Source organism: Eumetopias jubatus, unplaced genomic scaffold (assembly GCF_037043125.1).
Source record: "Eumetopias jubatus isolate StellerSeaLion01/CBP00866 unplaced genomic scaffold, mEumJub1_p1.0 scaffold_6, whole genome shotgun sequence".
NCBI classification, from domain to species: Eukaryota; Metazoa; Chordata; class Mammalia; order Carnivora; family Otariidae; genus Eumetopias; species Eumetopias jubatus.
Genome location: NW_028274812.1, coordinates 26571712 through 26860069, shown reverse-complemented (window position 1 = coordinate 26860069; position 288358 = coordinate 26571712). Strand labels below are relative to the sequence as shown.

The window sequence follows — 288358 nt, the reverse complement described above, 5'->3', positions numbered from 1 at the left end:
GTTCAACAAATTATGAACTCCCAATTGTAAAAACTACCAAACACACAGGGAAAATACATTCTTACTCTAAGAGAGATTAAGCAAAAATAAACAGACTTTGACTCTAAAGGATTCAGATATTTAAACGACCAGATAAAAAAATCAAGTTATAAGAAATAACAGGTTCCAGAAACAAAATCTAGGAATAAGAGACTATAAAAAATTACCAACCACTTTTAAGGGGGAAAACCCTAAATCATCTAGAAATGCAAAATATCATTGTTCAAATTTAAAACTTAAGGATGGATGTGTTTCACAGCTAATCAGACTCCAAGGAGATGAGAATTTACTAACTAGTTGATAAATGCAGAATCAAAGATATGGAACCTGGGAAGAGAAGTTAAAAAGATATGGAAAACAGAATGAAAAGATCTAAAATATATTTAGTAACAGTATCAAAAGGAATGAAAGAAAAACAATAGGATGATTATTCCAAAGTTTCCAAAAAGGAAATGGAATACATGAACTATAGCTATATAAAATGCAACTTGTAATAAGATTTAAATAAAATATCTTCACCTTTAATTGCATAATGATATTAAAGGCCAAAAACAAAGAGAAAACTTTAAAGGCAGCCAGACGGAAGAGATAGACCAGTTACAAGGGCCTAGCAAAGATAATTAGCTTCTTAACATCAGCTACTGAAGCCAGCCGTACAATATCTTCAAAATGCCAATAAAAATATCTATCCATCTGGAAATATTTGCTCAGAAAATCTATCATTCAATAATGAGAGTAAAATAAAGATACACATTTTTTTTTAAAGAGTGATTTTATTCCTTCATAGAAGGAAGACGGATAATCATTGCTGAAGGAAAGTCTGAGATGCAAGAAGGATAGTAAGCCAAGGAATTTGTAAATATATAGGTAAATCTAAACAAGAATATCTGACAACAGTATCTTATATTTGGACTTTAAAAAGAACAGAACTGAAATGAACTATCAAGCTACAAAAAGACATGGAGAAATCTTAAATGCACATTGCTAAGTGGAAGAAGCCAAGCTGAAAAGATACATACCTTATGACAACTATATGACATTCTAGAAAAGGCAAAACTATGGAGACAGTAAAAAGATAAGTGATTGCCAGGGGGTAGGGGTGGAGGAAGGGATGAATAGGCAGAGCACAGGGAACATTTGGGGCAGTGAAACCATTATTCTGTATGATACTGCAAAGGTAGATACATGTCATTGTACATTTGTCAAAGCCCATAGAATGTGCAATAGAGTGAAAACTAAACTAAGGACTTTAGTTAATAATAATGTATTAATATTGGTTCATCGATTGTAACAAATGTACCACACTAATACATGATGTTAAAAATAGGGGAAATTTGGGGTGGGGCAAAGGGCTTATGGGAATTCTGTACTTTTTACTCAATTTTTTTCTATAAACCTAAAACGACAGGAAAAACAAATTAAGTCTATTAATTTAAAAGAAAAAAAACAACTAAAATATCAAATCATTTGAGCTGGGGGGTAAAGCTAAGGTGATCTAAGCTCTTTGAATTCTTTGAAAAAAAAAAAGATCTCATTAACATATTCAGAACCCCACAACCAACAATTAGAGCAGCCACGGTTTCCAACCACACATGGAACATTTAAAGAAAAACTAACCACATTTTTTTAATTTTATTATTTATTTTAATAATTTTTTAACCACATATTTTTATTAAGTTGTAAAATTTTAAAGAACTGCTATCACATGAATATATTCTCTAAAAACAATGAAACTTATTTATAAATCAAAAATAAGTATAAATAGAAAATCCTCTGACCGGTAGAAATTAAATGCATGTGTAAGTCTTGGGTCAAATAAAAATCACAGACCTGTACCTCTGAAACAAATAATCCATTACATGTTAATTAAAAAAATTTAAAAAGTAGAAGTTTAAAAATACTCAGAACTAAATAATAAAAGTTCTATATAATAAAATTTGGAGGAGGCAGCTAAAGCAATAGTCCAAGGGTAACTTATAGCCCTAACTGCTCATAAAGAAAATAAGACTAAAAATGTCCAGAGTTAAGCATTCATCTCTAGAATTTAGGGCCATCAGAACAGCAAAATAAATTCAAAGAAAAAAGAAAAGAAAGACAGTGAAACTTAGTGAACTAGAAAACAAAGAATCCGGAAGCCCAATACAGTTTTTAGAAAAGATTAATACAACTGACAAACCTGCAGTCTTGTTCAAAAATGAAAAAAAAAATAGGAAGCACAAATGAAACTGGGGACGGAAAAGAAGGACATAACCGTAGATACGGGTGTGATTTAAAAAGAATTAACGTCAATGATGCCAATAACTTTGAAGACATAAAACTGATCAATTTATAGAAAAATAAAAGTTTTTAGATATGTGAAACCTTACCAAGCTTCTAGGAGTCAGAATTATACAAAAAAGTATACCCAGAGGTGTTGTTCCCTCCCACCCCGAACACCACATTCCCATTTCTCCATCCATAGAGATGCCTATTCTTTTACAGAGCTGCATGGTATGCCTTTGTGTGAATGCACCATAGTTCAGCCGTTCTCCTACATATGGGCATTGATGTCATTTCAAATCCTACTACTTCTCATGAAAGTCTGACAAGAAAATTCAGTGGTTATTCAAAAGCTGATTACCCAGATTTTGAATCATTTATATCCTTTGTTATTTCTTTCAACTTTTATTTTTCCTTCTCGGTTAAAACCTCAAAAGAGAGCAGGATCAGTAAGAGAAATGTAACGTGGGGCCATGGACAAGTTCTCCTGGGACGTTGTTGCCTTATTAGCAACAGAGAGAGTATAATAGTATAATGCTAACTGAAATAAGTCAGAGAAAGACAAATGCCATATGACTTTACTTATATGTGGAATTTAAGAAACAAAACAATGAACATATGGGAGTGGGGGGGAAGAGAGGGAAACAAACCATAAGAGACTCTTAAAGATCGAGAACATACTGAGGGTTGATGGAGGGCGATGGGTGGGGGGATGGGCTGACGGGTGATGGGTATTAAGGAGGGCACTTGCTATCATGAGCACTCGGTGTTGTATGTAAGTGATGAATCACTGAATTCTACTCCTGAAACCAAAATTGCACTGTGTGTTGACTAGAATTTAAATAAAAACTCCAAGGAAAAAAAAGAAAATACATCCTTAAATTGCTTAAGTCTGTCTATAAAATACTATTTGGAATAAACAGGACAATATTTTAGACCCATGTGTGTGGAAATGTGGCTAAAAGGCCCATTTTTTTCACATATGTAAGTTCCTGAAATGAGACAGTAAACAGAAATACTGCTAAGGGTTAATTAACCACAAAAAGTGAATGAAGTTATAAATAAAATTCTCGCACAATCCAAATGGTCCCGCCAACTGGTTGCCCCTGAAAAGAATTTCCATAATTCTATCTGTAATCACAAACCCACCAAAGATTTTATTCTGTTCACCTACGTGTGTGTTTGTAGGAGGGGTAGGGGATATTTAGGTTTTGTTCTTAGCATTTGGGCAAGCTCACACAAGTATGGACTGATGTCTATAGGGGAAAGAATACTGGGAACCTATACACTGTGACTTTAATTATATCATCATTTCAAAAATACAGAAATGCTTGCTGAAGGAAGAGATTTTGTCTCAATTATCAGGCTGCACATGAAAACAGCCCAGATGTATTTGGAATTCATTTCTCTTATTTCAAATTATGAAGTCAAATCTATCGAGCATTCTCATATGATAGTATTCCCAATCGGAGGGAGAAGACCTTGATACAAACGAGGACTTCAAAACACGTATTTAAATCAGAGTTGGTGGATGTTCTATAGGTTCTTCTGTATGTCCAACAGTAGCTACTCCTTATTCAGGAGCTGTCATATCCCAAACATACGCCACTTATGTTATTTGTTCCATTCTAAACTACTTGCCGAATTTTGGGTTCAGATTAAAATTTCCCCAAGAGCATTTTGGATATTTTAAGTGACTTTGCTTAAATGTGCGTTATTGGGAGCATCTTTTGGGGGATTCAGATGAGCTCCAGTGAATGGTGCAGCCCAGTGTATAGGCCCATGGATTCCCAAGGGCCAGCCCTGTTGAGTTTGAGCAGAGACCTCCACAGAGCAGGGAAAAAGTCCAGTACCTAGATGTAGTTCCAGCAGCTCCCAGGTCACCCCAAAGGGCGCCCTCTGACCAGTACCTGCAATCCAATAACCCTCTGGTGAGGTCATCTGACAGTATTCAATAGAGTAATGGAGACCACATGTAAAAGGAGACTCGGTAATTCATTCTTCCCAAAACATTTGAGTGCAACACTGCATGTCAGGCCTGGGCATCCAGAGAAGTGACAAGACAATTGTTTGTCCTCTATTAGGGAGGTCAAAGAAAGACTTTCAGACAACTTCAACACAGACTAAAACTTGTGAACTAATGAGAGCATGTGTATGGCATGGGAGCCAGCCATAGGAGGTGGTCGTTGACTGTGTCTGGGCTGATGGTGACAGAGGCAAACCAGGAAAGGTGTCAAAAAAGAAATGATGGTAGAGAAAGGAGTTTGAAGGCAACTGATTTTTCCTAAGAGGCCTTGTATTTATAACCATGCAACATTTGCCAGCTCTAGGTTTTGCATCAACCTGAAGGCAGCTACACGTGGGAGAAAAGGAACAGCCCTCATCATCTTAGACTTCCTTTGCCTCACACAGTGAGGCATGAGGACACCCAGACCTGGCTCCAGGAATTATAGAATCTAGGAAAAACTGGGAAAAATTGTCCCCAAGATTGTTTAATCCTTAATCTCCTAATCTGCAAAATTAGGAAGAATTCTTATAATTCAGAGTTGTAAAAAAAGATAGGTAATATAATAATATATGACAATTTAGGAATTAAATAATGGGGTTCCTTCACCCCAGCTAACCCATTCCCTGTCATATATATGAATAAAGAAAACATGCATAGACAAATTACATGAGGATTTTTAATCTAAATGTATCTACCTACCTAGTTCCAGTTTTAAGTTCAAGAATATCCAAGTATCCAATATCCAAGATATTCAAGTATCAAGAATATGATTTCCAAATATTTGTGATCATTATTCTATTTTAAATATACCTAGATTTTCCCTGATTCCAGGTATAGAAAAAGTAAAGGCCAAATGCTTGAAAATACCCAAGTTCATAACCAGAGGACACAGTAAGCTTATACATTTCATATCCTGCTTTTGATTTGGGGGAATAATTGAGACTTTTAAAAATATTCTTCCATTGTAGACAGGAATTTAAAAATAGTTGACTGAAGGAACTTTCTGGAGTGATAGAAATGTTTTATATCTTGTTTTATGTGGTGATTACAGGGGTAAATAAAACTGTCAAAATTCATCAAACAGAACACAGAAGATCTTTGCGCTAAGATTCACCAAAATTTGCATGTAAGAAGGCTAAGATTCTATTTTATGTTAATTACAGCTTCATAATATGTTTTTTTAATCTTCTGTTCAAAATGGAAATCTTCCATTTCTGTAAGTGTTCTTGTTTTTCCAAAGTAAACTTCAGTAATTTTTCCTTTTTTATTGTCATACTTGTTTGGTTTTTAAAAAAATCATTTCCGGCATATCTTCCTCATTCAGTCCATTATTGCTAGCGGATTTAGTCACATTGTTTAGGTCTCTTCCCTTCCAGATTATCAGGGACAAAGTCGAAGAAAACCCAAGGCCAGATCTGCTGACCCTTAGGTGAACCCTTGGTCTCCATGGAACTCTGGTTCAGGCAGAGTGATTCATCACAGCGCTGCCTGCCATCTACTGATTAGTTTTCAGTCCTCCTAATCAAATATAAGCTTATTTAATTCCTATAATAGCATCTTGAGAAAGTGCACTGACCAGTTTGCTAAAATTCAAATGTATTTACTAGTTTAGAATTAAATATGGGAAAAAAAAAACCCTACTGCTGTTCTATAGACATCTTTAATTCATTTCAATCTTCCCTGACTAGGAGTTCTCAGGGACTTTTCTCCATTATTGACCCAGAAGATGAAATATGTCACACAACTAAAGCAGACTGCCCTGGGTCCAACTGCTCCACAAACTAGCAAAACCAGAAAACCAACAAGTCTTGGTAATTCTTGAAAATAGAATATCTATATTTATAGAAAAATTACCAATGTTGATCAGCAAAAAGAACGATAGTTCCACAAAAAAAAAAAAACAACTTATAATTCCACCACTTAGGAAAAATACCACTGTTAACATTTTTTCTATATGCAGAGGCATGAAAATTTGTAATAAACATGCAATTTTCTAACAAGTTTGTCTTAATTGTGGTAAGCATGTTTACATTTTTCTGGGCTTTCCTTTCAGATGATAATCTGTCTTTATATGTGGATATTTTATTAGCTAAGTCTTTTGTGGAATTTTTAAAAATCTTGTTTGTTATTCTAGACATTCAAGGTAGTGCTAAAACATCTTTCAACAACATAATATCTTTGAGTATTCATCAGATTGTTTCTTTAGGATGAATTCTTAGAATTGTTGAGGGTTGACATATATTGATGATATCTTTTTTCCAATAATCTATTAACTTGTTTTTTTTATGTTATGTTAGTCACCATACAGTACTTCACTAGTTTTTGATGTAGTGTTCCACGATTCATTGTTTGCCTATAACACCCAGTGCTCATTGCAATAATCTGTTAACTTGTTCTGTTTTGAGTATATAACTCTTAACTCTACTGCCCTATCCAGCTACTCATCAATCTTTTGCTCCCCTTTCAAGCAAAAATAACTCAAGATTGTTGATATTCACTATCTCCAATTCTGCTCCCCCCCCTTACAACCACGCCAATCAAACTTTGCCCCAACCACTCCACCAAAACTACTCTTGTCCAAATACCCAGGAACACCCCTTCCCCAAACCCATTTTGTTAAATCCAATAGTAAATCTCAGCCATCATCTTACTTGATTACACAGTACCTACATTTTGAGATCATTCCCTCCTTCTAGAAACATTTCTTCCCTTGGATTCTAAGACACCACACATTCTTGCGTTCTCTTCCATCTCACTGCCACTCCCTGTCTCCCCATCCTATTGACTCTCATTCTCTTGGTGATCTCACTAAGTCTTGAAGTTTTAAATACCATCTCCTTGCCAGTGAGTTCCAACTGTTGACTGTGGTCTAGTCCTCACTCCTGAACTCCAAATTCTAATATCCAAACTCACACATATTGCAAACCTACCATGTCCAAACGCAACTCTCTTTATTCCTCTTGTGTAAAAACAAAACAAAACAATACAACACAACCTGCCCCATCTGGTCTTTCTCCCTCTCTATAAAGGAGAATGGTCATCCTTCCTATTGCTCAAGGCTAAAACAGAATCCTCCTTGATTTTTTTTTTTCCATTCTGTACCACTTTCAGTTCTTCCAGAAATCTTGTTGCCTCTATTCCTAAAATGTATCTAGATTTCACCATTTCCACTGCTACTACGCTGGTCCATTATTTCTCCCCTGAATTATTAAAAGAGGCCTTAGCTGGTCTCCGTGCTTTGCCCTAATCCCTATACCTATTTCAAACACAGATGAGCCTGAGTGATCCTTTTAAAATGGAAGTCTGATCTTATCACTCCTCTGCTCAAAACTCCACATGGCTCCTACATTTTACTTAGAGTAAAAGCTACAAGTCTTACAATGCTCTATAAACCCTCTACTCTGTGCTGCCCTATGACCTCCCACAAATCCTCTCTCTCTTAATATCCTACTTTTTTCCTGGCTTACTGCTTCAGCCACCCTGACCTTCTAGCCATTCTGAGAACTTACCAGGCATGTGACCTCAGGGCCTTTGCACTGGCTATTCCTGTGGTCTGCAATACTTTACCATCTGATAACTTCATGGCTGAATCCCTTGCATTCTTCAGCTTTTTGTGCAAATATCACTTTCCCTGAGGTCCTAGTTGACTTCCCCCTTTAAAAGTGCCCCTCCTTCAGCATTTACTCTGCTCCTTTGCTTTTCTCCATAGCATGTATCACCTTCTGATAAATATTTTATTTATGTGATTTGTTTCTCTTAGTCCCCAGAAATATAGCCAGAAGAGCAGGAATTTGTATCTGATTCATTCAATGCTGGAGGAGGGTCCAACATTACAGGTGCATATTTAATGCTTTTGATCCAGATTTCCAACTTGCTTCTTAAGAAATGAAGGTACTGAAGTTGATAGGGTGGAGGAAGAGTTGAGGACACAGTATTAGCAAAACCACGACATGTGGAAAAAAAAAAAGTAAAAGAGCGCACTGATGGCCAGGTGCTTTGGGTATCCCAGTGTGGGGGTACAAGCCTGGCTTAAAATAGGAACACATCAGTGGGACAAGGCAATATTTTAACTGAGAGCACAAAATCAACTTGCTCCACAGTAAGAACTAAAAGGACGAAGTGATAAAGGAGTTCCACGCTAGGATACTGATCCAGGCACTGGGAAACTTAGTGAAAACTTCTACCACAAATGAGAAGTTTGGCTAAGAGCCAAACTGTATCAAGGAGGGATGCAGTCTTTGAAAGGGTAATGAAAATGATGGCTCCTCCCCAGAAATTGGATCTATCTAAAAGTGTAGTGAGTTCACTACCCTAACCCCAAAACCTCTCCGTGGGCCCCCATGGGCCAGTGGTGGAGAATCCTAATTAAGAAAAAAAAAATCCTAGTTAGGAAATACTCTTTCAGCATCATGACAGTTGCTTCGATGGAAATGATGCTTAGATCAGGATGTGGGTAGTTGCAATATTGAATTGTAAGTTGTTGAATAAATATTTGAAACTGAAGTTTATTCCACTAAAGAGAATCCAACCACCATGTCTTAAATGTTCAACTCTCCACAAATATGTAGAATTAAACATCCCAAAGTTATCTCAGTGAATATTCAAATTGAAAGTTTCTTATTTTAAGCTTAGTATAAATAATTTTATAAAGTTCTCAAGATAATCAAAAGGAAGACTAAGTATTAGTAATTTGATTTTTTTTTTTTTTTTTTTTTTAGTTGAGACCAGCAAATATTTCTTGCAAACAATCCGAGCTATTGTCTGTCTGGCTTCTGCACAACTTTATCATTAGCATCTTTCATCTAAATAATTTACTAAAAGTTATAAAAGAGTCTTGCTTCTCTACCAAATACCCTTCTCTCTGTATCCTAGAACCCAGAAATAACTAAAGGAAATTCAGCTGGGGTAGTTTTTCTTGCTGAGCTGTTATCTCTGGAGAGGGATATGGGAAGGGAAGGGAGAGGGTCTTCTTATATCCCAATATAAACAGCTTTTACTCACTGAGACCATCCACTGCACTTGTAATAACGCAAATGCAGAGAACTCCTCGGTCTGAAATCTATTCCGTGTCTGACATCTGATGCCAATCCTTACAGTGATAAAGGCCACAAAACAAATGCAGAGGCACTGAATTTAAATATAGCCAGCCCCGAGAGGTCTCTCTGGTTGATTTCTTTTCCCGGTTGCCACTCATCAGAGAAGGAGTTTACCAACAGCCATCAGCCGAGCACATCCAAGCTGGATCCAGGTCAAGAGCAAGCAGTACTGTTGAAATCTGGGCAGCGAGGTGGAAGGGTGGTCAGTGCAACAGTCGGATGGAAACATGCAGGGCCTGATGGCCAGTAGCTGGAGGAAGTTTGGCCACGCCGGCAGGGGGACGTATGAGAGGTTAACGAGTGAACCAAGCCGACCTCTTCCAGAAACCCAGCTGCAGGTCTGTATCTATAACTTCAGGCTTTTCTTCCCCAAAGTGTTTCTTGTCAGCTTTAAAACCAATTATGCCTATATTTTTAGGATCTTAAAACTTAGTGGCAGCATTTTCCTTTATGGGTAGGACAGAAATATTCACTCACTGACTGGTGTGGTCTAAGGAAGTAACTGGGAAGTTGTATTCTTTTGACAAGGATGGATTCAAGTAAAACTTGCCACAAATAGTTCCAAGAACACCTGATAGATCAAATTTATCAAAGAACACCTGAAGGGAGGAGTCAACAAATCTTTAAGCCTTGGTTTTAGGACTTTGTTCTTTGCACAGTAAAGCAATGTCTACATACACAGTAATGAGAGGCTCCCTTTGGCTGTAGAATGACAGTGTTTCTAGGAGTTAGGAGAAGCCAAGGCTCTTACCTCCGGCAGGGTAGCAGAGGGTTAAGGAGGTTTTTGTCTCTAAGAAATGCAGCAGCTGCTTTGCTTTGTCTGGGCAATCACCAAAGAAGGCTCAATCTGAAGCGGCAGAAAGGAAAAATATTTGTAGAAACCCAAGAACTCAATTTTATGATCAGGAGGGAAATGAGGAATCCTGCCCCACAAAAAGAGGGAAACAAAACTATTTTCTTGTTGTCTGGAAAACCAACTGACAAGGCTAATATTTAAGTTCTCCCAAACTACCTTTTTACAGAGAGATATTTTTTATATATATTTATATATTATTTGTATTTAACACTTATAATTGCATATATATATAACTGTGATTTTTATACCCTTCAACAGTCACACTTTTAACTGAATATTTTAAAAAATATTCCCCAAACAAGAAAGCCCTTGAGTCAATATATGCATCAGAAATATTAAAAGTTAAGAAACAACTTTGAGGGAAGCGAACAAATAAGAACATTTGACTAGAAAAGCAGACATCTTTTCTGCACTTAAAAAAAAAATCCAAAACAATTTGAACCAATATACCAAGAATTAGTAAAAGAGAAAATTAAGGAGACCATCATAAATTTTTCCTGTCGCTCTGTGCTTCTCTTAACTGGAACACAAGAGGAGTTATCTCAAGAAATTGTCCGAATTTGCCATCTTAGATAAGTCTTTTAGTGCCACTTGATATTTGGATAAATTTGACTCAACCAATGGAAGTGCCGATTACAGGAGGAGACTGTGGCTCTTCTCCTTCTGAAATTTTGCAACTAATTGCAAAAAAAAAAAAAATGCAACTAATACTGATAAATACCATAAGTGGCATAGCCCTAAACAATAGGGTCTATTACACAAAATCTTTTAAGTAGAACATTAAGTATCTTTATATTCTATGCATCTTGAACTTACAGAGTATTTAAAATTTGATGCCCACAGCTGCTTAGAAACTATTATCATTCATATAATTGATGGAGAATGACAAAAACTAAGTCATGCATAATAGTCCATATTTATCAAGGTTGAAGAGTGTTTTTTTAAAAATATTTTATTTATTTATTTGACAGAGAGAGAGACAGCGAGAGAGGGAACACAAGCAGGGGGAGTGGGAGAGGGAGAAGCAGACTTCCCACTGAGCAGGGAGCCTGATGTGGGGCTCGATCCCAGGACCCTGGGACCATGACCTGAGCCAAAGGCAGACGCTTAACGACTAAGCCACCCAAATGCCCCCGAAGAGTGTTTCAGAAGCTTTAATGTTTTTAACGATTCAGAAAAAGCCTAAACAAAGTTAAATTGCTTTTGAGTCCAACTTGATTTTTTACTAATGGTAGTAAATTGTTTATGAGTTCATCTATTCTTATAGCTTTTGTAATCAAAGTCCTATTACATCACAACAGATTTTAAGTTAATAGTTTTGATAGATTATGTGTAAGAAAAAAGAACCCATAACTTAGAAATATAAAAATCACACACATAAAATATATTGTTACTAAAATATTTTTTCTGAAAAAATATATTAAAATATAAATATAGTAATGTTAGTTTCTTTTTTTTTTTATGCTCACTGCATTTTCTAGCCTTAGCAATAAATTTCTAGACTTCTTCTGGTTATCTGTAGTATTTTATTTTCTAGTAAATTTGACCATGTGAGTTCCTGAGGTAGAAATATATAAATATCTATTATTCACCAAGTGCTTTACACACATTGATTCATTAAATTATCATGCCAACCTTCCAAAAAAGATATTATTTCCATTTCATAGAGAAGGAAATCCAGGCCCATACGGGACAAATAAATGGTTCATGGTCATGCAAGTATTAGAAAGTCCTACTAGAATTCAAAGCCAGAGCTGTCAAACCCCAAAGATGATGCTCTGTTTCCAAAAACAAAACCAAAACACACTTTTAATTTTTATGCACTTTAAGCTAAAATATCAGAACTCATATCTTACCAAGGACAAAATATCTGGCAATAATTTATAAATATTAAATAAACTATCTAATTTTGAATCAACATAACACACACAATTGTAAATTCTTCAGGAAGTAAAAAAAAAAATGATACAAACAACACTAGATAAGCCAGACTCTTAAGAGGTCACGGTCAGCAAAACAGTTGTCCTTACCCCCAAAATCAAGGAGAGATCCCTGGGCTCTCACAGTTTTATTATTATATTTTATTTTAAATAAATAGATAAAGAGCTTAGTATTTTGCTTGTTTGTTGAAACACAATATAAGGCTTAATTTTTGTGGATACAAACACATTTGTTGCTGTATGCTTTATATAACAGAGAAGCTTTTTAATACCTCACTACTAGCAGCTTTATTTAAAGAAATGTCTCCGCAATTTGGGACAGTACTTTTGTACTGCTTCTCTACCTTGCTGTTGAAGCATCATTTCATGGCTATTATATTCTTTACTCCATCAAGAACCATCATTACCTTGTGAGCTAATATTGTAAAATCAAAACCTCCTAGGTTGCTTAAGAATTTATCAGCAATTTTTTTTAACTACTGACCTTTCAAGAATATTTAATTCCATGTTTACATTGAAGTCTAAGATGGGATGCCTTGCAGATGATGATATCTAACAAAGCACCAGATACGCTCACACTTTAGAGATTGTACTCTAACAACCAAAAAATTAGTGTTTATACCAGATAGAGTCCACAAATGACTTCTCCTCTGAAAGCACAGATATTGCAGAAATCTTCTCATATCTAGTTTAATAATATCCTAGACTAGGTAGGGTTTTTTTTCTTGGGGGGAGGGTATTATTTATATAAGATTCATTAAACTTTATTGTTCAATTCAGGCTTTTTTCCCTCTTGAACAGATCTAAACAGCATGTTGCAGGAATTTGGCTACCAATAGTCCCTACCCAGCCTCTTAGAGAAACTTTAGGCTGTAATAGGATACAATTCTTTTTCTATAAAGAGTTCAAAAGTTGGGGCGCCTGGGTGGCTCAGTTGGTTAAGTGGCTGCCTTTGGCTCAGGTCATGATCCCAGGGTCCTGGGATCAAGCCCCGCATAGGGCTCCCTCCTGCTCTCTGTCAAATAAATAAAGTCTTAAAAAAAAAAGTTCAAAAGTTTCCATATTGATTCTACAAATATTGCAAAAACAAATGGAAGGAATTTTAAAATCTCATTCATCATAAACGTCAGTGATCAACTCAGGTTTCAAATATTATTTATATGTGATATGAACACATAACAATGTCAGAATTCATTCCCAAATTAAATCATTTAAATTCCATATGATCCTTTTTGTGGCAATACCACATTATTGGTCTAATTCTAAATAAAATAAGGGCATAAACAGTAAGAGCTCCCGTTCAAAGAATGAGTGGTGGGCTGACCAACTAAAACCTACTCTCCTGGTTTTCCTTCCAGGGGATATTGTAGGATATTGTCAATATGTATTTTTGACATCTCAGTTCATACTTTATCACATCCATTTACTTTACTTCACATGGGCTCAAACCCATTGGCATAAAGAAATACTACAGTGATTTTCAGAGTGGGTAATGAGGATAAGGGTAACAGATGAAGAAAGAGAGGCGCTTTAGGGAACGCAGAAGTCTTCTTTCCCCATCTCCTAACCCAGCTTCGTTCCCGAATTCCAGGGCACCCAGCAGAGAAGTTCCACCAAAGACGATGTGGAGCCCTTCCTGTGCATCCTTCTTCCAGTGACCATCCTGCTCTTCCTGGCCTTCCTGCTGCTTTTCCTGTATGGCCGCTGCAAAGCCCCCAGGCCCCGGGGGCAGGTGTTGAGCCCCGACCCCCCAGCGCGCCCCGCTGCAGGGGAGGCCACGGACTTCCTGCCCGGCTTCCCGCAGAGCGGCGAGCAGGACTTCTACTCCCCGCTGCCCTGGGAGGCGGGCCTGCCCCCCTCCTACGAGGAGGCCACCAGGAATCGCCCTGGGGTGGAGGCTCTGGAGGCGGGCCGGACCCGTGAAAAGGGCTCCCCTGGCCAGGAGGGGCAAATAGAAACTGCTGGTGGGAACCATTTGAAGCACAGCTCGCCTCCCCTCCTGGAGCCCACCCGGCACCCGGCACACTCCTGGATGAATGGGCGCCAAGCTTGACAAATGTCAGTCTGGGTAACCGTTCTCAAGTTCCTTAGGGAAAATTTCTCCTAGGTTGTCCTGAGGAGGACTCGACTTGTCTAAAATATTCTCAGGGGTGTTACTCAGGGTAACACCCCTGAGAAAAAAATAGGAAAATTCTGTGTGAACTGAGAAACAATTAGAACGACTGGTAAGCATGGGGATGAGCTCCGAAGGAAAAGAAAAAGGCTGCTAAGCCAAAGGAAACGGCTTTTCCCACCAAATAAAGTGTTTCTTCCTACACGCGTTTTTCAGGGTTTTATGGCTTCACTTCGGTGTGAAAGCTTCAAGATGGCTGGAGAATTCTAGAAGGAAAACATCTCGAGAGCTGCAGTGGTCAGTTGTGTGGTAAACGATGGTAAAGTAGGTCTCAGTAGTAAGAATGAAGGTACAGACAGACATTTGCAGACATTTTAGCTTTAAAAAAACTAATAAAGCTCTCCAAAATTATCTCCTTCCTGGTGTAGCCCTTGCTTACTTGTGTTCTAATTTGTCTCCTAGAATGGGAAAAGGAAAGGGCTGGTAGGTGGGAATGTCTCCCACCAGAACATCCTGGCCTGTCCCCCAGTGCTGTGGCAGGACAGAGGTGCTGCTTTAACAGACCATCTTAGGGGACATGATAAGTGATTGTGTGGCCTTCACCAAGCAGCAGTAACAGGGTAGATACTAGTTTAACATGGGAAAGCAAAGGTCAAAATTTTGGATCACATAGTAAGGAGAGACATAGATTAGCTCTAACAGGGACCTCATGAATCATATGGTCCAAACTTTTGCTTTACAGGTTATCAAAACTAGAACGCAGAGAGGTTAAGTAACTTGTCTGAGGTTAAATACTTCATCAAGAGCTGGGATCAAAAGCCTCTCAGCTCTGGGCTAGAGCACCTTCCACTGCACCCAATGTTCGTCTAAGAAAATTGCAAATGTGGAATTTCAGGCCATGCTCCTGGCTGGGCATCAAAGCTCTCAGTAGGAGGAGCCCAGCTGAGTTTGGAAGGGATACAGATCTCCCTCCATGGTTTTCAAATGGGGAGGTAGAGATGGGCCATGTACCACTTAGGATGCAGATCAGAAATCCCTTGGCGGTAGTGGAGGAAGCAGGAGGGTGACGTGGATGATTCTAAAACTTGTATTTGATACTCTAATTTTCTCGGTAATCTAATTTTTTTGTTGTTTTCATAAGACAAAAACTAGGCGATGCTTTGATGGTTAAAAATGAACAAACTTTTTTTACTTTTACATAAGAGTTTTATACTAGATATGCAATGTGGTACAGTTTTAGGAAGATAACAAGGTAAGCCCAAATAGGGTACATTCATTTCTAAATATAATCTAATAGAAATAATAGTAGTACCTTTAAAGACTAAGGCAAAAATATAAGTTATTTGAGTGAAGATCAATAAAGTTTCTCTCAGGAAAATTATACTGAAAAATTCCCCGATGGTCTTTAAGGGAAGTAAACAAGACAAATGGAAATGAAAAGCTCAGCAGACAGCCTTCTTCAGATTTTTTTTTTTTAATCTTAAGAATCTACTTCTGGGTGAGACCATGTTGATTCTTTTCCAACTGCCATTCCTCCTCCTTTGCTAACAGAACGCTGATTTGATTTCGGATCCTGAGGCCACTTGTGTAAGACAGACCAGATCCCTCCCAACGCCAGGGGATGCATCATGACAGTTAATCATGGTGATCTCAGTTCCTCCACCAGAGACTGATTAGATCTTTGGGACCTAAAGGGAGATCTATGCAGGAGAGAGTTTTTCTAGAAAAGCTTGCCTCATTTAAAAAAAAAAAAAATTTATACACACACACACACATACATGGAAGGAAGTACTGTGCCTCTTTGCTGGATGTTAATAGGTCTCATGTGGCACCTGGGGCTGCTACAGCCATCTTGCAACCATGAGGCAAGACATCATCCATGACTGATATTAAGGACAGGAGAGTAGAAAGAAGGGTTGATGACATTGTGGCAAAGCTGAATTAGCCTTTTAACTGTCTATATTTTAATTAGAGAATGTGTTTCCTACTCTTTGAAGCCATTTAAGCCAGGCTTGTTACTGGTAGACAAAAGCATCCCAACTGCTACAACTTCTAAGGCTGTTAAGGAAATGCATTGCCATGTTTAAAAATGTCCTGATAAGACCTATTTAGAAGAATTAGTTTGGGACTCCTGGGTGGCTCAATAAGTTAAGCATCTGCCTTCGGCTCAGGTCATGATCCCAGGGTCCTAGGATCCAGCCTCGCTTTGGGCTCCCGGCTAAGCAAAGATTTTGCTTCTCCCTCTGCCCCTCCCCCTGCTTGTGCTCTCTCCCTCCCTCACACACAAATAAATAAAATCTTTTTAAAAATAAATAAAAGAACTAGTCAGTGAGAGGACACCTTTAAATTGCTATCAGTGATCTGAGGAAGAAAGATGTTCTCTTCTGGAACCAAACAGAAGCAGCAGATAAACTACTAACCAGGGGTTGCCAAACTACAGCCCACAAGCCAAATCCTGCTTGCAACTTGTTACTGCACGTCCTGAAGACAAGAATGGCTTTTACATTTTTTTTAAAGATTTTATTTATTTGACAGAGAGAGACACAGCAAGAGAGGGAACACCAGCAGGGGGAGAGGGAGAGGGAGAAGCAGACTTCCCGCCGAGCAGGGAACCTGATGCAGGGCTCGATCATTACCTGAGCGGAAGGCAGACGTTAACCATCTGAGCCACCCAGGCGCCCCTGGCTTTTACATTTTTTAAATAGTTGGAAAAATATCAAAAGGAGGATTTTGTGACACATGAAATTACATGAATTCAAATTTTGGTGTCTAGAAATAAAGTTATTGGAATACAAGTTACTGTGGACTTGCCTATGCCTGCTACATCAGACTGAAGTGGTTGCAACAGAGACTATAATGACCTTCAAAGCCTAAAATACTTACTGTCTGGTCCTTTAAAGAAAAGGTTTGCTGACCCTTGCTATATAGACCAGTGGATTTTACCCCAGGTTGCATGGTAGAATTACTTGAACTTACCAATACCAGGACCCACCTAGACCGATTAAATTGAAATAGAACAAGTGATTCTAATATAAAAGCAAGGCTGAAAGCAATTAATTAATGTGACTAGGCCACAAAATACAGCTGGTCTTCGATGTGGTTAAGTGTAAGGTTACAGGCTGAGAGGAAACTAGAAGCATAAATCAAGCTTTGAGGCACCATTTATTACCCAACATTTTCTGTACGCTCCTGAACCACCAGCCTAATATGCAGCTGTAGCCAAGTCAATTCACAAAGCAGGATTTGCAAGCAGAATATTAAGAACAACAGGGTAAAGTACATCCTTGCTTACCTGTTGACACAACCGGCAAACGCGGTGGCACTAGTTGTTAGCGCTCCCAGACAGAGTAGAGCTGAAGAAAATCCACAAATGAAAGAAATAGATTGTTAGCAACTCCGAAGTATTTGGGGAAGAAATAAGTATAGCCAGGAAAGGTTAAGAATGGGAGGCAGTATAATAGAAACAGTGACTAGAATGTGGACATTTTCACTAGATTCTACACTAGACCAGAAGATATCGCCAAGGCATCATTTTATAGAAAGGAAAGGAGCCCGGCGTCTGGTCAGGCATGTAAGGCACTTGAACCATCACTCCATCCCAGCAACAAGGTAAAGCTGAACTGGAAATCAACACTTCTTGGATCCATCAGAGAACTCAGGTCACAGGACAAACCACGGCCCCCAAAGTGAGAGAAACAGGCAGAATCAGAATCACAACTTAGGGGAGCAGAAATCCACGAGCAAAAGCCTCCTCACGAACCAGGGCCGGCATAGGGAGACCTGACCTGGAATTGACAGACTGCTTGAGGCTCAGGGGGGACCCATCTGAGAATTACAAACTCCAGAGGAGCCCCATACTTTGTGAGTTTTGCCTGTAGGAGCCTTACCAGGTTTTCACAGTAAAGAGCTGAGGAAAATCCCCTCATGCTTTCTAGTAGGGTGAGAAGGGAAAGGAACCATTCTGAAATAGCCAGAGCTCTCTGTTCTTAACAAGCCATGCCCTCAGACGAAACTGTTTACCAGGGCCTAATCAGCTGGGTTTTATCAAAGCCTAATTAACCTGGGGATTAATTAGCCCTACACAGCTCTAGCCTTACACTGGAGAAGGAAAATACCCAATTCCAGCCTGTCTAGCCATCTTGTTCTACTTAAGGGAGTGAAAAAAAAAAAAAGAGAGAAATACTAGTGAGGTTCACAGTGAAGCAGCCTCACTCAAAGCCCGAGACCTTAATCAGAGGACCCCAGACACTCCCCCTTCACCTAACTACCACATTATGAAAGACCCCTTTGCTGCAGTTCCTTTTATCCAGCACATCAAGTCCACCTTTCAACAAAAACTACAAGGCATACTAAAAGGCAAAAAACAACAAAAACAAAAACAAACCCCCCCCAAAACGCAGTTTGAAGAGACAGAGCAAGCAATGCGACCAGACTCAGATATGCCAGACCGGGAATGTAAGATCACTATCATTAATATGCAAAGGTCTCTAAGGGATAAGAGAGACAACATGCAGGAACAGACAGGTAATGTCAATGGAGAGATGGAAATTCTAAGAAAGGACCAAAAGGAAATGCTAGAGATCAAGAACACTGCAACAGAAAACAAGAATGCCTTTCATGGGCTTATTAGTAGACTGGACACAGTTGAGGAAATAATCCCTGAGCTTAAGGATATGTTAATAGAAACTTCTAAAACAGAAAGGCAAAGAGAAAAAAAAAATGCAGAGCAGAATCTCCAAGAACTGTGAGACAAATACAAAAGGTGTTACATGCACATAGTGGGAATCCAGAAAAAGAAGAAAAAAAGAAAGGCACAGAAGAAATATTTGAAGCAATAATGACTGCAAATGTCCACAAATTAATGTCAAACAATAGATGCAAGAAGCTCAGAGAACACCAAGCAGGAATAATGCCAAAAAAGAAACAAACAAACAAACAAAAAACAACAAAAATACTACACCTGAGTGTACTATATTCAAACTGCAGAAAATCAAAGATTAAAAAAAAAAATCTTGGGGCGCCTGAGTGACTCAGTTGGTTAAGTGTCCAACTCTTGATCTCAGCTCAGGTCTTGATCTCAGTGTCATGAGTTCAAGCCCCACATGTGGCTCCACACTGGGCATGGAGCCTAATTAAAAAGTAAATAAATTAAATAAATAAAAATAAATTTTTAAAAAATCTTGAAAGAGGCTAGTGGAAGAAAACACCTTACCTGCAGAGGAGCAAAGATAAGAATTACCCTAGCTTCTCTTCAGAAGCCATGCAAGCTAGTGGGGTGGAGTGAAATATTTCAAGAGAGAAAAAAAACCCACCAGCCTGAATTCTGTATTCTGCAAAATTATTCTTCAAACGTGAAGGATAAATACTTTCTCAGACAAAGAAAAACTGAGGAAATTTGTTGCCGATAGATCTACCTTGCAAGAAATATTAAAATAAATTCTTCAAAGAGCAGGAAAATGATCTAGGTTAGAAACTCAGATAACGAAAGGAAGCGGATTAGAGAAGGAATAAGTGAAAGTAAAGCAAACATTTTTTTCTTATTCTTAATTGATCTGACAAGTAAAAATTTGTTCAAAATAATAGCAATAATGTATTTGATGATTATAGCTTACATAAGTGAAATGAGTGACAGCAAAAACACAAGAAACAAGAGGAAGGAATTAAGAATATTTTGTTATTATAAGGTACCTGTGCCACTGGTGAAGCAGTAGAGTGTTATTTGAAAGTTGACTTAGATTAGTTGTAAATGTATATTGCAAACTCTAGGGTCACTAGGAGAAATAAAAAAAAAGTATAATCAATATGCTAAGAAATGAGAGAAAATGGAGTCCTCTAAAATGCTCAGTTAGAATGACAAAGGACAGGAGAAGAAGACCAAAAAAGAAGCAAAGAACAAGGGCAAAGAATAGAAAACAGTATTAAATATGGTAGATATTAATCCAGCCATATCAATAATACTTTAAACTTCAATGGTCTAAATACACCAATTGAAAGACAGATATTGGGGCACCTGCGTGGCTCAGTCGGTTAAGCATCTGCCTTCAGCTCAGGTCATGATCCCAGGGTCCTGGGATCGAGCCCCACATCAGGCTCCCTGCTCAGTGGGGAGTCTGCTTCTCCCTCTCCCTCTGCCTGCCGCTCCCTCTGCTTGTGTTCTCTCTGTCTGTCTTTCTCTTTCTCTCTCTCTCTCAAATAAATAAATAAATCTTTAACAAAAGAAAGAAAGAAAAATAAATTATCAGAGTGGATTAAAAACAAGACTCAACTATCTTGTCTACAAGAAACCCACTATAAATACGAAGACACATACACATGAAAAATAAAGGGATGGAGAAAGATATGCCATGTTAATACTAATCACAAAAAAGCTGCACTATATTGATTTCAGACAGAGCAGATTTTGGAGCAGGGAAAGTTAACAGGGATAAAGAGTAGCATTACATAATGATAAAGGGGTCAGTTCTCCAAAAAGACATCATCATTTTTTAATGCATATACATCTAACTACAGACTGTCAAAATACTTGAGGCAAAAACTGATAGAATTGCAAGGAAAACTGGTAGAATAGAAATCAAGGATGAATCCATGATTATAGCTGGAGATACCCCTCCATCAGAAACAGATCTAGCAGATGGAAAATCAGTAAAAACATACTTGAAATTATAGAAAATTGAAAAATACCACCGATCGATTGGCTATAATGGACTTCTGTAGATGACTTCATCCAACAACAGCTGAATACACATTCTTCTCAAGCTCACATGGAACATTCACCAAGATAGACCACATATATTCTTGGTCACAAAACACGGTGTAACAAATTTAAAAGAATAGAAATCATACAATATATGCTGTCAGACCACATTGGGATTAAACTAAAAAATCAGTAACAGAAAAATAGCTGGAAAATTCTAAAATACTTAGAGCCTAAACAGCCCACTTGTAAATAATACATGGGGCAGAGAAGAAAACTCAAGAGAAACTGAAAATATTTTGAACTAAATTTAAAGGAAAATAAAACTTATCAAAATTTGTAGATGCAGCAAAAGCAGTGCTTAGAGGGAAATCTATAGTATTTAATGCATATATTAGAAAAGAAGAAAGATCACAAATCAATAATTTAAGCTTCTACCTTACAAAACTAGAAAAGGAAAAGCAAATTAAATCCAAAGTAAGCAGAAGAAAATAAATAATAAAAATTAGAGAGGAAATCATTGAAAATGAAAATGAAAACAGGAAATCAGCTGAGAAAATCAAGGAAACCAAAGCTGGCTCTCTGAAAATAAATGAAATTGATAAGCTCATAGCCAAGCCAACTAAGAAAAAAAGAGAGGATACAAATTACTGATATCAGAAATAAAAGAGGAGACATTACTACAGATTCCATGGATGTTAAAAGGAAAAAAAAGGAATACTATAATTCTATGCCCATAAATTTGATAACCTAGAAGAAATGACCCAATTCCTTAGAAGATATAATCTGCCAAAACTCATGCAAGAAGAAATAGACCATTTGCAGAAGCTTCTATCTATTAAAGAAATTGAATCAATAAAAACCTTCCAAAACAGAAAGCACCAGGAGACTAGGAAGGTCACCTAAATCAATATTCTTCAAGGCATGATCCACAAAATGGTGCTGGCTCACAATCTATTTGTCACCAGTCTGAGATAAAATAACTAGAGAAATTGACAGTAAGTGTTTAGAAACATCATAGGAATTCAACATTTTTACAAAATCCATGTGCATCATCAGTAGACTCATCTCACTGAGCATGGTATAGACCAATTAAATTCTTGTTGAACTCGTGGGTTAAGAACCACATAGTGAGCTGTGCCTAGTCTTGTGCAGTAAAATCACATACTGGTTTATGATGAACTAGAAATTATTTCTTAAAGGGAGAAGGTTCTTCATCACAGACAGCTTGAGAAGCACTATCTAGAAGACAAGATGTCCCAGCCATTACTGCTAAACTCTTCCTCCATCTTGGAGCCAAGTTGATCTGCCACTGACCTCTCCCATGCTTGGCACTCATTCTGAACATGCAGATCCACACAACCACACAAACTCAGGTGTGGAACTGCCTTGGGAGACCATTCTGCAGGACCCAAGAAAAGGCTGAGAGCCGACTGATTCACAGGTGTATGTTAGATTGGAGCTGAGTGGCTCCTCTTCTCAGAACTGGGAGCACTGAAATACTGAACACCTCTGTTCTAAAAAGGTCATCAGGGAATCGAGTCCAATTCCTACCAACTCTTTCATTTTTCTTCATCAAGAAATAATGGAATAATGCATGGCAACAGCAAAAGCTCCATAGATAAGAGCTTAAGGGAACATCTTAACTGCCCTCGGTTTTTAGGAAATGGTCCTTAATCAAGTGATCTATTAAAAACATTTCCTCTTAGCTGCATCAAAGATTTAGTTTCTTTTTAAGAGCTTTCTGAGAGTGTTAGCTATCTAGCTATCTGGCTGCGGCATAGTCGGCTGTCTATTTTTACTTCAGAGCATGAACCTTTTAAAATCAGCATGAATACCCTTCTCCTTTTTTTTTTCTAAAGATTTTATTTATTTATTCATAAGAGACAGAGAGAGAGACAGGCAGAGGGAGAAGCAGGCTCCCCTCTGAGCAGGCAGCCCAATGCGGGACTCAATCCCAGGACTCTGGGATCATGACCTGAGCCGAAGGCAGACGCTTAATGACTGAGCCACCCAGGTGCGCCCCCCTCTCCTTTTTTTTTTTATAACCGGTCACCACAGTCTCAGAAATTATATCAGGCCTCATAGTGATTAGAACTGATATTTTAATTTTTCAAGACATTCTCAGCTTTAGACTTTAGCTGCCTATTTCTCGACCCCACATTCAATAAATGTCTCTTCATTTTCTGTGGCCCATTAGAAAGGTGGTTCACAGGTGCTCCTGAAAACACTCAGTCACTATCAATGCATCTGATAAATTCTGACTGGTATTCATTCAACATTTATCAAACAATTATGTGTCAGGCCCTGAGCAAAGTGCTTAGTGTAAGAGGAGCTTCAGTGGGTTGGCTTGCATCTCAATGATGGATGAGTATTATAATTCTCACCAAAACTAAAGAAGAAGACAAGCAAATTCAAAGGTTACACTTCCTGTTAGACTACTGAGTTGCTACCCATTTTACAGTTACCATATTTGAGATAGTGGCAACTCTAAAAAGACCAAATATGTCATTATGCTATGGGTGCAGGAATGGCCCCAGAGTAAACAATGACCTGACTGCACAATAGGTGAAGACTAGAAACACATGTTATGCATTACTAAAACCCACCAATATCTACTATAGCACTATACATAGAAGGTACTTTTTCAGTTATTATCCCCAAAAACATATCACCCCAAACTTAGTGGCATAAAAAAGTAACCATTTAATTCTGCTCCCAGATTCTGTGGGTACTGCAGGGACAGCTTGTGTCCGCCCTCTGACCTCTGGGGCCCAGCTTGGAAAAATCGACGATGTCTGGTGGTGACTCAATGGTGGGGAGTTGGCACTGTCTGAACACATGGTCACTCACATGGGTCGGGGTCAATGCCATTTATCAGCCGGACACAGGGCAAGCTGCTTGGGCTTCCCTTCAGCATGGTTGTTGGGTTTTAAGAGTAATTGTCCCAAAGAAAATCAGGTGGAAGTCCTTAATGATCTAGCCTCAGAAGTCACACATGGTGACTTCTCCTGGAGTCACAGACCTGCCCCATTTCAAGGAAAGGAAGCATAGACCTCTATCTCTTGATGGGGGGTGGGGATGTAGCAAAGTCACATAAGGACAGCATGTTGGATGGGAGATAATATGGCCACTATCTTTGGGAAAGAAAATCTGCCACAAGGATGGACTAATCAATGAACGACTAAATGATATCAGTAATGAACATTAGCAATTCTCTCAAATAGTTGAACTCTTCCTTGAGAGCACAGTGTGATCGCACTTTCCCATCCTCTTGAGGTTAATCAAGGCCTATGATTTGCTTTGGTCAATGAAATATGGATGGAAGTGACTTGTGTGACTTACTGCAGGAAGCATTTACAATTGATCCTCCTCATTCACAGATTCTGTATGTGCAAGTTCACCAACTTGTTGGTCTATATTTAGAACTCCAAACTTAATGCTCACAGCACCTTCTTGGTCACTGGTGGACATCTGCATGTGTAGAGTAGTGAGAAATTCTAGCCACTGTATGCACATATTCCTGGCTGGGGTCAAATAAGGCGGAGCTCTGCCTTCTAGTTTCAGCTCCCATACAGTAAACAAGTGTCCTTTTTGCAGTCTATTTGGTTCCATGGTTTTTTGCTTTTTTGTGCTTCTTGTTGATTTTGTTGCTTAAAATGGCCTCGGAGCAAAGCAGTGAAGTGCTGTCTCCTTGCCTGAGGGCAGGAAGGCTGGGATGTGCCTTTTGGAGGAGATATGTGTGTTTTATCAGCTTCATTGAAGTCCGAGTTACAGTGTTGTTGGTGATGAGTTCAATGTTCATGAACCAACAATATCTATTAAATAAGGTATCTTTATCCAATAACACCTATAAAACAAGGTTATGTAGTGATTGGTTGACAAAAATATTGTGACCCGAGGCTCACAGGAACCTAACTCTGTATTTCCTCTAGAAGCAATAAATAGTTCAGGATTCATTAATTCAATGTTCATGGCGACTTTATTTTTTTTTAAGATTTTATTTATTTATTTGTCAGAGAGAGAGCACAAGCAGGGGGAGGGGCAGAGGGAGAGGGAGAAGCAGGTTCCCCACTGAGCAGGGAGCCCGATGTGGGGCTCGATCCCAGGATTGGGATCATGACCGGTGCCCAAGGCAGACGCTTAGCTGACTGAGCCACCCAGGCGTCCCTCGCGGTGACTTTATAGAACAAAGCTACTGCAAAGAATGAGAACGGGCTGTGGTCACTGCTGCAGGGCTCTGCAGGCTCCCTCCCCTGCTGGGGTGAAATGGAGGCACCTGTTCTCAGAACCCAGCCCCATGGTGCCACCGCATGTGCTGTAAATCTTCAATAGAATATCTTCTGCATAATGTCACACAAACATTGATTAAATATGCATTATTAGAACAATTTTACCATAATTAACCAACAAGAAAACTAGCTAGATTATTTTGACATATGGGCATAAAACTTGAGCCTTCTGAATTTCATTAAATTCATGCTAAACCGGAATCCCTATTATTCTGAAATAACTCCTTTTCTTTCCCGCCTTTTGTTCTTGTACATGGCTAATTATCACCTTATAAATATAGATAACTCAGCTGAGTCACCTGCTGTTATCTTCATTAATTGTACATTCCACACCCTATTAAATGAACGTCTCCAAATTTAGCCTCAGCTTTTCTACAAAGAAAATGCTCCCCCCACCCCGAAAGAAGGCATTGATAACTCTAAAAGGTACTCTGCAGATGAAAAGAACAACAGGAATCTTAAACAACGGCATTATTTCCTTTATTCTTAAAACTTTCTGCGAAGTAAAATTATATTCCCAACTTTGCAAAGTCACCTAAGCAGTGGATCACATGTGATAGAAGTTAAAATGATCAGGCTGTTTTTAAAAAATCAGTCAAGGGCGCTTGGGTGGCTTAGTTGGTTAAGCGACTGCTTTTGGCTCAGGTCATGATCCTGGAGTCCCGGGATCCAGTCCCATGTCCGGCTCCCTGCTCATCAGGGAGCCTGCTTTTCCCTCTGACCCTCCACCCTTCTCATGCTCTCTTTCTCTCTCTCTCATTCTCTCTCTCAAATAAATAAATAAAATCTTTTAAAAAAAGATTTTAAAAATTTTTTAAAAAATAAAAAATTCAGTCAAAATTCATTATTTAGCCTTCACTAAAGAATTCAAACTTAGCTCCGCATAATAACAGATTTGATGTAAATACTAGTGAGTGTCATGTGTCCACAGGCCACTGCCCACTTGTTAGGGTAGGGAAGGGGAAAGGAAAAAAGAGAACATCAATTGCTTTAAAAGCAGTAGAATCACACAATGGGATAGTCTTCAGCAATAAAAAAGAATGAAGTGCTGATACATGCTACAACACGGATGACTCCCAAAGACATTGCCCTATGAGAAAGATGTCGGTCACAAAAGAACACATATTATATTCCACTTACATGAAATGTCCGGAATGGGCAGATCCACAGAGATAGAAAATAAATTAGTGAATCACCTCCTAGGCGCTGGGAGGTGTTGGAGATTGGGAGTGACGACTCAATTGTATGGAGGTTTCTTTTTGGAGTGATGGAATGTTCTGGAATTGGTGATGGTGGTTGTACACCACACTGAAAACACTAAAACCCACTGAATTGTACACTTTAAAGTGGTGAATTTTACGTTACATGAATCATATCTCAAAAAAACCTTTTTTTTTTTTTTACACCAGGCACACAACAATAAGATGGCTATAATCAAAAAGTCAGGTGATAACAAGCATTGGCGAGTGTGGAGGAACAGAGTGCTCACAGCCTGCTGATGGAACGCTAAAAAGGTACACTTTAGAAAACAGTCTGGCTATTCCTCAAAAAGTTAAACATCATGTTACCATTGGACCCAGCAAACCCCACTCCTGGGAATTCACTCAAGAGAAATGAAAACATGTCCATACAGAAACCTGGACACAAATGTTTGTGGCAGCATCATTCATAATAGCCCAAAGCTTGAAACAACTCAAATGTCCATCAACCGATGAAAAATATTTATCCAATGGAATATTCTCAGCCACAAAAAGGAATGAAGCACTGATACATGCTAAAACATGGATGAAACCTGAAACATTTTGCTAAGTGAAAGAAGCCAGCAATAAAGGACCACATGCTGTATCCTATATGGTCTGTATGCTCTCACCCCCTCAAAACTCACGTTTTTAAAACCAAATGCTCAATGTGGTGGTATTAGGAGGTGGGCCTTTGGGAGGTGATAGGTCAGGAGGGCAGACTCCCTCATGAATGGGATTAGTGCCCTTAGAGAAGGGTGGGTGGAGCTGCCTTGCCCCTTCCACCTCATGAGGACCCCACCAGCAGCCTGCCACTGGGAGAAGGGCCTGCTCCGAACTTGCTGGCATTCTGAGCTTGGACTTCCAGCCTCCGGAACCTTGAGAAATAAGATTCTGTTGCTTATAAGCCCCGAGAGTGTGATATTTTGTTACAGTAGCCTCACAGATTAAGGCACTGCATTGTTTCATTTATATGAAATGTCAGAATAAGCAAACCTATAGAGACAGAGGGCAGATTAGTAGTTGCCTAGGGCTGGGGGATGGGGAATTGGGGAGCGATGGCTAAAGATTATGGGGTTTGGGGTGGGGGGAGAGGTGATAACAATGCTCTAAAATTTATTGTAGTGATGGTCGCACAACTGTGAATATACTAAAACACTAAATGGTACACATTAAATGGGCGAATTTTATGGTGTGTGAATTATATATCTCAATAAATCTCTTAGGAAAAATAAGAAATAAATCTAACCAAATAGTTTCCAAGGCACTAGAATCCTGTCGCTCTACCCCCCATTTCTCTGCCCCCCTTTCACCTCCCTCCCCCCAGCCTGATAGTTCTAGTGCGACCAACTCAGGTTCTGGGATCCTTTCAGGCAAAGGTCAATAAACCAGGACAGTTGAAGATTCTCTCTAGGCATGACTGTAGCCCCATCTACCTCCTCCCGCGACGGACCTTGATGGATGCTGGGCACCTTGGACACCTTCTAGGGGTGAGTATAGCCTCACGTCCCTGGCTGGGCCCCGGATCCGACTCGCGCATGGAGCCCTGGGCCCACAGGGGTGTCAGAAGGTACAGCCAAGGTCCCAGTCGGCAGCCCGCCCACCTTCCCACCCAGCGAGCAGGCGCCCTCCCGCCTTCCACTGAGGGCACCCAGGGTGCGGACCGCGCTCACGCCACTCCCCGGGACTAGTCTAAACCGGCTCCCTGCGCGGGTGGAGCCGCGGAGAGGTTCCCAAACCGGTTACAGCAGAAACCCCGCAAGCCGGTTACTGAGTCCTCCACCCCCGACTCCCACAGTGGACACCTTTGTGCGCCGGTTAATTTGAAAACAAGGTCCGGGGACGGGAGGGACTCCCAAAGAACGCCCGGCCTAAGCGCACCCTGCAGTCCTGTCTCCGGCCCTCACCGCTGCAGGGGGGTAACTCTGCAAGGGGGGCGCGGCCCCGCGGGAGCTGCCCGAGCGGGAATCGGAAGGGGAGGGGGCGGGCTTGCGGTCGTAGCGCCCCCTCCCGGCCCAGGCGCGGACCGGCTCCTGCGGACTCGGTCCCCCGCACTGCGGGGAGGAGGGGCGCGCGTCGGCAGGGTGACTGGGGCTCCGGGCAGCGCCGGGGCGGGGACTCGCAACCGGGCAGGCGGGAGCGGCGCGCACTCGCAGCGGGGCGGCCCCGTCCTGATCCTCTCGCCAGCCTCTCGCCGCCCCCCTCTCGGAGCGTCGGCGCCGCCCATGGCCGAGGTGCTGGAGCCCGAGCCCGCGACAGCCGAGCGCGCGGCGGCCCAAGCCGTGGAGACGCCGGGCTGGACGGCGCCGGAGGACGCGGGCCCCCAGGTAGGCGCCTCCCGCGGGCGCGGACGGTGCAGGCCAGAGCGCGCCGGGTGACTTGCAGTGGAGCCGGAGGGTCCCGCAGATTTAAGTAAAAAGTTCAATTTTTTAAAGTTGCCTGGGTCCCCAGCTCCGTTCCTGCCCAGATGGGGAAATTCGGTCGGTTAGCCATAACCCTAGGTTATGGCTACATCTCCATCTCAACTGGCCACATCTCGGTTTCTTTTGAGGTTAAAAAAGAAAAAGGAATTGATCAGGTCCCAGAGCCCGCGGTGGGACCCTCCCGGCCCAGAGGACGTAACAGATGCTAGGTCTTACCGACCCCCCACCCCTGCGTGTGGGGCAGAGGCCCCCAGCGTCTCTAATCCAGGGATGGGAACCTCGGGGAAGGGGCCCTGCCAGGTCCTAAGGAACCAGAACCAGGGGTCCATCCAGGTGGACCCGAGATCAAGCCACCTGTACTGTTGCCTTTCACGTCCTGCCTTTTTAGAATTGCTTCCCTCAGTTTTCTCTGTTCCATTTTAGCCCGGAAGTTATGAGATCCGGCATTATGGACCAGCCAAGTGGGTCAGCACTTCCGTTGAGTCCATGGACTGGGATTCAGCCATCCAGACTGGTTTTACAAAGCTGAATGGTTACATTCAAGGCAAAAATGAGAAAGGTGAAGACGATTTACCTTATAATTATTTATATTGTGGTTGAGTCCCCGGGCTTATCTTGCGTTTTAGGTTATTAAAGAGATATACTTTAGAATAGAAAAATGAGATCATCGAAGACTTAAATGTTTGAAGACAAGGACTCTGCTCAGGACCCTTAGCAGAGTCTAGAGGAGGGTAGTGCTTTTCAACCTCTATTGTCTGTTTCTGCTGGATGAACTGGGCCTCTGTGTAACTAGTGTTAAGTCCTTTTCATGGCTAATGCTTCGAGGTAATTTGGTGACTGGTAGGTTAAGAGTGATCAGGAGGCAGGAAGGTACTAAGAACCCAAGATCAAGGGTCTCAAGACGTCTGGTTCGGGCTCTGACGCTATTTATGCTTTAGCAGGTCACTTAGCCTATGGGATCTCAGTTTCCGAATTGTAAAAAAAAAAAAATTAAAGAATAGGCTGGACTATACGGTCTCTAATTTTCCCTTCTATTCCTAAAACTAGAATTTATTAACCAAAAATATTAGTAGTACAGAAAGTGTTTAATGTGGCCAGTGGATAATTGAATCATTCTGCCCCCCTTATTTTTTAATATGAAAATTATCTCAAAGGTAAATTTTATGTCAGTAGCATAAAGTAAGTCAGGAAACTCAGATCAAAAAAGATAGTAGGTTAAATTTTTAGAAGTAGTCAAATACGCTAAATCTGCTTTCATGATCTTTTCACAGTATTTAAATATATTATTTTATGGTCCAGAGATGAAGATAAAGATGACAGCCCCGGTAACAAGCTATGTGGAGCCCGGTTCCGGTCCTTTCAGCGAGTCTATCATTACCATTTCCCTGTACATCCCCTCTGAACAGCAATCTGATCCGCCCAGGCCTTCAGAGTCAGATGTCTTCATTGAAGACAGAGCTGAAATGACTGTGTTTGTCCGGTAAGTGGTAGGTAATTTATAGCCCTGCTGACTGCTACTTTTCCTTGCCTGCTCTCAGTTGAGCTCCTCTGCAATTTCAGCAGGCTTTTCACCCTTCTGTAAAAAAAGAGGTCTAATGCATTTTGTGGTGTTTTCCTCCTGGCTCAGTTTTGTGTGTTCCTAAGGGTCTACTGCAAGATATAATCAATTCATGTAATGAAGAGTTTGTTGCATCCTTTCCACAACTAAGACACAGTGCACATTATTCTCAACCTGCCGTTGAGGTAAACCCGAACAAGAATCGTAACACACAGTGCAGCGTACTCCTCCTCCTCCCAGCTTCTAGGTTTTTTTTTTTTTTTTTAAGATTTTATTTATGTATTTGACAGAGGGAGACACCGGAGAGAGGGAACACAAGCAGGGAGCCCGATGCGGGGCTCTGGGATCCCAGACTCTGGGATCATGACCTGAGCCGAAGGCAGACGCTTAACAACTGAGCCACCCAGGCGCCCCCCAGCTTCAAGGTTCTGATAGCCCCGGACCCTTCCTGCGTTCCCCAGCCCGAGGGATGCTAGCTGCTTCATGCAGTCATTGCCTCTGTTCATTGAGTGGTTCCTTATACTGTTTCAGGCTTCCGGTACCGGTTTGACACATTCTTAAATTCTCTCTGATGAAATGTAAAACACGCACAGAACATGGTAACAGTCTCATACTGGTGTTGCTTTATTCCTTTCTCTCCTTCTTGTCACCACCCACCTGTTAAAGGAATCTGTCTGTCTGTCTCTCTTTCCACAGGCTCCTCAGACCACCACAGTCTGGGAGAGGCCATACCATCTCCTTGGGGCTGCCCTCGTCACCCTTGGCTGTGCCCTTGCCTTTGGCACGTGATGGCAGCTCTTGTCTGTGTGACCCCTGCAGCCTTCGTGTATTGACCCGTCTGTTCTCTTGATGCTGAGCCATCCTGTTCAGTCTCAGAAAGTCACTCTCTTGCCATTCTTCTCCTGTTCCTCACTCTCACCCAGGAAGCGCTGTTGATGCCCTGCATTGACCCCCAGGTCATAGCAGACTTGCTCTGGGTGATCTGTTTATAAAGCTTCAACTACATGTGTCCAGTGACTCTCAAAATTTAGTGTCTCCAGCCCCAATTACCCTACTTGCTGGACATTTCCATGAGAGGTAGGTGGGGATCAAACTCAACAGCTCTACAAATGAGCCTTCCCCCAGTTCTCAATGTATGTAAGCAGTGATCTTCTCTTGCCTGTCTCAGCAAAGGGCTTCATCAGCCAGACAGCATCCCTGGCAAGGACCTCCAAGGCCACCATCAGCGAACCCATCCCTGACAACTGGTTACCAGATCCAGTCCAGGCTCCTTGGAAATGATCCATGACTCTGTTCCCTCTCCCCTTCCCTGTGACTTCCTCAGGTCCTCATCCTCTAGGAACCACACCTCAGTCATCTCTGTGTGCCCCAGTGCTTGGCACAGTGCCTGACACTCGGTAGACGTTCGGATGTCTATTCTTCTCAGGTCTTGACTGCTGCACTTCAGTGGCCTCCCAACTGCTGGGAGTAACCTGCCCACCATTTTCTTCCTCTCGTGCTCCACACGGGTACCCATGGTCTTTCTTACCACCACAGCAGCAAGACAAAAACCCCACCCCGTGACTTCACTAAAAATCTCTGTGACTTTCCATTTGCTTCAGGGTGAAGTTCAGACTGTTCACAATGCCTTTTATAATGTGGCCCAACCGTGTCTCCCACTAGCTACGTTCCACTGACCTTCCCACCCTTCCCCGAGCAGCCCGTGTTCTTCCACATCTCTCTTTTTTTCTTAAGTTTTTATTTCAATTCCAGTTAGTCACCATACAGTGTCCTCTTAGTTTCAGGGGATTCAACACTTCCCTCCATCACCTGGAGCTCACCACGACAAGTGCCCTCCTTCCTCCCATCACCTGTTTCACCCATCCCCCACTGACCTCCCCTTTGGGAACCACCAGTTTGTTCTCTAGAGTTAAGAGTCTGTTTCTTGGTTTGCCTCTCTTTTTTTTCCCCTTTGCTCATTTATTTTGTTTCTTAAATTCCACATATGAGTGAAGTCACATGGTGTTCATCTTTCTCTGACTAACTTATTTTGTTTAGCATAATACTCTCTAGTTCCATCCATGTCGTTGCAGATGGCAAGATTTCATTCTTTTTATAGCTGAGTAATATTCCATTGTGTATATATGGTACATCTTCTTTATCCATTCACCCATCGATGGACACTTGGGCTGTTTCCATGTTTTAGCTGTTGTAGATAATGCGGCTGTAAACATCAGGGCACATGTGTCCCTTTGATTTAGTATTTTTGTATTCTTTGGGTAAATACCTAGTAGTGCAATTGCTGGATCATAGAGTGTTTTTGTTATTGTTGTTGTTTTGTTTTTAACTTTTTGAGGAACCTCCATACTGTTTTCAAGAGTGGCTGCACCAGTTTGCATTCCCACCAGCAGCACCCTTTCTCCACATCCTCGCCAACACCTGCTGTTTCTTGTGTTGATTTTAGCCATTCTTACAGGTGTGAGGTGGTATCCCATTGTAGTTTTGATTTGCATTTCCCTGATAAGTGATATTGAGCATCTTTTCATGTGTCTGTTGGCCATCTGTATATCTTCTTTGGAGAAATGTCTGTTCATGTCTTCTGCCCGTTTTTTAATTGGATTTGTTTTTTGGGTGTTGAGTTTTCTAAGTTCTTTATATATGTTGAATACTAACCCTTTATCAGATATGTCATTTGCAAATATCTTCTCCCATTCTGTAGGTTGACTTTTAGTTTTGTTGTTTCCTTCGCTCTGCAGCTTTTTATTTTGATGTGGTCCCAATAGTTTATTTTTGCTTTTGTTTCCCTTGCCTTAGGAGACATATCTAGAAAGAAGTTGCTGTGGGCAATGTGAAAGAAGTTACTGCCTGTGTCCTCTTTTAGGACCTCATGGTTGCAGGTATCACATTTAGGTCTTTAACCCATTTTGAATCTTTTTGTGTATGGTGTAAGAAAGTGGTCCAATTTTATTCTTTTGCAAGTTGCTCTCCAGTTTTCCCAACACCATTTGTTGAAGAGACAATCCAATATCCCATTGAATGTCCTTTCCTCCTTTGTCGAAGATTAACTGACCATATAATAGTGGGTTCATTTCTGGGTTTTCTATTCTGTTCTATTGATCTGTGTGTCTATCTTTGTGACAGTACCATACTGTTTTCATTATAGAACTTTGTAATATAACTTGAAATCTGAAATTGTGATGCCTCCAGCTTTGCTTTTCTTTTTCAAGGTGGCTGTGACTATTCGGGGTTTTTTGTGGTTCCATACAAACTTTAGGATTGTTTGATCAAGCTCTGTGAAAAATGCTCTTGGTATTTTGATAGGGATTGCATTAAATATGTAGATTACTTTGTGCAATGTAGACATTTTAACAATATTTGTTCTTCCAATCCATGAGCATGGAATGTCTTTCCATTTCTTTGTGTCCTCTTCAGTTTGTTTCATCAGTATTTTATTTATTTTTTTAAAAGACTTTATTTGAGAGAGAGAGAGAGAGTGGGTGAGAAAGCACGAGTGGGGGGAGAGGTAGAGAGAGAGGAAGAAGCTGACTCCCCAATGAGCAGGGAGCCCGACTTAGGGCTCAATCCCAGGACTCCAGGATCATGACCTGAGTCGAAGGCAGACACTTAACCAACCGAGCCACCCAAGCACCCCTTTCATCAGTATTTTATAGTTTTCAGAGTACAGGTCTTTTACATCTTTGGTTAGGTTTATATCTAGGTATCTTATGGTTTTTGGTGCAGCTGTAATGGGATTGATTCCTTAATTTCTCTCTCTGCTGCTTCATTATTGGTATATAGAAATGCAACAGATTTCTGTAAATTGATTTTATATCTTGCAACTTTACTGAATTCGTTTATCAGATCTAATAGTTTTTTTGTGGCGTCTTTCAGGTTTTCTATATATACTATCATGTCATCTGCAAATAGTGAAAGTTTTACTTCTTCCTTGCCAATTTGGATGTTTTTTCATTATTGGATTGCTGTGGCTAGGACCTTCCACATCTCTGTAGCTGTGACCTCAGGCGGGTTCCTCAGATTTTCTTGCCCGAAGCTCTTCATCTGTAAAATGTGTATAGTTATAGTACCATCTCATAGGGTTGCCATGAAGACTAAATGAGTTAATTTCTGTAAAATAGTTAAAATGTGCACCTGACCTTAACTACTAGTTCTAGCTCTTTCTTTCTCCTCTTCCTGGAGCATCCACTTTCGTGCTTCAGGACTTGGATCAAATGGTCCCTCCTCTGTGATGCCTTCCTCAGTTTCTCCAGTTAGCTAGCCACTCTGTTCTGTTATTCTAAATTATAGTGATAGAGGTACAAACTGTAACTTTCTCAAGAATACTGCAACATGGCATTCTGTTCATACCCTGCAACTCCTAGCAAGGCAGGTGTGTGGGAAAAGAATCATATGTTTGTGTACTGAATAAAGCTATGAGGGATCATTGTAGAACAATATGTATTCAGAGAACAAAAGATGATTTCTAACTAGGGGGTTCGAGATTTGATTTCGGGGCAGAAATAGGATCTGAAAACAAGTTTCCTTTAGGCAGAACAGACTATGAGTTGGCTCTTCATTAAGGAAATAATAGATTTAGAGGGCAAATATTTCTTAACACATGGTTCAGAATTATCATTATCAGTCAACATTCTGAAAATTAGAAGTTTTATCAATTTATCTTCAATGTTTTATTTCATGTACATGTGTGTACATAGATTCCTATACTATTCGATGAGGATTTAAAAGATACTGCATGCCATGAACAATTCTAGATGCCTCATGAACATCGTTGAATGAAATACACATAGTGTGTACCCTTGAGAGCTTACATCTTACCTGAAGAATGGTAGGACTAAGCTTTTCCATTGGCACATTGATAATACAACTTATGCTAAAGAAGGTATATTGGGAATATTTGTGATTTTCTGTGTTTCCTATTCTCAACCTTCAAAATCAAATTCATCATATTTACACGTCAGCAACTCAGCTAGGTCTGGGTGCTGTCATAATTTAACCTCAGGATAGTTTTGTATGTACTTGAAAATCTATACTTAAACTTTTATTCTCTTTTCCCACTTTTTATTTAAATCTTTTGACTGTCTTTTCTTCCTCATCCCCATAGCAACCTCCAGCCTTGCTCCTTCCCTCCAGTCTCTTTTCCATCTGTCTTTCCCGGATCCTAAGAAGTTACTTTTCTGCTCAGCATCCTTCAGAATAATCTCGAAAGGCCTGGAGATGACATAAAAGATTCTTCTTTCTGGCTCCGACTCACCTTTCAGAGCTCATTTTGTGCCTCACTATGAACATGCTTTGTATTTTTGAACTTCTGTTCCTTTTCTTCTCCTTCCCCTTTTCCTGCCCAGCAAAGCCATCCTCTATTCCAGACCCAACTCAGATGATATCCCTTACCCCTGATTCAGTCATATCCTTGGGGCTCCCAAGCATATGGATCCTGTCTCTGTTAAATCTCTTCTCAGGCTGTATATAAAGAGCTGCCAAAATGTTCCCCTCTTCCAGTAGACTATAAATTCATAGGGTCGAAGCTCTATCATATTCATCTATGATGCGGCACCTACCCTTTTCCCAAGGAGAGGAGGGGAGGGGAACTGTTCCATAGAAAATTGGAAGTCTGAAAGGGAGCCTTCTAAGGGGGTTTCTGTATGGTCCTCTGACCGGCAGCATCAGCATCATCGGGAGCTTGTTAGGAATGCAGATTCTCAGGCCCCACCTGCATCTGCATTTTAGCAAGATTCCCAGGTGATTAGTATGTGCTCGCGAAAAGTCTGAGAAGCAAGAGTTAGAGCACGAGATGGTGAACGTTCCAAGTCTGCCTGCCAGCAGCTGGGACATGTGCCTCCTCGTGGGTCCCCTCTGTGTGTGGCGAGGTGGCGCTGAGAATGGGAACCAGAGGAGAGGAGGTTGGCTGCTGGCGGGTGGGGGGCGGAAGCTGCACTTGATCCAGCCTTCATCGTGTCAGCTTCTGCTCCCCTTTTCGGACTGACATTTATATCAGCGTGAACATCATTCACGGTTATTTACTTTCTCCTTCGCAGGACTTTCGATGGATTCTGTAGTGCTCAAAAGAATCAAGAACAACTTTTGACATTAGCAAGCACTTTGAGGGAAGAAGGAAAAGTTTTCAATGAGAAGGTTTACTACACCGCAGGCTACAACAGTCCTTTCAAGTTGCTTGATAGAAATAATGAAGTGTGGTTGATTCAGAAAAATGAACCTTCCAAAGAAAATGAATGAGAAAAAAACCCAGGAAGTTCCATTGCTTACTGTAGACATCAACACTACCTACCTGTAAAATGCAGGTCTAGTTGCTCTACCTGAGAGAACTGTGATGAACTGAGCTTATTTCCAAGGTGCCTTTTAATGCTTGAAGCTTTATCTAGATACACAGGGAACAGGGGACAGTATTCTAGAAACATGTGAATCAATCAGTCACAGCTCTGGGGGAGTTTATTTCTGTGAGGTTCCTGGAAAGTGTCCTGTTACTTGACCCTTCTTCACATGTTGCCTTTTTTGACTTGGATTTGTGTCATTTGGATGTTATCCCCTCCAGATATTATCAATAAAAATGCCAAAGAGTTATCCTGTATGGCACGGCTAGGCTGTGAAGCCTTGCGAGGTGAAGTTCAGCTGAAAACAAAAATCAGATTCTTTTGCACCTGACCCTGTCACATTCCCTGTGGTCTCCTCTTCCCCAGCTGCCCAGCCACCCCCACCGCAACAGAAAATCCCACGGTACCCAAAAGGGTCGATAATATTGCATGGCAAAGAACAAATTTATGAAGTTAGGGACTTCTATTCCTAAACTCAATAAAGGCATATTCTTTCCTGAAGTCATGTATACAAATATGTAATTTTAAAATTCACATCCGCTTTTAAAGTATTTCATGTAGTGGGGCGCCTCAGTGGCTCAGTTGTTAAGCGTCTGCCTTTGGCTCAGGTCATAATCCCAGGTCCTGGGATCGAGCCCCGCATCGGGCTCCCTAATCCGCAGGAAGCCTGCTTCTCCCTCTCCCACTGCCCCTGCTTGTGCCCCCTCTCTCACTGTGTCTCTCTCTGTCAAATAAATAAATAAAATCTTTAAAAAAAAGTATTTCATGTAGTTCTGGAGGTCATATAAAAATGATTATAGTTATTAAAAGGATGAGTTGCCATAAAATCAAGGAGGTTGAAATGTGTGCCTAATTGGGTCCTGGAGATGTCAGATATCACTGGGGCCCAAGGATGCCAGAGCACCTGACTCTGGGGTCCCAAACAGACCAGGTTAGGCCACTCACCGCTGACAAAATCCAAAGGCAAGGAGATGAGAGGTGGTGAAACAAGAATTTATTTCAGTGAGGCCAACCCTGGGACGACCGGGGACTAGCGTCTGAAGACGATCTTACATGCTGAAAACACTTCCAAATTTATATAAGGACAATGTGGGACAGAGGTTGGTGGGTACACGCAGGTGGGCAGTAAAGGTCAGGTCAATCATTTCTTGCGGTCAATCACACGGTGTCTTTCTTGCTTGAACGGGTAGTTTCACTTCCCATCAGGGGCTACTTAGCCCACCTGGTCTTTTGCCTGAGTTAACAGATATGCTGGAAAGAATCAATTAGTACAAACTGAGGTCAAAACCGGGGCAGTTGAAGTCTTCTTCCACAGAGAGGAAGCCCATTGTGGGAAAGGCCGTAACTACTGTGGCCTCTCAGGGTATGGTTGTTGGAGGACTGAAGGAGAAAAGCAGGTTGGTTCTCAGTAACTTCCCAACAATGCATTGGGACACTAGTTCCGGTTCCCATCACTGTGTGTGGTTAAGCAGAGAACGTGTCATCACTTCTAGAGAAGATTATCCAATGGCAAGAGGATGGAACCAGATAACGCTAAGGTCCCTTCAACCCCAACATTATGTGATATCTCTTAAAATTAACCTCCCAAACTGGGATATCTATAGTGAGCATAATCCCAGGTCCCCCTGGACCCTTCTATAGGACAATAATTCCCATCTCTCCCTTGCCCGGATTGCTAACCTGGATAAAGACATACCTATAGTTAATGGCTTCCATAGCTAACTAACATTTCTAGATTACCTTCTAGGTGCACCATTCTAAGTGTTTCACCCAAATTACTACATTCAACCCTCAGAGCAACTCTCTGTGCCACATTCTATCAGCTCCATTTTGCAGATAAAGACGTTGAGGCACAGAGATGTTAGGTAACTTGCTCCAGATGAAACCGTAAGAGCAGAGGCTAATTGGAGCCCAGGCAGTCTGACTCCTGGGTCCATGTGTTAACCGCTAGGCCCCACTGGCAGACGGCAGAGTGCAGCTTCTTTGGGTCATGAGTGGCTGGGGTCATATGGAGACATTCATCCTGCATAGCCTACGTGCATAATCAATATGATTATGACCTCAGAACTACCTTCTAGTTTGTAATTTTTGATACAAAACAAGCTAGATTTCTGGCTTTGAAATTCTTATGGATATAAAATTTTAGAATCTCAGGCAATTATTTTCCAAAGGTATTTGCTCACCTTGATTATTTATTGATTCCTTTGCCTTTTTATGCTTGCCAAAATGAAATTAAATTTCTTCTTTAGCTCATATAAAAAACAACAACAACAGCCAGAGGACCCCTTCTAGCCCTCCTACTAGAATGTCTACAGCACTAGCCTCTACTGGTATGAGATAAATATTTTTAATATTTACCCAATAGTTCTATACAAATAGGCATCTCTTATGCAATAAACTTCATTTTAAACAAGAGAAGCATATTTCTGATGATCAACATCTAGTTGTAATCTGAAACATGTTCAAGAAGAAAATTGATTTTGTACCATTCAAGTCCAGGATATCTCATTTTCCCCTTATCTTCCATAAATCATAAACTAAAACATTTTTCAGCCCTAAATCAATCCAGAGAATATTTCTCATAGCAATGAATCGGTTATTTTGATTGCATGGCTGGCACTGACTACCAAATATCCCCTATGTCAACATTTCTGTGGAGACTGTTCTTCTCTTATCTACAGCAAATTTATGAGTACACTCTTCTAAGCCTAAGCCTCCCACCTTTGCTGTTGGTGTAACTCTTGCTCCATCAATTAGCACCTCTCCTCTCCTCTCTAGGCTGTCTTGCACCACACGTTCCAACCATGTTTCAACCACTGAGCCTGCCAACAGATTCTGCCTGATCCTCCTCACCCCCCCAAATTAAGTCCGAGGTCCCCCCTAGACTTTCATGGGGGGGGCAATAATTCCCATCTCTCCTTTGCCTGAATTATCCAATTTCTCTGGAAAGAATGATCCAATGTCTTCCTTGGAGTTCTAGGTTTTAAGGAGGGATCTCAGGGATCATGAGAGGGATTAAGGTGGGCAGTCCCCCACCACTGCTTTCCACAGAGCTATCCACATGTCGGTGTGTCTGTCCATTTCTCATAAGATTGTCTTTTCCAAAGTCTGAAAACAATCCATTTAAACTCAGTGCATTCATACCATCTTTTCTAGTTATCACTTAACCTTTCTCCCTAAACATTTCACTGGAAGGTCATTTACTTTCCTTCACTTTTGAAGAAGTCATGGTGGCATGTCTACCATGTTCCAGGCACAGCACTACACATGGGGGCTGGGACATGGTGGTGACAGAAACACTTGCTCATCAGTGAATTCGTAATTATCCAACCCCACAACACCTTTCGCTCTTCCATTCAGTCCTCCTTCCTGAGTGTCCTCGTGGGTTTATGTTCTAGAGAGGGAGAGAGTGTAAATGAAATGAGGGTCTGGGATGGTGGGTGGTGTGGCCAGGGGCAGCAGATGTCACCCAGCGGGGACAGCCCGGGCCTCTCTGAGGAAGAGATTTGAGACTGGGGTGGTGAGAAGGGGCCAGTCAGATGAAAGCCTGGCAGGTTGTGGACATCTTGGGCAGAGATGGCCGGTTCAAAGGAAGAGGCCACCTTCAGTATTCAGAACAAAAAGCTGCATGTAGTGATTGCTAAGCAAGAGACAAGAGGGAGCTGTGCTTGCAGTCTCTCTGGACAAAGAAAACTGCTGACCTGGTGCAGGGTTGTAGGAAGTGCAGAGGTCAAGGGTTAGCGGGCTTTCAGAATCCCCTAGGAATGGAGTTTTATTGTGGGGTGCGGTTCCCAGAGTGAGGCTACTGCTGAGCCTGATTTAGGAGGCTGGTTTAGAGGTGAGATTACTGACATGAAGTTGTCCTTGATCATTTCTGGTACTTATGTGTAACAGTGGCCAAAGACCAGTCATTTCTTTTCTGGGACCTGGGAAGGCAAGCACACAGAGGTGTGCTCCTCAGATCCACCTTCGAGAAAGGACCAGCTACCTGGCTTGAGGGCTGTGGTCAGCTGATGTCTCCAGCTGACACTGTCTTTTTGGGGTCGGCGGCAAATTCAAGATAAGGACACATTTTTCTCGGGCGTAGTGAGCCTGTGCCTGAGCAAGGCAGTGGGAGCTGACAGTCCGCTGTTTTCTGGCATCTTCCAGCCAAAAACTGAGCAAGGTGGTGGTGCAAGGACCTAGCTGTTTCTGCCCAACTCAGGCCCCTTCTGAGTAAACAGTCTTTGCTCTGGAGCTCCATGGTGGGCTGGCAGAGCCTTCACCAGATCTATCATGAAGCCTGACAGCTCCCCCAACCACAATCTCACTTTTCCTTTCTGCTTTCAGAGACTGTTAACTTTGTCATACATTTTTTGTGCTCCTAACTCCAACCCAGGGTCAAACCGGCATAACTGGGATCAGAGTGGCCCACGATCACGGGCGGTAAGGGCATCTTGACACTGGATCACTCACTGCCTGGCTGGTTATGAGGCTCACATCCCTGGTCGACGGGCAGTGCATAGACTGCTCCTGGCATAAGAGGGCTGTCTAGTTATTAAAACTTTAGATGGAATGACCTACTTCTGGAGAAGCGTACAATGGCTGGTAGATGATTCGGGTGTCTCAAATATGGGGTGGGGCTGGATAATGAATAGAAGGGCAATAGACTTGAATGGTTATTACTAACTTGAATTGATGTCCTCCAGGTGGATAAGGAAAAGCTGAGGTCAATTAACAGACAATTTAAAGTTAAGTGTGAGAGCCAGAGTCTCTTTGGGAACTTGCTAAGAAGCCCTCACCTCATGCCGAAGTTAAGCAGAAAAAGCTGAAGGTCAAGCACAGGATTTGATGGCAAAAGTAGTAACCACCAAAAATGCTCAACCAGGGGAGCCTGGGTGGCTCAGTTGGGATGTCTGCCTTGGGCTCAGGTCATAATCCCGGGGTCCTGGGATTGAGCCCCACTTTTTGGGGGGCTCCCTGCTCAGTGGGGGATCTGCTCTTTCCTCTCCCTCTGACCCTCCCCTGCTCATGCTCTCACTGGTGCTCTCTCTCTCAAATGAATAAATAAAAATCTTAAAGAAAAAAAAAAGTTCAACCAAACCAGGTTTGTTACACCAAGGCCAGGACCAAACCTGGATAATGAGAAGCGGACAGCTGGTGGATGCCCCCGACAATTTTGACTCCCTGAAAGGTTTCTGAACCTTCTGGGCCTGCAGAAGAGGCTCAGCCTTTCCCCATTAAGAACTAGAATCACCCATTCCCCCCTCTCACACCATAACAGGAGGAAATGCAATATTCAGAGAGATCTGTCCCCATAAGGCAACAGGTGCCCCTGGAAGCTGACGTCCCCTGTTTCCCAGGCCTGTACCCAAGGTGAAGTCTTTGCATCACCTGGCTTGGGCCATGCCAGGCCCAATGAAGGCAGAAGTGGATAACCTGCTTCAGGTGCTGCAGAACCTAGCCAAACGCCCACTGGCAGGGGCCAGGATTGTGCCCTGGGACCCTGGTTCCCCAGGTGCTCAGTCAGAAGACTGGACAAGGGGTGCTCAGTCAGAAGACTGGATAAGGGAAAGCTTACTGGCTTGGGGGTATCACTCAGGATACAGGATTTAATACCATGAGAAAAACTCCAGAGGACGGTGCAAACTCAGGGCTTTAGGGTGGGTGGCTCCTAGAAGCCTGGAAGAAGTGATAGAAAAATGTTAAAATGCCTGAGCTGCCGGGAGAGATAATAGGGGAAGGAATGCAAAGCTCACAGAAGAGCCCATGCTGGATCATTAGCTGCAGCAACAGGCCCCACCTGATTTTTGTCTTAATCTGCTAGGGCGACCTTAACAAACCACATAGACTGGGGCGCTTAAACAACAGAAACTTGTTTCGCACAGTGCTGACAGCTGGGAAGCCTCAGATCAAGGTGTTGGCCAAGTCAGGGGGGGAGGTTGGAGGAGGTCATGGGGAACAAACCACTGCCACTTGACCCCAGAGCTGGCCCCAGGCAGTTGGAGGCTCCGCACCCCCACTCCTGTCGGCAGAATGCGTGCTCCACTTGCCCTCCCCGCTCCTAGAAGCTTCTTCGAGGACACAGCCGTGGGATGGAAATGGGGCTGGAGCTCAGTTCAGGCTTCTAGGCACAGTCGTGCCCCCTTAGCTGCAGGGGTTACATTCTAAGACCCCCAGTGGGTGCCTGAAATCACAATAATACTGAATCCTATATGTACTGGTTTTTCCTATACGTACATACCTATGATAAAGTTTAAATTTATAAAAATTAGGCAGAGTAAGAAGTTAACAATACCAATAATAACATGAAATAATTATAACAATATACTCTACTAAAAGCTATGTGAATATGGTCTCTCTCAAAATCCCTTATTGGACTGTACTCACCCTTCTTATGAGGACGTGAGCTGGACGTGAGCTACTCTGACCTGGTGGACATACTTCGCAAGGGGGAGATGCAGTTCCCGGGCTCACAGCAGAAGCCGCAGAGAAGGGGGTCCGCAGTAAGCTTTTGAGATTCTGGGGGGCGGGTTCGGAAACCTACCCATCTTGCAGCACCGAAGACAAACCTACGTTCCCTTGTCTATCAAAACTGCCGCCTACCAATATGGAGCGGTTTACCTTTGGTCTCTCCCTGCCCTCTGCGTTCGGGGACCAATTTCAGATGACACCCGGGATGTTCCTGAGCAAGTTGTGAACCAACAGGAGGGTTCTTTTTCTCCTTGTGAGAACACTAAGCCCAACTTGAGGGCTCCTCCTTATGACCTTACCGAAACCAAGTTATTTTCCAAAGGCCCCATCTCCAAACAACAGCCGCATTGGCGGCGAGGACTTCGTCGTGTGAACTTGGGGGAGGGGACACAATTCGGCCCATAGCAATTATGTTCCATGGGAAGGCCCAGAGGACCCGCCGTTCGGCAAGTGGCACAATTACGTGCCCCCTGGAAAGGCACAGGTGCTAGGTATTTGAGCAAAACCAGGCTGCTCAGCAGCGGCTGTCCTCCGCAGTGGAGGCTGGCAGGACAGGTTGGGGAGGGATCTGGCTCACCAAGGCAGCAGTGTGGGTGATGAGCAGACTATGACGAGCCCAGGTGGCAGCACTCGTTGCAGAAACCAGGGAGCGTTAATGATCATATTGACCACTAAAGTCAAAAGGGCAGCCAAGGGGGCCTATCCTGTAAAGTCTTACAGAGGTGGTTAATAGAACATGGCATCTGGAAGGACACAATAGATGGGGTAGCCAACAAGGGTAATGCTCTTTATACATAATCAAAAGAGAGAAGGAATGGATAGGCAGGGGGCTGAGATCACCCCTACCACCGGCCCCCACCCCCTGCCCACAACACTGACCCCTTGCCCAGTTTCCAGAGTTGAGCCTCTTTTCAGACTCAAAACTCACTGACTGAAGAGGTGGTTGGGTTCCCAGGAAGAAGGTCCCCACAATATTTCAGTAAGTACGCACACTAATGAGTCCCCCAGTATTTTTCTAAATCGACCTGTGTCCATTTATCAGGTGGCTATACCCTGGAGACAGAGAAATACCCAGATACGCTGAGGTCCAAATTGACATTGGATGCCCAGAAACCTAGGGTGTCATCATAGTTCCTCTCCCCCATTAAAGTGGGAGCATTAGGGAGGTTAGAAAATAAATGGAGCTCTGGGGCACCTGGGTGGCTCAGTCGTTAAGCATCTGCCTTCAGCTCAGGTCAGGATCTCAGGGTCCTGGAATCGAGCCCAGCATCGGGCTCTGTGCTCCGCGGGAAGCCTGCTTCTTTCTCTCCCACTCTCCTTGCTTGTGTTCCCTCTCTCGCTGTGTCTCTCTCTGTCAAATAAATAAATAAAATCTTAAAAAAAAAAAAAAAAGCTTCAGGTAGGCTGCGGGGCCCTGGGAGAGATGCAACCATGAGACACCACGTGATGATGCGTCCGGAACTGCCCATCTTACCTAGGTTCTGTCCTAAAGTTGGTAGGACCAGTAGCAGTTCGTCATGAGATAGAAATGATACATCCAGGAGCAATCATGAACAGGACCGGAGTACATAAGCAAGCTGCATGGGCAGGTCGCCCAAACTCCCATGTCATCATGGTTGCACCCAGCCGCCCCCACCTTCCCTCCCTCTGGTTATTTGGAGGACGTGTATGATCAGCTGAAGGAAGAGGGAAAAGCTTAAACTTGGCATATGGATGACTTGGCTTACTCTTGAGGGTGCAAGATGAATAGGGAGAACAGCTGGATTACACTCTCACTCAGGGGTGATGTTGAAAGACAACTTCGGGGAAAAAATTTCTGCGATCTTTCTGCAGAAAAAAAAAGAAAAAAGAAAAATAGGGCAGGGTTTTTGATAATGGACCTGGTCATTTACTTGGCAAGGGAAAAGGTGAAATATACCTGGAGTCATGGCAATGGCAAATGGCCTGGCCAACGGGTCAGGAGTTTGGAGAGGGAAAAGAAAAAAGGATTACTGAGACAAGGAGGTCTGGGGATAGAGGTACGTGGATGCACCTATGGGAGCAGGGACAGGGCATGCAAAGCACTGCTTCAGATGTTAATGCCTCGTGTCCAGGGTCCAGCAAGCAAGAAGAGTCACCATCTTGTCAGGGCTAACTAACCTGGAGTGTAAAAGGAGGTACGCCTGCTATTACGTGATGTGTGGAACTCAGGACACCCACTTGGGGCACCCCTTATACTCCTTGCCCAGTGGGAACTGTGAATGGAACACAAGTGTAGCAACCCTAGTCCCAGAATGGTTTGATTCTCAGGACCTCAGAACCCTCGGGAATGACAGCTTGGTTCACACCATTAGGAAAGCCAGGGAGATGAGCCGAGGTTGGCAGTTGAAGGTAAAGGACATGGAGGGGAGGACAAGTATCAGATGTGGCCCCAGGCCAATGGCAGAAAGGGCTGTAGTTGGTCCCACCATGCTCCTTTTCTCCTCTGGAAGAGAAGGCCACCAAAGCCCTGGAGGAGTGGCTCTCCATGTTTGTGGGGGTGGGGGGAGAGGACCTACAAGGTGCAAGGCGAGGACCATGGCAAGCATGGAGATGTGCCACTTAGATCTCCTTTCAAGACTTGCCAGCCAGCTGTGAATAGTGTGGTTGGTTGACAGCCTCTAACTGTTGGCTTCATCAGGGGCCACCTTAGCTTTCAAGCTGAGGTCATACTATTCCCAAATCAGAAAGGGTTGGTGGCCAATGATCACACTAAGTAGTGGAAAATGAAGGCACACTTTTCTCAGAGCAGCCTCTTACCAAAGACCAAGCGAGGCAGTGGTAAAGGACCTAGCTGCTTCTGTCCAACACAGGGCCCTCTAGTGAGCCATCTTTCCCCAGAGTTCCCATAGGTTAGGCAGACGTGTAAGGTCAGTCCTGCAGTCTGACCGCTCTCCTGGCCTCATCTTCCTTCTTCCCTTTTCCTTTTAAAGGTGTTACATTCCAATAAAGCCTTAGGCATTCTTCATGGTCTTGGTGTCTACTTCCCGAGCTAGCATAGAAATACAGAAACTTTTCAGGGGTTAAAATAAAGACTCTGAGGTGGGAAGTAGCTTCTGCTAAGGGACAAAGAGGAGAGTAAGGCTAGACCCTTCGAGTGAGGGGAACGGTGGCAGATCTGAAAGGCCCCTGCAAGGTGTTAGAATTCTAGTCTGATGGTAATAATCAGTCTTCGAAGGGTTTCAAGCAATGGAGGGCTATGAATTGTCTTTAAGAGCTTATTTTGTATGGCAAATTAAGAGTGACTGAAGATGCACCATAAAGACAAGACCAGGTGGGAAGCTTTTCTAAGAGTCTGGGTAGGAGACAACAGCTTGGACCAGAGAGGCAGCAGGGGAACTAGTGAGAAGTGATTGGATTTGTGAACTATTTTGGCAGTATGGTTGACAGGACCTGCTGAGGGTTTCGATGTAGGTGAAAAGGAAACAGGCCACAAGAAGGAACCTAGATTTGGGGCCTGAACCATTGTGTGTAATGCTTTTAATTGATAAGGTAGAGATGTGTGTGTTTGTGGGGGGGGGCAGTATATATACATTTAATGCTATGGGATGAGATGTAGTCAATAAGGAAGAGTGTAGCTTTAGAAGGCTAAGAACCAAGGCAGGTCATACCATTCTCCTTATAAAATCTTCATTGTTTCCCAATACTACAGAACAAAACCCAAATTGCTTGGGAGGACATCCCAGGCCCTCTACATTCTTGCGGGAGACAATCTTTCCAGTTTCATGTCCTACTACGTTTTTCTAGAGACATTGTAACTACCTGGCTTCTTCTAAACGCTTGGCCTCTGCGTCTTTGCTCATGCTATTCCCTTCATTTGGAGTGTCCTTCTGCCAGCTTCCCCTGCTTGGTGAAACCTTCCTTATCCGTAAAGTCTTAGTTCAGGTTCAACATCAATCCCTACCCCCCACCTACCTAGTCAAAAGCAATGACACTTGGGGCACCTGGCTGGCTCACTCAGTAGAGCATGTGACTCTTGATCTGAGGGTTTTGAGTTTGAACTCCACACTGGGCGTAGAGAGGGCTTAAAAAAAAAAAAAAAAAGGCAAGGATACCTTCCTCTGAGAACCTTATCCCTCAACTGTGAGTGAGTGGTAAAATGACTTACCCAGTGTGCCTAGAGGTAGACAGCCCAAGGCTGGTGCAGTGGCTCTAGAGATAATCAATGGACCAGGCTCCTTTCTCCTCCACCTTCCACAACATGTGGCTTTCAACCCATTGGTGCTGAAAGGTTGGAACAGTACGGCTCCTCTTCTAGCCTCCCATTCATTCAGGGAGAAAGGGAGAAAGGGAGAAAGGAAGCCACGGGAGATGGGGCTGGCTCCTATATCAGCAACGTTCCTGGAGATTTCCAGACTACTGCTCATGTCTCATTGGCCAAAACTGTGCCCTCCTGACTACAGGGGAGGCTGTGAGGTACAGTGTTTTGGTTGGATGCATCGCCAGCTTGTATCAATGCCAGGTGTTCCAATGGTAAAGGAGAACACACAGCGGGTCAGGTCCCAACAGGGTTTGCTGTGGAGCCCAGAGTGCTCTTCCTTTTCGTCTATTCTGACACCTTTTACAGGATAGTTCGCAGAGTGTGTCTTTTTCACTAGATCCGAAGCCTCTCAGCCACATTTTTTAATCCTAGGACTCCCTCACTTTTACCTAGCACATTAGAAGTATTTAATAAAGGGCTTTTTTTCATTGCCGAACAAATGACTAGATTGCTCTAGTGCTTTTCTATGAGTAAAGGCTGGCCTGTGTAGAAGGTAGTTTAGAGCAGCTCATTGAAAGAAACTATACTACAGTAACTGAATAGCTTATTACAGAAAAATAGGTCTCAAGAATCAAACAGACCTCAAGAGTCAGGTCCACGTTTTGTTCGAAAGACCCTCTTTCCAAACCCATCCCCCGATAAGATCCTAACATCCACCCAAGTATATTATCCTGTTGTACTCATTTCATGATGGAATCTCAGCAACATAAACGGTTATTCATCTTCAGTTAATATGCTGAAAACACATTAAGGCAGAACCAATAAAGCCAATCCCATGCTTCACCTGTCCTACCAGGATGCCCATCACAGAACTGGGCATGGTGCTGGGGGGGGTGGAGGTGGGGGGAAGAAAACTGAGATGTGGAAATGCCTCCTTTCTTCCCCTTGTCATTGTGACTCCCCAAGCGAATATACTCACATCCCCACAGGAGAAGCAATGGTTTCAATCAACATTCTTCAGAAGTAGGAGGGCAGAAATCAGACCAAAGTTGAGGAGGCTTCCCACTGACAGACCACGTGGCCATTTGTCTCTCCCCCAACTCTCAGGACAAATAAGGGGGAAATAATTTAACCCTAGGGCTTCTGTCTATGATTATCTGGCACTTACAGTCTCAGGATGTAAGGAAGGGTGACACGTCTACGCTCACTGAATTTTTAAAGATAAAATGGTCTGTTAACAGCAGCGAGTCCTCACAGAGAAATAAAGCAGCAAAGCTAAAGACACTATAGGTTTCAGGGATGAGTTTAGATTCTTGTCTCCCTATGTCTCCACATGCACGCCTGTGAAAAGTTCTCGCATCCCTCCACATCCACATCACCTGCACTATCAGTCAATACATTATTCATTTTTTATTCAAGAGTCGATAGGACATTGTTCAGAGTTGTTTTTCCATATGTCCTTTTAGATGGCACCATCCACAGTGTCTGTAATGTTCTATCTCCTCTCTGTTGGGTCCCCACCTCCCACAGGCGCCTTCTGGTCTTCACTGCTGTTCTGTTTGTATCCAGCAAAGCACTCAACAGTTCGTGAAAGGAAACCTACCTTATTATTCAAAACTGCATGTACAAACAAAAAGAAATAACATTCAAATATTTACTTTACAATTGTTTTATTCAAAGCGAATTTTAAAACCTAATGTTTTTTTCTTTAAAAACGGGGATTTTTTTAAATAGTTTTATAATTAGTTTTGATGTTCTTTACTTTATACCTTTGACATAAATGATTTATATATTAAGTTAAAGTTTTCTGATTATTCACGTACATTCTAATCTTGCTTAGGGAGCTATGAGAAGATTTCATATTCAAAAGCCAACACCACTTTTCTAAAATTGAGAAGAAAAGATCCTTGTGCCCAATGTAGTAGACAATTGCTCCAAATGGTATAAAGTCCTTTAGCCTTCAGCCAAATGTTAGGTCTTGATTTCTGGTTGTGTGAAAAGAAGTGTTTTGTTTTCTTCAGAGAACAGAAAAAGTCTTACATCTTTAGGTTTGTTTTTGTTTCAAAGCCGTGACTAAAACGGGTATCTAAAGTTGTAAAGTATAACAAACCCTTTGAGAATCTGGCCTGTGCAGTACAACTTCTCAATTATATTTTTATACCAAAAAAGATGACCACTGGCAGCTGCACTGTACCCAGGCCAAGAATCTCAGTATTGTCCTCTTAGGTCCTTCGAATGAAGAAGACAAGACTTATTTTATTTAGCCAACAAATACAGGAGTCCAAGTACACATAAGTTGGGAGGGAGTGGGAGAAGGAGGTCACAATAATAAGACATAAAAATAAATACTTTACACACTTTTCTCCCATGCCTAAAAGTATTAAAATTCTAACTGGAGAAGATTAGAAGGTAATTAGCCAACTCAATTCCTTATAAAAAATATAAAAACTCACAAACCAAATGATGCAAAAAATCTTTTTAATCTAAAAACTCATTTCCCAGGGCTAATTAATAGCCAAGCCCTGCCAATTGGTATTAGTTTGACTAACAACAGCTATTCAGTATTTTCTTCCAAGTAAGGTAATATATAATTGATTCTGATAAACCTTTCTAAATGAGGACATGATACTGTAGGCAGTTCAAGGAAAAAAATAGCCATACCTTTTTCTTTGGTGTAACCAAAAGGATATCCAAAAGTTAGCAAATGTTGATGTTTCAAGTGATAAGAAATTGCCAAATGGAAGTTTAAACTCTGGTAAAAACAGTCGTACAAGGAAAATCTCCACCCACAGTTCTGTAGTGCAAGTTTTCAAATTTAATTCTGAAAAAGAATCTCATTGAATAAGCAGGAAATGGCTTCCAGCAGCGTATCGCGTGCCCCCTTAGCTCTCACCCTCTGCGCATGCGCACCGTCGTGCTCGCCTCCAAAGAGGCCTCCGCGGCTACTCAAGGAAGGACCCACGTGTCTCAAAGTCAGGCTCAAAGTCCTGTCTGTGGCTGCAGAGCAGCAGGCTCCGAGTTATAGCGCTGCGCCCCCCACCACGTTTCCCATTTTCACAAAAAAGAAAGCCCCCCCCCCCCCGGAAAAAAGTACCTGAACCCATTAGTCAGTTAGCCCTTTCCCATTTTGGGTTCATCACATGGCTCGCCTCGAAAGCACACCGGGGCCCACACCCACGTGTCCTCTGCAGTGGCACCCGCGCGTCGGCCCCTCTTGCTTAGAAGGAACGCTTCTCTCTCTCGTCTTCGGGAACTCACTAATTTCCAAAAATGTAATTACTTTTTAAAGCAATTATTACCGCCTAGTCCAGAAACCTCCATTCCTCTACCCAGCTTAACTGTGTTTCCTTCTCCTACTTCTGTACATGCTGTATGTGTGTGTATGTTTTTTTAAAATAAAAAGTGTTCAAAATACACACACACACACACACCCCTCCACATACACACCCAGCATTTAGCAAAAAAAAAGAAAAAAAAAAAAGGAAAAAAAAAATCTTCCCCAGGAAGCACTTTCAGAAGTTAAGCTTCTACTTGCTTTTAAGCCACAGGGCAAGTGCCAAGTGAGTCCTACGGGATGCTCGCCTTCCGCTGCCGGGGTGGCAGCGCCTGGGCCCACCACATGAACGCTGGGTGGGATCCACGAACCAGGCAGGGAAGGGCACCTGTCAGGCTTTCCTAGAGCCACGTGTTGCGCGCCTCCCTCACCGTTACCTGGGAGATTCACACTCATGTCCTTAGCTGTCTTCCCGCAGACGACACTGTTCTGCTGGACCTGTGCTCTGGGCGCTGACCGTCCCTCCTGCGGGGCCAGGACCCTGTGCCTGCAGCGAGGCGGCGGGCTCCCCGCCACAGAGCAGGCTGCCCTTGTCCATTTCACCCCCCACCAGTCCATCCGAGGAACATCCCCTCGCAGCGCCCAGGGCCCAGAGAGCCCTGTTGTCTACAGGCTCCATGGCCTCCCCCTCGCCTTCCGAGATGACAGTCATGGGGCTGCTCTGGATCCGGTTCCGCATGCTGTACCTACTGCTGGCTGCGGAAGGTGGAGTCCGACTGCGGCCGTACCTGGGGCCGGAAAAGGACAGACTCCGAGGCATCAAGCCTTCGTTCTTGGCCCACTCCTCCTGGGCCCTCCTGTTCTTGCTTGGGGAGCAGCTGGATGGGCTCTCGGGCGTGTCTGGAGAAGGCTCTGACCTTGACCTCTGGAATCTAGGGTCTGTGTTCTTTAGCATCTCAGCTGCAGACATGCGGGCACTGGTGTCTGACCGACTCCCCTTTTTTAGCAGCAGAGCTTTGAAGTTGTCACTGCTGGTGCTGCTCTTACGGACACTTCTCTGAATTGAGCCCACTTGCTTTGGGGATGCCAGGCTGGGGGCGGCACCGGTGGGTGTCACTGGAGGGGAGGGAGAATGGTTTCGGGAGTGATCATCATCTGAATCTTTACGGCCGAGGACTTTCCTCTTGGATCTGAGATTTAATAACATTAAGATAAATGTTAATTCCCAGTGGGCCACGGGATGTCAGTCATACTGCATGCTTACGTCACCATTTATTAAGAGTTACTTTAGGGCGCCTGGGTGGCTCCGATGGTTAAGCGTCTGCCTTCGGCTCGTCGTGATCCCAGGGTCCTGGGATCGAGTCCCATGTCGGGCTCCCTGCTTCTCCCTCTGCCTCTCTCTCTCTCTCTCTCTCTGTCTTTCATGAATAAATAAATAAAATCTTAAAAAAAAAAAAGAGTTACTTTAATAGTTCACTGTATTATCATGTGAGCCCCTGACCCATCTATGATAATGATTAACTTATGGCCATCTTTCTTTCATCTCAACCCTCACTGGATTATTTTGAAACACATCTCAGACATCCTATTAACCTATTTTGGTGAGGATCACTTCAAAAGTTTCGAATAATTGTCATATTTTATCTAACTCTCCTATACTGGACAGATCCTGAGAGCATTTCAGTGCTGACCATCCTTTTTTCTACTCTTTCTTTTCTTGCTTGGTCCTAGCCCTTGGCGAACAGGTAAGCCAAACCCCCAGAATATCCCCTATCCTGAGGTAAGCTCCCACCTCAGGTTCTAGAACGACCCTACAACTCTGCATTCTTAAGTCATTCTAGAGTTTGACATAAAACCAGTCTTCCTTGGCTCTTACTGGACCGTATGTCAACGTCTCGAAATCCAGTTTTCCAGAAAACAAGAGTGAGCCTTCCACACCACATCCTGTTGCCTGACTGACTTCAGAAAACCTCTAACCCATCAAGAAAATCTAAGGAATGTGGGTGGAATGTGAAAGAGAGGAGGGCCTTTAGGCAAAGTAAAATGTTTCCTGGAGGTGTTTCTTGTCCTCAAGTCTCTAAGAACCTCACTGTTCCATATGTTTTGTACTGAGAGTGACTCAGGGGTAATAAAGCAGATGAGCCAAGGGGCCCCTTGCTGGTCTCTTCATAAGAACAACTCAGTCTGCAAGGAATCCCTTGGCTAAGTGCAGGTTCTTTAAGGAAACTCGGTACATTTAATAAAATAAAGACATGGCTGTATCTCTTTGTTTGCTATAAAATTCTAGAATGTGCAGCAGGGAAAGAGAAAGAGGATGCTATTTTATATACAGATGAAGAACTGAATATGAGCGCTACCAACTTCTGGCTTGGGCAAGCTACTCACCTATGCTGCAACTTAGCTTTCGTACATAGGTTTGTGAGGACTAAATGCGATAAAGAACCCCTGGAGTCACACAGACCTGCGTTAAATCCCACACTAAAGCTTCCTTGCTCTGTGACCTTGGGCAAGTTAAAGTTTCTGATCCAGTTTCCTATCTGGAAAGGCAAATAATAGTAGAGAGTTCACACTTTATCAATAAAGATGAAAGCAAATAACAGCCATGAAGTGTCAGGCATGGAGGAGTGTCATTTAGGGAAATACAATTCTTCCTTCCTGCCACCAGGCCAGGCTTCAGGGCTGTTTTGACCTGGCCTGCACACCCAGGTACAGGGGAGGATGGGCCCTTTCCAGGCTTCTGGCCAAAAAGAAGCCCCCAAAGCAGAAGACAGGAAGTGGTGAGGACTGAAAACAAAGACTGAAGGGTGGCCAGAGCTGACGTGGCACCAGCCCATTTGAGACTGCAGAGCCTGGCCTGTGAGACTTTAGGTCGATGGCTCTGCTCAGTTGTCAACGAAGAGTGGCGCTCTGGAATACATTAACGACCAGCCGACAAAAACCCCAGAAGTAGTAACATCTCAGAATCTTAGGGCTGGAAATGACTTTAGCTCGTTTGGTCTGACCAGAGAAGGTGAGGCCAAAGACTGAAGCCACACAGCTTCATACAAGAACTAGGACGCGGTAGAGTGTCTTTCCACCTATAGTGCATGACCTCACAACCTGTAGAGGCTCCTTCTCAAAAGCACCTCCGTTCATCTGATTCTTGCAGGGACTGCTTTGTAGCCTCAGTTTTTGTTTGGTTTTTAAAAGGTGAGGGTGTGCTGAGACCCACACATCAAGCCATGGGTACACTTGATTCAAGTTACGGCCTTTAACTGTGGATTTCAAATTAAGAGAGGAGATGGGAAATTATAAAAGTTTTGTTGTTTCTCAAGAGCAGTTGCCCCCTGAAAATGAGGATTAAATCTAAACATATGAATTCTCTGCATATACATATGTATATGTGTGTGTACACACTGCACACATGTGTGTATTTCTAAAGAAGATGGCTATAAAAAGTGCTCAGTTAACACTGGCCTGAAAACTAATTACTTCAATAAATATAAAAATTTCACACCTCAACTGGTGTTCTACATTTTCCATCTGGCTTTAAATCTGAAGTGAATTAATTTGCATTATAAAATTTGAAAGCTGTGGTGCAGTTTAGATATTCTTTCTTTTAAATTATTAGCTTAGGTGCTGAAGAACATAAAATAAAGCCCAAAACTAATGATGTAATGTATGGTAATTAACATAACAATAAAAAAATTTAAAAAAAAAGAAGTAAACACACACACACACAAAATAAAGCCCTAAAAATCTCAGACTTCACATGGATTTTTCTTATGTCTGCTAATACATTAAAACAAAACTTAGCAGGTGTCCTTGCTCTCTTTGTGATCCATACTTGGCCTTTACTTTGATCATGTGTACAGAGAATAATAGAGACTGGCTGATTTCCACATCTGCAGTAGATAGAATTCACTAGTAGGAGAAACCACAGATTTCTCGGTGCCTTAAGGAGCTTCCCAAAGTAAAATATGGACGCGACCTTTGGCATATTTTTCAGAAAAGCACATAGTAACTTGGCCCCACGACAGCTGGGTTCCTCACCGAGACCAAGTATTTAGTACACAAAGCAACCAGCAATGCGCCTTCTCTGCGGACTGCTACTATAAATATATATGCCTCCATGTTTAGCAACCCAGTGCATTCCAGACTAAATGAAAGACACTGAGTCTTGGGAGAATTCCTAAGAGTTAAATTCCAATTGGTTTCATTTAATTCAGAAAATATTTATTGAGTGCTTGTTATGTGTCTAGCATGATTAGACTTAGAAACATCTGTGCAAACTACTTCTAGACATGCCACTAAAGTTGGTTTCAAAGGATGTAGCATTTTCATTTCACTGTTCTGAGAAATAATTTAATAAGAAACTACCTCTTTCTTTTTTTACTTGATTGTTTGATTTTTATTTAAATTCAAGTAGTGAAGGTATAGTACATCATTAGTTTTTGATATAATGTTCAATGATTCATTAGTTGAATATAAAAAAAAACCAGTACTCATCATATCACGTGCCCTCTTTAATTTTACTCAGCCATCAGAAAGGATGAATATCTACCATTTACCTCTTTATTTCTAATGAGATCAAAGATACCAGTCAGATGATTTTTTGGTTTTGTTTGTTTTTTTTTTTAAGATTTTTTAATTTATTTATTGAGAGAGAGAGAGAGAATGGTAGAGAGAGAGTATGAGAGAGAGGAGAGGAAGGTCAGAGGGAAAGGCACACTCCCTGCTGAGCAGGGAGCCCGATGCGGGACTCGATCTCGGGACTCCAGGATCATGACGTGAGCAGTCGTCGCTCAACCAACTGAGCCACCCAGGCGCCCCAGTCAGATGATGTTAAAGAGGCAGTCTTTAGGATATCTTGGGATATTATACCAATACTAGGGCCAAGAGGTAAAGAACAAAATTCTTGACAAACACCTAATTCCCCAGCTTGGTTCCACCCCTCTCCCCCAAGTTAGATATTTATATGCTGCATGGGGGATTTCAAATCAGGACAGCCCTATGCTTTTCATCTCACGCAACAGCCTTTTCAGTTAGATTCCAAGAATTGGGGAAACAGTCCTGATACAAGGTTGTTTACATAGAGAATCAAATGATTTTTTAGGATTCTCTGTTTCAGGAAAAAAAAAAAAGGTAACTCCATTCAGCGCAGTATACGGCCTTGGCAGCATAAGGACATTCATAAGAATTATTTGAAAGTACTGTGGTAAAGAAGTCAAGAAGGAAGCAAGGGTTTATATAGCATTGTGGTTGAAAGTCCTTGCACGTATACAATCTTTCTATTCTTAAAACGACACTGTTGTGAGTACAGGCTGTTGACAACCAGAAAAAAGGTAATATACATAGTTTTCGTGCTAATACATATTCACTCTCTAAGGTGACCATATGCAAAACAGTTCAGGCAGTTATTTTGAAAAATTTACATTTTTTTTTAAAACCCAACAATTTCTCACGCCAGTAGATGGCACTAACAGTATACACTAACAAACAAATTTAATTCCTTCCGCTCCTGCTTTGGGAAAAGATTGTATTCTTGTATTGAAACATTTAAGTAGCCAAAGACAACTGCACTAAAAAATCCTATTTCTGTAAAATAAAAATAAAAAAAATAAATAAAAACCCCTTTAGGAAAAAAGTCCTGTAGAGCTGGTCTGTGTATCTTATGTCCACAAAACACAGCATCGCTCATCCTGGACTGGACTATCGGTTGCTCGAATCCAATTCTTGTAAAATACTCCGTCATATGACTGACACATTGCATTTCTTGCCACCAAGCGCAGTGCCGAGCAGAAGGCACCACATGGAGTCTCTGTCCCCCCACATCATCATAAAAATCAGTGGAACAAAGTAAAACAGAAATTGGGAGTCAGAGGAAATAAAAATATAGAAACACACTAAAAATAAATAATCAAGCTAATGGGTGACAGAGAAAAAACTCAAGGAAGACAAACTGAGGAACCATTCAGAAGGGTAGACTCGTAGAGTTGATCAAAATTAAGAGGAAGGAGTTTTAGATACCTGTGAATAGCTGCAAAAAGGTCTTCTGTGGTCCGGGGTCTACTGGGGGTCATCACCTCATCACTCCCTTCATCCCTGAGGAAGTCACAGGCCTCCGAGGAAGGTCCAGCCGTGTCAGGCTCTGGAACCCCAGCTACAGAGAAGCAAACACACGCAGCTCACACAAGTGACTTGAATTTCAGTCTTCAGCCAGCCTTCCCGCTATGCTGTGCTTGCCATTCCCGCTAACGGAGGAGCCACAGGGCAAGGCAGGCAACAGGGTCTGTCATCTGATCTTTTATTTTGATCACGAGAGCCAAAGCTCATTCTTCTCTGCTGAAGTCTAGAACTCCTACTGAATGAATCTCTCTTAAATTTTGTTGTAACATTTCTCTGCAGCTCTCCAGAAGGGAGATCACTGCTCACTCCTATTTAATACCCTGTCTCCTGCAGACCACCCTACCCCTCTATTTTCTGACGTTCAGTACGCAATACCCTGAGATTTAGATTTTTTTTTTTTTTTTCATAAAATGCCAAGTTGGTAACCGAAGTGTGAGGCAGCACGGGCAGCCCGCATGCTGCTGGCTTTCCCGGGAGCACACACTAGCCCTCTCTTGTGCCTCGCTGCATATGGTCGGAGCGGAATGAGAGAAAAGCATACTCACGCCCTCCGTCCTGTAGCGACAGGCAGCTCTCCACGTTGCCCCCACCGTCTGCACCGTTCTCGGCACCTGGCTCCTCCTGCAAGGGGGCTGGCGCGGCATCGGGCTGCACCATGGGGACATTGGCTTTCACTCTACCCGGGGATGCAGATCCTGTGGCTCCTCCCTCAAGAACCAAGCTGCCAGAGCCCGTCTCCTCAGCGGCAGCCCCGGCTCTACAACTCTCTGTTGCCTCTCTCCTCGTGGGGCTGGGTGATGCTCTGCTCACGTTCTCCACTGTGAAGTCTCTCTGCGGAGGTGGCACCACGAGGAACAGTTTGGGCTTCTTGGAAATGGGGGGTGGCTTCCTGCTGGGTGAAGGGCCGGGGGGCTCCTGGCGTGGGTTGGCCCTGGGGCTGGGCCCAGTCTCTGCCTCCCCGGTGCTGCCCGGGCTGTGGCTCGGGAGGCCACGCTCGGCTGCACCGTTCTGGTGACCCTGACTCAAGCTCTTGGCAGGAGTTGGTGGCGAGCTTGTCACAGAGGCAGGCTGGCTTTCACTCTCCATTTCATTTATGCTATTTCGGGATTTCAAGAAAGCAGATGGCTTTAAATGATACTGGGGAACAACCGGAGTTACTTTTTCCTGAGATACTTGTTCATATAACAGTGCTTGCTCGGTTCCTGAGTTCTTTTTCACGGGCCTCAACTGTACCATCTGCAACGCTTCAGTGGTTATCAGGGGCATGGGGGGTCTGCTGCCTTCCTCCTTGCTAGAAGGCTGCCGAAAGGCTTCCCGGGAGCAATCTGGCTGGCCAGATTTTTTGAAAGAAGGCCTGGCATCTTTCATCCATTTGGGGTCAAGGGGTGGGGCAGGCGGGGGAGCTGAGGAGGGTCCAGAAGCGGGGGCGGGCGGCAGGGAAGCAGGTGCACCCAGAGTAAGGGGGCTAGGTGCCGTGGCGGGGGGAGGAAAGCATGTGCTGGTGGGGGGAGAGAAGGGGGTGAGAACTTCTGGCGGTGGAGGGGGGAAGAGGGGAGACCGAGGCAGAGAGCCGTCGGGGTACTCTACTAAAGGTGGGGGAGGAAGAAGGAAAGGAGACCTGTCGGCGGGACATGGTGAGGGAAGAGAGGGGAGAGGGGCAGCAGCAAGGGGAGAGGCCAGCACTGAATCCAGCTTCTTCACGGTCCCGCTTCCTTCCGTGGAAGTATTGGAAGACAGAGACGTGGACGAGGAGGAGATGGATACTGAAGATAGCAGAGAGGACTTCCTTTCTGGCACCTTGGGCTTGGTCTTCCCCTTCCCGTTCGCTGGTGACGCTGATTTTAAAAACACAGGCACAGGGGTGAGTGCTGTGGGTGTATTCGACTGGCTGGAATACCCACTGGACGGAGAAGTGACTCTGTGGGGCTTCTCCGGCGATGTGATCTTTGGTTTGACGGAGCCACCAGGCACCTGGGGCATCACAGTCCTGCCTCCCTCCTGGACGTGGTGGACTGGCCCGTTCCCTGTTGGTGCGCCGCTGACTGCCAAGCAGCTCCCACCTGCGGTCCCGGGGTCTTCCTGCATGCTGGTGTAGTCAATGTAGTAACCCCAAGGGTCCGTGTACTCGGACTTGACGCTGCTCGTGTCGCTCTGCGCTGGCGTGGCCCCGCAGAGGGCATAGACGTTGGGGGTGGTGGCCGAGGTCATGCTGCTGCCCGCGCTCACCGTGCTCTGGCTGCGGGAGCGAGGCAGCCAGGGCTCTTCGAAGTCACTGCAGGGGCTCTGGGAGGGCGAGCTGCCGCCCTTGCCCGGGAGGTTCAGCTGCAGCGAGTGCTGGAGCGAGGCAATCAGGCTCTCATTCAGAGCCTGCCCGTTCGACTGGACGCCCTTCTTGGGAATCCTGTGCAGGGAGTCCGTCCGAGAGGGTGGCAGAGGCGGCTTCTTCGCTTTCTTCAAAGAGATGTTTCGCGAAAGGGACTTGTCATGGTGGTGTGACCGGTCCCCTTGGTTTTTCTGAGCTCTCCCATCAAAAACATTGACCACACTGTGCCTGGGGTTCCCAAAGTCATCGCTACTGTACCGGTTTCCAGATCCGTGTTCCGGGTCGGGGTGCACAGACGTGTAGTAGCCATCGTGCTCCTCTGAATACAGGGACCTGGCATCATCTTTGGTGGAGGTTTGGTCCAAACTGCAGCTGCTCACGTTACTTCCGGGAGTGGAGTAGCCAGGGGCTGCCACATGTGCCTTCAGTGGGGATGCCTGCCCGTTACCAGGGGCACTGTATTCCCAGGGCTCCGAGCTGCCAGGCCCCGTGCCTCCAGAATAACTGGACTCACTCTTGCCATCCACATCCTGGGTGTGGGCTGGAGAGCTCAGGTTGTTTTTACAGTTATAGCTCATGGCTTGGGATCCATTCTCCCGATTTGCTGGAGTATTGAGAGAGACCGCTGAGTCACAGAGGGACAACAGCGTGGTTGCAGCAGGGGAATGGGGATGATCTAAGGCCTGTGAAAGAATGCTGGGGTGACCCTCCGTCCAGTTCCCACTGGGAGACTGACGATCCTCTTTACTAGCATGCCTGGAGAGGAGGTGGTCCCTGGATTTGATCTTTGTGTATGAAGAGGAGCTGGTAATTTTACTGTCCAGTGGTCCGGAACTCTGAGCAGTGTGAATAATAATCATCTCCGAAGAGGAAGAGAGTGTGGCATTTGGGATGATACTGGTGGAGTAGGTGGCGTGAGGAGAGACCACACACGCTGGGCTGATGACATTCTCAAAATGCCTCAGCTCCTGGGACTTGGGCCTCAAAGGCATTCCAGTCCTTGAGGCACCTCCTAAATTTTCATCTCCTTGTGGGTTGTGACCGCTCTGGTAGGGGTAAGCGCCATCCAGGTCTTCTGTGGGGCCCAGGGCACCCAGCCGTGGCTCGAGGGACTGAACACTCACCCTCGCCCCAGAACGTGGGAGACTGTGGAAACCAGCATCGCTGTTGAGGCGAGAAGGAAACACAATGCCCGCAGAATCGCTCAACACAGACATGTTCCCAGAGGAGCCGGAGAAGTGGCTCATCTGGGCAGCAATGCCTTGCCCCTTCTGTGCCCGGATTCTTCTCATGGAAGGTGGTACAACTTTCACTTCCTCAGTCTGACAGCTGGAGTCCCTGGTTTCTGAGCGCAGCCCAGCAGACCGACAGCTATCAAGCCTTCCTAGTGTGGAGCAGTGGTCTGGGGAGTATCCTGAGTGACCACCGACATCATCTTGGCCAGTGCCCGATGCTGGAGATAAAGCAGAAAGAGGCCTGTTATCTAAAAATATCTGAGTTCACTACCTGTCCCTTCACCCCTTCTTACCCTGCTGTACTTCAAAATATGTGTATTTTCTATTTGGTCTAGTTTTTTTTCTCCTGGAGGCACCTGAGTGAGTTTAAATACTTACTGACAGCTCCTAACGTAAAAACCTTCGGTATGAATTTCATGTACTTTTCTTGATTTGTACTTCAAATCCTCCTGTAAATTAAGGCTACATATGGAATTCTCAGTTACTCTCTTTTGAGATCAAGGCTGAGTGCTCGGTGGAAGATTTACTTTTCAAATAACCTCCTTTTGGTATAGGTTTCAAGGTGGCCCACCACCCACCAGGTGACTGTGCAGAGCATCTATCAAGCTGTGACCGTCTTTCCCAAAGACAGATGAATGGAGTGGTTCAACAGTAGGCTACAGAGACCATTTACAACGGATACTGCTATAGAATGGTGTTAATTACATTAATTTTTTTATATCAGAAGGAAATCCTAAGAAAAAATGATTTACAGGCCCATCTGTGTCTCAAACATTTCATTATTCATCTTACACCGTTGTCATCTGTCTGTCAGTGACATTCAAAATCCAATAGCAATCTGTTGTGTTCTGGTGGGGAAAAAGCAGCAGGAACTGATCCACTGAGCATTTCCTCCAATTAGGGTTATTCATTTCTTGGAGCTTTACAACCAAACTGAGAGTAGGTATATTTAAAGAAAAAGAAAAAAAGCATAAAGAGGGCCAAACAGAGAGGGAAATGGATGAGAAAAAAACCCTTAAGTGTAGATAACAGATTTCAAGCTACCTAGAAAGGAACAGAAGCTAAAAAAAAAAAAAAAAAAAAAAAAATCATGAAACCAACAACTTAACCAAAGCCTAAAGAGAGAGAGAGAGAATCAATTCATGCACAGTAACCATTAGGATACATTAAATCTTAAAAAATAACAGCATAACCAGTTTCTCTCTACATTGTTTCAAAAACTTAAAAAAATCTCAAGTATGGGCTTTGCTGAGCAATGCAAGCTGAGTGCTGCGGGCATCACTGTTCACCTGGGCAAGGATACTGGTAGTGATAGGATTCCTGGGAACTCCTCTCTATCCCACATGAATTAACCACATGCCCGTGACTGGATATAAAGCCTTTTGCTCATCTGAATAGCAAAGGATATTACAAATATGGCAGTGATGTTCCTATATGAACCACAAAGGAGATGTCATCCTATGAAGAATAAAGCATAAAGTGCTTGTTCCTTCACTTGTGATGATGGAGAATATTTTCATACTTGTATCTTTTAGCAGAGAGCATCTACTTCCTCCCCCTACCTTCTGCCAGGCACACTCACTGCAGACAGACAGACAGAAACAGACACACACACATACACATAAGGTTCTCCCTTAGAAAGGGAAGTGGGCCAATGGGCAGGAGCAGGAGAGAAATCCACTTTGGAAAACAAAAGATGATGTTATTGCCACTTGGGATTTCAGAAGGTGGGAAATTGACTTGTTTGGCTGTATCAGTTTGCACCAGTTTGGCTCCAAATATTCAAGATACCTTATTCCATTCAACAATGGATATTAATAGCTTTTTCTTTCAAAACTGCAGTCGTTTTTGCATGAGATCAGTGGTAGATTTTGAACTGTCTGTAAGGGCCATAAACAATGTACTGATTCTCTCAGGTAAGAATTCTGAACATGAAACCATATAGCCATTTCTTCACCATCTACAGCCCAGCACAACTTTATTAAAATAATGACGTTTTTCTGAAGACCTTTAAAAATACATGTAAAAAACAACTCCTATCATTGATCATAGGGACCACTGAAGTTCTACTCCCAAAACAGATCCTCTAATATTTTCATAGTACAAAAAGTATTACATATTACAGGACACAAATGAATGCTACCTTGACTAGAACTAAATAACAGAAACAGACTATAAAAAGAGATCTGCAAACAAATATAGACCTCTGAGGTGCTGCGAAAAATCTTGATGGGATGTATCTGATTTTACAGTATAATGTAAAGAAATAATTATATATATTTTTTACTTATTACACAATACTACAAGGATGTCGAATTTTAAAAAACATGTTTTTACATGTAAAAAATATGATGACAGATATCTACAGGTTAGTTAATTTAAGGTTTAATATGTGAATTCTTAAAAAGTTGTGTCTGGTCTCATGCTCTTCTTAATGTTCTTAGTACAAACTATCAATAATTATTCAGAATGGGATTCCTTTATTTTTTTAAAGATTTTATTTATTTATTTGAGAGAGAGAGGGGAAGAGCATGAGCCAGGGGGAGAGGGAGAACCAGACTCCTCACTGAGCAGGGAGCCCGCCACGGGGGCCTTGATCCAGGGACCCTGTGATAATGACCAGAGCCAAAGGCAGATGCTTCACCGACTGAGCCATCCAGGTGCCCCAAGAGGGGAATTCCTTTCAATGAAATTTTTTTCTGCTTGGGGAAGAGCTATTGTTCCAGGAGTACCCAAACTATTCAGTAGCCAAATATAATTATGTAACAACAAAATGATCCTGATCCTAGAAGATGAAAACTCGTGGTGGGTTGTTCAAATATGTTTCTATGTACATTTAAGATAATAAGAGTAAAGAAAAAAATCAGAAATTTTGTCTGGTTCATTTAAATGGAAGGCAACAAATTATAAGCCATAAACTGCTTGAAACAATAAATATCATACCTTGACTTAGCATTATAAAGTGGCTCACCTCTAGAGTCCACTATATGGATTTTGAAGTGAAAACCACATAGAATTAAGCACAATCAACTTTCTCAAGGTCTCGTGAATAGCAAGTATCTTTCCTAGTGAATGTCTTTTTTTCAGATAATCATTTCTCTTTTTATCTAATCTGTTTGACAAATTCCCTACGTTTCATATCTAGAAAAGACTAATTTTTTTTAAGGAAAAGACTGTCTGTTTTTGAGACTCATTAGTTAGGTAGTACAAAACTCTGAAACACCACATACCCTGTAAGTACAAAATATTGGGGAGAAAGGGGAAGATCAACCAGAAGTCATAAAATGAAAAAAAAGTATGATCCAAATTTTCTGCTAAATGTTACTGTATTTAAATGTTATTTTCCCTTACTCTATCAATCCTCCCAACTAGCCTATGTATAAAACTACATTGTTATTTGTCTTTTTCTTTCTTTTTTTTTTTAAGTAGCTCTAACTTAGATGCAACTGTCTCAGTTGACCACCAGCTAGGATCCAGGACATGTCACTGACTATGAAATGACATCAACCGTCTCCTGTTTGGCAATCACAATGCAATGATGTGGGAAAGCTATTTTCTTTCCTCCAGCATTACTGGTGTTTCTATATTACATGCAAAAGAGAAATGAACATGGGCCCCAGGGACTTAATCATTTATTTTAAAAATAAAATTATAGAAGACATGATTTACCTAGCTGATCAGATCATTCTAGCAAGGTCAAAGAGGCAACCAAGTTATTGGCTCCATACTGGTTGGTTTAGTAATAAAAGTGATAAAAGTTCTTATTTCTGAGGTTCTAGAAATCATATACATATATACATATATAGAGTGTGGGGGGGGGAGACACACAGAGAGAGAATTCATGCTGAATACTTGTGTGTATATATATCTTTACCTGGTCCAAACTATTCTTATACTCTTTGTACAAAGCCATCCAAAACTCACCTATTTTGATGTACAGCCACTGAAATGTAGACTACCTCAAAATATCAACCTTGTTATCTTACAAAGGATCTGTCTTTAAAGTCATTCCTTCAGGTTAAAGAATGTCCCCTACAAGATCAGTTAAAATATAAACATTACCTGAGTGCTGTAAGAAATTAGCCCATTAAGCATCTACTGAACAAAAGAGTATGTACTAGTTTCTCACATTAGTTAGCTGTCACCTAAAGGAAAAAAAAAAATAATAAAAGAGTCTGAAAGAATGAGATCCAGGAGGGCTGGCCCAGATCTGGAAGCAGATGCAGGGGCACGAACCAAAGACAGATTTCATAAATCCTGTGGATGCAGTCTTGTGTAAGTCTTGTATGTGATAAAACCCTGCGTTACGAAATAAGACAGGCACCTGTATGTCATCGGGGTCACTGGAACTACCTAGAGCAAAAGCAGAGCATTGCTATTCTTGTCCCACTGTGGCTTCACTCTGCAAGGCGGAGCATACATACTGTAGAACCGGAAGGCAGTAAAAGAGGGAATACCAGGGAAAGAAGAATGAGCCTTCCATCCCTAATACAAGGCATTTAAGCAGGGGTACTGGGGAAAAAACACATGGGAACAACATCTGTAGCACTCGGAAGCCGCAATGCCACCTCAAAGTGCTGTAACAGATAGATCACCATAGCAAGGGTAATCCCATTTTCACTCAAAGGCTCCTGGGCATGTTCAGAAATAATTATTCTGCATTTCTAGACTATAACCTTCAAGAGTAAATAAAAGTAAAAACATCAGGTGAAAGCAACTACAAGGAAATCCCTCCATAGGCTGGCTGAAGACAAAGAGGCAAATTTCATAACAGGTATTATTAAGTTCTCTGCAGTAATTGTAAAAGCAGCTATTATGTTAACATAGAGTAAACATACAGTACCTGGCACCAAGTGCTTCACCTGTATAAATTCATTAAGTCCTCAAACAACTCTATGAGATATGCTCTGTTAGCACCACCAACCACATTATCTGAATGAGGAAGTAGACTCAGAGAGGTAAAGTAACCAGCTTGAGGCCACCCAGAGAGTAAGTGGCAGAGCTAGGGTTCAAATCCACGCAGCCTGGCATCAGAGTGCCTGCCCCCGACTGATATGCTCAGCTGCCTCTGTAGACATTCCTGATGGGCCCATTAAAAACCAGAGAGAGGAACTGAATGTACAAAGAAAGGATTATCCAAAGCATTTATAAAGATAAGCAGAAATAATTCAGGTAAGTGAATTATGAAGTAAATAACCCTCTCCACCAGCACCCCCACCAAAAGTGGGGTGTCTTTTTTTTGCTGTTTTTATCACAGGCTGAAAAGTACTGACCAGAAACCTATTGACATTGTTTCATTGGAAGTTCCATTAAGACACTATCCAACACAAATGACTATTTCCTAGTGTCCTGGAATTTACTAATTATCCCACACTGCTGTCTCTTTGATGACAAAATGCCACCAACACTGTCAGTATGACTAGTGAAGTCCGTATTCATAATTTGAAGTCCTAGGATGAGTTTTCAGTTTTATGAACACTTTAGATCTAAATGAAAGGTGAATTTTATTGTGGAAATACCCAATATGCAAGGTTCACAGAGATGAGGACATTACCATACATTTCCAACATCCCACTTAACAGTTTTCATATAAGCTCTTCCTGTTACCAAAATTCAACAAATCGTCTGCACAGGATGTTAAGACTTGCACCCTGTGCCTCACTCAGGAGAGAAGCTGTTGCTCTGGGGACACCAAACGGCTATCAGAATGTATTGATCTCATAAGCACCAGGATGAGGTTAGCGTTGTAATGCTGAGCAGTAATGAGGGGCAACAGAATACAGTTCTGATGAGCCATACCTAGCTCCTTCTGTATGTTGTCAGGGATTCCTGTAATAGTCTTTCTCCTTTTGACTTTCTTCGGTCGTCTTACCAGAGTGTCTGTGTAAATTAGAGACCGCCGAAGGCTGGCCTGGCGATCGAAATTCTCCCCTAATATAGAGTAGTAGAACAAGCAAAGCAATGTTATTTTCAAGCAAGCCGACACCATGCACTTTCTTCCAGAAGCTTGTTGCAAAATGGTAAGAAGGTATTAATAATTATGTTAGCCAGTCATATGATGATGAATGAATGCTGAAGGACAAAAAAAAAAGAAAAAAAAAAAAGGAAGGAAAGCAGATTATCATCATAAGGCTACTTTTTTTTTTCATTTCCAGGTGTGTGTCCTTCCAAAGGAAATACCTTGATCTCATTTGCAAACATGCTGGGGTAACAAGTGCAAATCTGTTAATAACACACTTGAAGAATGATTCCGTGTTATTTAAAAAATGGGTCATTTTGGAAGTGTTTTACATAGGCCCTCTGGTCACCGAAATCACTCTTTACATTAGCGTACATGAGACGGCAATGGGCATATTGGGTTCATTTGGTTATCTCTAGAAAGCAATATTATGTCTTGTCCTCTGTGATGATACAAACAACTTAATCAAGGATTCTTGGATGAAGAGCTTTTTCTTTCAGTCAGGGAAGGTGACAATTTGGACATTGGTAATGACAATTTGGTAATTGCTATGGTGTGAGATACAACTATCATGACCAATAAAAAGCCTTATAATGATAAAGTACTTTTACCACAATGAGACCCAGTAGCACGCTGTTGTTAAAGCTGAATTGCTTTCTCTCCATTTCATAATCACCTTTTACAATTGATCTTAATTCAGACATTTCCAGTAATTTTGCAATCAAACCTAGAATGCCACATCCACAGGACTTTTTTTTAATCTCTACATTCTGAGCTTGTGTGATTAACACACCAATGGGAAACCATAAAATGACACAGTATCAGTTACTGATTGGTCTGCTTTACATTATTTGCCAATTTATTTAAAGAAAGTTTTAGAGCACTGTCTTTGTTAAATGGTTATTCTCCTCAAAAAGAGATTTTAAAAATATATATGTACACAAATTATATACTTCCATCCTTTTTATGTTGTAAAAAAAAAGTATAAAACATTCACTCTTTTCAGCAATATTGACATACATTCAAAGTGGGTATGTTGTAAAGAGTGTATCCTCTATTTAAATAGGAATGAATTGTAAATAGAAACTTATCTAATCTATACAGATTAAAAAATCTGAATGATCAAAACACATTTCACCTACGAAGCAACAAAAATAAATGCTGGCAACTTTGAAAATGCTTGCAACTTTGTTCCTAATGGAGAAAACCAGAAACGATTGAGAGAAGACAGTAAGACACCAGAAGGTGCCATCGCTGTGATAAACGCATCATCATGCGCAATAGCATATATGGTGCTTGTAAGGGGCAAGTCATGACTTCAATGGTCCATTAGTTCCTGTGGCAGAGGAAGACAATTTCCTTGTATCAAGGCATTAAGAACAGACAAAACATTGATAGTTACATCTACTCTCTAGTTTTGCTTCCTAAAAAAACAAAAGATAAACCACCCAAACTCCAAGGAAATTAAGAAACCAACCATGAGAATGGACATCTAAGACATACGCCGTTAAAGGCACCAAACTCTCCATCTTGCATCATGACCCAAAAGGTCTGTCCCTCCTGGTGGACTAAACATTTCTGGAGGGTAGGTACCATGACTCACATATCTTAGCACCACCTGCGTCGCTCAGTTTGACGCCTGACACAAAGTAGGCATTTAATAAATACCTGTTGAGAGGAAATGAATCACTCCCTTTCATTGAAAAACAGCCTTAGTCATGGTTACTACTTAGAAATAAACTTAGCTAATTCAGACATTAGTACAAAGCCAGTTTGTCAAAACTGTTGAAACATCTTTACCCACTGTATCTTCCAGGTAGAAGACTTGTTATCCCACATGGCAGAATATGAAACCTACACATATATACATTTCATTTGAAACATGAAGAATCCCTAGAACATGATGAACCCCTACAGGACTCTGACTAAAGGGATTAAATTATTTTCAGGCTGGCAGCTCATTGTGCTAATGTTCTACCTCTATGCCTGGCCAGCTTTACTCTGGATAGTGTATTTATCGACATTTCTTCTCCCTGCTGAACCTGACTGAAAAATCAAACTAGAGGGTCGATGTTCATCCAAATAAATGAACATATGACAATTCCCTATGGGAAGCTACATTTTAGTCTCAAAAGTTTTCTAGGGCTTCAGAAATATAACATTTAAAGAGCAGGAAGCTATATGACCTATGTTAATTGCTAAAAGTGAAAAATTTAAATATAATGCTTCTTTATATCAGAATATTAGAAAAATCATCTCTTTATGAAATATATGTGTATGCATGTGAACACATGGATCCAGAAGATAAATCAATAAATATGTAATTAGGTATTATATTTAATTATTACATTTTGGAAAATGTTAATCACTCAAAAATAATTTGCTTTTGACATAACTCATATTGCTCGCTTCTTTACTGTCATTCACCTTTCCTATGTGGTATCTGAAGGACTCCTTTTAAACTCTATGTAATTCATATCCACTTAAGTCATCAACAGGAGAGAATTACAGCTCGAAGAAATGGCATTGTCTACTGTCGTTACAATGCATTTCATTGCAAATAATTCTTTATTTCTGAAGCTATAGTTACTCTGTTTTAAATTTCCTAATCTCAGGATAATGTATTTATCCTAATTCCATTAAGGACTGTCGTATTTCATAGCACAATCTTCTTAACTTATAATACTACTTCTGAGATATTTAATCATATATAATGTAATTATGTTTCTGCTACATTTAATCAATCAAATAATGTAATGCATTTTCTTACAGAAAGTATGTGTCCACATATTCCATCAAGCAATAAACACACTTTATTCTGAAACACAGCTACTTACAAAAATGAGCTTAAAAAGATATGACCTAGGTGCCTGAGAATCACATTTGGAAAGATCAACAATGTTATTTGCAAAGAAAATGGAATAAAATACTATGCTATTCTTTTAGGCTTAAGTACAGTAAGTATGGGAAAATGTACATGGAATTTAAAATAATTCATGCACTTATTTACTAAATTTCTCTAGGATTCAAAAGAGATGTCATTTTTATTCTAAATGGAATTTTTAAACATCTGTAAAGTTTTTAAAAAATCTTCAATAACTCTCAATATGTACAAACCTTTCTAACAGCAGTCAAAAGTGGTAGCTTTAGAAGTATAGCAAGGGTGCTGTGGGTTTCCATCTTAATTTTTTATGAAAATTCATCCTTATTGGTCACCTGGTTCTGTTCAGGTTCTGGCCCTATAGGCCATGCTTTGTATGGACTTATTATCAATGATGATTATTAATAATCTGTTTTTCTTGGACACCCTGTCCAATGTTAACTCTTAACACATCTATTTTATACCTGGTACACCCCCCAAACCACTGACCTATCTTCTTTGTGAGCTCTGGAACTAATACAGCAAGAAAATTTTGACTTTTCATCTTTTAACAACTCCTCTAAGTTTGTGAAATATTGCCTTTGAGCTCTATGTATCTTGTTGTTCATCCCCTTAAATATCACAGATGATTAAAATCTGAGCATAATATTCTAAAAGGACTTGAATTTCATGTTTGGCAATATTCATAATCCAACAATATAACATAGTCTAAAAACTTTATATTCAGAAGGAACTGATTTTTATTTGAATTGTAGAATTCAAATTTATGGGGATCAAAATATAATTTTACCATCCTATTGACTTTAAAATGATATTTTTATAAATTTTTATTGTTAATTCACTTGATATTCTTATTTTAAGCCATTTTTCCCTTTTCTACTTGAGAAGACAAAAAGGTAGGAAAATCTATCATTTAGAAATATCACAAAACTGTTATTTCTTCACTTCCATACATACTACATAAAATAGCCCTTTAGAAGGGAAACATGTCATTGTTTTCGTACATACGACCACGTTTAGAAGATGTTCTCAAACAGAATATTTAAAATTAGAAATTTTAAGTAATTCAGTGGAAAAAAAACCCCACATACTTTTGATGAATTCCATGATATCAACCTTTGGTAACACAGTGCTCTAACAAGCAAAAAATATTTCATATCCACACTTATAAGTTTTAATATTCCTTTCACTAAACAAAGAGCAGGAAGCCAGAATACAGCTTTTTACCTTTGATGTATAAATGAGGAGCTAAAAGCATATAACAAACAAAAGCCAAAGTCATTATCCCAAGTATGTTTAGAAAGCTATCTGCAAAGCAAAGCATACCAGTTATGTTAATGGGAACCACATCAGCCTGGACTGTTTGGGCTTGCTGTCGCATCTTCTCTTCTGGTGTTGGCAAGGGAAGTGACTTGGTCCAATTTGTTTGAGTATTAAGGTCAGAGAAGTCACTTGAGGTTGGCGTTTTAGGTCTCCTGATAGAAATAAATCTTTCTTCTTCTGATGAAGAAATAGAACACTGAGGAAAAAAAGGAAGAAGATGTAAACAGCTGGAAGAAACATTTAAAAATACACTTCTTATTTAAAAAATTTTTTAAACTGATTTAAAGCAAACAAACAAAAAAAGGTAACATTTAAGAAAGAAGCAATGGTTTGCAAGGAAACTCATCTTGAGCATGACCGGTTATATATATGATTCACACAGTGGCCTTAGTCCCTAAACCACAAGGACTGCAAAAGGTTTTGCTGACCCACAACATCTTTTCAGTTCTTCCTGCTTTTCCTCTATTTATTGTGGTCAGAAAGCTTATGGATTTAGTTTACCACGAGAAGCCTAGAGAAACATCATGGCTGTGGCCATTGGTTTCCATTTTTATTAAAATTTTATTTGCTCACAGTAATTTCTAGCCTCAATCTTATCTTTTAGGCACCGACCTCAAGGAACACTTCTGAAATGATGAAGCTATTGTTGCTCAAATATGTGTGCTCTTCTGAAACCATTTATATGAAAAAAATCAGTGTGAAATTGTTAAATTCTAAGAAGCTGACTGAAGCTCTTTGACCCTTATCAGAACTGGCAGGGTCTGTTTTGATACAGATTAACATCCTAACTGGGGAGCCCTTCTTCAGTATCTTTCTTCCCATACCATCTTAAAAAGCATAAGCAAGAAGGTTGTTTTGGCAAGCGCTTTCTGATGGACTTCACTGTGGCTGCTGGGCAGCTGATTCTTGGCAAAGCAGCTCCAAGAACCCAAAAGAAATGCAATGTGCTCACAAACAACAATGATGACCAAATAAGGGTAACTGGCTTTTGTTGGGAAATGGCAGTTTATAACATACAATAAATGTCTAAGAACAGCTCTTCGAGTTGAAAGCATTTTGACTAACTTCCACCTATGGAAATAAGAAATTTAAAAGAGTTTTACTTAAGAATAAACAGTCAATGAACCTTTCCAAGGGAGTACCTGTGTCACCAGCACCCAAGTCAGTTCAACACTCCCCTCCCCAAACCACACAGGGTAACTGTGTGGCTGACTTCTAAAACCATAGCTTTGTTTGCCTGTATTTGACCAATGGGAATCATGGTGTACATTCTCTTTGGTAACTTACTTCTTTCATTCGATGTTATGTTTGTGAGGATTCATCTATCTCTAAAAAGCAGGCATTGATACCTTTCTGGATTTAATGCAAGTTTCTAAGAGGACACTGGTAAGAAATTTACAGAAATGCACCAGTTAGAAATTTCAATCACTTAGAAGAACACTGTCATCACTGTTTATTACTATTGGATTCATCTTACTGCAAAATACCTGCTTTTATTCTACAACTACCAGCCCTCCACAAATTTAAAAAAGACTAAAGAAGAACCAACAAAAATGGTTTGGCGTTGGGGACAGGGTCTAGACTAAGAATCCAAAGACCAGAGTCTATTCACTTTATACCTGCAAGTCAAGTGACCTCCAGGCTGCTCCTGAACCCTAAAGTTTCCTTTGCTGTAAAATGGGGATTATCCATTTACCTCCTGAACCTCCAAAAGAGCTACTCTTAAGACCTCTGAGATGATACTGATGAAAATGTCTATGACAAATATTATGGAAATGAAGGTAATGGGAATAAAATGTGACTTTAGGAAAGCAAAATCATGAATTGACAGGTACCCAATTTTTTCTTTTATTGCAAAAACACTACCAATAATAAAGGTGTTGTGGAAATAAATGATATAAAATAAATCATAATTAAACATCTCTATTTTTTACTTTATATTGATATATAAAACATGTAAAATGATATTCTAGTTTCTTTCCCACCAAAGGAAAATGAAATAATGTTTGTAATTAAACTGACAAATAAATACACTCAACTTATGATGAGCATATGTTACTGACTTCTGATTATGATACTAAATTACACCATATCCATTCATGTTTGATCCACCTCTGGGAAAATGGGTACAACTCCTACAGATCCTTGAAAGACAATCAAGGGAATTTTGGGGTCAGCAGCAGCAGCTAAGCCATAGTGATATAAATAATTTCCAGCCTTTCTGCACTTGTAACACTCTTTTTAAAATTTGACTTATATATTCTCTACCCCTAAGATGGAGACACACACACACACAAGTAAATAAAAACTAATTTTATATAAGAATTTCATGACATTGAAGATTGATCTCAACCTAGTAAACTCGGTTACTCCAATTTTCTGATGTACACAGAGAAATAATTTTTCAGATCATCTTGAAATATGGCACAAGCTTTGAAGGCCATGGGAAGCACATGCTAACGAAAGAGGTTTAACAGCAAGAAAAGTAAAGCTGCAGCTTGATGGAGAATAAATAGCAGGGTGACATCCTGCAGAGAGGGCTCCCTTTTCCATGTGACGTCTGCCAAGGGAGAAGGTGAATGAAGCACTGTTTCACAGTTTGTGTGCATCTCAATGGTGCTCATCAGCCCTAGTAACCTACTTTGCTTTTAGTTGGCTGATAGTGTCAGGATTGATAACTTATCACAATGAAACAGTACTGCATTTTAGTCTTTTTGCCAGAAAAATTAAAACCCGGACAGTAATGACTTCCAGAATGATCTGACTCCTATCCCTCCTAGTATTTATAAACACAGCAATGGGCACAGGATAAACCTCCTGCATCTCAACGGCACAACACATCATAAATACTCCAGTAAGACGGATATTGTAATGCTCCTGGGGATTATTATGTTAGCCTCTTAACTAGTCTCCATGCTTCTGTCTATGTTGACTACCCTCCCACTCCAACAGTCTATTTCTCAGAGGCCAGAGGGACTCTCTTAAAATTTAAGTCAGATCATGTTGCTCCTCTGCTCAATGCCCCCAACATCCTTACTATGACCTACAAGGCCCTATGTGATCTGCCAATGGCCCACTGCTATCTCTTACCTAAACTCCTACTATTCTATCCCTTGTTCTACTCCAGCCACACTACCCTTTCCATGCACTTTCTTGTACATATCATGCACACTCCTGCCACAGGACCTTTGCCATTGCTGCTCCCATTGGCTGACATGCTCTTCCCTTAGACACCCACACCTTATTTTTCTTCGGTGTGTACTCAAGAGTCCCTTTCTTGTTGAGATCTCACCTGTTCAGCATCCCTAAAATTTTAACTCCTCCCCAGTATTTTGTTTCTCCCCTCTCCGTTTTTTCTCTTTAGTAAATATCACTTATATACATATATTTTAGTTATTTATCTTGTTTATCTCTCCCATGAGAACATAAGTTCCATGAAGCTTTAAATCAGAATTGCATGGAGAACTCCTGCAAAATTTTGGCTAAAAAAGGGTCACCATTTAGTAACTGATTGCTATATGCCTCGCTCTGGGTTACAGACTTTAAAGAAATTGGTACCTCATTTTTATCTTTATAGCTTTAGCCTCATTTTATAAATAAGGAAATGGAGTAAAGTAAGTTTACTTTTGGGAAGTACACAGTGGACAGCCGGGATTAGAACCCAGACTTGACCTCAGAGTTTCTGCTGTTAAACAGTGTAAAGTAACAACTTGGCAATATTTGCAATCAGTTACTAGGTTGTCTGATCCAAAGATAAAAATCTCCATTTATATCTCTTATTCAAGAACAAACCTTTTGAAAATCTATAAAAGCCCGAAGTGTGGTGTAATGGAAGGAGCACTATAACCTGGAGTAAAACACCAAGTATCAGCACCCTGGCTCTGTCATTTACTAGCTGTAGGTTTTGAGCAACTCAAGCTCCCTGTGTTCAGAAGAGAATAACTCAAATAGCTTCACAATGCTTCATATTAACGGACTCCCTCAATATGGAGTGAACTGTTTTTTTGAACACTGAGTTTAAAGTTGCCTTGCTTTCAGAACTTAAGTGCAGTTTTTAGACCTGTCTATTGGTCAGTAATGTTCATCGGCACCCCATCCCTTAGTCCTGGAAGGAATGGAGAGACACAAATGAAACAAGAAACCACAATTACTTGCTCCAAAATACTTCATTTAGAAAAGGAAGTCACTGGCCACACCAGCAGTTGTTTTGTAGATTTTGGATGCTGTAGACCTGCATTTCAGAGACTAGGTCCTGTCTGGAAACCAGACAAGCTCCCACCAGATGGACAGTGGAGCCTGAAATATGGTCTCTTTGGCAGTTGGCCAAGTTATCAAAAAGTGGGCTTAACTGTAAATCATAGACTAGCCCAGGCTTTTTTTTTTTTTTTTTAATCTGCTATGCTCTTAGAAATTAGAAACTGGAATTATAACCAGAGCTAAATTTAGCACTCATTTAGCAATTATTACATAAAAATACAGAACAGATGAAACTATATAGAGCAATATTTAAGAGGATGTCAACATATATTCCACTCCCTTTTGCAGGACACTTACTCAGTCTTTGGTGTTTTTCTTCCCAGAATTACATCTCTCTTTACTTTTGGTTTTCAAGATTTTAGATGGTTTTTGAAGGTGTCAAAACTTCTGCAGTCTTTTTTGGCTATATGCTTCTACCTTCAGTGTATTCAGACACAAAAGATCCTGACTTAATTCTGTTCTCTCCTATTTCTCTTTCCCCCTCTGGACCCAGCAACAACCAAAAAAGCAGGGATGGTAGAAATGGATCCATACAAAAGCACAGTTCATGGTTCATCCAGCAACTCCATGATGGCCAGGTAGTGGTGACCATATCCACATTATTAAATAACTTTGTTCCTTTTCTTCCCATCAGTGTATTAGTCCATTTACCACAAAGTTAGCCCCTTTATCAATACTACATATTGAATTTAAAATACTGTGGATTTAAACTCTTGCTTTAAGTCATCTTTCCCTTAAAATAACAGAAAATACTTAAATTAGAACATAAATGTTTAAAATGACGCAGTATTTGTTTTTAATCTTTTAATTTTCATAAATGATATATACAAAGTATATAACATAACATTATGAATACTACCCAACCCATAACTTACATAAAATATTACCAATAACTGCATCTACCTCCATGCTCCTCCTTGCAACCCCCAAGATAACCACTCTCCCGAGTTGTGCAATATTCATTCCCTTACTTTTTGTTATGTGTGTACAACTATGTGTAAATTACATGTTTATATTTGCTTTGACTTTTATAAAAATGGTTTCATTCTCTCTGTTGTGTTCTTGTGTTTCTAAGACACACACTGTTTTTGTTGAGCCTGAAATTCATTCATTTTATGGGCATACATTCCAGTCCAATACCGTATTTATTTATTCACTCTTTTATTGATGGATATTTGGGTTGTAAAAGATGTTCTTTCTGTTATCTCAACAATTTAGAACTCCCAAAACAGAGAGGTGAGGAGGAGAAGGCTGTATGTAGCTAAGGCTCAATTCCCCCACATACTCATTGTTGGGAGGGAAAACAGGAGCTCTGGAGTCACATCTGGATTTGAATTCTGGCTCACTTTTAAGGATAGTGAAGGTGTTCACTGTCATGACTGTGGTGATGGGCTCATATGTGTAAACATATGTCAAAACTTATTAAATTGTATAATTTAAATATGTGTATTTATATTATGTAAATTATGTCAATAACACTGCTTTAAAACAGAGAGATTTCAGTTTCAGTATTTTAAAACTATGTGATCTGAAGCAAATGATATAATCTCCAAAATACAGTTTCTTCCTCTGTGACATGCACACAATCCCAGCTACCTCTCATGGCCGCATTAAGTACTAAATAGACTTACAGAGAGCATTAAGCCTAGTCTCTGGCTCCTAAACTTTTCTGCATGCTGGTGCTTGATTCCATACTGGGAGATGACAGAAATATCAACAAGACAGGAATGCTGTGTCCCCATTTAAAGGGGAAGGCAGATATGAATAGAGCCTTATTCCAGTGTAATGGGATGTTTACAACAAGAGAAACTGGGACAAGTTACTAGAGACACCCTCACTGGTTTGAATGCATTGAAGGCCTGAAAAAAATGACAATCCCCAATCTTCTCATTCTTGCTTGCAAGATACAGAGTAACAAGGTGTCCCAAATTGTAGAGCACTCTGTGTTCCCACTGTGCCCTGAAATTACTCACACAGAGAGACCCAATACAAATGAATGCATTGAGAGGCATCATAAGTGTTTTCTAGACCATATACCACCAAAGGCCAGGCACTATGTGTATATATTGAGACCAAGTAGCACTTAAATGGTTTTTAAAAAAGCCAAAAATCCAAAAATCATGAATGAATGAATACCAGACAAGTCAATGGTGGAATGAAAAATGACAATAGCAGGCATAATGAGAAGGAAGTTGGTTAATTTAGTAATCTTGCTCTTTTGTTTCACCAACATTGCGCCAAGGAAAATAAAATGGAGGATAAAGTGAGAGGCCCTGCATTCACCTCCTCCCTGATGCACTCTAGCCATGGGCTCTTAGGAAAGTAATTTCATTAATCCTGAGTCTCAGATTTCAGATCTTTAAAAATGATAGTAATGATTATGAAAATACCTCTTTCCTAGGAGTTCCCATGGAAAAGGAGATATAATGTGTGAACAAGTTTGGAAAATGTTCTAAAGTGTTCTACCATTATTGTAAAGTTAGTACTAGCATGACTGCTAGTAGCTCTACTTGGTGATAACCTAGGAAGACACAACCACCACAAGTTTTTTAGCAGTTGCTGAAACCTCTCAAATTCATTGCTTTAGGCAGGAAATTCTATGTGGGTGGAATAAGAGATATAGCATGACGGGGAGAGTGGCCAAATTTCACTATCCAGGGAGTCATTTTCTTTAAAGTCTGGTTTGAAAAACCAAGCAGTTTAATAATACTGTACTAATCATTACTTGAGCATATTCTGTGTGCCAGGCACCATACGAAGAATTTCATTAACATTAATTCACTTCAACCTCACTGCATCCCTCTCCAAGGTAGATAAGGTAAGCCGTGTATCGAAACCAGAACTCCTTTGAAAGTGAAAGGGGGTGCTCTGAATAATTACACAGGATAGCAGCTGTAAACCAGGGTTGTCCTGAGCAAACTAGAACACGGGGCTTATAACTCTTTATAATGTGGAAACTGAAGCTCATGGAGAGAAGCTTCAACAAGTAGAAAAGCTGCCCCAAACTGGTGTTCTCAAGCATCATGTGATGGAAGACTCCAATGTGTGCAGTTACAGAGCAAGCCTCCTGTCCTTCTGTCTTCTTCAAAGTCCTCCTTTGATTTAAATATCCCTCATCGATGAGGACTGAGAGAGAACCTGAGATGCCAGTTCCAAGAATAACAGGAGATGGGAAATTTGGGGTTCTATCAATACCATTAAAGCCAACCTTTTATTGCCGTAATCCCAGTCTAATTTATGTGTTTGGGGGTTAATTTTCCACAAGAGATTGAGTAACCCATGACTGACATCCATTGTGCTGAGACAATGGGGCCTCTATGAATGTTTCCCGGATTCAGTGACTTATCATCAAATATAACCTCCAACAACGGCAGTTGAAGAAATGCCCTATCAACTCAAAGGAAATGTTTTGGCATCTATAACTGAACTTCCTTCAAATACCTGAAAACCTGTTTGGTAGTACTGCTACGCACTGAAAACTGAAAGAAAAAAACCGTCAAGACTAGAAGTGTACTAAAGCAATCACTTACTCTCTGATTTCACAGTTGGGGCGGGGGAAGGTATTTTGTGAGATTTCTAAAACCCTTTGCAGACAGCACTTTTCATGCAGCAGGTTTATATATAACCTATATCGCTGGAAATATTTTAATTATTTTTCTTGTTACACTTTGAGAGATACGTGTAGATATCATTAGCAAAACACCACTCCTTATACCAGAAACAGGAGTCCTACTTAGTAACTGTTTTGCATTAGGATAATTATTATAGAATAATTCTCTAGAATAAACACCCAGAAGGAGATGTCCCCTAGGTTCTTTGTTCTAATTTAGGCTTTTAACCTTTACCTTATTAGCAACTCTCATTTTAGGAGAGTGCTTCTATCCTAGGCACCTAAGAGATGCTTCATAGCATTGAATGCAAATTAGATGCTTTTCACTCTATATGGTTCTTTCAATGTCAGAGCCTTTGTAGCCCAAGCACTTGTTAAATTTTACATAGTCCACTTTTCTCCTCACCATACTCCACCCCACACTGCTTACCAAGGAAATACAAAGTAAAGTGTTTCCCCAGAATTTTCCCTCACATTTGACCTCTACACACTCTGTACCTAAAATAATCCCAACCTTTAGAGTGACTTTTAAGAATTGCACTTAAGGGTCTTGGTCTTAACACGGAAATCATAAACTGCTGGCTCGGAGCCCCTTTTACAGTTACTGGACTCCCACCTGATTTCAAATGCCAACTTGGTCATATATGGAATCCCATAAAGATTTAAGTCTACTTTATAGTCAACATTCTGTCCCACTGGTCTGTATACTCAGGTTCCACACTGAGTAATTCCTGACTCTTTTTAATACCTGGTGAGGCCAATTCTCCTTCCTTAGTGCTCCTCGGTGTTACAGCTTTCCCAGCTTTTACCCTTAGATTCAGCCTCTCTGGTTCTCTCCCTCCTCTTTCCATCCCCCAAATTAACTCTAGACCAAACCAAAACTAAACTATTCAACTTCTTATTGGTATTGTGTTATTTTTATAAATTAACTTGGACAGAAAGACAGTTTTTTGATACTGAGTCCTCTAAGATCATAGTGTCTTTTAATTTATTCAAATCTTGTGTTCTCTTCCATAGTATTTAAATTTTTTTCACATAGATGTTACACTTATGAATTTATCCCTTCTTTGTCTGCTAGCAGAACTTAAGATTTTTTCTACTACATCTTGTAACTTGCTTTTGTAGATATGAAAATTATTTATTTTCATACATAAATTTCATACCTTACTCTGTCACTGAATTCTAATACTGATAGCAGTTTTAATTTTTTATCTTCCTGGAGTCACCAAGAATGATAATATCATCTCAGTCTTCCCTACTTTTGAGCCTCTTATTCTATAGCTTTTCTAATCGTTCTGGCTGGTTTTTCCCATACAGTGCAATAATAGTGATAGTGAATGTGCTGTCTTATGCCTTATCTAACAAGAATGGCTCATTAAAAATCATGTTGGATTTGCTGACAAAGGAGATACATTTTAAGTTATGAGTATCTACCTGTTCCTATATCATGTTTTTTTGTGTTTTTTTTTTTATCAAGAATGGCTATTGAATTGTATCAAATAACTTGTCAATATCTATGGCTTTGACCTGATTTTTCTCTTCAAATCTATTAATATGATTACTGTGTGATTAGATTAACTGAAACTGAATTCCCTTGCATTATTATTGGGATAAATTCAGGTTGATTTTTTAGTATTTGTCTTGTAATGAGCTGTTAGATTATGTTTCTTAACATCCTACTTATGACTTCTAATGATAATATTCATGAATGAGACTGGCCAGTTGATTTTCTGCTTTGTGTAATCTTTGTCAGGCTTGGCCTCAGGGTTAAGCTAATTCATTTAAAAAAAAAAATTCATACCATATCCTTTTTCTTTGCTCTGGGAAAGTTTCAAGCATTGGATTTTTCTTTTTTTTTTTTTTTTAAGATTTATCTATTTGAGAGAGCGAGAATGAAAGAGAGTACATGAGAGGGGAGAGGGTCAGAGGGAGAAGCAGGCTCCCCGCTGAGCAGGGACCTCGATGCGGGACTCGATCCCAGGACTCCGGGACCATGACCCGAGCCGAAGGCAGTCGCTCAACCAACTGAGCCACCCAGGCGCCCCTCAAGCATTGGATTTACTAAAGCTTTAGTAGAACCCTCTCTATGAAACCATCTGAGCTTTGTGATTTTTAAAATTTGGTCCATTTTTTTTTTATATGGGCTTCATTTTTCTACCCAGCTTTATCAAGATATAATCAACATATAACATTGTGTAAGTTTAAGGTGTATAATGTGATAATTTGCTTTATGTGTAGACTGCAAAATGACTGCCACAATAAGATCAGTAAACCCATCTATTACCTAACAGTTTACTTTTTTTGGGTCAATCTGGTATGAATTTTTTATAAAATTTCTCTATTTTTAAAAACAGAAATCAGTCTGTTAAAATACGCCCTTGCTAGAAGTTCTAGTGTTAGATTTGATACATTACATAAATTAGAAAATCAGTTTCAGTATTATCTACTTTCATCTAACAAAAGATGGTATATATAACTTTGTTATAAATACATAATCATAGAGTCCTCTGCTTAAAAAATGTTAGTGACTTCCTATGAACTATGCAGTAAAAGCTAACTCCTTCACTTAACATGCCCCCCCTGGCCCGTGATCCCACCTCAGTCTCCCTCCACTACTACCCGTTAACACTCTTGGTGGACTCAGTAACTCCGGAGCTGATCCATCTCTCCCCTGCCCTTGCCCGTCACAAGCTCACCTCCAACATGCCCCTACCACCCACTCTCAGAAACATGCCCTGGGCTTAATCATTACATAACATCAGATGTGAGGTCTTAGTAGTGGTTCAATAATTGATAATCCTGTATAATTTACTGAAGGTGTGAGAATAAAAGAATCAAGAATGTTCCCAACATTTCTGACTTAAACATCTAGTAGAATGGAGTTATGGCTTACTGAGGTGGGGAAAACTATGAGAGGAGCAGGTAGGGTTGGGAGAATCACATACTAGGATTTGGTTAAGTTTGAGATACCCATAAGACATTTAAGTGGAAATGGATAGTAAGCAGAGAAATGCACGAGTCTGGACTAGTGAATGAAATTCAGAAAACTTCAGTGCATGGAACTTAAGGCCATGGGACTCAATGAAATCACCCAAAGGAGTGAGCCTGTTTCAGAGGAGCAGAATTACACCAAGGTTTAGATACATGGGAAAAGAGCACCCAACAAATGACTGAGAAGCAATGGCTAGCGAGCAATGAGGAAAACCAGAAGTGTGTGGTCTCATGAAAGCCAAGTACAGAAGAAAAGAACAGTAAACTATGTTAAAGGCTGTTGAGAGTTTGAATCAGAGGAGGGCTGAGAACTAACTATTAGATCTGGCAACGTAGACATGATGATTAGACTTAACAAGAGTAACTTCAGTAGCATGCTGGGGATAAATGTTTATTTGGAGGGGGTTCAAAGGAGATTGTGAGAAAAGACAGTGTTGACAGCAAGTCTAGACAGTTCGTTGGAGAAGTTCTATTATAAAGAAGAACTGAAAAGTGTGGCAGAATTTGGAGGGGGATAAAAGGTCAAAGGAGAGTTTCTTCAAGATGAAAGAAAATACAGTATATTCAAATAATGATGGTTATGATGCAATAAAGAGAGAAAATTGATTAGGTAAAAGAGAGGGGTAAACTTCAAGTATGAAGTCCTTGAGAATCTGGCTTTAATCAGTCCATTGAAAAAATACTGAGTCCTCACTACATGCCAAGCCCAAACCTAGGCGCTTGGGATGCAACAGGGCAGAAAGAAGCAAGGACTATTGACCCATTGCAATGGCAGGAAAGGGTAGTAGGTGGAAGAACAGATGCAAGCAGTTCAATAGGTTTGGTTGTGAAAGGATGTAACTTTGGATTGCCCCCCCCCCCCCCCGCCACCACCCAGTGCAGGAAATATCAAAGACAGTAAATATCTGAGAGTAAAGCAGAAAACATGGTATTTGGAGATTTGAGAAGAAGGCGTGAAATATAATTTGGTAGAGTGGAAGAATGAATTGATGAGCTAATATGGTAGGACTGCTGCCACTTTAGGTTTGAGGTCAGACATTTATAGTACAATCAGCTAATATAACCTAGTATTTTTTTCTAGCCTTGTTTAGCTAGCCAGGCTTTAGTGCAGAGCAGGGATAGAGCTGCATTCAAGGGCGGGGGGGGCGGATTTCTCTAGGAAGCTGGCAGGAGGCGAGAGGGGCCAGCAGAGTTGAAAGTGTGTGCAAAGAAGTGAATATAACTGTGGGCCATGTAATCTAAGCTGGGGAAGGATGACTGATGACAGGAAGAGGGTAGGGTCAGTGGAACAGAATTTCTCATGGGGGTCCAATAATTTTTGAAATGGGATTCAAGAAAGGAAAGAAGGAAGGGAGAAAAGAAGGACGGAAGGAAAAAATGGGACTCCAGAGGGATCAAGCTGGAAAGGCAGTAAATGAAATTATCCTTGACTCTTTTCTTACAACTTCAGCAAACTCTGTAGGATCCACTTTTTTTTTTAATTTTTTTAAAGATTTTATTTATTTATTTGAGAGAGAGATTGAGATAGAGACAGAGAGCATGAGGGGGGGAGGGTCAGAGGGAGAAGCCGACTCCCCACTGAGCAGGGAGCCCGATGCGGGACTCGATCCCAGGACTCCAGGATCATGACCTGAGCCGAAGGCAGTCGCTTAACCAACTGAGCCACCCAGGCGCCCTGTAGGATCCACTTTTTAAAAAAAATTTTATTATGTTATGTTAGTCACCATACATTACATCATTAGTTTTTGATGTAGTGTTCCATGATTCATTGTTTGCATATTAACACCCAGTGCTCCATGCAATATGTGCCCTCCTTAATACGCATCACTGGGCTAACCCATCCCCCATCCCCTTTCCCTCTAAAATCCTCAGTTTGTTTCTCAGAGTCCATAGTCTCTCATGGTTCGCCTCCCACTCTGATTCCCCCCTTCATTTTTCCCTTCCTACTACCTTCTTTTTTTATTTTTTTTTTAAGATTTTTTTTTTTTTTGAGAGAGAGAGAAAATGAGAGATAGACAGCATGAGAGGGAAGAGGGTCAGAGGGAGAAGTAGATTCCCTGCTGAGCAGGGAGCCCGATGTGGGATTCGATCGCGGGACTCCAGGATCATGACCTGAGCCGAAGGCAGTCGCTTAACCAACTGAGCCACCCAGGCGCCCCCTATCTTCTTTTTTTTTTTTTTTAATATATATAATGTATTATTTGTTGCAGAGGTACAGATCTGTGATTCATCAGTCTTACACAATTCACAGCGCTCACCACAGCACATACCCTCCCCAATGTCTATCACCCAGCCACCCCAACCCCACTCCAGCAACCCTCAGTTTGTTTCCTGAGATTAAGAGCCTCTTATGGTTTGTCTCCCTCTCTGGTTTCATCTTATTTCATTTTTTTTCTCCCTTCCCCTATGGTCCTCTGTCTTGTTTCTCAAATTCCTCATATGATACTTGTCTTTCTCTGATTGACTTATTTCACTTAGCATAATACCCTGTAGTTCCATCTACGTTGTTGCAAATGGCAAGATTTTGGGGTTTTCTGATGGCTGCATAATATTCCAGTGTATGTGTCACACACCACATCTCCTTTATCCATTCATCTGTTGATGGACATCTAGGCTCTTTCCATAGTTTGGCTATTATGGATGTTGCTGCTATAAACAGTGGGGTGCAGGTGCCCTTCAGATCACTACATTTGTATCTTTGGGGTAAATACCCAGTAGTGCAATTGCTGGGTCATAGGGTAGCTCTATTTTCAACTTTTTGAGGAACCTCCATACTGTTTTCCAGAGTGGCTGCATCAGCTTGCATTCCCACCAACAGTGTAGGAGGGTTCCCCTTTCTCCGCATCCTCGCCAACATCTGTTGTTTCCTGACTTGTTAATTTCAGCCATTCTGACTGGTGTGAGGTGGTATCTCACTGAGGTTTTGATTTGGATTTCCCTGATGAGGAGTGATGTTGAGCACTTTTTCATGTGTCTGTTGGTCATCTGGATGTCTTCTTTGAAGAAATGTCTGTTCATGTCTTCTGCCCATTTCTCGATTGGATTAGTTGTTCTTTGGGTGGAGTTTGATAAGTTCTTTATAGATTTTGGACACTAGCCCTTTATCCAATATGTCATTTGCAAGTATCTTCTCCCATTCTGTTGGTTGTCTTTTGGTTTTGTTGACTGTTTCCTTTGCTGTGCAAAAGCTTTTTGTCTTGATGAAGTCCCAATAGTTCATTTTTGCCCTTGCTTCCCTTGCCTTTGGTGATGTTTCTAGGAAAAAGTTGCTGTGGCAGAGGTCGAAGAGGTTGCTGCCTGTGTTCTCCTCTAGGATTTTGATGGATTCCTGTCTCACATTTAAGTCTTTCATCCATTTTGGGTCTATTTTTGTGTTTGGTGTAAGGAAATGGTCCAGTTTCATTCTTCTGCATGTGGCTGTCCAATTTTCCCAACACCATTTGTTGAAGAGACTGTCTTTTCGCCATTGGACATTCTTTCCTGCTTTGTCACAGATGAGTTGACCATAGAGTGGAGGGTCCATTTCTGGGCTCTCTGTTCCATTGATCTATGTGTCTGTTTTTGTGCCAGTACCATACTGTCTTGATGATGACAGCTTTGTAATAGAGCTTGAAGTCCGGAATTGTGATGCCACCAGCTTTGCTTTCCTTTTTCAACATTCCTCTGGCTATTCTGGGTCTTTTCTGGCTCCATACAGATTTTAGGATTATTTGTTCCACTTTTCTGAGAAAAGTTGATGGTTATTTTGATAGGGATTGCATTAAATGTGTAGATTGCTCTAGGTAGCATAGACATTTTCACAATAGTTGTTCTTCCAATCCATGAGCATGGAACGTTTTTCCTTTTTTTTGTGTCTTCTCCATTTCTTTCATGAGTATTCTAGAGTTTTCTGAGTACAGACTCTTTGCCTCTTTGGTTAGATTTATTCCTAGGTATCTTATGGTTTTGGGTGCAATTGTAAATGGGATTGACTCCTTAATTTCTCTTTCTTCTGTCTTGTTGTTGGCATATAGGAATGCCACTGATTTCTGTGCATTGATTTCATATCCTGCCACTTTAGTGAATTCCTGTGTGAGTTCTAGCAGTTTCGGGGTGGAGTCCTTTGGGTTTTCCACATACAGTATCATATCATCTGCAAAGAGAGAGAGTTTGACTTCTTCTTTGCTGGTTCAGATGCCTTTTATTTCTTTTTGTTGTCTGATTGCTGTGGCTAGGACTTCTAGTACTATGTTGAATAGCAGTGGTGATAGTAGACATCCCTGCCATGTTCCTGACCTTAGGGGAAAAGCTCTCAGTTTTTCCCCACTGAGAATGATATTGGCTATGGGTTTTTCATAGATGGCTTTTATGATATTGAGGTATGTACCCTCTAACCCTACACTCTGAAGAGTTTTGATCAAGAAAGGATGCTGTACTTTGTCAAATGCTTTTTCTTCATCTATTGAGAGGATCACATGGTTCTTGTTCTTTCTTTTATTAAGGTATTGTATCACATTAATTATTTGCGGATGTTGAACCAACCTTGCAGCCCAGGAATAAATCCCACTTGGTCGCGGTGAATAATCCTTTTAATGTACTGTTGGGCTGAAGGATTCACTTTTAAAATAAAGCTAGAATTGCAGTACCTGGGTGGCTCATCTGGTTAGGCATCTGCCTTTGGCTCAAGTCATGATCTCAGGGTCCTGGGATCCAGTCCCGAGTCGGGCTTCCTGCTCAGTGGGGAGTGTGCTTCTCCCTCTCCCACTGCCTCTCCCCCTGCCTCTCCCCCGTTTGTGCTCTGTCTTTCTCTCTCTCTCTGTCAAATGAATAAATAAAATCTTTAAAAATAAATAAATAAAATAAAGCTAGACTCTCTACCACTGCCACCCTGGTCCCAGCCCACATCGTCTGTATCTTTGCCAGGATTACTGCAATGGCCTAGTGACTTGTCACTCTACTTCCATCGTCAACTCTCCACGGTCCTGTCTCCATCCAGTAGCCATGTTGCATTAAATAGTAAATCAGATCATGCTACTTTCCACCTCAGTTCCTCCAGGGCCTCCCCATCTCACCCAGGAACAACAAGTCCAAGGTCCTCACCATGCCCAATCCAGCCACTCCGGTGGTTCTGGCTATTTCCCCCACAGGATAACCATATTACCGTCTCCAGGCCTTTGAACTTACTCGCTCTTCTTCCCAGAATGCTCTTCCCAAAGACAGTCACATGCAGTGTTCCTACACTTCATTCTGAGGTCTGCTCTAATGACACCCTCAGAGAGCCCTTCTTGAACACTCAATCTAAAAATAGTAGCCCTGTCACTCTAAAACCCTCCTTACTAATGTTTCATTTTTCTTCATAACATGTATCACCACTTTGTGTTATATTTATTTGTTTACTCTTGTTTTCCCTCTGATAAAAGGGACTTTGTCTTTTTCACTTGATAGGTCTGCAGAACCTATGATGATGCTTGGTTTGTTGGAGATGCTGCGTAAATATCTGGAGTCAATGAATGAATGAGCAGACTTTCAAAAAGATCTGAGAGAGTAATCTTACTCCAATCCCCACTTTCTAGATACGGAAATGAGTGCCTGGAAGGCCCAAGTGATACATCCAAAGAAACCCAACAAGTGGCAGAGCTAAGACGTGAAATTCGTCTCCTCACTCCCAGGATGCCACCCGCTCTGAATTTCATCTCTTAGATTCTCCTTTTCTCACCACTGACACAGCCATTCTTTTGGTCTAGTCCTTGGTATGTCTTGCCCATTGCAACAGCCCTGTGACTCTCCTTCTTACATATCTTACCCTCTCCCCAGCCCTTCCCCACTTCCTGAATGCCCAAACGAGAAGAATTTCACTTTCACATGTTACTCTATGACAAACACTTATTGTAGCAGGTAATACGGAAAACCCTTTTTATTCTGGCTAGTTCTCCCTACCAGAGAGCTGTAATTTCCTTGAGGCACATACAGATACCTTATTAATCATCGCATTTTGCAATTTCTGGGTATATGGCATATATTCTTAAGAAACATTTATTGCACCGGCTACTCTACTTCATGGAATGTTCTCCAAGATTTGCTGCCTGGCTCACTCTTTTAATCCCAATCACCTCTTTGCTCAGGAAGGCCTGCCCTTTTAGTTTAAAATGTCAACCTCCCCCCTCTCTCATTCTGCTTTATTTTCCTCCAGAGTGCGTATCACTTTCTAATATAGCATCACTGCTTATTTACTCATGTCTCATTGTCAGATCAACCACTATCAAGGGCAAGGATTTCTTCTGTTTGCTTCACTGTTACGTCTTCAGCACCCAGAATAGTCCCTGGCACACAGGACCTGCATAATAAATACTTAACTTGAAAATGAATTTACAAGTCTGTGCTTAAAGTAGTTCTGTTTAGGAACACATTGAGGAGGGATAATGGAATACGTCCAAATGATTACCAATGATGGCCGCGCCGCATGGAGACATCAGTGCATCATCATGATACGGTGAGCAGTGAGGGGAGGGTCACAGAGATTCTTAATAAAGACTCCTGATTCAGGATATGTACTTAGTAATTGTTCTGGAAATAACTGTTGAAGAATGAGCCAGCTCCATAGCCCATCACGCACTAAGCACTGTGTGGGGTGCACACAAATGAATCCTTCTCCTTGACTGGAAGATACTTCAGCACTAGGTGGGGTGAAGGACCCATAGGAAGTGGTAGAAAAAGCATAATGACCTATAAAAGTTAATTTCCACACCAATTTCAGGGCTTTTGTCACTGAAAGCAGTACTAGGTCTTGTTGACTTATATGTAGTTAATTAAAAAAAAAAAAAAAGCATATGGTCTGGTGGAGAACACTGTAATTAATCCAATAGCTATGAATAAACAAAAAGATGGAGAATGTGCTCCAAGACCATCAAATGGGATGTGCAACAGTGAGAGGCAAGTCATTTTTTTGATGCTCCATGGAACCAAGAAATTACAGAAGTGAATGCAACACTGAATGATGTAGCCTAACTGAGAAAGAGATGCAAGGGCGGGAGGGACGGAAGGAAGTTAGTTCGTTAACATGACGGAATAGTTTGTTAGTTGATGTTTAATTAAAATATAATCATCCATGCACAAACAATGAATCATGGAACACTACATCAAAAAACTAATGATGTAATGTATGGTGATTAACATAAAAATAAAAAAATTAAAAAATATATAATCATCCATAGTTAATACATTATATAATTTGATATTCATTTTATTCTGAAAAAATTTCTTACATTGAGAAGACATTCAGGCCTGATAATTGAAAAAATTTTGAACATACTTCAACTTGGTTCTATATATTTAAGAAAAAAAAGTTCCCTTTAAATATCACTAACAGTATATTCTAAGGATTTCAAAAACACTTTTACCCAAGGATATATGGCAGTAAAGGAAGGTAAGATTTGAAAGCAGCTCTGTGCTTTTATGAGGGTCCAAATATAGGAAGGCCGAGAGTCCAGACATTGTGACTGAGCCTGTAACCCAGACGGGGTTTTCAGGGAGCCCCTGAAACAGTTCACCCTCCCAGCACACACACCAGCAAAGGCTCTTCCACTACTCCTCAGCCTCCATTTTACAGAAGCATTTGGCCCCAAGAAGAGATCTAAGGTTCCACAACCAACTCTGGTTTCTGCTCTAGTGAATCCCAGTGCTACCAAATCACACTACAGTACTTCGTATGTTTAATAGGATATGTCATACATCATGTCCCATCATATAAAGGATGACATTTATGTATATATTCTTTTCGACATTATTATTATCTGCTGACTCATTTTCAATGTGACAAGAGCCTTGTCTTCTCAGGGATAAGGATTTTTTATTTTCTCCACACATTTGGGAGAGGGCTACTTAGAGGGGCCCAGTGCAATGCGCAGAGGGATAGAAACTAGTCCACAAAGAAAAGACTTCCCTCAGATGGGAGCATCATGGTAAGTAAACAGCTATCTGAGAATTGAGAAACTACAATTCCACTTTCCAGAAGGCCTTTGGATGTTGTCTCAGTAATGTCAATTTGCCACCAAGGGACTCTATACTCCTGGATACTCAAACTTACACAATCACGCTGCAGCCAAACCACCTCTGTCTAATAACTGGGTCCCATTATAAACTCAATTTTCCTCCTCTTAGCATCAGTAAAAGGTTGGAAGTGTATCTGGATAAAGAAAGACAAATCTCATGGGTGGGGAATTTGGGTAGATGCCAGTCAAAAAGGGTACAAGCCTTCAGTTAGAAGTTGAATAAGGTCTGGGAATCTAATGTACAGCATTGTGACTTTGTTGTTTTGTTTTTTTCGTATGACCAATCTAATGTACAACATTGTGACTACAATTAACACTATTGTGTTGTGTGCTTAAAATCTGCTAAGATAGTAAAATTTAAGCATTTTTACCACATGCAAAAGAAAGGTAACTCATATATGTATGTCAGGGGTGCCTGGGTGGCTCAGTTGGTTAAGCATCTGCCTTTGGCTCAGGTCATGATCCAGGGTCCTGGGCTCCCTGCTCAGTGAGGAGTCTGCTTCTCCCTCTCCCTCTGCCCCTACCCCCTCCACTTGTGCTCTCTTGCTCACGCTCTCTCTCTCAAATAAATAAAATCTTTAAAAAAATCATATACATATGTCACATCATCACACTTTAAATATATACAATTTTATTTGTCAATTATAATTTCAATAAGCCTGAAAAAAATTTTAAAATAAGAACAGAACAAAATCCTCACTACATAATTCATTTTCTAATTTCTATTTTCCTTACTCATGTCAATGAGAAAAAAATAAAGGTTTATAAAATTAAAAACCAGATCAATTTTGAAGTAGCTGCTTTTCCTTATTACTGTAAGAGAACTTCTTTGTGTATTTTGAGTCCCAAGGAACTAATGTGTGAAAGTATTTTTAAAGAAACAAGAAAAAACATTCTCAAGAAAGAAACAAACAAACAAAAAAAAACACCTGGGGTCCCATCTTCATCAGAAGACTAAAACATTATGGTAGTAATCTCCCATTTTTGATTAACTATTAACACTTCCATCCTTTTCTCCGATGTTATTTATTTGAGGATGGACAACAAATTTTGAATAATGTTCTCTAAACAATAGCACATTTATATATTGACCTAACTCTGCTGACATTTCTTAGATTAATTAAAAATGGTTTCTAACCTAAAACATGTCCGTCAAACTCTAAGTCAATAGTACTAAATAAAATGAAAAAAAAATGTAAGTCAAAATCTCCCTACATTTTTATTCTTTCATGGGCATCTATTCCTGAGAAAATATATTTATCTTAAGTAGTTTGCATATATCCTAAGAGATGGCTGAGAGAAAGGACCACACATATGAAACAGCATCTCTACAGTGAATTGACCAGTGCTATAATATTAAAGTGCTGCCTCTGTTCAATTTTTCTGAAAAACACTGACCACTTGGTGAAACAGTGGCATTTGCCTATTGTACTTAGAGCCCTTTATTTATTCATTTATTTATTGGAATTTGACTGGGTTCTTGGTCATACGAAAAAAACAAAACAACAAAGGTAAGACTTTCATTTTTTCTATCCAAAAGAGAATATTCAAAATGCACTAACAGACTGACTGTGACCCTCTAATGAATTCCTTGAATCCTGACCTTACCTTTTTAAACAAATTTTAGACTAATTCTAGACTTGCAGAAAAGTTGCAAAGGTGACAGTGAGAATTCCTTGTGAACCCTTTACCTAGCTTCTTGTAATGTTGACGAGTTATGTAATCACGGCACCTTTGTCAAGAGTAAGAAATCAATTTGGGACATTATTAACTGACACCAGATTTTATTCTGATTTCACCAGTTTTTCAATTTATGTCCTTTTTCTGTTCTGGGACCCAATTCAGGAGCCCACGTTGAATTGGGAAGCCTTACCTTTTGATCTGTTTCTTCATCTTCATCTTGATAATCCTCGTAGAGTGGGCTGGCATTGGCTGCAAAGGTGGGCCCCTGGGAGTAGTACTGAGAACTTCGGTAGCCATCCCGCCTCAGTTTGTCGCATTCTACAGAGGACACAGGCCAGGGAGGGGAGAAAGGACATTAAAAACCTGGATTTGTTTACTCCTCTTTCTCTACCTCTTCTAGTAATATTTGCCTAGGTATTAAGATTTCAAAGAAATACTATTAATAATAAAAATGATGATAAAAACAACTAAGAGGGCCGCCTGGGTGGCTCAGTCAGTTTAAGCATCCAACTCTTGATTTTGGCTCAGGTCATGATCTTAGGGTGGTGAGACAGAGCCCCACGCTCCACGCTCAGCATGAAGTCAGCTTGAGATTCTTTCTCTTCCTCTCCCTCTGCTCCTCCCTCACTTGTGCGCTCTCTAACATACATACATACATACATACATACACAAAATTAAAAAAGAAAAAAAACAAAGAATTACTAAAACACTGATTACACATTATATACCCTCTTCATCTATTTTAACAGGATTTCCTTTAGACTTCACAACAGCCCTCTGAGTCAGGTTTAAGGTAATCAAATTATTTGCTCAGTAATGTTATGCAGATAAGCAATGGACTCAGAATTTATACCCAGGGTCTTAATGAGTATAATTTTTGATATACAGCAAATATATAACTCCTCATCAAAAAATACAAGCAATTCTCATGCTATGCTTCTTTCCTAGACTCATCAGCTGGAAGTGACATGAGAAATCATGGATAACAATGCCCTCATTTTATTTTTAGTTCTCAACTTAACTTTGATGCCAAACAGGCTATAATCATTGAGCGGAATTTAATATGAGGCCAGGTGGCAGTCTGAGATGTCTGCCAGTCTACAGAGAAATGCCTAGCACCAGAAGGTGGAAGGAAACTAAGGAAGGTGCTTGCTTCCCAGAGGGGCTGGGGCCACTGGCTGCTCAGAGACTAGTGACTCTCTTCGAGGAGGAACCATTGTGCTAATTACTCGAATCAGTGGGGGCAAGTGTAGCAAGAAAAGTCTTGATGGCTTTTTAAAGCCCCAGGAGATTTCCTATTACCCAGACAGCACCTTAGAGAAGCATTTGCCTTGCAAAAGGGTTCACTCACCACAGGGTACCTTTAAATATCCAGCTTGCTAAAGGAGTATGAAATGTGTTTGGTTTTGGAAGAGTTTACTTTTTGCCCAGCTTGAAAAAACCATGCACCTAATGGCACAGAACTAAAGTAGGGCATCTTCAGAGTGCCTTTGTAACACTAGGATCTATGAATCTCCCTCAGAGAGGAGATGAACTGTCGCTTAAGTGAAAGGATAAAAATTCTCCAACGGGGGGGGGGGGGGGGTGGGTGGGGTGGGGTGGGGAATCCTTACTCTCCTTTGCTACCTCACAGTGGGAGTGAGTAGAGAGTTTCCCATCCAGAACTGCAAACCAGATTTTTTTAAAACCACAGGAAATAGTCATGAGAATCTTTCAGAATGCCAAACTAACTTTAAAATTGCATTGCATAATCACAAGACAGCTAATTACTATTACTTCAGTTACTTAGGGGCTAACTAATTTGTGGGCTCGTCTGTCAACCACTATTAATATTGAGTAAAATGGAAAGATTTTTTTTTTAATTCTGAAATTTCCAGAACACAGCTTATTTTTTTAACACAGTTTATTTTTTAATGAGGATTTACTCATAATAATATAACCCTTTCCAGTGAGAAATATCTTCCCATTTCTCCAATATTTATGATTTCTCTAAAACTTTTAAATAAAACAATTATACTCTCCTACAGAGAGAATATTACACAAAGCATAATTAGTAGTTTTCTGTGAAAAGTTTTGGGATTCTGTAAGTATCTGATTTTATTTTAATTACCTTAATGCTAGAATGAAAAAAATACTCACTTTACATCTCATTAAATGTAATTTGGTGTTGCAAATTAACTTTTCTGTGGTCCTATAAACTGTAGTCTCCTAAGGACTCAGGGTGAATCCTGTATAACAAACCAATAAAAACCGTTACCACTTTAACAGGAACATACCTCAACATAATATAGGCCATATGTGAAAAACCCACAGTTAACATCACACTCAATGGTGAAAAACTGACAGTTTTTCCTCTAAGGTCAGGAACAAGAGAAGAATGTCCACTTTTATTCAACATGGTACTGGAAGTCCTTGCCACAGCAATCAGATAAGAAAAAGAAATAAAAAGCATCCAAAATGGTAAAGAAGAAGTGAAACTTTCCCTGTTTGCAGAAAACATGGTACTATATATAGAAAGCCCTAAATACTACACCAAAAAAACTACTAGAACTGATAAATGAATTAAGTCACAGGATACAAAATTGAGAAAATCTGTTACAACATTCTACACACTAATGAGGAAGTAGCAGAAAGAGAAATTAAGAAAACAATCCCATTTACAGTGCACCAAAAAAGAATAAAATACCTAGGAATAAACTTAATCAAGTTCATGAAAGACCCGTATTCTGAAAACAATAATACACTGATAAGAGAGTGAAGACGACACAAACAAATGGGAAGATATTCCATGCTCATGAATTGGGAGAACCAATATTGTTTAAAAAAAAAAAAAAAAGTCTATTACTACCCAAAGTAACCTACAGATTTAATTCATTCCCTTTCAAAATACCAACAGCATTTTTCACAGAACAAATAATCCTAAAATTTGCATGGAACTACAAAAGACCCCCAAAGAGCCAAACCAATCTTGAAAAAGAAGAACAAAACTGGAAGTATCACAATCCCAGATTTCAAGATATACGACAAAGCTATAGTAATCAAAACAGTATGGTACTGGCACAAAAGTAGACATATAGATCAATGGAACAGGATAAACAGTACAGAAATAAACCCATACTTTTATGGTCAGTTAATCCTTGACAAAGGAGGCAAGAATATACAATGGGAAAAAGACAGTCTCTTTAACAAATGGTGCTGGGAAAACTGGACAGCTAACGTGCGAAAGAATGAAATGGGACCACTTTCTTACACCACATGCAAAAATAAACTCAAAATGGATTAAAGACCTAACTGTGAGACCTGAAATCATAAAATTCCTAGAAGAAAACTGTGGCAGCAATTTCTTTGACATTGGCCGTAAAAACATTTTTCTAGCTATGTCTCCTCTGGCAAGGGAAAAAATGCAAAATTAAACTTTTGGGAGTACATCAAAATAAAAAGCTTTTGCACAGTGAAGGAAATCATCAACAAAACAAAAAGGCAACCTACTGAATGGGAGATGTTTGTAAATGATAACTCTGGTAAGTGGTTAATATCCAAAATATATAAAGAACTTATACAATTCAACAGAAACCCCCAAATATTATCCAATTAAAAATGGGCAGAGGACATATACAGACATTTTTCCAAAGAAGACATAGATGGACAGACACAGGGAAAGATGCTCAACATCACTCACCATCAAGGAAATGCAAATCAAAATTACAATGAGATATTACTTCACACCTGTCAGAATGGCTAAAATCAAAACTCAAGAAACAATGAGTGTTGGTGAGGACATGCAGAAAAAGGAACCTGCATGCACTGCTGGTGGGAATGCAAACTGCAAAATGCAAACTGGTGCAGCCACTGTAGAAAACAGCCCCTATATGTGGAATTTAAGAAACAAAACAAATGGGGGTGCCTGGGTGGCTTAGTCATTAAGTGTCTGCCTTCGGCTCGGGTCATGATCCTGGGGTCCTGGAATCGAGCCCCACATTGGCCCCCCTGCCCCTCTCCCACTCCCCCTGCTGTGTTCCTTCTCTCGCTGTCTCTCTCTCTGTCAAATAAATAAATAAAATCTTTAAAAAAAAAAAAAAGAAAAGAAATAATTGAACAAAGAATCAAAGAGAAAAACAAAAAAACAGACTTAAACATAGAGAACAAACTGGTAGTTGCCAGAGGGGAGTTGGGTTGGGATGGGTAAAACAGATGAAGGAATTAAGAGTACATCTATTGTGATGAGCACTGAAGTAATGTATAGAATTGCTGAATCATTATATTGTACACTTAAAACTAATATAACACTGTATTTTAATTATACTTGAAATAAAAAATAAAAAATGAAATGCAGTCAGCCACACATTCACACAGAAACAAAAACTGTAACCACTTGTAGCTACTTATAATTCACTGTTTTCAAATACTTGACAAACAAAACAAAATACAAAGTGAAGGCCCCTTTTATTTACTTTTTAATTTTTTTTTCAAATATTTTATTTTTAAGTAATCTCTATACCTAATGTAGGGATCGAACTCAACAATTCCTAGATCAAGAATTACACACACACACTCTACCCACTGAGCCAGCCAGGCCCCTCAAGCCAAGGCCCTTTTAAACTAAGTCAAATTGGTCTTTTTCCCTGATTAATGGACACTATAAGAAGAATAAGTTTAAAATGACAACATTTTATAATACTGAAAATCTTTTTACATCCTGGGAGCAGTTACCATGTGAGGTTGTGTTTTGAAAGGATTCCTTGCTAGAAAATAAGGAGGGGCTGCTGGGCTGGATCATCTCTAAAAGTGATATTAGTTCTGATGTTTTTGGCAATATTAAAAACAGCTAAAATGACTTGATACATGTTAAGTCTTAAAAGACCAAAAGGTTGCAAAATTATTATCCATAAAACTATGAAAAATCTGGCAATTATCAGTACTTCTACCATCACCTTTTGAGTCTAGTTTAAAAGACAATACCTCTTTTTTCCACAATGAAGCTTGATCACGGGAATGTTTAAATAGTCCATGAAATAAGATGCTGGGTCTAAGGTGAAAGTAGGCAGTATACATTTATGGCGGACGACCATTTTCTGAAATCTAGTACAGTCATCAAATTCCATTGTCTCTTATCTTATTCCAACTCTAGGGAAAATCTAGGAAAATCTCCTTTTGTCAAGTTCCAACAGCTCTCAGTTTCTAAAACCATGGCTTTGTTCATTAAACGGAGTTTGTCTGAAGAGTGAGATATAAGAAGGTGCAAGCCATCACGAATAAACAAAGACTTTTCCAACACTCCACTGAGAGTAACTGTAAGGCAAAGCATAATTTAAAGCCAGTTATGGCAGCAGCTACAGGCTAGAAACGAGATACTCAGTGTAACAGAAGATCGATCTTGAACACATACTCCTCCTGCAACAGAAATCTGGAGTAAAACCGAGCTATTGTTCTCACAGTCCTGCTTGGATAAAGGTATCACTGTTCGTTGTGTCCTCTGGTTTCCCAACCACAAATTCCCTCCTCTTCCCTTTCATGTCAAACTATTTTCTTTAGCACAAGAACAGTGGGCAAACATTCCTTGGTAGGCCAAAGTTTTAAATATAGAAGAAAAAAAACAATGTCATAGCGCTGGATGGTGATCTAACCATCTTCTGAATTTAAACTTGCCTTGGCCTCCAAAGCTTCAGGCATTTGGCTATTCATTAGGCTTTTCATGTTAATATGTTAGACATGTTAAGAGAGTCTACTCCAAGATGCTTTAAAGAGTTATTTTCAAAATAATTTTCTCTGCTGGAAATCCTTGATAAATTTCCACTTTCCATGTTTTGCTTTTAAATTTATTTAATCAGTCACAATGAGCTAGAATACGCGGCCGTTATAAACAGTTCCAAAACCTCAGTGACTTAAGAAACTAGAAGAATCTTTGCCGCACATTCTGCTGGTACAAGCAGAACTAGCAGGGGCTCTGCCCACCACAGTCCCTGGGGGACCAGAAAGTGGGAAGTACTTGTGCTAACTGCTCACGTGGCAGCACAATGGGAATGTAGTGCTTCTCATGCTGGCTCCCGAAACTTCTGCCAGAAATAACCCCTGGTTTCTTAAGTCCCATTTCTTTGGACAAAACAAGCCATATGACCATATCTAACTTCAGAGGGGACAAGAAAGGGCAACCCTACCTCACGAGCAAGGGGGAAAATGAGACTATTCAAAACTGCTCCAATGACTCTTCCAAACGGAGAGTCAACACTGAATTGAAGATTTTCCAGATCCTTAGTACGCTTATTTAATGTTTACTTCCAATCCTTCTTGAATGAGGTTGAGAGGCTTTTGATGTGGAATTTGCAAGGGCAATGAAAAGCTACTCTCTGTGTTGTTGGAACAGGGAGTTAACCATTGGGAGGGACTCCACATGGAGGAGCAGTTGAGTGTCTGGAATCAAGATGGACCCAGCCCCACTTTGTACCTGTGTGGTCTAGGGGACAACATTTTAACCTGCTGGGTATTCAGATTCCACCTCTGTTAAGGCTGGGACATTACTCCAACTGGGAAGCTGTCATGAGACAAATATTTCAACAAGTATTTCTGAGTGCTCTGTTCTCTGAAGAACTGCAGGACTCTGGGCTTCTGGGACTCATGTCTAAGGTCCTGAGTTACCCTCTGTGGTGGGAAAGGCAGGATGTGGTAACGGCTCTCAGCAGACAAAGCAGTCACTGTTGCACAGGACCTGTGATGAGGGGCTCTGGACGAATACAGCACTGTTCCGACTGGCACTTCACACACACACGGAGTCATTTCCTCCTCACAATAACCCGAAGAGATGTGGACTGTGCTGTTCCACATTTGGCATACGAAAACTCTGAGAAACAAAAAGAAACTTGCTCCAAGTGACAGAGCCAACATCGGAATCCAGGCGCTCTGGCCCCAGAACTGGCGATCTTTCCTGAGGTTAACAACTCACAGCCGACTACAGTGCTGTGGTGAGCAACTACCCCCCCCCCCCCACTCCTCTTGGGACCATATTTAAGAACACTAGCCTTTATCTAGCAAATCAATGCTTTTGGTTTGGGGGCTTAGTGCCCTTAAGTTCTTTCCTAGAAAGAAAAGAGGTTAAACTAGTTCTATTATAGTTTTTTTCTCTACATTTACATTTTCATAAAAAAAAATGAGTATGAAATGAAGTCAGTCAGTAAAAGTTTATCTTAAGGAATACTGATACTCAAGGTCTTTCGAAATTAAGATTAGGGAAAGTCTCTTTTCCTTACGGGCAAAGCAGGTCTATAGGTGAAAATACTGTATCTCTTACAGAAGTAATGAAAACATTAGCAGACTCAGCATTTTAAGATGGAAAAGAAAATCCTTTGATTCCCTTCTGGAATTTATTTTATAAATTCTTAAATTATATTAATAATATATATTAGCACAGCCTGTATATTACCATCATCACTTCCCAAATCCTTACAGGTGATAGCAGCATAGGTCCTACTGGCCTGTCACGACAGCCGCCATGTTTGTGGGGAGCTCACTTCACTGTGCTCCTTCAGGACAGCTTAATCCAAATGCTGCCCACCTTCGAGGCTTACCTCAAATCCTATCTTCCACAAAGCCTTCCCCAGTCACTCCAGCCTTCCATGCTAGCCTGAATTTTTCAATACTGTAAGCCATATTGCATATTCCTCAGAACCTCTGGCATGCCTCACACAGTACAGAGGTTCAACTGATGTTCTTCATGAAAGAATAGCAAAGAGAAGGAGTGGGAGGTAAGGTAGCATCTACTGGCAAAGAGGCAGAATCAGTTACAAAAAGTCCTTAGTTCCTAAGCCAATTCTTTCTCCTCGGTAACTCATGTATTATGACTCCAAGGCAAAGCATGCCCATCCCAGATTTATCCATTAATTCACAAATATTTATGAAGCATCTACCACTTGCCAAGTACTTTGATAGGCACAGAAGCTTCTACAGTGAACAAAAATTCCTGTCCTCATGGAGCTTATACACTAATGAAAGCACAGACAACAAACAGAAAAAAACAGTAAACTATGTAATATGTTAGAAGGTCCTAAGTGCTAAGAGAAAAACAAAGCAAAGAAAGGAACAGGGAATGGCATTTGGATCGGGCCTCACTGAGTAGTGACAGCAAAGAAAGTAGGTTCCCATCACGCTGAGAAAGGGCTAGAGAAAAGTTTGGGGTGAGAATAGTAGGAGATGCAGTTGGACAGGTAAAGGAGGGGCTGACTACTTAGGGCCTTGAGGGTTGGAAGGACTCTGGCTTTCATCATGAAGCTGAGGGATAGCCTGTGGAGACTTGGAGCAGAGAAGTGACATGATCTTACTTGCATTTATCACCTTCTTCCTGCCTACCCACTTCCCTAAGATGCTAGGACTCAGCTGAAAACTACTCAGACACATAAATTCCAAATAAACCACAATAGGAGTTTGATTGTTACCTACAGGAGGAGAAAGCCAATCATTCCGTGATGCCAGGACAAGTACATGGACACTTTTACCACTGACTGGTATAACTCGCCATAGTTTGATTTTTTTTTCATAATTATAATTCTGTCAGAGAAAACATATACACAGTGAAAAATTAAATGAATTACAAAGATTCTGAAATATACTCAAAGAGAACAAAGTTCTTATCTTCAATAAATGGCTAATAAGTCTGACTTGCCTAAAGGAGAAGGAAAAGGGAGAGCTGTGGAAGGAGCTGAGACACTGAATGCGTAATGGGGTTTTCTATTCACCCAAGAAATGATGTGGTATAAGGGGATGCTAAAAGGATAAAAGTGAGAAGGTAGCTGCCTTGTTAGACTATGTGGAAAAGAAGGGCAGGAATGATGAAGGAAGAATCTGAAACAATTGTTGTGAAGGAAGAATCTGAAACAAGTGCTGCTGTAGTAAAAGCCAGAAGGATCAATTAAGAAGGTAATTTTGTCATTTTCTGGTCCTATGGGTAGTGTTGGGTGTGTGCAGGTATGAATTGCTAGGAAAATTTTGAAACATTCAAATTAAAAGCACAATTTTGGCATTTCACAACAGCAGAGCATTCCAGATGTACCATATTTTAAAATCTGAATGTGGTTTCTTTTTAACAGTATTCAATCTTTCATAATCCTCCTACTGTAATTCAAGGTCATTGAAATTGGGAGGACTCCACTTCCAAAATTAATTATAAAAATAATGGTCGTAAGGTGCTGTTTCAGTGAGAATGTCCTATGATGAACCATAGTCTAAAAAAGTTCTTTTTTCAGATCACTGATTTTTAAAGTCATTACCACTGACACTAAATAAATGAATTATTTTCTAAACTGAAGGCCCTTGGCCATCATTACTTGATTTGTGTTTCAAGTATTTCTGTGGGAACTGAAGGAGAACAAATCCTATCTGTGTCTTATGGATTATGAAACCCAGGTCTAAAGTTTCTGGAAGATCCAGGTCTTCAAACTTCTATCCCAGTTACTTATCCACCAGATTATCAACAACAGGGTAAAAGGCCAGTTCTATTATACATCTATTCCCAGGAATAGAGCACTGAGAACACATAAGACTATAAACATGTATGCTAAGAAAATCAATTCTAGTCCAACAGCTGTTTGGGGTATTATATAGCTAATTTAATTTGAACTTTCAGGTAAGTACATAGGAAAACTTTCCTGCACTTAAACATTACGCTTTGTAACCATCAGAGAATTTATTTTCTTAAGATAATTAAACCAAAATGCATTTTAAAACAGAAGGGATTTACCTTCTAAGGTCATTAATTTATTGGGTTTGGCAACACTGGGAAAAAATCATTCTCATACTGTAGTTTGGATTCTGCCTTGCCAATCAGGCATATTGGGTGTTCCCAAAATACATTTGGATTTTCTTGCAAATTCTTCAAGACAGCTGCACTTCAATTTATTTAAACTGTTTTTAAGAATCAAAAATTGGAATAATTAAGAGATTATAGACGTTCAAATGTTTTTAAGTTCCTTGGTTATTTGTAGCCTACCAAGTGAGTTGAAAAGCTGTGTTAAATCTTAAAGACACCGTGAATTTAATATAGATCTTGGATATTGATATGGATATTTTCCTAGATAATCTGATAGCAATTTTAAGTGACAGATTTCAAATAAACATGCTTTTTGGTTTAATATTAGACTAATGACTGGTTCTTTCCTCCTCTCCCCTCTTTAGAGTAAAAGTGTTTATGTGGTTATACAGTAATACTTGTAATGGCATAAGAGCATATTATTTATATATGAAGTAGTAAACTCAAATTTATCTTCCAACAAATGCATAGTTGGGCCCATAAGATCACTTCTTCGCCAATCATCACTTCAATGATACTTAGAACCCAAAGCACCATAAAACATAAAAGGATAAAGAATAAATACATGGCTTTAATGACTAAGCCCAAGCCCTTCTAAAGTTCTGAAAGCAAACGTCTCCTCTCTTAATGGTGCGTGTACAACAAAATATTCCAGGTGCTAGAGAATAACTGGCTTAACTGGGTAAGAAAGGAAGAAGGCCAATCAGAAAGTATGCCAACTGTCACCCAAGTGTCAAGGAAAAGGGAGCTCCCCCGAAGGGAATGAGTTTCAATTTGCTTAAGTCACCTTCTGCTAACAGCCAGAGAGAAGAACAGCAGCAGTCCAGAGCTCAAACTCTGAGAGTGAACAGTTGTATGTTCAAATCCTAGCTTGCAATGAGCTAGTGGAGCTGAAGGACTCCGTTCCAACTTTCAAGGGGCTTACAGCTTAGCTGACTGATAAACAAGCTCACATGACAATTGATAGAGCCATAGTTTTCCCTATTAAGGCGCCTCAGCATCACCCGGAGGGCTTCTTGAACCCATTGCTCGGCCCGCTTGCAGAGTGCCTGATTCAGCAGGTCTGGGGTAGGGCCAGAGAACCTGCATTTCTAGTAAATTTCCAAGTGATGCTAATGCTGCCGGTCTGGGAGCCACAGTATGAGAAAAGAGGGAAATATAATTAGGATCGGTTGACATTTCCTACATAGTCCAAGTGAGAAATGCCAAAAGGCCCAAGGGAAAAAGAGGGTTGATCTGTCTTAGTCTGTCACAAATGATCCACACTCACTAACAGAATAACTTCGGGGGAGAACAGGAAACCAAGGGTGAGAAAGAATTTAGTTTATGGGTAGGGGTCAATGTAGAAGGGAGAAATGCTCTCTCTGGTACTACTTTTAGTTCCTGAAGAATAGTATTTTGTTGCAGAAAAAGCTTTAACTTTGCTACTGCAGAAATGCCTTGCCTGTCAAGCCTCCTTTAAGATGCTCAGGGAGTTCTTGCTTTTAACATCCCACTTAACATTCCCCTTGAGCTCCAACTGAGGAGGAAGCTTCCTGATCCAGGCCAGCACCAGCTCTCCCTGGATTACGTGGTCATCACCACCCAGTCTCCTGCTTCCACCCCGGCCCCCTTGCAGTGAGCTTTTAACACAGAACCCGACTGAGCCACTTAAAAAGAAAAAACGATGAATCAGACTATGTCACTCCTGAGTTCAAACCTCTCCAACGGCTTCCCAGGCCCTCAAAGTAAAAGCCAACGTCCTCCTAATGGTTTCTAAGCCCTGCATGATCTCACTCTGTGTGGGTGGCTAGCAGGTGCTCAGTGAGTTCGTTAAGTGAATGAACGATCAGTACTTGAAAGCGTACTGTGATTACAGGATCGGGGTGCCGTCCCTCTCCTCTGCCCTGTGTACTTTATCCTTGAACATGCTTCCCACCTTAATAAACCCAAGGCATATGACCTGCCTCATCTATACCACCCACGTCATCAGTGTTTATTAAGCACAGCTGGGAGTATGGGCTGGGGCCAGCAGCAATACAGAATTCAATGGGAAGGGGCCCCAATCATATGTTAAGGAAATAAAAAGATGAGGAAAAAACAGGTAGGAAGGAAATGAGGTACAGAAGATGATGTCCAGTGCTCAGTCAGGGTTATCTATCCAAGGAAATTTAGTCTCAGTAGAATTTCAGGGAAACTGATCAAATCCAGTATTTACAACTAACTGTATTATGGGTAACACCCAGAAGATTTCTGGTCAGACAGAACCAGAGAAAGCTTCCAGAAGTTTTGGGTAGGATTAAGGCAGAAGACAGGAGATAGTGATGGAATGGAAGCCTTTGGAATGGGCAGGTTTCTTTGCCAAGGGAGGGGGAAAATGAATGACAAGCAGACTGCAGAATTCATCTGCTTAAAAATTTAACACAATTCCAAATGACTCCTCATTTCAATCTACATAGTGGGTTTGGGGAAATAAAGGGATCAGGATTGGGAAGGTGAAGTACCACAGAGAGAAAATGCACTATTAACTGTGTCATCAGCTCAAAGTCAAACAGGAAATGAATTTGTGACTAATGTATAAACATGTATTGGGAAGAACTGCCCCACTCCCAATCCTAGGACCAACGTCTCCCTCCTGACATTAAACACCACAGGCAATTTCCCTTTATGTGGAAGGGTTTTAAAAAGGTCATTTTGACTAATATCGTCCCTCTATGGTTAATTTCTATGAGAGTGGGATAAAAACCTCCAAAAAACTAGGAATTAAATATTAAAACTTAAGCAGTTGGATAAAACCGTTAGCTTTATTTTTCACTGCAAACCATGGGAAGATTTACTCGTAAAGGTGATTTGCTATTGTAGAAAACTAGTTTTTAACACTTCTTCTCTTCACATACCCAAATTAATTCAAGGAGACTCAAAGCACTGAATCTGATTGAAATTAAGGTGAACGCTTTCTGGTGCCCGTGATTAATGGGAGCGTGTGAAGCGTTTTCCAATTCTGGTGGAGTGGCACCAGAGCGCAGCCAAATGGGAGGTGATCTCATTTCACTTTAGAATGAGAAAGCCCTATCACTGGCCATAGTGGAGCATCACCAAGGTTACTCAATATCAAATAGCTGCAAAGATTCTAAACCAACACCAGAGACTTCAGTTGTACAGAGAGTGATAACAAACCTTATCCACAGTACCTTCAATGTAGCATTTTTATGCTGCACTGAGTGAAATATAGAGGCCACTCAAGTTACTCACTTTATCAGGAATTAAAATAGAATTGCTGGAACAGCAGACTAGCTGTGGACACAAAAACAAAACAAAAAGCCTTTTGTTGAAACAATCCCTAGTGCCCTGTTAAGACCTGGATCATTTAAATGACTGTCTTTGCTATTCTATCTTTTGTGTGTTGCTTACCATTAAAAAAAAAGGCAACATGTCTCTTAACGTAGTGAAAAAGCAATGACTGTTCACTTTCCCTTGCTCTTGCATCAGACCTCCCGCTCACGGGTGAACTACTCTTTCAGCCTTACCGCACTCGGGATAGTACTATAAAAAATTTCCTGAGCCCTCAAATCCAACAAGAGACGTTAAACAATCTCTTTTGTCTGTCATTTCCATTCTGTTAATTCCTCATTTTTGTCTTTGCTCTTCTCTTTCCTCAAGTGAGAATTTGATCCATTGTTTCATCAGGTTGGGCAACTTTCCTTAAGGACAAAAATTCCAAAAGAAATGAAATACCAAACATAAAAAAAAAAAAACTTTTAATAACATATAACATGAACACTTGTCTTTGAAAAGTCAACCTAATTAAATTCACAAGCACTGAACAAGAGCACCAAATGAAGTCATTCTCCTTACCAAAGCCATAGCAATAGCGTGGGGGCCACATTTCTGTTAAGCCTCTGACAACATCTATGAACAACTTTACCATTTCTTTTGTTCCATCTCAAAACTTCTCCCAATTCTCTGTCTATGAGACACAGGTGGAAACCTGCCCTCCACCTGCACCCCTGAGTTCCCTGCCTATTGCTTCCTGCCTCTTCAGGGAACATCCTCCCCATTTTCTCTTTGTATCTGTGATCTTTCCCCCTCCTCACGGGCTCCTTTTGTCTAAAACATGTTTTAATTGGCTCTAGTTTTTTTAAAACAAGTAGTAATATTACCTCTATCTTGCCACACCTCAAAATACTTTCCCCTTTCTCTTTGTTTTGCTGACATCAGTTTATTCTACTTCCTGGTTTCTCAAAATATTACTTGTATTATTTTTCTGCTTATAAAAATAATTCTTCTCTCATGAAATCTGGCTTACATCCGAAGCCTTCCTGAAACTCCTCTTTTGAAGGTCACCAATGGCGGCCTAATGACCAGTTTGGTAGCTTTTCTTCAGACCCTCTTGCCATCTGCAAGCCTCATGACGACTGCCCGTCCTGACTTTCTTCCCCAACTATTCTTTTGCCAACTTCTCCTTCCCAGCCCCTAAAATAAGGCCTTCCAGGCTCAACCCTGCACTCTTGCTACCCTCCATCTCCTCATCCCTGCATTTTCACCCCTTGTGCTGTGGCTTCGGCCCTCACCTCTCTCTCGAGTTCTAGGTGACCTTTCCAGGACCTCCACAAACACAACAGTGTTTACAGTCCACTGAAATCCGAAACATAGAAAAAAAGCTTTTCATAACATTACCATTTGTCTCTGAAAAGTCAACATAATTAAGTTAAGCACCAGACTGTGTGCTGGGGTCGCACAAACGACAAGGTCCTGCTCCCGACGGTCTTGCTGTCCAGGGAGATAAACGAGTAAACACAATTACAAAGCACAGACGAAGCAGTTTAATGGAGGCCTGTAAGGTTTTGTGGGGATGTATGGGAAAGCATAGAAGGCGTGCCCGAGTCCGCCCTGGAAAGTCCAGGAAAACCTCGTGGGGTTCTCAGACACCCACAAGATGACTCTTCCAGGGAAATGGGTGTCGGTCAGGTGTAAGAGATTATGATACAGTAGGAAGAAGGACGAGACCAGGACACGCAACGGAGAAAGGGAGAACAAGACAAGCTAGCATTCCAGTGCAAAGGCTTTATCCCTACAGGTGACGGCACAAGCAAGAGCATGGGTGGTGGGGTAGGAGGCATGAGGCCAGACAAACGGAGCAGATCAAGAAGGTTCTTAGATGCTAAGGAGCTGTGTGAGAGGAGCTCTTAGGGAATTTTTAACAAAGGAGAGGCATAATCAGATTTATGTTTAAAGATAACACCCAGGGGCAGGGGTGCGGCTCAGTGATACCACTCTCAATCAACCTTGTTACTCACACAGACATCTTATCTCTCTGGCCAGCTTTAAGTGTCTGGGGAAAGCAGCGACGTCATTCCTCTTTGACTCAGCCACAATATCCAGCCCAGTGCTTTACCTGCGGGATGCACTTAGAAAAATTTTATGTCAATACAAATTTAGATTGTAGATAACCCAGTTTGTCAGGACATACGCTTAGCAGTAAGTTCTATCCTGGTGTCAAAAAAACTTCACGTGTGTCACCCTTACTCAGCTTGAGTACTGAGGGGTCAATCAGAATTTTGAGCTCAGAAGGGAACTTAGACATCCTCAATTAATTGTTTTCCAGAGCAGGAAACCAAGGACAAAAATGGGATACGATTTTCCAACATCCCACAGGCTACTGGTGGCACTGGAATCAAAATTCTGGCCTCGCACCTCATTTTCTTGACTAGTTAATGACAAATGAACAAAATGTCAATGTTGCTATGTTCTAGGAAAGATGAGACACTATCTTCCCTATGCCTGTTGAGTGGCTTTTTCCCCACCTGAATTCTAGATTCTAGACCTATTTTTATTTAAACTAGAAACTAAGTTAAAATTCTATATGAATGAGTCTAATTAAACATTTCTTACTTATAAAATATTTACCTTCCTTTAGACAGTGATACTTCCCCTCCTCCTCCTACATTTCAATTTTACCTAAGGATTCTTCAGGAAGAGCACAAGTAATGACCAGGCAAAGAGCGCTAAACCATTGGTCCCTTTCTCTGTCCCTTATCCCTTCTAAAAATCTGTGCCTAAACTCCACTGAGGTACTAATGACCTATTATAATCCTAAAAATATACACCAAATACCATTAGAATGAAACGACAGTTACAGATACTTGACACACCCGATGTCCCATGATGTGGCTTCCCTCCTTTATTCTCTTATAACCTACTAGAGTTTCAATGACATCAAGACTGAGTGAAGAGATTTCCAGAGCAAAAGTGAAGCCCCACCTTTAGGCATCCACAAGCTAATCTGCATTCCCTAAGTGAAAAGGCTAGCAAAACCAAACCTGCCCTGGGCCTTTAGATTCCAGGGAGCCCCTGTCCCTATGACCTTTCTTAAAGTTAATGGCAGGCATCAAAGCATCAAAGCATCAAAGCATCTCCTCTGCCCTCAGGATCTGAGATCCAAACAGACAGGTGTGGGCTGAACAAGAAATCTGATTTCAAATCCCGACCTGGTCATCTATCAATGGCAAAGTAGCTATAAACTAATCCCTTCATTTCCGTGGGCCTTGGTTTACTTATCTACAAAATGAAAAGAGGGTTTATTAATCAGAGGATGTGGGAGGAGGTCCCTTCCAGCTCTAGCAATCTAGGCTCTTTCAGAGGTTGATGGTGGGTGGGAGGAAAAAGTCACCTTGCTTATGTGGATGAAATGAACCAGTCAAGTGTCTGTGGCTATCCTTGTCATCTGATGTTTCTGGTTCTGTTCCTCTCTCCTTCCTCCCCACAGCATATCTCTGGAGCATAACGGGTAGAAGGGAAAGCATCAGCTAAATCAGAATAGCCATTTGGAAAAGAGGGCTGAGATTTATAAAATCGTATCTCTATTCCATTGAACTTAAATTAAAATGCACCCTTCCCTTCACAAACACTGCTTCCAATTTAAGGGGCAGGCACTTTGAGATACTTTACAAAAGTAGGTTCATTTTATTCCCATGAACACAGATATAATAATCTTTATTTTACAGATGAGAAAACAAGGTCAAATTGTCGAAGAAATAAAACTCAAAATTAAACTCAAATCATAGATACCTAGTACATAACAGGCAGGATTTGAACCCAGACGTGACCCATGCTCTAAGCAAGAACAAGAGGTTTCTGGAGTTTAGGTCATATTCTACTTTTTGACCAGGGTAATGGTTCTATTGATATCTGCTTTATAATTACTTATTAAAATGTACAATGTCTTAGGTATCTGTGTTATATATCATAATTTTTAAAAAGTGACGAAAAAGAAAAAGAATTCAATGTTTAGCACAGGTGGGCAAAGCAGATGTTCATCTTGAGTATATCGGAGGCAGTTTACAGATGGATCATTCCAGGAGAGAGAGCTCTCGGTCAACATCCACAAGGTCATACCTACAAAGGCATCTCCCAAACAGTCTTGTGAAAAGTGCCACAGGACCCCCAAGAGGAGCATCTACAGCCAAAACCACAGGACCCATGTGCCCAAGGCAGATAGATAAGGTAGCCAAGTCACCTCATCAAATCCAGAGAGAATCCTGCAACCTTCCCCAGAACAGATTTATCTGTCTAAGCCAACAGTGAACTAGGAGCCTTCTTGACATAAAAGGTAGATGCAGTGACCCTTAGATAAAGTCAGTATGTCAGGAACCGTCAAAGGAACCTGGCTGAATTTTAAGAAAGGTATACCATTCTCCAGCATCAAACAGGTTGGTGAGCATACATGCACACACACACACAAAAACTGCTGTTTTTAACTGGTTGGTGGAAACAGTCATTTCTTCACATTGTAAATCCTCAATTCCTGTAATAAATATAACGCACTGACTGTGAATTAACACAGGCCAGATTCACCATTCCTCCCTGTGTTCACACTTCTAATTCTAGAGCCAGAGAGCGGGCTGACCTGCTAAAATGTATTTCTTCAGGAAGGATAGCTGTGACTACAGAACATTTTCGATACAACAGATGCTCTGTGAACTAATTCTGGCAGGAGTGGACATGGACACAGTAACTGAATTGCCTGTTAAATATACTGTGAGAAATTGTGTTTTTCTCTCTCCCAGGTTGGGCTTTTGGGGAAGGGAACCTTGAAAATAACATGTCTTTATTTCAGCCTTCAATATGCTCATCATTGTCAAATGAGGTCTACAGTTCTGAAGAAATAAAATCTGAACCTTTCATTCAGCCTAACTGTGCCCACCCCCATCCCTCAACTTCCCTTTTCCCATTTAATGTGGCCCTTTGACTAATGCTAAAAATTATCCAGATAGGTATTTAGTTAGATAAAGGTTACCCATCATCACATCTAACTCAGATGAAGTTCATGAATGGCTCAAACAACTATGGAGATTAAAAGGGCAGAATTCTTCAGGAAATTCAGTTAAAAGATAATGGGATCCATCTTCAGAAATTAACTATTCACTGCCAGCCAGATGTCCTGTTGAGCAAAATATCAAAATACTATTTCTAAATCTAGGTACATGTTTGTATTGTCATTAGCAGTAAATCAGCACCTACATCAACAAAATCAAGTCATTTGGTCTAAGAGCATGGTCACCAAATTCTATCAAATTCTCCAGACATTAGCCAACAACAAATACAAAAGATCTCTGCTCTATTTGGACCAGAATAGTGTAGCCTTGCACATAAAAGACCCCTGCTGCAGGCATTCCATACGCCACACGGTGCCCACCTCCTCTTTAATGAAGGATGAGAGCATGGGCAAGTGGGGGGGGCGGTCTCCCAATGCTTTTCTTTTCCAGCTGACTGAGCTCTCTACCTGCCCACTATACATCAAACACATCTCCATTACACCATTGTCTTTTTACTTCAATCTTGACACAAAGTAGCAAGCTCAGCTCTTTAAAGTTAGGGACCATGAACTTTTATTAGTTCATTTAAAAACTCCCGGTATCCTCCCCCCCAAGAAAACAAAAGCAAACAAACAACAAAAAACTCTTGACATAGTACAGAATTGATGCTCAAATGCTTATTAAATTGAGTCTATTATCTGTCTTTATGTGCTAACTCAAACTTAGCTTTTTCATAAAAACATTTTTTAGTAAACCCATGCCTTCCTCACTCTACTGACCTTAAGCACTTCTGCATTACTTTAATAAGCAAATGTTTACAACACTTAGTTATTAATTTAACTAGTACTCATTGTATCATTTCCCTCCATATTTTATGATCCTCAAGAGGACAGATGAGCTCCCCTAAAACCTGACAGAAGAACTTACACGATGAGCATTTAATGATTATGAAAAAGCACCACCTATTTAACATTAAAGAACAGTATTCCTTCCTTAAAATTATGGATAAGGTCACAGTAAAAAGAGAAGGAACAGAACAGATTACTCATTGTGAATAACTAGCTACCTTTCTATATTTTTAAGCAAATAACATTGAGGGCAAATTAACTTAAACTGATAGCTTTATATAACATCATACCTTAATAGTGCCATATATTCAGGGACTGAATTTTTTCTTTTTAGTCTTCACTGATAATGAGGTAATAAACGCTCTGCACTTGTGTTTATTAACTCAGGTTGCGAACATGGTGTATGGCAAGTGTGGGATGTGAAGTTCTGTGCATGTGATTAAAAATAAATAAATGAAGTGGAAAACGACTCAGATGCTCTTTCTCATTTCATCTTCCTTAATTTCTGTTTTAAAAGTTATTATTTATCTAAAAATCTCTTCAGGAGTATTTAAATCCAGACTTCAAAAGTTGAGCTCCAAGAACTTTCCAAAGTTATTAACTTATTAATAGTAAATCCCTTCAATGAGGCATTTTAGGACATGAGAGCAACTGCTAAAGCATTTACCTTCTCAAAATAAAATTCAAGTGTAGGCAAAACCAGTGGTGATGATATTTCACATGGATCTACTGAATAATCAAAAGGAAAATAAAATCAGAAAAATCTATATATAGATGTTCAATTTTCACAGGGAAGAAAAGAGAAGCTCTGATCTGATACTTGCAAATACATGAAAGAGGCAGTGAAGCACAATTTCCTGGAGAGTGATCAAAAAACAGCCAGGCCTGAATACTCAAACTCACACGTACCTTCCTGAAAGCATTCTCTACAAGCCAGACCATGCAGAGCTCTGTTGTTCATAGCTCAGAGAGAAATGTTAACAATGGCACTGCCTCTGGGGTTTGTCCTGGGAACTGTGCCATTTAATATTCTTATTAATTATTTGGTGGAAGAAGGTGAGCTATAAGGAGAGAAGCTCTTGGTTGAAATGTACTGAAGATAAATCGCTAGGTAAGAAACGGACGTAGAAGAAATTTTAGTTGGATTTAGGTACATCATGAAGGCAACAAAGGTCCAAGTACTAATGCCATACAGAAGAGCCCAACTAATGCAATTCTTTTCATTTAAGCTTATGGTCACTAAATATATAGGTTAGGCAGGCTACATGAAAAGGGGGACCCAATAACCTCAGCTCTGGACAGTCCAAAGCCAAGACTGTAGGATATGAGATACTGTAAGATACATGAGGTAATCTAAGCATTACAGGGAAGACAAAATAAGACTATCATTTAAATGTTTGTATAGTTCTGTTCAGAATACCAAATCTATTGTGAGTCTACTGATAGTTATTCCTTCTTTTTCAAAGCAGAAATTATCTGCTTTCTCTAACTCCTATACAGCAATTTTTGGCACATCTCTTGAGAATTTTTCACATTGTGATTTTTTACTGTAGAAATACGTAGAAATTCCATGAGAGCCAAGATCCAGCCTTTGTAGCCTGCACTTCTGCCAGAATAAAAGATTTCCAACAAATGTTAAAGGCAATATAATGTAGCAGTTAAGAATAAGGGCTCGGAAGCCTCCGACTGTCCATGTTTAAATCCTGGTTCTACCATTAACTAACTTGGAGATCTCAGAAGTTTCTGATCTGTGCGTCTGTTTCACCACCTAGAAAATTTGCATAATAATAGTAAACAGGATTATTGTGGGGATTAAACGATATAATACAAGTAATGGGCTTAGAACTGAATCTGGCATATAGACAAGTGTTTAATAAATATTAGTTGGGGTCCTCATGCTGGGTTTTCCTTGAATCAATAACAAATTTCTTCTAGATTTAAGTCTTTCACAATTAGATAAGATGCAGGACACCCAGTTAAATTAAATTTCAATTTCAGATAAATAACAAAACAACAAGTACTTTTTAAGTTTTTGTTTTTTTTAAGTGATGTCTACACCCAACGTGGGGCTTGAACTCAAGACCCTGAGATCAAGAGTCACATGATCCTCTGACTGAGCCAGCCAGGCGCCCCAACAACAAGCACTTTTTAAATAAAACGATGTCCCAAATATTGCCTGGGAGGAGAAAACTGGTAGAGGCAGCAGCATCTAGTAGAATAAGAACATTAGTTTGCTTTTTTAAGGAAAAAGTCTCTGAATCTTAAAAGACATTCCTTCCTCTTTTAAAGAACTTCTTTACCACTTTTAAGAAGCCCTTTCCTTGCCATATATTTACACTTCTTAACATCCACAGTAAATTGAAGTAAAAAGTAAACTTTTAAACTAGATATAGGAGGATACTCTTCCTATATTTCCTACTGACCACCATGTATTCTGCCCATCTGTTGCAGAACCTACACTTTATAGGAGAGCAGTTGGGTGCTGCCCAACTCCTGATAAAACAAACCATTTTCAACTCTTTCAAAGTCTATATATAGGTCCCCTGTCCACCCAACTTGAAGTAAACAGAACAAACCATTATAAAGTATTAGCTTTAACAAATTTGCCCTGAATACCTACAATGGTTTAAAAAAGGCAGTAGCAAAATGCCGCATGTCAGCAGGGGTTTATTTGGATTACATTAGTACTGGTGGTTTGAACATGCTTAAGAGTTTCTAAGCAGGGGTGGGCTCTGTGAGGACAGATTTGCATGTCTGTAAACTGGCAGGTTTCTACAGAGACCAGAACCTATTAGGCATGTATTAGGCTGGAAGTTAGTTAGGATCTCTTGTTAAAAAAAAAAAAAAAAAAAAGCATACTATGTGTTCATTATAAATATAAAGATCTTCTTTTACAAATAGCAATCACATTTGTGCTTTCCATTCTAACAGTCAGTAATCCAAGAACAGCAAGCTTGCAGGATGCAATCTTACCCCTCAATACTGATTTGAGGTTAAGCTTGGCTTGGCGGTGCAGGTCCTCCACACAGGGTGGTCTTGTGGTGGGAAGGAACACATTCTCCTGCTGGTGCCACGGAGCAGTGTAGTGGACCGTCCATCTACTCTCCTCATCGAGGTTGGAGACAGCTGTAGAAAGAAAGGCAGAGTAAATGCTGGTGTCAAAGTAAGCTTCAATGGCTCCAAATTTCTTTCCATCAAAATGGATTCTTGGTGCCTAACACATCCATGGGGTAAGGGCCAACAAACGGGGAATGGAGCAAATTCTGAATAAGGTTTAATCTTAGGCTCCAGGGATCCTTCCCACAGTGTTTTGTCTCTAAAGAAAAAGCTGAAACTGTCCATCAGCCCCCACAATGTTTTGGTAGGATTGTTTCCTCAGTTAACTGCTTCCCAGCATTTTGGGCCCTCCCTCTACTCCGAAGTTAGAAACAATTAAGAAAATTGATAGAGACCTCCAATTCCTACTTAACTCTGCCACAATGAATATTCATCCAATTGTACAATGTCATTGCAACAGTAAATGTTAGATTGTCAAGACAGAAACAAATCTCCTACCAAGAGGTGGAGACCAAATCTTTCCCCTCTAAGGCAAACATCACTGTAATAAACTCAATTTAAAAAAAAAAAAATTAAGCACATTCAATGAAATATATTTAAATAGCATATCTAATAGAAGTAGAAAACAATTTGTGCTACAAAATTTTCTCCACATTTCCTGCTTTCGTAGAGTATTTTTTGTTTATGGAATACTATTATATTAAAAAATATTTTTAAAAATTCCAATGCAATTGACCCTTCCAACATAATCCAATTCAACTGAGTTTTCCCAATACAAAAGAGTACACCAGAGGGGAAACAACAGGTAATCATGAAAGGTAGCCTAAATCTCCATTGTAGTTTTCCTTGATCCCCCTAAGGCTTGGGATCTCTGTGTCTATTTTGTTTTTTTCCTGAAATACAGACGAGTTGGGGGTACCAGTGGAGCCCAACATGAAGCTGACAGCACCAAATACAACCATCGACAATTTTTAACCCTTTCTATGTATCTGCTGCTTATAAGCCAGATGTAGGGAAAGACTGGGGAAGTTTAAGAGAAAAACCCCCGTGCTGAAGCATTTCCTGGGGATGACAAGTAAAACCAGCAGATCCTAGAATTGTGAGCCCCCAAGTCTTCCATGACTCTGACATGCTAGAGAGTGCACACTGAGCATACACATTTGTACAACATCGTACGTCCCTAGAAACGAAACTATAAAACAGACTCTCAAAATAAAATGAACAAGCATCCCTCAACTATTGAACTTTCTATTTGAACGTACTTCACATTAATTCAGTGTACCTAACTGCAACGTATTATAGAGCTGTTAACAAAGATCAAATGAGCTAATATATGTAAAGCATGATTGTGGCAGGAGCAGTGAAATTAATCGAACAGAGCCCCTGCCTTTAGACCTATTGCTGAAGGGGAACTTGGCCTTCTTTGTGCTCCTGGGAACCTGAGTCACAGGTTAGCACTCCCCCATAGCCCATCTTTTCTACAGTTACTAAATTCTGTAAGCCTCATCTCCAAATAATTCACTTCTCAAATCATCCCACCTTCTCCGTAAGTTGCTAAATGGGAAAATAAACATTGCGAACTAGACATCAAGCTAAAAACAGAAATGTCTGTGTGCTTTCTGCTTTTAATGTTTGACAAAAGCAGCATGTAAATTGGGCACCTGGTATTTCAGGTAACCTCTTGTTGAACAAATGTTTTGCATGGTGCATGTAATTATCAATCTTAATACATAAAATCCACAAAGAGAGGATGTATGTAGCCCTTATTTACGTGCCTGAGAAGCTTGCACAGGGCGGAACTCACCATATGTCCCCCAAAGAGTAGCCATGATTAATTGCAATGTTTTGTGCTGATGTGCATTTATTTGGAAGACCGAATTACCACACTTCATAGCTGAAAACTATTGAAAAGTGAAACTTCCTATTTGCCAATTACAAATCAAATCCATCACACCATCGGCCCCACTGTACAGCTACCAAAGGGCTCCTAAGAAAGAACAGTCGTCTCTTCTCTGGAGCATCTCATTCTTGCAGGGCAGATTTTAATCAGTCCATCCAAAGACAGCTTTCGACCGAGCCAGAGAAAATGAGCCCAGAGGGCTGTTCTTTGTTGTTTTCTCCAATGTCTCTCTTACCAGTGCTCATACCCATCCACATTTATCTAGTTTAAATCACTGGTCCAAAAGCTAAACTAAATTAAGCCAACAGCTATGTAAAAACAAAACCATGTATTTGTAAACTTTGTACTCTGCAGAGAATGAAGAAGGATCTGGATTAAACAGACACGGTACACCAATGGTCAGTACACAATGAGGCCATGCCACAAACTCTGTGCGCTTTACAGTGACTGATCAGTCTAGACAGAGTTTGTCCCAGAGCTCTGAAATACATAACAGAGTTCCAGGGAGTTTCAGAGGATCATCGCCAGCAAAATTACATGAGAGATCACACACAGCCTCCCTGCACAGTAAGGCAAAGAATCAAAAAAACATACATCAACGAGGACATAAGGTAAATACCCCACTTTTTTTTCAAAGGGCTTCTTTTGAGAAGCACAGAAGAAGTGGTTCACCTAAAATCCCAACCATAAATAAATAAGACATGCTAAAATCACATAATTCTGCCCTAGAGTTATAAAAGTCTGAGGTATTTGAACTTAGTAGAGAACAGAGTTTAACTTGTGCTAATTATGTTGTTTCACATTCTAACGCCATCACTCAAAAAGATGTAGTAGTACAAAACACACACACACACACACACACACACACACACACACACACACACCATCAAGGGGGAAGGGGAGGAGAAATTACTTACTTTTTTTCTTAAAAAGTTTAATTAAAGACTTGATCTTTGCGTTAATGAAGACCACCATTTCCAGGATGCCTACATAGGACTTAGAAATTTAAATCACATTAAAAGCTCAGCCCATCAGGCAGGTGGTAAGCTGTATCCTTCTGCTCCAGATTCTAACTTTCTTCCTCCAGTCTCAAATCCTTAGACATCTGCCGGTGGGGCTGATGTAATGTTGAGGTTGAGTTTATTGTCAGGCAGTTACAAGCCATTAACAGTCCTTGAACCTGAAAAGTTCCCACTGAAACCTAATCTTTAAGGCTGAGAGCTGCAGTGACAAGTGTACAGAAAGAAAGAGAAAGCCAATCACAGTTCTTATTTGCATGATAGCCACATCAGTCTTTCTGCCTCGGTGCTCATTTATTCACTTTCTCTCCAACAGATCAGAAGTTTCTCCTCTCAATGAAAAGAGTGCAGATCTTCCTTTACGCAAGCCAAGGTGAAGCAAATGTATTCCCCATTTTCTCCAGGCTACTAGGTACATCCAGATCTGTTTACTGGAGCCCACAAGACTTACAGTGAGTCTGTTTTGATTCTTTGACTCTCCGATTAATTCAGGCATTTGAACTGATTTGGGGATGGGGGGGTGGAGAGCCAAACTATTGTTTCCCCCACCACGCCCCCAGGCCCTGCCTCCCACACCAAAAGGAACGTTTACAAGCAGTAAAACTTTACAACAGAATCTCCTCGGAGCTGTACGAGATGACTTGGTTGCATTTTCATGCAAATTAGTACCTCCTGTCTTCTCACCCAGTAGTTTATTTGTTCGTTTGTTTGTTGCCAGTGACTGATCATCAGCATTGCAATTGTACCCTAATAATTTAAATCTGTATTTTAAATTTAATTATCTAAGCACCTGGTTTAAAAAATCACACACACACACACACACACACACACACACACACACACACACACACACCCGCCTCTACCCATGAGGGAGGACAGTAATTCCAAACAAACATTATTTAGGTTTCTCTTGAACTTGAATATACAGTACTGGGTTCTGGTTCCTTTGTCCATTTGCAATTAACCTCCAAGAACTGGGGAAGCAAAGTGAAAGGGAAGATTCAGAAATAATAATACACCTAGGCTGGCACGAGGAAAATAACTTCCAGGCTAAAGGCACTGGGAACAAAAAGGAAAATAATACAGATTGGAAAACACTTAAGAAAACGGACCAAGGAAAAGAATGATGCCCACACCTCTGCCCAGGTCCCTTTCATGGCAGAACAGCTTTGGAGACAGAACAGCTTTGGAAACCTCTTGTTTCATAGCTTAGGGCCAGACTTATAAATGAATGGAAAAATGCAATAATCCACTAATTCAAAACATTTAGTTTATAACAAAAACTCTCAAAGAAGAAAATTTATATAAGGGGCTCCCTCTAGGGAAAGATCTCAATGATTCCTCCTCAAATGTTCCCCTCTCCCTTAATTGTATTTTTTGAACAACAGCAAAAGCAAAGCAAAGCAAAAAAAATAAAACACACACGTATTATCATCTCACCATCCACATTATCACAGATTTTCAATTTGTGCTTTCCTCCTGTACATAGTTTTACTTAAAAGTAATTACATGGCCAGATGGCAAACAAGAAACGACTCAAATGAGAAATGACTCCAAAGTTAAATTATATAGCTGCCTTAAATTGGCAAGCGAAATTCCCCTTAGGAAAACAAATTTATAAGCAAGAGTGACCATGCTCTGCTTCAAGAGCCGCATCTCAGTCTCACTGCATGAGAGACAGGTAGTAGCGGGTGGGCTTCTAGACAAAAGCTCTCAGATTCACAACACCCAAGTTTTGGAGAAATGCAACCCACAATGTCACTCCACATACGTGGGGTTGGAAATAACATGTAGCTTTTCATGTAGACAACAACGGCATCCAACCATTCATTCAAAAGGTAAATACTGAGCACATACTAAGTGCCACGCATCTTGGGTACATCAGTGACATCCCTGCCCTCACGGGGCTTATATGATTTGACAGTAAACTACAATTGTATGGCATGTTAGAAGGTGGTGGTGAATGGACAGAAGAAAAGCCTGAATACGATAAAAAAGATTTTAGGGCTGGGGAAGTGGCCAGGTTGCAGTATTAAATAGGAGTCAGGGTAGACCTCATTGAAAAGGTGAGATGAGAGTAAAAACCTTAAGGAGGAGATGGCAATAAAACAAAAATCTACAGTGAATCCATTGGCTCTCATTTAAAGAGGGGATATGATCACCAGGGATGGGGGATGTGTATGAGACACTCCAGTCCACTAGGACTAGTCAGAGGAGTGCTCTAAGCAAACGAACCATATTAGGAGTCACACATGGAGGAATTTCCTTCCTCACTTGATATTGTTTAGTAAGTGGCCATAGTTGTGTCTAGATGATACCACTATTTGGTTGCACACCAGTCAGTGGTGAGGCTAGGAGTAGAAAGTAGGCTTCCATCCCAGCATCCAGGGTACGTTGTCCTCTATGCATCATTCCATGCTGCCCCCCTCAAGTCCAGATCTTCAGATGCTAGCCAAATAAATTATGGTATTTACCACATGACACATCAGCTTATGTTCTGAAAGAGCTTATTAATTATAAAGATTTCCCCAATAATTTTATCATCTCTTACTTTACAGCCTGCACATCAGCATGAGAACAGGCTTATAATTTGCATGGCCTCAGTGTCATAGTTTATTGAAGAGCCAGGTTTTTATAGAAGTATCTAATACCTTTTAATTGCTCCATTTATACATTCAACAGAGAATATATAAATCCATGGTACTGCCTCTTCCAACTTTAGCCCTATTAACAGCAGAAAAACAAAGTTCAAATATCTAGACATGGAAAAGAAATTGTTTTAAGATTTTATTTATTCATTTGAGAGAGAGACAGAGAGAGCACCAGCAAGGGGAGGCGCAGAGGGAGGAGAGGCAGACTCCCCCTTGACCTGGGAGCACGGCGTGGGCGTGGTGCTCGATCCCAGGACCTGGAGATCATAACCTGAGCCAAAGGCCGATGCTTAACCGACTGAACCACCCAGGTGCCCTGACATGGAAAATTTGACAGTAAAGGGCAGGTAGGAATGAAAAGCCCAATACTGGAGCCATCCCACCCAGGATATTAGTCACTTACTAGAGGAGCGACCTCTCTATACCTTGCTTTTCTCATCTGTAAAATGGAGACAATAAAAGTATTTATGTTGCAAGGTTATCATGAGAATTTAAGGAGTTATTATTGATAAAGTCCTTAGAACAGTATCTGGTATGTGGTAAGCATATATATTTGTTACACAGATGAGTGAAATCTTAAGACATAGCTAAGCAGCCCTAAGCTTAATGAAGGGTCAGTCATGCTTTCACAGAAGGGAAATAAACTTTGCAGACCTCAATGTTTTTACTTGCCTCAGAGTTAAGTTACCAGCTCCGTGAAAGATTGCTCTAAACCTATCAGTTCCACCGGCTATACATTATCTTTTCTACCGCCTAAAATTCTCTCTATTCATTTACAAAAAATTTCCAGTGGTCATCAGTGCCCCTCTAACTCGTACCAATGGTCATCTTCTCTCTCCTCTTGTAATTATCTTTAATTATATACCACTAATGACCCAGTTCTTGAGCTTTTCATCAACACTGTATAACACCTGTTCCTTTCCTACATCCGACTATTCCTTCTCTGGGTTCTAACAAACTCTTAACAAGCTTCAAAGAGCCTGTCCTTAAACATTTGTCCTGTGCTACTTACTCATTAAAACCTTCATGATTTTTTACTGGAGAAAAGCAGGAGTCAGGAAATTACAGCCCCTCGGCCAAAATTAGCCGACCCCTTTTTAAATAGTTGAAAAAGGAATTTAAAGAATAATATTTCATGATGTGAAAATTCTATGAAATTCCAATTCTGGTGCCCAATAATAAAGTTGTAATGGAACACCACTACACCACTAGTTTACCTATTGTCTATGGCTGCTCTGGGGCTGTGTTCACCAAAGACCGTATGGCTTGTAAAGTTGAAGCTATTTACTATCCAGACCTTTAGGGAAAAAGACTGATGATCCATGGATTATGCTACTACTTTTAAACGCTCTGCTCAATCTTCCTCTCCTACTATTGTCTTTCATTTGTCTGTCCTCCAGATCCATATTGCTAACCTCTACTTAAATTTCACATTATCTCACGCTGGATGTCTAATTTAAGCCAATCTGCTTTCAGCCCAAACCCTAGCTGCTTATCAAGAACTTCCTCATTTCTATAAGGGCTATTATAGTCAATCTTTCAATGAACCAGACAGGTAGATCTCATCTTCAGTCAAAAATGAGAAAACGGAGATCTAAAAGCTAATGCAACGTAGGAGCTAAGATGAGAATCTCCGTGTCCTGATTTCTCTTTCATTAGCACATATTAAGCTGGGAAAATAGATCTTTAGTTAGTACATTCAAGTCAATATATCTTATAAAATAGTCCCTATTAGGACACATAAATATATTTGAGAATCATGTTCTCTAAAAATACTGCCAAATATTATACAGAAAAATATGCTCTTCATCACTTGAACAATCCTGGTGGCTTATCCTGGTTGAGAATTCTATTACCACTACTACTGTATAAATATTTGCATCCTTATAAAGTTCCAACATGTCTTTCTGCTTAGTCTTTCACTGAAATGAAATCTTCATTTCTGACCAGCATTTAAAATTTTTCTTCTAGGAATCATCTGAGTATTTCTACAGTGATCTGATTACTTTCCAGGAGTAGGTATACAACATATTAGCAAAGAGTTAAAGAAATATTTTGCAAAGTAATACACAGTCTAAAAATTTTAACTGTAACTATGCATTTGCATTCAACCACTCAGAAATTTTACATCGAGAACTTATTAACTCCCCCGACATCCGGGTTAAAAGTAAATCAAACTTGGTTCCTTGGTTCCTGACCTTAGGAAGGTCAGAGTCCAATGGAGCAACACACCCAAAGAGATAAGAACAATAAAGTAATGAACAAGCACAGGGAGAGAGATAAGACCATGATATTAATGGAAAAGATGGCAAAGGGCACCCACCCCATTTGGAAGAGAGAACTCTTAGATAAAACACAGAGTGGAAGAGAGAACTCTTAGATAAAACACAGTCACGGTCACACGGAGGTTCAGGATAAGCTTATCCTGAAGGAGGGGGGTGATGTGGGGAAAGGCGGCTAGGGAGGTGGAGAGAGGCAGGGCCAGACCCCAAAGGCCCTTGCTTCCCATAAGGGGGTGGGTTTTCATTGGTGGGCCAGGGAGTCACTGATGGAGTTAAAAAGGGAAAGCTGTAAGGCCAGTGTCACATTTCCAAGAGAGCACTAGTGCAAGGGGAGCAGTGGATGTGAGTGGACTTGACCAGGGCAGAAAGAGAAGCTGGGAGCTGGTGTAGCAATGCATGCCAGAGGTGAGGAGGCCTGAATCAGTTCTCTCTCAGGGCCATTTTTCTACAACTACCTTGGTCTTATCAGCCTGTATTTAAGTCTGTAACTTCAGGAACCATTATACACTTAAGGTATAAAAATTTAAAATTAAACCCTAGCTGTTTAATAAATGACTCCATTAACACCCACGTCGTCTTGAGTACAACCTTAAAATACCTTATTATTTTTACTAAGGACAAAAGATTATATGTTTAAACCTGAGAGCTTCTTAAGAGCAGAGCTAAGGCTCCCAGGACTCACAGATAAGGCTTCTAGCCCCTCTTCCCCCACGGCCCCATCTCCACCTAGACAAAACTTCAGGCCTCCTCTGTGCATTGGGGGTAGCTGGGGCATTAAAAGTCTTTATGTTGAATCCAAAAAACTTTCACAGACTCTGTTAAACAGTATTTACTAAAAAGGAACATTTTCAAATACTGTCCACAAGAGTCTGCGTTGGTGGTATAGTGGTGAGCATAGCTGCCTTCCAAATACTGTCCACAAGAGTTATATGCAGATATGATGCCATATAATGTACACATTTTGAATCACACGAAATTTGAATCCTTGGTCAACTGAAAATGGTATATATAATCAGTAAAGATCACTGTGGTCTAAGTTGGAAGAAGGGAAGGGAAACAAAAATCAGATATAATGGAGCTCTGGTCAGGGCCATGTACCAAAAGATAATTTTAAGTTCTTCTCAAAGGAATTTTACCTCTTCAAAATATGAAAGTTCTCAGCCCAGCCTTATCTATAAACAGGACTTTTACTGACTGTTAATTTGTTTTAGGCTATTTTTAAAAATCAAGCTTAACATCTGAAATAAAAGATTGTACGTGACTAAGTTAATTTAGGTGTCCTCGTTATCTTTACACATGGTTGGAATACTTGAAATACAATTTTTAAATCCAGAGACGCACCCAAGCATTCTTGTACTTCTTAGAGTGGGGGCACTGGAAAATATCATAGCAGAAAGTATCCAACAGAAGGCCCCTGGGCCTATAAAATAAAGTGTACACTTAATAGTAAGAGATTTTAGAAATATTTAGGGGTGCCTGGGTGGCTCAGCCAGTTAAGCGTCTGCCTTTGGCTCAGGCCACGATTTCAGCGTCCTGGGGAGTCCCACATCTCAGCGTTAAAAAAATTAACAAAAATTAACAAGCAACATAATCTACTTAAACATTCATAATAATGCTTTAGTAATAAACTTAGAGATAGCTTAGTCCTATCCTCCTGTTTATTAAGAAACAAAGTCTTCCCACAACTCTAACTTTTGGAGATAAGAATTGTGTCTCATGTTTCTATAAACACTTTCACATTGAGGGCAATTATATACGGTTTGTAATTTTTATCTATCAAAATAACAATCATTATTGAAGCTGCAAAGCAAGTAACACAGGCAGATGAACTGATACAATCAATAAATGTAAATAAGAGAGTAACTTTAAAACATAGGGCTGTCAGATAAAATTCAGGATTCCCAGAGATAAAGTTGAATTTCAGGGAGATAAAATTTCACAAGTAAAGGACTTTTAAAAAATCTACAGTATAATTCATTTGTTGATACAATTGTAATTTATGATATTAAAAAAAACAGCCATAAGGATTTCACACACAGATGAAAAAATATACTTTATATTACTCAAAACAAATTGAATTGACTAAAGGTTCTGGCTGTTAGGCATTTAACTGAATAGAATCAACCCAAAAAGGTGAGCTGGTTACATGTGACTAAAGGATCTCTTATTTTTTCCCATCAGGCATCTTCCCTCTAAATTTCTACTACTCCTCTCTCAACAGTCTAAGACCTCATACATTCAAAACTTCTTTGATTCACTTGTCAATTTTAGGTTCCATTACTGCAGAGCTGCCATATAAGAGGAATATTAGAGCAACTGCACAGTGGAAGGACCAGCTTGCCATCTTCCTAATCCAGGAGACCCTAATGGGACAAGCAATATCATGTGGCCCCTGATGTGATGAAATACCAAGGATAAGCATCACCTATGGTAAAATCAAGTTAAACACTGTTGACAAGTTAAATTTTTCCAGTTTACATGGAATACAAGAGTTAGAGGAAAAAATGAAAACCATCAAACTAAAAGTGGAACATTTTGCTGGTCTGGCCTCTCTGGTAAGTCAAATAATAATAATAATAACAATAATAATAAGGAATATGCCAAATTAAAGGAGATTTGAGGACCATCACAATCAGATGCATATCCTGGATAGGATACTAGTTTTAGATAAACCAGTTATAAAGAAAGGCCTTTTACAGACAAGTGGGGAAATTTCAGTTATACCCTGGGTGTGATTTTGATCTTGTGCTTTCTACGGTTGCATAAGGAGGTTAAACACACACACACACACACACACACACACACACACACACACACACACACACACACACACACACACAGTCTACAAGGTAATGCTGTAGAAATACTGTCCCGGAATGAAAACACGTGTCTGATGACAGACGCTCATGAAGAATTATATTAATTGTCCCTTGAGTTATGTTATTTCATAAAGGTATGTTAAAAATCCCCAACGTTCTAGAACTTCTGTGGTACAATGATCTTTTCTTCCTCCTGCTTCTGAATTAATCTTTAATGATGAATCATATGACATATTGAAAACAAGGCAGATGGAAATCTCTCCATCAATATCTGGTGAAGAGAGGTGGCTGGTGTAGAAGGGGAAACCTGAGGAGATGATAATGTATCAGTCCTTTAGAAGGAACCTGATCTGGCATTCACTCGACCAGTTAATTCTGATGCTAGAAACACCCTTTACTCTGCATGTGTTGAAACTAAAGGCTTCTGCTGTGGATCCTAGTTAATAATTTAGTCTAAAACCACTGCTACCATCTGCTCGGTCAATTTCAAAACGTCTGCTATCACTGTGACTAGTTTAGTAAAGCCACAATATTCATGTGACAAATGCTGAACAAATGAAAGGCGAGGCAGACAGAAAACATGCTATGAAAAAAAGAAACCCCAATCAAAAGTCCAAAGCACAAAGGGAGCCCGGCTGACACAGCATGAAAATTCAGTCCTGCCTGCAGGGCTGGAAGGATGCAATGTCCCTCTAATTCAGGACATGGGACAATCTGGAGACTGGCCCGAGATGATGGGCACGAGGTGGGGCTGACGGTGGAGGACTCTGTGAAGGGAAGGGGCTGTGAGGCTGGAAGTCACGGTGAGCAGTGATATGGCAAGGGCAAGTTGAAAAGGGGAGATTTCCTATTTTCCTAGACAGAACTGAAGACGGTCCCAAAGAGCGTCCCATCCAGTCTTTCTTATTTTACAAAATAAGGGACCTGCAGCTCATCATGGAGCTATCCAGCATCCAAGCTCCCATCTGCCTGTGCCCTCACTGGGAAAAGGCTGGTGGGGCAGGACTGCTAACGGCCACACTCATTTCTGCCTCTATGCCTCCGCGCTTGTCATTCATCCCCTGGGATGCTTGATCCCTGACTTAGCCCGACTTGGCACGCCCCTGTTTGTTTTTCAAATGTTAACCTTAAGAGGCATTCCTTGACAGAGCTTTAGTAACTCTTTATTTCAAAAATATAGGCCATTTTACTTCAAGGAGAACTTCCTCAAAAGTGAACTACGTCTGTCTCACAGAAAGAGAATGAATAATTTCATTAACTGTAAGCCTCTTATGCATGTACCAATTATTCTTCATGACATGTTGTATAGCTCTAATCCATCCACCCACGTTAGTACTGATTCCATCTAATTCATTCTAACTCAGCCTATATTAGGAATATAAAGGCTCATTCAGGAGAGAAATAATGTATATGAGTAGAGCTACATATCAATTAGTTCAATTCTAAACTCACTTTACCTTTCCTAATTCAATCATTCAAAACACAGAATGCATATTAGGGGTCTATCGCATCTTAGAGAAGAGACTAATTTTCTGTGCTATTTAAATTTACCATAATTACATCCTTTTATGATAAAAATAACTTAAAGGGAAATGAACCTCAAATTTGAAAAGAAAAAAAATCAATTTCAACCTTCCTTTTAAAATCTTCAGGGAAGAAAGAAAAAAAAATCTCATTGTAGAATGAAAAGCCAAAGTATAATGTGATGATTTGAGAGATCTAATTTAAGAGTCATGTGATTAGCTAAAGTGCTTTATACTCTGGGCTCTCTTGTACTTTTAAAATTGGATGAAGGGGACATCCTAATGAAGACTCTGTGTGGGGTGGGGTTGGGGGCGGCTGACGAAATAAAGTAGAAGGTCGCCACCTGCAGGGGGATGTGGTAGCCAGTGAAACATTCACATAGTTTGATTCCTGCTATTTACTCTCTTTTGACAGAAGAGCTTGGGAGAAATGCCTCTGATTTAACAGGTCTCAAAAGAATGTTCGCATCTTCCTCCACCGAAGGAAGACCCATACTCTATAATCTCTGTGAATTTTCATAAACTACCTAGCATCTGCAACCAAGCACAGATTAAGGAAGCACCCGTGAATGATGTAAAACATTTCTGAATCTATCAGGGGACAGCTACATTTAACCAAAAAATGGCTAAGAAAAAAGAGGTCCACATCAACTTCCAACCAAAACATACAATCTTGCAAAACAGAAATCCAAACAAGAGTGTTTTCATTTAGAGAGAAAAGGATTCTGAAGCCAGACTGTCCACAAACACAAAAAATATGTTATTTAAAATGATGGAAGGAAAATCGTATTTCTCACTGCTTAAATACATTACAATTAATGATCAGTATATATAAAGATTCAGAGAAAAGAATCATTTGGACTCATTATTTTGTAAGCAGTGGAACAATCTCACAAACTGTTCCGTTTTTCTTTTCTCTACTTCCTGTGATTTCTTATATTATTTCACATATGGTTAAGACGAGCGCTACAATTAATAAACTGGTGTGACCAACTGCTTTTGTTAAGAGGCCAGCTGGTTCACATGCAAAATGGTAATTGGACAAATTAAGATAGACCGCTCTGGTTTGCTGAAGAACTGACAGCAACACTAAATGTCTGACTATATTTGGTTTTCTAGCAATGGTAAAGGTTGACCTAGGCAAGGATAACATTTATCTCATTAGGGTTGGTTTAAAAAAAAAAATTACAGTGTCCTAAACTATTGGATAGACAGCAGCAGAATTCTTCAAACGGAGAAAACCTAGCTCCGTATTTAGCATGAGGGCTATGAAGGATCTGTAATTATGCTGCTGGACGTGTCACAGCGGGAGCAAAGGAAGGTCAGCCAGGCATAAAATGATATTCAGAATGAGTCTAGGGAGTACAGAACTTTCATTAAAGTCAAGCACACACTTTTGACACGAATAAACCTTCCTCTAAGCTCAACGTTTCATATCCTTTCACTGACTTTTCTTGTCAATTGCGAGAGACAAAGATAATTTTAATAAGGAAACAACAAATGAGAGTAAGGGACAAGAGTAAAAACATCAATTATTGCAGCGGGGACATATGTTCAGTATCTCTAAATTCTAGTGTAACCTAACATTTCTAAAGCAAGGAGTTCGCAGTGCAGGTTTCTGACCTGACACCACAGAAGTGCCTCCAAGCTTGCTGGCAGGCCCCGGGTACCAGAGGGCGACACAATTAGGGCACAGCTGGGAGGAAGGGGGGGGGGCGTGTTGACTGCAGAGCCCACATAATGAGGCCCACACAGAATTGGAGAAAAATCACATGGCAATCAAAACAAGAATGCTGATGCTAGGTAATGGCTGGCCACTGACTTTGTTAAAACGATATGCTTAGCTCCTCCCCCTCGGTATCATCAGGGTTCGAAACAGCAGAAAAAAACCATGGGATTCTTCACATCATAGCAAATAAAATCATAATAGGAGAGATTAAGATTAGCAGTCTTTCTCATGCACCCCAACAATAGTTTCAACATGCAGTCAAAAGTAGGAAGCTTTGGAACTGTAAAGACAGGTGCAGAGAGTTTATAGTTTCGTACACTGTATTTATCATTCATTCATTCATTTATTGCTTTTTTCCACTAAGGAAGAAAGGCGGAAGGGAGTAGAAAGCACTAGAGGAATTTGACAGACAATAAAAAGACATGCAATCAATGTTTCACTGAACCAGAATAAAAAGAAATGAAAGCTATCTGGGGAGAAAATAACGCAGGGGGGGTTCTTACGAGGCCAAATAACTTCCCCAAACCTCCGTCACATTGTACAGCAACTCTCAGCAGACACGGCTTAACCTGGTTTCATCCCCTTATCTGAAACGCCCATCTCTTTGTGTGTAGCAGTCCATATGAATCATTACATGATAAAACACGTTCAAACTGAGCGGCCACAGTCAATTTTCATTAGCAAACCATATTTAATCAAGTAAGCATTTCGGCTCTCGAAGGCAGTCCTAACACACCTGCACTGTTCTCCACTTGTCTCAATGTTTATGCACAAGGGGATGCAATGGAATTAGTTTATTTTAACTGCTTTCTGAAGAGAAATACTCACCAGCTGCACCCCACTGGATAGAGGACTCAGCCACAGACTCCGGAGGATATATCACATTCATTATCAAAATAAACCCCAGAGCCTCTATGGAGGGCTCATGCCAGCAGGGTGTCCCATGTTGAAATAGGATAAAATTCACTTTGTCACTCAGTAACCTCCCTCTTCCTCTTGTCAATACAATCACAACTGCCCATCAACAATGATAACTCTATACTCTGAACTTTCCAGCTTCACTTAATATTGTGTTTAACACCACCACTCTCCCTTGCCCCACCCCCCAAACAGCCTCTTCTTTCTGCAGCTGCTGAATGCTACAAATAGCTTCTTGTATAATTTGACTTAGAATGCACCCCAAACTAGACATGTTGAATGGCAACGTGAATGCTTCATTCAGAGAGAACTAAAATGTGTAGAATGCCCTAGAAACATCACAGTGGTAAAGGGGATCATTTGGGAGTCCTGGGGCAGAGCCTGCAAATTCTTCTCAGGTTGATGCAAATGGCAAGAGAAGGGTTTCAGGAGATTCCCACACTGATCAAAGGACAACTGGCTAATTCCCCTCTCTGGATGGGGTTTCCCTAAAGTGGCATCCATTCTCCACACACATTTATTTTTCTTCTTACTCTCCTAATAAAATATACTTACTCTAAATCTATTCATGCTCTAGCATCACTGATCCATTCTTAGGTTAATTTCTGAAATTGTTTGACTTAATGCTTTGTGTATTCCACACAAGGCAAGCCCCCCTCTGATATTTTTGTAGGGCCAGAGCCAAATCCAAGTACTCGCTTTGCAAAGTCAGCTACTCCCCAATTTGCTACAACATGGCAACACATAACATTCATGGGAACATTCAAAGAAAGGGGATAATCACCCATCTTTATGAATGGGTGAAGGAGGGAAAGAGCTGGGAGAATTTAAAAGCATCTGTCCTATAATGCCACAACAGTCTAACCTCTATGAAAACTTCCTTTAGGAAATAGCTCACAAATAATGAAATAAAAATTCCCACATGGATGATGACTACTTTCCCATCACAAATGTAAGTTGTTTCTTGAAAAGCTTCCCTGTGTGTTGAAATTGGAATTTATTTTCCTGAATACCAATTATACTGGCAACCAAATGACTGCTGGAGCTGGAGGACAGGGAGAAGAGTTAAAGGAAAAACTCTTTCGTTGCTAGGCAAAAATGGGAGCCAGAAGGACCAGTGAATTACCTTTAACCCGCTCTCTTCCCATCATCCTTTGGGTGTCAGATTAACTGATAATTTCTTCAGGAAAGCAAACCTTTCCTGACCCCCTGACTCTGTTGACACTGCCTATTATTCATCTCATCAAGACCCATACTTTCCTTACAGCACTACTACTTGTTGCTTCGGTATAGTTGTTTGTTTGGTGAGTCTATCTCCCATTAGACATATGATCTGGACCACAGAACAGAGGCCATGGCTCTCTGGATCCACAGGGCCTAGGGGCTGACCACGAGATCTGATACACAGTAGGCATGCAATTATTATTAAAGGAATAAATTACAGGAGGAAAAGTTTAAACAAAATGAGCTCCAGAGAATTTAGCTTTATTCTATGGTATTAGAAAATAATGTTAAGGGTGCCTGGGTGGCTCAGTCGTTGAGCGTCTGTCTTCGGCTCAGGTCATGATCCCAGCGTCCTGGGATCAAGCCCCGCATCAGGCTCCCTGCTCGATGGGAAGCCTGCTTCTCCCTCTCCCATTCCCCCTGCTTGTGTTCCTGCTCTCGCTCTCTCTCTCTCTCTGTCAAATAAATAAATAAAATCTTTAAAAAAAAAAAGAAAATAATGTTAAAGCATCACAGTATTGGTAGACAGCTTTTAGTAAGACACGAAAGTACATTTCAAAAAAGTCATTTCATTCAATTCCAGCCTTGACTTGTTCATTAAGGACACTACACACCAAGCACAACACTAGGCACTGAAGACAGAAAGATGAAGACAACCTTCTCTTACAAAGTCCTCCTTGACCATTTTGTCTCCCATGTCTTCTCACTAGAAGAGTCATTATCCACTCCTCTGTGGCTTATCCCTCCATAATTGAACTCATCTATCTCCTTCGTTGACTTTGGAGATGGCAGTAAGTCTGCTGATTGAAGAGCAAAATGAATGAATAAGCAACCTATTCCTTGTCTGTTAGGAATTCCATTGGATGGAAGACTGAGGCAATCAAATGGTAGTAAGACACATTTTTAAACAGAGGGTGCCCTCTAATGGGAACTAGAAGGAAATAATATCAGAGAAAACATGACATTGCAGGTGACATGTGATGGACGAATAAGAATTTGCTAGATGGAGAAGGATATGAAACACATTCCAACTAAACAAAAGAGCAAGAGCAAAGGCACAGTGAAGAGAGCGCGTTGTCTGCGTGTTGGGAATACTGAGTTACATGTATAACGGATGCTGTACGTTGCCTTCATAGCCCCAAACCACCTTGTAGGGTACACTGCAAGTGAATGTCTAGAAGCTGAAAACCACATTTCCCAATCTTCCTTACACCTGGTTTGCAAAACCGGTACACCTGGCGAATCTGATGGAGGACCTGAGTCTACACTCCTGATGTTTTGGCGATTTCTGTGGGTAAGTCTGGTTGCTGAAGCAACTCAGTAGGAGTGATAATTAAGTCTCAGTGTTCAATCCCTACTAGTTCAGGCCTTGGTAAGGAAGTTCTGAAATGGTGTCTTGGGAGTCATTACTGGGAGTTCAGCTTGGACTTGTTCCCTAGGCTTTTCCAATGATTGTGTAAGTACCACCCACCTATGTTAAATCCCCTTCTGCTTACACTGTTGTCTGTAGCTGAACCTGCCTGAGACAATCTGCTGGCCCAATGGGATGATCAAGTGGGGTTCGTAGGGGTGGAAGTGGGAGATACAGCTAGAAAAGTAAATCAGGACCAGTCGTGTCCCTGTCAAGTCAGAGAGGTTAGACCTCAGTAAGTTAGCTATGGTTAAACATCAAGAGTTTTTATACAAGATAGTGGTCTGTGTTTTAGAAGAACTGTAGATGCAAAGGAAAGCTGAATTGAAAAGTTAGGCAAATTTTAGGGACACCTGGGTGGCTCAGTCATTAAGCGTCTGCCTTTGGCTTAGGTCATGATCCCAGGTCATGATCGAGCCCCGCATCAGGCTCCCTGCTCTGCGGGAAGCCTGCTTCTCCCTCTCCCACTCCGCCCCCCCCTCCGCCACCCCGCTTGTGTTCCCTCTCTCGCTGTTTCTGTCTGTCAAATAAATAAATAAAATCTTTAAAAAAAAAAAGAAAAGTTAGGCAAATTCTATAAATCCAAGGTGAACTAATGTTGATGAAAGAAGGAATGGGGGTAAATAGTCTGTCCTCCTTATGTTAAAGATCTCCCCCATACCTAACCTTTGGCTGTGTCCTAACACTTCCCACCTCTCTTAAACGCTTTATCTATTCCAGCTAGGACAGCAACAGTCCAGGGGCTGGATGCGCCCACCCACTGACTTGGGTTAGCCTCTAGCCTTACCACTTTCTCTTTCGATTTCATGATGTTGGGCAATTTTGAGTGAATATTTTAGTTTTTGATTATTTTTTACTTAGACAAACTGATTTTCTTCTAAGAGTGGGATTTGCATAAATGATCATACACCATGAACAATATGGTCATGATCAAAGCACATAACTAAAAAATAATATATTCTCTGTATTTATTTTTAAAATGCTGACTTTCCCCCAATCTTAGTTATATACAACTGAAGTACTGCATAAATTCTGATAAAGAACACACAAGAACACCTAACCACTATCAGTATTTAGGGAGAGAACATCAGATAATTGAAATAAGACAGCCAGCACCTTGTTAAGTGGCTATGAAGGCAATGTCAGAACACTTATATGGAAACAACAGAATCTACTCATTATAGGAAGCAAAAAGGATTTATTAAGAGATATTAAGGAGCTTTCAGAATCTCCAGCAGGGCTAGAGGACAAGTTGACATGCCACACTGCCAAGACTCTCACAGTGAAACACTGCTGTTGCTGCCACCTGCTCTCATCACCGATGACATGCAAGTCTGGATGCTAAGTGTCCACAGAAGACAATGTCAAAAGAGCAAGAGGCTAGTGCAGCGAGGCTTACAAGTAGATGCAAACAACCTATGCAGCTACTGCCTAATTTTCATACTGCAACCAAATTCAATACTGGTTGACAGAGCCTTGGTCACATACCTGCAGTCTAGCTGCAAGGGAGTCTGAGAGTAAAGGCATTCACTTAGCTACCCTGATCTGAAAAGGAGTCAGGCCAGGCAGGTGTGAGATGGGAGTTGGGTGAGCCAATGACAGAACCAGCTGCAGGATTTCTAGCCAAGTTCTTCAGGAAGAACAATCACTAATATAGTCCAAAATCAATTTGGGTTTGTAGTCTCTTATCTCAGTTTTGATTCAAATCCAGAAGAATGTTTATTTACACCAGAACTCCCTGAATCAGAAGATGAGATGGAGAATTCTTTCACTTCAGTTGCATTGGTGGTCCCAAGAACTCACCAATATGCTTCATAAACACCCAGATATTATAATAAAAGCATGAAATATTAATGTTCCTATCCAGTTTTTTTTAAAAAATCAGAGAGCCATCATCTTGGATGGAGAAAGTAATTTGCTCCCATCTCGATACATGAATAATTTAATTTTGCAAGACTAATGTGACATTTGTATAAGATGTCGTTCCTATTGTCCATGATACATAGACCCCCAAAAGAAGATCAGCAGGGGAGCAGGAGAAAATTTTGTAAGCAATCTTTGAAAACAAGCATGGTGTCTGCAAGTTGTTCTCTGTGGTAGTTTTTCCTTGTACTTCAGAAAGGACACTCCTCCACACACAGCTAGTGGTTTCTAGCCAGCCCGCTGGAGAAAGATCCAGAATACATTGGCAGTATTTCCTATTCCCTCCATTTCAGGAAATCAGATAGGGTTGATCAGCAATGCTTCTCTTCACATTTATATTGCTGAAACGTTCTATCTTAAAAAACAAACAAAACAACATCCAGAGCCACGTGTGTCTATGACAGAGCCTAAGTGAAAAGTTGGCCATTTCCACCTTGAGTTCAACTTTTTGCAACACATACACAAACTTTAATCAGATCTCTTTGACCACTGTGTGGAGAACAGATTGGGTACGGGCAAGTAAAATTAGGAAGTTGTTGTTATGAACTGTGCAAGAAATGATGGCAGCCCAAACTCGTGTTGAAAAAAGAGAAATGGGTGGATTCAAAATAGATTTTGGAGGTGGAACAGAAAGATTAGATAGATGTGGGATGGAGAGAACGGCAGGGATCAAAGAGAACTCCACTTTTTCCCCCGAAGGTGCTTGGGTGGAGGCTGGTGATGCCATTTGCAGAGAAGGGAAACTCGGGAGGAGGAATGGCTGGAGGGGAAAGAAACCCAGACATCCTACATGGGAGCGGTCTGTTAGACACGCAAGCGGTAATCTCACATGGGCAGATGCATGAAGCTCAGAAGAGAGGCGAGGACTGGAGATTAAAAACAATTTGGAAATGAGCATACAGAAGGTACTCAAAGCCATTGACTGAGAGCACTTAGGGAAAGAAGGCAGGCATACAAGAGAACACAAGACTGAACCCTGTCGTTCTTCCTTAGAAAAAGAGGAGGGGGATCCCCTGCAGGAGCCAGAAATGGCAGAAGTAGTTTCTTGAAATTAAGAGAGGAAATACTTTTGAGGAGGGAAAACGTAGTAGGTAACTTCACAGAAAATGCTAATAAGGCAAAGAGAGAACCCTGAGCATTGCGTCTGGCTACACGGAAGCTTTAGTATCCCTGAGGAGAACGCACAGTGCAGCAGAGGACCAGAAATCTGGATTCTGATGGACGAAAAAGCGAAGAGCAGGTGGGGGAGCAGGAAGATCAGATGTAGACCACTTGGTTGATTACTAAGTTTTGCTGTCAAGATAGAAAAATATGTGAGCACTGAAGGTATGTAAGGTCAAGTAATTTCAAAAACTGAAATAAGTTTATATAATTATATATTTAACTGAAATAAGTTTATATCATTATATATTTAACTTATATAAATAAGTTAAATAATTTTTTTCCAAAAATGTTTGGTTTTTCTTCAAGATCTCTTAATTTGTTTATGAGTCCCCAAGCCACTGCAGAGCCTTTTTTAGATTCACATTATGAAACAAGATTCAACTATCTGGGTTAATGAATGACAATAATCTTCAGGCAGAAAGGCTGGGAATTATTTTCTGAATTAATGAGTTTCATTAATTGAAAAAAGAAAGGGCCTCCATCCCCCCATCCCCCCGCCCCTGCACCCTTTCATGACCTCTCTGTACAACACTGGCAGACATCATCTTTCTACCAACTAACAATGGCTGGATTCAAGTTCCGAACATTCCTGAGAAGAGTCACTCATTTGGGCAGAATGTGCCATCCATTAAGGAAAGTCCACCCATCAAGTCTTATAGCTCACCCAGCATTTTTTTTCTACTTATGAAGACAAAATTAAGGTGAGGGAAGCAGTAGATTAATGAGAATTTTTTAAGATAAAAAAGCTGAAGCAAATAACTGCAGGAATAGAAGACAGTAGACTGAGAGAGGAATTCTTGATTAGTTAATTTTAATCTTGATTTGGAATCAAGAATATGAAGTAATTGAGAGTGTGAAATCTCCAAGGACTTAAGAATGGAAAGCCCAAACCTGTGTCCATGCTGTAGGTCCAGCCTGATGCCAAATGGCAAGACTCCTCCATATGTTAAAAGCACAGTACAGTCTTTAGGGAAACAAAAGAAAAATAATAGCTAGAAGCAAATGGTGCTTCCTCTGAGCTGAGCATTTCATGCACAATATCTCATGTAACTCACATCACAGCCCTAGGGTGTTGGAGCTTGTATTTTCCCCATGTTTCAAGTTGAGGAAATGGTGGTTCAGTAAGAAGCTAAGTAATTTCCAAAAGCCATTAAGTATGCCAAGTGGTGGGGCAAGAATTCAAACCAGGTCTGCGATCCTGGAGGCTTCGTCCTACCTACTCACTGTGTAATAGCACCTCTGGGAATACCTAAGGCAGGAATGAGCACTTAGCAAAGCAGAGAGCTGAGCCCAACACAGATTCAAACAAAGCGGGAGAACTAAAAGCTCAAATTAAGCCTGGACTTTAAGCAAACTTTTTATTAGGCAGAGAAAAAGTACACAAAATATGTGTGTCACCACGTGAGTGCCCATGTTACCAGTGCCCAGATCAAGATGTAGATGATGATCAGCTCCCAGGGCTCTGTTCATGGCCTCCATGGTCACTACTGCCATCCCTGAAGGTGATCGCTACCCTGACACAGTCACCAGAGGTTAGTTTTGCCTGGTTTTGAATTTTATATGATTAGAGTCATACTTTCTGTGTTTGGCTTATTTCACTCCACGTTATGTTTGTGAGATTCACCCATGGGATGCACGTGGCAGTAGCTGGTTTATTCTTATTGCTGTATGGTGAAGAGAACACTTATCCATTGCATGATTCATGCCCATTTGGCTTCTTTCTAGTTTGGGGCTTTTATGAGTAGCGTGGCTTTGGACATCCTCATAGATGTCATTTGGTGAACACATTTATACCTTGATGTTGAGCATATTCCTAGAAGGGGAAGTTGCTGGTTTAGAGGGAATGCGTATATTCAGCTTCAGCAGATACTGCCAAAAAGTCTTCCAAAAAGGACAGACTAGTACAGTGATTTAACGGTTTTCTTCCCATAGTAAATGGGCACTCCAGTAAAAACAGAGCTTTAAAATATTGAAGGATACCATAAAAATTATCCCAGGGCCATTCTTAAACATCAGAAGTAAACTAAAAAGAGAGTCTTCCTTGAAAATCATCTGAATGATGGAAGCCCTGCTTGCCAAACTTATGTAATAAAAGCTAAAGAGAAAGAAAACTGGTTGAAAGGCTCTTGAAAGGGTCGGTGTATACAGCAACTGGGCTGTCCACAGGCTACGCTGAAGACAGTAGTCTTTGGCCCAGGAAAGCAATTTCTAGTTCTCACCATCTATGTGAGACCTAGAACCTCAGTGTTTCTGGGCCTTGGGTGTTTCACATCTGAAATGACAGAAGGGCACTAGTTGAGCTCTCACTTCCATTTTGGGCACAACATGTGATATAGATAGATAAAGGAGAGAATGCTTCTGGCTTGTCAGAAACAGCAAGGATTCAGTCCTATACACTTACTATATAAGGCACCCAAAGCTAGAAGATATAAAACCGTGGATATACTTTTGTTGCAAAACAAAACAGAGGTTAGCTGGGCTGATGCATGCCGGGGAGTTCTAAGGACAACTTAAGTGCTGGAGATATGTTTTAGGGATCTTATAAGGAAGTCTTTTAGGAAAAAAAATTTTTTTTTAAATATTTGGCCAAAATGATCCCAAGATTAAAAATAAATTTTAAAATGTGCTCTTGGGTTCCCAAGTCATAATGTTAAAATATCATATTTTGCCATGCTCAGCTCTCATTTCTCTTCCTTCTTCTATAGGACACCTCCCTGCTGTCTTTTTTACCCAGAACACCTATGACACATGAAACTCATTCCAGTAGGCTTGCCATTTTTCTCCCATTTTTATTATAAAGTTTTTCAATCACTATGTTCCTTTATACTTTTCCTCAAGAGCTTGATTTTTATTCTTCTTTGTTTAAAAATAAAAACACGTTAGGTTTACTAATTTTCCTCTGCATGCAGTTTTGGCTACATCCCATCAGTTTTGAAATTTAACTTTCTCTGTGTCACTACTTTCTAAAGAGTCTACTTTTGTATTCAAATATCCTCTTTTCTTTCTTTTTATCTGCAATCCTGATGAATTTTAAAATAACCTGACATAAGGTCTCAAGTTGAATAAAATCCATCTTGACAGAATCCATAAGAAGTCTGTCATTCTTGATATCTTTTTTTTGAAACTCCCCTAGCATTTATCCTGCCTCTTTGCACTTAAAGATACGCTTTAAAAGGTAATATACCCTGTCATGTATGTAACTTTAGCTTGTCTTTGCTTTGCCATGTTTAAACAGGAAAAGCAAATTGAGCCAGCTGTATAAGCAGTTCACAAATCTGTCTCCTCTCCTCGGTCTCCTCCTCTTTATCCTATTGACAGAGGAGGTCAAGACCAGCTCTGTGAGGCTGTACTGGATTTTGTACAGATAAGGATTTCTTTCATAGTTACATATTTTGGAAACTTTAGTTAAGTTCAGAGGAAAAAAACACCGTGAAACACCAAAAACCATACAGACATTTTGAAGACCATTCCAACTGTACTCAAAAAAAAGCAGTGTGAGACTCTCAAGCTGGGAAGGAGGGAGTGAAAAAAAAATTCTTTTTAAAATCTGAAGTTACAAAAGAGTTTATGAGGCTTCTAAGGCTTGTCACACCACGAAAACAAATCCCCTCATTTACATCCGTAAGGAGCCCCTGAATTTATAGCTCACTTTAAATGGCAAGTCAGAGTGCAGCAGGATTACCAGTGTCCAGACATTTGCGGAGGGCATTTACATATGAAAAGTAGAAAAGAAGTGGATATGTACCAGGACCCTTACCAATCCACTTAGGAAACTGAAAACCCAAAGTGAAAAGATCCTGTTTGGCCCCACAGTCTGACAAATACCAGTTAGAAGTGCAAAGGCTGTGAGCATTTAACATACACAGGACAGAAAGAAAAACGTCAGTTAACAGTTACTGGGTCGCGAGCCAAGGTTCCAGGCCAGCTTTCCGTGTATTAGCCCATTTAAAGTTCATGAAAATCTTATCAGTGAGGGAATTACCATCTGCAGTTTAGCAAGGAAAGAGCAGAGACGCAGGGAAGTTAAGTGAGACGGCCGCATAGTTCTGCTGGTAGAGCCCAAGTCATCAGGGATTAGAAAGCCCCAAACAAGAACCTGTGAATGAGATGTCAGACCCTGCTTCTTATTTATTCCTCCTGTAATTCCTCCCAGAGGATCCATGGGCCATTTTCCAATTCACATTTTGTCATTGACTGGGAACTGGTAAACTGTATATCCAAGACTCAGATGAGAGGATTATGGGGAGAAAGCAAGTTATCTGGCATGATTATAAGGTTTCATAAGTCAATATTATTTCACATGACTATATGATAAGCCTAAAATATCAAGATTTTGTTTCTGCTATTTGCTTTTTTAAAATATATTCCTAACACTCCAGGAATAACTGGAGTAAGAAAGAAGTAAGGGAGGGGTGCCTGGGTGGCTCAGTCATCAAGTGTCTGCCTTCGGCTCAGGTCACAATCCCAGGACCCTGAGATCGAGCCCCGCATCGGGCTCCCTGCTCGGCGGGGAAGCCTGCTTCTCCCTCTCCCACTCCCCCTGCTTGTGTTCCTTCTCTCGCTGTCTCTCTTTCTGTCAAATAAATAAATAAAATCTTAAAAAAAAGAGAGAGAGAGAGAGAGAGAGAAGTAAGGGAGAATGGTACAATGGAGAGAAAGAGCTAAAGGTTTCCAAGGTTTCCATTCAGGAAGAAGAGGTGAACATATTTAGAAGAAAAAAAAATCAAAGCAGATCCGGGTTAATAATTGTGCCAGGTTTTAGGACCAAGGAAGAAAGGAAGTGCAGTGTGATAATTTAGTAGCCAGCCTGGCCTTCAAACACTACTGTGCAGTGGATTTGCTCTCATACTAAGTAAATGTCTCTTTTGTTGTTGTTGTTGTTGTTTTAAGATTTATTTTAGAGAGAGAAAGTGTGTGCATGCGCACGTGCACAGAGTAGGAGCAGAGGGAGGGGGAGAGAGAAACTCAAGGAGACTCCACACTGAGCGAGGAGCCCAATGCGGGGCTCGATCTCACGACCCTGAGATCATGACCTGAGCCCAACCAAGAGTCGGACGCTTAACAGACTGAGCCACCCAGACACCCCTAAGTAAATGTTTCTTTCAAAAAAAAAAATCAAATATGCTAAGATACAGAAGAGAGACTAGCTTAGAAAAGAAAATGTAGACAATCTCTGAATGATGAAATTCATGTGCAGATCAAATAAAGCTCATTTCCAAATTAAGGATTACAGCTGAAATTTGTTACACATATAAAATAACCAAAGCAAACACACAAACAAGAAACTGTCAGCTTTTTAAACTTTGTTGGCAGCAGTGGCCCATCAAGTCAGTAGACTGTCTTTTTAATTTTCATTCTTTGACTAGTCATTGAAAGAATTATTTATGAGCCTGTTATTTCATGTTTGAGAGGAATAAATGTATAATTGATGATTTTTCCTCTAGAAAGCTGTAGGCATTCGTCACTTAATTCCTACAAAGGTGAGTGATTAAGTAGGGTTATCAGCTCTGTTAATTTCTGACTCTATTATTATCACCCTATGCAGATACCACTGTCCTAATATTTCAAGCCAACTGATACCAAGCCAACTGCTTTAATATTTCATATAGATAAATTCACCACACTGGCAAAGCATAGCCCAAACTTAAGACTTCTGCCTGTCCTGCACTGCACAACTAAAATAAAAGACTTTTAGAATTGCAGTGAGAGAACAGTATTTCTTGAAGGACATCAAACCAACTCCTCTATTTTTATTAACAAAAAACAAGTATATTTCAAGCACTGGGCTTTGAGGGGACCTTTGATCAGGAGGATGGCTCTCACAAAGGCAACATTAGAAAAATAGTGCTAAAAAGAAGTAAACATCTCAGATGTCCTACTTACACAACACTTGGAAAAACTGAGAATGAGCCTTTGATATTCTACTACCAAAAACAATCTTCATTTCTCTGATTTATTATTGTTAACTGTTCCTGGACAAAGTCAGCATATGATAATGTACGATCAGCCTTGATTTTCCTTAGAGGCCATAGGGGTCTGAGACACACTCAGGGGCATGCCTTGGATCAACTATGATGCTCCAGACATCAGGGAGAGTTCTCAGGCAGCCAGAAATAAAGACCCCTTACAACTGTCAGAAAGGGCGTTCAATTCTAGTGTTTTCAAACTTGGTCCATTCAATATTAAGGTCCACTGGAAATCAAGTCTTCCTAAAGGAAAGGTCCCCAAAGCAAAGAAGTTCCCATACCCCAGCCCCATTTTTTGTTTTGTTGGTGTAGTAGTTCTCTACTGCTGTTTTAACAAATTATCATGAATTTGGTACCTTAAAACAATACCCATTTATTATCTCACCATTCTGTAGGCCTAAAGTCCAGAAGGCTTCTGGGTCCTCTGGTTAAGATTTCCCAAGGCCTAGGGACGCCTGGGTGGCTCAGTTGGTTAAGCGACTGCCTTCAGCTCAGGTCATGATCCTGGAGTCCCAGGATCGAGTCCCGCATCGAGCTCCCTGCTCAGCGGGGAGTCTGCTTCTCCCTCTGACTCTCCCCCCTCTCATGCTCTCTATCTCATTCTCTCTCTCAAATAAATAAATAAAAATCTTTAAAAAAAAAAAAAAGATTTCCCAAGGCCTAAATCAAGGTGTTGACTGGCCTCCTATTTGGGGACTGTAGAGGAATATCTGCTTCCAAGCTCATTCAGGTTGTTGGTAAAATTCAGTTCCTTCTCACGGTTTCCTAGTGGTTCCCGTTATCTTCAAGCCATCAACACACTGAATCCTTCCCAGGCTACCTCCCTGACATCGCCTTTGCCAGCAGCTGGGAGAAAGCTCTGCTCTTAAAGGTTCCTGTGATGCATCAGACCCACGCGGATAACCCAGGCTACTCTCCCTTTAAGGTTGCCGAGTAGTAGCCTTAACTACATCTGCAAAGTCCCGTTTTGCCATGTAGAACATATTGACAGGCATGGTACTGGGGGATAAAAGTCCTGGGGGCCAAAATTTTGCCCATCAGAGTTGGCAGGGTGGAGCGTTCCATTATTTGGATTCCTTCAAGGTCAGAGGACTCAGACTGTTTCACCGGGATAGTCAGTTATGCATCAATCATTAATTGTTTATCTGTGTTTCCTTGAATGAGTTAATATTTCTAGTCCGCACCACCATTCCAGGTAATGAACACTACGTCCCTCATCCTGAATACCTAGCTCTGGTCTGGCTGACATCATCCATGTCACTTACCCTTATAGAATACTGAGGTGCTGCATCCCAAACATGATGTTCCCTGGTAAAATCCAAATTATTTTAGGATTTCTTGGCATAGTTACTTCTCCTTCCAAGGCAAACAATCTTAATTGAAACTTTTTGTGCATTTCGGCACCTTAGAAATTATCTACAGAGAACATCTGGAATGAGGCACAGAATCCCAGGTGTGAAATAGTTTATAACTTTATACATAGGTAGGGTAATGTTTTCTACTTTGTTTCTAATACTAAGCCAGATGATACCCCAGAAGTTTCCCTCATATTTTTCAAAATTTTCAAGCATTAATGCATTAATTCAACCACCAACAGTGATATGATTCTTGGCATCAAGGACAATGAAGTACATGTTCCCTGCCTTACTGCCTCGCACAAGAAAACTGCAGGATGACAATGTGGCAGGTGGCCCAGAGAAGTTAAGACCAGCCTGGGAAGATTAGTGTGGCGGGTTTCTACAGGAGGTGACGTCTGAACGGAGTCCTGTTGGTCTAATCTAAATGTTAGGATGATGCACCAGGGGAGAAATAGACATTCCTTCTAAGCAGAGGGTCCTGGCACATGTAGATAAGAAGGAACAAAGATGGTGAATATAGAAGGGGGAGCCGCTAGTGGGAACTGAAGCTGAAGAGGAAAATAGGGAGGCATTCTTTCATGAAGGGCTTATCTAAATCATGGTAAGGAAGCTGACTTTATCCTTAAAACAATGATACGGTGAGGGGACTGAGGAGTGTCTACCAGAGAAGAAACCACATTCTGGAGAGAGGCTGGGTACATCCCGAGAGCAAGTAAACTAAAATCAGGGGACGGATAAGGAAAATTAGGAGACTGATAAGCCAGAAAAAGAATAAAATACTACTAGTCACCACAGTAAGGCAGTGCTGGCCCAGGAGACAGACAGGACAGAGCATATTCCAGAGGGAGGACTGACAGGAAGTGTAGGAGGAGGGGAGAGAAGGAGCCAGTTGCCCACCACATTCCAGGCGCCTCATCTCATGTCGTTCCCACAGAGTCACCCCACCAAGCAGGCAGGACAGTCACTTCTACTTATGAGAAGGGGAAAATGGCTCAGAGAACCTAAGCGGCTTCCTCAGAGTCAGTAAATGATAGACTCGGGATCAGAAACTCTTGTCTGATTCCCAGGTTAAGTTTTGGCCCCCAGGACTTTCTGCTTCATGTGCAGAAATTTTACTCATGGTTAAAAACATCAAGAAGACTTCAGGCTCATAATCCTGAATGGGCATTTTAGTAAGATCTCAAGTGGTCATTAAAATGATGGGTCTGTCATCTTCATTCTTTTGAGCCGAAAAGACAACCTCTAGGTCAAAGTTCTTGTAACTTTTAATAACCATAACAGCGATAAAGGGAAGGAATAAAGTCCCTAAACGCAGCTAAGCACTCAATCACTCAGCAGATATTAATAGAGCACCTCTAGGTGTACTCTGACATAAGGTTCTGAATAATAACCAGCTTGTTCTCATGGTACCTAGTACAAACAGAAAAACAGTGACTGTATTGTATACATATTTACAAAGAAAATGGGGAACAAAGGTTATAAAGGAGATAGAATGAACTGCATATAGGGGAACCCCAGAAAATCATCCAGCATATCTGAAAATTTAGAACAAGGGATGAGAAGACCAAAGAAGTAAAATTCCAATGGAATTATTTAAACAGATGTTAAATGAAAAAAAAAAAAAAAAACACCTTACATATTTAAATGATCTGCTAAGAGAAAATAATCCATACTTCTAAAGATAATTTTACCACTTTCCTTTTTTTGTCCATGCTCAAATGCCCATTCACTAGACTATGCATTGGAGTGGTGGTGGTGGTAGTGGTGGTGGTATGTGTGTGTGTTTAAACCTAAGAGGGAAGAAAGTGCTCGGATCAGGGTGTGTTTCTCATTGGTGAGTAAGTCCTCAATCCCTTAGTCAAGAGAAGTGTAAGCCCTTCAGAATGGGGCTTGGGAGGAGCCAGGAGGGGACTGGCCATCTCCCTGAGTGACTGGCCACTTCAAAGACCAAGAAGGCACCTGAGAAATGTACCTCCCTCCCCGTCACCACAATGTTTGAATTTCTAGAAATACATTTCCTTTCTCCTTTATACCAACTTCCCACTCTTACAAGCCATTTATGATTGAAATCGTTGCATTAGATTTTTCTATCCAGTTGTTACAGAAAATAAGACTCTGAAAGTTAAAAATTTTTCTTGCTCCGCTTATTGCCTACATATTTTCAGCTGAATGTATAAAAATCCACTTTTATATTTTAAGCTAGCCTCAAAAAAAGCCCATTTATTTTCAGGGGGAGTGATGTCTAAAGTCTGTTTCACCTAAACTAGGTTACATATTACATTTCATGCCTTTAATCTACAAATATCAACTGGAATTCCTTCGTGGTCAAGCTAATGTGCTAGGCCTCAAGGAACTTAGAATCTAGTAGGGAAGCCAAAGCATCAATCACTACCACACACAAAAAGTAGTACATGTCCCAAAGAACATCCAAATCACGTTCAGGTCAGAACCTGCCCTCCATTTTATAATGTTATGAAAGAAAAAGTTATGGTATTACAAAAGAGTAAAATATCCTGCACTCATCATGAGAGGACTTTTGCTACTCCTAATAACACACAAAGCTCAGCAAAACAAATATATGCATAAGAATAAAAACTGAGCTGCTTATTAAACATGTAAGTGAGCTTTCTAATTTGGATAGGCTCCCTATTGCTTTGATAGGCTCCCTATCAAAAAAGCCATGGGGATCAATTTTCCATCCCAACCAAAACTCTAATCAAGTCTATTTAGTGAAGACTAAAGGTACATCTCGGTAGCTGCATTAAATCCACAGATTGCTACTTTTAATGCTAAAATGAGATAGGGTAGAATGATCTTCACTCCCATTGCAGAGAACACAAAGGAATCCCATTAACTATCACACCTTCTGTGAGCATCAAACAAGAACATGACTCACCTGGGACTCTTTCCTTTTCCACCAGACTAGAGGATTTGACATAGACGCAAGCCCTGTAGCTTAGGTAACAACCCCCTCTTCTCTATGGCTTAGGTTTGGCCCATGATTGACACCCCCAAAATACAGGGAAATTGCCAAGACTCGAGCTTTTACTTCAAGTGAAATGTAGTTTTGAGCAAAGGAGTGGAACCATCACTTATGTTTTTAAGGGTTCACTTGGGCCACTGGGTTGAAACAGTCTGTAAAGGGAAACTAAGGGGGGACTCGGGCAGGGAGGGGACAGTGGCTGTCTGGGAAGTAGTCGGATTGTGGAAAAGATTTTAAAAATCTAGTCAATGGGATTTTCTGACACACTGAATGTGGGGTATGAAAGAAAAAGGAGGCATATATGACTTCAAGATTTTGGGCCTAAGCAACTGGAAAGATGCATTTGCCCCCTCACTGAAATGAGGGAGGCTGCAGTGGAATACATATGGGGGCGAGTGTGAGGGGGACCAGGAGTTTGATGTATTACTAGACATCCAGTAGGAAACATGGAGTGGGCGGATGGGTATTCATATTTGACGTTTAGGGGAGAGGTCCAGGCTGGAAATAGAAATTTGGGTGCTACCAGCATATCCCAAATACTCGATGCCCTTACTGGAAAACAGCAAAGGACTCTTGACACTGACTAGAGAATGATCTCACAGTAAGGATTCTCGTTGGGTGTGAGGGAAGCAGTACTCTGGCAGAGAGAAGCCTATTCTCTCATTTCTCTACAGGGCATCCATCTAGTCTGACATCATTGTTGGTAGGGGGCAATATCAAGCAAGAGACAGAGAAAGATAGCTGCTTTTCATGTACAGAACATGAAGGTCACTTTCCAATGTTAAAATGAGGTAAAGGGGAAATTAAAGCAAAGAAAATCTAGTCAAACACAGTCCAAAATAGTAGTCTGGGAGAACCCCTGTGGTATGTCATGTGCCAAAGGCATCTCATCTATTTCAGGGGCTCCTGTTTTCCCCTCAGCTCCCAGACACTTTATCTCCTGCAGATAACATGCCAACAATGGATCCATTCAACAATTTCATGAAGGTGAGTGAGGGGCAGGGAGCAAGTAACATAAACTCATTTCCAGCCAAATTTGCTATCATAAGCCAAAAAGCACATAAAGATTCATAACATTTGCCACACCAACATTTACTTTCTGTGGGAAGCAGAAAAGACACTGGACATTTAAGCTTTAGATGTTCTGAGTAGGGAACTGAAAAGAAGCCGTTTCTATAGGTGTAGTCTGATAAACTCAAATCTAAAAGTGATGGTAAACATCAAACTAATGTTTTATATTCAAAACAAGCTCAAGGCCATCAAAAATGTACCCATCTGTATTCAGTCCTCTCAGTGTTTATGGACTGCATTTTTGGAGGGATGGATATACAATGTCATCTTTCCAGTACCCTATTTGTTTTTTAAACTTCCATTCTAATTTACCAACAATTCAGTTGGACATTTACATTTACTAGCCTATTCTATCTGAGATGAAAAGTGGGCCACCAGTTAATGAAGAATTAGGAATATAGTGAGATGAGAAACAACCCAGCAATAAAGAGACTTCATTACCAATTCCTCACTCAGCAGTCAACCGAAAATAAGGACACTGCTACCCATGTGAAGATCCATCCATCCATTCCGCTCATAAAATTACGGAGAGATTGAGTGAAAACAAAACAACTTTATAGAAGGCATCACAAGTAGTCCAAATCTTGCTTCAATTTTTTAGCAAGTATTTGCTCTGCCAGGAAACATTTCCAGAAAGGAAAGGTTTTGTCTCAATTGCTGTGGCAGCAAACATTGGTGTTGAAGCAATCAGAATCAGGTTGGTATCAGGATACTCTCGCTGGCTTCTATGGCTTTCAAAATCCTTGTACTGCTATCATGGGCGTTTGCCAGTAAATGTGACTTTTAATACTTCATCTTCATCCAGGTGTATTTATACAACTGTGATTACAGAAAATTTTACAAAAATTGGTGTAAATATGCTGTGATACCAATCCAAAAGGACAGTTTTTCTCCCTGTATAGTTACACCAGATTCACATATTAAGGTACAAATTAGTCTTTACTTCCACAAGCCCAAGGTAGGTCTAATCAGTAACTTTATAAAGCTCTCAGGTCAAATTTAAATAGCATTACTACATATTTGTGAGAAAATGCCCAGCATGTCATTATATGTTATTATTTAATCCTCAATATTTTATCAGGTAGTTGTATTCTAAAAGCTAAGGGATTTTACTCAAGGTTATATTACGAAGGGACTGAGTTGGGATTTACTGAACCTTCTTCACTAACCCTGTTAACTACTCTACTCTTGTTATTTGTGTCATAATTGGCAGGAAAATCCTTTAAAAACTCTCTGGCTTTGCTTTGTTCTCAAAGTCCACCTTGGGGAAAGAGGAACCCCCAAAAGTGCTCGCAGGTGGACAGGAAAGCAGCCAGAGGTCTTGGGTGCTGAAGGAACCCAGAAGCATCAGAGATGGAAGGCTTTCCTGGAGACAGAGGAGGGGGCGGCCTGGCATATGGTCAGTGTCCATCAATATCTGACGAATAAACTTTTTTTTAAGTAGGCTTCATACCCAGCACAGAGCCCAGTGAGGGGCTTTGAACTCACAACCCTGAGATCAAGACCTTAGCTGAGATCAAGAGTTGGACGCTTAACTGACTGAGACTCCCTTGGGCCCCTGACGAATAAACTCTTATGCCTAAAATTCTATCAAAACATTTTGGCTAGATAAGATGAACTCCAGAGGTATTTCAGAATATCAACAGATTCTGGATGAATTTAGATATACAATTAGCCACCTTGGGAGAGTATTGGCCTTTTTGGCATAAAACTGGGTATTCTGTTTAGTAACACTTTTCCAGGAAAAAAAAGAAGGGACCAGAGCTTCCTTTGTCCTCTGATCATAAGGAAAGGGTCTGGATTAAGCAAAAACGCAATTTGCAGGAGATGCCTGGGTTAAGAGCAATAGAGTACCAGCGGGCACGAAGGCCTCCACATGCTTCATTTTCTTCTTCCCTGCCTTATCATCTCATCTCCAGGCATTTGCTGAGGAACTTCTGTTTGAAACAGAAAAGCCACTGCTCTTAACTTCTGGTGTAAATCAGTCTCCCCAGCCCATCTTCTGCCAACTCTAGAATCTCCTGGACTCCCCTCCTCTCTCCTGAGCATGCCCTGAACAATGTGGACACCCTCTGCTTCCCCTCCCTGAGAACACCCTCAGAAGCCCCGGAGCCGCCTTCCCTCACTCCCACTCCTACTGTGAACAGTGGCTCACTTGGGAGAACAGAGACATTTGTCACAACTTTCATTCCAAAGTTTCAGGAACAACGAAGCCTGCACAGTTTTGAAAGAAAGATCACAGATATCTTCTTGCGGTCACCAAAGCAGAGATTTTCTCTTTGTTTTCAAATGCTGTCTTGCAAAATTTCTCAAGAACAAACATACATAATCTGACCTTTGAAAACCACTCTCCACTTAAATAGAAATTTACTTACATTATACCTCACACCGTTCCTAAAGCTCACTTTGTGTTATTTGTATCTTTTTGTTGTAAGAAGACATTCCAAAGAAAAAGTGGTCATGAATGCTCACACTTCTCTTACTGCGCACTACCCACCCACCCACAGTTTGGTACTGTGCACTACCAAACACATACACAAATTAAACCCGAGTTCAAGTCAGCATGGCTTTTTGTCTCAAAGGCTCTCGGTATCAGCCACGTTTTGACAGTAACAACAATAAAAATTTAAACCTGAAGTTGATAAAACCTGGTAAGTGTCATGTAATCAGCACGTGGAGGATGAACGCTGCTAACATTACACCCAACAGTGTGTGTCATTACATTGCCTGTCAAATTAAGACCTCCTCATTTCAAATCCAATTGCTGTGTATGATTTGATAAAATGATCGACATTTTTCAATTTAAGAATATCTACCTTCCCACCTAGTGTCCCCCAATAAACAATCTTGACAAGCTGCTTAATCATGCAAAAGCTATTAATTGCTTAAAGACCCTTAGGTTGTTTTCAGGCGGTGTTTCCTTCTGATATTTATAATGGGAAAATACATACCCCTGCATACCTTTGTGCCTGCTTGATGGTGGTGACACGGCGTCCCGAGTGGTAAACTGCCTTCATCACACTGATCCATGTGCCTTCGTCTATTAACTATCACCTTTACTAACGTGTGTGCAGACTACTGATCACACCTCTGAACCTAGAGGGAGTTCAATCCAGCTTAGGTATGATACAGCTCCCCCAGTGGGCAATCGGAAGAGGAAAAGGCGGGGAGCGGGGGACTATAAAAGACAGGAAAAAAGAGGAGACAAGAATAGGTAAAAATGGAAGAGGAGATATTAAAATGGAGAACTTAACTGAAACCTTTGCCAGTGCTTTTGGTAATTCGAGTCCTTTGATTCAGTTCCACCGAATTACCCAGAGCATTATCTTTGCACAGAGCATGCTCCAGAAATAAGCAGACCCCCAGCTCTGTGAGCTTCAGGCAGCGAAGCTCTGTTAACTGCCTTTTCATTCCTTTAAGAATAGCATCTCCTAGTCTATACTGTATCATCTATTTAGCATGGTGATCTGGCTTCTCCTTCCATTAACATATTTAAAAACAAAATTTTGTTTTATAGCACAAGGAAGAAAGAACTAGAAAGCATGATAGAGTTTTCAAGGGAAAGACAAAGGAAATAAAGGGCTAGCTTTGTTGGGTTTATTAAATTTCAAGGGCTCTGCCCGCCAGTTGGAAAAATGCATGATATCACCAGTGTGTTTATTAAAAGTGCTACTTTAAATTGCAGATTGAGCAAATGTGAATTCCCCTTGGTAGCTGTAGGTTATTGACTAACAATTATATGCAATTTTTAAATGAAAGGAGGGAAAATGGGAAAAACTTGAAGGACTATAGTTCTAAAATCTGCTGCTAATTTAAGTAAAATTTAAAATCTAAATGTATGCTTAGTAAAATGTCCAGATTCACAAAGATGCAACATTCTCAAGATCACTCTGCATTTTGATTATTAAAGTCTTTAAAAGTGATGCTCAGAATCAAATAGCAAAATAGTATAAACTTTGCTCAATGCTTCCTTGACAGTTTAATAGTGATTTAAGAAGGGGGTGGGGAACCTTCCAGAGCGAATGGTTACTTGCTAGCTAACTTGAAAAATACACTTGTTTCAGCACAGAAATAACAAATCTGTTTCTGATTCCAGACATTATTTTCCAAATGGTGCCAAGAAAAGAATCTAAGGAATTCTTTTACATGCACAACATACACGAGACAACTGGAAAGCAGTCTGTGATCTGTTCCAGGATGCATGTGGAGGGAGAGAGAGCTGAGTTTCTAGTATGAACGGCCCTCGTGGGAGCAGAAGCACATGCCTGAGATAGTTCATAGCTGTAATCTCCAACATAACTCTTTGCTATTATTAGACAACCTAAAGGCTTTCCTAAGTCTGTAACTTGTGAAGCAGAAAAGGATAAAGACAGGACCCTACCATGCTGAGCATGCAGGCAGCTGGGATACACCCACTCCATAGAATTTACCACTTTTCCAATCCATGAAACTGGGATTTCTAGATCTCAAATGGCAATAAGGGCTGAGAAAGGGAAAGAATCTAGTCCAACACACCAAAGCCAGGTTTAAATCCCCAGAGAGAATGCTGACCAGGTAAAACCCAATACTAAATTCAGAAACTAAAGGTCCATGATGCTCATAAAACAGTGAAATTATTCTTGGACCACAAAGGGATATATGTATTATTCCTTTCCACATTAAGAATGACATTTTTAAAATAATACTTTATTTTCTCTACTTTTATTTTCTAATACTTTATTTTCAACCACATATATAAATTGCTTTGCAATTTTTAAAATTATGTCACGAATATGACAATGATTCAAAAGTACGTAATTTAGCAGGCGTCACTTGTGCTGTATTAATAAGGGGAAGACTTAGCAACAAAATCCACTTTGAAGAGAAGGAGGCTAACAGGAGAATTCTGAAAGACTGAGTCATCCCCAAGACTGAGCTATCTAATGCAACTGTTTAAATTTTGGCTCGCACTGAGATGACTGCAGTGAACCAAGTTTAATTTTGTTTTTTTGTTTTTCCCTTTCTCAGGAGGATGAGTTCATGAAGAAAACTGGATCATTTATAGGAAAAAAAAAGGCAACATTTTCTTTAGGGTGACTGACCATAGTGGGTCCATTCTTCACCCTTCTACCTGCACATAAGCTTGCACCGCCATGAGCTTCACATGCATCATCAAAGCAGCTATGCTGGATAGTCATTCTTACAGTGCCACACTTGCCATTAAATACACCTCTTGTAAGGCTAACTTCAATCGTGTGATTTTACACATGGTCCGCTCTAAAGGGTTGAACAGTGTCTCCGTAAATCCACGTCCACCAGGAACCTCAGAATGTGGCCTTATTTGGAAAGAGTCCTTGCAGATGTCATCACTTAAGATGAGGTCCTATTCTGAATTAGGGTGGGCCTGAAATCCAATGACACATGTCCTTATCTAAAAATGACAGAGATACCCCAGGAAGAAGGCCACATGAAAACAGGGCCACAGATGCTACCACAAACCAAGAAATACCCAAGGCCACCAGAAACTGGAAGAAGCAAGGAAAGACTCTCCCTAAGAGACTTCAGAGGGGAAGTCACCCTGCCAACACCTTGATTTTGGATTCTAACTTCTAGATTATGAGAGAAGAAATGTCTGTTTTAAGCCACTTACCTACGGGTAACTTGTTACAGAAGCTCTAGGAAACGAATACAGATTTGTCTACTAACCAGTGCCAGTTGGCCAACGCTTTGTTACCAGTCTGCAACAAAAGTACTACAGGAAGCAAGATTAAATGCTTAAGGACTCATATAGCTGTTTGACACGGTGCTGACATCACACAGCACATAATGTTGTTTTACAAAATATCTGTCTGTGATGGATTGGAAATTACAAGGAGCTAAAAATAGTCTTCACAGTTACAGATGCACTGCGAAGATAATTAATATTTACAAAGAGGAAGCTGGAGTGCCATAATTAAGAAATTTGCATTCTGAATCATTTCAGAGAAACTTGTATTCCACTCAGTATTGGTGGTAAAAATATTTTATTCTAATATTTTGAATAGCATAATCCACGAATGGTTTACAATATATGCATGGTAGTTAGCTGTTAATCATATTATCTGATTAGCCGGAAACTTACTTCCTAGACCATGGTGGATCATTGATAACACAATGAAGGAACAACACACCAGAGCTTTGTTAACCACAGGGATCTTGGCAGAACTTAAGAGAACATCTTCTCAGAGACTGGGAGCTCAGACATTGTTCACACAAAATGAATGTGGGTGGAGTAAATGGATCTGAGCTACTTCAACGGCAATAATAGAGAGTAACTATAACTATGTGAGTTATAATAGCAGACAGCAATGACAAAGATGACATCTCTCTTCCAAGAAGGCATTTTTTTCTAGCACCAAATTGACCAAAAGCTGAGTAGACATGACTTTAGAAAAAAACAGTCTAAATGAAGAAAGAGGAAACCCTGCAGCAATATGGGAGACCGTCTGATGTGAATGTTTTCTCTCAACAGTTAAAAAAAAAAACACACAGGAACATGATTTACCCAAACGAAGGGCAATCATGTTTTCCTTTAACATCAATGCTAATCATAACCACAGATTCAAGAGCCCCTAGAACCTCAGCTAGCCATAGAAATAGGCCAATTAATGAAAGCCTCTGAAAAAGTCTCCAACAGAGGGAAACACAAACACGGTAAGAAACACAAAGCATCTGCAAGTAGCCCTTCATATTCCTGTGTTCAGTCTCACTCACCAGTACTTTCTCATGAGTCTGCCTCATCGGGAGCATGGAAGGGCAACCTAAAAATCATTACTGTAAATCAAGAGGCTATAAATCACAGGAAGAGAGCCAAATGTCGACTGTTGGTTCTGGCTGCTGGCAGATCAGAAAGTGGGCTTTAAAGGGGATTGTGGATTCCTGATTTGAACACACACTTCAGCACAAAAGTACTTGCTTGTCATCACATGCCATTCACTTGACTTTCTAAACTTTCCTAAGTTACCACGGAAACTAAGAGTCCATGAAATTGATAGATTCTTTAATAAAATGAAATTGCTGTTATGGGAATGGGTGGAGACAAATATGCTGAAGCTACAGAAGTCATACCCTGCAACAACTCCACACCTGCATTCAATTAAAAAATCCTAAACCTTAAACTATCATTAGATCATAATGATTTCAACTACACTGCGGAAATTACACTAGCTTAGCATACACCCTCCTCCCATAATACTGAATTCTGGCTCATTATCGTCACATTTTTTTTTTGAGCAAATAATTTTTTAACAAACAGCATCATGAGAGCCCATAAGTCATTTCACCTAAAATTATTTTTCAGAACTATTCAAATTCATTTCAGTCTTACAGAGCTCTTTAGAAATACACTGCAACTAGATACTCTCCATAACAAGAACTAATTAACTAACTGAATTCTTAGGGAGAGAAAAATGTGATGTTCTTGTTTTTACCCCCTTGATTTCATCAAATGTGTATCACCCATGGAAACAAATACACCAAACTCAAAGTTTCATATTAAAGACTTTGGTGGCTTTTAAGGTGTCAAATTAGAGTGAAATCTGTAAAGGTGGAAACTAGAGAATCCATGCCTAGAACTCATTAATGGGCTTTGTGGACAAAGAAGAAATCAGCAAAGCCAGCCAGCCAGGACCACTTCATTTCCAAAAGCTGAAAAGCTGTCAAGAATTTCCCATCAACAGAATGACATACACTGAAAGATATGAACAAAATAGTCTACTCCGGTTCCAAGAGAATTAATTTTAACTCTTCCATTCCAACAATCTCATAGACAAACACACTCTCAAATGTCTAAATTAATTACATTAAGACAGGAGTTGTAACAAAAATAGAGTCTGAAGAAAAAATAATTGCCTAAAAAGAGGAAACACTCCCTAACTAATCAGGGAGTCTCTATATAATACTCCTCTGTTCACCATCTTACAGTACTTAGTAAGCACTATCATCCGTACATAGCTAGAACAAGAAGTATGTTCTACAAGAAAATTAATTTCATTCCTGAATTCACACATTAAAGCTTCAAGCAATAGAATCGCTTTCCCCTTCCCATTCACTCTGATCCTTTACAGGAGCAACTTATCCCATAAAAACTTCTCTGATAGAACTCATGCTACAACTGTAAACTATTCCTACTTTCATTAAGTTTCCTTAATTCTAAACTTGTAACTACTTTTGTCAATGACAAAACACATACAAAACACATCCAAACACAGAAATATCCTTTCTATCTAAAAGAAAATTCCATCTCCCCAGCAGGAGGTCTTTCTTCCTGTTTGCAACAAAAATAACAAAAGAACAATGACTTTTTCACTTTCATACTTGCAAACTCCCCCAAACTTTGATTTTAATAGTGCTAGCCTAGCCCTGTGACTTAAGACTCTGATGCCAGATGATGGTTCTCCTAACTATAACTTCACCACCCAAATGGACCCAAAGCCCCCTCACCTTTCAGGCAGAACATTCTGAAGCAGTGCCATGGAGGGGCCGGTGCTCTATGGTCCCATGGAGCCTGCAGTGCTAGGCACAGCTGTCTCCCAGCCCACCTCCCCACATTCACTGCCAGAGAGCGGGGCACTCAGCCAGCAACTGTGATTACAGGAAGCCACTGCCCAATCCCCGGCTTTCTGGGCTGAGCTGCTGACACCTCCCTATCTCTCATACGCTGTTTCACACCATGGAATCAGCCAGGATCATCTTGGAAAGTGAGGGGCGCCAGGGGTGAGCAGTCACTGTTCACTTAGTCCAGGGCAGAACAGCGTCAGGGCAAGCCCGTTTGTTTGTCTTATCAGCATTTTCCACTGCACCAGATGCAGGACCTCACGTGATCGACAACACAAAAAGGAAATCACTTGATTCGGTTTAACTCTTTGCTATTAATTATGACTCCTATTCTTGGACCTCATTATTCCTTTGTTACTCATATTCTTAACTTTTTTTTTTTTCTGGCGTAGAACAACTCATATACTGGGACATAATCAGCACTAAACATTATGGTGTGAAACTCTGCACACAGCTGTTGGAGTCGATATAAATGGGTGGATCTATGTGAAGCACTCAACAGTGTTGAACAAGGAGTAAGCACTGTGGAAGTGCTGACTGTCATTATTACTACTACCACAGCTAGTAAAAACTGGAGTGTTAGGATACAAATCTGAAGCGTGTTACGCTTTCATGGCATTGCCATTTCTCAGATGAGGAAACAAAGATCAGTCCACTTACGTCAGCATCGGAGGATGTGAATTTCTCACTCAGCTGCAGCCGTAATCGGATTGTCCAATCTCTCCTCCATCGAAAAGCTAAATTCACTCGGCTGCGTTCAAGATTACTGTAGACTTTTTAGCACGGGTGAAAAAGCCATCAAAGTCATTTTACTGCCTATCTAAAGAGAAATGGTCTACAAATGTGGCCTTGGGAGCACCCTGCTTGAAAGTACTGTCTGAACTGTGAGTGCCCTCGAGATGCTTGGAGACTCTCGAACCCCCTGGCCACCGGAAGCAGCCATTGTTTGCAAGGCCCTTTGCTGTGTGCAGGTCTTCCTTTTGACTCCACAGGATGCAGGAAACTGACTCACAGAACCAATCTATCTGTCTGTGTCCTGGGGTGCTTGCTGCAGCCCTTGTGACATGGGGTAGATGCTCTGTGTCTTCTGGCTTTTAACATACAGTTCAGCACACCCTCATTTGGCTTCCACTCCTCGTCTTCCAGTATTACCAGTGGTGCCTGGTTAATAAGTTCCCTACCATGAGGAAGTCATTGCACTAGTTGCTATGACCACAAAGAAATGTTAAGAGGTCCCCAGCCAGAAACAGCTGGGTTGAAAAAAACTTGCATGTGGAATGACAAGCAATGATATTAACTCTTAGAACAGAACAGGAAGGAACCTTATCGCTCATCCCATCTGGTAAAAGGGTTCAGAGATGAGGTGATTTGCCCAACTAACCAGCAGCGAGCTGAGTCAAAATCAAAATCAAGCCACCTGATCTACCTTTTCCATCTCACTACATGACCCTCCCCACAGATGGGGAGAGTCATTCCTTGTCCTTTCCTGTTTTGAGGGGTCTCCTGTGCAATTTACGAATTGCAAAGGTATTCCTGAAAGTATTCTTTTGGGTTGGATTCAGCTTTTTAAGTTGCACACACAGAGAGAGAACTTCTACAGGTTGGAGAATTAAGGCTTCTGAACACAAGTCAGTGCACAGAGTTTGGGGGGCTTATATGCTTTTACCAGCACTCTGAATACAGTCAAACCTTTCCATATAGAGGCTCCTTTATATGCTAGAAAGAATACTGAACTGGAAAGCAAAGAGAACCTGATTGCAGCCACATCTATACCATTATCCAGCTGGTCTCTACAGCAATTCCTGAGCTGTAAACATGCACAATGAATGAGGGAACTAAATTAACTCTAAGATTCGAGCCTCTGAAGGGAGCTTGGCCCTGTGGACATCTTGATTTTGGACTTCTGGTCTCCTGAATTATGAGAGAATAAATTTCTGTTGTTTTAAGTCACCCATTTGTTGTAATTCGTTACAGCAGCCCCAGGAAACTAATACATTTAATAAGGTAAGCATTCTGGGAGAAAGGGAACAATCCTCTTCTCTTTTTAAACTAACTTCAATTTATCATTATATGGGCTTAAAACCTGTTTCTTCCATGCCACTGTGGCTAAATTTTTACTGAAAAAAAAAAATCTTCCTATAACACTCTTAGCACGAATACCATCTTCTATTAAATTAATGAAATTATAGGTATTACCAATCTGAAAAGGTCACAGCATTAAAAATCAAGCCATGGAAATGGAAGATGTTTTTATTAATATCAAATATAAAATTATATATATTTTTAAAATTCCTTACTTTCACCAACAAACAACTGTGAATATGTTTGAGAAATAAAACATGAAAAGGCACACTGTTCAATCTAGGGGGGAAAAAATAAGAACTACCCATGAAAATGATTATGATCTGTCACCACCGATGAGTGCTATTGAGAAGCCTGCATGAGGGGAGTGGGCCTGGATGATGTATGCAGAATCCACCGTCCGCTGGACAGGACACAAGTGCCTTTGCCAGCCATGACCTTAGAACACAACCACTTCTCCCCTTAGAGGATTACAACATCCAGCATCGTGCTAAAGTTTAACATTATTATCTCTGCCAGAGGGAGTGGTAGCCACACAAACAGCCAAAAATTTTTTAGATCCTTACATCTTCCAAACCACTCCAGTGCTATGAAACTTGTTGCTTTAAAAAAAAAAAAAGTTGTCATTTCAATAAAATAGTGAGGATATGAGTAAGTTAGGAATTAATTTATATGATACATAGAATTAGTGGATCTAGATAGGCTCAAAATTCTACTTTGCTCCTGGCAGAACACAAGATGGACTTATACAAGAAAAACAGGCAAACCAGGTTTTCTTTCGATGCATCTTGACCCTTACTCTTACCAAAAAAGTCAGACAAAGATGAAAAAAACCTTTCACCCATTCCAGAGTTTGTTTCACTTGAACTAAAGAAGTATTCCACCAGGTAAGAAGGCCTGTCTTCATACCTCCATCTCTAGGCATGCATCTCAGTGCTTTAAAATCATAGGAGATTAAAGACAGATTCCCAAACACCATGTTCCATTTCCCCTAAACTACAAGAGACTGAAGATGCTGAAACCCTCTGAAACTTTTAAGATTAGAATGACCAGAGAGGAAGCCCCTCGGGTAGCCAGGGCTGAACAGCACCATCTGAACATCTTTCAAAAGATTTCGTCATTCCCAGCTCCTCCCCTATCCTATAGTATTTCAGCTTTTACCAACATTCTGAGGTTTTTGGTATATTTATTACTACCACAGGTCCAAGAGAAAGAAGAAAAAATACGACAGCATTATAACTTTAAGTTGGCTGATTTCACGTTTTCCCTGGCTAGCCCCCGTACTTCGGTGCCCCAGTCTGGGCACTTCTGTAGCAGGGTTAGTTCATCCTACAAAAACCTGGACATGGGTCTTTGTTCTAGACATGACATCACGGTCAAGAAAGCAGCCCCTCGTTTGGCTCCTTACCGTGAAATCTGTCTCTCATCTCATTCATGCCCACCCTAGCTCTCCTAACAGCCAAATGAATTGATTTTCTTTTTGTTAAGAACTCTTGGGTCCCTCTGGTTCTTTTTTCCCAGGGAATATAATAATGAGTTTCCAAAATGACCTGAGCTCTTAGCTGAGATGATCTTACAGCCTTTCCTGATCTCTCTTAGCTGTGCAGACTTGCCCTAGTTCCACTGCCATCCACTGGGCTCCGTCTGTAACTCCACCCACTGCCTTAGAAACACAGCACACCTCCTGAGTAACAGCAGCCGGGAGGGGGCTTTACTATGCAGCCTTGCTCCATCCTTCCTGCTTGATGAGCTTCCAAAGGTACTACCCATGACTGAGATGTTTCTCTAAGGTATAACACTTCCTGATACCTTTATAGTAGTTTATTTTTTCTTTCTAAATCTGATCTCTTAATCTGCTTTCATATTTACTACACCTCTCCAAAAGAGCTCCAATTGCTCCATTCTCTCCTTTAGGAAAATAATAATAATAATAATAATAATAATAATAATAATAGTAATGTTCCCACTCATGTAAACAAACACAAGGTAAGAATAAACCCCAAATTCCTCATCTAGCAATAAAAGCCTGTGTGACACTTGGACTCAATTCTTTCCCCAAAATTATCAAAGTAGGGACCTGCTCATTCTCACTTAACCTCCAATGCCCCATAGGATACCTGAAACAGAACAGTGGTCAATGTTTGTAGCACAAAACACAATTATTATCACGTCCGTATTTCATCCAAAAGCAAAATAGTAGCAAGTATATAAAACCTGGACGAGATATATATCCAATAGCAAAATGATTGCTATGAGACATCATAAAAATATTTAACATAGTCCTTAAAATTAAATAGATAGTATTTTCCCTACATATAACTATACTGAAACTCTTTATTAAATAATAGTTACTGGGGCGCCTGGGTGGGTCAGTCGTTAAGCGTCTGCCTTCAGCTCAGGTCATGATCCCAGGGTCCTGGGATCAAGCCCCGCGTTGGGCTCCCTGCTCCGCGGGAAGCCTGCTTCTCCCTCTCCCACTCCCCCTGCTTGTGTTCCCTCTCTCGCTGTGTCTCTCTCTGTCAAATAAATAAATAAAATCTTTTTAAAAATAAATAAATAAGTAATAGTTACTGATCATTAATAGTTAAACTGGTGGTAGAATTTTTATAAATCATCATTTCTTTTTTTTAAGATTTTATTTATTTATTTGAGAGAAAGAGCACAAGCAGAGGGAGTGGCAGGCAGAGGGAGAAGCAGACTCCCCACTGAGCAGGGAGCCCGATGTAAGACTGGATCCCAGGACCCTGGGATCATGACCTGAGCCAAAGGCAGATGCTTAACTGACTGAGCCACCCAGGTGTCCCTAAATCATCATTTCTTCAACAGTCTATCACGATATATAGAAATATCAAATCATTATATTGTAGACCTCAAGCTAATATAATGTTATATGCAAATTATGTGTCAATAAAAAAATACACCATAAAAAAAGGCTAATAGTCTAAAGAGGCCTCATTTTCAAACCCACAAACACAAATACCATTCTCTCTGAAGGCAAGTTCTCCAAAAAACTCAGAAAGCAGTTTTTCCTATTCTCATTCAGCCTGATTAAATGTTTGAAGGATCACGGGAGTGGAAAAGAAAAAAAAAAATTGTTTTGAAAGTATCCAGACAAGAATGTTGAAGTCAGGTGTCCAGCTGGAGGGAGGATATCAAAAGATATCATAATAATGACCCCAAATCCCCTTTCCTAGTGAACTTATGATGAAACATATTATAGGAGAAAAACAAAACCCCTAGAGTCTAAATGTCATTTTCTTAAAGCTTTGCCATTGTCAATATGCCTAATATGTGCATATTTGGAGAGTCTAAGTTTAAAGCACATAAAAATAACCTCATAGGGCACCTGGGTGGTTCAGTCGGTTAAGCGACTGCCTTTGGCTCAGGTCATGATCCTGGAGTCCCAGGATCGAGTCCCGCATCGGACTCCCTGCTTGGTGGGGAGTCTGCTTCTCCCTCTGACCCTCCCCCCTCTCATGTGTGCTCTCTCTCTCTCTCTCATTCTCAGTCTCTCAAAATGAATAAATAAATCTTAAAAAAAATGACCTCATATCCTTTCATGCTGTATATTTCATCAACGTGTAACTCCCAAAATAAACATCCCAATGGCAACCCCCTCAAAAAAAAAAAAAAAGCCAACCTAAAATAAAGAGGTCATTTGTATCATTTTCCCCTAAACATCTGAGTAATCTGAGGAAGTTCAAACAATAACCAACCTTCAGCCTCAGAAACAGGTGCAACTCTTCTGCCCACAAAATTACCCTCCTCAATCATTCTAAAGAGCAGTCAGTCTACAAATCAGGATTACTCAAGATCATGTACCAGCCAACCAAGAGGAACACAAGTTCTGCCACAATTTACTTGTCAATAAAACAGAAGCCCATAACCAGAGAGTAACTGGACTGTTACTATCTTTAATCAGCAAGCAAAAAGATAAAAATTTAAAGGAAGATGTACCAAGTTAAAATGCCCAGGCTCCTGCGAATTTCTGCACAGATAACTGAATACTTTCTCTAATGTTTAAGTTAGTTAAGACTTGTAAATTTGAAACACTTTATTTTATAGCCAATGATGCATTTGAAAAACTCAAAGTTTTATAAACAACTAGAGGATTTCCATTAAAAAAAAGGTAGTTTATTTCTGAAATCACATTCTCCAACTTGGGACCCAGTTAAAAACCGTGGTGACAAGGCTTAAAGGAAGGAGCTAATCATTTCCCATTCAAGTGCCAACTCTTGGGAGCAGCCAGGCCCTTTTGAAACTCCAGGAACAGCCAGTTATTTCAAGACCCATAGGATTTACAACAATGATGGTCGGAGGAAACCACACCATTTAGGCTCCCTCCGTCTTTTTCCCTGTACTTAGGAGTTTAAAAATAAGCAATAAAATGATTCTTCACATTGCCAGACCAATTTGAGGGTGGTGTCTCGCCCTGGTGCATGATAATCACAGAGTTACAAGATCCACAGAGAACACAGCAAGCCACAGAAATGGAGAGGGTCTTTTCTGATCCTCCTCTTTGATCGTGGGAAACACATCTAAGCCTTCTCCTTCCTTGTTTTTGTTTTACCTCTTCCTCTTTTCCTCCCTCCTCCTTCACTCTCTCCCTGAGTGTCTTTCCCTCTCTCGCCCTCTCCCTTCTCTGGGTAACATCAGTAAAGGTAAGTCCCAATCGACAATTCTGTCGATGTAATGGCTGGCATTTACTTTGTGTTCTATCTTTATTTAATGCATCTCTGCTAATTCGGCTATGAATGACAATAAATCTACAGTCCCTCAAGAGGAAAAAAAGTTACATGCCAAAAATAGAATACTACGTTTAAAGTTTTAAAATGCACTTATTTTGAGGCAGATGTGCTTCTGACAGCTCTAGTTATCTACTGTCTCTAAGGACTTCGGTTCCTACAAAAGAAAGGTGACAGCCCAAGGCCCTTGGGGTTTTCTGTTTGGTTTTTGTTGTGGGGGGGGCAGTTTACTTTGGGATTTTTCCTTTAATTCTTTGAAAGCTAAATGAATTTTTACTTTTGTGAGGGAATAAAAGTGACACCAGAGAGCCTGTTTTCAAGGCTGATGCTGTCCCTCTTCTGCCTTTGCCATCACTAGTAAGTTGCCTATCTTCTGCAGATCTACTTAAGAAAACTTTGTGTGCTACAGAGTGAATGAAAAGCTTCCAAAACCCGCTCTGTAAGGTCAGCAAAGGAATCTGTCGCTTGACCTTCACAGAGCCATCAGGAATGTCAAAATTAAAGAAACGAATGGAAAGGAACAAAATCTCAAAACCAGTGAAGAGAGGAGAAAGTGAGGACACAGCCTAATTGGGCCATGGTCTGCTCTGAAAGGTCTGAAGCAAACTGCCTGGATCCTCCTTATCTGTCCAACAAGGAAGCTGACAAGAGTCCTCTCAGAGGTTCCTCCCGGCCCTAACAGGTTAGTCTTGTTTTGTCAAGGTAACTGCGTGGATCCCCTCATAGCTCCAATTTAGAGATTATATATAAATACTTACTAAAATGCTTTTAAATGACACTAAGAGGGGAAACTATATGGTCACTACTTCTAAATAATTGTTAAAGTTGGGTTTTCAAATCAGGTATACACAAAAAAGACTTACTTGAAATTTCACCTTATCTGAAAAGAAAGACATCTTTACAATTATTATCTCTGAGAATTTACAACCAAAACATAGAATAACTATATTGGGTATCAAAAGCTTTTGTTTTGACATCAGGAGTGAGCATCTTTTATTCATTCTCTAATATTTGGAGAATGAGAGAAAGGATAACAGTGCTTTTTAAAATTGTTACTTTTCTCCGGGCCTCATTTCTTTAGTCACAGGAACAAAAAAATTTTACCTCTACTTTCAACTTATTCAAATTGCATCCCCACATTTTTGGAGCTATCCTGTGTACAAATCTAAGTATTCACTGAGCTACTACTATGGGCCTAGGATGCAAAATGGGGACTGCAGCATTTCAAATAGACTATTAAAAGACGATGTTAATTCTGAATATTGGGATATTAGTGGTTTATTAAGAAATTCACAGAAAAGACAGAGAGTCAGATCAGCTTTTTCAGTCACATTTTATGTAACTCCCATATTCAGTGGAGAAGAATTGGTTTCAGTCATAGAGATATGGTCTCATCGTCACCATTTTTTTTCATCTTCACCATTTTTTTACTTTCTGAAGCAGATGATGGGAAGATATGAAATTGAATATTTGAGGAGGCAATTTCAACCATATGAAAAACAAGAAAATATACGTGGTGTCCAAATACCAGCTGGGATGAGGAGAGGAGGGGGAGAAGAGAGCGAGGACATAAACGTTACTAGAGAAAGTGGTTAGTGGTGAAACCCAGCTTAAAAGCAGCAAAGCTACATTTGCTTATTAAGTCAATCAATGCAGTAATCCTACTTGAAAACTCAGAGTGATTTTATAGATGTGTTTAAAACATAATGTTTACAAAAAGAACTGGGATGCCCAAATATAGTCACAATTTCATCGCATTAATGCAAACATGTGCTTTATTCAACTGTACTAAGAAGAAAAGCCAACAGAAGATAAACATGTAAAAAACATATTTACATACTACAGTCATGTCCTACTTATCAAGAGATCGCTTTTCCGACAAACTCAACCACTGAAAATACGGCCAAGAAGTAAGAAGCCAAAATGGTCTCTGACCAGAGAGCATCCCTCACAGGATTATGGCTCAGGAACTCATTAGCATCTTTTGAGACCAATACTGTTGCAATAAACTGGACTGCCCAGACCATCCACACCAGGTAACAAATGAGAAACAGCAAATCAGATAGTGGTAAGGACACAAGGCAGGCACAACCACCTGGAGAAACAGAGCTGACGGTCTTACAGCAGGGTGGCATAGGCAGCAGGCAGGGGAGACCCACTTCATGCCGAAGCAAAAACCCTTACAAATCTCAACAGCCACCAGGGTGTCACCAGGTTCTCACAGGCTCAGCTGACTATTCACGGTGACACCAAAACATCAAAACAAGGTTCAACTGTGCTGAGGATTGAGCAGAGATATCGCACGGTGTCACGGAAAGAGTGTGGGACTACGTCACAAGAAGTGGACTCAAATCTAATCTGTGCCATTATTATCTATATGGCTTCAGGTAAGTCACTTAATCTTTCAGGCACTGCTTTCTTGCCACAAAAGGGGATAATGCCATCTGTTCTGCCCATCTCACGGGACTGTCATAACAGTGGAATAAGGCCATACCTGCGTGAACACTGTGTAAACCATAACCTGCAAACAGACTCTATCTGCAGAGTCTACCTTGGAATGATGGTTCATAAAAAATATTTTTAATTGTTTTAAAATTCTGAAAGATGAATGAGGCAAGCTTCTGCTATATGAAAACACAAATAAATAAAAGGCATGTTCCTCTAACATTTTATATAAGCTAACATGTAGTCCATATGATCACAATTTAGAAAAGTATCTCTAACCAATTACCAGTTTTTTACAGTAACCTTATGTTTCAAAGAAAATGCAGCTTTCCCTCCAATTCCACCATCGGATGTCTGACAGATGGAGGCTAGATTCCAACAATTCAAAAGTCAAGTTAAATGGCCTCAAATTCTCAACAGATTTTCCTCTAAGGGGGACAGACAGTAGGCCAGTAAGCATAATGACAGAGAAATCTCCAGAATAAGGCAGAAATTCGTCAGATGTTGCTACTCATGAGTTTCCCCTTGGGTGGGTTAGGAGGTGTGCATATGCGGCCAAGGGCAGGCTCTGTGACACTGCACTCCATCAGGCAACAAGGCTGACACCGGAAATCATTCAGTCCTGCCTGATTGTTAAGCATTTACCCTTATTCACTGACGTGGTCGTGGGCGAGGGGCACAGAGGTCAACCCAGAAGAGGACTTATTGCAGTGAATGCTTACAAGCTCATGATCATAAGTCAGATCTCAGAGCAGATGATTTCTGAGATGTACCACGAATCCACACTGCATCTCGAGACACCTCAGATATGCGAGCCCTTTCTAGCACACTGATATGATGATGGACTATTCACAGAAACGCCATCATAGTTGTAACTTCTAAACATTGTGAAGGAGCGACCTGGTACACAAGCATATTAAGAACCTACCAAAAGAAGTGATGTCTACTGAAAGCAGCGTTCTGCCAACTGAAGGCTGTGACCTAACAAGGGAGTCATCACTTCAGTAGGTCAGGACTGACATTTTCTGCCTAATAACATAGAATAAAACAGGGCGCCTGGGTGGCTCAGTTGGTTAAGCGACTGCCTTCGGCTCAGGTCATGATCCCGCAGTCCCCGGATCGAGTCCCGCATCGGGCTCCCTGCTCAGCAGGGAGTCTGCTTCTCCCTCTGACCCTCTTCCCTCTCATGCTCTCTATCTCTCATTCTCTCTCTCTCAAATAAATAAATAAAATCTTTAAAAAAAATAGAATAAAACAGAAGAGAAAATAGCATCACATGGAGTCATGCAATAATGAAGTATCTTAGTAAAATTTTGCTTCATTTTATGTGCATGTGTGTTCAGTTGACCCTTGAACAACACAGGGATTAAGTGCCCCAACTCCTCCCCCCACTCCCCCAATCCCACACAGTTGAAAATCTTTGTGTAACTTCTGAACTCCCCAATAATTTAACAACTAAATAGCCTACCATTGACTGGAAACCTTACCAATTACATAAAGTCGATTAATACATATTTTGGATGTTATATGTATTATATGCTGTATTCTTACATTAAAGTAAGAAAACATTATTAAGAAAAACTTAAGGAAGAGAAAATACATTTATAGTACTGTACTGTAATTTATCAGAAAAAAAGTCCACATATAAGGGGGCCCACGCAATTCAAACCCATGTTGTTCAAGGGTCAGCTGTATATGCAATGGGTGGAGTATAAACCAATCTAAAGTGTACTTATTACTCTAGACACAGGCAAAACTTTTGAAAGTCACTGACTTAAAAAGTCAACTCTAATTAAACTTTTCTGGCACTGAAAAACTCAAGACATTCATACTACAGTTCCACTAAGATTCTTTACTCCATCCCAAAGAAGCATTTGTTATAGAACAACCTAGCTCAACTTGCTCAGAAATTAGAGGAAATTTTACTAACTGGATTTTTGTTCCAACCTTTATTAGTTGGATGTGACATATAACCTTCAAGCTGATTTCTAAAATCAGCTATGGAACTTTTCCCTGGTTCCAGTGACATAAGCACACAGATCAAGTGGATAAACTAACACATACCCTAGTGTGTGGGACGTAACCGAGGTCTAGTGATCCGAAGGAATGTTGATGGAGAAAAATCCCAACCTTGCCAGCTTCAGAAAACATCAGTAGCACACAAGAATGCCCCAAATGCAACAAGGTGTCTCAAAAAAGGCTTACAAATCAAACAGAAGCGGGATCTTTAGGACTGAACAACATGCAAGCACTCATACTTAAGGACAAAGAATTAGATAGCTAGCAAAAAAGAAAAATAATTAAAAGATCTTTTTGTAGGAATAGGGTGTGTTGACTAACTCTGCAATAAAATTAAGGTAAAAATCAAAGTTCTTTTTCCAGGAAGTCAAAGCACTGTATGTACTTTCTGTTGGTGAAAAAACTGTGTAAATAAATAACTACCAGCCAAGATGACCACAGCAACCAAGGCAACACCAGCCACAACCACCCACCAAGATAAATTCACAAACTGTCTTTTGTATGCTTTGTAAAAGAATCACCAACCAGTCAAGACTGAAGCAGTACACACCTGTGTTCAGGTAGGAATTCTGGTTTATCTCAAAATGTAATCCAGAAACATCTGACACCCAGTTTCTACTTTAGCTGAGGCGTTTCCAGTTACAGAGTAAAAGAGAACCTTCAGAAATAGGGGCCAGGGAACTGTACCAACAATAAAATATATTCTCACTCTCTTTTAAAGTTTACTGAAAAGAAAAAAAAAATCAAGTGATACAGTTTATTGAAATCTCAACTGCTGGTGGCTTTTACTTATAAATGGGTTTTTTTTTTTTCCTTAGAGAAGGATAAACATATATTGAACCCAATCGGATAATTTACATGTGCCACTAAAATTATTTTAACCAGTGAACAGATGAGCCTTTATCCTTGCTCCACACCTTTTCAACCACGTATAGAAACTTCATTAAGCTAGGTCTTGAAAACAAACAACCCCAAAATATTACAAGTGTACAATTAGTTGTGCAAACAGCATATTCAGAAACTTGACCAAGTCCCAGGAGACTGCCGTCACTTTACTGATTTAGAAGATGGGATCAGAAAACTGTTAGCACAAGGGGAGCCAGCCCGAGGAGTGCGGAGACTCATTAGCTTTTCTCTCCTTATACCCTATCCCAGCTCCTGCCCTCCTCCAATCTACTGCCACCTTCTCCCATTATCTTCCACTCATTACCCGTCCCCAACACACGTTTTCAAAAGTAGGAGGGCATGAAAATGACAGAGTGGAGTCACTCTTTGTCCCCCAGCCTTAATGAGTGCCCGCTCTGGGGAAAGCCCTATGTGCAGGGTCACTCCAGGTTAGTCACAATTCAAGCCATTTTGTCTTTGAATCTGAGAGAGCCTCGCTCCTCTAATGTGGCTTTCTCAAGACACTGCTCTCTATCAAGTCTACCAGGCAACAGGAGCTCTCAAAACACAGGAATCCATAAGACAAACCCAGATCGTGAGAATGAGTCTAGGAAAGGGAAGTATTGGCCAGGAAGGGGGGAGGGGGGAGGGGGGAGGGGGGAGGGGGGAGGGGGAAGGGAGTGGGACAGCACTAGCTGGGAACTCCAGCTAACAAATCCCCCCAGGGAGACCGTCTCAGACACCTGATAGGCAAGTGCCCACCATGTACCATACATATTTAAACAGCCAAAATGTTATATATCCAGCAGGGTGATGGGTTCTGGCAAGAACTAAGCAAATAATCACTGGCTTAATGTCTCTGATAACTAGTCAGTCATCAAATGTCAGCTATAAATGACAGAGAACAATCTGTGATGCCAAATTCAGTAGTACAGAAAAGAGGGGTTCACTAGGGCTGAAGAGGGACAGACCCCAGAACATCACTGCAACCAGCTTACCCCCCACCCCCGCCCAGCCTCACATAAAGCTCCATATATGGACACTATGTATGCTGATTATATGTAAGTTTTCCAATAACATTTACTAAGACAGTGATCACCATAAATATCATCTTTAATTAGGGAGGTTAGAAATACAATGTGAAGACTACCCACATTTCGTACAGCTAGAAAACATATAACCATGCCTGTGAAAATCCCAGATGCTGTGCTACACTAAGAAGTAACTATTGAATCCTACAACTTCCCTTAATAAAGAAAGCCTCACATGAAAATCTGTAGTTCCATAACTGCTTTTCCTCATGTACCTGTATAACTGTTTTCACCAGCACTTTGTCGCTTCTCAGCTTCTAAGACCCCTAAGGTAATCAGGCTCAAGTCCAGGTTCTAGTTCCTATGCTCCAATCCATTCTGTGGGCCATAACCAAGCAGTTTCCCCTTAACATTGCCTTGACCATGTGTTCGCACAAGAAATACCTACTCAACTATCTTGCAAAGTGCAAGACACTGGATAAGACAGACCAGAGTTCAAAGAGCTTCAAATTCAGGTAAAGTATGAAGCACATGCCCAAAGAATCTCAAACCAGAGCATGTGCCCTTGAACCAGAAGATATTGTATCTAAGACCCCAAGATGCTTTCAATGTCCTTTTTCTTTCTGAAGATATACACTTGGTTCCCAGTCTCACCATATCTAAGTTTCTCTGCCCAGTTTTCAGTTCTCCCTAATGACCCTTCCTTGCTATCAAACTATTATTTTTACTGAATACTTAGTATCCAGGCATTATTTATTAAATGAGTTCATTCACATAATGTGTTATTAGTCTAGCCATGGCAAGCCCTCATTAAATGTTAGCTATTGTTAACACTTATGGGCAGCTGGACTGATTCAGAAACAACTTTCAATTTAGTATTTTAACCATTTCAGGATTTGACATTAAAACTGTGGTATATATTGCTTGAAGAATTATGTAAAGGAGATGGCAACTTCCAGTCGGGTTGTCTAGGTTATACAAATACTCTAAAAGCACTTATTTCTGTGCTGAAAATTCTACAGAATAGTATATTCTATACCAGGATAAAGACATCTTTTGACTTGATTGACTATGAGTAGTGAAGAGATTGCCAACCCCTCAGATGGGACCATTAAATACAACCAGACCCAATTGGTAAGCTGATACAGTATCTATAAACATACACTCATTTATTCAAGAAGTAAGCTGCACCTGCTACCCATATGTGTGATGAACAGATATCATCCTATCTTACTGAAATGAAAACTAGAGTTTAAACAGATGGTGTGACTTGTTCCAGTCCACATTATTAGCAAGTGACAGAAGCAAAACATCAGATTTCCTGACCTAGTACTTCTTGTATCATTCATTCTCTCTTTCAACTAAAAATTTATTGAATACCTACTATGTGCCAGGCTTGGGGAAACACTGGTTACCAAAACCTACCAAAAAAACAAAACAAAACAAAACAAAACAACTCTCCTGCCTTAGAAGTTAAATTCTAGATTTAGGAGACGGGCAGTACTGAAAATAAATAAAAAAACAAAACAAAACAAAAAAACTCTCCTGTCTTAGAGGTTAAATTCTAGTTTTAGGAGACGGACAGTACTGAAAATAAATAAAAAACAAAACAAAACAAAAAAAGTCTCCTGTCTTAGAGGTTAAATTCTAGTTTTAGGAGACAGACAGTACTGAAAATAAATAAAAAACAAAACAAAACAAAAAAACTCTCCTGTCTTAGAGGTTAAATTCTAGTTTTAGGAGACAGACAGTACTGAAAATAAATAAAAAACAAAACAAAACAAAAAAACTCTCCTGTCTTAGAGGTTAAATTCTAGTTTTAGGAGACAGACAGTACTGAAAATAAATACAGTTGACCCCTGAGCAAGAGGAGTTTGAACTGTGCAGGTCCACTTATATGTGGATTCTTTTCAATAAATACAGTACTATAAATGTATTTTCTCTTCCTTATGATTTTCTTATTATTTTCTTTTCTCTCGCTTACTTTACTGTAAGAATACAGTATGTGATACAATATACAAACTATGTTAATCAACTCTTTATCTTAGAAGTAAGGCTTCTGGTCAAAAGTAGGCTATGAGTAGCTAAGTTTGGAGGGAGTCAAAAGTTATACGGGGATTTTTGACTGCACAGGGGTCAGCACCCCTCACCCTTGTCTTGTTCCAGGGTCAACTGTACGTAAAGTATATAGTATATCAGATGGTGGTTAAGTGCTTTGGAGAAAAACAGAGATGGGAATAGAAAGGTTAGAATGAAGGTCAGAGGTGACATAGGGTCATTCAAATGACTTTTGAGCAAAGAGCTGAAAGAGGAGAGGGAGGGAGCAGTGTGCATAGCTGGGACTCTGGGTGGAGGGGATGGTCAAGTCGCAGGGCATGTTCTAAACAGCAAGGGGCCTGGTGTGACTTAGAGGACAGTGAGGGGAAAGCACAGGTGATGCAGCTGTGGAAGCAGATGGTGTAGGGCCACACGGCACATTGTAAAGACTAGTTATCAAGCTGCCTGGGAAGGAAAGCCCCTGAAGGGTTTTAAGCAGTGAAGTTAACCTTTGATGTTCTGCAAGATCACTGAGGCTCCCCGGTCAAAATTAGCCTTACCTGGGGAGGGGGGAGGCCAGAGGCGGGGAGAGCAAGGGTGGAAGCAGGAAAGCGGTGGAGAAGACCGCAGGAGCACCCTGCTGCCTCGCCTTACCAGGCATGGCGTCATCCCCTCTCATACCTCCTCTCTGTGTCCTAAGCCAACTTCCCGAATGGTCCAAACCGTAGTGATCAAACGTTTCTACGAAGCATTTGATCCACACACAGTGTGAGTGAGCAACAGGAAACAGCAGACTGCCACTAAAATTATGTTGCCACACAGGGAACGCTTTCTTTTGTACCCTCAAAAAACTTCAGGGTTGGGAGCCCTTGTGAGGTGACATTCGTCAGTACATTGGACAAAGGAAGCACACCGTGCTACCGGTACCCCACCCTCGTTTGGCACGGTGGCCTCTGCAAACAGCACTATTAACAGGGTCCCAGGTGAGTTATGGTCACCCAGTCAGCAACCATTTATTGAGCACTTAGCCTTGGGAATAAAAAAGATAATAAGTAAGACCTGGTCTCTGTCCTAAAAAAGTTCACAGTCTAGCTGAAGACACAGACACATAAGGTATAAATAAAAATATAAATATCATCCAGCATAATTACCAAGGTCTGTAGAAGGCGGAGAAATAACACAGAGAAAGGAGCATCAGCTCTGCCCCTAGGGGATTAGGGAAGGCTTCACAGAGCTCTAAAGAAAGCAGAGAAGGTCGAGCAGAAAGTCAGCAGGCAGAGGCAGGGACTGGAGCCTGGTGGCACAGGGCATGGGAGATACACTGTGGCATGGTGAAAGAGCATTGCATCCATTTGCTACTTGGGGAGTTAAAAAGGGCAGGGGATGGGGAGGGTCAGAGGGGCAGGGTCTATGCTGCTTTAAGTGAGATAGGCTTCATTTTTTAGGCAATGGGGAGCTACCCGAGAGTGACCCTATTATATTTGCATTTGGGGAAGATGACTCTGATTACAGTGTAGACTCAAGGATGGCTCAAAGGAAGACAAGAGTAAAGGTAACAAGAAAGAGTAGAAGACCACTCAGAAGGCCAGGTAAGAGCAGAGAAGGCCTGAACGACAGTTTGGATGGACAGGAAGGTGCGGATGTGATAGACCTGGAGGAGATAAAACTGATAAGGCTGGGGTTAACTGAAGTATTTCAGAGGCAACAGTGTCATTAACAAAACCTTTATTTAAAACTTTGATAGAAAATATTATGGTTAAACCAAAAACCCTTGAATTACATAGAAATAAAACACATTCTACAACAACTGCAAGAGACTTATAAAAGTTAACCCTAATTAATGTGCAGGGTCTTTTGAAATTATTTAAAAAAAACTGTTTGAAAAGAACAATCTCAAAAAAGTTTTCAAAACTGAGCAAAGACATTTCCATGAAGAAAATAGACTACTAACTTCTAAATGAATGCTCTGACAATAAGTTACTTCTTTCAATACTCTATTTCTAGTAATCTAAGTGTCTAATTCTCAAATAAATCCACAAACTTTTTAAGACAAGTAAGTAAAGGAAGGATATGAGATAAAAACATTTCAACAGAACTTCATCAATTTAATAACAAATAAGATCACTTTGCAATAAAACAAGGCAGTAAAACAACAGAGATTCCCATCTTCAAAAGAAAAAAATAATCAAAGGTCAATGAAGGGCAGTTTCAATGAACCAGATAAAATATTAAGTGGCACTCACTGTTTGTCTCTTTCACAGAATGTCAGCTTCGGTAGAAAATAAGAAGGAAAACATTACATTCACTGCACCGAGAAGATTCTTCTCATCCCTTTTATTAAGATTCCAAGATAAACTCCACTTAGCTCTTTTTCCAATGTACATGGTGATCCTCCAAATAAATATTGCTTATTTATCTAGTTTTACTCTCAAATTCAGGGGGCTACTTTAGCAATATTTGCCACTTCTTTTTAGGTTTCTTTAATGCCATGAAGAAAATGCCCTTAAATCCCAACATTCTAAAGATTTTGTGATCAGAAATAAATCACAGCTATATTCATGGGAACGGGATCTCAACCTTACAGCTTTTGGTCTTTCATGCCATTTTTTTTCTCCGTTGTCATACCTGAAATCATTGCTAATCTAATTCTGCACAAGGATCCTGTTTCTGCAACTATTTTATTAGGGAGGACACCGGGATGAAATTACTTGAAATATAGCCAACTCCCACACTCAACAATTGATTATCTAGTGTATGGATTATTCATTATCCTTAATGCCTAGTAAGGCCATTCTCTGGTCATTTTTTTTGTATTTCCTGGGATGGAAAGGAACTGAAATTCAGATGATTCAAATTTGGTAATGTTATTAGCACATATGATACAAGTTCTGAAGAAGAGAATGAAAGTATTGTTTAAATCGAGGCTTTGCATGTCAATTACCCTCTCTATGCACCGACCTGCCAATACCAGGATCATCAATCACGCCTCTGCCCAGCTGAACAGAGCTGGAGATACAACAAAACATGCTCTGCTCAATGACAGGCTACCCCATTATTATTCCACCTCTTTTGGTTTTATTTGACAAGAGAAGGGTAAGTGAGCAAGATGGGGGAGCACAGAATAAATACTAGTCATTAGTTTCCCTTGAGAACCTTCCACAGTGCTGGAAACAAAGCAGGAGCTCATTAAATGTTGTGCAAATCAATGCTAACAGCCAGAAGACCATGCAAAACATGAAAATGCTCAAGATAAAGTTTCTTTATCTGGACCTTCTCATCTAAGACATTCATTTCACACTTTTCACAATTATCCTGCCTTTTCCCTATAATTCCCCCTTAGATGTCCTATCTGCTTCTCCATTTAAGTATGAACTCCATGGCTTCCCAGCCTGTGTGCTATATTCCTTTGTGCACACAGTACTAAAAATTCCTTCAATAAATGCTCTCATAACTCCATATGAGTTGTGAAAAGCTACATATTGTCTCACCTACAACTGACTTCTACTTTTTAACTACACAGGCATCTAATAAAACAGTTCATGATTCACTAAATATATATTCAAGAGGATACTGATTCACACCGTTGATTTTTATGGCTAATTAAGTCAAAACATCATCTGCTATTATAATGGGTCATATCCCACTAAGAATATAAGAACTGATAATTGCTATTTGTTATTTCGTTTTTACCTTCCTCAGTACAAATGTCAATAGTTTTGAAGTTTTGAAACTTGCCATGTGCTGGAACAAAAGGAAACATGCAGGTGCTTACTTGTGATTGCTTTGGACACACCAGTATGTATCTTCTAGTTACTTTTCAGGCTCAGGAAAAGTAGTCTAATTGGAAAGATGCTATTAATAGCATCTAATCTTATAAAAACATTCTCCAAAGAATTTTCAAGCACTGTAGTTTTATCCTTATAGTTTCTTGAGTATATGTGACAACATCAAAATGCAAGCCTGTAGGTTTGTGTCCTGATAGATATCCATACAGGTAACTACTTAAAAACTTCATTTGGATGGTCCTAACAAGCAATCCAGCATGGAGATTCACTATCAAAAGGGCTTCTAAGAACTGTTTTATAAAATGAGCAGGCATACAACATACTATCCATAGGACAGTAAGGATTCAGTGGGCCAACTGCGCAAAGCAATGTGACGGGGAGGCAGTGGTGGGCAGGGAGCTGGCAAACACTCTGGCCTTGCAGCAACTGCTGGATGGAAGGGAGAAAGGCGTAAGGCTGCAGAACTGGACCCCCCAGCAGCCAGACATCCCATGGAGGTGGGGAGGTCACAGGACACAACCCTGAAGCAAGGTTGACTTATTAAGCTACACTGCCCTACCTCTAGCTCTCACTGCTTGTGGTGGTGGTGTATGTTGGGGGGGAGGGGGAGGTGGGACAGCAGGTTTCTAGAAACCTGTGTAGATCAAAAAATGTTGGGGAGTTGGGGAGCAGGCTGAAAGGAAAGTACGTGGTCTCAAACGTATGTGGTCTGGGAAGGCAGATCTAAAGTAAAAGAAAGATGCTATATGCTTCCCATCAGACGGGTAGGTCTTCAATGCACGTTTATTTGCAACCGAATCTTAACATGGCCATTTGGCATTCTTAGTGCTGACTGATAATCCCTGCTAGACTTTTAGCTTATTTGATACTCACCCTAAGAAAAAAAAAACTCCAATCTTGCATAATTTTTGTGAAAGATTGACCCTCTTTTGATCTGGAAGTATAAACAAATGTCACTCTTGTATTTCTCCAAAGGGAAGAACTACTCGAAATAAAGATCAACTGTCAATGACATACCCCTGGGACAGTATGTCAAAGTTGGGAGCCAATTTTCTTTTGTAAGTTAAATGTAAAAATTTTGATCTACAGAAATTTTAAGGCTTTCCCCCTATCTCCCTATGTCAAAAATGGCAATATTACCCATAGCCAATTATTTCTAAGAACCATATAAATTTACACACTGTATGTTGCTCCCACTTCTCTTCATGGGGCTACTGTATCCCCCTATTACATTAAGGGATAAAGGGCACAATCTTTTGTATTGTTGCATAAACAAGTCCTCCCTCCCTTTACAAGTCACCCCTCCTCTCTACAATAACCTCATTATTCTTCACAAGTCAAGTGTACAGTATTTGCTTCATTTCCCAGCTAAAACTAACACATGCACATTCACAGTTTCTTTCCCTTTAATGTTAATTTAGATGGAGCATCTATGATAGAAATCCTAAAGCCACGTGCTCACATGTATATAGTGTTTAATGGAAACCTGACAGCGGTTGACCTAAAACAAAACAAGTCATAAAAGAACAACCTTTGGCAAAGGCCAACGGAATCAAAACTACACCCTCTGACGACCACAGCACTACTGTATCCACCCTTCAAACATTTTTGCCTCAAACATTACAACCCACCCATTGACCAAAACCGCAGGTTATTCCTGATTTAGAAGAGCAAAGTTCGTGGACTTACTAAACAGCACAACTCCAGTCAGAAAGCATGACGCCTCTTCTCTGCGTGGCAATTACACCACATCTGAACTAAAAACCTGCATCTTTAAGCTCAGTGCCAGCGGACCACTGTTGAGCCCCTTCCTAACATACTAAACAATTGACCTCTTCTGAGAGCATTAACTAGTCCCTCTTGTGCCACAGTTTAACAGAGAAGATCAAACTGTTTAAAACATGTTATCCGTGAGGAAGAGCTGCATTAAATTCTCAGTCTGTGGGCTAGAAACACTGTACCCATCAGCACATATTTAACTTAGTTTATTCTCTCAGGATTCGGAGGTTTTGTTTCCCAAAAGAAGGGAAAGAACAGGTCACTGAAAGATTCTAGCAAGGTCTCTTTTGGCACGGGAAGAATGTGATAAACAGGGAAAACACAATCACGCGGAATGTCTGGACTAGGTTCCTTTGTAATACTTAAATAGCACTCCCCTACCAGGCTTTGCCACAGCACCGAATAGGGAAACCATTTTAGAGCTTAACAGTGCAGTCTCTACAGTAAACATTCTAAGAGGGAGAACTCAGAAATTCTAAATATAAAATAGGGGTGTGTTAAGAAATATTGAAATATTTCCCTCTCTCCTACCAGGACTGATATTTTTCTTCACCCTGAGAAGGGCAAAACATGCTAACCCTGAGCACGGAGACCACAGAGACCGACACTGGTCTGAAAAGGAACTTGAAAGAAATCCAAAAACTCCTTTTGACCACACTATCAAGGGCAAGCCTTTCATGTGTTCCTTTTCCTTCATGTCATTCTAACACCTGTTTAATGCAAGTGTCTGTGTCCTTCACCAATCTTCTTAAAGAAAGACGCAAGAAGACTATTCATGATTCCCAAAGTTTTCTCAGTGTACTGTTTCACTAAAAAGCTCCATGTCCCAACTTCAAGTTGTAAGAGAATTAGATTCCTTCCGTGAGGGAGGTTTACCATTGAACTTTTCACAAAGTCACCTGAGTGTGTGGATCTGTTGAAGGGAAAGGGTGCTGAGGACAACTAACAGCTCTTATCCTTCTTAGAAGGACACAATCTCAAGCTGAATCTAGTTGGAAGAGTGCTTTTATTTTAGACACGTAAACAAATGAACAACACCGAATTCCAATACAAAAACAAAAAACTCTTAACAGGGCCAAAAAAAAAAAAAAAATCATAAAGGGAATCAGTGATAGAAAACGAATTCTACATCGCAAACTTCTAAGAATTTTTAAATAAAAACAAAAAAATCAAGTCACCTTTTCTGGGCTGGGTTCTGTAATTCCAGTTTTCATCATCTGCTTCCACCTGCTGCCCACAAACCGAGAGCTCTCCATCACTGCGAAACAGCCTCTTTGTCTGCCTGGACAAGGAGGAGAAATTTATCCAACTCACAGCACGTGAGAGAGACCCTGAATTTGACTTGAGTCTGAAAGAGCCTTCCTTTTTCATCTTCTTTCACACCAACATCGACTACAGACAAAGGACAGCCCAGCAAACAAGAAGCTCAGCTTTACAATCGGTCCATGTCCTTTAAACCAACCTGCTCCTTCCCACTTATTCAGACAATGTTGAGAGTCAGGCACGGCATTATGCAGAAAGACTGCTTCTATGTCACCCAATTACAAAGAAAAGGAAAATGAAGGGTTAGGAAACAAAACAAAACAAAACAAAAAAATTTTTTTTTTTTTTTATCCTAGCCACATTGTCGCACTTGGTTTGGTGTAATTTTAAAAATGAAGCAGGGTGTTCATTTCAGGAACACCTGTCAGGGCTTGGAGAAGAACAGAACCAAGGCACTCCGACTCTTTGGTGTGTGCCTAGCATCCCATACTGTAATCCTGCTCCTGGCCCAAGCATCCTTCCCCACGAGGGCAGAGAGCAGCCAGCCGCCGTTCGCTGCAGACACACGGAAGCAACTCCTCAGGCTGGAGAAAGAGGTTCGCCGTCAACCCGGGCGCCCCCGTTTAAACTTCACCCACACAGGTGACTCAGGGGAAATCAAAGAGTTCAGCTCCCTTGTCGTAGCACAGCACAGAATCATAAAGCGCCCGCTTGCCCTCTTTCCCCGTCTGGGGAACCGCTCGCTATCCACAGGACTCCACAAACAATAAAACAGGCTGCGTGGCTATTGCCTGGATTACAGGGTAAGCGCTCTGGGGAAAGGCATAGGCTCTCCCCAAACGGAAGGCAGCTCATTGGAGACAGAAAACCCCGCCTCCTCTCCACAGGCAATACTTCTGCGGCAGCTCAAACTTCTGAACTCCAGCAAAGCTGGGAAGTGTGAGTCTGTGCAGAATACAGACTTCTGGAAATTAAAAAAAAAAGAACTTGATTATTAATCATCAGAGCACACTTCTGAAGGTAGGATTCTAAAAAAGAGAGAGAGAGAGAGAAGGAAGTTTAAAAGAGCATATAGTTTTAGAAACATCGAGCGTTCCTTGATTGATCTAGGGATGTCATCATCTAAGAAAAGGTATGTCCAAAGAGAAACTGACTCAGCTATTCCTTCACTCCCAGCTTTCGGTGAAGATGAAAGGCAGCCATTCTCGCACCTGCTGTTGTCTCTCCTGTCTCCCACCAGCAGCCAGAGAGTGGGGTGGGGCGGAGGACCCTCCTGTGCCTCCCCCGCCGGCAGCGCCTACGGGTCATTCCTCTCCAGCTTGGAAAGATCATCCTATCATGGAGAACCATCATCTGAGAGCTATGTTAGCCGCAATTAGCTGCAGGCTCCAGCCCCGAGACTCCTAAAACCATTAATCGTGACATGCAAAACATCTAGAGCCAGATGCTGGAATGCACTGGGTGCAGCATTTCGCCCAAGGCCAACATAATTCCACGGTCCCGAGGGTGTTAAAAGTCCCTGTAACTTTCCATCACAGAGACTTGGGTCTGGCATCCCCTCCCCAAAGTGTTATTCAGAGTAAGGCTAACAAGCAATGAGTAGACAACTGGGTCCATCTCACTTTACTCAGCAGTGAGCAAACATACTAAAACTAACACAGTGCAACAGAAAATAAACTTTGATTAAAAATTATAAAAGAGGGATTTTGCATCATACATCTGCCACCGCTCACTGAGATTTTTAAGAAAAAGTCTCCAAAGCTTCCAAGGACGGAGACCTTCACAGAAGAAAATCACAGAGCTGCTGCAAAACATTCCTCATATGGACAGCTCACACTACCTCGGAAACCATGACACAGAACAGGCACCGAGAACTAGGGGCGAAGCTAAAGTAGCCTAGGGAAAACAGAGACTCAGTTGAAAGCTAAAAGGGTCCTCAAGAGCTCCTGCAGTTTAAACCCCTCAATTCACAGATGAAGAAATTCAGGCCCAGAGAAGGCATATGACATACCCAATATCACCCAGAGGAGTCAGGAATGGGACCAGGTCATGTCAGACACCGCTGGGTTCAAAGTCTTGCCACTTACTGGGGGTGGCAGCTACATCACCAAGCACTCTGAGCTATGGAATGATAAATTGGAATGATACCTCTACTTTGATCACTTCCATAAATGCAAAAATAACATAATTATGCAGAGCACCAGTGCCCGTAAAAGTTCAAATATCAAATATTCTTCCTTTTTCCCCCCAAATATTCTTTCTGAGTCAAAGACACTTTTGAGAATCTCAAAAGGTAAAATAAAAAGTTAAAAAAAAAGGACCATTGTGCCAGAAAAAATAAAAACATCCTGAATGCTGCCTTCCATTTCAGAGGTTCATGGGAACCCCTGACACCCACGTATGCATTCTCTGAGGATCTAGGGACCTCCCCGAAAAAGAATACCATTGTTCCCTCCCTGATGTCTCCATCCTACAGCTAGATTTTTAATGTAGGAATACCTAAACTCTGAAATAAACCTTGCGCTGTTCTTTGCATTCGGGGAGTACTGTTGCTTTTCCAACCCACCCTCCTTGGAATGTACGCACCTATATACACAATAGCAGAGACAAATAGGTGTCATCAGTAACCAGTGTTTCCCTCCAGTACTTCCTGTCCTTACACGCATCTGAGAGCAAGCCCATGAGCAGGGCTGGAGAAACATCCACTACCAAGCAGCCAAGAAAGCTAACTGGTCCATTCAGGGTCTAGACTCATGACTCTCCTTCAAAGTAAGTACACACTTAAGCTAGACTTGCAACTTAACTAACGTATTTCCCATTATTCACAAGACCTATGGATATGTCTGCACAATAACGAATTCTCTATTTCCCAGCTAATTCCACATTTCTGTCATATTGGCCCTTGATTATTAACATCTTCCTTTATGTAAAAGAAGGTCAAATAAATTAACTACCTCTACAACAGGATCAGAGTTCCTCTATAGCCAAGATAGAAACATAACGGTTTAAATTAGCTTTGGGGGAAACATTTAGATTTTCACTATGTTAGGTACGTACTCCCATTCCCTTAGAAAATCATAAGTGGGCTGCTTGAAAAGCTATTGCATTCATTCAAACTGAATTTTTTAGCAACTACAATGAACCACACATTTTAATCATCAGGATCCCAGAGTCACACACAAATCTACTGCTCCAGGCAGCAGGGTCAAGGCTACTCTGCGCCCAGCACTTCATGTGGATCCCTGCTGGTCTTCACAGTAACCCTGCCGTGGAAAATCCTGTGAGAGTCTAACCTGTTTCTTCAAATGTAATCGTCAGTATAATGAAACATCTTAATTTAACATTTTTCCCCGTGAAAATCTACAATAGAATAGACTCTTCTCAGAATTTTGAACCAGACCTGCTGCACAGATTTTGTCTGCATCCCTTACTATGCGGTGGTTTTTCATCCTCACCACTCCCCTCACTGTCAGGCTGTCAAACTGAAACTTCTGTTGTCACTGTAGGTGCCAGTAACCACTCCCTGCCTACCACTTCGCCACTGCAGGGCTTCAGGCATCGAGGAACCAGATAAATCATCTTGCTTCAATTATGTGTTTAATGGGAGTTGATTAGCACCCCAGAACGAAATACATAGCTTTGCCACAGCTGCCTCCTGGCTGGCACCCTCACCCTTGGACTCGCGAGGTGGGCGCCCCACAGTTTCAATGGCTGTTGGAGCAGCCTCTGGATAACAGCCCCCAGGCGGGTCTACACCAGGTTTATGACTCATTGCCTCTTCCATGTGAAGTTCTTAACACTTGAGGGTGGTGAGAGATTTACCCATCGCTAATGACAAAAGGACAAGAAATTATATTATTCCGGGAATGATTTAAGTCAGACCTTAAAGAAAAGTTTAACAATAAAAACTGGGAGGCACCAGACTATATTACTAAAGGAAGTTCCAGGATCATCATCTTCTTTAGGATTTCCTAAGCCAAATATCCATTAATTTGGAAAGATTTATTTATGTTTCTACCAAAAGTCAAATGGCTAGACTGAATACATTTGGAAAGTCCTTGCCAAAAGACACAATATTTCCTGACAACCTTAAAAAGTTTTGCTCAAATGGAAGTCTTTGATTTAGTAAAAATTGTTAAACGTGACAAGACATAGGATTAGACACACCCCTCAACCCACCCGGGTGTGTAATTGCCCCATTTGCCATCTGTGTAAAATGCCAGCCAAGAGTAGGAACTAATACCAAGTGCCATCAGTTTTTTGGCCTCAAAGGCCACCAATGAGCACTGTGGCTTTTCATTTCCGTGTGTACCTTTCCTGCCCTGACCCCCACCCTTCAAATCTGGAAGAAGGAATGAGAGAAGCAGAACCCTGAAGTTAGAAATGAGTAGAGAACAGTGTGGGCTGGTGGAGCTGGTGAGGTGGGCTGGTTTGGCTGGGAGCGGGGTGCACACACCGAAGGCCTTGAACAGAGACAAAGGTGACACAGCAGTGAGAAGAGTCACTCTAAACTGGGTCCTGTTCTAAAGCAGCCCTGCCCCCGGGTAGGAGCAGTGAAGTGTGCACCCTATCAGATTACCACATGAAATCACCCAGACAACCCACGGGGACCTTTAGCGTCTAGGACAGGGTACAGTAGGTTTTCCAACTGTCGGCTCTTGTAAATAATTTAAGAGTAGATTTAAATGCAAACTTTTTATGAGGTAATTTGTACACACTAGTAATGAAACCTTATCTTAATATCTAGAAGTAAACGATTTGAGCCAGACACTTATAATGAGAAAACAAAAAAACATACTACGCCCAGGGCCACAGCGAGCCAACTCCCACAGTACACTAAATCCTCCTTGTCAGCCACCTCCCAACGCCCAAGGAATCAAACTGATTTACTCAAGAAGGAAGTCATGGAAGACAAAACCTTGCCAATTACCTATTCAGAGACAACCCTCCCCAACCACTGCTTCAATATTTAAAAGAGAGAAAAGCACTGCCTTTTTATAAAGCTGTAGCTTTAAAAGACAGAATACGTTCCTTTCAGCGCAATGAACGTGTTGTTCCCCTCAAATGGAAAGATTAAATGCAAACATTTGTGATTATACATCATCACAAGCCTCGATCCCACCTTTCAATGTCTTCGTCTCTGAAAGGGACTCCGGAAATGATCCGACACTCAAAGGCTTCGCCACATTGTTCCCGTGGGATCACTTGATATGGGAGCAATACGGCAGCACATTACGGCTCTCAGCCCCCTGGGGCAGGGTGCATGGCAAGGCGATAAAGGCTGTCCCTGGGACAGAAGCCATCACTGTCTGATGGATGCCATGAAGTGTCAGAGGCTTGGTGGGCAGTTGATTATCAAGAACAGAACTCTTTCCCAGCCCTAACCAAGAAAATGTCCCCATCCAAGGGGTTCAGCTAAAAAGGTCCCCTAAAAGTGAGCACTGACTTTGAGACTCTTCTCATATAAGAACAAGAATGAACTTACTCTGAGGCTGAAATAAAATTCCAAATTAAAAAAAAAATGTTTTTAAATCATGATCTCCTTTGTACTTCATGTGCCTCTCCTTGTAATTATCATTATTTTTTCTACCTACTCAGCCATTTCTTCACAAACTTTATCATGTACATAAATCACAGGAGCTTTTATTAAAATGTAGAGTCTGATTCAGGTGGGGAGCAGGGCCCGAAATTCTCAACTCCTAAAAGGGCCCAGGTGGTGCCTGCCCCAGATCAACTTTTGTTTCAGCACAGTACTAGATTGGACTGCCCCCTAGCGGCGGGGATCTCATCCTTTGATCGCCATATCTCTCGATATCTACACACAGCCAGGAGGAATGAGTGTTGGTCAAAAGAGTGAACAATAGAACCATCTATTCGTTTCCATGTACCTCTTTCTTTTGATCTTAATATGTTTCAGGACAAGGAGATAATGAGACCTTTACAGCACTCATTCCTTTATCACTAAATTCCAAAAGGCAAAAGCAAAATTTGTAAGCTGACCATAAATATATATAATCTGAATTAAAGAGTAGTAATAAAATTCTATTAGTCATAGAGTTAGACTGCTTCACTTTGAGAAGAAAGAGGGTCATTAACTATGAGGCTCTATGCTTTTCTTACTTTGTTAGGACATTCTGCACTGCTTCTATCCACCAAGACTCCAGAATCCAACAATCTGGCTCAGAACCTGTGGTAATTAATAGTGAGCCAAATTTAGAAATGCAGCCCACATCCTATCTGATAATCTATACAGACAGGCCAGGACCTCCTGTGTAACACCATATGAATTTAGCTTCTCTGTGGTGGGGTGGAAAATTTTTTTACATCAGTTTTTCCTGGTATCTGTTTAAGACAAAGAAAAATTTTCCATCAACTTTTAAGTGACCCTCTAAGGGTCACCTGGTTTTTTTGTAAAACCATATTCACTGTGGCACTATATATCTGGCTTTTCAACAGGCATTTTATCAAATTGGCTCCCTTTATTACACTACCATGCCATGGTAAACGTGTTAGACATTGCTAATACCCTCAGTGGTTCCACCGACCCAGATGAATCGTACTTCTAACAATGTGAGTAAACAAAATTAGGAATAAAGTACCTAAAAATCATATATTTGTGGTACCCTGTACCCAAATTCAAACATGTGGCCAAACAAGGAAAGAGACAGAAATGCAAATATATAAATATATTTAGGATTATTACAATTCCCCCCAGCCATCAGTTTTTGAGTATCTCCAGTAACGGGAAAGAGCCCAAATAAAGGGATCAGTTCAAATATTTATTGATCTCCCTCTAGGAGATCAGCCAGACAGACTGATTCTGAAGCACAAAACATAGAACCCTGTCCTATAGGAATTTAAAGTGTATTTTAGGACACAAGATATACACATAGTTATTTTTAACTTAATGCAAGAAAGAAAAGAAAAGAAGCAAGTAGGGTCCTTAAGTCAGAACCCTGACAGGGTTCTGCAGGGTGAGAAGTACTCTCAGAAGAAATTTCTGGTGATCAGGGGGTTTGGCCAATCAATGGTCTCTTGGTAAACCATCTGGGGTGAGGTGTGTGGGAAGCCCTGATCCATAGTATTTCCATGGGGTAAACACTCCCAACTATGGCCAATTTCAAGCTACCAACAATTCACCACCAGCCTGCTAAAAATCCTTAAACTTTCACAATAGCCAAAATATGGAGAGAGCCCAGATGTCCATGGACTGATGAATAGATAAAGAAGATCTGGTATATATACACAATGGAATATTGCCCAGCCATCAAAAAGATTGAAATCTTGCCATTTGTAAGACGTGGATGGAACTAGAGTGTATTACACTAAGCGAAATAAGTCAGTCACAGAAAGACAATTATCATATGATCTCACTCATGTGGATTTTAAGAAACAAAACTGATGAATATAGAGTAAGGGAAGGAAAAACTGAGTAAGATAAAAACAGAGAGGGAGGCAAAACACAGGAGACTCTTAACTACAGGCAACAAACTGAAGGTTGTTGGAGGGGAGGTGGGTGGGACGATGGGGTAACTGGGTGACAGGCATGAAGGAGGGCACGTGATGTAATGAGCACTGGGTGTTATCTGCAACTGAATCACTAAATTCTACCCCTGAAACTAATAATACACTATATGTTAACTAACTTGAATTTAAACAAAATCTAAAATAATAAATACAATAATAAAAAATTAAAAAATAATAATAAAATCCTAAAAATTTAAGAACTCGATTTCAAAGCCAGTACATGCTGGCTCCAGTATACCACTGAATTTGGCTAGTATGATAATTTGGTAAGAACAATGGCTTGCTAGAAAATTAACAGCCCTACAATCACTAATTTTTTAGTGTTCGTAATGGGGGGAAGGCATCTATAGATGTTACTTTATATGGAAGACGGGTGTGCAGTTGTGACTAAGTTAAGGATCTTAACATGGGAGTTTATCCTGGATTATCCAGGTGGGCCCCAAATGCATCTTATAAAATCTTTTACATGAGAGAGGCAGAGGGAGACCACAGAGAGAAAAGGCAATGGGAGCATGGGAGCAGAGACTGGAGTTACGCAGCCACAAGCCGAGGAGGGATGCCGGGCCACCAGAAGCTGCAAGAAGAAAAGGAGAGAATCTTCCCTTAGAGCCTCTGAAGGGAACGCAGTTCTGCCAACACCTCAATTTCAGACTTGTGGCCTCCAGAACTGTGAGCGAATACATTTGCATTGTTTTAAGCCACCAAGTTTGTGGTCTTTTCTACAAGAGCCATAGGAAACAGGTTCAGGGGGACACCAAAGGAGAGTTTTGCCATCTGTGACATCTCTAAGCATTTCTGTCCATTTTATAAGAATGAGTGGAAGCAGCCTCAACTGTGAACTGCCAACTTCTAAAAATACCTGACAGGAAAAGCACTAATAAGGATCTGGAAGTATATATGCCATGCTTCTAAGGAGTTTGCACCAGCTTGGCAACAGTGTGACCTTACGCCCATCCTTTCTGAATCTTTTAGTCTTTGTCAGATAAGCATGCTTTGCTTTCATAATAAGGAAAAATAAAAGGCTGGAAGTTACAAGGTTCTACTTTTTAAAAATTCAGTTGTAAACCAATAATGCCTGATTTGACTGTTTGGGGGGGAAAATATACTTTTTTAAATTTGGAAATTGCTTTCAGTTCTTCCTCTTTTTTTTCTTTTTTACAGTAGACTTTTTTTTAAAGATTTATTTATTTATTTATTTGACAGAGAGAGAGAGAGAGAGAGAGAGACAGCTAGAGAGGGAACACAAGCAGGGGAAGTGGGAGAGGGAGAAGCAGGCTTCCCGCTGAGCAGGGAGCCTGATGTGGGGCTCGATCCCAGGACCCTGGGATCATGACCCGAGCCGAAGGCAGATGCTTAATGACTGAGCCACCCAGGCGCCCCAAGTAGTAGACTTTTTAATTTATTTTTTATTTATTTTTTAAAGATTTATTTATTTATTTATTTGACAGACAGAGAGAGAGACAGACACAGAGAGAGCATGAGCAGGGGGAGGGGGAATGGGGGAGGGCAGAGGCAGAGGGAGAAGCAGGCTCCCGGCTAAGGTAGGGAGCCCAACATGGGTCTCGATCCCAGGACCCTGAGATCATGACCTGAGCCAAAGGCAGACGCGTAATGACTGAGCCACCCAGGTGCCCCTAGTATCTCTACTGAGGACAAAACAGTCGTTCCTTAGCTCAGGGAATCAGCACCTGACTCAGGCGCCCCTAGACTTTTTTTTTTTAAAGAGCAGTTTTAGGCCCACAGCAAAACTGAAAGGAAGAGTTCCTATATACCCCTTGCTCCCATGCAGGGAAATATTTTTAGTTTTGTGTTAAGTAGATTGTGATGTGATGAAAAGTGCTACTTTTTTTTTTTTTTTTGGCCAAAGTGGCATTAATTTGAAGAGCAATTTTTAAAATTATTGAGAATATGTAGATGAATACAATCAGTAATCTTCAAAGTACTCCTTCTTCTCAAATCCAAATAATCCCTTTTCCCCTGGGGTATAACTGAGTGAAAATGAATGATAAATTTAAACCTTAAAAAAAAAAAAAAAAAACGGTGGGGGAAAGAAAACTCTGGAAATTTCTGAAAGCACTGAGCATACGGTCATAATGCCCACATTCAACTTTTTCAATTTTCAGGCAGCCAAGTTGTTTGCCACCATCTTGAATAGGTAAGTGTGGAGTCAGAATGAAAACAACATACCCTATCCTGTTAGATTTTTTCCCCGCCTTAACAAAAACCCTGGGAAATACGTATTATTTATTTGCAGATACTGAGGATGAAGGTGATAAGCAACTTGCCTAAGGCACCCAAAGCAAGTCAGGGGGAGGAGATGGATGTTTCTGAATTTCATTTACCATGGGCACTTGCTGGGCAAGTTATTAGGCAGCAGAGTTGAGACTTGAAGAAACATCTGCCTGATGGGGAACCTGTGTGGCTCAGCAGGTTAAGCTTCTGACTCTTGGTTTTAGCTCAGGTCATGATCTCAGGGTCCTGGGATGGAGTTGGGATCCACTCAGTGGGGAATCTCCTTCCTCTTTCTCTCTCTCTCTCTCTCCCTCTCCCTCTCCCTCTGCCCCTCCCCCAGCTCATGCACTCTCTTAAATAAATAAATAAATTTTTTAAAAAAAAATTGAAGAAATGTCTGCCCAACAACCAAACCTTAGCCTTCCCTTCTCGCATACTGACGGCCATAGACTTCAGGTCTCTCACCAGGCCTACTGTAATGCCCTGGGGAGTGGGCTGCCCTGCTTTCAGCTGGGGCCCCCTCAAAGCTGTCTTCCACATGCCAACTCACACCATACTCCAAGCCCCTGACACCTGATGCATGATTGAGAACTTTTCATGCTCTCCACTTGCTTAACTTTTATGCACTCTTCACAACTTCGACCAGGAGCTATCTCAGCTCAAATAAGCAAACATTTATTGGGCACTGTATCACTAAACTATTGCTGCAAAACAAACCACTCCAAAACTCAGGGGCTTAAAACAACAATCATTTATGATTTCTCATCGGTCTGTGGGTTGTCTGGAGGTCAGCTAGTCTAGGCTGGACTCAGCTGGGGGTGGCTCTGCTCCAAGGTGGCTGTCCCAGGACGTTCAAGACTGAGGAATTTCCCAGGATATGGAACTTGTTTTAAAATTGGGGCAGTCCCAAGCATACCAGTATGATCAGTCACCTTAGGGGTAGCCTCTAGGTGCCTCTCCTCCCCATCCTAGGACCAGTAGGCTGGTCCTACTTGATCTTTCTCACGGCAATGGCACCAAAGAGCAAAACTCAACTACCCAAGCCTCTTCTGCATCAAAGCTGCTAACACTGCATTGGACAAAGCAAGCCAAACGTGACTGGGGCTTGGGGCACAGCAATACACTCCACTCATCCGAGCAAGTGAGGAGGGAGGAGATGGATGTTTCTGAATCTCATTTACCATGGGCACCTGCTGGGCAAGTTACCAAGGGTTAAAGACTCCTAGGACACCATTCCTAACTGCAAGGATTAGATTGTTAGGTGCCCTGACTAATCTAATGTGTTTCCAAAGCACCCCATAAAGAGAGATACTACATTTACCCCATCACATCTGAGTCATTAAAGACTATAAACTGGGAAAACCAAGCCTTTTGTCATCATGTGCACAGTATCTGAAATATGGTAAGGATTAAATCAATGCTTGTTAAATTAAACTGGTCAATGACATGCCCTTCATCACCATTTTCAACTTTCTCCTGTTAAATGTACTCCAGTTTCTTTACTGGATTTTCTTTGATATTCTCCCACAAGAAACGCTAGATTACATGCAAGGGTCAACAAAACTTTTCGAAAGAGCCGGACAGTAAACATTTTGGGCTTTGCCAGCTCTATAGTCTCTGTTGAAACTACGCCATCTGTCGCTGTGGCAAAAAAAGTAGCCAGACAATAAGTAAACAAATCAGGGTGGCTGGGTTTCAATAAAACTTCATTTACAAAAATAGTGGTGGCCTGTATTTGGTTCACAGAATATAGTTTGCTGACCTTTGATTAGAAAAAGAAGTATAAATGGTGCTCAGAGTTGTGTGGACTACCCAAGCACAAACAGTTCACACAAATGTTTCCCAAACTGTGTTCCTTAGGACACTTGTAATCAGAATCACGATGGATTGGGGTGGGGGAGAGAGGAGACCAGGAGGGCTTGTTAAAAATGCACATTCCTGGAGTCTATTTAGTACACACCCCTGGAGAGAACCTGAGAGTCCACATTTAAACAAGCTTCGAAGATGAGTCTTCTGCACATTAAAATTTGGAAAATCACTAGTTTCAACATCTAAATTCAACACCTAAATTATATTAAAATACCAAGTAAATATTCAGAGTTCAAATCTCTACCCATAATTTCACTGAAAATGTACAAACATCAGAGATATAATACCAAATGCATACAACATAAACCAGGATGATACACTGAAAATATTATCAGTGTATATGATAAGCAGAATACAGTATAACAGATTGTTTTACTTTTTGGAGGATTTTCTATTTTTCCATAATATATATGCTAAACATATACTGTAAATTTATTTTTATTTTTATTTTTTTTAAGTAATCTCTACACCCAACATGGGGCTCGAACTCACAACCCCAAGATCAAGAGTCATAAGCTCTACCGACTGAGCCAGCCAGGCTCCCCTACCTTGTACAATTTTTAATCATCTAATGTCTAATTTTCACTCAGAGTTATTATAAACATAGGGAAAAGGAGAGAAATCAGCACAGATGTAATAGTTAGCATTTCACAATTTTTGCTTCAGTTTTTTAAAAAACAAAATGTTAGAGATAAATTTCCCTCCCGTCCCAAGTCTCCCCCTAGAGCCATTATTCTAAATTTGGTTTGTATCATTCCCAAACATATTTTTCATACTTTTTCTGAATACCAGTGTATTCGTCAATAAGACATAATACTGTTTTCTCTAAGTTTCATAAATGGTATTATACTGCCCAAATCATTTTTAAAATCATTTTTATAAAATAGTTAGTATTAAGAACTTTTTCACTCACTCTGCAACTAAAGGAACCATGGTGGTTCCTCTTATAAACCAATTTACCTGATCCTTTTCCTACAACCTCGTTCAGGTAATTAAAGGAACATTTTACAGCAGGATATATCTAAAAACTGATCTCTAAGTTTCTCTACTTCATGTGCAAATTTGCTTAAGGGCATGGCCTTTGTGTTTCTCGCATATACTGTGTCTATTAAAATTTCACTCATTGCCTAAGAATGTTTTCTTAAAAAGCCTAACAAATTTAACCTTTCTGGAACTCGTGAAAACATAACAAGCAAAATATAAAGACGGCTTTATCTTTTTATGTTTTTCTCTTTAGCGCAACAATTTTTACAGTCACAGACACTGCCAACTCTCCTGACAGTCATCAAAGGCTCCAAGTAAAAAGGCTATTTAGAGCAGGGGAATCCAATTTGATAATGACTACTTCAGCTGTCCCTGTACAATCACACTTGTCTCTTCAGATAATAAACTCATCTTGATAAGGAGAAATTCAGAAAACAAAAGACCTAAAGAATACTTAAGACATTCAGAAATTTTTGGTTGAAACACTTGTTCCCCTGGGTGAAATATGGATGGTTAAGTCAAGAGAACCTTTGTTTCTCTAATACACTACTCGGAGATCCGCCATCAAAGAGAACTTCAAAGAAGGATGAAGTACTTCTACTAAATAAACACTAGAGCCTTTCCACTGCCGGCAGCCTGGAGTGGGTTGACAGAGATCAGCAAGCACAAATGAAGGCATTAGAGAGTCCCCCTCTCAACCGCCCAGACCTGACCCCCAGCCCAGCCCCTCCATCGTCCCCCGCAGACACGGCAGAACCCAGACAGTGTGGCCTCAAAAGGCACCCAGGTGGCGAATGCCTCCGGTTCTCTTTCCTATATGCCAAATCCCCACACGCTGGAGACACCTCGGACTCTCTTCCGGCTGTTAGGAAAACGAAGTGAGAAAATGCTGACATCATTAGCACTCGTAGTGTTCGTAGGTTATTTGCAGCAACAACAAAGAGGTAGCCACTGACCTTACAGATGGGGCTGGGGGACAAGCGAGGTGACAGGTAAGGCGATGATTCGAACTGCACCTGGCACCTGTAGTGAGGGCATGGGGGGCTGGAATGGAGGGCCCGACTCCCCTGAGGGGAAAATGTTTCCTCACACCACAGTCTTGAAGAAAAGGACTGAGCACCCCCATCTCACCTATGACGACAAAATTCTCAAGTCGCTGCACTTGTGCCCTGTTCACAGTCATTAGGCACATTTCTCTCCCCAAAATGATAGGAGACAATGAATGGCTCAAAGAAAAGTGTGAAATCTGACAACCTGAAAGGAATTACAAAAATAGCACAGGTATGTATAGTTACTTACCTCATTGGTAATGACAGTTATTTTAATGACCAAAAAACAAAGAAATAGAAAATGCTAAATTTTGTCAAACCACCGCTCTCGCTCTTTCAAACTGTGTTCCAGGCATTTTCTAAAGTTTATTTTGCTGATAATTTTTCTAGGGAAAAAAAATGAACACGGAAGAAAAATACCAGTTACTGTATAGTTCCATAAAATACACATTACTGGTTATAGTCGATAAGAAAATGCTTAGCTAAAAGTAAGTTACATTTCAAAATAAGAAAAAAAAAACCCATGGTCTCAAATAACTTTTAATCTATCACATAGTTCAATACTACTTATTCAGCACATAGGAAATTATAGCAGGCTATAGCCTGTATTTGAGATCAGGTCAAATGATGTCACTTAGGGAAGGGACATCACTTAAGAATTACCTAACCCAGGCACCTGGGTGGCTCAGTCAGTAAACATCTGCCTTTGGCTCAGGTCATGATTCCAGGGTCCTGGGATTGAGCCCCACATCGGGCTCCCTGCTTAGTGGGGAGCCTGCTTCTCCCTCTCCCTCTGCCATTCCCCCTGCTGTGCTCTCTCTCTCTCAAATAAATAAAATCTTTTAAAAAAAAGAATCACCTAATTCATTTAAGAATAAGTATGTCCTCTATAAAATGAAATTATAATGAAGTTTGAGATAAGATCAAAATCTAATTTACCTAACTAGGGGATGGCCTCATACTAAAGTATAACTAAAGAAATTGAGAGTCTAGAGCACCTAGGTGGCTCAGTCGGTTAAGCATCTGCTCTCGGCTTGGGTCATGATCCCAGAGTCCTGGGATGGAGACTCACGTCAGGCTCTCTGCTCAGTGAGGAATCTGCTTCTCCCTCTCCCTCTGCCTGCCACTCCACCTGCTTGCTCTCTCTTTCTCTCTGTCAAATAAATAAATAAAATCGTAAAAAAAAATTGATAGTCTAATAAAATGTCTTGCCACCAGCCTAATAAAGGTGGGAGAGAGGGATGCAGACAGAGAGGATAATCCATAAGGTATTTATAGATGTCCAGGGTCCAGGGCCCAGCACGGTGCACTGCAAGTCCCCAGACATTGATGGCCCAGCACTGCTCAAAGAGACACAAGATACGTCAGCCGCAGCTGACACTGTATTAGTGCCTTCATTCTCAACCATGGCTTCACATCAGAAGCATCTTTTATAAGAGATTCTTATTCAATAGGTCATGTGTAGATTGGGTTTTGGATGTTCTGTTTGGCACATATGTTTTTTTTTCAAGATTTTATTTATTTATTTGAGAGAGAGAGCGAGCACAAGCCGGGGAGAGAGGCAGAGGGAGAGGGAGAAGCAGAGTCCCCGCTGAGCAGGAAGCCCGACACCTGGGTTCGATCCCGGGACCCTGGGGTCATGACCTGAGCCGAAGGCAGATGCTTAACTGATTGAGCCACCCAAGTGCCCCTGTTTGGCACATATATTTTTAAAAAGCGTCATGGTTTATGTAAGGTATGGCCCCCACCTCTAATTAAGATCCAACTAATCTTTAAGAAAGTTTATATCTTGTTTATTGATAGAACTAAATTAAATGCTAGTTCTGTTTCAATCAATAATATTTAAAAGAAAATGAGGAAGCCTGCCATTTTTCCAATTCTAATTTTTAAAAGTGTTTAAAAGGTCACTGAATGCAAAGCATGAAATTAGCCTCCTTAGAAATATCCGGACGACACGTTGGTGTTAATGGTGCCCAGAATATGAAAGCTTGGCACCCAACCAAAGGACAATGAGCAGACACTGCTGCCTTCCGCAGTCACTAGGAAAACTAAGTCCTACACTTCATGCTGATTGTTTAAAGTACAGAAGCTTGGGACCAAAGGCGAGCTTAGAGATGAACCTCTCACTTTCATTTTACAGATAAGGAAACAAAGAATCTGAGAGGTTGTCTGCCATGCTGTGAAGCTAGCTCCATGCCTATAGGAATGACATATAAGTGGTTCACACTGCATGGCCCTAAGGCCAATAGGTTCGCCAAAAATGTTCAGAAATTTCTAGGTGTAGGCCATTGCCCAGGTTGGGACCCAGAGCCAGGCACAGTTTAAAATGATGATGATGATGGTACACTGCAACTATACACTGAAAATCAACTGATCCTAAGAGATGAAGCAATTTTCTGAGATCAAGCTTCTCCAATGCCCTGAAACATGAATCCCACATGTCTTCACCACTGCCTTGAATCACCAGAATCATTTGTCCATAGAAGAGACAAGCAGCATGTAAAAAAACATTCTTTCTGAGATTAACACAGCAAACTAATCACAAAACGTGTTGCTATTAACATTTTAACACCTGGGCTGGAAAAAGCTCTAGAGAAGAGGAAATTAATTGTGCCAGATTTGCAACATTTAGTGTAAAAGGTTTAAATTAGAGCAGATGGCTCTATTAGAAGTAAGACTTTTTGCCTCATCCACGGTCCATTGAGAATCATGTTTGCAACATTCTCTTAAATCCGGGAGCCATTCTCGAAACATCACATGGTTTGCAGGCGGTTGACCAGCAGGTGGCAGAACAGAACAACCCATCTTCCATAAAGCCCCAGGCTGCAGAGGCTTCAGTAGGATTTGTTTTCAAACACAGGCGAGGACTAGGTTAGGAACCAGCAAAGGAACCTCAAGGTATCTTAGAAGATAAAAAGTCAAGTATCCATTCACCTCAATAACCTACAGGCTAAAATTCAGAAGCGTCTTTTGCGTTTATGAGGGCAGCACTGGTGAGGAGCTAAAAAATTATTAGAGGCCAGGGTCCAGGCTGTAGCATACCCAGACGCCCAGATCAGTGATGATCGGCATGACCTCGAGGTGCTTATTAAAATACAGGCCCCGGGGCCCCACTCCAGATACAAAGAATCTCTGGAGAAAGGGCCAGGGGATCACCTGGGGGGCCTGTCAGACAAGTTTGCTGCCCACCCTCCCCCCCCCACACACACCTGTGTACTATCTACCTGAAGGGCAGGTATTCCAGAACCTAATGTGTGGTTATCATCATAACCTGCCCACAGGGGAGGAATCACTTCCCAAGTTGGTCAGGGAAGCAACCAATGGCGGGCAGGACTAACAAACCTCTCACTGCTCAGCACAGGTTACGCAGGGGGGGGCCACATGGCTGCCAGACAAGCCCTCTGCTCAGCTGGGGGCTGCCCCGCCCACCCCTTCCCTGTCCCTCCTGGGCACCTCAAAACCTCATGTATCCCATCTTCCCACTCCTGGTTCATCTCTGCCTTCTGATCGCTGTCTGCAGCATGAATTTGCTCTCTACTTTGTATTTTCAACACCCCTTCCCCCTCCTCTCTGCTCCTCATTACAAATTCTGTCTGGAGCTGGAATCAGGGCTCGACTACCCCCCCACCCCCCCTCCCCCCACACACATTCCCTCTTCCTCACCCGTGCAACCTGGCACCTCTTCTAACCCTGTCTGTCTTGATCCACCTCATGAATGGAGAGAACTGCCTCACCACAGGTCTGACTGCCCACCTCCACTGGGCCCTTGTTTCTCTACAACAGTTCCACTCTTACATTCACATGGCCCCAGCTGTTCCAAACCATGAGGTTTCCTTTTAAGCCTGACTTCCACCTTCGTACCCAAGGCAAAGATAACCCCCCTCTGAACAAAACTGAGTCTGAACAAGGCTGAGAACAGTCAAGATGTCCCTCTGTCTTTCTCCTGTCTTCCCCTTAGGAAAACTCCAGCAGCACTCAGCCCCAGCCTGAGTCACCTTTCTGCTTCCTTCTGGCCAACACACCCTGCCACGTCCGCCTCAAACCACAGCCCCGATGATCCCCTCAAACCCTGCTCACCAGCCACCATTGCTAATCAAATCCAAGCTCCCAGGCCTTTGCGTTAGGACGCACAATAGAGTCCAACTTGCCCTTCTAGACTCCTCTCAGTGCCCCTTCCTCTGTAGCATCACTTCTGACCTTCCAAGTGACTACTGTTTATTCATTCACTCCATCCTGAAAACTCACATGGCGCCACAAAGCTGGCCACATGGGATTCCTTAGTGTGCCTTAGGTACCGAGATCCTTTCTCCTGTCCACCAACGAGGAACAAGTCCTTGAGAAGAACAATTTTAAGTCTGTGGGTGTTCAGTAAAAATTTACTTCATAGATAATGTAAGAAATAAGGCTTTATTCCTTTCCTCCTCCTCTTCCCTCCCCAAAACAGGTTGGTATGACAGAGAGCCAAAAAGCACAAATATGTGAATCAGGCAAAGCTGGATTCCAAACTTGATTTCAACACCTATTTATTGACAAGGTGGTCTTGAGCAAGCCTCTCTGAACCCCATTGAAAAAGACCAAAAAACAAGAGCAATACCGCCACCTAGGGAAAAAACAAACAACAACAAAAAACAAGAGTAGCAATATTGCCACCTAGTGGGGGTAGGAGTCAGACACCCAGCACTGTAGTAGACAGAAAACATCATTGTCAGACATTATTTGAACTTGAGAATTTGCAGGATACAGTCAGAAAAAAAGAATAGGTAAAGGACTACTGATATAAGTTTTCCAAGAAGGAAACACTGGTAGTAAATAGTACCTTGTGGCTTAAGCTGCAGAGAAAAAAGACAAAATAACAGAAATTTTCAAATATTTAACTTTGAAAGTTACCATATGAAATATTTTGGCGTTTTTCTTGCACAATTATTCTCTGAAAATTATTGTGTTCTCATTGCCATAAATAAAATCAAAGAGAATTAATCATGACCCTCAAGAAATTGGCATTTACTTGCTCCCTAAACATAATACCAGATAAACCAGATTATCACTTTTAAAGAATACATAGGTAATTTCTAATAAGCACAGCACCAACATTTCACGGTACTTGTCAACCTAGGTTGCATGAAAGAAAACCACTGAGTGAAAATAACAGAACACAAGATTATTTTTATACAATAATGAGTGCAGAAACTCTGTAGCAAGAGTTAAAAATTGCAAAGTGTCAGATATGCAGGTTGCTATTCTTAAGAATTCCTTAGGGAGAAATACCTGGCATATATTTCAGTAGGGTGATTTAAATATTAAAAAAAAAAAGCATAGTAAGGCATATCAAACAAGGTAGCTAGGAACTATTTTATAGTGTTTGAAAAGAAATTCTGATAAGAGTAGAATATTTGCCTGTAAACAGTAATGAACATTTTCTTCAACAGGATAATGTATGCCTCATTCTATATACCAAATGCCACAGCCACAGAAAAGCAGTATCCCACACCCTTATAAATCAAAGTTAGCTGCTTCCTCACTTTCTGTTATGGACTCCCCTGATCAAATTTGGTCATGGTAGTTCACTTCAATTCTAAAAAATAAAGATTCATTTCATGAAGCCCTGATGAATCCCATCTGAAGGTCATTAAAACGCGCACACCCACTTCCACACAAACCAGAAAATTAGTAGAATTCAAAGACTCATTAATCTTGAACCTGCAAGCTATGCTAACAACACAGAATTCACACTTCCCATCATGCGCAGAAGGGATGTTTGGTCGTGAGACCGCTATCCCCGAGGTGGTCAGTGGCCCGGTGGGGACTAGAGCCCGGGTATCACCCCGTCTGGGCTCTGCCCGCTCTACCACACTTCAGGGCTGGCTCGGGAGTCAGCGAGTCCCCAGCCTTGATACTCTTCAAGCACATCCATGAGTCATGTTTCCGTTTCCTCGAACGGTTCCAAGTAGTCTTTGGTCGCATAGAGGTCATTCACTCACAGGAATGCTAACTCGCTTGTCCAGGGCACTAACAAACTTAGGAATCAGGACTTACCATGCCACCTTCAAATCAGTGAAGCGAATGGCTAACTAAACCTAAAAATAAAAAGAGATCTAACTCTTAGCACTTAAAATACTTCCTTTCAACCTACTATAAAACAACAGCCTATTTAGGAGATGAAAAGTGAGTCATTTCTTTCATCCAGCAGACGGGCTCCCCAGGCACAAACTCATGCACATTATACTTCATGGGGCCTTTTAAATATTTACTTGTTAGCAGTATTCTTCCTTTCAGGTCAAAGATTATAGTACTTAGCAACACAAAGAAAGCAGAGGGATATAGTTATGAATTAGTAAACTGCTTTGCCAAGCCTTCCATTTGTTAATTCAGTCCAACTTCAAAAGGGATTTTAAAAAGAGGTTCATCTGTCAGAAATTAACTGTAAGAAAATTACTGAATCAAAAAGTGACTTGGCCAGTCTTTCCAAAACTGGTGTTAAGGGAAAAGCGCCCTGTTGAAGGTATAGAAGCAAAGCTTCTTCCTATGCAAATAAGTTTGTTTAACTCCAACGAAGTTTTAAAAAGTTTTTGTGTTTTGTTAACAGCAGGACTCTCCCAGCCTTTGATATGCTAATGATGCTGCAAATTTCCAAGAACAGGGGGAGTTTATTTGGTCACATTTATTATCTCCTGGGGGGGGGTGGGAATAATATATGAAAACCACACTACACTGGTTCAGTACCTTCTAAGCAAGAGTGGAGAAAGGACTTTTCTAAAAGCATCACATATTTTTATTCTTTAGTAGCAGAGAACAGTAGACTCCCATTCACAACTATTTCAGGATAAGTCGAGAGTCTCTATTTTAAGTCAAATTGGAATTAGGAGGAGCCTAACCGACCTAAATCCTTCATAGCTTGCTTAACTTCTCATTGCCAACCAGACTGCCAATTCCCCTGGGCTTCCGAACTCTCTCCCTGGCTCTAAGCAACAACCCCTGTACCTGTTCCTGAGGAATGAATCCGAGTAGTTGGGTATTTTCCCTGAACTCTTTGATCTGCATGCTCTAGTCTATTTCAGGGGTTTTTAACCATGGACATATATCAGAATCACCCAGGGAGCTTTTAACTCTACAGATGTATGGCCCAATGCCAAATCTACAGAATCCAACATGATTCCCAAAAAGCAGAAGTCAGAGCTGAAAACCACCGTTCTGCTTCCTAGGAAGATGAAGTCAATAGACAAATAATTGATTGTGCATGTACTATAAACTGAGCACATTGACATTAATAAGGGAAGCAACATTTTAATAGTCCCCAAGTTTACAGACAAATCAATAGCAATTGCAGGTGGCCCTTTTCTTTTCTGGGCCTTTTTCACAAGGAAACAGAAACGTATTACTTTGAGAGGAGTACAGCCCTTAGAACAAGGAGTGTTCCTCCCACTAAGCTCTTGCAGGTGCAGATGGCTGCAGCTGGGGCTCTGTGGGTTCACACAGGCCTAAGCCCCTGTTCCCCAACATGGCCCACCCAGCGCATGACCCTAATTTGGGACTCAACATTTCATTATGTGGCTTGAATCTCTCTGGACGATACCTGAGACAGTCAAAACCAGGAATGTCCACCGTGCTAAAGCCGAGACTACTGTATGCTACCCAGCACAGGGTGTAGGCCTCTACGGGGGTCTCGTTAAGTAGGTCAATCACCTACAAGAGATAGAAAGTGATTTCTGAAAAACAATTTTCTTCCTAAAGTATATTTACTTAGCCTGTCTTATACAAATAGTCCCCAAGCAGGGTATGTCAGAAAAAGGCTTGCACAAGAGGAGGGAGAGAGTTAAAATCAAAGACATATTAATTAAAAAAAAAAAAAACTTTAATATAGGAGAACCTGGAAAGAATATAAAAAGATTTTCTCCCTCTTTCCTTTCTGAGTATCTTTAATCAGCAAAAAAAGGTATCGATACACACTGAATGAGTAAAAATAGTCCAGCAGAGCTGAGAAATGGTTAGATAACAAAACCATGAGTCCTGGTGAAGACAACCGTGAGAGAAAGTGAAGGGTCTGAGGATGCCAGGGCTTGCAGCTGCCCTGCCACCTCTGTGCATGTACATGCTACAGGATTTGAGTACTTGACAGAAGGATGTAGCTCCAAGGTGGCCATCTTTCCCCTTCTTATTAATAGCATGGTAGCATTTCTGAGTCTCCTTTCCCTTTAACACAGCCTTCTTCCTACCCCAAGGAGGGGGGCAGAAAAGAAAAAAAGGTCATAAATCTCTCTTTGAAAACTTAAAACAAGAATATCCAGGACAAAAGTACCTCTTCCTTTGCAGCCCTCATGCCAAGCAACCAGAAAGGCATTTCTTTGGCAAAGATCTGAAAGTCCATAGGTATTCAAGGGTCAATCTGATGTAAGCAAAATAACAGGGCATAGGGGTCAGAACCGACCCTGCCTGACCAGTGGAGTCAGCCTGGATAAGTCGCTGCAACTCTCGGGGTTTGTGACTGTAAACTGAAGAGGCTCCATTACCACCCCTGCGTCTCCCAGCTCTAAGGATAGGGTTCCCTGACATGCCAGCGTTGAGTCACTTTGCACTTTCAATCAAACAATGCAACATGTCAACTATTGTTAAACTACAATGGAAAACCTCCAGGGTCATGTGGAAATAATTTCTTAAATGAAAGTTTTTTCATCAACTGCATGAAAAGTACTTAATAAATCTAAAAATAGACTAAAGGGATTATGTAGATGTGTCAAAACAGGATTTCGATGGACTAAGTGGATTGCTCAACTATCATGACATACACTGAACAGGATTCCATTTGTTAATAGGCTTAAGATTATAAAGGGGTGCTACGTTTGGCCAAATATCCAAGATTCTTGAAAGAATCAACAGCACCACAAAAGGACATCCCAAGGAGTCTGCTGCAATTAATTTAGCAGAGCTTCTCCTAAGGATTAGGAGCTCATGTACCTTTTTAAGTTCACATCCATTTCTCACCTAGATTCAACAGGGGAGGTGGGGGAGAACTCTCAAAGCTACAATGAAATAGCCCTTTAAAATGGTCGCTAGAGGCAACTATTCCTACCTTCCATGAGTTAAGCTCAACCAAAAAAACTCTCTCAAAGAAAGTTTCAAGTGCACAAGATTCCTACCCTGGAATCAAAAAGTAAAAACCTCCAAATATTGAGTAGTATACAAAAAGCACAATATGCCTTACTTCTAGTGGGTCCCATATAAATGGCATTCCTTTTTTGTGCTATTTGAATATTAACATTGCCCTTTTGCTTCCTTTAGCAAATGCACATTAGGAAGACCTAGAAGTGAATCTCACGATCCATTAAAGTGCAAGAAGTAGAACAAACTAACTCTACTATGAAACTGTTCAATAGAGGACCTGCAAGTTAAAAAGCACTTAAATATGATGCAGGTACCTGTATGCATGTCGGCTTTCAAGTGAAAGTTCAAAAGAGGGGCGCCTGAGTGGCTCAGTCGTTAAGCGTCTGCCTTCAGCTCAGGTCATGATCCCAGGGTCCTGGGATCGAGCCCCGCATCGGGCTCCCTGCTCCGCGGGAAGCTTGCTTCTCCCTCTCCCACTCCCCCTGCTTGTGTTCCCTCTCTCACTGTGTCTCTCTCTGTCAAATAAATAAATAAAATCTTTAAAAAAAAAAAAAGTTCAAAAGAAACAACAAAATAAAACATTGTTCTCTTATGTAACATACAGTTTTGTATCATTTTGACAAAGTTACACTTAAATATAAAGGTATCTAATAGGTTTTCCAACAGGACATCTTAGGTTAAAAATAAGGTAATAAAGAGAAATACAAATTTGTCATCAAAAACCAAGGGATATGGGGCGCCTGGGTGGCTCAGTCGTTAAGCATCTGCCTTCGGCTCAGGTCATGATCCCAGGGTCCTGGGATCGAGCCCCGCATCGGGCTCCCTGCTCCGCGGGAAGCCTGCTTCTCCCTCTCCCGCTCCCCCTGCTGGTGTTCCCTCTCTCGCTGAGTCTCTCTCTGTTAAATACATAAAATCTTTAATTTAAAAAAAAGGGATAATCGACATCATTTCTAATAATGTGAAAATCTAATGTAAACTTAAGACTCCCTACTTCTTAGCTGAAAATAGTGTTTATTTTACTGAACTAATGAATTGTTGATCAAGTACCTAAAATCCTCTAACGAAGACTTTCACCTCTTAAATTTCCTGCATCAAATGGAAATGAAAGAACACATAGGATTAACAGGTATTTATTGAGGACCACTATGTAGTGGAGTAGGACCTGAAAAGGATGCAGGATGACTAAGAAGTTATTGGGTCGTTGGGAAACTGGTCAGGCAGGGTTTCTGGTCAGGAAGGCAGGGGAATGTGAGTAGGCATTACTACAATACATGATATGTAATTTTGAATTTGCAAACTGCGTGGTTTTATTTTACAAGTGCCCTTTTACAGATAGCAGAAAAGATGTGACATGCACTAATGTTACACTTTCATTTGACTTCCCCAGTGGAGAACAACTTTTCATTCATTTCTTCCCTTTCCTCTCTGTTAATAGATATTCATCGCGGGAGAGGGGGTCCTCTTTCGTGATACACTTTCTACTCAATTTTCCTGCATTCATCTTTGACTTTCTCATCTCCCAGTTCAGGTTCAAACTCATGCCTTTCTTGCTTTCTGACAAGTGTGTCTAGGTCGGTTAATTGTTCTCTTAGTGGGGACCTTTCTTATATTACTGACCTTTATTCAAAGTGCTCACCTAACTTTCCATTACCTGATTTTTTTTTTCCTGATCCCCACCCAAATGAATCTCTAATTTCCACCCCTATTATTTCATTTATACATTTAACCCTGGGGCCAATTTTATTCTAAACTAAATGGGACCTCTGTGCCTCTTACTGCCATTTACAATTTTTTTTCAACTTATTATTGTTCATTCAATTCAATAATGTAGTATGTTTGCCAAATCCCATCTTATAAATTCCAGAAGACGGCCTAAATTCCTTTTCTGCGTTTTCTTGTAGTTAGCTATTTCTTTGAATTCATTCTGTTGTATTTTTCGGGGTGGGGGGTGGATGTGACAGACAAGGTGATTTTGCATTCAGACACACAGGGCTGCTTTATTGGCTCGACACTGCATCAAGGTGCATGAATTTGCAGTGGGGCAGGACGAGTTTACCAGCTTAACTTTTTCTCTCTCAAGTCTCACAGGTCTGTGGAAGCATTTTGTTAGATAATATACACAGTACACTTAGCCAGACACTCTGCAAGCCTCAATGAATAATGGCTATTTTATTTTTATTTTTTTATTATGTCACCATGCAGTACTTCATTAGTTTTTGATGTAGTGTTCCATGATGCATTGTTTGCGTATAACACCCAGTTCTCCACGCAATACGTGCCCTCCTTAATACCCATCACGGGGCTAACCCATCCCCACCCCTTCCCTCTAGAAACCTCTAGAACCCTCAGTTTCTTTCTCAGAGTCCATAGTCTCTCATGGTTTGTCTCCCCCTCTGATTTCCCCCCCTTCAGTCTTCCCTCTCTTCTCCTAATGTCCTCCATGCTGTTCTTTATGTTCCACATATGAGTGAAACCATATGATAATTGACTTTCTCTGCCTGACTTATTTCACTTAGCATAATCCCCTCCAGTTCCATCCATGTCGATGCAAATGGTGGGTTTTCATCCCTTCTGATGGCTGAGTAATATTCCATTGTATATATGGACCACATCTTTATCCTGAATAGTGGCTATTTTAAGTAGCGATAATATCTTGGAAAGAATATGGATTTCCCCCTTCATGTGGGAACATTCCTTCCATCCTGCCTTCCTTGTGAGTAATCATTCTCTTCCCTTCTTGCAGTCTTGAAGGAACAATCTATGTTGCCTCAGTTTTTCCGGTTCTTTTTTTTTTTTTAAGATTTTATTTATTTGACAGAGAGAGACACAGGGAGAGAAGGAACACAAGCAGGGGGAGTGGGAGAGGGAGAAGCAGGCTTCCCGTGGAGCAGGGAGCCCGATGCGGGGCTCGATCCCAGGATCATGACCTGAGCCGAAGGCAGATGCTTAACGACTGAGCCACCCAGGCACCCCAGTTTTTCCAGTTCTTGCTTCAGTGCACAGCAACATCACTTCACATCTTTGGTCATCACTGGGCCAATGTTTGTTGGGTCTGTTGAAATGTAATTGCTACATGAGATGGTTGCTTCTCCATCTTAGTCTTCTTTGCGGATCCTCTCCTGATTGCCCCTCAAATGATGTTCATAAATGGCTCTTTCTGGGATTCTCTCTTCTAGTCACTGCTGATGACATCTTCTGGTCAACATGGCTTCAACCACCATCACAGGCTATAATGACTACTGTGTTTCCAGCACCCACACTCCAGTTACCACATCCAGCTTCTTTGCTGGCAATCTCCATCTGACTACCCGGCAAGCCCTCCAACTCAGCACTCCCAGATCAAACTCAGAGTCCTTCCTCAAACACAGACAGTCCTCTGGCTGGTTAATATCAAACCCATCAGCCCTGTTGCCACTATGTCATGATTTGATTACAGCAGGCTTCTAATGGTACGTCCTGCTTCCTTTTTTGCAGTCCATCTACCCAGTGACCGCCTCACAAAAACTACACGGTAATCCCCAGTTCCTTAAAGTAGCATACCACAATGGCGGTCTCAGTTTGGTTCTCTATTAATTAGCATCCCTTGGCTAAAAATAACAGTAATCAACTTAAACAAACTTAAACAAGGGGAGTGTACTGGAAGGCCACAATAGTTCATAGAAACCAGCATTAGGAAAACAAGTGAGCTCCAGAAAAAAATGGAAATGACAAGTCAGGACTCCCTGAAATTACTTCTGCCCATTTCTTGCTTGTGCCTTATTTTTTCTCTCTGCAAATCATCCTCCTGTTTTCCCCAGTCCATGCGGTAAGATACAGTCTTAGAACATCTCTGATGGGTTGAATTGTGACCTCCAACCTCCCAAAAAAGGTATGTTGGACTCCTAAGCCCCAGTCCCTCAGAATGTGACTTTATTTGAGGATATGGTCTTAACAGAGGTAATTAAGTTTAAATGAGACCATTAGGATGGGCCCTAATCCAATGTCTTAACTGGTATCCTGATTGGTAACCCTATAAAAAGGGGAAATTTGTATGCAGAGATAGATACAAATAGAAGAAAGACAATGTGAAGACGGTTGTCTACAAGTCAAGAAGAGAGGCCTGGAATAGTTCCTTCTCTCAGTCTTCTGAAAGAACCAATCCTGCCAACACCTTATTTCAGTCCTAACACCCAAGTCTAGTACACAAAGGGACCAAATCTCTCTCCCTCTCACTCTCTCCCTTCCCCTCTCTCTCCCTCTCCTCCCTTCCCTCTCCCTCACTCTTTGTTATAACACCAGTTCCCAAGAGGAGAAACTGACTGGCCAGCTTGGGATTGGTGTTCAACCTAGTCCAATGTACCGAATCTGGGGATCAGGCGCCCTGAACAACCTTGGCTCTGGGGATCAGGGGTGGGGGTGGGGCATGCAGAGGAGTTAACCTTCATGAAATCATGAAACGCAACACGACTAACATTATTTGGGGTCAATATTATAACAAATCACTGCTATTATGTTATGGCAAATACTGTGTCCACTCCATCAATTTGATTGCTGGTACGCACTAGTCAAATAGCGCAACGCTTCTGAGAAGCTACAGAGACACACTCTGCTGTCAGTGACCAAATCTGCTCTGATCACCAAAACGAGGTGGTTGCAAGGTTTTAAAATTTTACAGTCAATAATATTGAATAGTTAGGTTTGTCAAAAAAAGAAAAAAATCCCAATTAACAATCCTTTCACAACAGTTTTTAAATATTCTCTGCATCTTAACAATGAAGAAAATGAAGTCAGGCCAATGATTTTTCAGGGGTGAAAGCACTACCAAGAGTAGAGACCCACTTCCTCATAAATTAATGCAAAAATCATCAAAATACTTTCCACTACTACCAACTACAATCTTTCTCCCCCACCCACACACACCACTATATCCTATATCATCTCACTATAAGAGAGTGGGAGAAATTAGGAGAAGGTATGACAGTGTGACTTCGTCTGAGAAGTAGGAAAATCATCAAAGGCAGCAGGAAATGAACAGTAGTTCTCAATGGGAAGAGTATCTCTCCCTAGCAGGCATCTGAGAAATGTGTGTGACATTCCAGCTTGTCACACAACTGGCATTTTGTGGGCACGCAGCAGGGATATTGGACATCTTGCAGTGTGTGCGAGGGTATATAGCCCTGCACCCTTCACAGATTATGTCAGTAAAAAACAACTTTTTCCATATTATCTGAGCTTAGAAGGTCATTCCTACTTTACACAAAAATACAATCTTTGTGCTTGACTTTAATATTAGCCTGCTAAGTTTTCCAGAAATACAGCTACCACTGATGTTGAAAGAATCACTTCAGGCTTGCTTCATTTGGAATTTTATCTGTAACTCTTTGCCGTTTCTGAAAGTTGCATCAGCGACAACACCACTGTTCCCAGTGTTTCAGTCACCAGCTTTCGCATTGTGTAAGCATCTAATCGTCTCATGACACCTTCTCGGATAGTTCTGCCAGAGCAACAAATAGGAAAAACTACAAATGGTCATCCTTTCGTGGACATTACAGTTAGGGCATTATACTGACTTTTATGCATAGATGGGTTGCAATGTGTAGGAAATTCCCATTTCAAGATAAGAAAAGGATATCACAAAATATTAGTGACGAGAAGAACCATCAATCTAAAGGATGTCTGTCCTAACACCTTCAAGTATGTAGCTGCCTGCCTTCCTCAATTCTTCCTTTTTTTTTTTTTAAGACTTTATTTATTTATCAGAGAGAGCAAGAGCACAAGCAGGGGGAGCAGCAGGCAGAGGGGGAAGCAGGCTCCCCGCCGAGCAAGGAGCCCAACGCGGGACTTGATCCCAGGACTCCGGGATCACGACCCAAGCTGAAGGCAGAAGCCCAACCGACTGAGCCACCCAGGCATCCCTGCCTCAATTCTTCCAAACGCAGCCCGTGATCCCTAACAGAGCCGGTGCAGGGTGAAACTGGCTGCCACCCTCCTAGACATCATTTGTCTTTTTTTCTAGGTCCTACGAAAAAAATACCTGAGCATGGGTCCTTTCTCCACAATGCTCACAGATTCCAACTGGTGCAAACCAACTAAAAGGATGGTAGCTTCTCCCTGTGGTGGCAAGGGAGAAACTATACAATTCTACCCAATGCTGAATCCTGAGTCTGTTCCTTCTAGGATGGCAGCATCCTCACACTCGAAGCACTATAATGAAGATGAAATTACAGTACATGGCCTTCTGCACATTTCTTTTTAATTCAGGTCATTCTCATGTTTTCAATCATTAGATTGCACAAGATGTGAAAGTCAAAGTTCAGAGTGCAGAGCGCAGCTTTCCGGCATATCCCCAGCTTGATCGTCAGCAAACCACCTACTCCCTGGGTGTTCAAGTTTTTCCAGCTGTGAAATGATGATCAGATTTGTTTGTCACCTCTCAACACAGGAATACATTATAACCTCATCAAACATTCTGAGCTACCTAGCTGTTTTGAATTCTATTATATACCTTTTTCAACATGAATTCAACACCATATGTTTTATGGTAACTTGCACTGTATGAAAAAAATTTGGAATGCTTCAGTCTTTTTTCTTCCATGTATAATAAATGCAGAAATAATGATGCTAACAAAATTAGAATTGGTTTATCTCGCCACGTGTGTAACCCAGATACTCTAGAATCCTCCAGTGCTTAAGATACCTTGTGATTATCAAATGGCAGATGTGCAGTTGGGTCCAATCTGATCTCAAGGCCAGGTCTCAGGTTGGGTGAGGTTAGTACCTGCAGAAAGGCTAGAAAATAACTTTCCAATGTCATCTACATGTCTTTTCTGTTGACTGGGCCTGAAAAGAATTCAGAATATAATACTCTGGATACCCAGATGAAGAATGTAGTAAATTTATAATAAAGCAGTAACAGAGGTGTTTTGACGTTCTCTCGCTGCCTTCTTTAAACTTAATTTAGCAATGCCTGCTGCAAAAATGAAGTGTTTATCAGCCTATAAAGGGTCATTAAACTCTAGGTTGCTGAGTGACACAAACCTAAGAACTTTCTAAATATTTTAAAACTTTCACTTTTTAATCAAAAGAGAACATCATTAAGCTAAATCAATTGCAATCCATGCTGCTTTGGGTTCAGATCATTTTTTTTCTTATTAAATTACAGTAAACTTAAATAGAAAAATACTTCTTGATACTCTTAATAACCTTAATGTTTCTTAATGTTTCTAGTAAACAGATACTTCAGACAATTGGATCTTAATTCTTTGTTAGAATTTGTATGTTTGGCAACTATGGGGATCAAACACTTTAATTTGTGAGAGGAAAAATGATGTTTTACAGCACTCCCAACCTCCAATATTGCAAAATGTCCTTTGGAAAATTCATCCCACAAAAATGGCCACTTCAGTCTGTAACATGAAATGTCCACACTTATCACTGTGTATCAAAATACAATAGCTGCTTGGAAAGGGCTACCATTTCTAAGTCATTTGTTAACCATCTAAAAGTATTTTTTTTAAGATTATTTATTTGAGAGAGAGAGAGAGAATGAGCAGGGGAAGGGGCAGAGGGAGAGGGAGAAAGAAAATCTTAAGCAGGTTCCACGTCCAGGGTGGAGACCTATCCAGGGCTCGATCTCACAACCCTGAGATCACGACCTGAGCCAAAATCAAGAATTGGACACTTAACCGACTGAGCCACCCAGGCGTCCCTCATCCTGGAACTTTAATCTAACGTAAACCTCACCAGGATTGTTGGACATCTTTTGATTACACTCTTTGGCCTGATTTTAACTCTTTCATTCTAACATGGCAACCCTATCCACTGTTATTTTTGCAATCTGTTCAGTTATTTTTCTCTAGTTTCATGTATAGCCAATCTCAAGCTAAACCAACACCTAAGTCGTTAAGGAACTGTAAAATATTCTCTGTAAGCTTTTGGAAACCCCTTTCAAAACCTTTTGTGATGCATTCAGTTCCATCTCTGGACACATGTTGCTATTGCTCAATTGCATATGCCATGCAGAAAATACATGTGAGAGGAATACTATTTTTAAAAAATTACTCTTTGTGAAACTAAAATAATGGCTAATATGGACTATAGGAGTTTTTCTCAACTCGGGCAATAGCACCACAGAAATTCAGGAATTCATTGATTTTAAAAATAAGAACTGAGGTTAAAGAAGAAGGAAATGTATATGCTTTAATTTTTTCGTATGAAGATCTATCATATTACAAACCCCTAAATCATAATAAGTATCATTACACCTTAGGACTACAATGTGACAGTACCATGCATATACTGAAAAATGAAAACTAAGAATTAAGCTGGAATTTTTTTAAGATGTGAAGATGAATCATCAGGTTTCTTTTTAAAAACTTGTTATTTTGAAATCTTATCAATTTCCAAGAAGGCACAAAGAAATGTACAGGAAAGTCTTATACATAAACCCTCTCCTGATATTAACATCTTATATAATTACACCACAGGATTAGAACCAGGAAATTGACAATGGTATAATGCACACTTCTTCTTCTTTTTCTAGATTTTATTTGTTTGCTTATTTATTTAAATTTATTTGAGAGAGAGAGAGGGCACAAGTGGAGGGAGGGAGAATGCAAGCAGGGGGAGAGATAAGCAGACTCCATGCTGAGTGCCAGCACAGAGCCCACATGGGGCTCGATCTGATGACACTGAGATCATGACCTGAACCAAAATCGAGTCAGTCACCCAACCAACTGAGCCACCCAGGCAGTCCCAATGCACACTTCTTATTCAGATTTTACCTGTTACATATGGACTCATTTTGTGTGTGTGCATGTGTAACTATGCAATCTTAAATGTCACCTTGCAGACCTGCCACCACATTCTATATATCATCACTATAAGGCTCCCTCATGCTTTACCCCTTTTATAGCCACACACAACCCATCCCTAACCCCTGACAACCACTAATCTGTTCTCCATCTCTATAACTGTTACTTCATGAATTTTATGTAAATGGAATCCTGCAGCATGTTTTACTTTTTTTTCCACTCAATATAATTTTCTTAATGTTCATCCATGTTTTGTGCATCAATCACTCATACCTTTTTATTATTAAGTATTATTGGATATGGATGATATGGACGTACCACAATTTGTTCAACTACCAAAGGATATTTAGGTACTTTCTGGTTATTACAAATAAAGCTGCTATTAACATAATGTACAAGTGTTTATCTTTCTGAGATACATGCCTAAGAGTGCACAACCATTTTTATTTTTAAGTGGAAGTGCCAAACTATTTTCCAGAGTGGCTGGACCAGTAATGCAGAAATGATGCAGTTTTCAGTATCCTCACTAGCATTTGGTGTTATTTTTTATTTTAGCCATCTAAGTGGTATGTAGTGATGACTCTTTGTTTTAGTTATATGGTTTTAATTTGCATTTCTCTAATGGCTAGTGATGTTAGACATCTTTTCATATGTTATTTGCCATCTATATATTCTCTTCAGGTAAATGTTTGGGCACATCTTTGCCTAGTTCTATGTCCTGAAGATTTTCTATGGTTTTTTTCTAGAAGTTATGTTTTACATTAAATCTGTGATCCATTTTTAGTTTTCATATCAGGTGTAAGGTTTTTTTTGGCCAATGGATGTCCAGTTGCTCCAGCATCATTTATTGAAAAGGCATTCTAAAACTGAGCATATTTGTATGGATCATTTCTGAGTCCTCTATTCTACTCTACTGATCTATTTGTTGTCTACCCATCTCCAATACCACAATGTCTTGATTACTGCAGCCTGTATATAGTAGGACTTACCATAAGGAAGAGTAATTTCTCCCATTTTCTTTTTCTTTTTCCAACTTGTTTTGGCTATTCTGTGGCCATTCCTTTTCCAGAGGAATTTTAGAGTAAGCTTGTCTATTTCTACAAAAAAACATTTCTGACATTTTGATAATAATGACATTAAATCTAAAATCAATTTGGAGGAGAACAGACATCTTTAATATGGTGAATATTCCAATCTATGAACATGGTATGTCTCTATGTATTTAGGTCATCTTTGATTTCTTTCATTAGCATTTTATAACTTTAAGCATATAGATCCTGTACATGTTTATTTCATTTCTTCAGAGCAAATATGGGTACTGAATTTTTAATTTCAGTTCCCACAGAAATGCAAATGATTTTTGATATTAATAGAATTATTTTCAAATGTTTATTCAATCTAATTTCAGATTTTTTCCAACAATTTGGGGCATTTATTATTCTCCATGGATAATGCAGCTAAGAGAATCTACTTGGAATGAATATGGCATGCTTTTTGTTCTTTTTATCATCAGTATACATAAATGTTTAGAATGACATCTTCATGATCATAAGCATTAAGAATCCATACATTCAAGACACTGTTTTGTTGTGAGAAATTAAAACAGAATGCCTTCCCAGACACTTCATAAATCTACAAAGAACATCATCATGGTTAAGCATGTGAAGCACCCAGAGAAAGCCCTCCAACAAACAGAGAAATTGTCAACATGAACAAAAATTAATTCAGCTCATGCTGTTATTTGCTGGCCTTGGTTCCCTTTTATGGAAAGGAGAAAGATGTCTTCAACTCCCAAAACTAACCACAATGTAACTATTAGTTTTAAGTTTTAAAATGAAATAGTTTGCTGAAAGAATAATAATATTTTATGCATCTCTATAGAAAACCATTTGAGGCATTTTGAAAACAAAACATCATTCAGTGCTCTAGCTGGTATGGTTTTGTGATCGGTGTAAAGACTTCCTGTGTGTTCATGGGTAAATATGAAGCTTGTGGGACCTGAACAGTACAAATGGTGCTTATGTCAGAAGGTCTTTTATCAAATAATTTCTGGACACCTACTGTGTGCTAGACTCCACACTAGGTGCTAGGAAACAAACGTGACTGGGTTCAGCCCTTGCCTTCAAGTGGCCCACAGTCTAACAACAGAAGGCTGGCTTAAAAGTTACCATTATAAATTCTTACAGGCACAACCAGGCTCATTTTAGTCCAAAACACCCTTCTCTCACTTTGAATCTCTTATATAAGAACATCTCCACCACCCCCTTAAAATGCAAATAGGTCACACACACTAAATGCTACCAAGGAGCACAGCTAGAGTTGCAGGGCAATATAGTTCAATATAAATTCCAGATCAATTTTAACGTGTTTTTTTTAAAGAAAAATCACACACCTGTACCAACCTACCAACCACTACAGAAGAGAGAACATGTAAAATATATTGTGAATTTTAAGCTTTACTGGAACTAATTTAATAGACCACACGGATTCTGAATAGCAGAGCTATTTAGGCAAGTTGGCCATGTGGAATGAAGAGGGCAATAAAAATATATTCAGTGCTGGGCGCCCAGGTGGCACAGTCCGTTAAGCATCCAACTGTTAGTTTCAGCTCAGGTCGTGATCTGAGGGTCGTGATCTCAGGATTCTGAGATCGAGCCCCGTGTCCAGCTCTGCATTCAGCACAGAGTCTGCTTAAGTTTCTCTCTCCCTCTCTCTTTGGCCCTACCCTCCACACACACATACTCTCTCTCTCTCTCTCTCTCTCTCTCTCTCTCTCTCTCTCTATATATATATATATATATATAAATAAAATAAATAAAATCTTTTTTAAAAAATGTGTTCAATGCCAATAGAGTCTTCAGTTTTTTTCAAAATCTATCCAAGGGAAGTAATCATCCAAGGCAGCAGTCCTTAACCTTTGAAAGTCTGATGATCACCAAGGATACTTTGTGTAGAAAGCACGTATACACACAAATGTTACCTCTGAAATCTGTGGACATCAGGTTAAAAATCCCAGCTCCACAGCAAAGAAACAAGGGAGGTAAGGTGAAGCTCTTGCTGGCTAACTCCTTAAAGAAGGGCATCTTCCCACTATTCTCCAAGTGGGATAATTCAGGACACAAAGCAAAGAACTCAATAAATATTGTGTGAATGAATGAATTATGAGTATGTGATTTGTGCTATAATTTAGTTGTAGCAAATTATTTCAAACCTAAAGAAAATCTCAAATTTCCTTAACAATAATTTTAGTGACACATCCTCTCTACTTTTTAACTTTCTATTTTGAAATAATTATAGACTCATAAGAAGTTGCAAAAATAGTGTAGAGACTGGTGTGCCCATCACCCAGGCTCCCACAATGAGAACATCCTATAACTCTAGTGCACTATCAGAAGCAGGAAACTGATCAGCACAGCACAGTTAACAAGACAACAAACCTAACTTGCGTTTCACCATTTTTTTGCATACGTTCATCTAATTACCTTTTTATGTAAACAAACAAAAATGTAAAAGCTCACATTCTTACCTCAAAAGAGTTTGCCAGAATTAAAATACTGCAGCAGTAGAAAACAGAACAGATTTTTATCAGCTCTAAGTATGTGGCTAGGGGTACCTGGGTGGCTGTCGGTTAAGTGTCTGCCTTCGGATCAGGTCATGATCCCAGGGTCCTGAGATCAAGCCCCACATCGGGCTCCCTACTCGGCAGGAAGCCTGCTTCTCCCTCTGCCACTCCCCCTGCTTGTATTCTCTCTTGCTCACTCTCTCTCTCTCTCTCTCTCTGACAAATAAATAAACAAAATCTCTAAGTATGTGGCAGGGCACTGTTGAGTAGGAAAAAAGACAAAGGTCTTGATTCTCTTAGCTCTGTTCTCCCACATTTATTATTTGATTTGAAGGGTATTTCTAAGACATTAGGCACAACCAAAAAGGCTAGATTTTCATCAGAGTGAGGTGTCGTATAACCAAAATGATTCCAGAGAGTAGGCCCACCACCATATTCATCTGATTAGAATTCCTATGCTGTTAAGGGTCTCTCCATACAGCGGTCCCTCTGCTGAAGGAAGCTGCTTGCAATGCTGGGAGGAAAGGGGCTGGAACTCTTCCATGGCCACCAAGCATGGCAAAAGTGCAATAATGTAGCAAGCACACGAGTTCTGGAGTCACAAATTGGAGGAGTTTTACCTTATCTTTCAATTCCTAACTGCATATTCTCAAACATCTCCTTCACTTAACTTCAACTGTAACTCAAAGAGAATTACTGTTCTTTTTTAAAAAAGATTTTATTTATTTAGTTAGTTATTGTAGAGAGAGAGAGCATAAGAGGGGGGCAGGTGTAGATGGAGAGGGAGAGAGAATCTCAAGCAAACTCTGCCACACTGAACATGGAGTCCAGCACCGGACTCCATCACACGATCCTGAGCTGAAACACTTAACTGGACACTTACCTGACTGAGCCACCCAGGCGCCCCATTCTGCTTTTTTAAATGGGGGTTCTGTAAGCTCAAAATCAATAATACAGGTGAAGGGGCTTCACAAATCAGTGAAGAGCTTCCTGAATGCAAGTACTTACTGCTTCTAGCAGCCCTCTGCTGTGCCTGACACTCTCTCACAACCCCCAGCCTTTGAGGGGTGCCTGGGTGTCTCAGTTGGGTAAGTGTCCAACTCTTTTGATTTCGGCTCAGGTCATGATCTCAGGGTCATGAGATTGAGCCCCGTGTCAGGCTCCACACTGAGCATGGAGCCTGCTTAAGATTTTCTCTCTCCCAGGGCACCTGGGTGGCTCAGTCATTAAGCATCTGCCTTCGGCTCAGGTCATGATCCCAGGGTCCAGGGATCGAGCCCCGCATCAGGCTCCCTGCTCCATGGGAAGACTCTTCTCTCTCTCCCACTCCCCCTGCTTGTGTTCCCTCTCTCGCTGTGTCTCCCTTTGTCAAATAAATAAATATAATCTTTAAAAAAAAAAAAAGATTTTCTCTCTCCCTCTGCCCTGCCCCCCACCCCCTCTTGCACATGTGCTCTATCTCTCTCTTAAAAATAAATAAATAAATAAATAAATAAACCAGCCTTCTTGCTCCTCCACTAACTCCAGCCTGAAAAGTCAACACTGCATTTTCTCCTTCCTCTTCCCCCTTCCCCTCTCACAACTAAAATACTTCATTCCCCACAGAAAAGAACTGTTACCATTGTCTCACCCCATCTCCTACAGACAATGATAAATGAATAGATCAACCATCATCACGAAATTTCAAAACAACAAAATGATACTAAGCCCCACAGTGTCCATCATGATGGATGTTCTCAATGTCTGTTCATTGAACAAGCCCACAGCATACTGACCATGTGACTCCAGGCCAATTCTATAAGCTGGGACCAAATCTCCTCCATAGGCCATACAAAGCCCTCCATGATAAGGTCCTGCCTACTTCAGAGGTCTCTGGCCACCAGCCACCTAGCATCACGTCCCCAGTGTCTATATTCCCCGCACGTATCAGGCAGTTTATTGTCCCTTTGTGTTCTGTTGATTCACAGTGCCCCTGCTCACCTTCATCTGGCTTACCTGGGTTACTTCCTCAATTAGCTAAGACAGAATCTCCTCAAAGGGGAGGTGCCCAAGAAGTGGATACAATGCTACCCAGTGCTATCATATACCCCATGCATCTGCCTGTAATGCTCCCTACTACTATTTAGGAATTATTTCCTTTTCTTATCTCCCCCTCTCACCTCATTAAGAACAACACCTTATTAAACTCTCTGACATCACTGTCATTATGAACATTACTTCTCAACATACTAACATCTAACACAATCAACCAAAAGAGAAAGAAAGTACTAACACAGATATTCTCTGAAACAGATCAGAAGTCAAAGATTGGGGAGCCTGGGTAGCTCAGTCAGTTGAGTGTCCAACTCTTGATTTCGGCTAAGGTCATGATCTTAGGGTTGTGAGATCGAGCCCCGCATCTGGTTCCATGCTCAGCAGAGTCTGCTTGTCCCTCTCCCTCTACTCCTCCCCCTGCCCTCTCTCTCTCTCTCTCTCTAATAAATAAAATCTTAAAAAAAAAGAAGGCAAAACCACCTCATCTGGTCCATAGACAAAAAAGCAAAGAGACTCATAGCAATGATTTTCAATTTACATGTGACACATTAAAATTGTGCATGTTTCTTTGCAGCTGAGTTGGAAGTGAGATGGAATGTGATCAGGTTTAAAATGTGGATGTTTTGATTCTTTCTTCAGCGTACAAAAGCTCGGGGAACTCAAGAAAAACAAGTTTCTTTGCACCGAACAAAAGCAAAAGCAGCGACGGATGCCTCACAAAGGTGAGGACTGTCAGCAGTTACAGCCACAGAGTGGAGTTTCTTATCTGCCTCCTTCCATCCCACATGGCCTTAAAGCTAAATGCTGAGATCTGTTTCCGGAGGACAACTACTCACTTGGAGAGACCTAATGGATGCTTTGTAATGTCTTTAAGCTCATACCTACTATGAAATAAAATTAAGTTCCATGACCTAGGCTCCAACAGCAGGTGACAGCAAGTGGTTGCAGCCCGCCAGAGGTGTGCGTCTGTTTGAGGTCCTCTGGAGAGATGTGGAGGAGTTACTGGAACCTGAGGAGAGCTCCCACCTCCCTGGCCCACAAAGCTGATCTTCATCCTACCAGCCGCACTCCCTGTCCAGCCACAGGGCAAGGCTGCAGCTGCGAGGCAGAAAAATCCGTTCCACGACAGTAAGCCCCAACAAAAGAATTCTAGACCAGGATCCTGCTTTGTCTAAGCACATATTTTAGTTCACAAGAGCAGAAATCACATGAAATGAAGGCTTTAGTTTGTTTGAAAGGCGCTAACCTGTCTGTCTGAGAATCACGAAAGCCACTTTGAATGACATGTTTTTCATACCAAGCAACTTCTGAGATAAAGGAAGCCAGTTTTCAACACCAAAACAGTCTCAAGGTTTTTAAATCTTAGCACCAATAATCCAAACACAAAAGCTCTAATTCATATATGCAACAGAATTTTAACAGTTGATCCTTAAAAAAAAAAAAAAAAGAGCTCATTTCAGGTTCCATATGTGCAAGTCAACTTAAACTGGTAAAAGAGTAGAGGCGAAAATTTTATACATGTTTCAATGCAATATGTATCCAAGGATCCCTGCTTTCTTTATAAAACAGGCATTGTTATGTTATAATGTGATAGGTCTGCAGCACAAACTCATTTCTTGAGCCTATTAGGTTTGATAAGACTCGTTATCCATACTGAAACTTTTATTTCTACTAAACTTTCCATTTTAATTCCCTTAACTTTCTATAAAAAAAAAATTCCTGATCCATTACTCCAGACTACAAACCGGTTACTATTTGAAACAAGGATGATTTGATTCAGCAAAAATAAAGCAGCGGGGGTCTCCTTCAACAGCCGCTATAAATAAAACTCTACAATTTATAAGATAAGTAACTGTGCTCATTACATCATAACATGCAAATAAATTCAGTATAAGACTGAGACTATCCCTCCCTTCTGGGGAATTAGGAACTCAACACAGGAAGAAGATTTACATGGTAGGAACATTTTGTTCGTCTCCACTATATTACATGTCACTCTGTTAGTGGCTCTAAGATGCTAGGCATGTAAAACAACAACAACAAAAACCAGTGGTTTTCAGCAAACTATGAGCTCATGCAACTATATGCAAATTTACATGTATATATGCATTTTTCTGTAGGAAGGACAAAGCTTATCCAAAGCATGCACAATCCCAAAAAGATGAAGAATGGCTGATACAGACAATACATGCTGGAGAGGTCCTAAGAAAAAGGTAACTTTCAAATAAAGTGACCAAGAAAGGTAGATGAGACTGTAGATTTTCCACCGGCTTTAAAGAAGGCAGAGCTGCATAGGCCAAAGCTAACAGACACGGCGCACGGAATGCTGGGAGGGTGAGCTGGGGACCAAAGCTGTGGCCGAGCAGTAGTGGCGGGAAGAATGTGGGACACAGTGCAGGCTGCTCAGGCAAGCTGGAAATGGATCACCAAGGGCCCCCAAATCAGACTGCCTGCACTCACGTCCCATGCTTCCACTGACTGTGACCTCGACCAAGTTCCTCCATTTTTCTCTATAAAAGTGTGATATCGGTATCAGCTATCTCAGAAGCTGTTAGGAAGATTAAATGAGATAACGAATGCAAAGTGCTTAGCACAGCACTTGGCACACGGCGATGCTCAGCAGTTACCGCTGGTATGGCTCCTGCCAGTATTGCCGGGGATGTCTGTTTGACGGCGGAGATGTGCTCAGCTGCACCGTCTACCTCTGGCTCCTGGCCCCACGCCACACTCCTCCCTTCTATCTGACCTGAGGATGTACCAGGACACTCTCAGCTTCCTTCCCCATCTCACCCCCAGCTGCTCCCGCTCGGATAACAAGAGAGAGGTTGGCTGTTGGCCCGCACAGGACTCTAACAACGCCTCCTCCCAAAGCACCAAACAAACCTTAAGCCAACTTAAGATTTGAGAAAAATGAAAAGCTAGGTCTGGAGGCTATGTTAATTCTAGGTATTCAGCAGCAAATAACTAGAGACACACCTTAGAAGGCGTAAGCAAAAAGGGAAGTGTCCAAGGACAGTTCAAAAGACCTGATCACAAAACTCTCCTCCCCGCTGCGTTTGCCCTGTGTTCATTTCATCCTGTACCCGGAGAGCCCCAACCAAAGCCCCATGGCTGATTGTTGCTGGCTCAGTGAACCCAAGGGGGTAACTCTGTCCAAGTCTGGGACTAGCAGTTATGCAGCTGCCCCAAAGTCACATAAACCAAGAATGGGACGGGTCTCCTACAGGAAGGTAAAGGCATTATTAACAGAAAACATAAGGAATGTATGCTAGAAAGGCACAAACAGCACATAGCCATCAAAGGAGCACATAACTAAATTCATGCCTTAAAGAAGCACAGTAATTCTTGGCATTATATTCCTACTTGTTTATTTGAATCTGTTAGAACTATTTTGGCTACAAGTGGCAAAAAGCCCAACCCAAAATGGCTCGAGCAGAAAGATAATTTATTTGTTGTATGACTGGAAAGATTGCAGTAGGAGATAAATCATGCCTGTTCTAATAAGCAAATTAGGAAAACAGTTTCCCCCTATGCCTGATATTTGACCTCCAAGTTACCCTTGGGGGTGAAGATGGTCTTGTGACCCACTACTGGCAATGAGATGAAAGAGCCCCTCTGCTAAAGGCTTTTGTTTTCTGCTCAATGGGAGTTGCTTCTCCATAGAACTGAGACAGCAGTCTTGTGACCAGGAAGTAACAAGCCTAAGGGACAAAGATCAGCATGTGGAAGGTGGATAAACCCAAGCCTTGATGACATCCCTGAGAAGCTGAGTCAAGGCAAAAAAAAATAATTCCCAATTAAGCCACTTCAGTTAAACTTCTGTTACTTGCAGCTGAGAGCAATCCTAACTGCTCTGGCAGACCCACTTTCTTTCTGTCTTCCCTCAGCATGTTGCTTTTACCAAAAGATGGAGGGAAGAGCTAAAGATGTCACAATGATAAGTGATACATGCAAATTAAGAATGCTTCTCTTCCTGGGTCTTTCTTTGTAGAGGAAATTCTCATTCATCCTTCAGCATGTGTTTGGCCACATCTCGTGAGTCAGAACTACATCATATGTTTACCCCTAAACTTAAGTGGCAAGGAAAATGGTATTTCAATGATTTATTCTTGAATTGGGGTCACTTTCCTGAAGCAGAATAAAGGTTCTGCTAAGAAGATAAATACAGGGAGGGAGGATGTTTGGTAGGCAACTCACAGTGCCAACTATACATAGCAACCAACAGCAGCATTTCAATAATGCTTTTCACACATCCATAGCTCACCCAAGGAGAGAGTTCAGGGTGACACAATTTCTCAGTGTACTTCCCCTGCTTCGTGGAACAAGAGCAATTTAACAGTTACCACCATTTCAAACTAAAAGCATTATTAAATACATTGAGTACTAAATGTAGCTCCAGCACATGTATATAATGAAATTGTTCACAAAAGCTAACCACTAATGGCTGTTTAAAAACATAGAAAAGAAAGGCCAAATTAAAAAGTATGTTGAAACTCTCATAGGGGCACCTGGGTAGCTCAGTCGGTTAAGCATCTGACTCTTGGGTTTCGGCTCAGGTCATGATCTCAGGGTTGTGAGATGGAACCCCACGTCAGGCTCCACACTCAGTGTGGAGTCTGCTTGAGATTCTCTTTCCCTCTCCCTCTGCCCCTCCCACTCATGTGCTCTCTCTCTCTCTAAAATAAATAAATAAATCTTAAAAAAAAAAGAAACCTCTCATATGCGGCCACTGGGAGGGTATATTAGCACAGCCACTTTAGAAGGCAACCTGGAAGCACCCACTAAAATTTTAAATGCACACACATTCTATGCCTAAAATATTTTACCTCTATCCTGGAGAAACGATAAAACATATATAAAGGAAGACACTCACAAGAACTGCATCATTGTCTATAATAATCCCAAAAAACAATGTCCAAAAAAAAAAAACATTAGCAACAATCTAAATGCCCAACCACAGAGGAATGACTAAAATTATGGTATAGCCCTAACACAGAATATTACACAGCCATAAAAAAGAATGAGACAAGTATGAATGTACTGGCATGTAATGACTTTTAAGATGCATTGTCCTGTTAAAAACAAAGTTGTATAATGGACAGTATAATACTATATGCAGTTTTAAGGATAATTTGCATAGGCAAATATAAATGCATAGAAAAAAGTCTAGATTGATATATGACAGAGTGAAAATACTGCTCACCTCTGAGGAGGGAACTAAGAAGTGGGTAGGGTAGACAAGGAGAATTACAGTTTGAATATTTTACTAGGAGAAAGCCCCCATATACAAAAAATATGACTGAATTGACATGATGGTCTTTCAACCATCTTCCTTTTTAATTAATCTGACACAGTAACATTTACCTTTTACTTGTGGACTTTAAATATATCTTCCCCGTACTAAATGAGCTGGTTTGCAGGATTTAAAGAGCAGTAAACAAATAATATATATTTAAAAAATTAAATTCCCTTGCTGATCTATGCACAAGCCACTTGACTGAGAAGGAAAAAAGAATCTTTTATAAAGGAGAAGGAATTGGAGATACCACTTTTAGTTTCGGCCATACGACAAAGTATTCATGCCTCCATAATGAGTGATCCTTAATTGTATTTGCACTGGCTCTCTATAGAGAGCCAATGGAATTAGAAGAGTTTAAGCAAATCCTGAGAAACGACCATACCAGGCCTTTTTTTCATGGAAAGTTTACAGATTCTGGAGGGGAAGTGAGGTCACTGTGAACAGGTACGGAAAGCTCCTTAAATGTTGGCTGGCATTGTGCTTGTACTGAAACACAGGCCAAAATATCGGCTATTAGTAAAACGGCCTATCCCAAAGCTCAAGCCTAAGTTTTAAGGAGTTGTTTCCATGCTGGGAAATCTTCCCTTATTTCTGACTGAGGTAAAATTTTAGATGATGACATCTGGCCTCTTGCCCTTCCCAAAATTCAGAATCCCTTACTGTAGGCATATCACTCTCATGATGGCCCCCACAGATGGGAAACACTGTGCCTCAGCCAAGCTTCCCCCTGCTGACAATTCAGGCAAAGGCTCTTTTTCCATTTCATCAACACTCAGCATGGGAATGGAATGCCAATAAAATGGAGGAAGTACACAGGCCGAAGAATTCGATTAGAAGAGGAAAAAGTAGAGCAAGTGGAGAGCTGGACCCTGGAAATTTCCCCAAAGGCATGCTACTTGCCCACTCGCCACCCCTGGTGGAGGACCGGGCTGCCCTGAGTCCTGGCTTCAGTGCTGGGTGCTGATGGGACCACCAGACGGCTGCCTCCAGGAGCTCCAGCAAAGCACCCTGTAATTTGTGGACAACAGGACAGAGGAAGAATGTCCGATAAGGACACTAAAGTCCCCTGGGAAGTAATAGGGGAAGGGAGGTGGGCAAGGCTGAGAAACCAGGAAGAAGATGTGGAATGGGTCAATGCTCATATCTACTCTGGGATGGGTGGGAAATGAAAGCTGCTGCTTCAGTCTATGAACCAGTCTCCAGAAGGTCTGCATGGTTCCACAGTTCCTCTGGGATCCTGAAACCTCCTTCCCCCGAAGTTCCCATCTCGGGGGCCAGTCTCACTCAAGGATACTCTCTGCAGGAATATCGAGTGCCGTGGCAGATGCTGCTGGTTTGCCTACCCAACACTCATTTCCTACTTCTTCCTCATTACCAATAACAAGCTTGATGTTGTTGAAAATGATAATATGCCCAATTTAAAAAAAAAAAAAAAAAACTACATTTCCTTTCCTCCCTTACTGGTAAGGCCATGTGATATAATTTTGGACAAGATATAAGTGGAAAATTAATGGGTGGCGCTTCTGGGAAATCTCTTTATAAGATTAAGCAATTCAGCCGGTGCTCACCCTGTTGCCTTCTGCCCTTCTTCCTTCCTGGAACCACCTTCCTGCTGGAGCTGAGGCAGCCAACTTGTGACTATGAGGTAACAACGACCCAAGATAAGGATAGCACAGTGGAAATACTGGTATCTGATGGCACACCAGCCCAGGGCTGCCTACTTCCGAACGTCTCATTACAGGAGAAAATTAAACATCCAAATGTGTTAATCACCATTGCTTAGCATCTGCTATTTGTAGCTGAATGATGACTGAATGAAGCAAGTACCTGCTATACAGCAGGCCTTATTCTAAGTCACTCACCAAATCCTTTCCCTACAAGGTAGCTACTATATGCATCATTTTCAGCTGACGAAACGGAGACTGCTTAGATCACAATAATATACCCTAGATCATACAGCTAGAAAATGGCAAAGCTGGGATCTGAGTTCAAACAGCCTAGCTCCAGGGCCCTAGGAAAGAGCAAGAAAGCCCAGCTCTCCCCAGGTCTCAGCCTCCAATGTCAGAAACCTCAAGCCCCACGGGCTGCTGCAGAGTATGAACCAGATTGTACCATCCATCCAAGCCTTCTCTCCACTCAGGAAAGACTTCCAGCCATGCCTTCCAAAAACTGCACTGTTGCATGGTTCAAAGTCCTCTTACAATGTATTTAAAATGCTGCCTTTCAGTCCCTTATCAATGAAGCTATTCTTTTGGTGAAAATGATATTCTATTCATAGACATACTCTCCATCTTCTTTAGCTATAAAAAGACATTCAAGTTACAGATGAATAGAAGTCGCCAGTTAAAGAAACCCCTCTCTGATACAGAAAGAATCGAATTAAGCAAGCCAGGTTCTTAAAATCACTACTGTTGCTGCTGCTGCTACTACTAACAATAATAGAAAGAAGAGGAGGAAAAAGAGATGCAGTTCAAACATACTGATATCCACTGATTTGGGGTACAACGCCCAACTTTATACCAATACCCATGATTCCCGCTTATGTCTCTACTGACATGGAAGCAGATTTAGTACTCCATTTCAAAATATGTGCTCTAATCAAATTTACCAAAACCCCAGAAATAATAAATCTAATATCTTATTTGCTATTCTCTTCAAGCAGAGCAAATAAGAAACAACTCATACATGAATTTTATTTCTTATCAGTATTGTTTCTGAAATACATACTGAAGAGACCAGATGCAAAGTATACGAACTGTAGCACAGTTGTAGTACGTAAAATTTAAAGCTCGCAAGTGTGACTTCATAAATACCAGAGAGTAGCCTACAACAACACTGCATTTCTTAAACACCAAGACACTGGCCAATGGACAACTGTTACTTCAAGTAGAATACGAACTCTGCTGGGTAGCAAAACTTAAGAGTAGGAGTAGTAGAGGACAATTCTTGATATTACAAATTCTCTAGTGAGAGAGGCTGAAGGTGGGAAGAGAGAAGGAGAGAGGGAGTAATGGAAGGAGAGACAGAGAAATCAGAGGACAGGAAAAAGTTCATTCAGTAGACCTCACCACACCAAGTATTTGGGTCAATGCTTAGCAAATGCAGGGAAGCTCCTGCAAATCTGGATAAACCAGAGCACAGGGCCCATTTGACAACAACCTGAACGTGAGGGGAGAGGCCCAGAACAGGTCTTACTAGATCTTTGGAATTTTTGAAACTAGTCTATATCCCCCACTCCTCCCACCAAGACTATTAGCAAAGGGAGTAAACTCTCTAGGAAAACAGCCTAGTCAGCTAGAACCAGGTCAGAGAAACACAATGAACGCAAGTCACACGAACCACTCTTCTTAGGGTTGATCCCGTCTGGGGCACATCATCCATCATCCATCAAGCCGTAAGCCCAAAGGAAGCAGTTTGTGGAGGGTCTGTGCAGGAACTAGACCCTCCAGCACTGCTCTCCTGGATGAAGTGGGGATGAAGAAGTGACCTAACATGCAGGGCTGCTCTTCGTAAGGTTACGGTCTGCTTAGGAAGATAAATTACCTCACTCACATAAAGCAAGAAGCAAATCAAGAGAGACTATAATTAAATGCAAAAGTAGGAAGGGCAACTCAAATACCAGAGTACTAAATCAGGAGAGAGGAGGAAGACCAGAGACTCTAGTGGAAGGGGTGACCATGTGGCAATGGTGAGACTATGGATTGGAAATGCTGGCTGATCAGAGTGGGAAGAGATCTTTTCAGGCAGTGGGAAGGGACCCAGGCAGCACACAGATGAAGTCAAGTCCGTGCTGTGGCTTGTGACAAGAGAGCTTCACAGGAACAAGACAAACCACACACACACACACCCTCATGAAATCCACTTCACCTCCCAGACTCACTGGAAAGGATACTCAGTCAACTGCCTCCCCCATCTCTGTTTCTCTTTTCCTCGTCTGAACCTCCACAAGCCCCCTCTCTCCATTCAAAGACACCAAGCATACCTTTCATTCACTCATACTCTATTCCTCCCTCCCTCCACCACCTGCTGACAGAAAAAACACTGTACTCCAGGATAACATGAGTCTGCCATGTTGAGCACAGCTGAGAAAGTCATGCTTGTGAAACAGAGAATGAAAAAAAACAAAAAGTTACGATCAGCAGGTATTAGCTAAGCTTGACAGAGCTTCTGAGGCTGGTGGGCACTCTGGAGGACCGCAGGCTCCACCTTCCCGCCTCCTGGAAGAGAGGCTGTGTCATATGGAAAGGCACACCGTCCCCTCCCTGTCCCACCCCAGCACCGGCCCCAACTGCTCAAATGACCTCGTGCCAGTGGAGCCGAGTACAGTGTCCGATGATGACAGGTTCACCCCACCCTCACGCCTATGGGGGGCACTGCCACATGTTTTGACTCTGGCCACCAAACACTTCTCGTGAAGCTCTGTGCCCCCCTCTTTGGTTTTGACTAAAACACTGTAGATACAGCAAGGTAGAGCTCAGGGGAAGTTTCACAACTAGAAAACACCCATTAGCAAATTCATTAATTAGGGATATACTGGTACTTTCTTTCATATGGAAGTGATTTTGTAGGCAGCTAGGTAATAAGCATTCATTGAATAGAAACTTACAATGGAGACTTTTTTTTTTCTGGAGGGAAAAACTATGCAAACATTCTTGGTAACGCTAGAGGAAGAACACTTATGAGATCAGTACTTCCTAATCAAGGCTGTACACGAGCCACCCAAGGAGATTCTGCTAAGAGCTACATGCCCGGGCCCCAGCCCCTGGTTCTCAATCAGCGGGATGAGAGCGATGCTCAGGCATGTGTGGCTTATAAAACCTCCTCCACTGGTTCCAGCATACAGTGAAGATCTGGTTTAAAACCATGATCTTGAATGACTTAGACCACTGGGCAACCTGCAAGACACCCGTGAGTAGTTGTGTTCAAGTCCTGTCCAATTAAAAAGAGGAAGCACTTTTCCCAAATAACAAATACACCAAGCTGAGAGTAAGGCATTGATTGAAAATACCATTTTCTGATGAGTTTAGATCACTGCAGAAAAACCACTCACCTGCCTAATATAACCAGGGAAGTATATGAAATCTTGACAAGATAGGAACTCAGTTTTTTAATTAACATATTCAGCCTTAAAATTCAGAAGAGGAAGAGATAAAGGGAACTGAAGAAGCACCATTATGGTAGGGAAGGATATTTTTCCTTCTTTCTTCTGCTTCTACAAAATTTTATTCTTCTCTAAAACACTTGTGTGTGAACAAAAGAAAGAATGAGCTGCTCAGAGTGGCCTGCCAGTCAGGAGATGCCCCTCCAATCACATCAAAATGAAACGGACACCTGTCTGAGCAATAATTGTGTGTTAAATTGAATTTGTAATGCTTGATATTAAAAATATATAAACAATGTTGTATGTCAATTATATCTCAATAAAGCTGGTGGAATTGTTTTAATAAATTATAAAAATACATATAAAGCATCACCTAAGAAGCCAATGTCCCCACCACCCTCTCATCTGCCTTAACCCCAAGGCCGGGCTATCCCTGGACCTGCCTCAGGAGCCCCTCCCACCTCCTCTGCATTGCCCACCTCTACAAGAGTGAGAAAAAGGAGGATATGAGCTACCTAAAATACTAACACAAAAAATGTGTGAATATGAAATGGCCCATCAAAATTTCCCCAAGGTAAGTGCCTATTTATAGAGGAAGAACATGATAATGTGGTTATTAAAAGCTAGTTAAATTAACTCTAGCAATTATGGGAGGGATTGATGGGCTGTTACTTTTCATACTCACCATTCCTACCTAATTAAAGGAACTGCCACAGACATCCACAATATATGTTTAAGTGAAAAAGCAAGTTCAAGCAGTAATGTATAATAATAGTATGTTCTCCGTGAAGTATGTAAAAGGGGGGGGAGAAGCCTCTAGAAATTTGGGATCTATGCAGCTCTGAAATTATGTATTCATTCCCCTTTTTTCTGGGGAGAGGGTTCACAGATTTTCTGTAAGATATTCATCAGAAGTTGTGTTCAAACCCAGAAAGGAGTTCACCATTCCAAAAAGTTTAAGAACTAGTCCTCTAGAAAGAAGCTAAAGGTGTAGCTAGGCTGAAAAAATCAAAGCCATACCCCACTCCAGAGAATTCACTAATCTTAAAAGAAATTAGTACAATGTGCACAAATGAATGATAACACAAAACAAATTCCTGGACCAAGAGAATTGTGGAGACCAAAAAGTTTTGAGAAACTGAACAGTGTGAACCAAAAGTGCAGAAATATATGTATTTTAATTTCTAAGAACTGAAAAGGAAGAGTCCTTATGAAGAATCAACTTCAAGTGAAAGCCACCCAAACAAAAACAACAGCAAAACAACCATAACCTACTGATCAAGGTTTTGAATAGTATTTTTTAAAAACATACACACACAGGAAAAAAACAACATACTGCTCAGTTCCTGCCAAGAAAGAAGATGAGATAACATTTAAGATGCAAAGAAAAGAACGCTTCAGATTGAGGTGAAGAGAAAGAAGAGCTTGAAAGAAAATCTGCACAAAGGAACCGGTCACCACAGGCCTAGAACTGAGGCAAAACCCTGTTCTTTTTGAAGACGGAACAAAGTATTTCATGACCTAAATGATCTGAAACAATCTGTCAACATCTGAGAAGTCACAACAAAAGAAACAGAGCAGAAAGAATTTATGAAAGAGACTCAGGTGTCCCCAAAAGAATTTAATGTTAACAAAATGTTATAATTACTTAAAACACTAGTCATTTTGAGAAGAGCAAGGGGTAGCAACAGAACTTCACAAAGGATCCCATTACTATAATGATGGAATATGACTTATTCAAAAAACTACACTCTAAACCAGTTCAAGAAAAGAGGTCAAGATGGTGACTGCTAATATAACATAGGAAGAATTAAACAATTTTAATACAAGTGCTAATGGGAAAAGTGGAAATATAAGCATTTCTTTCTTCCTTTCTCTCTCTCTTTCTCCCTTCCTTCCTTCCTCCCTCCCTCCCTCTCTCTCTTTCTTTCTTTCCTGGTCTATAAATGCCATTCTAAAAGCATGTTGAAACACAACCATCTAACATTAGAACAAATATATCTTTGAATTGTGAGGGTGGAAGTTTCTACTATCAAAAAACATGTAATAATATTCCCAATTATTGTTCAGCAAATACAACCTCCTCCAGTTCACTGCAATGTTGACTAGTGTCTCAGGGTGGAAGACAGCTACAGACAAGCAGGTAGACCTCCCAAGTGTCTTCCCCTTCATGACCTTGTGAGCCAGCCTCCGATCTTGAAATTTCATCCAATGTGCTGGGTATCTTCTGGGCAGAAGTAGGGAGTGGAGACAGAAGTCCTTTTGGACAATTCCACCTGGCTGCATGTGTGAGCCACAGCTGGGGAGAAGAAATGGGGTAAGTGAGGGGGCCCCTGTATGAGCAGCCCTTCCTGAACAGTCCTCTAAGAGCTAGTCTTGGGGAGGAGGGGTGTATGGGACAGATCAGGCCATAGTAGCAGCCACAGGAATGGCCCCTACCTCTCTGCCACTTCCCCCTAGAGTCACTGCTGACATATAAACATCAGAGGTAAGAGATCTGAAGATGACTGAATCCTGCATACAGAGATTGTTGAGAAAGTTAATTACGCTGCCCAAGGCACACAAGTCAGATACATGGAAAGTTCAGAGCTGCCTAGTTAGAATAGGTTAGACTATCTTCCAGTTAAGGTCCATGGAGAATCAGAGGTTCAAGTCCATCCCAGAAGGGCAAAAGCAAGGAAATGCAAAAACTACAGGGATAGAGGAGAAGAACACAAATGTCTCAATTACATCTGGTAGCTTAGCTGTGAAATACCTCAAACGTAAAAGAAAACGAATGGAATGAATGTCCTATTTTTTTAAGTACCATTAAATTGTTTTAGTGTAATTGATTACCTACCAAAAATACATGCAGATGAAAAATTAGGGGCTAGTCCTGGTGTATCTGGTGTGTGCAAAAACCAGAACAGAGGAATGGTATCACTGACGCTGTAACATCAAGGCCATGCTTTGGAGCCAGCCCCAGCAAGTAGATAGCCTTATGCCTGCTGGATCCTTCTCCTACGAGGCATGTGACTTGGGGGAACAGGTCTAGCCTCTGAATGCCTCAGTCAGATGAGACACTCCACTGTCAAATGAGAAGTACCTTGCAGGGATCCTATGAAGGGTAAATGAGATGAGGTCCAGAAAAGTAACTACCATAGTGGATAGTGGATGCTCAAAACACACTAGCTATTAGGGAATCAAGCAAAGAACCTCAAGGTGTTTTAAAAGCAAATCTATTTTGAAATGTTCTCATCTAGCCAGCACTAATAAGTAAATATATAAATGCAAAGCTAGCAGCAATGTAAACAAAAGAAGGAGCGCTGGCATGACGTGGCAGAGACAAAACTACAAGATGAACCGAAGACTTGAAAGGCCCTGCCAGAGCATGACAGTTAGAGTAGACAATGACATGAGTCTTGAATTACCTAACAGCCACATAGGGGAACATGAATAAGACAAAAGAACAGACTGTATTTTCATTCTAACCATCTCACTTACAAAACTGATCATGCACTAAGTCAAAAATCCGGGCTCCCATTAGCAGTTACAACAAAATTAGGGGAAAAAAAATCAGTCTTGAATACTGTTCAAATATATGCAAACTAAAAACAAAATATCTTAAACACTGAACCTGGGATAAAATTCAGAATATAATTAAATGTTTTTTAATAGGTGAGATAACAAAATGCATAAAAAACTACTAAAGCAGTGCTAAGGGCAGGTTCTTGCTGTAAGACTCAGTAATTATATTGGTACCAAGTTAAAAGCAAAAAGAAAAGCACAATAAACCAAGCAGCTAGATAAAGAACTTAGAAAAGGAACAACGTAACAAATCAAAATAAAATTAGAAAAGGGAAACTCAATACACACACACAGAGGAGAAAGAAAAGGCAATAAAATTGACAAGGAAAAACAATACACAATTCTTTTGAAAATTAACAACCCATGCATAAAGGGAATAGATTTTTTTCAACCAATAAAAATAGACAAAATAAAACTAGAAAGAATGAAAAAAACTATAACGATGTGTGAAATGGAAATACATTAATAAATTTGAAAAGTGGAAAGAAAAGCTATAGTAAAAAAGAGGAAATTTCAAAAGGTAACAAAATTCCATTTCCCAAGCAATATTCAAGTGAATTAACTGGAAAAATCTGACAATCTTTCAAGAAACAAATCATCCCTACAATTCATGTAAAGTCTCTTCTTGTCTGTCCTACTGCTTATGTGTGTGTCACAGACGAGACCAGCAATCAGTGAAGCGTCCCCGCTCCTGGCATTACCTCCCGCTCTCCAGGTTTGGAACTTTGGTATATATAATAAACATTCCGTCTCTGCCCCTTTGGAGCCATTTGGGTTTTTCCTAGTCCTTCTTAGCCCATTATCCCAAATTTCCTCTTTAGATTCATGTTTCCCTTGCCTCTAGAATGACAAATATGCAGCAGTGTTACCTGAGGAAAAAAATCCACAAAAATCAACTGTATTCGTATACACTAATGATGGAGCCAAGGGGAAAAAAAGATTTAAAAAAAATTCCACATAGTAATCATCTTCAAAAAATTTTTAAATATTAATTTGAAGTACAAGAGGTTTTTAAAAATTATATATAGTATATAATATAGAAATAAAGACAAGAACAAAGTAATAGCTTGCTCCTGCCAGAGAATTTAAAACACAGCTGATTCCTCAATGTAAGGAACTGAATGTTGCATTAAAGACCCTCTATTATAGATTCATTAACTGTTACACAGGGTTTCAATATTCAATTCAAATTCATGCCTCCTCCAAGTCACAAAACTTCTAAACAGGGAAATGAAGACAATGAGGGTGCCCCCTTCTCCCTATTTAATCAGACACTCTTTCCCATTCCCATATTCCTACTATGACACCTACCTCCTCAATGTTCTTCCTTATATACTTCTACTTTCAGCAACTTATTTGACATTTCTACAGTGTAAAAAGTGATCACATATAGTGATAATGATCACATCTAAAGCTACAGAAATAAAATAATAAAATAGTTAAATTAAACAATGCAAAATGGTGCCTAGCCAATCTTCACTCTACTCAAAGCAGCATTTTTCCTGAATAATATCACAATTTTCAAAAAGTAAAAAATACAGTAATTGTGTTTGTGTGTATACATATATTCATCTTAAAGTTTCAATTAAATAATGGTAAAAGTCATATACATACTTCATGTACAAATTTTATAATAAACAGATACAACAAAAATATTCATCAAAAAATTAAGCAACTGTGCCCACTAATGGTTATGGCAAACTACAATAAATCAATAATAGTAAAAGCTTAGAAAAAATGTTCAACAACAGGGAAGTGGCTGAATTATGGTACATTCATATGATGGAATACTATATGTCCATTAACAATTACAAGAAACAAGAAAATACTTGAGGAAACACTCATGATAAGGGTAAATGTAAAAACAAAATCATCAAATTGTAAGTCTATACATAAGTGCATATACACAATTAAATCTTAACTATCCCTCAAAATTTTAAATATTAGAAAAAAGACAAAACATAACAATACACAAACTCCCTGTGGTAGGTTGCTATATTTTCAAATTTTCAGCATTAGCAAATATTGTTTATATAATCAAACAGGTTTTGAAAATTGTAACTATCACTATTAAAAATCAAGACTAAACAAAAACATTATTGCATATCACATACACATTCTTACTCGGTCAGTATACTTCTAACTAATCTAACTTTCTGCTGTACATAAAATACCCAAAACAATCTACTTTCAAGTTTCTCCATAGAAAAATTTGGAATACTTGCTATTTCTTTCCCCTCTAAAGGTAATATATAGGATTAATGAAATGTTGCTGAGATACAATCTTTTCTACTCAGTATTTCTCACTGCTAAAATACCAAGTTAATGTCAAACCTGTTCCAAGAGGAATAAGACCATAAAAATTCTACACCTAGAAAATTCATTTCTCAAACTATACTCAGTGAAGTTTGTCAATTTCTACAGGTCAACATAATCAAGAAAATTATCTTTTTTTTAGCCTATATTTTAAGGATGAATAACTAATACACAGAAAGTTTGGTTGATGTGTACCAACAATATTACTACATGGAATGTTACTGAATCTATTCTCCTTTGTACATGAAAACTCAAGTCTACAACAGTAGCTCCCCTATTTGCATCCTCTGGGTTCGTTTTATAAGAGATACAAAAAGTAATGACAACATTAAGTTTTACAGCCGCTGTATATCACCTTTGATTACTAATATGATAGTGGTTTGACGATTAACACAGTTGATATTATATTAGGACAAAGTATCAGACACACACCCACTCACATAAAATACACACTGAATGAGCTCTTCATTCATCAAAGAAGGAAAAAAATCTTAATTTTCGTAGTATTCATTACAACATATTAGTAGTATACTAGATACAGGAAATGTATTTAGGTAAGTTCTGCAACTCATTTAAAATATTTTTGCCAACATATTTTATCTGAAAAAGCTTAAAGTTTTTAAATATATGCACACATACATAAAATATATGCATCTATATAATAATTATGATCAATATATATTAATTTCCTATACTCCCTCCTTAATATGTGTATCTTGGAGACTATTTTAATGTTTGGCTTTACAAACAACAAGACAAATTTGAATTGCTAGACAAAGTTGACAACCAATAGCTTTATCTTCACATTTCATAATACTACATCCTACAGTTAAGATAGTTCCCAATTTCAATATTTTAAGTTACCCTGAGTACCCCAAGAAGAATTATTCAATATGTAATCTAAAGTACTGATTTTGAATGGCTTATTTCTGTGTAATTAAAGAATTCCCTTCATCCTCTACCTACAGTAGCCATTGACCAAGACTAAAGTCTTTTGAAGCCACACTAGTCAGCAGAAACTATTACCGCAGAAACTGAGTAACTACAAGAAATTTTTGACCATGGCACATAATTGTGTGCTTAGTAAACACCTACAGGATGAACGATGGATAAACTCAACATTTTTATCAAACACTCACAGGGTTAAAAGAAAACATCAGATACATCAATATGGAGCTCAACCACTTCCAAGTATCCCATGTCAGCCTCTGAGAGGCACTGGCAGAATTCTAATGATAAAGCACAGCTGTCTTCCAGGGTAGCAACTTCAAAAAAAGTATTCAATACTTAAATAATGTTAGGAAGCTTCACTACCTGTACAGTAGGCATTCTCTTCACAGTGTAACTGAATAAAGTTAGCCACCATGGGGGAGATAATGGTTTCTACTTGCCTCCCATCAGCCCCACCTAGAAGCTACTACTGTTTTGGACAACTAAACTGAGTTAACAAGGACTCTTCATCCCTAATTATTTCAATGGGGGCCAGAACCCACTACGACTCGAAAGTATCGAATTTATTTGTAGCCCAATAACTTTTATATCAATATTACATTAAATTAAAGAGAAAGCAATTACCAGATTTTTATTTTTTTTAATGCACAAATTTAGTTGTAGAGGCAACTCCTACAAAAACATCTGCAGTAATAGGATTTCCTTCTAAACTTATCCAAAGCCTCAAACATTAATAAGCAAATATATAGTAATTAGAAGTTGATTTCTGTGGAAGCAGGCTTTGTAAAGTAGTATAGTCTAGAGAAATAATGACCATTCTCTTTAATGATGTATTTTTTCAGATTTTTTTTTCAACAGGACACAATCACTTTCTCCTGAAGACACACCAAAAATTCTATTAAAAGCCTCTATTACCTTGTAAACTATGTAAATTGATTACTCTTTTCAAAGCAGTCTTCGAAAGAAATAATTATATCTTTGGATGAAGAGCTAAATATATTTTTTACAAAATGCTAAAAAGGAAACAAGTCACTCTACAGTTACACAGTTTCCGTTTTTGTTTTTTTTTTATGATCAATTTCATCTCAGCCACATTGCTGACAGCAGTTCTTAAACAATTTAATATTCGTCAATCTATGTAAATATGCTTAAGCTAAGAAATGTGTTATGCCTATCTTAACCTGATTCAGTACTTTCTTTTCAACAAGAAAAGCATACTTAACTGTAAAGGAGGCAGAAAAGTTAAATCCTAATTGAATCTACATCAAAAGGAAAAGAAAAAAAAAAAACTATTCTATTTGAATCAGCTGAAAGCCTCAAGCATTCACCTGACTTGTGAAGATGAAATTTGGTTACACTATTCCTGGAGACATTTGCATCTTTGCTCAGAAAGCCCTCCTAGAACCTTTCATTCACTAACTTCCAGCGCTTTGCTGCCTCCTCAGTCACTATGGATCAAGCTGAATAGTAATGAGTAAAAGCAGCCAGAATATAAGAAGCTCAGCCAAGAATACTAGGACAGACAAGAAAAGAGCTCACTATTTTCAAGAAAACATCTTTTAAGAGTTCTGGGCTCCCAGAAGTCAGGCCAAAACAGAGAGAAACTGCCTTTGGATGAGGATAAATAAGTTTAAGCTTTGCTCATAGGGGATGGTAAAAGACTTTTCTTCTTCTTTTGTGCCATCTGTTTAAATAACATTAAATCTGGGTTAACCGCAGATTCATACTAACATCGGAATTACTTGATTTGTCTGAAGAGGAGATACAACAAAATTCATAGTGTTAGTAATCAGGAACTTCAAGGAAATTTTTTTTTTTAATGGCCATTTGGAAACTCTGTCAAATTATTTCTTCCCTCTATCCATACTCTTGGGAAGAACTAAGGGTATCCCTGAAAACATCTTCAGGATAAAAAGCATTATCTAAAAACTTGAGAATCTGGCATAAATATATTTCATTCACCACAAAATAAGTAATTGCCACATAGTAACTTTTATTCATTGAACTGCTTAAAACACTGATAAATACAAATGCCTTATCCTTATATATAAACTAGTTTTTGAACTTTAGCTACTTTTTGAAGAAACTCACTTTTTCCAGAATGCTATATTTCATCATAAATATCTGATAGAGCTCTATCAGCATTTCAAAATTCTCATCAGTAAGACTCATATTTAATCTCAGGGAGAACTGCAAACAGCCTTATCTTTGAGCATCTTGAGTTACCATGCAAACTGGTAAAGCATGCACATTTGTGAGCTTTTCCCTTTATTACTTCTAAGGTCTCATTGTCTATATCAATTACGTATTATTGTCTTAATCAATTGTCTATATCAAATATCTATTCATTGTATGTTTGTTTTCTTACTATCTTATGCCATAAGATGGCATAGCTAACAAGTGAAAGGAACCTAGTACTCTGACATTTAGGCTAAGACAACCAAACTTATTCTGTAATTTCTTAGTATTTTCACAGCACTTTTGAAGTGCCTCGTATATAGTAGGTGTGTTAAAAACATTGATTGATGGGTAAAACCGAACCCACCTTCAATCTGGAACCCTTCCAAGCACATGGGCGATATAATATCAGACTGAACTCTCCAAAAACAGGTGAACTGTCAGCTTTGCTGATACCAATAGGCAATGTTCTCAGTTTCTGCGTTGTTCTCAGTTTAGAGTTTACTTTTGAGATCAATTTCCTCTGGCTACCCCTGAAAGTAATTTTTCCCCAGGGTTTACACTCTACCTTTTTCTCATCTTTTATAAACTCACTGAGCAATCTTAACACCACCATAGCTTCAAGTACCACCTACTCCTTAGTGCTTCCAAACCAAATTCCCAGCTCAGATGTTCTGCCTACTGGCTATCAACACATTCAAATAAACACCCACAAAGAAAAAAGGTATCATGTTTTACATTTATTCCAAATGAGTTGGGGTTTTTTAATAGTCTTTCCGGTTAACATCTGATTAAATTTCCTTTATAAACCATATTATGTTACACTCCCAAATTCATATAAATATCAATTAAAGAAAGTAGTTTAGAGAATCAAATCACTCAAATGTTCACTGGGTAGTCAGCACTTGGCTACCTGATTCTACAAGAATTTATATTTTTCCTCAAGAGATAAGATTAAAATGAGCATTTATTACTTTACAAAGACATTCTCTCATTTAATTTTTTACTATTTTATGCATGGGGGGTGGGAATCACTGAAATTAGAGTCAGAAAAAGACACTGAAGAGACCACAGAACTTGAATACAACCTGACAAAATGGGTTTGATTTACAGTAGAGAAGATGAGGAAGAACAATGTAAGCAGAAAGAATGGCACACACACACCAAAGCTTCAAGATAGGAACATATATGAAATATATACCGTCGTTTACAGTCCCCACTGAATAAATGGATTAGGAATCATGGAAAATTAAAGTAAATGAAGAAATAAGATGGTTTCAGACTGTAGTGAACCATGAAGTTTAGGCAAAGGAGTTAGACTTGGTAACAAAGAGCCAATGTAAAATTTTTTTAAGAAAAATAAAAGAAGGGGCACAGTGTTGTCTCAGATAACTTAGTCTAGCAACAATGCAGACAGAATACAAGTGGGGAGGGAGGTAGTAATTAGAGAGGAGATCCAAAAGGAGGCTGAGCATAAGGAGATAAGGCCGGTGAGCAGGGGAGGGAAAAAGATAATAAAAAGGAAACTCAAAGAGTTCAAAGAAGGACACTATAATTAAAGGGTAATCATCTCAAAATATGTTACTCTAAGATTCTTTTAAACATTGGATCTGCTTCATAAATGTACTCATCAAATCCTTAGGTGGTTATTTTCAGGAGACTGAAGAACAGGGTAGGCACAGGTAAGCTTAACATATGAGGCAGAGACATGTCAAAGATGAAAGCAAATCAAACCAAAACAGTAGCTAGTAGCTGACATGATGAGTTTTTTTTGATGAAGCGCAGCTACCACTCACTTGTTGAGGACCTACAGTGTGTCAAGCACTATGCTAGACATTCTGCAGATCATTCTGCAGCATCATCTTTATTCCTCACAATTCTGAAGATGAAGATATCATTCGTTCTATTTCTCATTATGGGGAAACAGTCTCAAAGAATTAAGTAATTAACCTGAATAACGACACATCTTTAAAACTGGCAGGGCCAATATTTAAATGCATACTCATTTCCATACATTTTAAAAGCTATATGTATTGCATAATTATGATGGAGATACACCAATATCAGCCCCTAGACAAACCTTGACACACAGTATGCCCTAAATAAAGTCATCAAAATTATGTTATAATTAGGTACCATTTTAACAGAACCAGAGGATTTATACTTTCAATAAAAGAGAAAACATTTTTGAAATTGGTACATATTAGTCATTCAAAATCACAGGATGTCACAGAATAAGAAGACAGCAAAAAATTCTCAAAAACATTTTCACATTATAACATACATGAAGAAATAATTTCTGCTGAAGTGTCAGGTGGTTAGTTTAAAAACCATCTCTATTGAAAAGATGTAACACAAAAATTAAACAGTGTTTTCAAAAGGCAGACACAGGCATTGCTATTATTATTACTGTCATTATTTCACAACCTGATTTTGATTTGGAGGAGCAGGGACTATGAGGTAAGGAAGTGAGGCGATAAGAGACATGTTTTCTATATAGGTATTTAAATATTATAACTTATCCTCTAGTTTAAAATTCTGGTTTTAGATTCAGTTAATATTCGTGGAGTACTTGCTTTATACAGGCACAGATGCAAGGAAGTGTTCATACTCCAACTCCCTTCATTCTAATTAGCTAATTTCTATGGTCTCTAACCTTGAGGCCAATAGTTTTAAACCCTAAACATCTAAAAGGTCTCTGGGGCCTGCCCAGGAATTGTATACAACAGTTAGCTGTCCCTGAGGCACTGTATGATTTATATAGGTGCTCAAAACCATAAAGGACAAAAGAAATGTTTCAATGTCACATTGTATTATGTGGTTCTACTCTAGTAATTTTCCTTTTTGGTGTTCTTTTATGAATGGTACGAACGGTAATTTAGTGGTATACAGTGATCATTCCTAGGAAGGTCCAGCAGGATCTAACAGCAACTTGGAGCAAGTTGAACCATCAAAGCATTCCTCAGAGGCAGGAGGCAGCCTGGGCCCCAGGACTCTGCTCCGGCCCTTCCCTGCCCCTCTCATGGCTCCCCTATCCTTCCTTCTGCAGGGAAGGTGCTCCTACCCAACATCTTCCTCACTCACTGCCTCACTTTTTTCCAGCTTTGCTCAAAATTCACCTTCTTAATGAGGCTTGCCTGGATTATTTAAAATGATAACTCACTCCCTCTCTTTGACTTAAACCTACTTTATTTTCTCTGTAGCACCTATCACTTTATAACCTTCTACAATATCTACTTTTTGTTATTTTTATTGTTTGTGTGTTCCCGTGCTGGGATCCAAACTTCCTCAGAGTGGGGACTTTGGTTTTTTTAACTGAGGTACCTCAAGAATTTAAGAGGTATCTGGCATAAAATAAGTGCTCAATATGTACTGCTTAAATTTTTTGAAGTGTTTTAATGAATGAAATAGAGTAGGATATAATCTGAGCAAAAAGATAAACCTAGGAACCAAAATTTCTTTATTCTTTCATATGGGAAAAAAATTTAAATGCAAGCAGTTAACACAGAAACCTAGTAAAATTCCCAAAAACCTAAAAACTTTCTCTTGTCATGTAAATATAGGAATACAAAAGCCTTCCCAATGCATCTTTCTTACTCAAGCATCTTCCAACTCAGTAATTCCAGAAACATCTAAACATTCTTAACATACCACATAAATCCCTTGTCACACAGGTTTTCACTAGAGAATTATAAGAAAATCAGCTACACAATATTTTTAACTCCTAACTCCAAATGACCTGTTGTGATTAGAAATAATATACTGAAAAGACTCAGCATATTATAGATGCTTGAATTAAAAATTATCAATATTTTATGAAATTGGAGTAGAAAAAAAATCGGTGACTATCTAAGGAAGATGTTGGAAAACATGATTCCTTCAACGTAATATGCCAATCTGGAATTGTTGAGACTCTATCTAGACCAGAAACTCCTGAAAAACAAAATGTTTTTTAAAAAGCTAAATTCATGAATTCAAAAAATAATTTGAGACTTAGAAATGCTAACACCTGTCATCGATTTTGGGTTTTAGAGTCTCCAGCAAGTAAGGCATGATTCTGCCATCGTGAAGCTTACAGTCTTGTAAGAAAATGTTTTTCTATAAAATTACTTTTACACAGTCACACAGATTAATCCCAAGAGAAAGGGAACACTGGCATATTCAAATGTAAACTGTCTGAACCCATCAAGAATTTTAATTACAAGGGAGCATACTACCCCACCTAAAAGAAGTAATTTATGAACTGGAGAGTGCTTTAATGTGAATGTTCTTCTTCCTTTGTCAAAACAGTGATTCTCAGTTTTTAAAAATATCTGTGATGAAAAAAATAAAACCTTGGCTCAACATTTGCATCCACTAGGGAGCAGCATTCAGGGTTAGCCTCTCCTTTCTGTACCAATCACTGAAGAACAGTGAGTCACCAAAGGACCCGCATTGGTTACCAAAATGAATATATTTTGTTCTGTAGTTTCCTGTCCCAGGGGCAAAAATACAAAGCAAAACAAAAAAATGGAGCAACGTACAGCACAAAATATTCAATTCAAGGCATTATGCCAAGAAAGCAACAGAAAGTTTTACACTTGAGCCAAAGGCTTCTTGGTTTCTTTTAAAAATTTAAATCGTGACAATTATCTTGATGTTTCTTGATGAATCAGATCTGTCTACAGAACAAAAGCTTGCTCGGGAGTTTTGTGTACTTTGAGGAATAATTATTTCCTAGGCTTATTCACTTTTTTAAGAAAGCAGCTTACAGACAGATTTAAAAGCTAGTGTGCTTGAGTGAAAACATTTGTAATCAGTCAACCTACAGAGCCATTTAGCTTGAAACGTCAATGGAAACAGAAAACGGACTCTGGAGCAGAAAGGAACTTAAAAAACTCATCCCATCAGAAAATAATATTTTTAATTTTCTCACATACATTTCTCTTCCAACTTTGCGGTCTAAATTATAGCCAAAATTTTAAGTCATCACTACTTTACTCAGTAGTAACGGCAAAGCTTACATTTAATTATAACAGCACTGAGTTACAAACCTCTACAATGACTATTTCATTTCTTTCTCTCTTGATGTAACTCCATTAGTACATAGCACATAATACATTGATAAATCTATTCTAATAGCTGATTAGCAATAATTTATGTTTTACCTTTCTAGCACATAAATACAAATTATTGCTAAGTAGCTATTAAAATCCATTTATCAATGTCTATCAATGTAGGGGTGTTCTCATTTCTCTTGCTGTATAACAAACTACCCTAAAACTTAGTGGCTGTAAAAACAGTTGTTCTACTTACTTATAATTCTGCAATCTAGGCTAGGCTTGGCTGGACAGTTCTTTTTGGCTCATCTTGCCAGTTGTCACGTGAGGCTAACGCTGAGCTGGCAAGGACGAGCTAGAACACCGGAAGAGCCGGGCCTCTCTTCTATCTGTGGGACCTCTCCATTAGGCTAACTGGATTTTTTAGATGTAATTGCCCAGAGTTCTTAAGGCTTAGGCCTAGAACTTACCCACTGTCACTTCTCCTGATTCTGTTAGTGGAAGTCTCAGACCCAACCCACAATCAGAGGGGGAGGCCCACGTGATGGTATAAATACTACAGAAATAATTTATTGGAGCCTCCTAATAGACCATGAGGGCAATTTATTTTTTTTTAAGATTTTATTTATTTGACAGAGAGAGACACAGCAAGAGAGGGAACACAAGCAAGGGGAGTGGGAGAGGGAGAAGCAGGCTTCCCGCAGAGCAGGGAGCCCGACGGGGCTCAATCCCAGGACGCTGGGATCATGACCTGAGCCGAAAGCAGATGCTTAACAACTGAGCCACCCAGAAGCCCCGATGAGGGCAATTCATATTCCACCTTCAGAACTTGCACCACATTTCTTTGGGTTAGCACCATGGAAGAGGCAAGAATAAAAAAGGCTCGGCAAAATGTGAAAGAAACTTAATAGATGGGGAAGGGGGGGTGGGTACTGGGTAAAGGGAAGGGAGAAGATCCTTGGGCCAGTAAGATGAATACACTCAACCACGAAAGAGCATAACTGAACAGAGCTGGTATAAAAATCTGTACGTTAACAAATGTGGGGTTTTCTTTAATTGCTAAATCATTTCTTGGTAAAATTAAGAAGGAGCTGCATATAGAAGCTTAGCCATTATTTATTATGCATCACATAATCCTCAAGAAGCTGAACAAGGGGAATGATACACCAGGTTATTATAGGAAAGCATATACACTACACCCTCATCAGCCATTAGGATGACCATAAGGCTAACAAGCAGAATTAGTGGAGGGACAATAGCAAGCAGTGGCTCAACCTTCATATCCAGAATTCACAGACCACTACCCTGGGAGAGTGTGGGTTCTATAAACTCCTTCTAGTCCCTCGCTGGGAAAGGCAGACAATACTCTGCTTTCATAGACCATTTCTATTCAGTAGCTTTACTTCCAGTCAGTGAAGCCATTCTGAAACTTGATACAGTATGGAACCCCATAAATTAGTCCTATATATGATACAGATCATTATTTCCTTCTAGTGGAAGCCATTGGAAGGAACCATGGAATTCTGTTACTCCAAGTCTTTGTGTGGGTCTTCCTTTTTTTTTTTTTAATTTATTTACTTGACGGTGGGCGGGGGGGGGGGGAGGGAAGAGAGCACAAGCCAGGTGGAGAGGTAGAGGGAGAAGCAGACTCCCCGCCAAGCAGGGAGCCAGAAGTGGGGCTCGATCTAGGAACCCTGTGATCATGACCTGAGCCAAAGGCAGACACCTAACTGACTGGGCCACCCAGGAGCCCTTGTGTGGGTCTTCCTTAATAAGAGCAAATTAGATCTACTTGTAATAAAGTTATTTTAATCGCCTCATATTTTGATAACATGCCATAACACTCATCGGTTAAGACTTAACTACATATGCCAATTTAATGTAATATCTAATATTTTCAAAGAAAAAATATATTCTGACTTTAACTGACATTTCTTTAGTTTTTTTCTGAATGTGGACTTGTCCTTTTCTCTTATTATTTAAATTTAAGGAAGGGATACCTTAGAAAAAGAAGAGAAAAAGCATAAAGGTTGTTGAAGAACACAAAGAATTCTATTCAAAGTAACTCACAAAATATATTTTCCTCAATTTAACATATGGAGCATAATGTGTTACAACATTAGCTCTCCTTTTTACTTCCGAACATCTGCTAATAAGACTTTCTTCCTCCCATGTGCAAGATGCTCTCACCAAGGCAACTGGTTGAGTTAGCATCTACATCATTTTCAAGTAACTACACAAATTACATAAATTAATAAAATAGGAGGGCTGAAGTAGAAACTATGAAACTTCAACACCCACTCAGGTCACATATCTTGTCTTCTCTTTCCTGATGCTGTGGCTTCTTCAGATGAACAGTGAATGGTAAGGAGTATTTTCAAGGAGAAGGGAAAGTAATAAACCTGGTCTTAGAGAAGAACCACCCATGGAAGTTCCATAAGACACTGGACAGAAATGGTGCCATTATTTTCACCACTGGCAAAGAGTTCAAAGTGCTTACATAAGCCAACTTTTTGTTACGTTGATAGGAGATGCTGACTGGAAAGTTGATAGGAGATGCTGACCCGAAATCACAAGGTATCAACATGCCTCAGTACCATGACAGGGCAAACAATGAGATGGACAGAAAACTCATGCTCTGTCTCCAGGATGCCATCTCATTGACAGGATTAGATGAAATAAGAATATGTATAAAATTATTTAAACATTTTGGAGGCTAAAAGATTTTACCTAAACTTAAAGTAACGCAGTAAGTATACTCAAGGTCAACACTGTGTCTCCATGCTTCAGAGTAACAATCTGGAGCATAAGTACCCAGGAATGTGCATTGTCGATAGTCTTTAAAGACTCTTCACTTCCATCTTCTTCGACCTGTGAAATAATATTCATGATTTTGTGTTTACATTTACCAAAAACATATCAGTAATGCCTTATAAAATTTGAAAGATATTAATTTATGGTTACATCACAGAACTTTATTTTTTTTAAAGATTTTATTTATTTATTTGACAGAGAGAGATACAGCGAGAGAGGGAACACAAGCAGGGGGAGTGGGAGAGGGAGAAGCAGGCTTCCCGCTGAGCAGGGAGCCCGATGCGGGGCTCGATCCCAGGACCCCGGGATCATGGCCTGAGCCAAAGGCAGCCGCTTAACGACTGAGCCACCCAGGCACCCCTACATCACAGAACTTTAAAAGCACAAATTTTCTAACACCATTATTTACAAATCCAGAAAATAAGATTGCAAGTTTCCATTCATAACATTTTTTATGAAGATGCAATTATTGAGTAATAATTTGAGCAAGAAAATTAGATTTGGTTGAGGTAAAACAAATGAAAAATATAAGCACTTGGGAAACACACCGTACAACACAGATTAATCATTACTGTTGCTCTCTAAGTGATGGAAAATACCCAACTATGAAAGGGAAGAAACATAGAAGTGTGGGTAGAATCTTTAACAGAAAGGCCATTGTTTACCCATAAGTTTCACACTCTAGAAATATGAACACTTGCCAGGTAATTAAATACACCCACATACAGAGTGTTCCATAGCTTTTTTTTTTTTAATTATCACCATTTATTATCATCACCAGCAGGTAATTTTCTAAGCAACACAAGATCTGGTGGATTGGAACTGAGGGAAACTAAACACTCGAAAGTAGTTTAAGCTACTACTCTCGGATGATCAGCTGCAAATGTGCCTGCTCACAGGAAGAAACTGTTGGGCATCCAGATTTCCCCTGCCTTCTCTTGCCTGGACAGTGATAGAGCTACCGCAGAATCAAGAGCAGGGACCAGCCGGGAGCAGATAAATTACACTGCTCGGTGAAATTAACGTGAGCAGGGTGTAACTCATCATTTCTTCATTCTGCACCCAAGCCAATTTGGCTTTCCACACCCACTGTATCTCCCAGTCCAATTAGGTGACACCTATCTTTAAGCATTTAAGCTCCTTTAAAAGCCTGAGCTTTTAACCTTTTGCAATGTATTGATACTATTAGCAACTTTTTTTCTTTTTTATGTCACAACCAAGTATGAAACTTCTGCCTCAATTAGGATAGAAAGAAACTGTGCTTTGAAAAAAATTTAAAGCTAAGATTCTCCATATCAGCAATCCTCAACCCACGGAGAGATATTTTACATCACAATGTAGCAGACATTAACTATGCACACATACATATACACACATAAAGACATATTCAAATCCAAACCACATACCAAAATGCATGTTTAATGAAACATGTCATACCTTTAGTGTATACGAGACTCTCCATTATATTTTCTGTTCTGTTTCTTTTTTCATCCTGCTCATGGTTCCTAATTTGGTTTCACCAATCCACTGGTTGGGCAGCAACCAGAGTTTGGAAAACACAGCTCCCTCTGTACAAATACCAGTTCATAGTTCTTCATAAAAATCACTCCTGCCATTCAGTGTCGGTGTGACACTCCCTGCAGATGAGGCTAAAAAGACTCTCCAAAGGGGTTGACTGATTTGTAAAATAGGACTGTTTCTGAAACATGAATGAAACAGGCAGCAGGATATCTAGAACAGATGAGCACTAACTGTGCATCTCCAAAAGCAAATTAGTCACTTATCACTCTATTGAAAGTGTACTATAATAGGCCCTTTTGGACAGGAAAATGGAAATTTAAACAAGACTTCATGTTTTCTTATTATGTTGGCAAAACATTTTTAACTGATAATATCAAGTGTTGAAAAGGATGTGGGAAAACATGTGCACTGTTATTAGGATTGTAATTTTGTGTATTCATTTTGAAGAATGATTTGGGAACATATAACTAAAATTTAAGCATGCAAACCCCTCTTGACCCAGCAATTCTTCCAGTAATTTATGCTACGCTCTTACAGATGCACCTCTATGTTTCAAGACCCTGACCACTGGTAAGAAAAAACTTATGGTACAATCACATTCCTTAATTACATAAAGAAATGTCCAAAAGACAAGGTCTTTCCATACCACTGTTTCTCGATGGGATACTATCAGCATTCTGAGCAGGGTATTTCTTCATAAAATGCCCCTATGTGTTTAAAAATACTATTTTTAAATAGTATTTAGTAAATAGTAAAAAAAAAAATTCCATGTGTACTGTAAGGAATTTTTTCAAAAGGTATTACGGGGGAACAAAAGGAAGCAAGCTGCAGAACAATACCCATCATATTACTGCAATTATGTGAAATGAACCAAACACACTCTGGTGTATGTGCCAATGACTGTACGGAATTGAAGGACATCAGAAGACAGATTTACAACTTCTATTCTACGAGCTCCAATATTGTTTTTTTTTTTAATTTCTTTCTATATTAGTGGTTGTATTTTATTAGTTTAACATTTTATTTGGGAAACTAAAATCCACAATATACTTGCAAACCTTAGGTGGCTATTTTGAGAACTGTGGCTGGGTAGAACCTGTTGACAAAGCTATAAAACAAGGAGGGAAGGAGACTAAGAGGAAGGACTAGGTACTAATGACATGAGTCATAAAATCCTTTTCCTTCCTAATTAAAGTGACAAGATCTCTCTTTAATATACTAATTAAACATACATAAAAAGACAATTTAAAACATGGGAATTAAACAATAACACTACTTAGGTCCTCACTGTCACCCTCCTCCCACAACATGTGTAAAAATATTACCTCTGACCTCTGTACCCAGCTGCCCCTCGTGCTCCCTCTTGCATGCTGAGCAGCCGGCGACCTGCCTGCCCCACCAGCTCGGAAGCTCCGTGAGGTTGGAGGCCACATCTCATCCACTGACCACTCTCCACTCCTCCTCTAAGAGCTGCTGCTCAGGAAGAGGCTGTTGAATGATGATTTTTGAAAAAGATCTGTGACACAAATACCTCACTGGGTATGAGTTCTTAACTAGTTTACAGGGTTGAGATGAGTCAGAGAATAGATGGTCCGTATTCAATAGCAATAGCTGAAAATGAAATTAAAACTGGCCTTTCTAATAAAATACTAAAGTTTTTTGTTTTGTTTTCTAACTTTGCATTCTAACTTTTTTTTTTTTTTGCATTCTAACTTTGGCACATGAAGTACTATCACTTTATGTAAGCAATTATTTTGGAAGGATCTAATCCAGAGTAAAATCATCAGAACAAAAGCATTCTGGGGCACACACTGCATTGACAATCTAGTATCCACTCCCTGCTTTCTTACTGACACAGCATCAATTAATGTACAGGGTAGCCACATGCCCAGATAAAAACACATGACCTCTTTGCAGCTAGTGGTGGGCATACACGGTTCTTGCCAATGCCATATAGGCAGAAGTCACCAGAAAGAGAACACCTCTCCCAAAACAAGCCTCATTAGGAGAAAGCCCTCCCCTTACCTCTTCTTTCAGCTGTGAATAAATCCTAGAGATGCAACAGCCTACTGGTGACTCTAAGGAGGAACCCACGTGACAAAGATGGCCCACCCCCCAAATAGGAGGAGCTGGTCCTTAACATTGTTGAGCAGCTGCATGACCCTGGACGGCCTAGCTGCTTGACCTTCCATAACCTGAGAAAAATCAATGTCTCTGTACTCAATGCAAGTGAAAACATTCCTAGTGATATATCATCGCTGGGGGAAAATCAACAACATAGCACTGAATCCCCTTGCCAAGACTGTAAGAGGATCTAGAATAATACAGGGAAATGGAAGACCTAATTGAGGGAATACAATATAAAAATAAGTATAGAGGAGACAAAGCTGTCAATGAGCGTTGGGATGATACACAAAGGCACACCAGTGATCAACTTTTGCCAGTCACTCCTAAATAAAATGGGCATTACATTCCCTGACTTGCACATACGTAGGCTTCCCTTCTTTTGGAGCTAACCACTTTTTGGATCATATCAGTAGTAGTACATCCTGATTAGCCAGCTATGAAAACATTATTAAGAAACCTAAGGCATATTCTCAACACCACAACTTATCCTAAGAAGACAACCATGAAGAAAATGTATGTTTCCTTACATACCATATTTTATTATCCATTTCCACATTTATCAGCTGCAATGATCAATTCTCACTTAGAGGATTTTAGTTTGACTTACTGTTGCTTCAATCTGTATGCATTGTTCTCCACCCCACACACACACACACACACACACACGCACACATTCACACACTCTTTATGTCTCAACTCAAAGATGATGTCCCGTTTGAACTGGATCTCCATGCTAACCATACTCATGCAAAAATGGGCAATCACTCACTAATACACCCCTCTGAGAAGGGATGTATGATTTACAGTCGAAACACAGAAAGGTACCTAGATCAAGGTGCTTGAAAAATCAACCTGGGGTTTATTATTTACATTTTAGTTGTCAATTCCATAATTTTTTTAAGATTTATTTATTTGAGAGAGAGAGATAAAGGACATGCATGGAGCGGGGCACAGCAGGGACAGAGGGAGTTTTAAGTAGACTCCGCGCTGAGTGTGGCCCAAGGTGGAGCTCGAGCTCAAGACCCTGAGATCACCACCTAAGCCAAAGCCAAGAGTCGGACACAACCCACTGCCCCACCCTGGCGCCTCAATTCCATAATTTTTTAAAGAAATTCATATACATTTTTAGAAAAGTTTTATAAGCAAATTTTCATTACCTTGGATGACATAAGAAGCTCAGGGCCAAAGATTCCATATTCAGAGACCAAAGAAAATCATTTCACCCAAGAAAAACCAATGCCCAAGCCTTTTAGAAGATAAACTGTTCCTAACATGTCAGCACCAAAACCAATGTTTAATTGGTTTTAATAATATAAATTACCAAACCATGAGAAAATTTAAATTTCATTTCTCACATTTGGATTCTAAAGGAATTTACCTTTTATTGTCTTTTGTTAACAGCAGTAGAAAAGATAAAAAACACCAAGACTAAGCCATCCTGTCTCTATGAAGCATGTCTTTAATTTCTGTGTAGAAGCTGGAAGATTCTAGACTGTCCCTGAACTATCTGGAAAATGAACTAAATCTAAGTAAGGGAAAAAAAAATCTATAAATAATTTCAATGAGAAAACAACTGCAAAAAAAAAAAGGAGTTTCAAGATATAATACTTGGAAATGTTTAAAGAAAAAGGTTCCTGAATATATCATTTAAGAGTATCTGATGAGGAAATCATAAAACTATCTTGGCAAAAATTTTTGCCATCTACAGCCCTCCCCTAAAACTGAAGCTTGGCACTATTATTGAGTTCTATTATTGTCTGTGTCCTTCTAACTTTAAATTAGAATTAAAGAATTTTAAGTAATTTGACAAAATCCATTCTAATGACAAAAGGATTTCCTGGGGCTAGCAGGAGGAAAAAAACTTTAATTATGTTTTGTTTCTTTTAAATTTACAGTTGTATCCCTGTTCTCTAATACATGTTATGTCTACAGTCTAGTAATCTGAGCTGCACTCACACCAAGACAGGGCTGACACAGGTACTCAACATTTACATATACTGGCAAAGGGCAAGAGAACAGGAAGTAGCATGAGATACTATAATTCTTAACTATTCCCTTATAAAATCACTCTCATACTTCTCCTGACTACTAGTGAAAGTATAAATAAATTAAGATATTTCTGAACGGCAGCTATGTCAGAGATTTTCTTATTTCTCTACAATCATAGAAAAGCCAAGATAATCCTGGGCATCTCCTACCAAACTATGGATCTGGAGTTAAGAGGATGATGCTCTAACATCTAACAGTTGACTCGCTGAGGATTTAAGAGCACGGGAATCACAAAGATACCCACTAGTAAAAATATTTCATGACATTTTGACTTATTACCATAATTGAATGTAATCTGAAGTCAGGTCAGGCAACTAACATAAAAAGCTAATTAAGAGAATGAGAGGTATTTTCCCCTACCACACCCTTTCTAAAATACATACATAACTTTTATGATGTCCTTCCCTCACATAACACCTCACATACCTATTATTACTTTGCTGATACAAAATAGTACATCTTTTGTAAAGTCTACAGCTGAAGACATAGGAGCCCATGGTTTCAACCTAGCAGTTTTGACTCTAACCAGCAGTAGAAACCACACCTACATAATTCCCCTTCTACATTAGCATACCCAGGATCAGCACTATGTTTTTAAATCGTTTGTTCAAATTTTATACTTCCTCTACTTCTTAATTGGGCTATATTGAACCATCTCAGGTTTCAATGATCTATAAATTGAGTCTGAGCAAGGAAAATTTCAGGCTAATGTGTGTCTTAGTACTTACATTTGACTACTTAAGGAATCAAACTCACACACTTGATTACACAGAAATGTTTTATAAAAGGACTCCTTACTCCTCCCTTGAAATCTTGGAGAGAAAAATACAGAATGCTCTGACCACAGACACAGAAAGCCAGATGCATTCAGTCCCATATGCCCCCTTAATTTATAGATACCATGGGAACTACTTCATATTTATCTGTACATTTTCAAAATGTCAATAATTGTTTAATGTTACTTAACCAAAAAAAAAAAAAACCGCTAAATATGAGACAATTTAAATTTCATTTCCCATATTATAGACTTACCTTTTATTACATTTGTTAACAGCAATAAACAGAAATTAGAAATAGCAAGGCTGATCCTACAAAACCATGCCTTCATTTTCTGGCTAGAAATTTGAAGATTCTAGATCATCCCCAAGCTAAATGGAGAATGAATTAAATCTAAGTAGGAAAAGGACTCTTGGAGAATTTCAACGAGAAAACACATTTATTACTAGAATAAACCTATTTTTCAAAAAAGATCTTAGAATAAATGATAGCTCTTCAGGTTAAATAAATTTGGCTTTATAAACATCAACAACTATAACAACAAAAACAACAGGAATAGGCACCATAACTTTCACAGACTCCTCTCAGTTCTAAAAGGTTTCTGGATTATCATTAAGCATTATTACAAGTATAGTTTAATTGCAATCCGTACAAGAAAAAATCAATTTGAGGCAGCACTATTACCCTTGTAATGCTTCTTACTAAAGACACATTAAGGTACTAACTGAAATGTTATGCTCCTGATCCTTGAAAAACCATTATTTTCAAGTGATATTTGTATCACTTATCATAGTTTGGAATTTTGTGACAACACATCATGATTTAATGTGCTCTACTCTCTCCCACAAGGACTGGGGTTGGGGTGAGTCCTTTGGTCTTACATACTATATTATGGTTCCTTTAAAAAGATTCATAGTCATTTGACTCGCCTCCTCCCATCTTTTCTCATTTTAGACAAACAAGTGAGTCACTCATGAATGCTGTAAGACTGGCTACTCATATTTTGGATGCTTGAGCATTTTGTTCAAACAAGCATGGATATATGATGACTATTAATTTATCCTGGTAGAATCACTAATAGGCTTAACAGGTTGAACAAGATCTGATGCAGAATATTCTAGGCTTAAGAAAAAGCAACATGTCCTAGAAGAAAAAATAATCAGTCACTTACATACCTGTACATGTTTTAAGAACACTTTTCATGGGTCTCTCATAAACCACTCGAATTGATGTATATTGATAAACCATTTCTGAAGAGCACTTGAATAACATATAGCAAAAATCTACTTTAAAAATAAAGTTGGCATATAAGTCTTATTTGTGGGAAGAGCAAGATGGAGGAGGAAGAGGAAATCTAAATTTCATCTGGTCCCAGGAATTCAGTTAGATAGCTATCAAACCATTCAGAATACCTACAAACTCAACAGGAGATGGAAGAAAAGAATAGCAGGAATTCTACAAACATAAAAACGACCACTTTCTGGAAGGTCTCTTCTGATTTGTTTAGTGTATATTTCTCTGGGGTCATTGTTACCCTGTTAGCATTTTGTTCTCTCATTCATCTATTCTCCCCTGGACAAAATGACAAGATGGAAAAACTCACCTCAAAAAAAAGAACAAGAGGTGCCTGGGTGGCTCAGTCATTAAGCGTCTGCCTTCGGCTCAGGTCATGATCCCCAGGTCCTGGGATCGAGCCAGACATCAGGCTCCCTGCTCAGCAGGAAGCCTGCTTCTCCCTCTCCCACTCCCCCTGCTTGTGTTCCCTCTCTCACTGTGTCTCTCTCTGTCAAATAAATAAATAAAATCTTTAAAAAAAAAAAAGAACAAGAGGCAGTACCAACTGCCACAGACCTAATCAATACAGATATTAGTAAGATGTCAGAACTAGAGTTCAGAATGACGATTATAAAGATACTCGCTGGACTTGGAAAAAATCATAGAAGATACTAGAGAATCCCTTTCTGGAGAAATAAAAGAACTAAACTCTAAGCAAGTGGAAATCAAAAAGGCTATTAATGAGGTACAACAAAAAATGGAGGCTCTAATTCCTAGGATAAATGAAGCAGAAGAGAGAATAAGTGATACAGAAGACCAAATGATGGAGAATAAAGAAGCTGAGAAAAAGAGAGATAAACAACTACTGGATCACGAGGGCAGAATTCGAGAGATAAGTGATACCATAAAGTGAAACAACATCAGAATAATTGGGATCCCAGAAGTAGAAGAAAGAGAGAGAGGGGCAGAAGGTATATGGGAGCAAATTACAGAAGATAACTGCCCTAATTTAGGGAAGGAAACAGGCATCAAAATCCCAGAGGCACAGAGAACCCCCTTCAAATTCAATAAAAATAGGTCAATACCCCGAATTCTAACGGTAAAACTCACAACTCTCAGAGACATAGAGAAAATCCTGAAAACAGCTCAGGACAAGAGGTCTGTAACCTACAATGGTAGAAACATTAGATTGGCAGCAGACCTATCCACAGATACCTGGCAGGCCAGAAAGCACTAGCATGATATATTCAGAGCACTAAATGAGAAAAATATGCAGCCAAGAATACTATATCCAGCTAGGCTGTCATTGAAAATCGAAGTAGAGACAAAAAGCTACCAGAACAAACAAAAACTAAAAGAATTTGCAAACACCAAACCAGCCTTACAAGAAATATTGAAAGGGGTCCTCTAAGCAAAAAAGAGCTTAAAAGTAACATAGACCAGAAAGGAACAGAGACAATATACAGTGACAGTCACCTTACAGGCAATACAATGGCACTAAATTCATATCTTCCAATAGTTACCCTGAACGTAAATGGGCTAAATACCCCAATCAAAAGACAAAGGGTATCAGATTGGATAAAAAAATAAGACCCATAGATATGCTGTCTGCAAGAGACTCATTTTAGACCCAAAGACACCTCCAGGTTTAAAGTGGGGGGTGGAAAACCATTTAACATGCTAATGGACATCAAAAAAAAAAGCTGGGGTGGCAATCCTTATATCAGACAAATTAGAATTTAAACCAAAGACTGTAATAAGGGATGAAGAAGGACAGTACATCATACTTTTTTTTTTAAAGATTTTATTTATTTTTTGGCAGAGAGAGAGACAGCGAGAGAGGAAACACAAGCAGGGGGAGTGGGAGAGGGAGAAGCAGGCTTCCCGCTGAGCAGGGAGCCCAATGTGGGGCTCGATCCCAGGACCCTGGGACCATGACCTGAGCCAAAGGCAGACGCTTAACAACTGAGCCACCCAGGCGCCCTGACACTACATCATACTTAAAGGGTCTATCCAACAAGAAGATTTCACAACTGTAAATATCTATGCCCCTAACATGGGAGCAGCCAATTACATAAGCCAATTAATAACAAAAGCAAAGAAACACATTGACAGTAATACAATAATAGTAGGGGACTTTAACACCCCCCTCACTGAAATGGATAGATCATCTAAGCAAAAAATCAACAGGGAAATAAAGCCTTCAAAGGACACACTGGACCAGATGGACTTCACAGATATATTCAGAACATTCCATCCCAAACAACAGAATACACATTCTTCTCTAGTGCACATGGAACATTCTCCAGAAGAAATCACATCCTGGGTCACAAATCAGGTCTCAACTGGTACCAAAAGACTGGGATCATCCCCTGCATACTTTTGGACCACAATGCTTTGAAACTAGAACTCAATCAGAAGAAGAGAGTCAGAAAGAACTCAAATACATGGAGGCTAAAGAGCATCCGACTAAAGAATGAATGGGTCAACCAGGAAATTAAAAAAGAATTAAAAAAATTCATGGAACCAAATGAAAATGAAAACACAACTGCTCAAAATGTTTGGAATGCAGCAAAGGCAGTCCTAAGAGGAAAATATATAGCAATAGAAGCCTTTCTCAAGAAACAAGAAAGGTCTCAGATACACAACCTAACCCTACACCTAAAGGAGGGGGAGAAAGAACAGCAAATAAAGCCTAAACCCAGCAGGAGAAGAGAAATAACAAAGAGCAGAGCAGAAATCAATGAAATAGAAACCAAAAGAACAGTAGAACAGATCAACAAAACTAGGAGCTGGTTCTTTGAAAGAATAAATAAGATTGATAAACCCCTGATCAGACTTATCAAAAAGAAAAGAGAAAGGATCCAAATAAATAAAATCATGAATGAAAGAGGAGAGATCACAACCAACACCAAAGAAATACAAACAATTAGAAGAACATATTATGAGCAACTATATGCCAGCAAATTAGATAATTTGGAAGAAATGGATGCATTCCTAGAGATGTATAAACTACCAAAACTGAATGGGGAACAAATAGAAAACCTGTGCAGACCCATAACCACTAAGGAAATTGAAGCAGTAATCAAAAATCTCCTAACAAACAACAGCCCAGGGCCAGATGGCTTCCCAGGGGAATTCTACCAAACATTTAAAGAAGAATTAATACCTATTCTTCTGAAACTGTTTCAAAGAATAGAAATGGAAGGAAAACTTCCAAACCTCATTTTACGAGGCCAGCATTACCTTGATCAGACAAAGACCCCAACAAAAGGGAGAACTACCGACCAATATCCCTGATGGACATGGATGCAAAAATTCTCAGCAAAATACCAGCCAGTAGGATCCAACAGTACATTAAAAGGATTATTCACCACGACCAAATAAGATTTATTCCTGGGCTGCAAGGTTGGTTCAACATCTGCAAATCAATGTGATACAATACATTAATAAAAAAAAGAACAAGAACCATATGATCCTTTCAATAGATGCAGAAAAGGCATTTGACAAAGTACAGCACCCTTTGTTGATTAAAACTCTTCAGAGTGTAGGCATAGAGGGTAAATACTTCAATATTATAAAAGCCATCTATGAAAAACCCACAGTGAATATCATACTCAATGGGAGAAAACTGAAAGCTTTTCCCCTAAGGTCAGGAACAGGGCAGGGATGTCCACTATCACCACTGCTGTTCAACACATAGTACTAGAAGTCCTAGCCTCAGCAATCAGACAACAAAAAGAAAGAAAAGGCATCTGAATCAGCAAAGAAGAAGTGAAACTCTCACTTTTTGCAGATGATATGATACTTTACGTGGAAAACCCAAAAGACTCCAACCCAAAACGGCTAGAACTTACAGGAATTCAGTAAAGTGGCAGGATATAAAATCAATGTACAGAAATCAGTTGCATTTATATACCCCAACAACAAGACAGAAGAAATAGAAATTGAGGAGTCGATCCCATTTACAATTGCACCCAAAACCGTAAGATACCTAGGAATAAATCTAACCAAAGAGGTAAAGAATCTGTACTTAGAAAACTATAGAATACTCATAAAAGAAATTGAGGAAGACACAAAGAAATGAAAAAGCGTTCAATGCTCATGGATTGGAAGAATATTGTGAAGATGTCTATGCTACCTAGAGCAATCTACACATTTAATGCAATCCCTATCAAAATACCATCCACTTTTTTCAAAGAAATGGAACAAATAATCCTAAAATCTGTATGGAGCCAGAAAAGACCCCGAATAGCCAGAGGAATGTTGAAAAAGAAAAGCAAAGCTGGCGGCATCACAATTCCGGACTTCCAGCTCTATTACAAAGCTGTCATCATCAAGACAGTATGGTACTGGCACAAAAACAGACACATAGATCAATGGAACAGAATAGAGAGCCCAGAAATGGACCCTGAACTCTATGGTCAACTCATCTGCGACAAAGCAGGAAAGAATGTTCAATGGAGAAAAGACAGTCTCTTCAACAAATGGTGTTGGGAAAACTGGACAGCCACATGCAGAAGAATGAAACTGGACCATTTCCTTACACCAAACACAAAAACAGACTTAAAATGGTTGAAAGACCTAAATGTGAGACAGGAATCCATCAAAATCCTAGAGGAGAACGCAGGCAAGAACCTCTTCGACCTCAGCCTCAGCAACTTCTTCCTAGACACATCGTCAAAATCAAGGGAAACAAGGGCAAAAATGAACTATTGGGACTTCATCAAGATAAAAAGCTTTTGCACAGCAAACAGTCAACAAAACCAAAAGACAACCTACAGAATGGGAGAAGATATTTGTAAATGACATATCAGATAAAGGGCTAGTATCCAAAATCTGTAAAGAACTTATCAAACTCAACACCCAAAGAACAACTAATCCAATCAAGAAATGGGCAGAAGACATGAACAGACATTTCTGCAAAGAAGACATCCAAACGGCCAATAGACACATGAAAAAGTGCTCAACATCGCTTGGTATCAGGGAAATCCAAATCAAAACCTCAATGAGATACCAGCTCACACCAGTCAGAATGGCTAAATTAACAAGTCAGGAAATGACAGATGTTGGCAGGATGCGGAGAAAGGAGAACCCTCCTACACTGTTGGTGGGAATGCAAGCTGGTGCAGCCACTCTGGAAAACAGTATGGAGGTTCCTCAAAAAGTTGAAAATAGGGCTACCCTGTGACCCAGCAATTGCACTACTGGGTATTTACCCCAAAGATACAAATGTAGTGATCTGAAGGGGCACCTGCACCCCAATGTTTTTAGCAGCAATGTCCACAATAGCCAAACTATGGAAAGAGCCCAGATGTCCATCAACAGATGAATGGATAAAGAAGATGTCATATATATATACAATGGAATACTACTCAGCCATCAAAAAAAAATGAAATCTTGCCATTTGCAACAATGTGGATGGAACTAGAGGGTATTATCCTAAGTGAAATAAGTCATTCAGAGAAAGATATTATCATATGATCTCACTGATATGTGGAATTTAAGAAACAAAACAGAGGAGCATAGGGGAAAAGAGGGAAAAATAAAACAAGATGAAATCAGAGAGGAAAACAAACCATAAGAGACTCTTAATCATAGGAAAAAAACTGAGGGTTGCTTGATGGGAGGGGGTAGGGGAATGGGGTAATTGGGTGATGGCCATTAAGGAGGGCACAGGATGTAATGAGCACTAGGTGTTATATAAGACTGATGAATCACTGGCCTCTATCACAGAAACTAATAATACACTACAGCAATATCTAGATGGGTGTTTGACCAAAATCTGGGTGTCACTGCCTACCCAAGTTGACACATAATATGAACCATCACAAAAGCCAAATCAGAAAAGTAGAATAGGGTGCCTAGGTGGCTCAGTTGGTTAAGCGACTGCCTTCAGCTCAGGTCATGATCCTGGAGTCCCAGGATCGAGTCCCGCATCGGGCTTCCTGCTCAGCAGGGAGTCTGCTTCTCCCTCTGACCTTCCCTCTCATGCTCTCTCTCTACCATTCTGTCTCAATAAATAAATAAATAAATAAATAAATAAAAATCTAAAAATAAAAAAAGTAGAATAAAAAATAAAGGCAATAAAGGAGTTCTTCAGCCCTTCATTATAATTTTGTCTATTTTTCCATCTTCCCTTTTTAGTCCCCCAAATTCAGTATTCATTTCTCAGTTCTCCTGTCTACTGACTTTACTGTTAGAGGAGGGCTTTTAGATGCTCAGATTCTGTGTGGGCTTAACTTTCTAACGCCTTAATTTTCTTTTCTTTTTTTTTTTTTTTTAAGATTTTATTTCCAAGCAATCTCTACTCCCAACATGGGGCTCAATCTCACAAACCTGAAATCAAGAGTCCCATGCTTTATCAACAGAGACAGGCAAGCACTCCTGTAATGACTTAACTCTCTTTTTTTTCCTAAAGAATTTATTATTTGTTTATTTGAGAGATAGAGAGAGAAGCAGGCTCCCCACTGAGCAGGGAGCCCGACATGAGGCTCCATCCCAGGAACCCGGGATCATGTCCTAAGCCGAAGGCAGATGCTTAACCGACTGAGCCACCCAGGCGCCCCATGACTTAACTTTCTAACAACTCAGAATCTAACAGCAAGTTTTCACTTCTGTGGCTTCAACTAGCACCACTATGCAGATTAAACCCAAAGTCTATTTAAAAAAAAAAAAAAAACTCCCATTACCAACATCCTACTGACTACCCACCTTGGGCAGCTTTAGCTGTAAGAGTCCCCAGGCTAACAAAACTGTCCCCCAACCCCAGTTCCTCCTTCCTGGCTCTACAACATCTACTCCAGGAATAAGCCTGGAAACTCTCATTCTATGTCTAAATTAGAATGCTTGATGATAGGTATGAGGATTTTTGCTGTATCATGGCTTGAAAAGGTAAAATTGTAAAACAACCCAGATGTCTATCAATAGGAGATGTACACAAACCAAAATACATGCATAGAAACCAAAAATATCAACATGCTAACAGATTCCAGATTCAATTTTTTTCAAAATTCACCGATGTTTTTAGCAATACCAGCAACACTAGCTTAAAAACTCACTCTCTCAACATGACTATCATAAAAAGAATGCTTTCACTGCAATGTTCAGAATATTTTTGTCAGGTTTTCTCTAAATGTCAAATTGCATCTTTCTATTTGCAATTATTAGTGTTCCAGAGCTGTGTTCCATGGGAAAATATGGGGCCATCAATACTACTGCTCTCAATATCCCTGTAATATTGGGGCAATTTCTTCCCAAAGGCAAAGAAGTAGAGAGAACGGCAACCCCAGTCAGAGGTGTAATTGCAGCAACAACTGAGTCTCATTTCTGAACTTAATTCATAGCACAAGCCTAACAAGAAAATCCAAAGTAGAACTTTAAAATACCTATTCCTGGGCTGTTTCTGAGTTCAAAGTCCAAAAACAGTTTACAACATCAATTCTTCGGTTGAAGGCTTTTGGCAGGACAGTAAAAGGTACAATCTGCCATATAAAATGTCCTTCTCACTGAAATTAAAGAGTATTCCTTTCTACAACAGGTCAAGATGAGGGAAACAAAAGGAAAGAGAGAATAAAAAAAAAACAATGAAGGAACCCTTGGCCTTGTTAAAAGATAGCTTGAAATAGCAAAATTTCAACACGAAGAATTGCTTTCTAGTCTACACCAAAATTTCGGATTTTCATGTTCTGTCATAACCTGAGATAATGCAAAAAATCATCCAAGTGAAGCCTCTGTTCTGCTGTATAGAAAAAAAATGAAGGAGGATAGCATGACCATCACTCAACACAACATAATTTCTCTTAGAAAGGACTGAGTGGAAATGCATATACTCGGGACAGTATTCTACAGAACGGGGAGTGGGGAAGGCAGGATAAAATGTCAATGTTTGGTCAACCACAATGTTTTCAGTCTCTTCTACAATTTCATGCACTCACCAAATCCCAAATAAGTCAAATGCAGAGCAGCTAACAGAAGGAATTCTAGAGTCTTTAACTGCCTGCTCAAAGAATATATCCTTATTTTATTCATTATCTTTACTTTCATAGCCTTCCTATATAGTCATTAACATTAATTTAGAAAGGGAACTATCAAATGAGGTATTGGCAACTGGAAAACATCCATGATTTTCAAAACCTGTTACACACTGACTGCCAATAGCAGAGATCTGGGAAAGAGGACTATGAAGAAAGCTCATTATTATATAGTTCCACAATTTTAGCAGTTAACATTTAATTCTTCCTCTGAAATCAGAAAAAAACATTATAATATCTTTCTTACAGACTGTGTGAAAAACTTAGGACCACTCAGGAAGAACTCTTTATAGGGGATATATATGCCAAATATTAAACCAGCAAGGACAGTCTCGAGTTCAAGCCAACTCCAAGGAAAATATAATTCCCTTTTATTATCCCAAACAGAGAAAAGTGTTGACCAAAGTCATACTATGCAATGAAGTCACCAGAAATTCAATTCTTGCCCTATCATCCATTCTGACGGCAGTTCAGACTATCACAATTTGTGCAGCTACTTAGTAATTTTTAAACAAATCTCCAAAAAACACCTCTTCTTTTACTTTAGATTCTAGAGATCATGTAATTTCATTCACCTACATTTCAAATGTGGAAACTGAGGCCTGGAGAGGTGACATAACTTTGCCAAGTATCACAGTGTCATACACTAGAACGTGAAATCTTCAAAATTCCAACACTCTTCCAACCACATCCACTGATACTACATTTGGATCTTGCTCTGTCTGAATATTTGTATGTGCATATAAAGAATGCTTAGGGGCGCCTGGGTGGCTCAGTCACCATCTGCCTTTGGCTCCGGCCATGATCGCAGGGTCCTGGGATAGAGCCCCATGTCAGGCTCTGCACTCGGCGTGGAGTCTGCTTATCCCTTTTCCTCTCCCTCTGCCCTTCCCCCAACTCGTGCTCCCTCTGTCTGTCCCCTCTGTCTGTCTCTCTCACAAATAAGTAAATAAAATCTTTTTTAAAAAATAAATAAAAAGAATGTTACAAAGCACAAGGCAGCTCCCACTCCTGAATTTATATTTTAACTGGACTTCAGAGATATATATAACAGTAAAGCAAACCATTCCCTAATTTTTATTATTATTTAAGTAGAAAAGAAAGACATTTAGAAAGAAAGGTATCTTGAACTCAGCCCAGAAATACAGGTACAATTTCAGATACATAAGAGAAGAAAAGACAGATCATTCTAGGATCAAATATAACTAGAAGCATCATTCTAACATTCAGCAATATTCTCAGCACAGACACCGCACTTCAGGACCTGACCAGCCAGGGCAGAAGTCAGTCTTAAACAACTGACCACTAATCTAGTTATTTATCAATATTAGAATGGCAGAAACAAAAGATGTGGGGTAAAAATGAGCAAGTTATATATATTGGTGTATATGCCAATACCTCAACTATAACAGTCAAGTTATAGTTGCTGTGACAAACTAGTCTAGCTTCGGAAAAAAAGGGGTTAATGCTAGAAAAAATATAGGACATAAACCTAGACATTTAATAACATGAATAAAAAGTAAGTTAGATAAGACTTCTAGCTCATAAATTTTTTTTTCCTAAGATTTATCTCATTTGCGGGCGCCAGGTAACCCTGCCTTGGGCTCAGGTCATGATCCTGGGATCAAGCCCTGCATTGGGCTCCCTGCTCAGCAGGGTGTCTGCTTCTCCCTCTCCCTCTGTCCCTCACCCCCTCGTGTTCTCTCTCGTTCTTCTCTCTCTCTCAAATAAATAAAATCTTAAAAAAAAAGATTTATCTCATTTGATCATTACCTAACTCTAGAAGCCGGACATTACAATCCTTCCATGTTGCAGAAGAGGAAACCAGGACAGGCGATGGGACATGGCCCAGGTCATACAGCCAGCAAAGGGAACTGAGAAGCCCATCTGTTGACTATGGGAAGTCATACATCAGATCACAAAGCACCCTATATGTCAAGACTTTAGACTTTAATTTATAGGTAATGAGTTTTCAACAAAGAAGTGACATAAAGACTGTTTTAGCAATATGGAAGTTCCTCAAAAAATTAAAGATAGAAATATCATATGATACAGCAATTCCACTTCTGGGTATTTAATCCAGAGAAAATGAAAACATTAATTTGAAAAGATGTATGCACTCCTGTGTTCACTGTAGCATTATTTACAATAACCAAGATATGCAAGCAACTAAGTGTCCATTAGCAGATGAATGAATACACATGTGGTATGTATATACAATGGAATATTATTCAGCCATAAAGAAAAGAATGAAACTGCTATTTGAGACAACAGGGATGGACACTAGAGGGCATTATGCTGAGTGAAACAAATCAGAGAAAGACAAATACCTTACCATTTCTTTATGTGTGGAACCTAAAAAAACAAAACAAATAACAAAACAAAACAGAAATACTCATAAAACACTGAACTGATGGTTATCAGAAAGGGGTGGGGGATGGGCAAAATAGGTGAAGAGAATTAAGAGGCACAAACTTCAAGTTATAAAATAAATAAATCACAGGGATGTAATATGCAGCACAGGGAATATAGTCAATAACTTCATATGGTCACAGATAGTAACTAGACTTACAGTAAGCATTTCATAATATATATAAATGTCAAATCACTATGTTCTATACCTGAAACTAATATAAGATTGTTGTCAACTATACTTCAATAGAAAAATTATAAGGATGACTATTTCAGGAACTTTCATTTGGAAGCAAAGCCCAAGGTGCTCTGACAAACAAAGGAATGATAGAAGAGGGAAAATTCTTAAAGACTACTGAAATGATGTGGCCCCAAAAAGATAAGAGCTGGTAAGTATGATATTGGGGCTTGTCTCTAGTTATGATATTGTGATATAAGAAATATATATGTATATGGTCTCGGTTCCTGGCACAGAGCTTCCAGGACCCTTGGAATTTTCTGAGTGGCAAAGATGATAGGATGATCTTTGTTCTTCACAGCAAGCCCCTTTCAACCTATACCTGAATTTATGTTAATCAGGTGACTCTAGGTGATAGGGGCTGGTTACCAAACACATGATTAAAGGGTTAGAACTTTCAGCCCCACACACTCTCACTCCCACCCCAACCTCTGGGGAAGACATTGCGGGGGTTGGGGATTGAGTTCAACCAACGATGGCCAATGATTTAATCAGCTATGCCAATGTGATGGACCCTCCATTAGAAACCCTCAAAGATGAGGTCTGGAGCTTCTGGCTGGTGAACACACCCATGTGCCAGAAGGGCAGTACACCACAACTCCTCGGGGACAGAAGCTGCTGTGCTCTCCATGTGTGGCTCTTCATCCATATCCTTTCTTAAATCTTTATAATAAACCAATTCACTTTAAGTAAGCATTGCCTTGAATTCTGTGAGTTTATAGCAAATCCTCAAACTGAAGGAAAGGGTTGTGAGAATTCCCGATTTACAGCCAGCTGGTCAGAAATATGGGTGACAACCTGGGACTTGCAGCGGGCATCTGAAGAGGGGGACAGTCTTTTGGGCCTGAGCCTTTGACCTGTGGGGTCTCCACCAGCTCCAGGTGGTTCGTATCAGAATTACTTGATGAAAGGGGAATACCCACACAGTTGGTGTCAGAAATGCTATGAGTGGTTCACTAGTCTTGGTGATGACACGGTAAAACTGCCCTCCAAAAAAACAGGCTTTTTTTTTCCTCCTTCGATCAGCCCTTCCTGGAGAGTGCCCACTCAACCCAGAAGACATCACTTACCCCCGAAGAAAAAATGAGACAACCTGAAGACGCAGCTCCCCCCCTCCTCTCCTGGAACAGACATGACACCCCGTTTAAGAATGGATTGAGGCTCACCAGGACAGGCTGTTAAGCCCCTGTCTACTCTGCTACTTTTATGGTCCTTCCCATGAACGTGGTGGCCCCATGACTCATACTACAAAATAAGGGAGACCTTGTTCAGAGAGAAATTGCTCATTACTTCACTATGTGATGGGGGAAAGAAGGGAAATGAAAAGTCAAAGCTGACCCTTACGGTCTGGTCTGGTGGCGAGAAGAACGGCGGTAACCCCAACAGAACAGGGAAGAGGGAGGAAGTGTGAGGGAAAGGTGTTCTGTTTGAGAAGACAGACATATACATAAAAAGCATCCAGGGGCTGTAGGCACAGGGAGTGAAATGAACACAAGCATCAAATCTAGATCCCTCTCAAAGCCCCACTAAAACTACAACAAAGGAATTGTTTTAAGAAGATGGAGAGGGGGCGCCTGGGTGGCTCAGTCGTTAAGCGTCTGCCTTCAGCTCAGGTCATGATCCCAGGGTCCTGGGATCGAGCCCCGCATCGGGCTCCCTGCTCGGCGGGAAGTCTGCTTCTCCCTCTCCCACTCCCCCTGCTTGTGTTCCCTCTCTCGCTGTGTCTCTCTCTGTCAAATAAATAAATAAAATCTTTAAAAAAAAAAAAAAAAGAAGATGGAGAGAATGGAAGAGGTAATGAGAAAAATTTTGGAAGCTGGAATAGGAAATAAGTTGAACAGTACCTGCCTAGAGACTTAAGTCAATCCTAAACCAGCTTGGAAGAAAACTAAGAACCTACTCAATTTACACTGCAGAGTTCTCAAAGCTCAGAATGAGTCATGGCAAGTGCTTCCGGAAGTAGAAGTCAACTGATTTTCTTGGGAAGGGGGTAACAGTTAAAATAAGGATTGGGGGCGCCTGGGTGGCTCAGATGGTTAAGCATCTGCCTTCGGCTCAGGTCATGATCCCAGCGTCCTGGGATCGAGTCCTGCATTGGGCTCCCTGCTCAGCAGGGAGCCTGCTTCTCCCTCTCTCTCTGTGTCTCTTATGAATAAATAAATAAAATCTTTAAAAAAAAAAAAGGAATGGTTGGAAATTGCTTAGGCAGTCTGAACGCTACATCCCCCATCCCACTTCAAGTCACCAGTGACCACCCCTCACACACCCTAGCAGAAGCCTGGAGGTTAATTCTCAAAAGAGGTTAAAACAGAGGGTTTCTGGCTTGAGAACACAAGGCACAGTTGAGAACCTACCAAAAGCAGAGGGATTAAGTAAACAGAGGCATTCTGAATGTGGAGATACCTGGCCTTCCTTCCACACAGTTCCAGGAAAGCTAATAGCTACGACTTACCCTCCAGCTAAGAGATTAGACAAGTTTTCTCTGGAGAATCTGACAAGCCTACAGTGATCTAAAGTAACTGACAACAAGGATCCCACACAAAATCTGCCCACCCAGTCAACAAGCTCTATCCAAACCCTCAGACCCTCCAACTGGCCTTTCATCCCCCACTTATAAATAAGTAGATAACCAAAGATTACCATACATCTCAGGAAAATCACTAAAATTAAAAGAGAGACCAAAACAGGAAAAAACAACTTGGAAGAAACATTATTAAGGTGAATAAAACTTATAAACCTTACTAATATTCTCAAAGAGATAAAAAGAGACAGTACATCAATGAATTAAGAGCAGGGTATTATATAAAGGGGCACTCACAACACACACACACACACACACACACACACACACACACACAAAATTGGAAATTAAAACCTGATAGCAAAAATGAAAAGCTCAATGGTAGGGCTACAAGAATAAGAAATATCTCACAAGGTAAAACAAGACATGAGATGGAAAAGCATAGAGAAAAGATGAAGCTGGAAGACTGGTCCAGAAAATCTAACATCTGAAATTATAAAGAAGAGAGAAAATTAAGGAGAGGAATTAAAAATTAATTCAAAAATTTCTCTCAAAACAAAAGCAAAAGATCTTCCAGATTCAAAGGTCTCATCAAGTATCCAACATTAATTAAACATACACACCAAAGGACATCACTGAGATTTTGGAATACCGGGATTAAAGTGACTGTAAATATTTTAGAGAGGAAAAGGAAGTTACACATAAAGGATCAGGAATCAGAATGTCTTGAGCTTTTTAACACTAACATTAGAAAACTAAAGACCAAAAGAACTAAAAGCAATATCTTCAAAATAGAAAAAGCAAAAGATTTTTAACCTAGAATTCCTTACCCAGAAAAACTATCAATCAAATGAGACGACAGACAAGCAAAAAATTTGCATGTTCTACAATATTTCTTAAGATACAACCAGAAGTAGAGCTCCACCAAAATGAAGGACTAAACCAAGAAGAACGTGTCACAGAAGACAGGCATCAAAAAAGAGAAGAAATCTCTAGAATGATACTGAAGAACAGAGTGACAGTCAGGCACTAGCCACAAAGAAAAATCATCCTACATTAGATTAGATGAGAAAGCTCTGGGAGATAAGCTTATTCAAAAAAGAGGAAATTGATTGAATTTTTAAGGTAAAAAGAAGATGTAGATAGAGTTTGAAGTTTAGATAATAACAAACACATAAACACACACACACCAAAAAGGGCTGGTATTAATGCCAGGGAAAACAGAAGGCATACAGTAAAGGAAAAGTAATCATGTTTGATTATATAGCTCCGCTCTGAACAGTGTATGCTGTCATAACATTGTAAATAAAAACTGAATGCTGAAAAACTACAATATAAGTGTCCCGGGTGGTGTTGGGGGGGGGGATTGGGGAGAGGAGGTAAACATGTTTGGCAGGGGTCAGATGAAGGGAAGCAAAAGGAGCTAAATTTTCACCTTGAGAAGTCAACAGACAATACCTAAAACTACAGACATGTAGTTTAAATTGACATTTAAATATATCGAAGTAAATTTTTTAAAAATCAGCTAAAAATTTTAAATGACTATCCATGTCCAGAGGTTTTCCACTCTAGCCAACCTACCTGCTCATTTCATGGCCATGAAGCCAGCTCATCATCAAGGAAAAAGTATATGGTATGAAATGAATCACCATAAATCCTCTACAGCCATTAGGGAAAAGTCAAAGCAGGTGGTTTAACTGTCCTATAGGGGTGACATCTTAGTGAATGCTAAGGACAACACATTACCTTTAGAAGTACCGCAGTAACTATTAGGCAATGAAGAATTTTATCACTGCCTCCTTCTTATTTTTCTTTCCCCTCATAGTTATACTCCTGGCCACCCACTACTCAACAATAGAACTTAAAAATTAAACTATTTAATTATTATCTCTAGCCAGGAAACTAAAAACCACCATATATGAAAAGGATCCTTCAGCTTGGTCTAGATCCACAATGCCACCTGAAAGGTGATATGTCTATTTCTAATATGAAATGGGTAAAAAAAAAAAAAAAGATTAACAAAAGAGACATAATAGGTAATTCAGAACACTTTCTAATTCTTTCTAAAACAGATATGACCATGAAATTAAGTCATAAGCCCACCAAAAAAATTAAGTGGGCTTTTCAAACTGATAAAACTACTCACCCTTATCCATTTAAACACTCCTAGAAAAAAATTAAGAGGCAAGACAAGTAGCTTCTTACTTACAAACAGATATAAACATTATGACTCTCAAAACATAAAGGACATAGCACAGTAAAAATATTTCTAGATTTTTCCCATTACCTCTTTTCCACTAGCCCAAATAATCAAGTAAAAATTCAATAACCAAATATGCCACTATGACTGGAATACAGTAAAAACTGTCTATTTCTTAATTATGCTAAATATTCAATTTTAGCTATTCATATGTTTTCAATGAGAAAGCCTGAGGAATTTGCAAAGTGATTTCCCAGTGGGGAAATATTTAACTGGGAAAAAAAAAGACTATTGTTATTTGGTCCTGCCCCATTAATATAAACAGACACTTATGTAGCTAAGATCTAGAACAGTTTCCCAGACTCAGCACTTTTTACCTCTTCTTCCCTTTCTCTCTTCATTTTTACAGCTACAAAGAAAACTGTCAAGATTCATTTCTGGCTACAGAGATGGGGAAGCCCACTTCCATAGAACACAATCATCCCACAGTTCTCAAAGCTCTTCACTGAATTTTTTTCAAAGTTCAAGTTAAAAAACAGAAGTTCATTTTCACTTTGGAAATCGAACTTGAAAGAAAAATGTGACCTCCCAGAATTTAATTCCTTCCAAGGAACTCCCTGAAGAACATAAACTGTTAAGACATGGCCACTTGGGGAAAGCATTTTCATGTCCTGTTTGACATGTGAAGCTACATGGGACTTGACAGGAATAATTTTTAACAAGCTCAAATCAGTCTTTTCTTTATGTGTTCAATATGAATTAAAAACATGTACTTTACCAAAAGCTTGCTGGATTCTATAAACAATTCAGATCCTTTTACAGAGAATGCACAGGGGAAGTGGAAAGGATCTTTAATGCTTTGCATGTATGTTTGCTTAAAAAAATAAAAAACCCACAATCTTTGAACAGAAATCAAATGTAAATGCATGCCCACATAAAAGAGAGGTAAGTAAAAGGAAAAAAAAATTAAGTGGGCTTTTCAAACTGATAAAACTACTCACCCTTATCCATTTAAACACTCCTAGAAAAAAATTAAGAGGCAAGACAAGTAGCTTCTTACTTACAAACAGATATAAACACTCTGCACATGGGACACCTGGGTGGCTCAGTTGGTTAAGCGACTGCCTTCGGCTCAGGTCATGATCCTGGAGTCCTAGGATCGAGTCCCACATCGGGCTCCCTGCTCGGCAGGGAGTCTGCTTCTCCCTCTGACCCTCCCCACCCCCACGCTCTCTCTCTCTCTCTCTCTCTCATTCTCTCTCAAATAAATAAATAAAAATCTTTATTAAAAAAAACACTCTGCATATACTCGCCAATTGCCCCACATGAACAGGCAGGCTGCTGGTGGTTCACCTTCCCTCACAGGCCTGGAGCTGTTACCTGGAATGAATGTCCCCAGACAACATTCTGGCTGAGCACAGGGTCTAAAGTGGTCAGTCTTGTGCACCCACACTCCTTGGAAACGCTCCTATCCCTTGCTTCCCGAGGGTTATCCTGCATATCCTGGTATCATGAAATCATGAAGTCCATCTCCCCCTAAAAAAGGAATCTGGAGGCCTAATCTAAGTCATTTATGTTATAGATGAAGCCAGGGTCACAGAGCTTAGGGAAGGGGTCGGGGGGACAGAAAAATGTGATCTTGTATCCTGGCTGTCATTTATAATCAATCCATTTTGCCACAGAAAATTCTTCCATGGTGATTAGGGCGTGCAGCACTACAGGTCTGGGTATCTATATTCAGGATGAACAGGCTTTGGGAGGACTGCCCTGTGCCTGGTCATGCTTTGGAAACATGGTTTATAAGAGGAAATGTATTTGTAAGTTTAAAACAACTTACAAACTAACTTTTGTAACTTGACAAGTTTCTAAATTAGAGATTACATGCGTAATAAAACCAACTCATTGGAACTCAACAAACCAAAACCCCTAACTTGATTTTATCTGATCTCAATCTGAAAAGAGGAAAATAACATCAAAACAAACTCGTATCAGAGATGTAACCAAAACACCATTTTTAGAGAACATGCTGAAAAAACTTAATCCAATATTCTAGACTCTCAGAATGGAATTATCAAGATGTCCAAAACAATGATCTTAACTTCCACATTATATCCAATTATCAAACCTGGCCATCAGCTATCTAGAAAACTCACTTAACCAGAACACAAGCACAGTCATTAGGAAATTTTAAGAGTTCAACCAAATAATTAAGTCCAATCCTTTATTCCAGTGTCTTGACTTTATTTACGTCTAGATTTTAAAATATGCTCAGGAAAAAGTAAGCAAAAATAATTTTTAAAAATAATAAGGGCCAGTCCCAAGTATCTATCAGCTAATATTTACTGTTCATTATGGGCCAGCCACTGTTCTAAACATGTCATTTTATATGCACAACCATTAGTACAGTCCGATTTTACAGAGGAAAAATTCTTAAGCACAGAGAGGTTCTGTAATTTGTGCAGGGTCACACAGCCAGTAAATCTTGTCTCTTAACCACCATGTTCTGCTGCCTTTTATCAAACTGCTTCAATTATCTCTCACTTCTCCAAATTACAATGAATTATACTGTACTAACAGCTACTTTATGAGCAGATTACATAAATTGAAAAGCTGAATCATATCACATAAAGAAAGCCAAGTAGGATTCCGCTACCAGCAAGGGCACATCAACCACTCAGTACATTCATGCTTGTATATTCTTCTCATGTTTATTCAAACGTGTATGTACCATCCACAATTAAGATTTCCCACGTCTGCCTAAAGTTTTCCTAGTTACGTCTTCTGGGAGACACTTACTAAAATATCAAAATGGGGAGTTTATATAATCAGTATTTAGGGAGAATAATCTCTCTCCTCAGATTTTGTTTTAGAAAGTATGCCCCTACCCTGTGATTGTGGTGAGTCACCTCCCTACTTTCTGGATGTTGTTTAAAGTTCCTAGGGAAAGTGAAATCAGAGAGGCTGCCTTCAGCCCTGAGGATGACAAACAAGCCCAGGGCCAGGTTACTAATCTCCAAATGGTGAAGGCCCGCTAAGAAGTGGGCCCCTAAAGCACAAATTGGCAGGGATTCAAAGACTCTTAAAGCAAGACTCTCATTGTTGTATGGTAATGAAGCATTAGTTCATAAACCCATACTGTCCTGGACCATATGGTCCAGCTTCTAAAGAAGCCTCTGGGAACTGAGTTTTGGCAGCCCCACTCATGGCCCACAGCCCAGCCAAAGGTGGTAGGTCTCTAAGCAGATTCACCTCTCTGGCTCTGCAGATGGTGGTTCTCAAACGTCGCCATCAGAACCACCTGGAGGGCTGTTATATGCAGACTGCTGCGCCTATCCCCATGGATTCTGATAGAGGAGGTTTGGTGTGGGGCCAAGATTTTGCATTTCTAGCAAATTCCTCAGAGACGCCGATGATGCCCACCCAGGAATCACACTTTTGAGAACTGCTGATCTAAGTTAAATTCTTGGCTGGTGTGACCTGTAAGCACCACGTAGTTAAAGGTATTTTCCGTCAACAAAGGTAAATGTTCTAGAGAGTTGAGGAAAGGCCAGCTCATCTCATCACAGCTTCTCTTATCCTCCATCACTAACAAGTAAACTAAGCAATGTCCTTGAGGTATAGGCTTGAGAGAGCGCATTACAGCAACACGGCCTTTAAAGACAGCAAGCTTGGGGAGAGCAGGAAAGAGAAGTCTCCCCTAACATATCAAATCAAAATAAGCCAGAGATGGAATTTTGTCCTACATCACCTGTCTTCTGACACTGATCATGAACGTCTGGCAATGGAAAAGAAGCCAGAATGAAGGGAAGCATTAACAAAAGGACTTTATATTAGAGACTAAAGTACCTTTCATCAGTGCAGTTCAAAGAACCAAATAAACTTAATTCTCTACGGGTTCATATCAGCACTATCACATGAGCTACTAATTCACCTCCACAGGTCATGCCAATGGGCACAATGATTTAAAATAACCAGAATAAAATAGAAAATACTGACCAACTCCTAGCCAAACTCAGAAATTTTTCAATATTAAAATGAACTTAAAAATTCACAAAAAAATAATTACAATTATTCAAATAAAGTGTTAAACACAGAACTCACTTATACCTTATTTTGTCTCTACCATTTACCAGTTGTGTGACCTTGGGCAAATTACTTGACCTCTCTGTAGCCACACAGTAAAATCAATAAAATGGGGGGTGGTACTATGTCTCTCATACAGTTTTTATGAGGATTAAATGAAACTGGCACATAGTAAGTATCCTATAAATGTTAGCTATAAATGTTATCCCATAAATGTTAATATGAATTATTTTTATTGAGCAGGCCTTGCAATTTGCAAGCAATATATTTAGATTATGTAAAATTTACTAATGGCATTCAAAGACATTTCTCCAACCCCCTTTCATGCCTCCATTCCCTGCCACATTACCATGGGTGAATTTGCCCAGTTCCTCAATGTTTTTATAGACTATTAATTTTTCAACTAAACCACCCAATATTTAAAATAAATGGAGCAAGTTTAATCCTCATCTTGCCACAAAATGAGAGCCAAAGTTGCAGCAAGAGATAGGTAACAGATCTTTGTTTTTAAAACTTGTTGAGCTAAATCTAAACAGACCCCGTATGTTGCAAGAACAGGCACCAACCAAGGTGAGAAACCTAGAGACAGATGTCTGATTGACATTTTGGTGGAGGGGGAAGGGAAATGCTTATTTGTTTTTTAAAGGAAAAAGAGAAATGTAACTTCTCCTACAAAAAAAAAAAGGCAACATAATTTATTAGCAAACAGGCACACTACTCAACTAAAAAACCAATAAGGAAAGGACACAACCATCTTTTGACTCAGTGACCTGTTCACTATAAAGAGAAAGAGAACTGTCATTGTGGGTCAACAACCTTAGTATAAAATAGGGTTAATTTGTCCAGAAAGGGGATAATGACAAAGACTTAGCAGTCTACTGGACTATAGAATTCCAGCACATCTTCTCCTAAATGCTACCTCATGAGTGCAATTTAAAGGTTCATAAATAACACAGGGGAGAAACCCTAGGAAGCCCCAGAAGATAACAAACTTCTGTCCACATGATAACTCTTGTGTAAACAGACTCCAGAGAACATCAAAAGGACTTCACTGGGGAGCCAACACAAAGTAAGAGATCCTCTCCTCTTTAACACAGTCTCTGGATGTCTATGACCTGGGGGAAATTCTCACAATATAAGCTAAGTTTTAAAAAATCAGGACACAAAACTATTTAGAGAGAGTGATGTGCTGTGTTCTGTTAAAAAAATGTTATCTGTTGCTATAGAGCCATTCATATAGACTCATACAGATACATTAGCAAAAAAGGAGAGGAATTCAACATTCTCTGGGCTATGATACTTTTTCTTCTTTATATATTCTGCATTTTACAGGTTGAACTTTATGATGAATATACATTAATATTATAATCAGAACTATTTTATGACAACTCCATAAGAGTTAAAGCTTTTTTTTAAGACTGATTTGTTTATTTTGAGAGAGAGAGAAAGAGAACGTGTGATAGGAAAGGGCAAAGGGAGAAGGAAAGAGAGAAACCTAGACAGACTCCGCATGGAACCCTACATGGGGCTCAATTCCACAACCCTGAGATCATGACCTGAGCCCAAACCAAGAGTTGGCACTTAACTGACTGCAGCACCCAGGAGCCCCCATGAGTTAAAGCTTTTTTAATGTACTTTTATTTACATGGTAGGATGTGTTATGTTTCTGAGGCCACATTCATGAATAATGCTTTAATTAGTCATTTCTATACTAATTCAGGACAAACCTTTGGTCTTAAGCAGGTTAACAAATGGGAAAAAAATAATTCAAATGACCATAGCTGCTTCCTTCACATGTCTGTCAATGTCATTCTATACTGGGCTCTACAGGCAAGGTAGTTATAACCAACCCAGTGAAATCAAAATCCCAAGCAGACTTCATGATCAAATGCATTTATTTAGCAAATGAAATTATTATGTCAGAGTAAAACATTCCACACTGAAATTCAAATGCAGCTCTACACTGGTACTAGTCCCCTCCCCAACCAGGAAGTAATTCACATTTAGCATGCAGAATATCCAGATAGAAGGCAGAAAATGCCCACTTTTAAATAAATTCAACCTATATTGTGTTGTTACAGACATTTAACAGAAGTCCCTTCTCCCGTTTTCCTTCTTTCTTTCTTTTTTAAGATTTCATTTGAGAGAGAGAGAGCATGAGTGGGGTGAGGGACACAGGGAGAAGCAGACTCCCCGCTGAGGAGGGAGCCCAATGCAAGGCTGCATCCTGGGCTTCCGGGACCATGACTGAGCTGTAGGCAGATGCTTAACCGACTAAGCCACCCAGGCACCCCCTTTTTCCTTCTTAATACAGGAAAAGATTAACCATCTCTTGAGAAGCTCCTATTTAAAATATACCTAAAAGCAAAGCATTAGCAATATAAAAAATTAAGAAAGAGCCTAAATTAACACTGAATTTCAATGGTAATTAATCTTATTTTTACCAGATCAACTGCATTTTCTGACCAAAAAAAAAATGCAGTTTTGGGGTGCCTGGGTGGCTCAGTCAGTTGAGCTCCCGACTCTCGGTTTCTGCTCGGGTGGTGATCTTGGGTTGTGAGATTAAGCCCTTCATCTGGCTCCACCAGGCGCAAAGTCTGCTTGAGATTCTCTCTCCCTCTGCCCCTCCCAATGCTTGCATGCACATGCACTCTCTCTCTCTAATAAAAAAAACTTTAAAAAAAGTGCAATTTCACAAATAGGAAAAAAAACTGGCTAAAAGGCATACAGAAAAATAATTAAAATAATCACTTTGGATTATATATACAAATAAAGAAGAGCAACAGGATAATTCCCAAATTATGCACATGGCAAATGGAAGGAAAATAACACTAAATAATATTTTTATACTTGCATAAAGAAACTCTGGAAGAACAAGGAGAAACTAATAAAAATGATTATTCTAGTGGGGGGGGAATGACAAAGCAGAGAGGGGACAGAAGCAGAAGTGAGACTTCATTGCATAGCTTTCTTTATCTGTTTTTTTTTTTTTTTCCAACAATGTAAATGTATTGCCTGCTCAGTAAACTAAATGAAAATTTAGGCTAAGATGATTGGGCTGCATCATGATTTTCCGGCAACTTTGGCCATCATCTAATGTAGAGGTAAAGAACACTGGCTGTGGGGTCAGGCTGCCTGCAGCTTCTGGACCTGTCATGCCAGGAGTCAGCTAATGAGTACGACTGGAAGATCCTGAGAGATGGGGGACAGTGCTCTGGCCTCAATGATGGTCAAAGCAGCCAGACCATGAGCTGGGAAAACACAGTGTTACTCAGCAGTAGCTCTCAGATGCCAAGAGAATCAGGCATAATTTGATTCTGCACAGCACAGCATCTGCTTAATTCAATTTCCTTTGCTACACATGGTGGTCTCTCGGTTCTCAGAACATTTTATCAGATGGCTAATATTGTCATGTAGAAAGCCCCCATTCTATTTTACTATGTGTTACTACAATTTAAACCAGCCCATTACCACACAGTCCCCCCTACATATTACTGATAACATCTTTACCAGCTCTTAATCAGAAAAGGAGCAGGGAAAGTGTAACAGAGGACATCCCTGCAGGAATAACCTGAAACAGTTGTCTGTCCTCCCAAAGCAAGACGTTGCTTTTCTACATGGAAGGAAGTTTCCTGTCTCCAGAAGAATAAGTCAAAATAAAGCATTACTAAAAAAAGAAAAATCCACCAACCCACAAGGAAAAGAACTCTTATTCCAGAAGGTTTACATTTCTTTTTCAGAATACAGTTTGTAAGCAAAATATGCTCTCAACATTTAAAGTCAGTATTTTGTATGTGAGAAAGGGCCACTGTCCCACATGCTTACAGGCAGGTCTTTCAAGTTGGAGATCTTCTAAAAATCCAATTTAAATGGGCAATTTGGAATTCAGAACAGATTTTCTTTTAGAAATAATGTCACAAATAATGGTTAACTTTACTCCTTAATATTTATTTACATATCTGATCATCCACAGGAAACTGTAAAGCATTCATCTTGTAATCTCAAGCACTAGCAGCACTAGCAGAATAATCCAAACTATACTTCATGAACGGAAGAATATCCTGCCACCCTCCATGGACAAGATTCCTAACACACCACATAGACTGGTGTTTCCAAAACTTGATTAATCAGAATCACCTGGGGGTACTTGTTGGCCAGGCATGTTTCTGGCCTCACCCCAGACTTGATGACTCAAAATCTCCAGGATCTCCGGGAATCTGTTTTTAAACAAGCCCCTAATGTATCTGATGATTCAGAAAGTGCGGGAAACATGAGATGAATGAAACCGTGCTAACATGTGCTGAGGTCCAAGATCCCCAAGGAGAGCCGAGGTCTGAGCGGGGCCTCTCAAGTTCAGAGTGGGAACACGAAATCAGGTAGGAGCAGGGTGCAGACGGAGGCTGGGGAGCCTCCTGGGCAACTGAGATAAAAGGGGGAGTTCTTGCATCTAGGAAATGAAGTGGGAGCTAAGCCAGGTATGCAGTTCCCCTGATAGGAGGAAATGGGGGTGACAAGGGCTCTGAGACAGAGGACACATAAAGGCCCCAAGAGATGGGCTCGCTCTCCCAAGCCTCAACTCCCACATCCCATGAAGAAAAGAGAAACAACAGCCCTGCGCATGCTGCTGTCAGGAACCGCATATACTTTAAGATCCCTGGGCCAAATCTTCCGGTTTTCAAATTATGTTTCTCTCGGGCATAAGCTCCCCTCTAACTTGGTCAGCTTTCACCATGCAGGCTGCAGCTGAGCAGCCTCCCACGGATTGGGCCGGCCGAGGTAATACGTGGACATCGATGTGCACACAGATGCTCACTTGGCCTTCTCAGTCATCCACACAACAACAGGAAATGTTAAATACATGTTAGCGATGCGCCAAGCACCGTGCAACGTACTTTAGATGCAGGTCTCAGATTTCTTGGCCATCCACTAGGAGTTTGAGAGGTTTCAAAACAAAAAGAGAAGGAAAAGGGAAAAGCCCAAAAGCCAGGGGCTTTCTCCCTCAGCTATGTGACAGGCTTTTGCCACATCTTCTTGGGGTCAGTTTTCCTCACCTGAGTACACAATGTCATAATATCAAGAGAGACAGCACCACAGAATGGTAGCACGGGCTCTGGAGACAAGCCTGCCTTAGTTCAGACACCAGCTCCATTGCTTACTAGCTGTGAACGTGTGTAAGCAAATTATTTGTTCAGAGTGGGAACACGAAATCAGGTAGGAGTAGGGTGCAGACGGAGGCTTGGGAGCCTCCTGGGCATTAACTGTGTCATCTGTCAAAGAGAAATAATAATAGTATCCACCTTGTAGAGCTGTTGCACATACAGTAGAGCCCCCTGACCCACCGTTCAGCTTTCCATGGTCTCAGTTACTCGCAGTGACCACAGTTCAGAAGCAGACGATCCTCCTTCTGACCCATCTTCAGAGGCTCAATAGTAGCCTAACACTATGTCAGGAACAAACATAGTACACACAGGATTTGGCACCATCCATGGTTTCAGGCATCCACTATGGGTCCTGGAATGTACCCCCGCAGATAAAGGGAGGCTCCTGTATTCAGGGGTCTGGCTCCAACAGCAGCTGTTGGTGTTCTTGGGCAATACAAAGTCACCAAAAAGTCAGCCCAATGCCAGAAATTGGAAATCCATTGCTGCCACTGTATAGATACTGGTATCAGTAATGTCATTGTTTGTTTGAGGGATGCTAAATGCTTTCACAGACATGTCATTTAATCCACAAGGGACTGAGGCTGGGACCTCCAGGGTCTTTGCTCAAAAGAGCCCTCATTCAGAAACAGAAGCTCCATCTGTTCTGCTACATTTGTCCAAGGCGCTGCTAAGGTGCGCATTTTGAGACGTGCAGACCACAAAGGTAATGTGTGAAGTCAAGACTGCCATCAGCACCATCCTCTTGCTTTAGAACTGCAAATCCTGCAGAAATAATTCATCCCAGGATAAAAGCGAATTTGAGGAGAAACAGAATTAAATGATTTTAAAAATCACTAGGTGCCCAGTTAGGTATAAATCATTTTATCTTATACTTAAAACTTGATTTTTTTTAAACACATTAAAATGATAGCCAGGGGAAAACACTGCATCATTTTCTGAATTTTCTTCTAAAATATTAAAAATCTCAAATATTTCTCTCTCTCGTTTTTAATTTTTTTTTCATTAGCTAGTCCCAATCTGAAAACAATACATACAGATGAAATTTTCACATTAGCTTTTCCTCTAATACAGAGGAAAATTACACTATCGCTAGAATAACATTTCAACATAAATGTAGGTAGCTTTTTGAACCAGGTAATTGTATTACACCCAAGACCCAAGGAGTAAACTGATGTTTTGGCTTAAAGAGTACACCACCACAATTTAAAACAAAACCTCTCTTTTAGAAATCTGACATATAGCAAATGCATTTAAACAACAATTCTCTTTCCATAATGATGCTACCATTTTTTAAAGATGAGGAGGAAAGCTTTGAACCCCCTAACCCCTCAAGACATGAAGCTTCATGTACTCCATGTGGGTGAAATACGATTTGAAAGAGTCCCTTTGGTCATGAAGAGTTTATTTCAGACACACACACACACACAAAACTTTTTAAATCCCATAAGAATCAGAGAGGGATTATTGATCAAAGTCATATTTGCAAGGTCATCTCCACTACTAATATTATCAAATAGTAACCCCTCATTAGAATCACAAAATGCCAAAATTGGAAAGGCCAGTAAAGGTTATTTTAGTCAAAGTCTCTATTTTACAGATAAGGAAACTGAGGCCTGAAGGTGCTGAGTAAATTGCTTGAGATCTGCATTAGAAAATGGCAGAGATGAAGCCAGATTCGAGTCTCCCAATTCTCAATCCAATGAGCTTTCCTGTCTATTTCAATGCTCCTCGAAGTTCTCCAAGGACACAGTGGCATCTGTTAAACATACTGGAGGCTCTGGCTCAGTAAGGCTTTGTAAGGTTCTGGAAATCTGTAACTCTAACAAGAGTTCTAGACAATTCTCAGTATCAGGCAAGTATAGAAAACACTGCCTCCCCTCATACAGCCTCCTTAACCTGAGGTGCAATCTGGCTGTTCAGCTACCCTCAGTTTCTGTCAATACATTTAGGGGCCCTCCAGGGATTAGAGGTGGGTGGAGACCACATTCCTATACCAACACCCTCCTTAGCATGTGGTATGTTTCAATGAAAGCAAGTCTTAAGTCAATTTCACCAGCAATACAAACATTTTATCAGCAGGCAGGCAGGCACAAAAACCACCATACTACCTGTTCTTAGAAGCGCAGTGAAGCCTCCACTGTCTTTAGAACTCTGACAAGCACCTTGCATAAAAGGTTCCTTCTGAGGAAGAAGCAAAGATATTCTGACATCAGGACAATCAACCCTCTGGTTGGGTCAAGAGGCAGTCTGTTGGGATGTAGGACAATGCAGCTAGACACCTAGAGCATCCTGATAGTTTTAGGCTATAGCATCTGCCTAACACAGACACTACACAAGCTCGTATCTTATTTATGCAAAGATGGTGTCTATCCAGTCTTTCTGCCACAGCCAACTACCTGCAACCATTCATCTCTCCCATAAAAGTCGTATACTATCAAGACCATCACAAAAAAGTTCACCAGGCTGAGAACTGCACCAACTCCATGCGAGTTCACAAATGCTAGATATGAATGGTGCCCACTACTGTTGTGCAAGACAACAAAGCTCCCTGAACTTGGAAAATGTCTACAATCTAAGGAGGGGAAAAAAACTTCTGCTTCTCTGGACCTAAAATAAGAAAAGCCAGCAAGCATCTTTTTTCCTCTTTCGTTTTCCACAATTACATTTCATATTCGCCCAGGAAGTACTGTTAAGATGAAGAAATCAGGAGTCTCCATGTCAATCTAATGTATACCTACTAGTTCCAGAACTTCCATTTCTTTGTCTATGAAATAGATATAATGCAACCTGGCCCTCCAGTTGATTTTGAGTCAAATAATGAATAAGAACATATTCTCAATCATAAAAGCACTCCATAAGTGTAGTGTTATTAATTATAAAAAGAAACAAATCACATGGGGCTTAATAATGAAACAGGCTATTAGGTTGAGTGTCTATTGATATCTGCATAGGAAAATTTGTTTTGATTTTTACAGAGCTGAGAGATAACTATCCACATTTCTAGCTACTGTTACTCTTTTCAATAAGCACTTACTTGTAGCAAAATTAATGCAGTTTGACTTTTACAGAAAAGAGCATACTAGTGGTTCAGCACAAAACCTTAAAATGGTAGAAAGTTTACTGTTTCATTTGTTTTTAAAGTTATTGTCTTGTTCCCATAGATTTGTAGCAGTCAGTATTACAGTCCCTCCTGAAGATTTTTGTAGTTATTCTTCCTGACACTGAGCACTAAGAAACCAAACATTGGTTCAGTTCAAGTATCTACTGAGCTATCCCATTCTAGGCACTGTTCTGAGCTTTGAAAAAATAAAGATGCAGCCATCCTGGACCTCAAGCACCTTGCTATCTAGCAGAGGGGAGCAGAAGTGAATCCACAATTTCAGCCCATGCTGGTAAATGTGGTGATAGACACAGGAGGCCCATAACAGAAGCTATAGGAGGACTCCTTCCAACCTGGGGGTATTGGGAAAGTATTAGAGGAGTCTTTAAGGATAAGTAGGAGAGACCCAGCAATTACACTACTGGGTATTTACCCCAAAAATACAAATATAGTGATCCGGGGTGCACATGCCCCTTCAGACATACATACATACACACACACACACACACACACACACACACACACACACACACACAAAATGGAATACTACTCAGCCATCAAAAAAAAATGAAATCTTGCCATTTGCAACAATGTGGATGGAACTAGAGGGTATTATCCTAAGTGAAGTAAGTCAATCAGAGAAAGACATTATCATATGATCTCACTGATATGTGGAATTTAAGAAACAAAACAGAGGAGCATAGGGGAAGGGAGGGAAAAATAAAACAAGATGAAATCAGAGAGGGAGACAAACCATAACAGACTCTTAATCATAGGAAAAAAACTGAGGGTTGCTGGAGGGGAGGGGGTAGGGGAATGGGGTACCTGGGTGATGGCCATTAAGGAGGGCACAGGATGTAATGAGCACTGGGTGTTATATAAGACTGATGAACCACTGGCCTCTATCTCAGAAACTAATATTACACTATGTTAATTAATTGAACTTAAATTTTTGTAAAAATTAAGAATATTAAAAAAAAGGATAAGTAGGAGAAAAAGTAATATACCTTCTTCCCAAATTATGACAAAAAGTTATGTTGGATAACTATTAACCTATGAGATTTTGAGGAATGGCAAACATGATGAAATCAATCATTGCCCACAGCACTAAAATGTTTCTCTATTACAAAGATAAAGTCTATATGTTTTTATTTTTATTTTTTTAAGTCTCTCTCTATATATATTTAAAGATTTTATTTATTTGACAGAGAGAGAGAGAGAGAGAGACAGCGAGAACAGGAACACAAGCAGGGGGAGTGGGAGAGGGAGAAGCAGGCCTCCCGCGGAGCAGGGAGCCCGACGCGGGGGCCCAATCCCAGGACCCGGGGATCGTGACCTGAACGGAAGGCAGACACCCAACGACTGAGCCACCCAGGCGCCCCTAAGTCTATATATTTTTAAAACAGCTCCACTCACACCCTTTATTACGGTAGAGACCCATCAGGCAAGGAAATATGCACTGTAGTCGGCTTCTGGTAAACTGTTCAGTTCTGTTACTTGCTCCTTGGGAGACTCATTAAAAGGTTTATCTGACAAGAAGAATGAAATTCACAGTCAAAGTTATCCTTCGGATTATTTGTGGAATGTATCTAAACTTTTTTTCCTATTTCCCATGTGATCCTAAAAGTAAGGGATATACCCAGTGAGACAAGCAGGTGAGCCAATCAGACGGCCAGGCTGTGCCCGGAGACCACCACTTCAACTCTCTAGGACTCAACTTTCTCTCACGCTAAGTTAATGAAGTAGATGGCCTTCACAGTCAACTCCAAGTCTACAAGTCCACATGTCCATTCTAATGGAGTATGTTATTTGGAAGGCCTGCCTATAATAAAGGTACCAAAATGATTTCAAAATGTAGCTTTCACTCAGGAACAAAGTCTGAAGTTTTTGTGTTTTTGTTTTTGTTTTTGTTTTAATCCTAATAGAAGCTAAGTAAAATGAATACACAGGCGTTTCATTGCTTTTTAGCAATAAAAACATTAAGTGCATGAAGGTGAAAAACCACAAAAACTAATGTGTTTACAGTTTGGCTTCCTTCTCTATACATGCGCTTCTACTCTCACACATAATTATATTCAATAAAAGCCTCCTTTCTCAATCATAAAAAAAATGATGAGCCAAGTTTTCTGGTATAAAATCAAAGCTATTTAAGATTCAAAGAAACTTGTGGAAAGTTTTAAAAAGAGTTATATCAGTCACTACGACAATTTTAGTTAAGTTAGGGCATTTGGGCAGTTTTGGCTTTAGACATCAATTTGGTGCATATGTACACAAAGAAAAGTACTGCTTAAATGCAAAACAAAACTAGCAAAAGATGGAGTTCTTGAACTTCAGGGAGGTTTTTCTTGTTTTTTAATTCCCACAGTAGATCAGTTCACCTACCAGTCAGATCTGCTTCATCACATCATTCCTCAAGGGTGAAATTCTCGTTCACCCACACAGTCACCCCACACAAAAAAGCTATAGAAGCAAGGAGGCATCCACCGAGAGGACATTCCACTAGGACAGTATATCCTGATGCATAAGGTCATTATTCACAGTCAATAGATACATTCTGTCCAAAATCTTCATGAGACCACCTTGATTTTTTTTCCCCCTCTCATTTTTTGAGGGGAGAGGAGTACCCAGTTGGGAACTGTCCACAACTTACAAGGATCTGTTGACAACACAACAAAAGAGATATAAAATGTAAAGTCATCACATGATAACTTCACAACTTGGAGAAAGATGTATTACAGAAAACAATCTCACCAGTATTAACGTACTGAAAACTTGAACACTTCCGGTTTTAAGGTAATTAAAATATAGCTAAGTTTTTCTAGCAAGAGAAAAAAATGGAAACCAGCTATTTGAGACTGTATAGGAAGTGACTGTAAGAGAAACAGTATTTCATTCAGAGCTGCAGAAATCTAGGCGTGTGTTCACCAACACCTCCCCTCACACCCTGCAATCCATCAACCATCTCCAATTTATTCTTTACACTTAGAATTATGACCAAGTCCATGTACTAAAAAGGGGAGAAACCACACAAACATCATTCTGAAAGTTTCTCTGCTTTGGGCCAGCAGGAAATTCCAGTTACCTCATTCACTGGAGCTTGTTAAGCCGCTGAAATGAAATGGGTGCTGCAGAGATCACTACGTCAGGACATAGACTTGATTTTCAGGGTTGGACGAGGTCAGACAAAGATGAATGGGATTCAAAGTCTGAGCTCAAGGTCAAGGTCCTGTGAATCACAAAGAGCTCCGGGGTGGGAAGGCAAAATAGCACACGCGCGCGCACGCACACCCCTAACTAAAAGTCTGCATACTCTCGTTTGCAGGTAAGAGCGCCGTACGCGGTAGGCAGAGAGGTGACAAGCAGCCCCAGAGCGTGCTGAGATCCCGAGATTTTTACAGACCCTGCCGAGTCGCAAGAACTGTAATCATTATATATCCCTATCTATGTCGTACCCTGGCTTCTCGAACAGGCTACCTTCCCCCTGACCCTTTCCCACGACCTTGGCTCCTCCTCTGTCTACAGCGCCCCCGGTCTCCTCTCAGCCTCCCACACAGACAGAAAGACCGGACAGTGGGACGGGCCAGCCCAATTCCCACACTGCGCCCACTCGTCCAAGGCGGCCAAGAACCTCCCGGAATCCGAGAGTCGAAGAGGGCCGCGCCCCCTGCCACCTGCGCGGATGCCCGGTCCCGGGTCAGGCCGTGCCCACCCGAGAAGCCGACCCTCACGGGGTGCTGGGGGTGCTGGGGATTCAGGGCTCAGCGCGGCGGCCCGAGAGCCGACCCGAGACCACCAGGGGGCGGGAGGGAGCAGCTGGCCCGGCACCTCCCCGCCTCGTTCCCCTCCCCCGACCCGCCGGCCACTCACGGATTTTCACTCGGCGGTGGTCGAGGCGCGCGGCGGCGGCGTGCAGGGCGTCGAGGCGGCGGTGCAGCGCGGCGGTGCGGCGACCCAGCGTGGCCGCCTGGCCCTCGAGCTCGCCGAAGATGTCCCCCGCGCAGCGCGACAGGTCGGCGAGCTGCGCCAGCAGGCGGACCAGGGCGTGCGAGCTGACCTGCTCCAGTGAGCGGAAGAGCGGCGCGCCCGCGGCCCCGGCCGCCTCGGGCCGGCGCAGCCGCGCGGGCTCCACGGTCCTCTGGTGGAAGGGCATGGCGGGGGGCGGGGGGACGGGGACGCGGGCTCGCTGCGCGGCGGGCCGCCCGGGGCGAGCGCAGCCCTCAGTCCGCCCCTCGTCGGCGCGGGGCGCGAGTGCGCATCCAACACAAAGGAAAGTCCTGGCAGCGGCGGGGCGCCGCGGGGCAGCCTGGTGGCTCCTGCCGCGGGAAGGAGGCGAGGCGGGCAGGAAGGACTGACCGACGGACGCGCGGGCGGGCGGCGAGGCAGAGGAGCCCGGGCAGCCGCGGGAAAGGGCTCCGGAGGGTCGGAGCCGCGGCTGCCTGGCGCCCAGCGGCGTCCTCCCACCGCCGGGGTGCCCGGGCCGCGCGGCGAGAGGAAGTTCGAGGAGCAGCTCCCGGGCGCGGGGCGCGGTGGCCGCGGTGGCGAGTGGAGACGGGAGTCCCGCTCAAGTTTGCAGGGAGGCAGGAAAGAGCCGGCGGCTCCTTCCCTCCCTCCCGATTGGAGAGGGAGGAGGAAGCGGGGGAAGTGCCGCCGACACCGGGCGAGAGGGAGGGGAGGCGAAAGAAAGGAAAGGGGGAGGAGAAAAGGGCCGGCCCGGGGAACCACCTGCGGCTCTCGCGGCCGCCGCGCCCAGCGCCTGAGGGGAGGTGGCGGCCCCGCGTCTCCGCGCTGCCGGCCGCAGCGGCCACGGCCCCGCAGTCCGGGGGGGCCCCCACGTCGGCGCCCCACTTCCCTCGAAAGCCCACGGATGTTTGAGCCGAGCCCTCGCGCGTCCCCGGGGCCCGGCGCGGAGAGGGGTGGAGCGCAGCGCGGGCGCCGGGGACGGCGCGGCGAAGCCCGCTCGGCAGCTCACCTGCGCTCCAGACCGCCGCGGCCCTTGAGTAGAGCGCGCCCCGCCGCGCAGGGAACGCCCCGGGAACTCTGAGGGTTTCCCAGCCCCACCTTGGAAGTCGGCCGAGGCTTCTGGCCGCTCGGGTGGACCTAAAGGAGAACGTCGTGAAAATGCACAGTGGCCAGGGGTTCTGTAGGCGACTAGGAGTCCGCGTCCCGGTTGGGATAAAACATCAGAGGACCTCTTTTCTGAGGGGCTTCCAGTGAGTTTTTCTTTCTTTCTTTTTTTTTTTAAAGATTTTATTTATTTATTTGAGAGAGAATGAAAGAGAGAGAGCACGAGGGGGAAGAGGGTCAGAGGAAGAAGCAGATTCCCTGGAGCCCGATGTGGGACTCGATCCTGGGACTCCAGGATCATGACCTGAGCAGAAGGCAGTCGCTTAACCAACTGAGCCACCCAGGCGCCCTCCAGTGAGTTTTTCTTAGCAAGGTGGCTCCTACTCCTCCAGCTGGAAAGGTTCTCGCTGAAATGTGCAGAATTTGAGTTTCTTCTCCCAAGCATGGGGGAGGGGAGCATGGGGAGTGGGAAAAGGGGACCAGAAGCTAGAAACCTGAATTAAACCAGGAAGGCGCTTATAAATTCATTGCTATTGACATGATGGCTGTGGGACACCGACTCAAACGTTATGGTTAGAAGTATTTGAGAAGACTTGAGTCCCAAATCCCAAAGCTCAAATCCTACTGGTCTCATCGCTATGTTTGCTCAAAAAAGGAATCTCGGTTCTTTGGTTTCTGCCCCACAAGTGACCCGAATTGCTGTGCTGTTGGGTTGCAGTTTGGGAACCAGTCTGTCAGAGCTGTGCTGATTCAACTACCAAGTGCATTCTTCCCTCTGGGAGACCCGAGAAATGCAAGACGAACCAGGCCTGAGAGACAGCATCTTGAGATAAAATTTAGTAGACAGAAATGTTTTGGGATCTTTCTTCTGTTATACAACAGATCATTTTTCATAATACAAACGAATAACAGTCTCCTAATCACCCACTCTGACCACCTTCAGAATTGTTACGGGCACAAAGGGACTGCTGCTCTCAGTGACAAAAAAAATGCATTGAAATTTATGAAGCACTATATAAACATCAGGTACAGTATAAAAGTGGGCTGTCTCCTCAAGACATATTTGTTGAGTGCCTGCTGAGGCAGTGGCTGGAGAGAGAAGGTAGTGCAAAGCTGGCTCCATCCCTGCCATCATGAGGCTCCCGGTCTGAAGGACCACAAAAGCATTTCAAATTTATATACCATACAATTCACCTAAAGTGTACAACTCAAGTGTTTTTATTTTTTAAAGATTTTTTATTTATGTAACAGGGCACAAGTAGGGAGAGCAGGAGAGGAGAAGCAGGCTCCCCGCTGAGCAGGGAGCCTGACTCGGGGCTCCCTCCCAGGACCCTGGGATCATGACCTGAGCTGAAGGCAGGCACTTAACGACTGAGCCACCCAGGTGTCCCAACTCAGTGTTTTTAAAATATATTCACAGTGTTATGTAAACACCACCACAATCAAATTTAGAACACTTCAATCACCCCCTCATCCTCCCCATCACCCCACACAGTTCTCTTTAGTAATCACTCATCTTTGTTTCTGTGTATCTGCCTCTTCTAGACATTTTATATAAAGGAAATAATGTAACGTGCAGCGTTGTGTCTGTCTTCTTTTACTTAGCATATGTTCTTGAGGTTCATCCATGTTGTACCATATATCAGAACTTCAATTCTTTTTTATGGATGGATTCCACTGGATGGATTCCATTGTGTGGATATCACATTTTGTTGACTCATTCATCCATTGATGGACATTTGGGTTTCCATTTTTTGGCCATTATGAATACTGATGCTGTGAACATTCATGTACAAGTTTTTGTGTGGATATATGTTTTCAGTTCTGTTGAATAGTCACCTAGGATTAGAGCTGCTGCATCATATGATAACTATGTTTAACTTTTGGAGGAACTGCCAGGTTTCCAAAGCATCTGCACCATTTTACATTCCCACCAGCAATGCCTGAGGGTTCCACTTTCTCCACATCCTGACCAATACTTGTCATTATCTGTCTTTTCCATTATAGCCACCCTAATGGTTGTGAAGTGGTATCTCGTTGTGGTTTTGATTTACATTTCCCTGAGAGCTAATGATTTTGAGCATCTTTCATATGCTTATTGGCCACCTATTTATCTTCTTTGGAAGAAGGTAACATATGTCTGGAGAAGTGGCTGTTCAGATCCTTTGCCCATTTTTAAATTGGATTATTGCTGTTTTTTATTAAGATGTAATAGGTGTTTATATAGTCTAGATACATATTGTCTATCATGTGTAACAATTACTTAGTGCTTCAACAGTCTTTTGTGGCTAAGCATTGTTCTTTATGCATTCATCCTCATCCCTTGAGACTATTTGTTAGTCTGAAAAGAAATACAGTTTAACATAAACTAATATAAAAGGAGCCAAGGACATGTTTGTAAATTTATAATCCTGGGGTAATATGAATAGAATTTTTTGATCAAATTATTTCACTGCTCCAGAAGCTGAATTGAAACTATGTGTAACCAGAACACTGAATAAATAGGATTCATGGAGAGTACCCATAACAAGTTTTGTTGCCTAGTGTCCCATTCAAGGAGGGCAGTTCTTCCTTGTCAACTGAATGACAACTCAAGGAGTCCCACAACTATCTTGTTCTCTTGCGTAACAGAAAACCCTACTGTTACTCGAAAAGTTAAGACATGTTCTCAACTCAGTAATTAAAATCTTGCCCCCTTTCCCTGCAAAGACTTTTCTTGGGGCAGCAGTCAGGGCAAGGGGCTTTGTTCCTGCTCCATCTCACCCTCTCCTGGCCAGCTTGCTAACAGTGATATGGAGAGGGAGAAGTAGAGGGGCAGGGAAGTTTGTACTAGACCAGCACTCTGACAAAAGGGCATCACACCCTCCGGGCCTGGTGGATATTTGAAGCTGAAGTTTCCATGAACACTTCTGTGGTCCCATACTGGGAATGTCTGACCATACTTCCTGAGATAGACAATGAATTCTCTCGAACTACTTATTCTACCTCAGTCTTGGTTTTCCTTCAGTCCAGACTCTTGCTGTTGGGGTCCTATCAACCCTCCAGTGAGACCTTTCAGGCAGAATCTCTTTTAAAATGACTTCCTACTGTGGACTCTACATATGGTCTCGGAAATTCACACACCTTTAGAAAGTTCATGTTAAAAAGGTAGAACAATCACCCCCCATCCCAGGCATAGTCCTCTACTCTGCTGCCATAGGATGCAGTACCTTGCTCAGGTGGGAGTCTAGCAACTACCCACTGTCTGTACCAAGCTCTCAGACGTCCTGGAGAAGCCCTCCTCACTGGGCTTGGTATGAGATGCCAGTGCTCTGCCCACAGTCATGGGTGAGGGGTGGGGAGTGTGAAGGCAGAACTCCCAGTGCAGCTCTCTCCAAATAAAATCTCCTCAAGCACCCCACCACCACCACCAATCTTCAGTCACCTTACCTTGAACCCTCTGCACGAATGAGAATCTAACCAGCCCTCTACCAGTTACTTTGAAATTTCCACATTTTAGTCTGAATCACAACTCATTTGGGTATCCAGTATCTGTCATTTCCTGGTGCATCAGTCACAACTTATCGTTTAACATCCCATAAAATAATAGAACAGAACAAAACTATGCTAATTTATCTGAAATCAAGATGTCAGCAGAGCCCTATTCCCTCTGAAACCTGTCAAAGAGAATCCTTCCTTGCCTCCTCTAGTTTCTGGTATTTGCCAACAATCTTTGGTGTTCCTTGTCTTATAGGTGGATGCATCATTCCAGTCTCCGCCTCCAATTTCACAGGGCCACATTCTTCCCATCTGTCTGTCTCTGTATCTCTCCTCTTAAAAGGATGCCAGTCTTACTGGATTATGAGCCCACTCTACTCCAGTAAAACTCCATCTTTTTTAAAAAAAAAGATTTTTATTTATTAAAGAGCAAAGCAAGAGCAAGCACAAGCGGGGGAGGGGAATCAGAGGGAGAGGGAGAAGCAGGCTTCCCACAGAGCAGGGAGCCCAACACAGGGCTCAATCCCAGGGTCCTGGGATCATGAACTGAGCCAAAGACTGACAACCAACCAAGCCACCCAGGCACCCCAAAGTCCATCTTAACTTCGTACATCTGCCAATATCCTACTTCCAAATAAGGTCACATTCTGGGGTACTGGGAGAGAGGACTTCAACATATCTTTTTAAGAGACAAAATCCAATCAATAACACCAACCCAGTGAGATAACAGAAACAGACTTCTTTCGTTAATTATTTGGATGAAGAGAATCTTCATGCCCAAATTATTAGAGGCAAAAAACAATGGCACATTACTTCCAGGTCCTGGTTCTGGACCTCTCTGGGTAAGTAAGGCGGGTGGGTGCCAAGGAAGGGTAATGGGATAGAAACAGTGGGTGATGCTAGTGTTCTGGGCTCTGGTCCCAGCACCCCTGTGTGGCTGTCACCTCTTCCTCACTTTGTACGTCCAGCAAGGGACTGGGCTCTGCCTGGGGCCTCTGTTAATCTCTGCTCACTTGTCATCAAGAACTGAGAAACCAAGAAAGGAGCCCTGAGGTCCTAGGCTACATCTGAATGTGAAATCATGACTAGCACTCCCTAGTTACATTTTTTTCATTAACATACCTGAAGAGAGAATAAAGAGAAACCCTATTAAATCAATTCTAAGACCGAAGTTGTAGAAGTTTTTATATTTTGTGAGGACTCCAAAAATGAGTGGAAAGTAAAATAAGTTCTGATAGAGTATATAGTATTTTCCAACTTTTTAAGATTTTATTTTTTTACATAATCTTTACACCCAACGTGAGGCTCGAACTCACAATCCCAAGATCAAGCATCACACACACTCCACCGACTGAGCCAGCCAGGCGCCCCCCAACTTTTTGATATGTAGTAAAAATTGTTATTGTATTAAAAGTCTAATGGTTGACATATTGTTAGTATTATCTTACCCAGCAGGAGGAAAAAGCAACAAATTATCATGGTGTGAAAAAGATACACCAGGCACTGTGGCATGTAGCATTCTGTCCATGAACTACTCTAGTTTATATGTAGGATTTGCCAAGGGATAGCAATTTCTGTCTAGCTAGTCTGGAGACTTCTAGAAACCAAAAACTCTTTCTGCTTTTAAGGGCACAGGCAGGCAAGTGGTAATTTTCCCCAAATTAAAAATGACACTGGTCTTTGATTAGCCAGAGAAACCTTCAAATGCAAATCTGTGTCCCTCCTCAGCTCAAAAACCTTCAAAGCTTTTTCATTATCTTTAGGATTATCCTTAATGAAGGCCATAAAGCCCAGAGGGTGCTTTCCCTGTCTTTCTCCAGCCTTATTTCCTGCCCCACAGACTATGTTGTCTTCAGTTAGAACATTCTGTCTCTCTCCCTCTCCCTGTCTTCCTCCCTCCCTCTCTCACTTTTCTCCCGCTCTCTCTCCCTCTCTCCTCCCTCTCTCTCTCTCTTTTGTATGCTCTTCTTCATAGTTAATTTGGCTCCCCCTTCAGATTTTCTCATTTTTTTTAACTTAAATTCAATTAGCCAATATATAGTACATCATTAGTTTCAGATGTAGTGTTCAATAATTCATCAGTTGCGTATAACACCCAGTGCTCATCACATCACGTGCCCTTCAGATTTCAATTCAAATGTCACTTCCTTGACAAAACCTACCCTCACCTCCCCAGCCAGATCAGATATAGGATACTTTATTTCTTCTTGAACATATGAGAATTTGTATTTATATATTTATGTGATTTTTAAATTACTATCTATATTAGAGCCCGGAAAGGAAACAAATCAACTCAGATTGTTCAATTAGGAAAATTTAACAAAGAGACAATGCACAGAGGTGTAAGTACATTAAGAGTGCCAACAATATGGGATGCCTGGGTGGCTCAGGCGGTTAAGCGTCTGCCTTCGGCTCAGGTCATGATCCCAGGGTCCTGGGATTGAGTCCCGCATCGGGGTCCTTGCTCTGCGGGAAACCAGCTTCTCTCTCTCCACTCCCCCTGCTTGTGCTCTCTCTCTGACAAATAAATGAATTAAAAAAAAAAAAAAGAGTGCCAACAGTAGATGCTGAGACACCCAACAACAAGCGGTATTGGGAAGCCATTAGGACCCTTCAGTCTGAATAGTATAAGGGGAGCACTGAACTCATCCACCAGCAGTTGGGAGCACTAGTGGCCAACAGGTATTAGCCAAATCCCTCTATGGGACTTGTCCTCCACTAAAAGGAACTTCCTCACTGAAGACATGCCCTCCTCCAGCAACTGCATCAATGGCCTATCTGCAGAGATATAAAGGTCTAGCTCATTTGCCCCAAGTCAAGACAACTAACTGCAGGGCTATCCCAGCTCACTCTGCCCGATCCTGTGTCCCTCTTTCCCACCCCAAGTAGTAACCCCAAGACTGCTCCCTAGGAAACCTCCTACAGGCAGAGTATCAGAGTCTATTTCCCATAGAACCTGACCCGGAAAAAGGGTCAAGAGGAAGAAAGAGTTACCCAAGCACTGTGAGGGCTGTCACCATGGAGAAGAGGATTACCTATAAAAAACAAAGAGTATTCACTGCCAAAAATGTAGCAGTGGAGCAGAGAAAGAGTGGGGAAGAAACATCCTCATGTCTCCCCTCCCACTTTTCTATCTCTTGCCTGTACTTCACACAGCTGGAAGCCCCTGGGTGGTGTAATCCACAGGGATCAGAGTCCTGGGGTAGGACAGATAGAGAATAGATGTGGGAAGAGAGGAGCGGGCACAAATGGAGGTTGACCAGAAGAGCACACAAGTTTTGCCTCTTAGCATCCATTTTGCTCTTCCCTCAGATGGAAATACTCTGATCCCTAACCTGTGAGAAACACCTTGATCTACTATCAACCACAGGGTCATGTCAATTCAGTCATATTCTGAGAAGGACCTAAGTTGTAATAGTAACTACCTTCGGAACTGCATACAGGGTAGCAGGAAAGTGGGAGAATAAAGAAAAAAATCAATTAGTAGAAGTTATGCACCCACCTCTATATTAGTCTTGAGGTCAAAGCTGATAATCACAAGTACCTTCTTCTACCACCCACTCCATGTTCTCTTTATTCGTGGTCAGCACTGGTTGGGGTGAGCCAAACTTTTATTCCTGAGGATCTGAGTCCTGAGGACAACAATTTTCAATTGACTATTTTGTGAATCAACAACCAAATTTCTCCTTAGTGAGCAGCCAATACATCCCGTGGCAGGAGGAGCCCCAAATAACCAAGCAGGTAGTCTTAGCCTCCAATTTAATGGAACCATGGTCTCTAGCAGAACATAAGCTTTTTTCTCTATTGTAAACAAGGGCTTCCAATGAAAAGCCACCTGGCAAGGGAGACTGAGAGGTGCTGCACAGGAATCAGCCCTCATGGCAGTGACGGATAGAAAATAAATAGAAAATGACCAGCACAATGAGAAGAAATGGGAGAAGACGTGACTGCCAGCAAGGAAAGTAATGGTCAGGAGAAGTGGCTTGCCAACTATCTAAGATGAGGAAGAGATTGAAGATGAGTTCTGAATATAACAAGTTAAAAATAAAAATAACAATGACCCTTGGTAGATGATCCAGGCAATATGCAACAAGTAGTTAGAAATAGAGCCAAATGCTCAAGTGAGAAGAACAGGCTGGAAAATACAGT

General features: G+C 40.7%; 3 protein-coding genes across 6 annotated transcripts; 2 read left to right on the top strand and 1 right to left on the bottom strand.

The window, feature by feature from the left end:
• The first annotated feature begins 9629 nt into the window (after positions 1–9629).
• Positions 9630–14251, top strand: SMIM28 (small integral membrane protein 28). Its single transcript, XM_028121414.2, has 2 exons — positions 9630–9740; positions 13790–14251. The coding sequence occupies exons 1-2, from the start codon at positions 9630–9632 to the stop codon at positions 14249–14251; spliced, it is 573 nt and encodes a 190-aa protein (XP_027977215.2).
• Positions 14252–28760: 14509 nt separating this feature from the next.
• Positions 28761–36744, top strand: HEBP2 (heme binding protein 2). Of its 4 annotated transcripts, none has more exons than XM_028121464.2 (4): positions 28761–28862; positions 29382–29517; positions 30258–30438; positions 36546–36744. In XM_028121464.2, exons 1-4 carry the CDS (start codon positions 28761–28763, stop codon positions 36742–36744), a joined length of 618 nt encoding a protein of 205 aa, XP_027977265.1. The 4 variants fall into 4 exon arrangements, with proteins under 4 accessions (XP_027977265.1, XP_087880369.1, XP_087880368.1 ...); XM_088024243.1 differs by having other exon boundaries at positions 29382–29521; positions 30256–30438; XM_088024242.1 differs by having other exon boundaries at positions 29382–29553.
• Positions 36745–51245: 14501 nt separating this feature from the next.
• On the bottom strand, positions 51246–279818 carry NHSL1 (NHS like 1). The gene is made up of 8 exons (XM_088023737.1): positions 279536–279818; positions 113091–113243; positions 91373–91500; positions 70618–70810; positions 66251–66382; positions 57439–60669; positions 56795–56927; positions 51246–51975 (listed from the first exon to the last, which is right to left on the bottom strand). Exons 1-8 carry the CDS (start codon positions 279816–279818, stop codon positions 51246–51248), a joined length of 4983 nt encoding a protein of 1660 aa, XP_087879863.1.
• Between the last annotated feature and the right edge of the window lie 8540 nt (positions 279819–288358).

Bases quoted from the DNA above. Each gene is read 5' to 3' on its own strand.
- HEBP2 (XM_088024242.1), top strand. From the start codon at position 28,761: ATGGCCGAGGTGCTGGAGCCCGAGCCCGCGACAGCCGAGCGCGCGGCG. The intron at 28,863-29,381 runs GTAGGCGCCTCC...GTTCCATTTTAG, and splicing joins CGGAGGACGCGGGCCCCCAG to CCCGGAAGTTATGAGATCCG. The intron at 29,554-30,257 runs GTTGAGTCCCCG...TTTATGGTCCAG, and splicing joins TTATAATTATTTATATTGTG to AGATGAAGATAAAGATGACA.
- NHSL1 (XM_088023737.1), bottom strand. From the start codon at position 279,818: ATGCCCTTCCACCAGAGGACCGTGGAGCCCGCGCGGCTGCGCCGGCCC. The intron at 60,670-66,250 runs GTATGGCTCATC...CTTTATCTCCAG, and splicing joins CAACATACAGAAGGAGCTAG to CATCGGGCACTGGCCAAGAT. The intron at 51,976-56,794 runs GTATCTAAAACT...ATTAAATCTCAG, and splicing joins CTTTTTGCAGCTATTCACAG to ATCCAAGAGGAAAGTCCTCG.
- SMIM28 (XM_028121414.2), top strand. From the start codon at position 9,630: ATGCAGGGCCTGATGGCCAGTAGCTGGAGGAAGTTTGGCCACGCCGGC. The intron at 9,741-13,789 runs GTCTGTATCTAT...CCCGAATTCCAG, and splicing joins TTCCAGAAACCCAGCTGCAG to GGCACCCAGCAGAGAAGTTC.